Here is a 243168-nt window from a genome sequence, read left to right as displayed (position 1 = left end):
TAACATACTGCAACTATTTCTATAACATGGTTGTTTTCCCTTTATCAGCTTTTAAAAACTAATGACCATGAGTTACATGAAAAGATAAGAGAAATTGGTAAGACCAATTTTCTTAACTCATACCCTGGATTTTATGCATCCAAATGGACGGTATCCTTCCAAATAGCCAATATTAAAGGGTCTGTGCTAAATCCTGCGTTATTTCCATTGTTTGAAATACCTGAAATTCTCTTTATTTTGAAATACCCCTGAAGTAGTTTCTTGGCCATGCAAGAAAGCTAATGACACTTAGTACTCTGGATGCTTTCCAGTGGTGCTTTCAGGCTTTGCTCTGTGTGAGTCTCCTGACACTTTAGCTACTCAGCTGAGGACACTTGAAAGGTTTCATTTTTTTGGGATGAGTAACAAATGAATTCCTCCAAAGACTTAAGCATGACCCATCAGTCATCTCAGGCAGCCCTAACAAAATAACACAGATTGTGTGACTTAAACAACAGAAATTGCTTTTTCTTACAAACTTGGAGGCTGGAAGTCCAGGATCAGGATGCCAGCACAGTCAGATTCTGGTGAAAGAGCTCTTTCTGGCCTGCAGACAGCTGCCTTTGTGTCATGTCCTCACATGTTGGCGAAAGAGAAAGCTTTGATGTTCCTTCTTCTTCTAATAAGGGCACTAATCCCATCATAGAACCCCACCCCATGATTTCTTCTAAAACTAATTATCTCCCAAGGACCCCACTATCAAATGTCATCACACTGTTGGCTAGGCCTTCAACATATGACTTTTGGAGGGGACACAAGCACACAATCCATAGCTGGAGTGCTTCATTTTGTCCATGTCAGAGATGATTAGCCCAGATACATAGATTTTTAATGACTTGTTGACATCACAGGCCCAAGTGGCTGGGCCCTGAGGGTGTACACCACCATAAATCAGATTACCATGTGTCCTGAATAAATGAATAACTAATGGACAAGATTTCACTAAGCCCACATCTTCCAGGCACTGGATGCATATTGTCACTTCCTTTTGGCCATAAATCAAAGGGTGAATATAGTCTTTTCCAAACAGTATGACATAGGGCTTATCATTTTACTATGAAAGTGCTTCTAAAATTTGATAAGAAAGTAGTGAGGAAAAATGGTGGTAGAGTAGGAGGACTCTAGGCTCACCTCATCCCACAAAGACAACTGGATAACTACCAAGTCATCCTAAATACCCCCAGAAATCAACAAGAAGTCTGGAAGAGCAAACTCCACAACTAAAGGTGGAGAAGAGGCCACATTGAAGAAGGCAAGAAGTGCACAGGCATGGTTTGGGAGAAGAACAGATCATGACTCCATGGTGGGGAGGGAGGTGTGGTCATGGAGAAGGGTGGAAGACAGACTAGCACATGGGAATGCAGTGGGAAAATGAATCCCCATAACAACTGGCTTGGAAAGCTAGAGGGGCTGAATTTCATGACTTCTGGCAAGTAGGAGGACTTAAAGTTTGGAGTTTTAAAGATCAGTGGGCTTGGCTGGGTTAGACCCTTGAAGGCATTGCACTGCTCTTGGAGAGAAGGCAAGCAGACAACCCACAGATATACAGCATGGAAACAGTGATTGGAAGGGCGCCTGGGGCACACAGTGGGAAGGTTAGTTGCTCATCTCAGAATGTGTCCCAGAGAGGCAGTGTTCATAGAGAGACCCCTCTGGGAACAAAGGAACTGTCCAACACCAGTTCCCTCCCCTGCCTCTCAGCGTAAACACAGGGCTACCTGCAGAACCAGTGCATCACCAACACTTGCTACCTAACTTACTTACACCAAGCCCCATCCCCCCCAAGTGAAATCATGCTTCCCAGTCATGTTTGCCTCAGTCCCAGTTTGGTGGGCCCCCTCCACCAGAAGACTGGCCCAAATCCCTGCCTACACCATTCCCAACCAGGGAGTTTTGTAAGTCTTGGTTCTGGTGGCAGTGGCAATAGACCAGCACGAGCAGAGCAGAGCTAACACCTAGTTAAATGCACCACATTCAGGCCAGGGACAAAACACTGCCTACAACAGGCAAAGAGAGCCTCTGTAGATGACTGGCTGAAGGAAAAATTGGCCAGAACAAAAGAGCAGAGCACACACAGCACACATTGGAGGTACTGCCTAGAGTGCCAGACCCTGGAGAACAGGAGACATTACACAGCAGGGTACTACAGGCCCTCTTCTTCATTACACAGCAGGGTACGACCTCTTCTTCATTACACAGCAGGGTACGACCTCTTCTTCATTACACAGCAGGGTACTACAGGCCCTCTTCTTCATTACACAGCAGGGTACGACCTCTTCTTCATTACACAGCAGGGTACTACAGGCCCTCTCCCTCTTCTTGTGTTCCCTCTCTTGCTGTCTGTCTGTCTGTTTGTCTCTCTCTCTCTCTCTTTCTCTCTCTCTGTCAAATAAATAAATAATCTTAAAAAAAAAAAAGACAGTGCCCTCAAGAACAGTAGATATAACTGACTTTCCTAACAGAGAAACAGGCACAGAGATTAGACAAAAGACAGAAGAATTTGTCCCAAATGAAAGAACAGGACAAGAACAGGACCAGAGATTTATGTGAAACGGACATAAGTAACATGCCTGATAGAAAATTCAGAGTAATGATCATAAAGATATTCACTGGACTCGGAAAAAAAAGAGTGGAAGACACCAGTGAGACCCTTAACATAGAGATAAGGAATAACATAGCAGAAATAAAGGGCTCAATAAATGAAATATTTTTTTAAAGATTTTTAAAAAGATTTTATTTATTTATTTATTTGTCAGAGAGAGAGAGCACACAAGCAGGCAGAGTGGCAGGCATAGGCAGAGAGAGAAGCAGGCTCCCTGCTGGACAAGGAGCCCAATGTGAGATTCAATCTCAGGACCCTGGGATCATGACCTGAGCCAAAGACAGTGGCTTAACTGACTGAGCCACCCCGGCGTCCCAAGAAACACATTTTTTGAAAGATTTTATTTATTTATTTGACAGATGGATATTACAAGGAGGCAGAGAGGCAGGCAGAGAGAGAGGAGGAAGCAGGCTCCCTGCTGAGCAGAGAGCCCGATGCAGGGCTCAATCCCAGGACTCTGAAATCATGACCTGAGCAGAAGGCAGAGGCTTAACCCACTGAGCCACCCAGGCGCCCCTAAGAAACACATTTGATGGCATGAACAACAGGCTGGGAGAAGCAGAGAAATGACTTAATCACCTAGAAGACAAAGTAACGGAAGATAATGAAGCTGAACAAAAGAAAGGAGAATTATGCAAAACAAGAATAGTCTTAAGGAACTCAATGACTCCATCAAGTATAATAACATTCACATTAGAGGAGTCCCAGAAGAAGAGAGAGAAAAGGGGGCAGAAAATTTATTTGAAGAGATAATACCTGAAAGATTCCCTAATATAAGGAAGGAAACATATCCAGATTCAGGATGCACGAGAACCCCCAAAAATATCAGCAAAAGCAGATCCACACCAAGACATATTATAAATAAAAGGGCAAAATATACTCATAAAGAAAAAATGTTAAAGCAGCAAGATGAAAGAAGACAGTTACATACAGGGGAAATGCCACAAGGCTATCAGGGAATTTTTCAGCAGAAACTTTCCAAGCCAGAAGGGAGCCAGTCAAGGAACTCACAAAATAAAAGGATGTAAAACATGACACCATATACCTAAAATGTGGGGAAGAGAAGAGTAAAGAATGGATTTGCACTCAAATGACCATCAGTTTAATATAGACTGTTATATGCAGAAAAATGTTATATACAAAACTAATGGTAACCACAAATCAAAACCCACTAAAAATATGCAAAGAATAAAGAGAAAGAAATCCAAATATATAACTAAAAAAAATGAGCAAACCATGAAAGAGAGAACGACAAGAAATGATTAGAGAAAATCTTCAGAAATAACCACAAAACAGGTAAAATAATGGCAATAAATACATATCTATCAATAATAACTTTGAATGTAAGTGGACTAAATACGCCAATCCAAAAAAAAAAAAAAAAAACAAAAACAAAAAACACAGGGTGACAGAATGGATAAAAAAACCAAGGCCCATCTATATGCTGCTTACAAGAGACCCATTTTAGACCTGAAGTCACCTGCAGATTGAAAGTGAGGGGATGGAGAAATATTTATCATACAAATGGATATCAGAAGAAAGCTGGAATAGCAATACTTATATCAGACAAAATAGACTTTATTTTTTAAATATTTTAATAATGTTTTAAATTAAATTTAAAGTTTAAATTTAAAATAATTTAAATTTAATAAATTTAATTTATTTTTTAAATATTTTAAATTAAATTTAAAATTTAAATTTAAAATATTTTAAATTAAATTTAAATTTAATAATAATTTAAATAAATTATTTAAATATTTTAGAGAAAGAGAGCATGTGAGTTGAAGGAGGAGCAGAGGGAGAGGAGAGAATCTCAAGTAGACTCCGTGCTGAGCACAGAGCTCAATGCAGGGCTCTATCCCACCACCCTGAGATCATGACCTGAGCTGAAATCAAGATTCAGAATGGCTAAAATAAAAAACTCTGGAAAAAACAAGTGTTGGTAAGGATGTGGAGAAAGCAAACTGGTGCAGCCCCTGTGGAGAATGGTATGAAGGTTCCTCAAAAAAGTTAAAAATAGAATTACCCTGGGCGGCTCAGTGGGTTAAGCCTCTGCTTTTGGCTCAGGTTGTGATCTCAGGGTCCGAGGATCGAGCCCTGCTTCGGGCTCTGTGCTCAGCAGGGAGCCTGTTTCTCTCTCTCTCTCTCTCTTGCCTGCCTCTCTGCCTACTTGTGATTTCTGTCTGTCAAATAAATAAATAAAATCTTAAATAAAAAAAGGATACACAGGGGCGCCTGGGTGGCTCAGTGGTTTACGCCGCTGCCTTCGGCTCGGGTCATGATCTCAGGGTCCTGGAATCGAGTCCTGCATCGGGCTCTCTGCTCGGCAGAGAGCCTGCTTCCCTCTCACTCTCTCTGCCTGCCTCTCTGCCTACTTGTGATCTCTCTCTATTAAATAAATAAATAAAATCTTTAAAAAAAAAAAAGGATACACATTCTGTTTAAAAAAAAAATAGAATTACCCTATGATCCAGCAATCCCGCTACTGGGTATTTACTCAAAGAATACAAAAACATTAATTCAAACAGATACACACACCCCTCTGTTTATAGCAGCATTATTTACAGTAGCCAAGATATGGAAGCAGCCCAAGTGTCCACGGATTGGTGATTGGTTAAAGAAGACGTAGTATATATACACAATGGGATCTTATTCAGCCATTTGCAATGACATGGATGTAGCTGGAGAGTATTATGATAAGCAAAATAAGTCAGAGAAAGACAATTACCATATGATTTCACTCATATGTGGAATTTAAGAAACAAAACAAACGAGCAAAGGGGAAAAAGAGAGACAAACCAAGAAAGAGACTCTTAGCTGTTCCAGGGGCGGGGGGTGTTTGGGGGAAATGGGTTAAACAGGTGATGGGGGTTAAGGAGTGCCCTTGTTGTGATGAGTACCGGGTAATGTATAGAACCGTTGATTCACTATATTGTACACTTGAAACTAATATAACACTGTTCATTAACTAATGGAATTAAAATAAAAACTTAAAACAAAATAAAATTTAGTAAGAAAAATCACCAGTAGATAAATGGGAAATTCACAATGTGAGCAGAATTCACAAAAGGGACAACTTGAATGGATATCAAACATGATTATGGGGCATTAGTGAGAGTGTTGTAAAAGGGTCAAATAAGCCGACATTCTCTATCCAAAAAGTGTTTCTCTGAAACGCAAAAATGATTTATGCAAAAGCTATTCATCGGAGCCCTATTTACGGTAGTTCAAAATTGGATTTAACAGCACGTCTAACTGTAAGAGAGTGGTTAATATATGTATTAAACCTTAGGACATACACATACTAGAATGTCCTAAGGCTGACACTAGAAATTACATTTAGGGACCCCTGGATGGCTCAGTCATTAAGCATCTGCCTTTGGCTCAGGTCATGATCCCAGAGTCCTGAGATCGAGCCCCGCATCGGGCTCCCTGCTTGTCGGGAAGCCTGCTTCTCTCTCTCCCACTGCACGTGTTCCCTCTCTCACTGTCCCTCTCTCTGTCAAATAAATAAATAGAATCTTTTAAAAAACACAAACGGATGAAAAGTTAAATGGACAAATGAAAATATATATGTTAAATGGACAAATGACAAATATTTTTTATGTTTTAAAGATTTATTTTTTTATTTTTTAAAGATTTTATTTATGACAGAGAGAGAGAGGGAACAAAACACAGGGGAGCTGGAGAGGGAGAAGCAGGATCCCCGCTGAGCAGGAAGCACAATGCAGGCCTCCATCCCAGGACGCTGGGATCATGCCCTGAGCCAGAGTCAGATGCTTAAGGACTGAGCCACCCAGGCACCTCTATTTAAGGAGGATTTCTATTTCTTTGTGTGATAAAGATGTCTGAAGATGTTATTTTCACTCCTCCTGTTTTTCCTGTTATCGCTGTTTTTCTTGCTGTCTTTGGACTCACTTGACCAATAGAATGCGTGGAAGTATTGTTTTGGACTTCAGAGATTAGGTTTTTGGAGGACTTGCGGGTGAGTCTTTTGGAATGCTTACTCTTTGGCGCCCCCTCTTGGAAACCAGTCAACATGCGAGGAGCCCTGCTTCCCCGAGAAGCTCTGAGGTGATAAGCGGCCCGCCCACACTCTCCGCGGAACTGCAAGCTGACAGCAGCATCAATCACCAGTTACGTGGATGCGCCATCTAAGAGGTTCCAGCCCAGTAGAAGCCCCAGAATCTGCGAGCTGACGTCGTGTAGAGCAGAGACCTGCACGGTCCACCACGATTTTGTCAGAAGTAATGAATCATCGTCTTGAGCTGCTAAGCTTTTGGCATGATTTTTTACACATTAGTAGAGTACTAATAGAGTTAGGGGTTTTTTTGTTGTTTTTTACATTTTTGGTGCTATCGCAAATAAAAATACTTTTCTGCAATGTTTTACAACAGGCATTGCTGGAATATATATAAATTTTAAAACAACAGGAATTTCTTGAATAAAAGACTCTTTTGAACTTAAAATGTATGCTGATCTAAAAGAACCATACAGAAATTTAAAAGTCAAATGATAAACTGGGGATATCACAGCGCAGGAGAGAAGATTAATATCCTGAACCTGTGAAGAACTCCTAACTCAGCAAGAAAAGGGCACAGAATAAGGACCCGCCAAACACCTGTGATGTGCATGGCAGACACGATTTGGTCAAGTGTCTGTCTTCATGTGCTTAGCTTCTTGCCTGGGAGAGACAACAAATAAACACAAACAAATATAACAATTTAACATCCGGTCATAATAAGTGCTATCAAGGAAAGAAAAAACCCGTTGTTTTCTGTATTTCTTTCCTAACAGGCAAACTCAAGAGTTATCCAACTAGGGGCGCCTGGGTGGCTCAGTGGGTAAAGCAAGTACTTTCAGTTCGGGTCATGATCCCAGGGTCCTGGGACTGAGCAAATAAGGAAGTTGATAAATAAATAAGTAAATGAATAAATAAAACATTTATTTTTGACCAATAAATTTTTAAAAATACAAATAAAGGGGCACCTGGGTGGCTCAGTGGGTTAAAGCCTCTACCTTCGGCTGGGGTCATAATCCCAGGGTCCTGGGATCCAGCCCCATTTCGGGCTCTCTCCTCCACGGGGAGCCTGCTTCCTCCTCTCTCTTTGCCTGCCTCTCTGCCTACTTGTGATCTCTGTCTGTCAAATAAATAAATAAAATCTTTAAGAAATACAAATAAATTTTTTAAAGTTATCTATATGTAATCATTTTAAGATCATCATCTTGGATTTTCTAGTTACATAGTCACATATCTGAAAGCATAATTCTGCTCCTTCTTTCCCAACATTAAACCTCATTGTTGTGTTTGAGTTTTATTGTGGGCATTTGAAACTTGCAAATAATGAAAAATGATAAGGATTTTATCCAGATTTTCTAATTTACAGCTTTCATGGAAATTCCTCTAGTGTTTTATCATTAGGTATAATACTATCTGCTGTTTTTTTTAAGCTCCTTATATTTTTTAAGATTTTATTTATTTATTTGACAGAGAGAGACAGCCAAGAGAGAGAGTGCAAGCAGGGGGAGCAGCAGAGGGAGAGGGAGAAGCAGGCTCTCCACTGAGCAGAGAGCCCAGTGTGGGGCTCTATCCCAGGACCCTGGGATCATAACCTGAGACAAAGGCAGACGCTTAATGACTGAGCCACCCAGGCACCCCCAGCTGTTGGCTTAAAATAGATATTCTTGGGGTGCCTAGTTAACTCAGTTGGTTAAGGGTCTGGCTCTTTTTTTTTTTTTTTAAGATTTCTATTTATTTATTTGAGAGAGAGAGTGCATGGGCAGGGGGAGGGGCAGAAGGAGAGGCAGCCTCCCCTCTGAGTGGGAGCCCGATATAGGCCTTGATCACAGGACCCTGGGATCATGACCTGAGTCGAATGCAGACGCTTAACCAAATGAGCCACCTGGATGCCCCATAAGCATCTGATTCTTGATTTTGGGTCAGGTCCTGATTTCAGGGTTGTGAGATTGAGCCTCAAGTCGGGCTCACATGCTAGGCATGGAGCCTGCTTAAGATTCTCTCTCCCTCTCCCTCTGCCCCTCTCACCCCTCTCAAAAAAAATAGATATTCTTTTTCAAGTTAATGAAGCATCCTTCAATGTCTGGCTTACTAAGAGGTAGTCTTTTTTTTTTTTTTTCCTTTTTTTTTTAGAGAGGGAGAGTGCAAACACGGTGGGGCAGAAGGAGAGTGAGAGAATCCCAAGCAGACTTGCACTGAGCACAGAGCCCAACCCAGGTTGATCCCAGGACACTGAGATCATGACCTGAGCCAAAATCAAGAGCGAGATCAACCAACTGAGCCACCCAGGCACCCCTACAAACCAGTCTTTTAAAATCGGGATTGAATGTTCTATTTTATCAAATTCTTTTCTAGAATTTATTGAGATGATTTAGAAATGAAAATAGAGAAAACAGAATACCAAATGATGCTACACTATTTGAATTATCCAAACATTTGTGGCTGAAAACAGATGGCAATTTTTTTTAAAGATTTTTATTTATTTATTTGACAGCGAGAGAGAGAGATCACAGGTAGGCAGAGAGGCAGGCAGAGAGAGAGGGAATCAGGCTCCCTGCCGAGCAGAGAGCCCGATGTGGGACTCGATCCCAGGACCCTGAGATCACGACCCGAGCCGAAGGCAGCGGCCCAACCCACTGAGCCACCCAGGCACCCCAATGGCAATTTTTTTAACCTATGGATCTGTGGATCAAAAATTTGAGCAGGACTCAGCAGGAATGGTTTGGCTGCATTCAGCCAACAGGTGGGTAGAGATAGGAGGTCTAAGTCGTCTCATTCATATGTTGGAGCCTGGACTAGTTATTGGCTAGGACTCTTAGTTCTCCTCCATCAGTCTCTCTTTTTCCATGTACTCCCTCTCTTAATATGTGGTCTTTCTTGAGCAATATACCCTGCCCTCTAAATTTAGAGCTGAACATTCTGTTGATCAAAGGAAGTCACAAAGCCAACACAGGTTCAGTAGAAGAGAACATAGCCTTCACCTGTGTGGAAGTTTAAAAATGGCTACAAATTCTTTGAGACCATTTCCTTTGAGAGTTGACGTCTCCGTGCCCTCCTTTTGCATCTGGAGGGCTTCGGTGCATAGATATAGTGGAAGGGATGCTGTGTGATTTTTGAAGGTGCCATGCACCTTCTGCCTTGTTCTCTTAGAATGTTCTCTGTTCTGATGCTTCTTGTCATGTTACTCCTTCTCACTCTGTGAGAAGCACAAGCCCAGGAAGAGATCATGCATAAATTCTCAATTGGGAATTCCAGCGGAACCCAGCCATTGAGGCATCCCATCCCAGACTTCAGCTACATGAGTGAGGAAGCCTCCAGCCCTCCCCTCCTTCTTTGCTTGAGTCGCTGCAGCCATCTGAGTCATGCTTACTGAAACTCCAGGAGTTGTGGGTGGAGACAAGCCAGCCCTCCTAAGCTTGGTCCAAATTCCTGACTCAGAGAATGCGTAAGTCTCCTTCATTGATGGTTTTACACCAAGAAATTGAGGGTGGAGTGTCACTGTAGCACAAGTAAGCAGAACAGGATTTGGTATCTGGAAGCAGAGTGCTCTCTTAACACATGAGACAGAAAACATGTGACATTAAGCTGGGGATTGAGCAGTAAGCAGAAGCATGGTGGACCTTGAAGGAGCTACAGCTCAGGACTTGAAGGAAAGCAAAGAATGTGTAATTGGAAGCTGGAGGAAAAGGAATCTTTATTATGTAGCGATGTAAGGACCTATTTAGCCAGAGTGACTCCATCTTGATTAAAAGTCATTCTGTTGTTTGCGCAGTAAAACTTAAACTGACCCTGCCCCCCTGCCCCCAGAGAAATTTACTTAGAAGCAAGTCTGGAAAACCAGTAAAATATGGTCAGCTAGTTCCTAATAACAGAGCCCAGAATACAAGGCCAGGTCGGCCAGTTCTTGATAACAGAGCCCAGAATAGAAGGACGAGTCGGGCCAGGTGGAGACATCCAATCAGTAAGAAACACACATACTTTTTCCCTAACCACCAAAGAATGTAAACCCCGCCGTTTGGGCGCCAACCTTGAGCACCAATTCTGACCAGAGTAATAGGTTAGTTCAAACAGCTACTGTAGGGTGAACTGTAATTCAATTGGCCACCTGCGTGTGACCTAACATGACTACAATCTCATTGGCCACCTATGTGTGGCCAGGCTTTTGCTCTATAAAAGGTAATCTGTAAAATGGGGAGGGGTCGCCCTCTTCCGAGGCGGCCCTGACCGGTCAGTCAGTTGATTCTAGAGCCTGTAAGCTGGGGGTGGTCACTCTCTTTGGAGATGGCCCTGGCTGGTCCAGTCTAATGCTTGGCATAGAACAGAGCTTTGCCTAACTTTCACCTTGTCTCAGTCTCGTTCCCCTGGCCGATCAGTCTAACTTCTAATACTTATCATAAAATAAAACTTTAAATAACTTTCACTTTGTCTCAGTCTCATTTCGTTTAATAACGGACCTAACAGTGGTAGGACATGTAGGAAAACTGTCACCTGGGCAAAGTGGAAAATAGTAAATATACCGTTTTGTATAAAATGAGTTCATAAAATGAACTCATGGATCTGGCTAAGGCAGTTTTCGGGAAGTGTTAGAGGTGCTGCCTGGCTTCTAGCGGTGCACAGTAAAAGGAGAGAGGAGAGAGACGGGAAAGGAGCTAGTTGGTTTTCAAGTAGCCATTAGGAGGAGACGTAAGTGTCCCGGCCAGTTTTTCCACCCATCAAAAGTGTCTCAAGGTAAGAAAGATCCTCAGATCAAATGCAGGGTATTGGGATGCCTATTGGGGCAGTCATTAAGCATCTGCTTTCAGCTCAGGTCATGATCCCAGGGTCCTGGGATCAAGCCCTGCATCTGCTCCCTGCTCTGCTGGAGGTCTGCTTCTCCCTCTCCCACTCCCCTTATTTGTGTTCCCTCTCTCACTGTATCTCTCTCTGTCAAATAAAACAAGTATTATATTTATATTTATTTATATATTAATATTAATATAGTAATGATATATTAATAGAACATATAATTGTATAATGTTAATATATTAAATATATATTTATAGTATCTCTCTGCAAATAAATAAAATCTTTTAAAAAAAAGGAGTCATGTTGAGATTTCTAGGTGTTTGGCTTTTTTAGGGTTACCTGGGTGGCTCAGTGGGGTAAGCCCCTGCCTTCCTCTCAGGTCATGATCTCAGGGTCCTGGGATCGAGCCCTGCATCGGGCTCTCTGCTCAGCAGGGAGCCTGCTTCCCCCTCTCTCTCTGCCTGCCTCTCTGCCTACTTGTGATCTCTCTCTGTCAACTAAGTAAGTAAAATCTTTTTTAAAAAGTGGATTTATTAGTTGATACATAAGAGACCCATGAAGTTTTTTTCAAAAATGATGTAATTCTGATACTAGTTTGGACTTAAAGGGACATAGAAAGAACAAAATGAAAAGATGTTTTTGGATCCCCAAACTTCTATGGACAGAAAGCAGGCTGAGAGAACAGCTGTGAACAGAGGCTATTTCCTATGGCAAAGGAAGGATGACTCAGAGGACAGAACCCAACCTGCAGGGAATCAGTCCCCCGGAACAGGATTGGACCCTAATCAAGAAACGACAACACGTGTTCAGTGGATGTTAGAATCCTTATGGTCCTCTGGTCACTATGTTGAGTGTCACGGCCCATTCCTTATCAGAATGGTACTGTTGACCGCATTTAACCCGTGCCTGTTCCTCCATCAAATGCCGGTGGTAGAGTACAGCTAATGCATCTCCTCCGTTTGTAGGTCTTCAGATCAAGAGAAATCACAAACTCAAACCAAGACCTGCACCTGAAGAACTTACCTGCCCCTGTACCCGATTTAGATACCAGATTTAGATTCTGGACCTTGAACCTGAGCCCAGTGCCATAATAGGATAAGACTTGGGGGGGTGGGATTTGCAAGGGGGGGGGGGTGTATTGTGCATGTGGGAAGAATGAATGTAAATACTTTTTGGTCTGAGAGTAAACTGTGGTGGTTTTTAAAAATGGCCACAGACTTTCTGACAAACCTCACACTGAGAGGTGGATTCCATCATTCCCTTTGAATCTAGGATGGTTCATGACTGCTTTGACCAACAGAATATGGTGGGAGTTATGCTGGGTGGCTCCCAAGATTGAGTCATAAGAGTCTGTGTGGCTTCTTGGGACACTTGCTCTCTTGCAGGACACTCTCCAGAACCTGGCCACCATCCTGGGAAGAGCCCACACCACATGAAGAGACCATGATTAGATTCTCAGGTTGAGAGTCCAGGCTGAGCCCCAACTTTGAGTCTTCCCACCCAGGTGCCAGTCATGCCAGTGATAAAGCCTCCAGATAATTCCAACCCTCAACCATGAAGTCACCTCAAACTATGACCGTCTACCTGGCTGAGACCTCAGTCTGCTCGTAGTGGAGCAGAGATGAGCCGCCAGGCGCCAGCTCAATTCCTGGCTCACAGAATCCATGAACACAATAAAATGGTAGTTGTTGTACATCACTGAATTTGGGGTGGTTTTCTTATAGCAACAGAACGCCCTCCTGCAGGGAGATGTACCCTCTACATACGGAGATAGGAGGAATTGTTGGGAGCCGTCTTACTGATAATCACCCACGAGCTCTTTGGGTCTCAGGCTAGTTTAAAACAGATGTAGTTTACTGTGGGGGGCTCAAGAGAGGCTTGCAGAATTCAGAGGCAGGAAGTAGAGTCAAGGTGCTTGAGGGCTAGAGCTGAAAATGGGGGCCTACAGGAATTAGGGCTGTGCTGACCTGCTCTCTCCGGCACTGCACAGGTCCTCCTTCTCCAAGTGCCCTTCTTGTGGGAGCCTCTAATGGGTCCTGGCCCCACAGTCCTCTAGGACCCTCAGTCCAGCTGGGCACACTGGCCGCTCCCATCAGAATTCCCAGCCCATGGAGGATTAGCTTGGGAACCAGGCCTGGCTGCCTTTGGCTCCCAAAGGCAAGGCCAAGCAAGGGGGTGTTCCTCTGGCGGGGCAAGCATTCTATAGAAGCACTCTCTATCAGTCATCTGGATGGGTGGGGATATTTTTGATCAGGAAGAAATAAAAATAGGCATTGTTGGCTGGTAATCACTTTTTTGGGTCTTTCCTGCATGTCTTAGATAACTAAACCTTTTGTCCAATCTTCCTTCCTTCCTTCCTTCTTTCCTTCTTTCCTTTCTTCCTTTCTTCTCCCCTCTCTCTCTTTCTTTGTTCTCAAGTTGCTCCCAGGGAGAAGGGAAGTAGAGGATGAGTTGCTGACACTTTCACTGGACTTCACTGGTCCTTGGTCAGCAAAGCACTGGTCACCATACTGGAAGGAGTCCACACCCAGCATCTGGAAGCACACAGTACCACTGGGAGACCCACAGTCAGTCACATATGCACACATGAACACACACATTCACAGGTGCACACAGATGGTCACACACAGAGGCACACTTTCATACTTAGACACACACACACACACACACACACCCCTGCCATCCAGGCAGTTGCTTCTGATGAACACTGGTTCTGCTCTTGGCAGGAGTATTAATCATCTATAGCCATGTAACAAATTAACTCCAAACTCAGCGACTTAAATCAATTAACAGTTATTATTTCACACAGTTTCTGCGAATCAGAAATTTGAGAGTGAATGATCCTGTGAGATCTTGGCTTTAGGCTTTTCTAAGGGAGGTCTATTTTGGTTTTGCCCTTCGTCCTAGGACATAGTCCTTAACATTGAGCTATATCTTAACCCCTAAGACCTGAACCCTCTGGGATTTCAATGGAAATCTCCAGGTATTTAATAAATTCCTTGGTGAGAATTAAATACCAGACTCTGTTGAACTCTTCACTCAGCTTTTTAGCCTTCCAAATGATGCTTAGAGGAAAGCATCCTGGGAATTGTATGCAGTTAAGGAGTCACTCAAGAATTTAAGGGGAATCTTTATGCAGATTTTGAGGTTTATCCCTATTTGGCTATCCCCAAATTTCTGGATTTTTTTCTCTCAATTTAGAACTATTCTCCAAGCCCTGAAGCTCTGGCCTCTGTATCATCAGCCCATTATCTGCCTGAGATCTATTCCTCTGTGCAAGTTTGTAATTATTATTGGCAAGAGGATTAGTCTGATACAAGCTACCTGTACAGATACCTGGAATAAGTATTTGGGTTCTAATATCAAACAGTAATATAATAAGACATTACCTTAATGTCTTTAATATGTTTTGGTCTTTAAAATCTTCCAATTTAAAGTGCTTTTTTTGTTGTTGTTGAGGTATAATTGACATATAATAGTATATTAGTACCAGGCATATAACATAGTAAGTCGACATTTGTACACACTGTGAGCTTTCTACTTTTAAAATGGTATATAGGGGGGCACCTGAGTGGCTCAGTTGATTAAGCAACTACCTTTGACTCAGGTCATGATCCTGGAGTCCCGGGATCGAGTTCCACATCTGGCTCCCTGCTTGGCAGGAAGTCTGCCTCTCCCTCTGACCCTTTCTCCTCTCCTTCTCTCTGTCACTCTCTCTCTCTCAAATAAATAAAAATTTTTAAAAAATGGTATATAGGGGCACCTGGGTCGATCAGTGGGTTAAAGTCTCTGCCTTCAGCTCAGGTCATGATCTCAGGGTCCTGGGATCAAGCCCTGAATCCAGCTCTTTGCTCAGCAGGGAGCCTGCTTCCTTCCTCTCTCTCTGCCTGCCCCTCTCCCTACTTGTGATCTCTGTCCGTCAAATAAATTAATAAAATCTTTTTAAAAATGGTATATATACCCGTATTTCTCTGGACCTCCACATGGCCCTGCTAATCAGCCCTGGGATTTTACATGGATGACCCTACGGAGTCAGAGAGTAACCTAGGACATCTCTTTATCTAGTGAGAGTCTTACACTACCTATTCTCAATTAAACGCCTTTCACAGCTCCAGAATTCTACATGTACCCTGTCATCCACCTCCTTATTTTAGTCCGGACACATCCATGTAGCTGCTGTTTGTTACTCTTCAGGACTGGTAGGCAGAGATATGGGTGCACAGAGCACTCAATACAGAGTTCCTGGGATTGTACTCATTTACATACACTCACCCAACCAGATCCATGAGACCCACAGTGACATAAATATGCACACACTGATGAGCACTGTGGGTACACACAAACACACTGTGTGACATACAGTGGAACATACACAGTCATACTGGACCTGTGATACCCAAACACAAACCAGAACTATTGGAGAGGACACACACACACAGGTTTTCAGATTCACCTGCACAAGACATGTACACACTGCCACACACAGATTTAAACAAACACACCTAGATCTGTAAGACCCATAGAGACACAAATACATACACAGGCTCGCCTATACACAAGGTGTATACTCGCTTATTATCCAGCCCCGTAGCGCAACAGCCACTCGCCGCTACCTTCAAAGATTCACAACCAGGGGGCGCCTGGGTGGCTCAGTGGGTTAAAGCCTCTGCCTTCGGCTCAGGTCATGATCCCAAGGTCCTGGGATCGAGCCCCGCATCAGGCTTTCTGCTCAGCAGGGAGCCTGCTTCCCTTCCTCTCTCTCTGGCTGCCTCTCTGCCTATCTGTGATCTCTGTCTGTCAAATAAACAAATGAAAAAAAAAAAAAAGATTCACAACCAGGTCTGTGAGATTCAGGTGCACACAATCCCACAATCACTGTTTCCTGCCCTGGGGTTGCTATTGAACACCGTTCCTGTACTGGGCACAATTTGCTGGTATTAAGTGAGAAACCTGTGGCCAAGCCTAGGTTGGGGGTCAAGGTGGGGGTTTGAAAGTTGCCAGTCTACATCCCCTCTGCCCCATCCCAAACCAGCTCTCAGTAGGAACCTGGTAATGAACTTTCTCCTTGAGTTACTCGCCGGGGTTCAAAGCCTCGCTCCACCTCCTGGCCGTGTGACCTCTGACAAGTGACCCCACCATGCTGTGCCCAATTTTCACTATCTCTGAAACGAAGGTAATAATAGTTACCACTGGGAGACATACCAAACCCCACTGAGCTGTTGTTCATGTTCTGCCAGAAAATACACGTCAAGCCCTTTCCAGGCAGGAAATGTGCCCGGCATTGTGGCTGGTGCTCAATAAATATCGGCGTCATTACTGTGTTAAAGCTAGAGCTCTGGGGGGTCAGAGGAGCGCCACAGGCCGGACTCTCCTTCCAAAGTTCCTGAGGTTGGACAGCCACCAGCCTGACAACTTGTCTGGAGCTCTCCCTCCTCTGGGGTCCCAGGTGCACGCCCGCCACCTCTAGGGTCCCTAAGGCCAGAGGCCTGAGTCTTTTCGCAAAGATGAATGTGTGTAGGAGCCCAACCGACTCCACCTGGAGACATGAACGAATAGAATAAATCCCCGTTTCTCTCGCACCCTCAGTGAGACACAAACACCGCCCCACAGAAACACACACACACACACACACACACACGGAGATACAAGCGCCTTTTGCAGCAATGGGTGCGAAGAAGAGTGGGGCGGAGCCAGGGCCCTTGATAGCTGTAACGGGAACTACATTTCCCAGAAGGCTCTGCCATGCGTCGGTTTACGACCGGGCGAAAGGGCGTCTCCGGGACCCCGACGCCCTCTGGAAAATGGAGTCCGGGCCGGCGCGACGCAAAGGCTACCGGAAATTGTAGTTCGCATCCGGTCCGCGCAGACGCACTTTCCCGCGGCGTTCGCCGGGTTTATCCTTTGTGGCAATCGGTCGGCTTTTGTGGGAGGCCGGTTCGCTTGCTCGTGCATCCTTCCGACCGTCTGTCGTTCTGTCCGTCCGCCTCGGGGCCTGTCTGTCGGCCGCCCTGTGCGGCCGCTGGTCCCTGACGGCTGAGTCTGAGGCCGGCCCAGGTCCCGGCCCACAGTGTCCCGGGCTGAGTGTGTGACGGGCTGCGTGGGGCGCGGGTGATGGGGCGTGAGCGCAGCCTGGAGTGTGGGGCGCTTGCTGAGCCTGCCTGACCCCGACCTTGGAGGGGGGCCGCGGGCGGTGACCGTGCAGCCGAGAGTGCGTGTGCGACCCCCGAGGCTCCCCTTCAGGCTGTCTCTGAGCCCCAGGAGCAGGACCTGCGCCTCTGGGCCTGGCCTGGGGCCCAGGAGGCTACAGAGCTGCCCACGCCTCCGGGGAACGCCGCCGAGGGTCGCCATGGAGACCCCTGCCCCGAACCCCCAGGAGACAGGTACAGTTGGCTCTTCTAGTCACTGGGGCTGTGGACTTGCACTTGAGGAGACTGACACTCAGAGAGGTCAGGCTGGTTTCCCAGAAGCACCTAGCCGAGTCAGGCCTCCTGCCTCTTCACCGTGCACACCCGCTTATTTCCACTGCTCCAGCATGCTTAAGAGGAAGGGAATGGCAGTTTTTCCTTCAGATTGTGCCCGATATTGGGGCTCTCTCCCCACCCCACCTGCGGGGGGGCGGTTCCTGACTCCTCTCTGGTCCTAGCCAGGGGTGGAGTGGGCTTTAGCTCAGGTATGCACCTGGTGGCTATGGGCTATGGCTAACAGCCCCTTTGACTCAATTTCTCCTCCCCAGCTCTGTCCTCTCAGGAGCCTGCTCTTACCCTCCGAAAAAATCCAGAGGATAAATTGGGTCAGGGTCTCCCGGAAGCCAGGTCCAAGGTGAGTGGTTGTCTTTTCTTCCTTCTGAACATCTTGTTCTTTATGAAGAGGGTTGGCATTTTCCCCCGCCCGGGATCTTCAGTCATCCAAAGACCCATTCTCCGCCGCTTCTAGTCTGGGGGCCTGCTGTCCCTTCCTCAGGAAGTTCTGGGCATGGGAAGAGCTCCAACTGAAGAGAGTCCGGGTGTGCCCTTGAAGTGAGCGTCCCTTCCAGCCTCCTTCAGCCCAGTGGGTGGGTCATTTGCCCAGCACTATAGCAGGAGCTCTGAGGAGTGGTTTTAATGGAACCCAAGCATGTAGGTGACAGCTCACGTGAAATCACTTCTGTCATCTCCACATGCAGACCTAGGGGATGGTCCTCATCTGGGGGAGTTTTCTGGGATGGAATCAGGTAGGAGAGTGAAAGTGCTGAAGGAAGGCTGTGTTGCAGCACCAGGGTAAGAGCGATGGTAGGGGGTGCATCCCTGTGTCCTTTTCCTCTGTGCAGTGATCCTGTAATGGGGCTGTCAAGAAAAAACCTGGAATTTTAGAGGATCTGGGAGCCCAGCAAGGGAAGTTGATCCTGGGACCACTTCCGCAGCTAAGTAGGGCCCAAATCCCTCTTTCCACAGACTTTGGGTTTTGTTTCTCATTTTATTTACCACCTAAACCATCCTCATCCCTCACAGTTTTTAAAAGGATACAGATGTAAGAGGAGTTTGCAGTAGTGAAAAAGTCTGGAGGGTTGAGGGTCCTTTGACTCAGGATTTTGTGATTCTCTTTACCTCCCATTTGAAAGGGGTCTCATTACAGAAAAATAGAAATAACTATAAAACACATTATGAGATATGGCTAGTTTCTGTAATGTGTTAGAATGCTCTGTTGTTCTAACATACACTCAGGAGACATGACAGTCAGATGTACATGATCTTTGGCAGGCCATAGAGCAAAAAACTCAAAGGCAATTTGGGACAACTGAGGAAACTTGAAAATGGATTTATCTTAGATCATCACTAAATTTTTTGGGTGTGATGATCCCGCTGTGATTGGGTAAAAGAATAAGATATTCAAGGTGAAGCCCATAGTGTGAGATGTCATGATGTCTGCAACTTACCTTCAAATGGTTCAGCAAAAAGTGCATGTGCGTGTCTGTGCATGTGCTCGTGAGTGACTACCTCAGGGTATTACCCTTCATGTGCATAGGTGTTATTCCTGAATGATCAGCTTCCAAGATCCTTGAGTAACTGGTCCTCCTCTCCTAAGTACTCTTCTCCCCTGGAAGTCCCACTCAGACTCACAGTCAAGTGTTTTGCTTTCCTGGGACATCCCACACAATCTGTTCTGACTTCCCCACTAGTTTTATTTATTTATTCTTAAAGATTTTATTTATTTATTCCACAGAGGGAGAGAGATCACAGTAGGTAGAGAGGCAGGCAGAGAGGGTGGGGGGAAGCAGGCTTCCTGCTGAGCAGAGAGCCCCATGCGATGCTCAATCCCAGGACCCTGAGACCATGTGACCTGAGCCAAACGCAGAGGCTTAACCCACTGAGCCACCCAGGCGCCCCTTCCCCACTAGTTTTATTACCACAGATCTGCATTTGATTCCCGTACCTACCTGCCCCCTGGAATTTCTTTCCTGTCCTACAGAATGAAGATGCACAGGACATGGGCTTCTCCCAGGGGGAATAACCCCCAGACAGGCCAGTGCAAGGCTTAGATCCTACCCTGCCCTTGCCAGTTGACACCCCCCACACAGAAGCCATGTGTAGCCTCTGATAGCCCCCTTTCTCCAGCCACATTCTGACGCCTCTGGAGCTTTGTTTCTGCCCATGTTTTTCCTTTCCTCTGCCAATGCCATGACCATGATGCTTCATTCTTGCATGCCTCAGTTATGGCATGTTCTCTGCATGTGTCATCACCCCCACCTTCTCATCTCCCTGAAATCCAGTGGGTTTTTTGGATCACATTTATTGAGGTATAATTTGTATACAGTAACGTTCTCCAATTTTAAGTAGAGGATTTGATGAGTTTTGACAAATGCGTACAGTTGTGTAACCAGCGCCACAGTCATAACCTAGAATGTTTCCATCACCTAAAAAGTTCCTTCATGCCCCTTTGGAGTCAGCCCTCTCCCCCCGCTCCTTGGCAACCACAATTTTGCCTTTTTAAGAATTTCTTATGGAAATATATAGTATGTAGTCTTCGGTTTCTTTTTTTATTTTTTTTATTTTTTTCGGTTTCTTTCTTTAAAGATTTTATGTTCAAGTAATCTCTATACCCCATGTGGGGCTCAAACCCACAACCCGGAGATCAAGAGTCACTTGCTCTACTAACTGAACCAGCCAGGTGTCCCACGTAGTCTTTGGTTTCAAATTTCATTTAGTGTAATGCTTTTGAGTTCATGTCTTTATGTGTATCAGTAGTTTGTTCCTTTTTATTGGTGAGTAGTATACTACTTGTATTAAGTTTACAAAGGCTGCCTTGCCAAAGACCTATAAATGGCTTAAACAACAGAAATTTATTGTCTGGAAGTTCAAGATCAAGATGTCAGCAGGTTTGGTTTCTTCTGAGGCCTCTCTTCTTGGTTTGTGAAAGTACCTTCTCCCGGCATCTTCACATGGTCTTTCTCTGTACATGTCTGACTCCAAATTTCCTTTTTCTTAATAAGGACGTCAGTCCTGTTGATTGATGGCTCGTCATAATGACCTAATTTTACCTTAATTATCTCTTTAAAGACCCTATCTCCAAGTATAATCATTTTTCTGAGGTCCTGTGGGCTAGGGCTTTAGCGTATGAATTTGGAGGGGTCACAGCTCAGCACAAAACACCACTGTAAATGGGTATTTACAGTTTGTTCATTAGGGGACATTAGGTTGTTTCCAAGTTTTGGCTATTACAAGCAAACCTGCTGTAAATGTTTGAGTACAAGGATAGACATGTGTTTTAATTTCTCTTGAGTGACTATTTAAGTGGAATTGCTGAGTCAAATAGTAAATGTATATTTAATTAGCAATTTTATTGATCATTTCCAAGAGCCATATTTTGGTTTCATTGATTTTCTCTATTGCTTTTCTATTCCTATTTCATTTATTTCAGATCCTTATTATTTCTTTATTTATTTTGGTTTCTTAAAGTTGAAACTCAGATACTGATCTTGATCTCAGATTTGTCTAAACACACCTTTCTTCTTTTTTCATGTAGTATGCAGTGCTATAAATTTTCCTTCTAAGCACTGCCTTCTACATCCCACAAATTTTATATTGTATTTTCATTTTTATTCAGTTCAAAATAGTTCCAGTTTCTGTTGTGATTTCTTCTTCAACCATGTATGTTTTAGGAATGTGTTGTTTAATTTCCAAATATTTGGAGGATTTTTTCTAGGTATCTTTCTATTACAGATTTTTGTAGCTAGAGAAGGAATGTTCTACGATTTGAATTTTTTCAAATCTACTAAGATTTATTTTATTGCCCAGAATGTGGTTTATTTTTGTAAATGTTCTGTATGCACTTTGAAAAGAATGTACCTTCTGCTTTTGTCAGCTAGAATGTTCTGCAAATGTCAATTAAGTCATGTTGATGATGTGTTATTCAGTCGTTTTGTAACCTTACATATTTTCTGCTTATGTGTTGTATCAATTATTGAGAGAAATTACTGTTGAAATTACCAAGTATAATCATGGGTTTGTCTATTTCACTTCAGTTCTGTCAAGTTTTTGCTTTATGTATTTTGAAGCTCTGTTAGTAGGAATATCTATATTTAAGATTGTTGTGAGCTCTTAATGAATTGCTGTTGTGATAATGACCGTGACATAACCATGTAATGATTATTATATAACGTCTCTGATGATGTCCTTTGCTTTGAAATCTGTTTTGTCTAATGTTAATACTGCCACTTCAGCTTTCTTTTGATTAGTATTTGCAGAGTATATCTTTTCCCATTCTCCCACTTTTAATCTACCTTTCTCTTTGTTTTAAAAGTCGATTTCTGGCATGCTTGGGTGGCTCAGTTGGTTGGGCATCTTCCTTTGGCTCGGGTCGTGATCCCAGGATCCTGGGACTGAGTTCCACATCGGGCTCTTTGCTCGACGGGGAGCCTGCTTCTCCCTCTGCCTGCTCCACCTGCTACTCTCCCTGCTCGTACTCTCTTTCTGACAAAATCCTAAAAAATTAATTTAAAGTAGGTTTCTGTACCTGATGTATGATTGGGTGTTAATTTTAAAATTCAGTTTGACAATCTCTAATTTCCAATTGGAGTATTAAGACCATTCACATTTAATATAATTACTAATATGGCTGGATTTATATCTGCAATTTTGGTATTTGTTTTCTATATGTCTTGTGTCTCTTTTGTTCATTTCTCCCTGAATGCATTCTTTTGAGGTAAACAAATACTATTTTTTTTTAAGATTTTATTTATTTATTTGACAGACAGAGATCACAAGTAGGCAGAGAGGCAGGCAGAGAGAGGGGGAGGAAGCAGGCCTCCCGCTGAGCAGAGAGCCTGATGTGGGGCTCGATCCCGGCACCCTGGGATCACGACCTGAGCCAAAGGCAGAGGCTTTAACCCACTGAACCACCCGGGTGCCCCCGCAAATACTATTTTAGTATACTCTTAATTTCTCTGATTTTATTAACTTGTTTTTTTTTTTTCCTTTTAGTTAACTTTATTAGATGCTGGAGTGAATTTTACTTTGTTGAGTATTGGCTTTTTGGGAATTTCTTAAATATTTCAGGAATTTGTTCTGGGATGCAGTGAAATTTCTTAGTATCAATTGGATCCTTTCAAGGCTTGCTCTTTAGGTTTTGTTCAGGTAGGGCCAGAGAGGCCACCTGAGTGGCTCAGTTGGTTAAGCGTCTGCCTTCAACTTAGGTCATGATCCCAGGGTCCTTGGATTGAGCCCCACATTGGGCTCTCTGCTCATGAGGAGCCCGCTTCTCCTTCTACCTGCTGCTCCCCCTGCTTGTGCTCTCTCTGTGTCAAATAAAATCTTTTTAAAAAGGTGGAACCAGAGAAATCTTTAGTCTTGGGCTAATTTTGTCAGACACCGATGCTTTCCTCTCCTGGGAACTTTACTCAGTGCCCATATAGCAGGAAGACGTTCTTCTCTGGCTGGTCAGAACATAAACTACTCCCAGCCTTGTGTGAGTTTTAATGGTTGTTCTGCCTACTTCTTTCTCGTGTTTCTTTTCCTGATTTGGGGTTGTTTCTTCCCAGGCACATGCCTGTCAGTCCTCAGTCAGTCTCAAGTGGATCCAGAGATCTGAGTCTGTGAAACTCCCTCTCCTCTGGCATGTTGCCCTAGAGATTTAATCTCCTGGACTCTCTGAACTCTGTTCTTCTTCAGCTTGGTGAGACCACAGGCTCATCTGGCTTCCACCTGCCCACACAGCAGTCTGGAAACTGCTTCTGGGTAGGAAGGGGTTGGCTCTAGGGCTCATTTTGTTTCCCTTCTCTCAGCAGTCTGTTTTCTGAGCTGCAGCTTGTCCGGTGTCTTGAAATCAATCATTGTCTTACACGTTTTGCCCAGTTTACTAGTTGTTTGAGGTAAGAGGGCAAATGTGGTCCTTGTTACCATTTTGTGTCTGGAAGCAGAACAGGAAACCCAGTTTTGACCAGGCTGCTGCTTCACTCCGCCAGCCCACACTCAGAAGCTGTTGTCCCTCTCTCCCGCCTTCCCTCTGTCCATCCTGCGGCAGAATACAAGGATGTGGACCTTGGAGTACCCGTCTTCCCAGTCTGGCCCATAGCGGCGCGCTCCCACGGCTCTTCCTGGGACACCAGAGCTCCGAGAGCATGAAGTCTCAGGACGCGCGCCTCTGCCACCTCGGTTCGCTGTACTGCTGAAGCCCAACTCACCGCATTTCTGTGCCCTTGGCCTCTCTGCTGTGGTCTACCCTTCCTCTAATGTCTGAGACCATAGACATCCCCGTCACAATTCTGGACACGGCCCAGGCTGCTCTTTGTTTTCTCCCAATTCATCAGGTAGGGGCGGGTTTCCAGCCTCTTGGTGTGCGCAGCCAGTGGGTAGGAGATGGCCAAGTGCGGACTGACAGATGCTGGGTCCTTTCCTTGGTACTCAAGACTGGCATGCTTCTACCCCACTTCCTTTTCTTCTCAACCCCAGGGGGCCCACTGCTCCCAGTCCTTTCCCTAGCTAGAGAAACTGAAGCTTGAGCAAACTAGGTGTCTAGACCAAAATGGTACAGCTAACCCCTGCTCTGCTTTTAATTCCTTCTTCTTCAAAAAGTAATTTTTTAAAAAATTTATAAAACCGGTATTTGCTGTGTAACAAAGTCCCACAGCACACTCTATCGCTAATCTCCTCCTTTCCCCACACCTATGGTCACAGTCCTCTGAGGCAACCAGTGTCCCCAGTTTTGACATTGACTCCCGCATCTCTCCCCTTGTTCTCGTACACAGACTCCAGCATACATAAGCTTAAGCATGTTGTTTTAAAAATGGAATCATACTGTATACATTCCAGTGCTGTCCTGTGTTCAAGTTGACGTGTAATTCACACACCATAAAACCCACCCTTGGCAGGCATCCCGTTCGGTGGTTTTGAGCGCATTCACGTAGAGCAGCTGTCACCACAGTCCATTTCCTTACCCAAAAAGAAGCCCCGTGCCCATCAGCAGTCACTCTAGCTCTCAGCAACCGCTCCTTTGCTTTTTGTCTCTATTTGCTTATTCTGGGCATTGCACATAAACGAGATCATACAGTACATGGCCACCTTCTTCTGGCCTCCTTCACTTAGTGTAACGTACAACGCCTGTCTTTGGCTAGCTGCATTATTTTCCACGGTCTGCCTGTATGCATGTGCCCTGATTTAGCCCACTGTCCTAATGCTTTGGTTGGTTGGTTGGTTGGTTGGTTGGTTGGTTTGGGGTAAGTACAGTGCTGTGATATCCTGCCTTGTGTTTGCTTCCTTATGTGCAGGAACTTTTGTTCCTGTGGTATAAGTGCCCAAAAGGGTGTAACAGTTCCCACTCCTGACAAAAATGCTTCCTTGTGGCTGGGATCCCAGGTTTTAATTGGTGCTGCTCTGATAGGGAAAAACGCATGACCTTATTTTTGTTTTGATTTCCATTTTCCTGACAAGAAATCATTAGTCTTTGCATCGTCTGTTGGAAATCTGCATTTCTTCCTCTTCGAGTGGCTTTTTCTTTTTTTTAAAAATGCTGAAACCGTTAAACAGAATAATAACAACTTTCTGTGTACCTGTTTTGCAAAATTAATGTCTACCTTTTGTCATATTTGTTCCAAATCCTTTTAAAAGACAAAATATTGTGGGCGCCTTGGTGGCCCAGTGGGTTAAGCCTCTGCCTTCAGCTTAGGTCATGATCTCAGGGTCCTGGGATTGAGCCCTGCATCGGACTCTCTGCTCAGCAGGAAGCCTGCTTCCCCTCACCCTCTCTGCCTGCCTCTCTGCCTACTTGTGATCTCTGTCTGTCAAATAAATAAATCCTAAAACAAAATAAAACAAAACATTGCAGGTAAAGGCAGGATCTCCCTCCTCTCCTGCCCTCCTCAGTCTATGACAGTTTCAGAGGATGGTGACTAACAGCAAACACCAGAGGGCACCTGCTGTCTGCCAGGCCCTTGGATGAGCGCTTCACATGTAGTAGTAATTCATTGAATCCTCACTATGATGCAGTGACATGGACGATTAGCAGACAAGGCAACTGAGGCACCCCCGACTCATAGCTAGTAAGAACAAGATTGGGAGCCCACCTGGGCCACTAGGCTCAGAGCTTGTGCGCTTACCCAGCAGACAGCGGAGCTACATGCACATCGGAGTATTTGTAACCTCCACGCGGGACTGCTGGGCATCACGCCAGGCATGGTTCCCCTCAGCCTGCCTTTGTAACCACTGCCGAGCTCCCAAGAGCTCTCCATGGACAGGTTCCTCTGCCATGCTCATTTTCACTGCTGCACGGTGTCCTGTTGTATATTCATCCCTCCCGATGGACATTCAGCATGTTTCCAGTGTTTTCTCAACCACTCTAGGCTGGGTAGGAATCTCACAGTGGCCTTTCAAGGTGCAGGGAATACATACTGTCAGCTTTTGCTAGCGATAGTAGATTATGTTTTGCTTTCCAAAATGGATGTCCCCCTCACACCTGTCCAGAGGTGTGAGACCATCCCATCTCCCTGTGGACCAGCCCACACTTGGTATTTGCAGGCTTTAAACATTTTCCCTCTCTTCTGTGTGTGAAACGGTATCTTTCTGTTTTATTCTGCATTTCGGGATGTCTGGTATGATTGAGTGTTGCCTCATGGGCTTAGTGATTTGCCAGTCTTCTGTGAATTGTCTGGTTATACCCTAGGCCCATTTTCTTTTTTTCTTCGTAGCGATTTGTCAGTGTTGCTTGCAGAAAACATGAACTTTCAGGGCACTGGGGTGGTTCAGTCAGTTAAGCGGCTGCCTTTGGCTCGGGTCATGATCCCAAAGTCCTGGGATCAAGTCCCACATTGGGCTCCATGCTCAGTGAGGAGTCCGCTTCTCCCTCTCCCTCTGCTCCTCTGCTCACTCGTGCTCTCCCTCAAATAAATAAATAAAATCTTAAAAAAAGAAAAGAAAATGTAAACTTTCATGGAGCAAATGTAAATCTTTTCCTCCTGGTTTCCAGGTCTGCTATCATGCCAGCCAGGGACTTGGAATTATCTCCCAGAAGCCTCCACATTTAGATCCTTGCTGTAGCTGGAGTTGTATTTTGTGTGTGGTACAAAAAGAGGCTTTATCTTTCCTCCTGTTTTAGGTTGGCATTTGTCTTAGCTCGGGTTGCCGTAACAAAATGCCAGTGACTTGGCAGCTTCAACAACAGAAATTGATTTCCTCACAGTTCCAGGGGCCAGAAGTCTGAGATCAGGGTGCTGGCGGGGTCCGGTTTGCTGCAGCTCTCCACCTGGCTCTCACCATGCTCTCAGGTGGTCTGTCCTCAGAACTCGCAATGGGGAGAGAGATCTTCTTTGCCCTCTTCTCAGAGACCACCAGGCTTGTCAGATCAGGGCCCACCTTTATGACCCCATGTAGCCTCATTTACCTCCTAAAGACCCTGTCTCCAAACACAATCACGCTTGTGATTCCACATAGGAATTTCAGGAGGACACAGTTTAGTCTGCGGCAACGTTGAGAACTATCTAAAAGTATAAACCACTTTTAGAGCTAAAGGTCAAAGCTCTTGTGACCCCAGAGGATGTCCCCTCTCTTCCCGAGACTGTCTGATAGCCGTCTCAGGGCTTGAAATTCCACACCCTGGTGTCTGACCATGGGTGCTGATGCAGACCCAGGGTTTCCAGAGAAATGTGACCCCCAGGAGCTTGGCTGCATGCCAGTCACTCCCAACAAACAGGGAGATGGGAGCCAGGCCTCCTCTGCTTGATTTATTCTTCATTCTTATGTCTAATGTAGTGCCCTGCCTACGATTTAAGCCAGTCTCCCATGGCACCCACATCTTTGAAGAGCGAGCCACCCTTGCCACCTTAGGTCGACACCCTGATGGGCTTTGAGAGCTTATTTGCTGGCAAGGGGGACCCAGGGTGGGATTGGAGCATGGAGACCAAGAGGAGCATTGGGGAGGCAACCTGGGGACTCCAGAGTGGGTGAGGAGCCCTATTAGCAGAAGAGCCTGGGGTTCTAGAACAGAAGTGCATGCAAGTGTCAGTGACCCCTGCCAGGGAAGGTGGAAGCAGGTCAATACCTGGGTTCAGGGAGGGCAGGGGAGCAGGGGTCCCGTGGGAAGGTGTGGGAGGCAGGCAAGAAGAACCAAGAGTGGCTCCTTTGGTCTCTAGCTGACAGAACTTGCTGATAAGTATGGTTTCCTTCCTTAGGGTGTGATAATGGCTTCCTCTCCAGAATAAGGTCCTTTTGCAATGGTGAGATTTCAAGAGGGCTTCTGGGTTCTTTGTACTCTTCTTTCAGGTTCTTAAGTTTGACATTCTTAACCGTGGGAAGCATAGCATTTTACCCAGAACTCAACAGCAGCCTCCAGCCCAACAGGCACCCGGACCCAGGCTGGCCGGGTCACTTGGCCCTCCCAGTCCAGAGGCCAGGTCGGCTTGGCAACTCCCGGCCCAGGCATGCTGTGTATGTTGGGGCTGTATGATAGATGGCGCCCTATAGCACCTTCCATGCTCAAGAGAGGGTCATCAGAGGTTAACCCTTCATCCCTAAGGTCCTCAATTGACGTGTGGCTTGCTTGGAACCATGAACACAGTCCAAATCATTCCTGTCCAGGGTGAATGAGAATGTGCTTGTCCTTCCAGGAATCAGTGACTTTCAAGGATGTGGCTGTGGACTTCACCCAGGAGGAGTGGGGCCAGCTAGACTCCCCTCAGAGGGCCTTGTACCGTGATGTGATGCTGGAGAACTACCAGAACCTTCTTGCCCTGGGTAAGACAGTTCCTCGAAGCCCAGTGTGTGGTCTGGCCACTCTGCCATGCCACAGGTATTACCAAGCCTCCCTGTGGTACCAGCCCTGGTGCTGGCCCTGCAGGATGTGGGGGGTGTGGCCGCTACACTCGTGTTGGGGCTGGACAGTGCATGTCACTGCCAGCATCTTTGTCTGAGGTGGGGCTGGTCCCGAAGTGGGCCATAAGAGAGGGAGAGGGTGGACAGGGACCTGAGAGCCCAGCCTACCTAGAGCTTTCCAAGAGAGACTGGGCAGGGGGGTGTCAGTACCCATGTGGTCCTCAGAGCACACACGTGAGTTTGGATTCTGTGTGTAAGAGCCCCCCATCCCTGGGGACGGCGCACAGCTCGCGGACAGCCATGCCCTGGGGAGCCACAGCACACCTCTTTCTCCCTGCAAGCAGGACCCCCAGTCTGCAAGCCGGATGTGATCTCCCACCTAGAACGAGGCGAGGAGCCTTGGCGGATGCCCAGAGAAGTCCCTGGAGGGGCTTGTCCAGGTGAGTGGGGGGCGCAGTGGAAGGATGTGCAGACTCCTGCCTCCCAGGACCGCCCCCCACCCTGCCTCCTTGTGGTCCTGCTTCCCGTCCTTCCTTAAACACACACAGAGGACCAACTATGTTGGGGGGAACGATGCTGGGAATACAGCGGTGAGCAAAACACGCAAAGACATCTGCCTTTGACTGGTGGGAAACAGAAATCATGTCCACGTCTCTGGAAACATTTCACAAGTGGCACTTGTTGGATGGACAGGGGTGGGGAGTCTGCTTGGAACTGGGGTGCAGGACCTCCCTCACCAAGAGGGCAGAGTCAGCCTGGGGGTACGGGGAGGTGGGGATCACCGTTCACAGAGGTGGCTCTGAGGGGGACGGCCCTCCAGGGATGTGAAGCTGACAAGAGATGAATTGAACTTGTAAAGAATCATACATATGTGTCAGGGCCAGAGCACACACTTAAGAGTTGGAAGCGTTCAAAGAAAAACCAAAGAGAGGCGGTCTGGGGGCATTCTTTTCCCTTCTGGCACCAGGGAGAACTTAGATGTAATTACCATTTCTGGATTGTGTTTACCCCGTGTTCACACCTAGCCCCAACCCGATTCCGACACACAGTAGTCTCAGTCGATGTCTCAATAAGTGAGTCCTACTCCATCCCTTGCCCCTGGCTCGATATGGAGCTCCCCGTCTCCTTTTCCTCCTCCCCGCTTGCGGGCTTGTGGCCCATCTCACTCGAGATGCATGCCCGCGGGCTCTGCCTCTCAGGCCCTCGTGCACTCTGGCAGTGGCCTGCCCTCTTGTCTCTGTGCTTATCCAAACCCCTGTCAGACCTCATTCTGGGCTCTAGTGTATCGCCTCCACCGGCTTACAGAAGATTGCATTTCTCATTTCTTGTAGAGGGGGAGCCCGGGCCTGGGGTGAAGGACAAGTCGTGTCAACAGCAGGGTGTTTACAAGGAAGAGCCTTGCCAGGAGCCGATCACCAAACCACCGGGGAGGTCCAGCGTCCTTAGCTCCAGTGGCAGCGAGTGGGCCAGCGAGGGCCTGGCGGCTGCTCCAGGCCAAGACAAGGCTGCACTGCGGAGGCTAGCGCTGGGCAGCCGGGGGGACGTTCCCCCGGAGGGGCGCTGGCGCAGCTGCAAGGCATCTGAGGATTTCCCCGCTGGGTGCACCCTCTTCACCCCTCAGACCATTCCTGCAGAAGGAGACCCTCCTGACAGGCCCACCGCGAGCTTCCAGTCTGGTGGACGGAGAGGGGGCCCGGGGAGAGGCCCCAGCAGGTCCAGTGACCGCGGCGAACACCCACCCTCAAGTGGGCGGCGGGGAGTGGCGGCGGGAGACGGCCTGTTCGTGTGCGGCGAGTGCGGGAAGGCCTTCCGGCAGAGCTCGTCACTGACGCTGCACCGGCGGTGGCACGCCCGGGAGAAGGCCTACAAGTGCCACGAATGTGGCAAGGCCTTCACATGGAGCACCAACCTCATTGAGCACCAGCGCATTCACACTGGGGAGAAGCCATTCTTCTGCAGCGAGTGTGGCAAGGCCTTCAGCTGCCACTCGTCGCTGAACGTGCACCACCGGATCCACACGGGTGAGCGGCCCTACAAGTGCAGCGCCTGCGAGAAGGCCTTCAGCTGCAGCTCACTGCTCAACATGCACCTGCGCGTGCACACAGGCGAGAAGCCCTACCAGTGCAGCGCCTGCGGCAAGGCCTTCAACCAGAGGACGCACTTGACCCGCCACCAGCGCATCCACACCGGCGAGAAGCCCTACCAGTGTGGCGCGTGCGGCAAGGCCTTCACTTGCCACTCGTCCCTGACCGTGCACGAGAAGATCCACAACGGGGACAAGCCCTTCAAGTGCGGCGAGTGTGGCAAGGCCTTCAGCAGCCGCTCGCGCCTCACCCTGCACCAGCGCATCCACACGGGTGAGAAGCCCTTCAAGTGTGGCGAGTGCGGCAAGGCCTTCAGCTGCCACTCCTACCTCGTCGTGCACCAGCGCATCCACAGCGGGGAGAAGCCCTTCAAGTGCAACGAGTGCGGCAAGGCCTTCAGCTCCCACTCCTACCTCATCGTGCACCAGCGCATCCACACTGGGGAGAAGCCCTTCGACTGTAGCCGATGTTGGAAGGCCTTCAGTTGCCACTCGTCGCTCATCGTGCACCAGCGCATCCACACGGGGGAGAAGCCCTACAAGTGCGGCGAGTGCGGCAAGGCCTTCAGCCAGAATCACTGTCTCATCAAACATCAGAAAGTCCACTCTGGGGAGAAGTCGTTCCGATGTAACGAGTGCGGGGAGATGTTCGGCTGGAGTGCCCACCTCACGGAACACCGGAGAAGACACAGTGAGGAGAAACCCTTCACCATCGAGTTTAACAAGCACTTACTGAGCACCTACTATGTGCCAGGAGGCCTGCTGGGCACAGGGGATGCGAGCGTGAGCAGCGTGGATGCGATTGATGCCCTAGACATGGCAGAGCTCCTGTGTGCTGTGCAGCCCCCAGCCGGCAGGACTTCCCCGCTGGGCAGTAAGCCTGGAAATTAGCGCGGCGTGCCCGCCCCTTGGCCTCACTCCTTCCGCAGAAAGGGGAAAGCACAGCAGCTCGGATACATACAGCCCAGCCCACTCACGCCTCTGGTTTAGAGACTGGCCCTGCTGCCTGTGCCGATGACCCACACATGGGACCACTCTCTTAGAAGTCATCGCTGCCCCAGGAAGCGCTCCACTGTAGGAAAGAAGAGCCGAGGGCCATCTGAGGGTGTCCCATCGGCCTGCTTTCCTTAATGGGCTTGCAAGACACTGGGTCTCTCCTGCAGGCAGAAAGAAGGTGTATCGATCATTGTGTCCTCGGACGGGCTCCTGTATGATCTCGATCAGGAATTTCCTTTGTATGGTATGTTTAGAAAGATAATGATAATAATAAAAACAAACAGAAGAATTATTAACAGTATTCCAAGTGAATATTAGTATATTCCAGGAGGGGAGAATGATCTCAAATGGTGGGGGTTTAGGAAAAGGCAGATTTCCTGGACTCACCTCCCTGAAGCAGCTCTACGACAGAGTCTTCTGGTAGAGACAGCTCTCCGTCTCAGGAGCACAGCCCAGTTTCAGCATAGCCAGGTCCTGATGGACCAGCATCGGGCCTGGCCATCTAGTCTCCGCTGGGAAATGGCGAGCACACAGATGGGTGCTCGACATCCATCCAGGGCCTGGTACTGGGATAGATGTGTCTAGAAGCTCACCTTCACCTCGCAGGGCCTCCCTCTGCTCCAGGGAGTTCAGCTCACCAGCTCAGCCCTGCGGGAGGAAGCCCTCCACGGGACGTGTGCCCGTGCTCTCTGCAGAGGTGGGTGGGCTTCATCTGGAATTAATGTTCCTTCCGCTCAGTCCTAAGCAAGTCTAAGCTGCTTTCTCAGTGATAATACTTTACATTTATATAGAGAGCTATAGTTTATGAAGTGCTTTTTAGTATACTTTTTAAATTATGGCAGCAAAATAACCACATTTCAGGAAATGTGGAAGTCAGGAAAAAGGCCCCCCATAATTCCTAATAAACTGCATTTTGCACTTTGATACATTACCTTCTGCTTGTTTCAAAGTGGATTTTTACATTACTGCAAACATAGTGTATATATCATTTTAATCTTTTTTTTTTCCACCTTGCTGCATAGCAGACTTTTTTCCCACATCACTGAACTATCTGTCCGGAGTTGTAATTCCCAGTGGAGGCATAGGATTCTATTAGACGTTCTTTTGTTGGATGTTGAAGTTATTTCCATGTTTTCACTATTATAGATCATTTCACTGTTATGAACCATTCTTCACAGAGCATCTTTTTGCATTATACTCCTTTAGCATTTTCTTAGATTTCTAAAAGTGAAAGTTTTGAGATAAGGAAATAATCTCAGGAACCATTTTTTATATGGTTTTGGTGGCGTGTAAAGTCACACCATTTCATTATGAAGAGATCAGCCAGCAATAGTGCTCAGGTGAGAGCGTCCCCTGTGCCGGGGAGACTCCGGCTCAACGCTGGGTGTCCAGACAGTCTTCATTCAGGTCACGGTGACCACACAGTGGTGCTCCCGGACACCTGCCACTCCACCACTGCCCTCCAGAGTGTGCAAGCGGCCTCCCAGGGCCGCATCGTGGCCATCATAGACCCTACGTGACAAGTAGGAAAAGTCCTATTGTACAACTGCATTTGTAAAAGACAAATTCAATCTGGGCTTAGTTCGTCATCATCACACTCTCCTTTTAATTTCAAAAGAACTTACAGTAAAAACATCTCTGCAGGGACCCGGACACCGCAGCTGCTGTCAGCCCTGCAGCGAGGGCTTCTGTGTACTTGGCTAAGTGGCGGCTTATCATCTCCGTACTTTGCACCTTCAATGGCAAATGAGGCTGAATATTGAACATGCTGTGATTCTTGGTCTTTTGTCTTGAAAATGATTTGAAAATACCCTTCCCCCTCTTCATTGGAGACTTGATGTTTTTCTTTCATTTACATGTAAACTTTTTTTTCCTGATTATATAAGCAATATGTATGTGCTGAAGAAATTTGGAAAAATAGTCAGAAAATTGTAAGAAAATACCCGTTGGTATCAGTTCATAGGCCACTGCCAGAGGCACACTTACTTCTGGGTTTTTTGTTTTGTTTTGTTTTGTTTTTCTGTGCTCATATAATACGCCTTTGCTTTTAAAGCAAAACTAGATTCATTCTTTGGGTGTTATTTCTCTCTTTTTCCATTTAATGTTTTATGATGAGCATTTTCCACATTACAGAATATTTTTCAGAAACATTGATGTTCCCATTGTGGCATGATCGATCTATTCCTTTACTATTGAACATCATTATCTGTACTTACAAATAATTCTGGAACATAAGCCCATCTGGCCCTTCGATCATTTCCTCAGAATAAATTCTGAGAAGTGGAGTTCATGGGCAGAGTTCACAAACCTTGCAAAGCTGTTCCTAGGTTGAAGCCAGCATGACATTCTTAATTCTCCCACATGGGCCCCAAGAGCATCCTTTTCCCTGCACCTGTGTACACACTTGGCATCATGTCCACTTTTTATATTTACCATTTTGATACATCAAGAGTGTGATTTGGTTCATGTTTTTTTACCTTTTTCTTCTCCTCGTATGAATTGTCTAATTTCAGTCTTTGTTATTTACACACACACACACATACACATACACAACATGTTGGCACATACATTTTTATCTTTGTTACCACATTTTTAATGCACAGAAATGTTCAGATCCTGTGCAATTGGTCTTTTTGTCTTTTTCTTTGTATTTTTTCCTTGGCCCTTAAAAGGCCCCTTCTTTAAATCCTTTTTTGGTTCCATGTTTTGCATTTAACTCTTAAATCTGTCTGTTTGGGATGTAACTTCCAGGGTCCCTGCATCATTCTAGAATGGCATTCTTCACTGTTCCTTAGAATTCTCTTTTCTGTTTGTAGCTTCATAATTCACTTTATATGTAGTTGGACTGACCAGGACAGTATTTTCAGTATTTTTTTTTTAAGTTTTTTAAAAATCTGTTCTTCCAGATGGCCCAGGATTCTTTTTCTCAGAGCTCAACCTCTTGTCCCTGCACACCTCACTGGGATTTTTTTTTTTTTAATGATTTTATTTATTTATTTATTTATTTATTTGGCAGAAAGAGAGCAATCACAAGTAGGCAGAGAGGCAGGCAGAGAGGGGGGGGAAGCAGGCAGGCAGAGAGAGAGGGGGAAGCAGGCTCCCCACCGAGCAGAGAACCCAATGCGGGGCTCGATCCTAGGACCCTGAGACCATGACCTGAGCCGAAGGCAGAGGCTTAACCCACTGAACCACCCAGGCGCCCTTCCTCATTGGGATCTTGATTAGAATTAACTAAGGTGGGCGCCTGCGTGGCTCAGTGGGTTAAGCCTCTGCCTTCGGCTCAGGTCATGATCTCGGGGTCCTGGGATTGAGTCCTGCATCAGGTTCTCTGCTCGGTGGGGAGCCTGCTTCCCCCTCTCTCTGCCTGCTTCTCTGCCTACTTTTGATCTCTCTCTCTGTCAAATAAATAGATAAAATCTTTTTTTAAAGAAAGAATTAACTGGGGCACCTGGGTGGCTCAGTGGGTTAAAGCCTCTGCCTTCGGCTCGGGTCATGATCCCAGAGTCCTGGGATCGAGCCCCACGTCAGGCTCTCTGCTCAGCAGGGAGCCTGCTTCCTCCTCTCTCTCTCTCTGCCTGCTTCTCTGCCTACTTGTGATCTCTGTCTGTCAAATAAAATCTTTAAAAAAAAAAATTAACTAATGTGTGAAGAATTCCTAAGTTCTATGTAATACTCAATCTTCGTATCAAAGCCGCAGTCATTCAAATCTGCCTCTAACCATCAGGAGGGCTGTATAGTTTTCTCTTCTTAGGTCTTCTTACATACATGTTTAATACGTATGTTTATTCTTCAGTTCGTTCTGATTTTGTGGGATTTCTAAGTGGAGTCTTTCTGTTTTATATAGGACAACTATTGATTGTATATATCTTTTTGTATATTTATTTTATTACTAGCAACTTCATTGAATTAATCTAGGTTTCTAATAACTTACTATTTTATTGGACTTAATCTGTCATATAACCTGGAAATAAAAAGCTTGCCTCTCCTTTTTATACAGATAGCCCTTTATTTTGTTTCTTTTTAAAACCCATGTTGGCTAGCACTTTTAGAGCAGCACTCAGTGCTGGTGGCAGTGGTCATCTGTGGCAGATTCTATTTGGGGTAGGGGCCAATGTGTGTCACCCCAAAATATTTTGGGCTCTAAAGACCCAATTCTGAATAGCAAGGCTCAAGTGGAAATCTGCTAAGATTTGGGAAAAGTCTTTGCTTTGCATTCCTCCCTCTCCCCTGCTTCCTGCCTGGAACTTGGATACAACGCCTGGAGGTGTCATAGCCATCTTGTAACCATAGACAATTGAGGACAAAAGTCACATGTAGCGGAATGGAAAAATAGAAGGATCCTAGACCTTGGATGAAATTTTTGAGCAGCTGTTTCAACCACCAACTTTCAACTTCCTAAATTCTTGTTGTGTAAGAAAAAACTATTTCAGTCCATTTGTCATTCCTCACAGTTGTTTCATTCCTCAACTGGCACGGCGTCTGGGTCTTTATCTTGACTTGAAGGGAGACAGATCTCCTCTTTCACTATTAGGTGAAATGCCAACCGTTGGCTATGACTGCTAGTTTACCATGTTCATGAACTATCTTTATAGACCTGATCTGTTAAGACTTAAAAAAAATCAGGACTGGATGCTGATTTTTACCAAACACCTTCTTGGCATACCTCAAAAATGATTATATGAGTTTCCTACCTTATTATGGAGATATAATTGGATTTATAAAAAGACTTTTTAACGGGCACCTGGGTGGCTCAGTTGGTTAAGCAACTGCCTTCAGCTCAGGTCACGATCCCAGAGTCCCGGGATCGAAGTCCCACATCGGGCTCCCACTCCACGGGGAGTCTGCTTCTCCCTCTGAACTTCTCACCTCTCATGCTCTCTCTCACTGTCTCTCTCTCAAATAGGTAAATAAAATCTTTTTTTTAAAAAGGCTTTTAACGTTCTATCTTCTCTACATTACACTACATTACACTACATTAAGTTACACTACATTAAAACCCCATTCTCCAAGAGTGCATTACCATTTGCTACACATGAACTCACTTCTCTAGGGCTTTGGGTGCAACAAGCAGAATTGTTCAGCAGGGAGCCCAAGATTTCTTTGACAGACAGAGATCACAAGTAGGCAGAGAGTTCAAGCAGAGAAAGAGAGGAGGAAGCAGGCTCCCTGCTGAGCAGAGAGCCTGATGCAGGCTCGATCCCAGGACCCTGGGATCATGACTTGAGCTGAAGGCAGAGGATTTAACCCACTGAGCCACCCAGGTGCCCCCAAGATTTCATTCAGATCTTGCCTGGCAGTGAACAACCTGGGATAGGAATTCCTTCTGCCCTCAGCAGGAAGGGTTGCCCCAAAATTCAGCTCCTCTCAGTGACTGGGTACCACTGCTAGGATCGTTCTCCTGCTTGCTCAAAAAAAAAAAAAAAAAAAAAGAAGAAGAAAAGAAAAAGATAAAGTGGAGGTGGGGTGCCTCCCGGAGAACATGGCATGGTGGCTGGGATGGAACCCAGGAAAACTCCCAATTTACAGGGTGTCTGCAAGGAGATGCACCAGATGCTACCGATTTGTGGATGATGTTAGGGCTTACTTTTTTTTTTTTTTTAAAGATTTTATTTATTTATTTGACAGACAGAGATCACAAGTAGGCAGAGAGAGAGAGGAGGAAGCAAGCTCCCTGCCGAGCAGAGAGCCCGATGCGGGGCTCGATCCCAGGACCCTGGGATCATGACCTGAGCCGAAGGCAGAGGCTTTAACCCACTGAGCCACCCAGGCGCCCCTGTTAGGGCTTACTTTTAATCTGAATCGTTAAAACAACAGATACTTATTTTGTAATTAGGACAATGAGCAATTTCCGCTTTGAACAAGAAAATATAGGGTCCATAGCTCTTCCTATAGCTCTTCTCCAGAAAGACATTGTTGTTCCTATCCTGACCAAAGCTGTGACATGACCAACAAAAACAGGAGGGAGAGCTCAGGAGCACCCATTTGGTCCCAGTCGAGCCCAGCCCTCCAACCCCGGACTGGCAGCAAGCCTTGCGCCTTGCAGGTCTACCTCCAGGGAGGCAGTGCCAGTGGGAGCCCCAGGCAGAGATCACCAGCTAAGAATGAGGGTAGTGGGACAAAAAACAAGAGTCGGTCTTCGCGCCACAATGGCACCAGAGGTCCAAGAGGCTGTGCTACTCAGGATGGAGGCCATGAAAGGTGACACGAGACCACCAAGTGGTTCAGGTTGCATTTGAGGGGTTGGGAATAGGATGAAGGTTAGGGCTGGGGTGGGAGTTGGGGTTAGAATGAGGGTAGGCTGGGATGCCTGGGTGGCTCAGTCAGTTAAGTGGCTGCCTTCGGCTCAGGTCATGATCCCAGGGTCCTGAGATCAAGTCCCACATCAGGCTCCTTGCTCAGAGGGGAGCCTGCCTCTCCATCTGCCTGCTGCTCCCCCTGTGTATGCTCTCTCTCTCTCTCTCTCTCTGACAAATGAATAAATAAAATCTTTTAAAAAAAGAACTAGGGTAGGCTATTTTTCATGCCACAAATATGTTTTAGAGCAAGGAAAAGGATGCCTTGCTCATGCCTCTGAGTGCGGGAGCCCATTCAAATTGCACCGCTGGGTCCGTAAGTCCCATGGACCCATAATTACTCATTTGAGGACTACAGATGTACAGGCCAATCAGCCCATCTCAGCAGAAGTTGAAGTTAATTCCAAGCCGGTATCATTTAGGCACAAAAGCCAACTGGCGCCTTTTCATACTCTAATTGTGTACATTCTTTCAATAAAATTTTGAATTCCCAATTGAGTCAAGTCGGAGATGTCTGTTCTCATTTCAGTTTCCTCGCCTTACAGAATCATTTTGGGGTGGTTATGGGGTGTGCTCAGGGGAGTCCTCTCCCCTGCCCCTGGTAGGCTACACCATCCTACAGAGTCTAATCAACATCACCAGGATTAGGGTGCACCCAACAGCGATGACCACCCTATGGCTTTATTGGCCCCTGGAGTGAACCTCTGAGCAGAGAAGCCCTTTCGCATGTTTATCTGCAGCTGTAAGAGGACTCATAGTCACCATGGGTCCACTTGCAATGATCCCCATCAAGTTATGTCAGGGTCCCCAGGACCCGCTCAGGCTTGATGATATGAAAGAAGGACGCACGAGGCTCAGAAGCAGTTGCTGTTGATTATCATGGAAGGATACGGATTCAAATCCGCAAAGGAAAATTGCAGGTGGAGGCAACAGCTAGGAGAGACCAGGCACGCAGTGGAGTTGCGTCGGGGCCATGTTTCTTTCCCAGTAACCCCGGGACCACATGGGCAAAGGCTGCCAACCAGGGAAGCACAGCAAAGCCTTAGTGGCCAAGGGCATACAGCCACCCACATGACTGACCCCAGCTCCTGCCTTCCCCTCCCACTCCAGAGCGAAAACACACATTGACAATAAATTGCATTCTTGGCATAAACTTCTCTGGTCAAACCAGGACACGGAGCCCAAGGCCTCAGGCACACATGAACACTTTGACCCACAGAATAGTCTAAGGGCTCAGAGGTGATCTGAAGAGGGGCCTTTCTGTGGGATATGCAGGGTCTGAGCAACCCAGGCCCGCGGGGTCAATGCTTTCCTGCCCAGGTATCCTCCGGCCCTGTAGGAGGGCCCAGGGGAAAACACGTGGGGCCATTTTTCCTAAGAGTTTGTGCCCTGGCATGCCTTGCCCATTTTCACCTGTGGTGCTAAGAATCGGGATCTCCACACAGTAGAGCAAAGGCATTTCGGCCTCGAAGCATCACAACGAGCCACCTTCTCTTAAGACTGTGGCCCCTAGCACATCATCTGGGGACTGATTGTCCTCACAGTGCCCTCTGTATGGTCCCAGGTGGCCCAGGGTATCAGCACCTTGTGGGAACGGAAGTCACTGCCCCTCGAGTTGCAGACCCAATGCTCACAGAGGAGGAGACCTTCCCCGACCCTTTCTCCTAGAGGCGAAACCCTCCCCAATCCAATCCTATATGGAGGGCCCCAATCTCGTACCCTTCCCCCCAAATGTGACTCAGGTCATAAATCTATAATAAAGACTCCGTGGGAGGAACCCCCCGTGGAGCCACGTGCCACCAGCTGCGGTTTGTACTCCATGTCCAAGAGCATGAGAAGAAGGATCTAAGAAGGTGCCAGCCGCTCCAGCCTCAACCATCCTGGCCATGAGGCAATTATTTCGGGGACACCCACAAAAGCATGATGGGTTGACCCGTGATCAATAGGCCAGATGTGGATACCAGTGACGTCACACACAACAGGAACATTTGAAAGAAAGCTTGTTCATCACGCAAGGGATTCGTGGAGAGAAGAGGTAGGCAGGCATAAGCCACTCCCACCGAGGGAGCATGGGACCTTCATACTGGCTGGGGGGCGGGATACTAGGGCAAGTTCCCAAGTAGGGCTTGGGGAGGGTGGTCCCAAGGTTTAATGTTCCACAGGGACAGGAGGGAATGGGAGGGCCTTTGTATCAGCAGGCCCTGATGTAGGGCAGAAGGGAAGGTGAGTCTTGACCGCAATCAGCAGCAAGACATCAAAAATGGAGTCAGGCTCTATTTCAATTCACTTCTGATGATGATACTGTAATTTTTAAAAATTATTTATTTATTTGAGACAGAGTGTGTGAGCAAGCGGTGGGGAGGGGCAGAGGGAGAGAGAGAGTCCTGAAGGTTCTCAGTTGAACTCAGAGCCCTAAGAGGGGCTCGATCCCAGGACCCCAAGATCATAACCTGGGCTGAAATCAAGAGTCAGCCGCTTAACCCACTGAGCCACCCAGGCACCACAAGTGATTTATAGTAAGAAATACATAGTCGTGGGCGCCTGGGTGCTCAGTGGGTTAAAGCCTCTGTCTTCGGCTCGGGTCGTGATCTCAGGGTCCTGGGATCGAGCCCCGCATCTGGCTCTTCACTCAGTGGGGAGCCTGCTTCCCCCTCCTTCTCTGCCTGCCTCTCTGCCTACTTGTGATCTGTCTGTTAAATAAGTAAATAAAATCTTTAAAAAAAACATACATAGTAAGTCTTTGTTCCCTTTCCAGGCACAAGGCTCCTAAAGCTGTGTTTCTAGGAATTTCCTAAGAAATGAGGACCATAAAGGTGTCTTATGTTATTGAGGTGATCTAAAGATGAGAGCTGGTTGCCAGGGGAACCAACCATAAGACTACAGGGCTGGAACTTTCCATCCCACCTCCCAGCCTTCTGGGAGGGAAGAGAACCTGGAGATTGAGTTCAATCACCGAAGACCCATGATTTAATCAATCATGCTTAGGTAATAAAACCTCTATAAAAACCTCAAAGGACGGGATTCAGAGATCTTCCAGCTGAGGAAGCAAGCCATGGAGATTTGGGAGAGAGCGGCACAATCCAGAGGGCCCAGAGGCTCTATGCCCTTTCCCCAGACCTCGCCCCGTGCATCTCTTCCATCTATCTGTCCCTGAGTTATATCTGTTTATAACAAACCAGTAATCTAGTAAAGTAACTGTTTTGGTGAGTCCTGTAAGCCGCTCTAGCAAATTGACCCAACCCAGGGAAGGGGCTGCAGCAACCTCGATCAGAAGCCCAGGTAATAACCGGATTCATGATTGGCGTCTGAGATAAGGGCAGGGGGTAGGACTGAGCCCCCTGAGAGGACTGAGCCCCTAACCTGTGGGATCTGACACTACTTCCAGGGAGAGAGTGTCAGAACCAAGGTCATTGCTTGACAGAGTTGGAAAAAACACTCAGAAGCTTCATGTCTCATCGATGAATGCATCTGCCATCTCTCATTATTGACTGAGGCTGAATTTGTTCAAATATAAAGAGCCATAAGCTTATACAGAAAACTGGAGTGGGGATGAAAAGGCCTTGGAAGACTGTGTATATTCCCTCCCCCAGACCAGCAGCAGCAGCCAGGAGAAATGTTGGTGGGTGTTCTTGGCTCAAATATCTGAGTGATGTTATTAAAAATGTTTTTTAAAAGATTTTATTTATTCATTAGAGAGACGGCGCACACACAAGCAGGGGGAAAGGCAAAGGGAGAGGGAGAAGCAGACCTCCCACTGAGCCGGGACCCTGACGCGGAGCTCGATCCCAGGGCCTGGAGATCATGACCTGAGCCAAAGGCAGATGCTCAACCATCAGAGCCTCCCAGGCACCCCTAAAAATATTTGTTAAAGATGTATTTATTTATTTGAGAGAGAGAGAGAGCAGGGGGAGGGGCAGAGGGAGAGAATCTCAAGCAGCCTCCAAGCCAAGCACAGAGCCTGACCCAGAGCAGCAGTGGGGCTCAATTCCACAACCTTGAGATCACGACATAAAATCTTTAATAAAAATAAATTATATTTTGGGACACCTGAGTGGCTCAGTGGGTTAAAGCCTCTGCCTTCAGCTCGGGTCATGATCCCGGGGTCCTGGGATCGAGACTCGAATTGGGCTCTCTGCTCCGCAGGGAGCCTGCTTCCCCCCTCTCTCTCTGCCTGCCTCTCTGCCTACTTGTGGTCTCCGTCTGTCAAATACATAAGTAAAATCTTTTTAAAAAATTCTATTTTGGGGGGCGCCTGGGTGGCTCAGTGGGTTGAAGCCTCTGCCTTCGGCTCAGGTCATGATGCCAGGGTCCTGGGATTGAGCCCTGCATTGGGCTCTCTGCTCAGCAGGGAGCCTGTTTCCTCCTCTCTCTCTGCCTGCCTCTCTGCCTACTTGGGATCTCTCTCTGTCAAATAAATAAAATCTTTTAAAAAAAATTCTATTTTTTAAAAAAACTTCACCTGAAGGCCTTTCTAAAGGGCCGGATGACACCATAACCCAATGGAGATCATTGTAAAATGGACCAACATTTATCAATCGTGCTAAAGGGCATCTCGGTTCCCAGGTTAGGCCTGGGCCCTTAAAGTCAACAAGGAAGGACTCACCGTTGGTGGAGGGAGTGCCCTGCCACTGGTGATACTGCCTGCAAGAGGCAGCCCACAACCATGAGCACATCCTACGGGACTGCAGAAGCTACCGGGTATGTCTTAAGTATATCCTAAGACCACACACACACTCTGCAAGGGGAGTTTTGCCAGCAGGCTGGGTCCAAGAACCCACAGGGGGACCCTTGGACCAGCCGAGAGGGTCCTGGCTTCATACAAGATGGAAATCAAACTCAAGCCAGCAGGAGGTCAGAGCCAAATTTATTGAAGATAAAGAGAGCGCACATAGAAACGGAGCATCTGGGAGACTAGGGACGGAAAGAAACACAAGCCTCATCTTTCTTTGGGGTCTAGGACCTTTTTTTGCGAGTCATGGTCTGAAGCGTGAGTCTTCTCAGGCATCTAGGAACTTGTCAGAACAAAGACGAGGGCCCGGGTGTTATTCCTCCGATCTAGGGGGTCTTGGCGACAAGAAGTCAAGCACTGGTGGTCTGGAACGCACGGGTGATGGCTTTGTCTGGTCATTCTCACCTGGTCCATCCTCAGACATTATCTGTTCTGGAGAAATCATGAACGCCTCATCCCTTACAAGGACATACACTATTTGTATTCTGAGACCTATGTCAAGTGCGGTTACAGGTCCCAGCAAGAATAGAAGCAGGAACTGGGAGCAAAAACAGGTTCTTTTTTTTTTTTTTTTAAAGATTTTACTTATTTATTTGACAGAGAGAGATTGCAAGTAGGCAGAGAGGCAGGCAGAGAGAGAGGGGAAGCAGGCTCCCCACCGAGCAGAGACCCCGATGTGGGGCTTGATCCCAGGACCCTGAGATCATGACCTGAGCCAAAGGCAGAGGCTTAACCCACTAAGCCACCCAGGCACCCCCAAAAACAGGTTCTTGTGGAGTCCTTCAGTTTCCCTGTCACAGAAGGAGGAACTGAAACAGAGGTCTGTGATTGGATTCCATCCAATTTTCAACATTTAATAAACAATTTTCGATTTAGACCAAGAAAAGAGCACTGCCTGGCTTCTGCACCCGCATTTTTATTTAAGATTTTATTTGTTTATTTGAGAGAGAATGACAATGAGAGGGGGAAGGTCAGAGGGAGAAGCAGACCCCCTGCTGAGCAGGGAGCCTGATGCAGGGCTTGATCCCAGGACTCCAGGATCATGACCTGAGCTGAAGGCAGACACTCAACCAACTGAGCCACCCACGCACCCAGCACCTGCATTTTATACTGGAATTAACTTTTTTTTTTTAATTTTTTTTAATTAATTTATTTTGACAGAGAGAGATCACAAGTAGATAGAGAGGCAGGCAGAGAGAGAGAGAGGGAAGCAGGCTCCCTGCCGAGCAGAGAGCCCGATGCGGGACTCGATCCCAGGACCCTGAGATCATGACCCGAGCCGAAGGCAGCGGCTTAATCCACTGAGCCACCCAGGTGCCCCGCTACTGGAATTAACTTTAACCGCTGCCAAGATGCCCTGACTGGCCAGCAAATCTCATGACCACCCCCCAAACTAGTAATTTGTTATATAGGATCCACTAGACTCACAGAAATGGACGCGTCTTGGCCACCCTTCCCAGCATTTGTGTCCATGACCTTGGCACTTCCCTTGCTCTATCAATGGGTGTGCCCCGGAAACCGGCCCGCCCTACTGTTGCAACCACTGATGTGCGGGTCCTCACCCTGTGGGTACTTTGGGGAGGGGATGCCAATTATTGAAACAACCCAGCATACTTCGAGTACATGATTTTACTGGGAGCCTAAGCATGGTTGAGCAGATACTGTGTGTGCGCGTGTGTGTGCACGTGCATATGCGCATGTGCTTTCGGTCAACTTTTGTTTATGAACACGTGCAACCAGGGGCGCCTGGGTGGCTCAGTGGGTTAAGCCTATGCCTTCGGCTCAAGTCATGGTCTCAGGGTCCTGGGATCGAGCCCCGCATTGGGCTCTCTGCTCAGCAGGGAGCCTGCTTCCCCCTCTCTCTCTGCCTGCCTCTCTGCCTACTTGTGATCTCTGTCTGTCAAATAAATAAATAAAATCTTAAAAAAAAAGAAAAGAAAAGAAAAGTAAATGTGCAACCAGCCCGATTTGGCCCCTGGGCTGCAGCCTGGCAAATCCTCCTCTGGACCCACGGCTTACATTTGGAGGTCGAGATGGGAAAGTATGGCGGATGAAATGGACCGATCCCAAAGATGCTGGAGAAGAAATGTTCTCAACACAGATGCCTAGCAGTTATTCCTCAAGGAAGGGTCTTGAAGGCCTCAGAGCTCCTGTTGCTGAGTTGATGACCACTCCTAATGAGGTCCCAAGCAGCCTGGGGTCATTGAAGAATGCCCCAAGACTTGGTCTTCTCATCCCATGGCACCAAACCCTCCAACCAAGGAAAGACCCCATTTCAGAATTTCCATGCCTGCCCCGCACCACACCTGGTACTGGCAACTTTCCAACATAGGTTTCCCCAATAATCAGATTTCAGGCGAGACGCCAGGATGAGGGTGCCTGGCTGGCTCAGACAGTTAAGCATCCAACTCTCAATCTCGGTGCTCAGGTCTTGATCTCAGGGTCATGAGTTCAGGCCCTGAGCTGGGCTCCACACGGGGCATGGAGCCTACTTAAAAAAAGAAGAGATCTTTATTAAAACAAAACAAAACAAGAAAAAGGCCCCATGAGCTCCAGGCGCTCGTGCTCTCGCTCTCTCTCTCTCTCTTTTTCAAAGATTTTTTTCATTTATTTGACAGGCAGAGATCACAAGCAGGCAGAGAGGCAGGCAGAGAGAGAGGAAGAAGCATACTCCCCGCTGAGCAGAGAGACCGACACGGGGCTTGATCCCAGGGCTGAGCCGAAGGCAGAGGCTTTAACCCACTGAACCACCCAGGTGCCCCCAGGCTCTCTTAAAACAAGTTATAAAGACATCTGTTTTTCTCTCTCCAAACCCAAATCTTCAAGGAGTAGGACCCCCATTGTAGCCCCTGAACTCAGGCAACCACTCCAGCCTTGTTAGGGACATAACAAGCCCCTGGGCCCTGGCCACCACTGGGGACAATTGTGCCATACAAACATGGTGGCCCGTTGCTCTGCGCACACCAAGCAACCTTTTTGGTCTTAATTACTACTGGTCCTGCAGATCCCACTGAATTTTAAAGCCGAAATTCCTTATGTCCTCTAGGACATTATCACACATAAAACGGAAGGTGAACAAGCTACCTTATTATTCCAGTGATTCTGGCTTCCTTTCCCCCAGGATTTCCCACTATAGGATGGAAGTTCTAATTTTAATAAAATAGAAAATTTGCCCCTTTCTAGTAACCTTACCAGATTGGACCTGAGGATTTTCCTGGGCCCTTAAAATTCTTTAATATGGCCCAATCTTCTTCAAAACAGGGACTTCAAGGATGAGACCCATTACATAAGGTGTATTGAGAGAAGGTCCCGCTCTTTCTCCATTTAACAGCCCAGTTTAGTAATAATCTGGGCCCAGGACACTGCATCTCATTGTGGGGGGGGGCCCACCTGGCAACACCACAGCAGCAGCCCTCAGTCAACCTGTTTGGGCTTGTCACTGGGCTGCCACAATCAGCCACTAGGTGGCACCATCGGTCCATTTCCACCTCCACCTCTTGGCAGCCTGGAAGCTGGTCCTAATGGTTGTTCTAGATTCACCTAGGGAGTCCACCTGACAGAAGGCAACACATGTCCTTGGAATGCCCATTGTTAGGTCCAGGCTCACACTTGTCCTTGGAATGCCTGTTAGGTCCAGGCTCACACTTCGCCTCTCAAAATGCATGTCAGACCATTAACAAAAAGCCATGAGAAGCAACCAAGGTGTGCTCCAGTAGGAGAATGGGCAAGTAAACTGCCGTACCCCCAGCAATGGAAAATTATTCAGCACTAAGTTTTAAAAAAGAAAAAGGAGCTATCAAGCCATGAAAAGACATGGAGGGCAATCTTAAATGCATATTACTAAGTGAAAGAAGACAATCTGAAAAGATTAACTAATTATAGGACATCCTGGAAAAGGCAAAACTATGGAGACAGTTAAAAGACCAGTGGTTGCCAGGGGTTAGGGGGAGGGAGGATGAAGAGCGGGAGCACAGAGGATTTTGAGGGCAGTGAAAAATGCTCTATGTGATACTCTAGTGGCGAATACATGTCATTATACTTTTGTCCACAGCCATACAATGTGCAACATCAAGAGGGAGCCCAAGGGGCGCCGGGGGGCTCAGTTGTTAAAGTGTCTGCCTTCAGCTCAGGTCATGATCCCAGGGTCCCCATCAGGCTCCCTGCTCAGCAGGACCCTGCTTTCCCTCTCCTCCCTGCTTGTGCTCTCTCTTGCTATCTCTATCACTATCTCCCTCTCAAATAAATAAATAAAATCTTTAAAAATAAATAAAACAAATAAATCTTAAAGAAAAAAAAAAGAGGAGCGCCTTGTTGGGTCAGTGAGTTAAAGCCTCTGCCTTTGGCTCAGGTCATGATCCCGGGGTCCTGGGATCGAGCCCCACATCAGGCTCTCTGCTCCACGGCGAGCCTGTTTCCCCCTTCTCTCTCTCTGCCCGCCTCTCTGCCTTGTTGTGATTTCTCTCTGTCAAATAAATAAATAAAATCTTTAAAAAAAAAATAGTGAGCCCTAACGTAAAGTGTGGTCTCTGGGTGTCAGTTTAGGTCTATCATTGTAACACATGTCCTATTTAGTGGGGGATGTTGCTACTGGGGGAGGCTGGGGGGCAGGGAATATATGGGAAATCTCTGTACCTTCTGCTCAGTTTTGCTGTGAACCTAAAACTGCTCTAAAAAATAAAGTCTATTTTTAAAAGAAAGCAAATCAAGGTAGAAAGGAAAACCCTCTGAAATATTTGACCAATAAATTATTAACTTTAATCTATTATGGTATACAGAAAACTGAAGGACTAAGTCTGTACTTCATCTTTCTATTATTAAACCATGTTCTACCACTTAGCTCTGAACTTGGTCTTGGAAGGCCAAAATGCTGAACATCTGATTCAACATAATTTCTGGCATCCTTGAATTCCTGACTGAATGAAAGTTCCATGACTGTAAGAAATTATCATTAACTCTAATCAGTTGAACTCTGTCAATTATATTCTTTTTTTTTTTAAGATTTTATTTATTTATTTGACAGACAGAGATCACAAGTAGGCAGGGAGGCAGGCAGAGAGAGAGGAGGAAGCAGACTCTCCGCGGAGCAGAGAGCCCAATGCAGGGTTCGATCGACCCTGAGATCATGACCTGAGCCGAAGGCAGAGGCTTTAACCCAATGAGCCACCCAGGCACCCCTGTCAATAATATTCTTAAGCAAATGCATTGGCTTTTTTGTTTGTTTGTTAATACCTGCATAGTCACAAATAGATGAACATCGAAGTTTTAACTTGAAGTGGAACAGGGGCACGTGGGTGGCCCAGTCAGTGGAGTGTGTGACTCTTGATCTCGGGGTTGTGGGTTCGAGCCCCACATTGGGTGTGATTACTTAAAAAATACAAAAATTCTTTTTTAAAAAAATGAAGTGGAATAAAAAGCCACTGGAGGGTGCCTGGGAGGCTTAGTAGGTTAAGCATCTGCCTTCTGTGCAGGTCATGATCTTAGGGTTCCAGGGATGGAGCCCCACATCGTACTCCCTGCTCAGCCAAGAGTCTGATTTTCCCTCTCCCGCTGCCCCTCCCCCTGCCCATGCTCTCTCTCACACATAAATAAATAAATAAATACCAAAAGAACCCTGGAATTCTGTCTCCATGAAACAACTCCTTATTCTCCCCTTCTCCAACCCTTGGCACCACAATATTCTTTCTATCTCTATGAATTTGACTACTCTTGGTGCCTCATATAGATTATAGATTTTATTTATTTATTTGACAGACAGAGATCACAGTTAGGCAGAGAGGCAGGCAGAGAGAGAGGAAGGGAAGCAGGCTATCTGCTGAGCAGAGAGCCTGATGCAGGGCTTGATCCCAGGACCCTGAGATCATGACCTGAGCCGAAGGCAGAGGCTTTAACCCACTGAGCCACCCAGCCACCCTAGAACTTCCGTTTTATTATTTTTTTTTTGAAGATTTTAATTTATTTGACAGAGAGAGATCACAAGTAGGCAGAGAGGCAGGCAGAGAGAGAGGGGGAAGCAGACTCCCTGCTGAGCAGAAAGCCTGATGTGGGGCTCGATCCCAAGACCCTGAGATTATGACCTAGGCCAAAAGCAGATGCCCAACCCACTAAGCCACCCAGGGGCCCCAAGAACTTCCGTTTTTAAAGCCGAATAACTTTCTGTTGTGTGGCTGGAACACATTTTGTTTATCCACTTATCCATCAATGGACACTCGGGTTGTTCCCACATGTTAACTGTAGTGAAACTAACCCCCTTCTTGACTAAACCAGGTGACCTCAGCTCTGCAGCTGCACTCTTCCTACACTGACGACACCCAAAGATGGACTGTCCCGATGATGACCCCAAGTGTCCCATCCATGCTCCCCTGTGCCCCATCAGATGTCTCCTCCCTCTAAATGCTCTTCCTCCCCGCCCCTGCATGGGCCCTGACCTCTGCAGACACCTTCACCTACTTTTCAACTCTTGCTGTGCCGCCAAGCCTCTGCTCTCCTCACCCCACCCTGTCCACCTCTGTCCTCTTGGGAGGCATTGCCAAGCACGTGGGCGAGCCTCCCAAAAGCACACTAGCTGCTGGGTGTGTCACAAGCACCTGTTCGCTTACCTCTTCCTATCACAGCCTCTCTGACCGCCCTTAAGAAAACCTTCAAGACAACTCTCTCCATCTGTGACTGGCCCCATCTCTAAACTGTCTTCCAGTGGATACAAACTTTTAATTGACTTCGGCTCAAAACAAATAGACAAACAGGAAAGAGTAGCAGAAACAAAACCAACTGGTCCGATCATGAAACGGAAGGAATCTGGCACCCCAAATCAATGAAGTCCTCAAAAAGGAATCAAAATCAAATTCTTGGTGTGCTTCCAATGGACCTGAGCCCAGAGAGCGTGAGACCAGAACGGGGGTCCCTTTGGGGTCTGGACTGCTGGTCAACAGTGGCACACGAGGGATCCTAAGGTCTCCCCAGTCTGCACCAGTCAGGGCACCAGAACCTCGAGGGTAGGGGGGGAATGTCTCAGACCGTGAGGGAGACAATTTCATTCAAGCTACCGCAATAAGAAGAAAGTTCGCTGATGAGGAATGTCCACAGGGAACGGGCGGGGCTTGGGTTTTTCTAGAAGCAGGTAGACAAGGGAGTCACGAGGAAGAGTGGGAGGGTGTTGCATGTACAAGGGCACAGTGGACTTTTAGAGTTAGCCATTTCTCAGAGTACAGAAGGATGGGATTTCTCAAACATTCTCGCTTTTCTGGAGCGGGGGCTCAGTCTGTCCTGATGTTCTGTGTGTCTGATTGAGTGCTTGTGTGTTTGCCGGGTGCGAGCAGGTCTCATATCTGTTTCTAGAGGAGCGGGTTTTTGTGCATGAGTGTGTGTGTGTCTGTGTGTGGTGTCTAGTTGGGGCTGGGCAGCTACGGATGACTGTTAGAGGCTCTCTGTCTACTCCTGTGTTTCTGTTTGCTGTCGGGTGTGCGTTTTTCTTGGTGGGTCTGTCTCTGTGTTTGCTGGTATCAAGTGATGTGTGTGTTTACAAGGTGTACCTCTCGTTGGTTGTGTGAGTTGCGTGTGTGAATGCGTGCGTGTTGCAATTTGTGTGTGTGTCACCGTGTTTCTGTTTGGTGGTAGTGTGTGTGTCTGTGTCTTGGCACGCGTTCCCCTGGGTGTCGCTGGTGGAGGGTGTATGCGATTGCCGAGGGAGTGTCTCTCGGTGCTTCTGTGGGTCTGGTGGTGTGTGTGTTGTAAGGCGTGTGTCTCTCTCAACGCTTCCATAAGTTGGTGGTGGGTGTTTTGGTGTTACAGGGTTGTGTGCCTGGTTGTTTCTTAGGATGTGTGTGTGAATTGCCATGTCTCTGTCTCGGCGCTCCTGTTTCTCGTGGTGTACACTGTGGACTGAGTCTCTTTCTACTTCTGTGCATTGGCTGGATTTCACGGTTGGGACTTCCAGGGGGAGTGTGCTTCCCCGTCTTCCTGTGGGCTGTGTGTGTGTCTGTGTGTGTGTGTACTGGCAGATGAATGTCTCTGTTTCTTCGAGTCTTGCTGTGTGTGCATATGTGTCACGGTGCGCGTGTTTGTCTTGGTATTTGTGTGTGTGTGTGGCAGGGTGCGTGTTTGTAGCTTGGTCTCTCCGTGATGTGAACTGCGTCCCTATCTGAAACCCAGCCTGGCTCGGGCCTTCTCCAGACCCACATTCCTCCCGCTCCTTTGTGCTCTGTGCTACAAAAAATATTTGCGTTTTCCACGACTCATAATTTTTCCTCCTCAATCGCTACCAGATGTGGGTCCTGTGGTCCCCATCCCCATGGCAACAGAGTTTCCAGCAGCCGCGGTTCCCTTCTGTGGCGCCTTCCTTGGAAGCTGGCACTGCCGGCAGGCCTGAGGGGTTGGGGAGGAAATGGCTGTGTGTGTGTGTGTGTGTGTGTGTGTGTGTGTGTGTGTGTGTGTGTTGGGGGGGGCGGTTTGTTGAGGGGTCCTGGCAACTCTCTCCCCCAGCGGCTACTGGGATCATCTCGGTGACTTTCTTGGCCTGGTTCCTGCCTGGCCTCCAGGCCACCGCATCCTGCCTGCAGTGGGGGTGGGTGGCAGAGGCTGGCTGCTGTATGGGGGATGACCCTTCTCTGTGAAGCACCCACTCTGAGGGGCTCCCGAAGGTCAGGGTCTTGGGCCCCTGGAGGGTTCCTGTGGCCCCAGGGAAGTCCCCATCTATGTGACCACTCAGGTCACCCCCGCACTGTGCTGACCCAGACTGCTGGGAAGGGGAGGGCTAAGAGCTACGTTTTGGGGGCCAGTGAGTGTCAACGTGGGCCTCCCTGGGGGGTAGGGGGTACAGAGCAAGACTGTGGCCTCAACCACTGCACCACCCTCCCCCACCATCCTCAGTCACTGCCCTGCGTTTGCTGGGCCCAGCTGGGCATCTGTCCCTCCTGGGCAACCTTAAGCCCGTGTTCTCAACCCCAGTAGCAATAGAGGCAGCCAGCACAGGGCCACGGCTGGGAGGGTGCCCGGCTGGCCAGAGGGAAGCCTGTGTTCCATGCGCAGCCCGACCAGGCCCAATGCTGGGATGATGTCCATGCAAGCCACATCGGATGTCCCACCCATGGCATGAGGCCATCTCCACTCAGGTGGCTGAGCCACTGTATGGGTCACTGAAGTTGACATCAGTGTGGTATCTGGCCAGAAGGCAAGAGACTTGCAGGGCAAGATCCCTGAGCTGCCAGCGTGGTCAAACCCTACGCTAGGCTGGGGGCTGCAGGGGAGGGGGCCGGGGGGGCTGGGGAGATGATTGGAGGATCTTGGCAGAATCTCCTGATTGAAACTGCTGGGCATCCAGATGGAAAGAGACCTGCTGGGCAGAGGCAGGGGGATGGGAGGAACCCAGGCGGACAGAGGCCAATGGGTACCCTAGAAAGATAAGGCTTTGTAGCCCAGGAAGGTCACTTGGGAGACCTGCTGGAGGGCCAGAAGCCATGAAGACCCTGGGGGTGGGGGCTGTGCAAATGGTCACAGATAGAAGGCTGGGCCAGAGTAGGGACTGTCTGCCAGGCCAGCTAGGGCTCGGGGCCAGGCACGCTCCTTCCCTCTTCCCCCGCCCCCTCAGCCTCCCTCAGCCTGGCGGGGAGGTCGGGTGAGAGTTTCCGGCAGAGGACAAGGAGCCCATTGAGGCAGACAGCAGGGCTCTGTGCAGGGCCAGACCATCTTGTTTGTGCCTGAGGAAGCGGGCTGGAGCTGTGCCTGTGGCCCACTGCCCCCTGGCCCCAGCCTCTGACCTGCACCAGCCACACCAAACAGCCCGGGGGCCCCCAAGTGTAACAGCAGTGGCCCGTGGGAGAAGCACAGGTCAGAAGCAGCCCCAGGCACAAGCTCCCATAGCCAAGGGACTCCACCCTGTCTGTTCTGGCCCGTCCTTCATCCTGGGCGGCCGGTGGAGAATGGGCCGAGGTGGGGTAAAGTTGATTGATAAATAAATGATGGGCCGATGGACACAACCCACTTCCAGCATGGTCCCAAGAGCCCACACCTGGGCTTCCAGGCTCTGCTTAGGTAGAGGACTCTGGTGTGTGAGCGCCCACTGGAAGAGGTAACAGGAATTCTTAGAGGGAAGATCCTTCCTTGCCCGCGAAAGGGCAGATAGGAAGCAAGCAAAGCACAGGAGGAAAAAAAAAAAGGCACTTTAATAAGAAAGCTTTGGCCAAGCCCCTGCCGGGAGGAGCCCATCCTGGGGCACCCGGATGGGGCGGGAGCAGCCCTACCGGGGGCCTATAAATACATCTCCTCAGACCACTGGAGTCGCCCCTCGGATTCCCGCGGCATGTAGGGTGGTGGGAGGCCATCAAAACCAGCTCGACAGCTGAGGGGCCAGGGCTAGGGAGGCTGGGGTTGGGGTCAGAGGGAGGGGAAGTGGGGGGGGGGGAGGCAGGCCGGGCCCAGGGGACGCTGAGCCCCCTGAGGAGCAGAGACCAGCCCTCCTCCCCAGGCTCCAGTCAACCAGATGCCCTGGGGCCTGGCCAGTGCAAGTAGCCTTCGGCTACCGTCAAGGAAAGAGGCCTCTAGCCAGAGGCGCCAGGCCCTGGCCAATGAGAGGCAGCCGAGGCAGAAGTGCTTCTGGCCTCAACCAATGAGGAGGTACCCCAGCACCCAAGTGCACCATGGGCCAGTTCTTACTGGTCTCTCGGCCTTCGAGACCCTGGGTAGTCGGAGCTCTCAGCCAATGGGAAGGGAGTCGCCTGCTAAGCGCCTGTCAGGCCTCGACGAATGGAATGGGGTCTTCCCGCCAATTGAGGGGCCGCCGCTGGAGCCTGAGCCAATGAGACGCAGCCTCCCGCCAGGCTGCTCCGGGCGAGGTCCCGGGAGGCAGCCGTGGCCGGGTCGCCGCGGGGCACGTCTGGCGGGCGCGGAACGCGGGGTGGCAAGCAGCGCTGCTAAGCCTGGGGGACCTGCGGGCGCGGCCAGAGCCACCGCCTGCTACAGGGTGGGCGCGCCCGCCCTGCCCAGCTCGCCCGCCGCTTCCCGGCTCTTCTTACGCGGCGGCTTCTGGATGGGGGTCTTTTTCCGGGGGGTGTCGGGCGCAGGCGCGCTGGCCGCCACCTTCTCGGGCCCCGCGACCTCGGACGCAGGGGACGCGCGGGTCGGCGAGGCGGGCAGCACCGAGCGCTTGGCTTTCTGTGGCGGCGCCGGCTTCTCTCGCGGGCCCTGCGCGCCGGGAGCCCCTTCCGCGCGGCCCAGGCTGCGAGTCTTGTCGCGCAGCTCCGCGGCGAGCATGGAGGCGGCCTCGGGAGCGCTGCGCGGGGGACCGCCAGCGTCCGTGGGCTCCGAGAGGCCAGGGCCGCGACCCCGCGCCCGAGCCCTAGGCGGCGAGGGGGAGGCAAAGGCTGGCCCCTCCTCCGCCAGCCCTGGGGGCCGTGGCGTCGGGTCGCGGGCCCTGGGGCTGCCGGGCTCCTCCCGCCGCGCCGACGTGTCGCTGGGCGTCCGTTTCCTCTTGCTGGGGCTGGGCGCGGCCTCGGGTCCCGAGAGTGGCGGTGAGGGCGCACGGGCAGCGGCAGCGGCGCCGTGCTTGCCGTGGATCCAGGACACCTTGGGCTTGGTGGCAGGGTCAGGTGGAGGCGGCTTCCTGCGCTCGGGAGATGGCGAAAGCGACAGGCCCCCGGCCTCGCCCCGGGCCCGGGCCGGCCGGGCCTCGCGCCGAGCCACCCGCGCATACAGCGCCCCGCCAGGCCCTTCCACGCTTGACGCTGACCGCTCGCTGTCAGAGGACGCGGGGAGGGGAGCCGTTTCCTCTGCGGACATCGGTGTAGTCACCGGCGCGGGGGATGACGCCAGCGCCTCGGTAGGGCCCGTGGGGGCCTCCGCGTCCCGGCTTTCGGTTGCCGTCTCTGACAAAGGAAGAAGAGCTGGCGGTCACGGCCTCCACAGGGAGCTCAAAGTCCAACCTTCAGGCAAAACCGTCACCTTCCTCCTCCTCTTCCCACCCCAGTTGATGCTGGGTCGCCCTAGCATCTATACACGCTTTCAGAAATCATACCAACCACAAACTTAGTTCTGAGCCCCCAGGGTGTGCTGCTGGGTGCTGGGGGGTAAGGGGGAACATTCCTGAGGCTGAAGCGGCAACCTTGGCCTGGCCTCATACCCCTCCTCCACCCGTCCCTAACCTGGGAGCCGCATCATCAAATATGACCCTGGAACACCTCCAATGGGATTCATTATTCTTCATTAAGAGATAAGGGCTTTTAAGGCTCAGAGAGTTTAGTCACCTGTCCAAGGTCACCCAGGGGGATAGCCAGGGGAGAAGAGAAGCCACCCCCAGAAAACCAGCCAGTCAGGCTCCTTGCAGATGACTGTGGGCCAAAACTTCAGGCAAAAGTGTGCCCCATATCCTATAGGCCATCAGCTCCTATCACCTTTGCCATCTCCTACCCAGGCCCAGAAACTCCTCTAGGGATGGCCTCCCCAAGAAGTGACTCTAGAGTGTGGCTAGAGACAGAAGAGCCCACCCACCTCCCCAGACCCTACCCCAGTCCAGCTCTGAGCAGCACAGAACCCCACTCAGTAGTCTCAGCTCTGTGTCCAACCCCCAGTTATGAGCATCGCCACATCCTTCCTACCCATGCTGCCTGTCCCTCAGAGCACAGAGATCTTTTCAGCTGGAACATTTCACTTGCCTGGAGGGAGGCCCAAGGAGAGCAGTACTCACCCTCATGGGGTACGCAGTACACCGGGCCCTCATCAGTGGTGTCAAAGGAGGAGAAGGAGGCCCGGGAGGACCATGATGGCGAGGGCTGCTCCAGCCCTGACGGTGGCTCCAGGAAGCTACAGTTGAGTGTATTATCCAGGTCGTGATGGGCCACTGGGAAAGGAGGGAGGCATAGCTGCCAGGGGTCCCCACCCTGCCCCAGCCTGCACCCTCACTAGCCCTGCAACAAATGCTGGAATAACCAAGACCAGCCCTACCCTAAGACTGGGGGTGGAACAGGCAATACAACAGGCAGAGGGACACTAGACCAGGATGGGAGAATGGGTAGAGGTGGGCTGGTAAAAAGAGAGAAGGGGGAACAACGTAGTCAATGGTGCTAGGCTAGTGTGTGCAGATAGGCAACTGAACAAGGATGGGCTGAAGTGTTGGAAATAGAGGGCCAGAGAGAACCCCTGGCTGGGACAGACCATCAGGGCCTCTGAGCCATGTTCAGACCCTGCCCTGTAGGACCCAAGGAACCTCAAAGCACTTTTTCAACCCAAATGTGCAGTGGCAAGGCCCCCCTTTGGCTCAGCCCATCTCAGCAGGCTGAACCCTCAGGCCTAGCCTCCATGAACACAGACCCCCACAATGGAGGAATCTCAGAGGCTGGCTGGCCTGTCCCCTTTTATGGTTGGGATGTGGGGTCCAGCCCCCACACTTTTGTCCATAGATCCCACTCTGCTGAGTGGGCCAAGGAGTTTTCTCAGCTGTCTCCATCTTCCCCCCGCCCCCCCAACAGAGAGAGAGAGAGCACAAGCAGGGAAAGCAGCAGGCAGAGGGAGAGGGAGAGGGAGAAGCAGGCTCCTTGTTGAGCAGAAAGCGAATGATCCCAGAACCCCAGGAACATGACCTGAGCAGAAAGTAGACGCTTAACTGAGCCACCCAGGCTCCCCAGCTGGTTCCGTCTTTACCTCCCAGGAGATGAGTCTCCCCCTCCCCTTCATCTTCGGAAACAAGATGAAGAGGGAGAGTCCCCTCCTGGTGTGGATCAGAGCAGAAAGAGGGAGAGAAGCACCTCCCTCCCATCTGGAGTCCTGACCACGGTGGGGGAGCCAAGGAACGAGCCTGCCCACCACCCAGAAAGCACTGCAGGGGATCCAGGCGGGGGTGGGGGGGTTGCTCCTAGTAGCAGGGCTTCCATGCACAGGTCCCACCTACCACCGCCACCGCCGCCGCCCACCACCCCCAGCCCGCGTTCACCTGCAGCTACCCACCAGGATTTACAGTGCACTCCTACAGATCGAAGGGGCTTTGCCCACCAGGATGTCTACACACTCCGGATGCAATCACTCTCACTCACGGAAACAGGGCCCAAACCTTCTCCCCACACCTGCCTCTACACCTAGGGCTCCCGCCTTCCTCCCCCGGCTCGCCGTCATCCGAAGCCCCTCTTTGCGTCCCTCCCCAGCCCACCCACATCAGCACCCAAGGCCCCGTATGTCCTGCATCGGGAGGTGCTCCCCCAGAGACCCCGTGCCGATATCCTTACCTACGACCTTGGGCAGCTTCTGCCTCCGGAGCGGGATCCGTGGCAGCTTCATGCTGATGCGGCTGAAGCGACCGCACAGTCGCTGCGGCGCCTTCTTCCTCCCTAGAGTGAGCTCCCTGCGGGGGCGGGGCCTGAGTAAGGGGGCGGGGCCTGGATGGGACTGTGGGACCTCCGCCGGAGCCCTGACTCAGGAAGGGCGGGGCCTGGGCTAAAGTTAGACAGTGCCACACTCAGGGGCGGGGTGGGGCGGGGTCCTGGAATAGGCCGCGCCGCGCCACCAACAGGGCGCAGCCCTAACTCAGGAGAGCAGGACCGCTTCTGGCCTCACCGGCGCGCGGGGTCCTTGCCGCGGCAGGCGCAGCAACAGCCGAGCAGCGAGAGCAGCAGGCCGAGGAGCAGAGCAAGCAACGCACCCGCTCCCATCACGCCCTTGCGCTGGTTGGTCTCTGTGGGAAGGCACCGGGGTTAGCGCGGTTGCTGGCACCCCTGGCATCCCCCTCAACGGGATGCCCCCCACGACTCACCCAAGCGGCAGGCACCAGTGACCGGGTCGCACGAGTCCTCGTGGCAACTGCAGGCCTGGGCGCAATCCACGCCGTGAAGCCCAGGCGGGCATGTCAGGTTACAGCTATGGGGGCACGGGGTCAGGGAGGGCCACAGCAGCCCTCTGTGATGCCCCTCGCCCTCGCCCTCGCCCCTGCCGTCAGCCAGGTCCGGTCCCAGAGCCGAGCTCTCCATCTCTATTCTCTAGGGTTCTCTAGGGTTTGATGCCCACCACCACCGCGGGGCATACACTGGATGATCAGTGTTTTGGAAATGAATGTGCAACAGCACAACCAGCAGGATGGGATCTGGGGGACAGGGCCTGGGGTCACTCGGCCTCAGCGTCCATTTCTGGGGCTTACTCTTGGGTGGGTGAGAAGAGGGGTTGCCAGACCACTCGTGGCTGTAAGTGGAGGTCTCTGCTCTTTCTGCACTAGCTCGGGGTCACCTCAACCCTGCGGTCCTCCGAAGCCCACTGACCATAGGCTGAACTGGTTGCCAGATCCCGCCATGCGAGCCGGCTCCTCCCCACGGCAGGAAACTGCCCCCAGAGAGTCTGACGGCTCTCCCTAGCTGCGGTAAGATGACCTGGACTGAAGGGCAAGCCTGGGTCTCAACCAGTCGGCCACCATTACCAGCACCTGGCGGTCTGGCTGGATCCCTGAGATGTGTACTAACTCCTAACCCCCAAAGGGGTCTCCGGCACTCACTGGGGCCCGTGGACGCCGGGGCTGCACAGGCAACGCCCCGACTGGAAGTCGCAGTGGCCACTGCCGCAGTCGGCGCACACAAATGCACAGTCCTCGCCGTAAGTGCCATTGCTGCACTTGGTCTCGCACCTCGGAAACGCGGAGGAGGGGGAATCAGCGGAAATGGGGGCAACCGAACCCAAAGCCCGTAGTGCCCTCCGCGGAGAGCATTCGGGGATTTGCGGGGAGTTCGGGGGAGGGGGGCTGCATGCCTGGGACACATTCAGGCGGCTTGCTCACCGGTCGCCGATCCAGCCCGCGTTGCAGCGCGTGCATTTGCCAGTGACGTGGTTGCAGGCATGCCCATCGCGGCAGGGCGGGCAGCGGTGGCTGCAGCCCTCGCCATAGAAGCCGGTAGCGCACGGCTGGTCGCACTTGGTGCCGTTCCAGCCGGGCTCACAAGTCAGGCAGCGGCCTTCCGCCACCGTGCAAGGCTGCTGGCCTTTGCACTGGCCGCATCTGGGGAAGGGGCGGAAGGCTAGGCGGGCCCCAGAGCCGCCTCACCCGCCCCGCCTCCCCTTCGGCGCCGGCCCCCCCTCTCCGGTCTTCCCAGGTCGGGGGCCCGCGCTTACCGGCGGCGGCAGCCCAGGCCGTAGAAGCCGGCTGGGCACGGCTCCCGGCAGTACTTGCCCCGGTAGCCCGGCTCGCAGGCGCACGTGCCGTCCACAGGGTGGCAGCGGCCGCGAAAGCACTGGCAGTAGCGCTCGCAGCGCGCGCCAAACGTGCGCTCGCGGCACTGGCAGCGACCGCTCTGTTGCTCGCACGGCGACGTGTTGCAGGCGCACTGATTGTTGCAGCTGCGGCCCCACCAGCCTGCGTGGCACAGGCACGCGCCCGTCTGTGGGTCACAGCGCGACGTGGCGCTGCAGTAGCACGCGCTGGCGCACTGCGCGCCCCACCAGCCAGGCTCACAGCGACACGCGCCGCTCCGCGGGTGGCACACGCCATGCTGGCACTGGCACGCATGCTCGCAGCGTGCGCCCCAGCGCCGCGCGTGACACGTACACTGGCCTGTCACGTCCTCGCACTGCCCATGCGGGTGGCAGATACACAGCTCTTTGCAGTCGGGGCCCCAGAACTGGCGCGGGCACTCTGCAGGGGGGGCAGAGAGGGGTGTCAGGCCAGGGTGCTGGAGAGGGAGCAGGGATCCCGTCAGAACCTTTCCCCAGTCCTGCTCTCCGCCTTTTGGGGCCCCTCCCCCATGCTGGATCCCGTCTCCGGATCAGATCCCTCCCCATTCAAAGGCCCCGCCCCACTGCCCTGCCCCCACCCGGGTCCTCTGCTCACTCGTGTCGCAGTTGGCACCAAAGTAGCCATGGCGGCAGCGGCACTCGCCCGGGCGCACGCACACTTCGTTCTCCGAGCACGTGGAGTTGCCCTCGCACACCGCTGCGGGCAAGAGGGGCCTGAGCTGCCGCGTGCCCTGCCCCCACACTGTTCCCTCCTCTCTGTGTCCCAGCCCGCTGCCCTGGTCCCCCGGGTGCCCCACTCACCGACCCCACACTCGTCGCCCTGCTGCCTCCAGCCAGCGCAGCACGCAGGCTCCTGGGAGCTGCAGGCAGAGAAAGGACTCCTGAGCCTTAGCCCCAAGCCCCTGTCCCAGCTAGGACTCCCCGGCAACCTTCCCCCTCACCCCCAACAGGAGGTGGTTATGAAGGCCCTGCCGCACCAGGCCCTGATGGAAGTTTAGAGACTCCCAGCAAGACAGACTCCAGCCCTGCGGAGCAGACACTGGGAGGCAGCAGAGGGCAGACCACTGAGGGATCTAACCTCCAAGAACTTCTCAGTCCCCTCTAGGAGGGATCTTCCCTCCCCTCCCCATTCCTTCCCAACCAGGCCCGAGGAAAGAGCCCAGGTGTCCTAGAAGGGACTGGTGAGAGATCCTTGAATCTCCAGGAGCTGCTTAAAGGTGGCATCTGTGGTGGTGGGGGCCCCCGCCAGGTGGGTGTCAGGATCTAGATGTGACATGACCTGGACAGCAGAGACAGATAGAGCCAGAGGGCACATCTGGGTACACAGCTGGCACGATGGGCCACCTCTGATAGAGGTGTCCACTCGGTGGAGGGGCAGGGCACACCCAGGGAGTCCTCCTGGGACAACAGGAGGAAACAGCAAGGAAAGCAAAATGTGAGGGGTCCAGCGCACCAGGGCAAGATTCGGGATGGAGGGAGGAGATTAGAACACCTACTTATATGTTTGAAAAATCTTGTTTTAATTTTATTTGGTTTTACAAGGTACGTGGTGTTACCGCTGCAGGAGGTAAATAACTTATGACTGTTGCATTTCAGCGGAGTATTTGTGCCCAGATTCTGGGCACAAGAGTCTGTAGGCCCTGCCAGAGTGACACCTACCACTGGAGAGTGTATGCGAGGCCCGGGGGGGAGGGTGGTTTGAGATGGAGTGTGCCCAGATTTGAGAAGGAGGAGACAGACACTCCGGCTGCAGATTCATGGGTCTCATCAGACCTAGAACTTCGCCCAGATGCTAAAGGCACATAGCAGCCATTCATAGTTCAGAGAAAAAGGAATGTGTTCCTTCAGAAGGGTCTGATCTAAACACCTGAATGTGGTGTTGGAAGGATGTTGGAAAGAGGCCTGAGACCCTGGTGGGTGGAACTGACTGGGAAGGGAAAGACTGCAGGTGCCCATATCATGCCCCTCAAAATGCCGCCCCCCCCACCGTCCCCCAGCAGAGAGCATCACCACACCCTGGATAGGCCCCACCCAAACAGTTTGATTCTCCTTCAGGCCCAAGATGAGGAACCTTGGGAACAGGACCCATGAAATCCCCAACTGCAAGGGGGTGGACCCATCTTCTTTTCTACAAATCAAACAGGAAACCAGGCGGGAGAACACAAAGCAGGCTTGGCCCCCACCACTGATTCCAGCCACTGGACCCGTGGGTGCCCATCTGTGGGTAGAGCCAGATCTGCCAGCCTATCACCCTCCTGCCCTTTCTGCCTGTTTTGAACCCAGGTTTCTGGGTGGAGAGCCTCTGCTGCTGTCCCTCCTGTAGGCAGTCTTGCCAGATGGCCAGCTGAGATGGTCCTAGAAGCACTGACCACTTTCTGCCCTGGCCACATGGCTCTGTGGTTGGGCATCTGCTTTTAGGGCCACACAAAGTTAGGTTTGATTCCTGTGTGACTTTGCGCCCAGAACTTAACCTCTCTGACTTTCAGACTCCTTATTTGTAGAATGGGGTCCATGGGTTTGGAGGGAGAATTAAGAAAGCCAAGATGTCAAGTGTTGGCACGAACTAAGAGCTCAGCCCAAGGCGGTACCCTGCTCTCCAGCCCACGCTGTGCAGGTTCCCTGGTCCCACCTCCCTGCCAGCACAGCTGGCACCTAGGCCCCACCCAGCACAGCAAACACCCTCTACCCTGGGCAGGACGGAGCGCATGTGGGTTCAGCAAAAACACGAGGATGAGACTGTGGGACGGCTGCCTTTCCTTCTGGGAGGGCTGGCAGAGGGGGCCAGGCTGGGGTGGCAAGCCCACCCTCTTAAGAACTTACAGAAGTAGATGAGGAGAAAAATGGCCTGGCCCAGGGGACAGTTCCCACACTTGAGCTCTAAGTTAGCTCTAAGTTAGCAAGACCCAGGGGAGCCAAACCACAGGCTGGGCCAGGTCCCTCAGCAAGCACGCCTTGCTTCGGGCTGTCCCCTCTAAAGATCATTGTCATTGTGAACACAACTGCCCTGATTCAAACTGCGTGACCTTGAACCTGCCCATGCCAATGCAGCAAAGCAGCCTGGGAGAACTGTTCACTGTGCCAAAGTCCCCATTCTCTCTCCAACTGAGCCCAGAGGCTCCTCGGCCTACCATACCACTTGGGATCCCATACTTCCCTGTTCTCCTCCTTCACCCCTGCCCCTGGACACCCCTCCTCTGGCTTCTGTCCCCCTCCTTGGCTCTGTCGTCTCCTCTCCTCTTGCCACTCCACTAGGAAGCTCCCCAGAGCCCATCTAAATGAGGTGCTGAAAATGCTCAGAGCCCCCAGTGGGGCCCACCTCCTCAGCCTGAATGCCTACCCTCCCCCACCTGCAGCCTTCCACATCTCAGGGAATGCCATCCTTCCAGGCTGGGAGCCTGAAGCCCCAGAGGCCTCAACTCTGCCGTGACTGAGACAGCACACACCTGATTCATGGAGAAACACGCACCCTATCTTCCAAACTGGATCTAGGATGGATCTTCTCGGACTACTCTGCCCCAGCCTTGTGAGAGTCACCCTCATTCTGCCTGGTTTTCTCCTGACTTACTTCCTACCTGGTTCCTCCTTTTACCTTCCTGAGCCAAGTTCATCTGCCACCTGGCAGCCAAGCCTGGTCAGATCCCACCCCTCTTCTGTGCATGGGTTCCCATGGCCCTCAGAGCAGTGAGCAGGCCCACCCTCATTCTTTCGCCTCTCCTCCACCATCCCCCTCCCAGGCTCTGTCCAGAAGCCCTTGGCACTTAGAGTCTTGCCCCCAGACACCAAAAGGCTCCACCTTCCCTCCTTCAGATCTCTGCCCACTCACCACCCCTCAGTGGGTCTCCCCAGATCCCTCTGAAGGATACAGCATTCCCCAACTGAACCCCTCCTCCGCAGCATTCAGGGAATGTCAGATGACTTGCTGTAAGTCTCTTCCACTGTGGGGACAGCAGTATTTGTCTCAGCTGCTGTTATCGCTGCACCAACCACAGGCCTGGCACACAATAGTAGGTGCATGAGATTTCACTGGCTAAGTGTATGTTCCCCTTTTCGGTTCCCCTGCCATTGGGGGAAGGAACCCCTGGAGATGGCCTGGACCCTGGGTGGGCGGTGGCCAGAGGTGGCTGCCCTTCCCATAAACCGGCTCTCCACTCCATGAGTGGGGTGCCACAGCAACAACCCCATTTGACTGAGACAGAGACAGAGACAGGCCCAGAGAGGTTAAGCGATTTGTCCTGGTCTGCACGCGTGGGGAGAAATAACACCAGGATCGGAACCCCAAAGGCGGTGTCTGGGTTGCTGAAACGGGCCTCCTCGTGGGGAGGTGCCCGAGCAACGGGACGCGGGAGCGAAGGGTTCAGGCTCCCGACAGCTCGAGCCTGTTGCCACCGGATCCCCCAGCACGGAGCCCCATCGGGGAAGGAGGGCCGAGGCGGAGAGACAGGGCCCGCAGCGATCGCGCCCTCCCCCTCTCCAGGCACGGCCCCGCCCGCCACTGCCACTGCATTCCTGGGGCCCGGGAGGCCCGGGAGGCGGCCCCGGCGTCGATGTGAAGCAGATGGCGGGCCAGGCCGGCCCCCGCCCCGGAGGCGGGGCTCGCAGTGGGGAGGGGTCTGCGCGCCTCCGGATCCGAGCTCGGAAACCCCGCGCGGCCCCTCGCAGCCCCTTGTCTGCGGCGACCGCCAAGCCCCCGGACGCGGCCTCCCAGGGCCCTGCAGTTCAGGACGCACCGAAGGGACGCAGCCTGGGGCCCTGTGGCCGCCTCTCCAGCTTCCCGCCGGCCCGGCGCCCCTCCTGCCCCCACCGCCCGGGCTTGCGCCTAGGCATTCCCACACGCCGGCTCCTTGGCCCCGGGTGAAGACGCCCTTGACCTCGCTGTGGCCTCTGATCGGCCGACCAAGTCCTCGGACCCCTGCGCCCACTCCTAGCGTCCTGTCTTCCGCTCTTTTCCCTCCGCGCAAGGTCTTCGGCCCGCCGCTCTCCGACCCAGCCTGCCCACTGCCTGTCCCACGCTGGCTTCCCCAGCCGGCACCTCGTGGAGTCCCACGTCTGCGCGGCCTCTCCGAGCACCCAGTATCCCCACTCGGGAGGTCCATATCTGTCGGACCCCGGTGCACGTCATTGTCGTCTCGAATCCTGCTTCTGGTCCACTCTGAGCGCAGGCTCCTCAGTGCCCACCTCCATCACCACCCTCTTCCCACCCGCGCCTATCTCTAAGACACAAATTCGTCCTTCCGAGTCGCGCCAGCCTCAAGATTTGCCGGCTCCCACCTCTCAGGAGCGCTATTCCATCTCCACTCGACCTTCACCCTCCCTCCCGGCTGGAACCACACTCTTGCCCGGGGCCTTTGCAAATACCCTTCCATCAGCTTGGAATGCCCTTCCCCGACTTCTCCGTACGCCTTCGCAGCCCAGCCCAAGCGTTCCTTTTTCTAGGTCTGAAATCTCAAACACGGTATGTCACCTCGGGGTGCCCATTGCACTCCGTTCTCTCCTCGGCTGACTTCGCGTCTGGGGTATCCTCGGATGCACCGTCGTGGCCCGGCGCCCAGGCTCGGCCTGGAGACGAATCGGCGAGGACGGCGGAAAGGACTAGAGCTTTTAGCTTAGGAAAGTCCCGGACGCCCCTTTCCCTCGGCCCCTAACGTCCCCCTCGGCCCCTTCTCCCAGCCAGGCCGGGCTCCTACCCGGGCGCGCGGCACACGTTGCGGCCGCGAGGGTTCAGCTCCTGGGGTGCCGCGGAGCCGGGCAGCAGCCAGAGCAACAGCAGGAGGAGCGGCGGCAGCAGCGGCGATGGCAGCCTCCCGGCATCCCGGCGCCGCGCCGGCCCGGCCCCCCAGGGCCCTGCGCCCTCCATGAGGCGCGGGGCAGGCGCGGGGCGGGCGCGGGCGCGGGTGCGGCCGCAGCGAGAGCGGCCGGAAGCGGAGTGCGCGGCCGGGCGGGGGGCGGCAGGAGGGGCGCCGGGCCGGGCAGGAAATTCCACATCGGCTCCCTGATCCCGGGCCAGCCGCGGCCGGCCAGGCGGCAGCGCCCGCCCCGCGCGCCAGACCCCACCCTCCGGCCCCGCCGCCGCCCCTCCGCGCGGCCCCCGCCCCCACGCGGCCGTTCGCAAACTTGGGGGCGAACTTGCAGGAGGCCCGCGGAGCTTTGGGAAAGGGAGGGGCCGGGGCGAGAGGGAGGGGCCGCGGCGGCCCCGCCCAAGGAATCCCCTGCCCCCCGGCTTTTCCCCTCCCTTTGCAGACACCCACCAGAGAAGGCACCCCTGCGCGCTCAATGTGCGGCCAGGCTCGGGGCGGGAAAGAGGGTTGGGGACGAGAACGCGACGCCCCCAAAGCTCCCCCAGCCCGCTGTGCCTCGGGACCGGGACCGGCCGGGGAAGAGCGGTCCGAAGACGCCCCGGATCAAGGCCGCAAACCGGCCTCCGCTGCCCCCCGCGAAGCCCTCGCCCTTGTAGAGCTGGGCTGTGGTGTTGGCTCCTCAGGCTCACTTGGGTGCAGTCAAATCCTGCAGAAGACACCCGAACAGAATATTCGCTTGAGGCCTATGGGTCGCCTCCGTCTGCACCTGAGACCTCGGCAAAGGCTGTCTCCGTGGAAGGTAGAATGGCCCAGCAGTGGGCTCTGCGAGAACGCAGAGGGAAATGCAGATGGGGGCAAAGACAGAGGAGGCGGAGTACTCCAGGACTGAGAGACCCTGCAGTCCTCCTCCAGTGGTGAAAGGGGAGTTTGGGAGAGACATTCTACTTGAGAAGGCTGTTGGATCTCCAGAGGTAAAAGTCCAGAAGGTGGAGGCTTGGGGGATCCTGCATCAGGAAGAGTGGGGTGACAGCATAGCGCAGCGCAGGGGCAGTGGGGGGAGGGGAGCAATGTGGAGAGGAACAGGGCGAAAGGGGACAGGGAGGAAGAACTCTGGGCCTGGGGAGCCGAGGAGTTGGCAGTGGTCTGGGACACAGACCCAATCCCAGAGACCATGGAGTGGGAAAAGGTGGGCAGGCTGGGGTATGGAACAAAAAGGGCAGCATCCAGACCCCAGCAAAGATGAGCTTGTCTTTTGCAGACTTGGGAGTTGATGGGAAGACCTGTGCAGGGAGAGGGCACCTGCGCTCTCTTGGAGAACAGGCTGCATACAGGCTCCTGAGAGGAGGGAGAGGTGGTGTCCTTCCTCAGTCCAGTGGAGGTGGTCAGAGTGGAAGGAGGGCTGAAGGAGGGACTTGGAATAACGGCCACTGAAAAGCCCAAGGCTGTGGACATCACCAGGCTGGTTGGGCCAGAAGCCAGTCCAAAGTAGGCTGGTGGAGGAAAGGAGAACAGGGAACTTAAGAGGTTAGGGCCCCTCTGTCAGCCATGCTGGTGCAGGAGGGAGGTTAGCAGCAGGCAACAGCTGGGTGGACTGGAAGGGGAAGCTGATGGGGCGCCTGGGTGGCTCAGTGGGTTAAAGCCTCTGCCTTCGACTCGGAAGGGGAAGTTGAACCCCTGAGATCACAAATGCAAACACTTCTTGGGGACAAGTAAACAGGCTAGCCACTTGTGGGCAGCTCCGCCTGGGCACGGCCCTGACATGGCCCATGCTCTCTCAGCCTGGGGGGCCCCTTTCAAGAGGCCCCCCTTAGACTGCCACCAAGAGGGGCCAAAAGAGGTCCATGTGGCTGCCCAGCTCCTGGCTTTAGAATCACACCCCCCAGGGCTTTGGGCACTCACCCCAGCTGGACTGAGTTCATGGACAGGCACCTCAAACTCACCTTCTTTCCCTTCCTTCGGAACGGCTTGCCACCCCAAATTGCCTCCACTGTGAAGGGCACCAGCTGGATGATGCCCCCCACTCCATGCTAACACCAGGACCTCACAAGTGTCTCAAATCTCTACCTACCCCATTGGCGTATCACCCAGAGCAGCTCTTCTAATCACATCTGGCTGCCCCCAACGGCTCGCAGGCCTGTCCCCAGCCTCCTCTCACTAAAGAACCTCAGTGGTCCTCCACCTGTGTCCCCACACAGGTCCTCCACCTGTGTCACCCCCCAGGTGATGGGAAGTTCAGGGGTGAATGCAGGGCCCATGTCGGTCCCAGCCACTGTCACACCCCAATCAGGAGACTGAGAAGTGCGGTTGAATGACCGACCACTCAGGCGGCTGGCCAGGTGCCAGGTGAATACCATGATGAGGAAGCTGTGGGTTCACGGGCACCCACAGATCACTAACAACCACACATACGCCCCATGGGGGTCTGGAGCCTGGGCCGACTGGCTTCCCCGGGGGGCCTTGGGAGGGTGAGGATTCGCAGGCAGAAAAGGAGCGCCCAGCTGAGCGAAGGCATGAGGCGGGGCCTCTCTGAGAGCCTGCAGGCTGGAGAGCCTGGGTTGCCCAGGTCCCAGACAGGTGTTGGGAGGGGAAGTCATGAAGGCCTCCAGGCTGGCTGGACAGTGACGGGACTCCTTTCAGGGCTCGTGTCTAGCCCACCCCATGCTCCACAGGACCTCACAGACCCTCCTTCCCCATCTTGCAGAGCAGAACTCTTACAGAGCTGTGGCTGCACCCTGAAGGCTGCGGGTGGAGGGGATGACACCAGCAAGCCTGGGACACACTGTGTGTGTGTGGGGGGGCATCTCTGGTGCTTCTCCTTCCAAGGGACTCTGGGGTCTGCAAGAACTGCTGCCCTGGCCTCAAGGTACTGTGAGGCCCCGAGCAGGTGAGAGGACACTGAAGAATGTGGCTACCCTGTCCTGTTGGAAGTGACCCACGAGGGTCAGCACTGGGATAGCCACCCAAGCTAGAAATGCACGATGTCACATAGGGGTTAGGGAGTGGGCGCCTATTCTTTTTTTTTTTTTTAAGATTTTATTTATTTATTTGACAGAGAGGGAGAGAGATCACAAATAGGCAGAGAGGCAGGAAGAGAGAGGGGGAAGCAAGCTCCAGCAGAGAGAGGGGAAAGCAGGCTCCCCACTGAGCAGAGAGCCCGATGCGGGACTCGATCCCAGGACCCCGAGATCATGACCTGGGCTGAAGGCAGAGGCTTTAACCCACTGAGCCACCCAGCCGCCCGAGTGGGCGCCTATTCTTGAGGGGTACCCGATCCCCAAGAGACAGGAAGATCATACGCATGGCCCTGAAGGGCAGGCAGCAACTCCCGCTGTCTTTAAGACATCTGGGCCCTACCTCTTCCTCCCATCAAGCAGCACACACTGTCCCTCTGCTCTCCTCCATCCACGACAGAGTGCCAGCTCCCACAGGCTCTGGGGCAAGAAAGAAGATACCAGTGTCCTTGCGCTCTGCCCAGGAGGCTGGGGTGTGGCGGTTCCTCTGCAGGTTGCCCCCTGCCGTTGGGAGTTCGCAAGAGCAGAGGCTGTGGCAAGAGGAGGGGTGGGGCTTCAGGTGGAAGGTCAGCTGTGCAGAAGCAAGGGAGGTGCTGGAGGCCCAGCCCAATCCCGGGTGGCCCAACGGTTGCCATCTGCTGTGCCACGACCCTTGAGACCACGTGCTAAGAACTCAGTTAGCGAACCTACAGGAAAGGCAGCTCCCCTTCCCATCCCTGCCACACTCAGACGCAGCAAGCAGGGAAGAGCCTTTGGTGAGCGGGCCTCCCTCCCCAGGCTTGGGGCTGGGCTTTACTCAGGGCCACAGGATTGCTCACCGAGCTGGACTGAGGTTCAGAGAAGAGCACCTCACCAGAGGCTGTGTTCCAGCAGGCCGGATGACGGCGTCTCAGCAGACCAGGGCGGGTTTCCAGGTTTCCCAGAAACAGCCTGGCTAGCTGGGGGGTGGGGGGGGGGGTGTACTGTGCTTTTCCCTCAGATGGGGGCTCCTGTCCTGCCACTGCCACTCAGCAGCTCTGGGCCCGGAAGGCCACAGGCACCAGCAGACGACAGCCTTGCAACCGCTATGAACGGATGGTGAGGCTAAGGCCACAGGAACACAATTCACACCTTTTGTAAGATGATTTATTTCATTTATCAACAACATGGGGTCAGAAACGCCCAGCTGTAGGAGATCTTTTTATTACTAGAACCAGTCTTGGGCAACTCTATGTATCTCCGTTCCCTTTCCAGGCCTTGGGAGCTTACAGTAGCTCACGCCTCTGAATGCTAGGCAGGTGAAGGGCTCACTCCACCCCCTCCCTACCCATGGAAGGGGGTACGGTGTGCCTCGGCCGCCTCACCCACAGGGCCAGTCCCCAGGTCCCTTTGGAGAAGGGTGCCCTCTCAGCCCAGCAGGGAGTAGAACCAGGCATTGGGGAGTCCAAGACAGCTGGTGACGCCATGCCCCGTCCAAGCTGAGGAGGAGCGGGCCCGGTAAACTCTCCAGAGAACCAGACCCTTCCACAAGCATTCCCACGGTAGGGCGATCACAGCCACGGATCTGCAGAGCTCGCAAATAACCGCTGTAGACTGGCGGGAAGGATGGGTGGCAGGAGCCAGCAAGCACGCGGAGCCAGCAGGAGGGGCCGCTGGGGGTGCCCTGCTGCTCTCAGAGCTCCTGCCACCTTCCCCTCAGACACCAGGTGTGGGAGCCCTAGTCCTCACTCGAGTTGTCAAACTCCTCCCAGTCAGACACGCTCATCACCTCGGAGGCAAAGTCCGGGTCAGCCTGGCTGCGGTCGGGGGTCCCACGAGGCGGCTCGAGGAGCAGGGAGCGAGGCAGGGTGAGTACGCAGGCTGCCAGGCCTGAGATGGAGTTGTCGAGCTGCGGCCCCTCCTCCCAGCAGTCCTTCTCCACGTCGTAGATGTGCACGTAGCCCATGCGGCTGCCCCGGTTGTGCGAGCGGCCACCCAGCACATAGATCCTGGTGTCCAGCACAGCAATGCCAGGCTCGCCATGCCCAGCTGGGAGCGGGCAGACAGATGACCACTGCCCAGATGTGCAGCTGTAGCAGGCCACCTGCAGAGCCAAGGTCAGAGTAAAGCGGGGCACCTGCTGGGACGGGGCTGCCAGGCCGCCCTGGACCAGCCAGGCAGGGCAGCACTCTCGGCCAGGCCCTGGATTCAGACCAAGGCTAAGGGACACAGCCAGGCTGTGTGCAGAACCAGCTCCTTTGGAGGAAAAGTCTGGGGCCAACATCAAAATGTCTTGTCTCTGGGCCAGGGTGACCTCTGTCCTGCCTCCAGGGCCCTCAGCCAGCCGGCAGCCCCAGATGTGCCACACCTCCCCAGGGGCACGGTGTTCTTCTCTAAGGTCTGGGGTTCTCTCCCCTCCACGACACTGAAATTGACCAAGGGCACAGACCCCAGCTAACTCCCTCACGACACCCAACTCCAGGGGGAAGTGCAGATAAAATGTGGAAGGAGTTAACTTGCAGACTAGTGATGACCACCGACATTCTCACATCTCCAAACATCCCCTGAACAGTAAACAAACATGGGAAAATGTTCCACCTACTTGTAATCCAAGAAATGCAAAAGACAGGTTAAATTTGTCCCTGACAACTATCAGCCACTGGAGGAAGAAAAACCACGAGACCCATTGCTGATAACTACGTAAGGAAGCCACCGGTCTGTACGTTTGTCTGATAATCTGGGAAAGCTGTTTGACAGTAGCTTTAAGAGCCACAAAAAATCTCATCTTTTTGGCTGAATAAGTACCTTTGGTTCTCCATCTGTGGTCAGCAGAAAAATGACCCCCCAAAGAAGTTCATGCCCTAGATCTCTAAACCCTGTGTTACTTTACATGGCAAAAGGGACTCTGTAGACATGCTTTGGGGTATGGACCTCAAGGTGGGAAGGTGATTCTGGACTTGCCGGGTGTACCTAATTGCAAAGTCCCTGAAAGCAGAGGGGGAAAGTCTACCAGGAGGGAAGAGAAGTCGGAAGGACAACCTGCCATTGCTGGCTGAGGACGAAGCAGCCCCACCAGGAATGCAGAGGCCTCGAGAAGCCAAGAAGGGCCTTTACCCGACAGCCAGCAAAGAAACAGGGACCTTAGCTCCACACACACAGGGAACTGAATTCTGATAACCTGAGTGAACAAGGAGTCAGATTCTCCCGTAGGGCCCCAAAAAGGACAGATGCCCTGAGGACACCTGGATTTTAGCCGAGTGAGACCACATCAGACTTAGGACCTACAAACTGTAAGAATACACTAATATTGTTTCAAGTTATTAAGTTGGTGGTGATTTGTCATGGCAGCAATAGGAAAGCGACCCACGAGAGCCCAAGGGTTCTCACCACTTGGGGCCTGTTAAAACAGATGGCTGAGTCCCGGCCCTGCAGCTTCCAATTCAGTGGGTCTGGGGTGGGACCTGAGAACCTGCATTTCTAACACATTCCCAGGGATACAGATGCTGCTGGTCTGGGATCACACTTTGAGAAGCAGAGCTCTCACCTAAGAAAACAATCCAAAATCCTGAAATGCACTACAGAGCAGAACTTTTGTTACTCGGACCAAACCAAATGACACACCAAAGTGACAAAATTCTGCATGGCCACTGAAGTGGGCAGTGGCTATGGAAACTGAATATTAAACTGGAAAACAGCCACAACAGGCTTCAGCCAGCAGCAGAATGGCGTGCTCTTTACCTACAATTAGGTGGAAACCATGCACAGGCAGGACTAAAAAACAGTGCCACTGAGTGGGATTGTGGGTGCTTTTTCTCAGCCTTATGCACTATTCAAAGGATCTGCAATGCAGTCATACTAACTTTATAGTTAATGTTTTTTAATAATGAAAACGAATCAAAGTACCCTGTCTGATACTATACTGGTGGATACATGTCATTGGTCCAAAGCCAGAGAATGTACACCACCCAAGAGTGAACCCTTAAACAGCGGGTCGGGGGTAGAACGTGTCACGGTGGGTTCATGGGTTGGAACAAATGCCCCGCTGGTGAGGGATGATGATGGTGGGGGAGACCACGAGTGCAGGGATGGGGACATATGGCAAGTCTCTGCACCTTCTGTTCAATTTTGCTGGGAACCTAGAACTGCTATAAAAAATAAAGCCTATTTAATAAGGCGGTATATACGTTGCAATTCACCCTGCATCTGAAACAACTCGAAGGCATGGGAAGAGCGTGTGTGTGGGCGGCCCAGCTCTGCTCACCTGGTGCACATCCCTCCGGTAGCCGGCATCATTGTTGCTGCCCCCAATCACGTACAACTTGTCCAGGAGCGTGGCCATGCCGTGCCAGGCCCGCCGCACAGGCCCATCAGCCAGGCTGTGCCATGTGTTGCTGTCGGGGTCATAGCAGTGCGTCTCCTTCAGGTAGTCGTCCCCCCTGCGGCCGCACGTGACGTACATCTTCCCCTCCAGTGTGGCGCCCGCATGGGCATACACCTGCCACCAAGAGAACCGGGAGTGCGTGGGAAGGGGGCAAGAGGGCTATGACAGAAGGCAGCTAGGGGCCCTCACTCAAACCCCATCCCTTGTGGTGTCCCCAACTTCCACCTCACATTCTGCTGAGAACCCTCCCTGATTTGGTCTGAGTCACCCAGCCTGACTTTACCCCAATAGGGAACAAGTCTAGGGACCCAGAGGTGACTCTGAGCTTCTACAAGGGGGAGAACAGAATCTTTGTCTGTCTTTCCCTCACCCCTCAAGGAGACATCTGCATGGGGTGGCGGACTGGGGGGGCGGTGCTCAAAGCAATCAAAGCCCAGCTGTTAGAGCCAGTCACCAGAGGAGACCGCACTTCCGTGAATACCTGACCCGCCCTCAGTGGCCTCCACCCCTCCCCCACTCCCAATGACCAGCCAGTTCTCCAGGCCTGCTGACCCCACTTTCAAAATCATTCACAAATAATATCTAACCATATGGTGAGGAAGAAAATGAGATGCAAAATCGAACACAAAGAACAACGCCATTTTAGTGATGGTTATGTGCGAAAGAAGAAAATACACCACCCTTTTGATTTTGGTCCTCAGACCTGGGCATGCACCCTGGGAGGGGATTCCCTCCCTGCCCTGCCACCTTGACCCTTCACACCGGTCCCTACTGCATCCAGGACCTCCTCTCTCATACTCACTTGCTCAACCCACCCCGAGCAAGGCCTTCATGCTGGGCCCGTTGCCCCCAAGGCAGGGCATTGTGTGTTTTGGGGGCAGAGGAACCCCATGGGCATGGAGGCTCCAAGGTTCGTGTTTCAGAGGCAGCCACTAACCCTGAGGCTGTGTGGTGACACAGCAGAGGGCTGGAGTGGTACAGGGGACAGAGCAGTGGGCAGGACATAAACCAAGGCCTGAGTCTTCTCTTATCAATGCTGGGGACATGGGGAGGTTTTGGTAGTTTGGGTTTTTGTTTGTTTTTTTTTTTTTCCATTAAGATTTTATTTATTTACTTGACACAGAGAGAGAGAGCACCCACAAGCAGAGGAAAAGGCAGGTTCCCCGCTGAGCAGGGAGCCTGAAACAGGACTTAATCCCAGGACCCCGGGATCATGACCTGAGTCAAAAGCAGACGCTTAACCAACTGAACCACCCAGGCGTCCCTTGGGTTGGTTTGTTTGTTTTTAATTAAATTTTTCATTTTGAAGTAAGTGTAGATTCACACGTAGTTGTAAGAAAATACAGAAGCCATGTACTTTTTACCCAGGCTCCCCAGTCACAGCCAGTACAACTCCAGCACAGTAGCACAGCCAGGATGCTGACGCTGACCCAGTCAGGACACAGGACACTTCCATCTCCACTAGGATCCCTCCTGTTGCCTGTTTGTAATCACACCCACATCCCCCTGTCCCGAGCCCCCTCTTTAATCCCTGTCCATCACCAATCTGTTTCTCCATTTCTATAATTCTGTCATTTCAAGAGTGTCATATGAATGGAATCACACAGCACATAACCTTTGAAACAGGCTTGCTGTGCTACCTCAGGTTCATCTAGACTTGCTTATATGTGTCCAGAGTTCGTTTTTATTGCTGAGTAGAATTCCATGCTGCATATCTGCTACAGTTTGCTTAGCCGTTCACCTGCTGAAGGACATTGGATTTGTTTCCATTTTTTGGCTGTTTGTATACGGAGTTTTCATTTTTCTGGGATAAACGCTCAGGATGGCAGCTGCTGGGTTGCATGGTAGTTGGAAGTTAACTATTTTTTTTTTTAAAGATTTTATTTATTTATTTGACAGAGATCACAAGCAGGCAGAGAGGCAGGCAGAGAGGCAGGCAGAGAGAGAGGGGGAAGCAGGTTCCCTGCTGAGCAGAGAGCCCTATGCAGGGCTCAATCCCAGGACCCTGGGATCATGACCTGAGCTGAACGCAGAGGCTTTAACCCACTGAGCCACCCAGGCAGCCCGGAAGTTAACTATTTAAAGACATTGTGAAATTCTTTCCCAGGGTAGCCACGCCATTTTATAGTCCCATCAGCTCTGCAGTCCCGCCAGCACGGGCTGTGCCACTGGTTTTTATATTAGCCATTCTGACAGGTGGGCTTCTCTAATGGCTAATGACATCGAACATCTTCTCATGTGCTTATCTGCCATCTGATATCCCCCCTCCAGAGTTGTGATGACAAGTCCCATTTACCGATTTTTCTTTTTATGACTCATGCTTTGGGGGTCAAATCTAAGTACTTGCTGCCCAGTCCTAGATCCCAAAAATTTTCTTCTTTTTTCCCCCTAAGTACTATATAGATTTACATTTTACACCTAAGCCCACAAACCACTTTGAGTTAATTTTTTTATAAAGTATGAGACTTGGTCAATGTTCATCTTCTTTGCTTACAGATCCCAACTGCTCTCATATAATTTGTTGAAAAGTTATCTTTTCTCCATTCATCTGCTTTTGCACCTTTGTCAGAAATCAGGTGGGCCCATTTGTGCGGGTTCTCCTTGCTGCTGCACTGACCCATGCCTAACCCTCTCCCAACACCACAGTTGTGACTACTGCAGCCATGTAGTTAAGTCTTGAAATCAGGTAGACCGATTCTTCCCACTTTATTCCTTTCTATTTTTTATTTTTTAAAATTTTATTTAGGGGCGCCTGAGTGGCTCAGTCGTTAAGCGTCTGCCTTAGGCTCAGGTCATGATCCCATGATCCCAGAATTCTGGGATCAAGCCCCACATCAGGCTCTCTGCTTTGCGGGAAGCCTGCTTCTCCCTCTCTCCCTCCCCCTGCTTGTGTTCCCTCTCTCGCTGTCTCTGTGTCAAATAAAGATTTATTTGAGAGAGAGAGAGAGAGAGAGAGCACAAGCCAGTGTGAGTCCACGTGAGAGACCACAGTGAGGATTTCAGTTTTTATACGTTCACTAAAGTTTGCCTCCCATTGGTGCTACTGCCTATGAACCTCTTCACTTTAAGTCTGAGATATATGAGGCAAAAAGGAAATCCAGGGAACACATAACTGTACGGTGTTGTTTCTCAGTTCCTGAGACCCCTAGCTGGACTGCCTTCTCTCAACCATTCTGAGGCTTAAGGGTTTTTTTTTTTTATGTGTATGTCCAGAGTTTTGAGTTGTACTTAGCAAGAATTAGGAGGAATACATCTACTCTATCTTCCCAGAAGTGTGAGTTCTCTGGGGAGGTTTTTAAGTGAGAAGAGTTCCCTGCAGAGGTCCCAGTTTTCTCCCCTGGACCACAGGCAGGCAGCACTCCACTTGCTGCTGGGACAGGGAGTTCATGGTCTGTTGGGGGCACATCAGCAATGCCACACTGGTGGGACTCAGCATTACGTGGGTCCCTAAGAAATAGGTAAGAGAAGTGACAAACGGATGAGGCTGTGTAACAGACCTTTCCATTTTCAGTCATTTGCTATGTCTGACTGTGGGTTCTAAGACAGCAACATGGGCTACACACCTCCCTTCTCCAGGGCCCCCTCTGCTCACAGGGCCTCTCTCTGACAGGTTTCCCTCCCTGGATGCCCCCCCACAACCTTCTTCTTGTCTCTGTTCCTCTGAGCTGATCACAACTGCTCCCATGGCCAGCATACCATCATGTCCAGATAAATCCTTCACATTTCTATCTCCTGCCTGACCACTCCCCTGAGCTTGACTTTTAATGTCAAACTGACATTTCCCACTGGAATATTTATCATGATCTACAGGGAACCCTTCCTTTTCTTTTTCATTCCCAAACCCATCTGTCCTGTTGGTCAGCAGTTTAGCCATCCACCCATGTGCTCAAACCTGGAGCCTGGGCGTCTTCCATGATCTCCCCTTTCATTCTCTAACATCTGATCCATCAGTTTACCTCCAAACTATGCCTTGAACCTGCCCAGCTCTCTCCTTCCCCACAGCCTCTACCCTAAGACAAGCCACTGTCACCCCACCTGGACCACCCAGGGGCTCAGGAGCTGCTCTGCTCCATCCTTGTCTCTTCATAATGCCTCCTCATGCCATCCCTCTTTCTCAGATTGGGAATGCCCCCTCCTGACCTGGGAACTCCTTCCCTCTCCCAGCAGCTGCTTCCGTTAGACCTTAGTCTAATCAACTTTTCTTCAGATGCCCCCTGCCCAAGTCTTTTCAGATTAGTCCTTTTCAGATTAGGCCAGACCCCCCCTCCCGGGACAATGCTGAGCTTAAGCCTCTCGATTTCCTTCACCACACTTAGCACAATTAACAATTACTTTACTGATTTGTTTAGTGGTTAAGAGTGGTCTCTCTGGGGCGCCTGGGTGGCTCAGTCATTAAGCATCTGCCTTCGGCTCAGGTCGTGATCCCGGAGTCCTGGCATCAAGCCCTGTGTCTGGCTCCCTGCTCAGCGGGGACTCTGCTTCTCCCTCTCCCTCTGCTGCTCCCCCTGCTTGTGCTCCATCTCTTGCCGTGTCTTTTTCTGTCAGATAAATAAATAAAATCTTAAAAAAAAAAAAAAAAAGAGTGGTCTCTCTATTAGGCTGTGAACACCATGGTCTGAACGGGTACTTTTCTCATCTTTTAACACCACTGGGGATTGGTATATGGTAGGTGCTTAATAAATAGTAGCTGAACAAATGAATGGTAAGAAAGAAGTAACATTGACAGGGGAGAACCCTGTTGAACGCCGAGGCTGCCCCTCTGTGGCCACATCGGAGAACTGCAGTTTCCAGACAAAGAACCTCTGGAGCCCAACAGCCTCCATTCCTACTCATTCCTTTCTGGAAGAGAATTCAGGGGTCCATCAGGTCTCAAGGACCCTCTGATCTTATCCATGCAAAATCTCTTCCTTTCTCCAGAATGAGGGGAGGGAATACCCCACTAGAGGCACTTCCTTCCCCAGGGAAGTGGAGGAGCAAGGAGCAGGCCAGCTTTCCCTGCCTGGGAGGAGACCCCCAGCCTCAGAGCCCTTGCGGGCCATGGGGAAGAGCTGGACCCATCAGGGAGACCTCAGCCCCCTGAGGTCAAAGACTACAGCCTTTGGGGGATTGGAGAGGGGACAGAGATAAGAGGAGGTGTGGAAAGAAGTTCAGAAAGGTAGGAGATCGGGGTGCCTGGGTGGCTCAGTGGGTTAAAGCGCCTGCCTTCGGCTCAGGTCATGATCCCGGGATACTGAGATCAAGCCCTGCATTGGGCTCTCTGCTCAGCGGGAAGCCTGCTTCCCCCCTCTCTCTCTGCTTGCCTCTCTGCCTACCTGTGATCTCCATCTGTCAAATAAGTAAATAAACTCTTTAAAAAAAAAAAAAAGGCAGGAGATCTTGTGGCAGAGCCTGGACAACTGCCCCACATGTGTCCCCATGCCATCCTCTGCCTCTAGAGTGCCCAGGGATACCCCTGGATACACATGATCTTTAAAAACAAGCAAACAAATGTGAAATACAACTTCTAAACTGGTGTTTTGGCCTTTTCAAAGGACCCACCCTCCAGGAAGCCCTTGAAGTCGGAGACTCCCATGCCCTCCTCTATCACAGTGTCCCTCCTAAATGTCTAAAAACATCTTTGAGCACACTTCAGACCAGCTCAACTATGCTGAGGGACAGACAAGGGGAAGGTTTTTGTCGACATTTGAACTGCAGGATTAAAGTAGCTTCCTCAGGGGGTCGGGGAGTGCCTGGGTGGCTCAGTCAGTAGAACCTCCAGCTCTTGGTGTCAGCTCAGGTCCTGATCTCGCAGTCATAGGATCCAGCCCCATTTCGGGCTCCACGATCAGGGAGTCTGCTTCAGATTCTCTCTCAAATAAAATCTTTATTTTTTTTTAAAGATTTTATTTATTTATTTGACAGAGATCACAAGTAGACAGATAGGCAGGCAGAGAGGGTGAGAGGAGGAAGTAGGCTCCCCTCTGAGCAGAGAGCCTGATGCGGGGCTCAATCCCAGGATCCCGAGATCATGACCTGAGCCGAAGGCAGAGGCCTATTAACCCACTAAGCCACCCAAGAGCCCTCAAATAAAATCTCTAAGAAAAAATAAAGCAGCTTCCTGGGATCAAGGTGGCGAGACCAAGATGGGAATAAATTCCGGAAACAGGATCTGGTGTGCACTTGCTGAGGTTCTCCCTAGGAGGCTGGCTGAACTCCAGGGGTGCCCTGCCCCAATCACAATGCAGAGTCTTTGGAGGTACCCACTAGTTCTGGTTCCCCAGCTTGGCCATCCACTCTCTCTGCACACCCTAGAAGGAAAGAGGGCAGGAAAAGGCCCCTCTGGGAGGGGTTTCCTTACCTCCCTCTTGAGCGGAGCCACGTAAGCCCAGGAGTTGGTGGCGGGATCGTAACGTTCCACGGCACTCAGATCATTATGGTAGTCACGGCCCGCCACCGCATAGATGTACCTGCCCACCACACACACACACAGGTCAGCGTGTTCCTGCTGCAGCGACTGGATCTGGAACCAGCGGTTGTGCCTTGGGTCATACCTTTTGAGGGAACACGAGGGCAGTGCATCATTGATAGGCCAGAAAGTTTGTCCAGCAGGCCCACACCTTCTGTTCCACCACTGTATCCTGAACCCGCCACCCCCCAGCTGCCCCAACACACCAGCACATGCCCATCTACAACCACACCAGCAGGCCACTACATGCCTGAACATGGGTGTGTCTCTAGCACAGAGCCTGGAAGGCATGGCCAGTAGCCCATCTTCTTTCTTCATCAACCTTTGCAAAAAGTCATATCCCCGAGCAGCAGCTTCATTCCGAGCTCCTTTGTGCAACTACCCCCTCCCACAGCCCTGAGAGTCCTCTGCCCTTCATCAGTCTTTGAAGGCCTTCACTTGCATACTCAGCCCACGCAATCGCAGCCTTCCTGGGAGACCCACATCACCCCTCACTTCGTCCTCTGGCATGCTGGACCCACACAGCAAAGGCCTCCTAGCCCTCTCCAGCTGGCTGCTCACCAGTCCTGAACGGAAGCCCGTGCTCCCTCTGCTCACCCGAACCTTGCTCACCAGAAAGCCCCCACTCATACCAAAATCACCTAGCCTAGCAGCTGAGGCCCTTCACAGGCCAATCTACACACCTGCCTTGCCGGCACTCAGCCCTGCCCCACTCCATGCCTCAGGCCTGGCACTTTGCAGGACATGCAGGCAGGTATGCTATTTGGGTGAATACGGAGGATTACAGAGCCTTAAGTGACCAGGACCCTGTGAGCCCGAGCCCCAGAGTCCACTCTCCCCACCAACCTGAGTCTGGCCTTTTTTCCCTGGTTGTCCACTCTGGTACCAGTTCTGAGTGCCTGCTTCTGAAGTCTCCTTCCTCAAGAGCTTGTGCATAATTATAGCTGCTTTCAGATAAGTGGTTTTTGTTTCTCCACAGAAAGACCAACTCCAAGGGGATGAGCTGAACTTCAACTGGCTCATTAGAGAAGGAACAGAGTTTTCTTTGGTCGGGGCCATATACAGTTGGTGGACAGACGGATTTCAACCTTTGCCCCAAAGCACGAGTGGGATGTGCTCTGCGGCTCCTCCTGCTTGCCTGCGCCTTTCAGCCAGCTCCTCCCTGCCAGCCAGGAATGGCAGGAAACAGGACGCCTCAGCGGCTGGGGCTAACAGTAGAGAAAGCACGTACATGCACACGGGTCACAGAGACCCAGGTTTGGTAGCTGGTCTGCTCCGGTCCAGCTGGACGCGTGCAGACATCAGTTCTCCCTGCTCCAGCATTCACTTAGTTTCTGTGCCGCCTGCCTATGAAAGCTATCACAAGGACTCAGAAAGGACAATGCACATGAAAAGGGTTCTTGTCAAACTGGAAGGGAGTTCGTAAAGGATTGGTTCAAGTCTGTATTCCTAGACCTCACTGTAGCTCAGGGCAGATCGTGCACTGTCTGCTCATTGAATTAAACAAAAATTACTAACAGTACAATCATTCAGTCATCACTGGCCACCCAATGTGGATCAGGCATGGTGCTCAGTGCAGGGAACCCGAAGGGAAACTCCAGACAAGCACGCTTCTTTCAATTGTAGAGGTACAAAGAGGGTGATCTACCTACAAGTCATGATCCACGGGATAGCAGGGGCTGGGAGGGCAGAGCTCTCTCATGGAGAGACCAGGATGGGCCCCGGGGCGAGCCAGTCCAAGGTCTAGCTGGAAACAGGCAGCAAGGCCATTCCAGGGGCTCAGCACTCACAGAGGCCCTGCCAAGTGACTGGGATCGGCGCTTCCCACTGCCTTTCCTGTGCATGACACTCATTCATGTCCGTGTCTCCCCCACCCCTATTTCTGGTCAAGTGCAAGTCAGCATCTTCCACCAGAGTGCGATAAGACCCACCAGATGCTTCCGCTTGCTTCCTTCTGGTCTCCTGCCCTCACAGCTTCCTTGGATGCATTCATACGGATTTGTGGTTTCAGACACACACACACACACACAAAACACACTACACACACACACACCATACATCAATGATTAAGATGCAACCACAGTTGTGCTCATTTCTTATCTCTCCACCGTGTCCTGTATTCCACATTTCCCATTTTATTGGATTTTCTACTTCGTTGGAATAAATCCTCAAGTAATGTTTTTCCTAATAAAAAGGAGCTATATAAAGATATAAACAATTTTAGTCACTTTAAGGCAGATTTTGGATCGCCCTACTGCAAACTCAGAAGTGCAAGCTAGAGTCAAAAAGAAATGCTCTGAGGTCTTTGTTAAATCAGGCAGACCATTTTTCTTCTGAGTTTCCACAACTTAAGCATTCCCATGCCTGTTAATGATATCCATTATAATCAAGGAAATTTTACAAATATATTTTGAAATATGAAGAGCCACAGAAATGCCTAAGGGAGAGAAAACAAGTTGCTATTCCAAGAAGGGTCCAACAGACCATGGGTGCGGTGGACAGTCAACACAGGTCCCCCATCTGAAAGTAGGGTGCTCCTTGGAAACCTTTCAAAAGCTGAAATGGCATAAAACAAAGCAAATACAATTCTTTCACATGGGGAAAAAATGAGAGTGTTTCCAGACCCAAAAAATAACCATTCTCAGGGCCTTTCTGATACCTTAGGTCACTGCTTGCTAACAGAGGCACAAAAGAAATGGAGACAAAGCACAGATGCTCACAGAGTTCAAAGCGCTGGCCACATGACGCTGAGATGCTGACTGTAGTTCCCAGGGAAGGCTCCTGGAGGGCCCACTCTCCCTCAAGGGTGCGTGTTGCCTCTGTACAGGCTTGCTGCAAAACCAATGCTGAACACTATCTTCGCTTTTAATCTTCTTTTTGTAAAAGCGAAAATCCTCTTTGGAATTCTACTGGTTAGCGAAAACAGGCACTAATGTAGGTCTTTCACAAGAGCAAAGTGGAGTAACATAGACTTTGAAAAGTAGGGGGAAGTACAATACAATTTGCTCCAAGACAGCTGACTTCTTACATGCAGGTCCTGGATACCAATGCTCTGACATAACCTGAGAAGTCTCTAGCACCCCAAGTGCAAACCCTAATTGCAAATTTTGTCTTCTTGTATTCTGAGAGTCTGTAGATCTAAGGCTCATAAACTAAGGAATGGGAGAAGGGAAAGAACCAAACTCTTAGACCATTCCAATTAAGATCCATCCAGCAGTTTTAAAAGTCTACGAGGAGATTGATGGAACTCCCACCCTGTAGAGATGACAGACCCCAGGGTCCTGCCCACCACCCAGGCAGACACGGCACCCCAACCCCTTCACAGTGCCTCCCCTGCCAGGCAGGTATCACCCACCCCACCTGCAATGATGACCCAACCTTGTCACTGGAGTTTGAGGCTGTGGTTATCAAACATTGCTGCTGATACTAGCATTTTCCAGAGTTTGGCTTGGGAAATTTACACTGGTCTTGAGGGAAACTGATAGCAAGTCAGTAAAAGGGCAGACCAAGGGCAGGCAGCAGCTTTCCCCCACTGTGGGAAAGCCCCAAGGCCTCCCTGTGGGCACACAACCACCCCGTTGTATGATAAGGACTGGTAACCACAACACCCTGGAGAGATCTGTTTTGCAGGTCTGTGGGTTGCTCTCAGCAGGGAGGTCTGGCTTTGGCCCTCCCAATGCGGAAAGAGGCCCCTAAAAAAGCAGCTTTGAGGCTTTTCAAGGGAAGGCTGAACCTGGTGCTGCCACACCCACTGTGGAGGGTATTTGGTTAGGGAGAAAATGAACATATTGTTTCCTCCTTTCTGAACTCAGCCTGTCCTGTGTTTAACTGCAGCTGACCTGCCAAGCTTTGGGACTCTTCAGTTGAACAGAGGTGATTGCTTCCTGGAGCCCAGAAAGCAGAAGGGGCTGGGGCTCTCTTCTCACAGTCACCTCATGCTCACTTCCAAGAGGCAAGGACAGGCCAGACCCCACCCCCATCCCCAAAGAAGGAAACATGAATGTGAACTTGGTCAGTACCTAACTCACAGCCATGGAAGCAGATGGCACTCTCTCTCTCTGCAGTACCCGCTTTCTTTCAGCTTGCAAAAGATGGAGACTTCCCACACACATCAAATCCCACGAAATCACACCAAAGTACAGTGGAGGGGCCCTGGACACCTAATGGTAGCTGAGGCTGTGGGGATCTATCCTGATTCCTCTGTTCTGCCCCCCAAAATGGATAGCTCAATGGATTGACAGAGCCAGAAGCATCCTACAGACCAGGACAGTCCACAAAACCCCCTCTTTTGGGTTCCTTCACTCAATTCCAATGTGTGTATTGGGGTGGGGAGCATGACATTTTCTCCACACCGATAAGCAATTCTCTGGATGCCAACTAAGTGTCCTACAATTCAACTCAATCCCAACACTATCTACCTGGGGGTAGCATCAGATCCCACAGTATACAATAGCTCACTCCACAGGCTGGTACCGCCCTACCCCACTGTCCCCATTGCAGACACTAGTCACAAGCCCAGACTGTCATCTATGCTTCTGACCTACCGGCTACCAATAGGAGGTTCCAGTGACCCCCTCCAGCCCACAATGCCAATCACAAGCACCAGGTTGTGCCTCTGGCCAACTGGCCATAAATCAGAGCTTCTCAAAACCCCCTGCCTTGGGTTTCATTAATTTGCCAGAGCAGCTTACAGAACTCAGAGAAACATTACACTTACTAGATTACCCATTTATTATAAAAAGATATAAATCAGAACAGCCACATAGAAAGAGCTACAAAGAGCAAGGTCTGGGGAAAGGGCAGGGAGCTTCCACGCCTCCTCCAGGACGGTGCGTCACTCTCCCAGCACCTCCAAACTGGGTGGTCGCCAACCCTAAAGCTCTCCCAACCCTCTCTTTTTGGGTTTTTATGAAGGCCTCGTTACATAGGCACACTTGATTAAATCACTGGCCATTGGCAACTAATTCAACGACAGGCCATTCTCCTCTCCCCAATGTCAGAGGGCGTAACTAAAATTCCAACCTTCTAAGGGGCAGGGTTGGTTCTCCTGGGGACCAGCAACCCCTCACACTCAGGGGCTTCCAGAGTCACAGACAGAGTTCAAAGTTCTGGCCGCTTGATGCTAAAATGCGGAGTGTAGTTCCTAGGGAAGGCGCTTGGAGGTGCCACTCTCACAATAACTCTCTTAAACAGCGAAAGACAGAACCAGCGCTCTCCTCTTAGGAAATTCCAAGGGTTTTAGAAGCTATAAACCACGAACTGTGTATAAAGACCTAACATATAGAAAAAACATACATAGTACATCACACCTCCCACTCTTGGAAAACTGCCTGCTCAGAAGACCTAAGGGGACCCCGAGTCCACCAATACCACTGACGCCAGGGCAGGCAGGGGTAATGAAATCTTGCATGAGGTTCATTGATGCCTGTTGGCTTTTTCGGTCCCCTGGGCTGAGGACACTATACTACAAAAGAGGGAGGGAGGACAGGAAGCCCCTCTCCACCAGGGGCTGTGGTTAAGAGAGCGGAGCACAGCTGACGGGCAAAGGGAACCTGGGATGAGACATGTCAAAGCTGGAGAGGGCAAGACAGAAGGAGCAGCTGCCCTGCCCAGTGCTCCTGGCAACTCAGTCCCCTCCTTCCAAGGCTGATCCCTGTCCAGTCGGTCCAAGTGCACAGTCATTCACAATCTAGCCTCTCCCCCACAAGACAGCCAGGTGTGTAACCCACAATGAGTGGCTTTGAGAAGACAAGAGTGAAAACAAGCACGCCTGGTGCCTTCTTCCTTGCATCATCACGGCTGAACTCTCCAATTAACCTGGACTATATTATAAGGCGGTGCACCCCAGCAAGCAACAGATTAATTTATAAGGCTAGTGCCTCAGCCCTCACAGAACCCCCCGACAAGCAGCCTCTAGAGCCTGCAGAGCCTGTAACTCCTGCACGACAGCATCACCCACAGACCAAACCTCAGCTGAGCACACTCGCCTACCTCCAGCACCGGGACTCGGCGCGGAAGCCCTGGACATTGTTGTCCCCTCCGATCAGGTACACAAAGTTGTTGAGCACTGCGATGCCCTGGTTGGACATGCGGGGGGCCAGGGAGGCGGTGAAGTGCTTCCACTCTCCCAGCAGGGGGTTCAGGTACTTGGCCTGGTCGCTGAGGACAGTGGACGGTGTGGAGTGAATGCCCCCGAAGCCCACGACGCACTGGAAGTCCGAGCGCAGCTCTGTCTGAGGTCCCTGCAGGCTTGGCTGCAGGCTCTCATTGCGGTGGTACATGAGCGCACTGGCCACCGTGTCCCTCAGCGGGCTGGGGTCCAGCTTGTCGTGCAGCCGCTGGAGGACCTCAGCTTCCATCAGGGGAAAGCGCACTGTCTCCAGGAGCTTAGGGGGCTCGTGCAGCGAGATCTGGTCGGCCTGCACCTGCTCCAGCGTGTAATGGTAGAGCAGGGCGCCCTCGTACACCTCGGTCTCGCAGGAGACCTCCAGGCGGTTGCTGCTGAGGAGGGAGTAGACCTTCTCCAGGGGAAGCTGGCGGTACTTGTCAGTCCGCGAGAAGGCTACAAAGTTTTTGAGGATGTAGGTGTCCAGCTGCTCAGTCAGACGGCTCAAGTCAAACAGCTCCGCCAGCCGGTAGACATCAAGGATGTTCTCTTCATCCACCCAGGACATGAGGAAATCACAACAGAAATGGATGATCTCTGGGATCTGTGAAGAGAACAAGCCCCTTTCGAGCCTGGGCTAGGAACAGTGTCTGGGTGAGGGAGACAGAGGATAACAGCCATTGGCTACAGCTGGCCCCCCACCGCTCCCCCCAACCTTTCCTGAAGTGGAGGCGTGGCGCTGTTCTCCCCCAGCTCTAGAGGCGACTGGGGCTCACTGCAGACTGATTGGGTCTAAATCCAGGCTTGGAAGAGATCTGTGGCACGTTCTTAACTGCTCTGAGCCTCGGTTTCCTCCTCTATAAGTGGAGAGGAATAAATTGAAAATGAGACCGTACCCAGGAACTATCTGGCACAGAGTGGACCCTTTCAAATCAAAAGTAGTGAATCTCCAGAGAATCAAGAGGCAGCTCAGCGGCCACCAATCAGCCACCCCTGCTCTGAAAGGCGTCTGGGACCCCAGGCTGTCTACAAGTCACCCAGCTTTCTTCTCCCCTGCCCCCCCCAACAACTGCGTGCTCAGCCCAAGCTGCAGCCCCAGAGAACCCACCCCCCACTCCAGCAGCACAGCCCTGAACCCCCCCAGGAGCCAGCAGGGCGTTTCAGATCCTCACCCAGCACCCTTCCTGGGAACCCCACTCAGTTCTTGAAAGGCTGGAAGCCATCCTGCCTGGGGAGAGGCCTGCATGACTCTGGCTAGCAGAGGGGCCCCGGGTGGCCGAAACCTGTCCTTTTCCAATCATGCAGAACTGGTGGGTTGAAAGGAGGGCAAGACAGAACAGTGCTGAGGTGGGAGCTGAGAAATGGGCCACAGGCTTAGAGGCCAGCCCGTGCTGAGACAATCAGAGCATGGCCAGGTGAAGGAGACAGAGAGGAGGGCTCTAGGGAAAGCTGCCCAGGCATTGCTAAGTTGTTTAGGAAAAGAGAATTTTGAAATTGCTCTTAAAATGGGAATACTTCACTCATCATCGACAAATTAACTGGTACACATAAAGTAATTCTGCTGGTATTGCTTAACAATAAACGTGTAAAATCTTATCTTTATATTTTTTCTCATTCCAAAAACACTCCGTGCTTTCCAGGTCATTAGCCAAGAGCTGAATGGAAACCTGCAAAGTGCCAGGCATGTGTCTGCCCCAGATGGAATGTCCCCGTAGGGCTCTGTTAGGTCCTGGAAGTCTTCACTCGACTACCCATTTTCTCTCTTGCCCGGCACTTCTGCTTTGCCTCTTCTTCCTAAAATACTACTTCTGATCTGTGGTGGGCCAGGACACTGAGGACCAGGTTCTGGGGAGGAAGAGCCCTCAGTGGGCATGAGAAGCAACTTCTGAAGAACCCAGGGGCCATGTCACCCTCTCCTTCCCATCCTCACTGTCAGAACAGGGGGTGTCCTCTGCTAGGTAAGCTTACGGAGGAATCACCCCAGGCCTGTCCAGTGCAGGAGCCCCATGAGAGGCCTGGAAGGAGCCCTTTCCGGGGGTTACCCTGTGGTGACAGTCTTGGCAGGATTCAGATCCAGGTCTCTGGGGACACAAGGAACAGTGTGATCCTGAACTAGGGCCAGGCACAGTACAAGGGGAGCACGTGGTCACTGGCTACACGAACAAACATGACCATGGTGGGCCTATGGACTTGGAACAGTACAAGGGGAGCACGTGGTCACTGGCTACACGAACAAACATGACCATGGTGGGCCTATGGACTTGGAACTGTTATACCAAGTAAGACTTGCTTTAAACACACTGCATAGAAGCCCACTATGTTAAAAATAAAACCCCCAAAAGCTGAGCTGCTCGAGGTAAAGCAGGGGCTCTCCATCCCGTGCTGCCCCCACAATGGCCTCAGAAGTGCTAACGTGCTCAGGAGCACTGGCTCAAGTCCATCTACTCATTGCATATGGCAAGCCAGGGTCAAACCGGCCCAGCAAGCACAGGCCAAGTGCCTCCCCACCCCCCATCTGAGAGAGACAGCGCAGGGAACTGCTGGGGCCCCGTTGCAGTGTGAGGGCTCCAGACACCCCTGAACATCTTGGCTTTCCCGACTTGAGTTTTTGCTGATGGCCCCAAACGTGTTCTGACCTGAAAAAGGTCAGGATAATGAATTCAGCATAGCATTTCACTTTCACTTTCAACAAATGTAAGATGAGACGTCTCTTCAGCCAGATGAGACCATCTGACAACGGCTCCTGAAAGCAAAGGCACGTGCAGGCCCAGCCCTTGCGTGACTGCACCAACACCATGACAAAAACGAAAAGTAGTTTCAAAAAGACTGGTGAGGCCAAGTAGGGTGGATGAGCAGAAAAGGCCTAGGCAACTGTGGGGGCAGCTCGGCTTCATTTGACACCAGAACATGCGGGACATCACACGCCTGCCTCGGGGTTGGCCTACATGTTTACATGTGGGATCTTCTCAGGGGCGGGGAGACCCAGGCAGAAGGAAAGGAACCAGCAGAAGGGCAGAGGGCAAAGGAGCCTGGGCCTGGAGGCGTTTGGAACAGCTATGGTTCAGTGTCCAGGGCTGGCTGAGCCGTGCACCACCCGCGAGCCTCTGCCCTACCTGCAATCTCCTTTGCTGCCTGGTATCCTCACCTGCTGATCCCCCTCACGCCACTGTCCGGCAGACACCTGGGGATCACCCCCTGGGGTTGGGTCTGCTTTGCTGCAGCGAGGGCAGCCTCACCTGCAGCTGGCAGGCGGCAACCAGCGTCTCCTGGACATTGCTCAGGCTGAGCTCCAGCTCAGAGGTATAAATGAAATGCAGGATTTGGCACATGGCATTGTAGGACACACCGTGGATCAGCACCTCTTCCTGCTCCATCTCCTTCAATCCCCCAGCAAACATCCCTCTGCAAAGTAAAAACATGAAACAGTGCTGTCATATCAATCCGTATCAATCATAGCAGCGTCTGGGTGGCTCAGTCTGTGTCCAACTCTTGATCTCAGCTCAGGTCTTGATCTCAGGGTCATGAGTTCAAGCCCCATAATGAGCAAATAGGTATCAGTTAGGATACCAGCCCAGCCTGCAGAGAGCAAGAAGGAGCAGGAGGCAGACTGACCCAGCAGTGATGTGCAACACAACAGTGGTTCGCTCTGAGCACTGAGTCTTACCACAGAAGGGGCCCACCGGCTCCTGATCAAGTTTGGACAGCCACCCTAGAAATCACTGTCTGCATTTCATGTGCTGCAGGGTGTGGCACCTGAGACTCCTGGAGCCAGGGACAGCGTCCGGTTTGCTTTCTGCTGCATCCACAATACACTTCCTGGATTACAGCTGCAATCCAGAACACGTCATGAACGAATGGATGAATGAATAAATGGGAAACAAGTCATAAAAGTCAATCCGTTCAAAATATATTGAGCACCTAACTAAATGCCAGTACCATTTAGAGTCAAAGGATTCACTGTCAAGTAAAGTGGTTAAGACTCCTACTTACAAGGAGTTTGATGCTAGGGAGGACAGCAAGTAAAGAACAAGGAATTTCTGACTGCGGAAATGCTAGGAAGAAGCACAACAGGGCATCTGATCTAGGAGCACCTGGCTGGGAGAGGGGGAGCAGGGAGAGAATGAGGGGGAGCAGGGATAGGCCGAGACAGGGCTGGATGGCACCTCACCAGTCAGTGGATGGCATTCCAGGCGGAGGAGACAGGAGCTCAAGTTCTGGGGCAGGGATGAGTTCAGTACACAGGCAGCCAGGCCAGCACAAGGAGGAAGTGAGCAGGTGAGACAGGGCCAGATCCTGCTTCCCCCAAGTCAAGACTGAGTCAGGATTGAAATCCAAGCATGACGAAGCTCTGTTGGTGAATTTTACCCAGGATGGCAGTGTGAGCAGACTCTTCAGGCAAGAGGGTTCCTGCAGGCCTGGGGAGGGCCCGGTGGCAGGGAGAACATGTTGAAGGACTGAATCTTCAGTACTGGAGAGTACTGGAGGAACCAGGGCCCTTTGGCTGGGTTAGCTGGGCTGACAGGGACTTGGGAGGAAAGGGGTCAGAGAGTGAGGTCGGAGTCACCATCAGTGAGATGCCTCTGAGGCATCGCCGGGAGCCAGTTCATAAGCTGTTCGGGGCGAAAAGAGCCTGGTGGTCAGGGGAGGCAGCAGGGCTGAACATGACAGCCACACAGAGAGGGCAAAGTAGTTATTTTTACATTTTGTTTATTTTTCAACTAGGTAATGTATATAGCAGTACAAGACTTAAAATACACAGCAGGGTGAAAGTTTTCCTCTTGCCCTCCTCTGCTCTGCTCTAGGCCATCAGTTGCCCTTCCCAGGGCAGCACTGCACCCAAAGGCAGTCCATGTACTCTATACTCTACATTACATTGTGACTTAACAATGCATCTTGGAAATGGCTCCTTAATGGTATACACAGGGCCACCCCTCTTTGTGTAAAGGCCACCATGGTTGATTCAACCTACAGCGCAATATACCCAAGTTACTTTTTTTTTCCTTAGAGAGAGAGAGAGGGAGAATCCTAAGCAGGCTCCACACTCAGCACAGAGCCCGACGTGCGCCTCAATCTCATGACCCCGAGATCCAGCTGAGAGCCAAATGAGCCAGCCAGGCACCTTTTAAAGTGCCATTTCTATATTCTCTCTCTCTTTTTAAAAAGATTTTATTTATTTGACAGACAGAGATCACAAGTAGGCACACACAAGAGATCACAGAGGCAGGCAGAGAGAAAGGGGGAACCAGACTCCCCACCGAGCAGGGAGTCTGATGTGGGGCTCGATCCCAGGACCCTGAGATCATGACCTGAGCCGAAGGCAGAGCCTTAACCCACTGAGCCACCCAGGCACCCCTCTATATTCTTTTTTGAACAGTCCAGATTCTTTGTCCAATTTCTATTAGCCTCTGTCTTGTCAATTTGATGAAATTTGCCCATTTTCGAATGAGTAGAACTTTTTTTTCTACCTCAGATCTTTTGATTTTATGATGTATTTTGCCATGCACCAAGTTTGACCCTGATGAGATCAAAGTCTTACACCTGAGATGCACTAGTGGGGAAGCTGGTGCCATGTCTGCCCTGGCCCCCAAGATTGGCCCCCTGGGACTGTCTCCAAAAAAAGTTAGTGATTTAAGGGAAAAAAAAAAAAGGTTAGTGATGACATCACCGAGGCAACCAGTGATGGGAAGGGTCTAAGGATTACAGTGAAACTGACCCTTTAAAGCAGACAGGCCCCAGACTACCTGGGTGGCTCAGCTGGTTAAGCACCCAAGTCTTGATCTCAAGAGTTGTGAGTTTGAGCCCAGGTTGGGGTTGGAACCTACTTAAAACTTAGAACAAACACAGAACAGACAGGCCTAGATTGAAATGTTACCTTTTGCCTCTGCCCTGATTATCAAAACCCTCAAGGAACCCCCCAAGAGACAGAAAGAAGCAGAAACACATAAAGCACAGTGGAACTGTCACTTTTGATGAGGGTATCAACACGTTAGCCAGAGAACTCGCTCTCTGGAACCATTAAAGTGGTCCTGCTGTGGCTTGCAATGCTGACAGCTGCCACGCTCAGGACATCAACGGCGACGTCAACAATGCTGTGTGTGGAACGCCCTGTTACTCAAGAACTACAAAGGAAAATATTTCAATAAAGATCATTTGACAACAACAACAACAAACTGTTCCCCCTGAACTTTATTTTGGTACAACATGTGAGGCAAGGGGCAACTCTGTTTGAGAGGGCCACCCCATCATCTCCTTCCCCCAGTTGGGATGCCCTCTTTGCCACACACCAAGTTCCTGGCAGGCTTGTGTCTGTGTTCAAAGTCACTACTTCCCCAGTAATGTTCCCACATCTCTTCAGCCACCAGGAGCGGTCTGGATTACTGCAGCTCCGTAACACGTGTGACCGTAGGGTAGGGCGAGTCTCCTTTTATTAGCTTCTCAGTAACTTCATAGCTATTGCTTGCTTTTGAAAATCTGGACTTCAGAATCAGTTTGTGCAATCCCCCCCCCATAAAGTCTCTCGGTATTTTTATGAGGAATGCATTACACATACAGACCGATGCAGAGAGGGCTGGCATCTCTGTGATGGACACGAAGGGTTCTTCTATCTCACAAGCCAGCCTCTGTGTCTCTGTAGAGATCTTGGAGGTCACCTGCTCACAGAGCTGGCACTGGCATGTCATGTTTATTCCTACACATTTTACTCCACACGCAGGCCCTTGGGGTGCTTTCCTGTGCTCTGTGGTACACTGACTGACTCTCTGGGGTGTCCATGCAATGTGTGAACCTTGACTAGATCCTGAATGAAGAGGGTAAGAAGGAAGGAGACAGAATATATTTTGGGGACAATTAAGAAAATGTGAATATGGACTCAGTATCAGACAAAATTATGGAAGGACTATAAATGTTCTGAGATTTACAATGTTCTTACAGATAAAGTAGAGAAAGCTCTTATTCTTGGAAGTGCAATGAAGTATTTCCAGATAAACTGTTATATCTGCAACCTACCCTGAAGGAAATATGCAAAATGCTAACTGATGAATCTAGGTGAAAGGCACAGGCTATTCACTGTCACTGTACAGATCTTTCAGCTCTTCTAGAGGATTTTTTTTTTTTTTAATTTTACTTATTTATTTGACAGAGCGAGAGAGAAAGAGCAAGAGCACAGGAGCAGGGAAAGGAAGAAGCAGGCTCACCACTGGGCAGGGAGCCCGATGCAGGATTCAATCCTAGGACCCTGAGATCATGACCTGAGCCAAAAGCAGATGCTCAACCAACTGAGCCACCCAGGCATCCCTGACAGCTTTCAAAATAAGAGTTAGGGAGGGAAAAAAAGGTTGAAAAAAATATAAATATCCACTCCTTTTGTTTTTGCTATTTTTAACCAAAAATGGATGCCTAATTCTTTAGCAGTCTTAGTATTTTTTTGTAACACTGAAATTATGAGAAAATAAAAACCTAAAAGGGGAAAAACCTTTAAAATGATGTCCAGAGGTGCCTGAGTGGCACAATTAAGCATCAAACTCCTTTTTGGTTGGTTTGTTTGTTTTTAAGATTTTATTCATTTATTTCACAGAGCACAGCAGGGAGAGCAGCAGGCAGAGGGAGAGAGAGAAGCAAGTTAGCAGAGCAGGGAGCCCGATGTGGAGATCAAACCCATGACTCTGAGATCATGACCTGAGCTGAAGGCAGACGCTTAAGGACTGAGCCACCCAGGCACCCCAAGCATCCAACTCTTGGTTTCAGCTCAGGTTATGATCTCAGGGTCCTGAGATCTAGCCCCGTGTCAGGCTCTGGGCTCAGCATGGAGTCTGCTTGAGATTCTCTCTCCCTCTCCCCACCATCCCCATGCACATGCCCTCTCTCTGTCTCTCTCTAAAATACATAAATCTTAAAAAAAAAAAAAAAAAAAAAAGGGAGGGGCACCTGGGTGGCTCAGTGGGTTAAGCCTCTGCCTTCTGCTCAGGTCATGGTCTCAAGGTCCTGGGATCGAGCCCTGCATTGGGCTCTCTGCTTGGCAGGGAGCCTGCTTCCCCCTCTATCGTTGCCTGCCTCTCTGCCTGCCTCTCTGCCTACTTGTGATCTCTCTCTCTCTCTGTCAAATAAATAAATAAAATCTTTTAAAAATAATAAAAAATTAAATTAAATTAAATTTTTAAAAAGAGAAGAAGAAGTAGTCTATACCTCATAACCATTAGGATGGCGACTACCAAAAAAACCCTGAAAATGATACGTGTTGCTGAGACTACAGAGATAATGGAACCCTTGTGCACTGCCAGTGGGAATGTAAAATGGTGACAGCTACTGTGGTGAACAGCATGGAGACCCCTCCCGCACCAGCATGAATACACTTCACACTACTCAGCTGTACACTAAAAAACGGTTATAAGACGGTAAATCTTATCATGTGTTTAAGATCACAGCAGGGCACCAACAAAGTAGGTGGAGGGCATGAAGAGCACAGAACACTCTGCAAGGAGGACTGCCTCTGCTGCTAGGATACCACAACTAGATGTCCAGTGAGTCCCCTAATGGGGGCCAAGTATGTTTCAGAATTCAAAAGGTTTCAACTGGAGAGACACAGCACCCGTGCCACGTATGACATCACACCCCTGCAGGGTCTGGGTCTGTACCTCCCATCCAAACTCATTACTATTTCCAAAGCAAAATGTAAAATACATATACTAAGTAGGATAAAAATAAAATCAGTCTCATATCAGTTTAGGGCAGGCTTTGTTGTCTAACAGATTGGTACCAAAATTTAAAAAACAAAAACAAAAACAGGCGAAAATATGGCAATCTGGCCGAACCCAGTGTTCCCCATTCCCCCACAAAAGTAAGGACTAGACAGCTACCAACTAACAAAAACAGCTCTAGGGGACCCCCTGAATACACTTATAAAGTTTTAGCAACATAGTGGAACAAAAACAAAACAAAACAAAACAACTTTCAAATTTCAGGGCTTTGGGGGTTTCAGAATTCCCTACTAGTGTTTACAAAAAGAAACAGTATAGGGATGAAGAGTAACTTTGAAAGAGTTACCATGGTGAGGGGGTGAAGTGAGGAGGTGACATGGGAGGGCAGGGGAAAAGTGGTGCTTTCAACTTCTTTTCACCAATTCAAAAAGTATACTTCAAAAAATATTTTAGGGACGCCTGGGTGGCTCAGTCAGTTAAGGATCTGCCTTCAGCTCAGGTCAGGATCCCAGGGTCCTGGCATCGAGCCCTGCATCACGCTCCTTACTTCGGGGGGAGCCTGCTTCTCCCACTGCCTGCCACTCTCCCTGCTTGTGCTATCTGTCAAATAAATAAAATCTTTAAAAAAAATTTTTTTGGAGACCCTTTCTCTTTCTCTGCTCTGAAAGCTTAAATGACATTAGAGTCTGTTCATAAAAGGATATGACTCCAGGACATGTCTGGGCTTCGTGTTTTTGTGGAGAATATAACTTTCTTTTTTAGGGGTGAAGTTCTGTCAATATATATTTTCTACGAAATCATCAATTTTATCCAAATTTTCAAAATCAAAGTATCAAGTATAGTTGACTACCTTATAGTTGACTACCTTATAATTCACAGTACGGAAACGAAGGAGAGGTCTATGACCCAGAGAGACCACATATAGGACAGAAAACTTAAGCCCCCTGACACACAGAGGCGGGGAGCACAGGAACCAGCACAGGAGAAGTAGACAGGGCAAAGCATGAGAGGATCATGGGAGCCAGAAGATTAGTACAGTGACAGTTATTACCACAAGTCAAAAAAACAAAACCCGGGGCACCAGGGTGGCTCAGTGGGTTAAAGCCTCTGACTTCGGCTCAGGTCATGATCCCAAGGTCCTGGGATCGAGCCCCACATCGGGTTCTCTGCTCAGCGGAGAGCCTGCTTCCCCCTCTCTCTCTGCCTGCCTCTCTGCCTACTTGTGATCTCTGTCAAATAAATAAAATCTTTAAAAAAACAAAAAACAAACAAACAAAAAAAACCCAAGATGCACAGTTTAGTCAATCCCTAAGCCTAGCACAGAGTACACACCAAAGGAGGATTCCTGCAGGGGGTGCCTCCCAAGACAATGGCGATCCAGGGCTATGCAGCTCTCCGTCCCCAATAGGTCAGCAGCCTCCTGCAGGGAGAAGCCAACCCTGAGAGCCAGAGGCTGGGAGAGGGTGCAGGACAACTACGGAAAGCTTCCCCGAGGAAGAAGTACCTCAGCTGGGCCCAGAAGACAACACTGTGGCGCAGCAAAGGCAGAGAGCACTGTAGAGTAACAGCAAAAGTAGAAGCAAGAAAGCCTGGCCATGTCTGTCCTAGGTCACCACCGGTCATGCTCTCTATAAACTCCTTCTGGAGAACAGGAGGTACTTTTACCATGAAACTGGGTCAGGCGACCCAGGGGCAACTGGGTGGCTCAGTTGGTTGGGTGGCTGCCTTTGGCTTGGGTCATGATTCTAGAGTCCTGGGATCGAGTCCTGCATCAGGCTCCCTGCTCGGCAGAGAGCCTGCTTCTCTCTCTCCCTCCGCCTATCACTCTGCTGACTTGTGTTCTCTATCTCTCTGTCAAATAAATAAATAAAATCTTATAAAAAAAAATACTTCACAGGGCACCTGGGGGGCTCAGTGGGTTAACGCCTCTGCCTTTGGCTCGGGTCATGATCCCAGGGTTCTGGGATTGAACCCCGTAACAGGCTCTCTGCTCAGCAGGGAGCCTGCTTCCCCTTCTCTCTCTGCCTGCCTCTCTACCTACTTGTGATCTTTGTCAAATAAATAAATAAAATCTTAAAAAAAAAAAACTTGGGGCGCCTGGGTGGCTCAGTAGGTTAAAGCCTCTGCCTTTGGCTCAGGTCATGATCTCAGGGTCCTGGGATCGAGCCCCACATTGGGCTCTCTGCCTAGCAGGGAGCCTGCTTCTTGCCTCTCTCTCTGCCTGCCTCTCTGCCTACTTGTGATATCTCTCTCTATCAAATAAATAAAATATTAAAAAAAAACAACTTCCTTTGATAGTTCATAAAATCAAAAAATGAGAACTTGCGGGCCTGACTGGCCCAGTTAGTAGAGTGTGCAACTCCTGATCTCAGGGTCACTAGTTCGAGCCTCACGATGGGAACAGAGATTATTTTAAAAACAAACAAACAAAAAACAGGGGCGCCTAGGTGGCTTTAGGTTAAGCACCTAACTCTTGCTTTTGGCTCAGGTCATGATCTCGCAGTTGTGGGATCAAGCCCCACAACAGGCTTTACATTGAGCACAGAGTCTGCTTCAGATTCTCTCTCCTTTGCCCCTCCCCTCCCAGTCTCACTCCCCACTCCCTCTAGCTCTCAAATAAAATCTTTAAAACAAAAACATACAAGCAAAACAAAACAAAAAACCCCTGAGAACTATAACCAATACTTGAAGTTGAAACAATGAAACAATTGGCTGGAATGGGAATCAGGTGGCCATGGCTGGGGCTCATTCCTGAGCCTCCTTTCACCAGGGTACAATGAGGGCAGTGGCACTAATTCTTCTCAGTGTGCCAATGGCTGGGATGGGGTCATGAAGGAGGCCACAGAAACTCCAAGGGACCAAGAATCCATGGCTGGGCAGGAGCAAGGGGTGGGGGAGGAGGAAGGTCAGAGGCTTAGGCCCTCAATATGAAAAGGTGTGGGACACCTGGGTGGCTCAGTCGGTTGAACATATGACTTCTGCTAGGGTCATGATCTCGGGGTCCTGGGATTGGGCCAAGCGGGGCTCTGTGCTCGGCGGGGAGTCTGCTTCTCCTTCTGCCCGCCCCCCTCCAGCTCATGCGTGAGCATGCTCACTGTCTCTCAAATAACTCCATAAATATAATCTCAACAACAACAACAAAAAAGATGAGAAGGTGTGGGTGAGAAGGTAGATGGCCAGGGAAGGGGCACAAAAGGCACAACTTCATTCATATATCATTTGGTTGTGTGGACAATGTATACACACAACTTGACCACTTGTCCTTGGCCTCAGTACCCACAGGACCAGAAGCCTGATGACCAGGGTTCATGTGGGCTTTTATTTAGCATTATAAGAACACCACTGCGGGGTGAGGGGAATGAAAGACTAAGGCATAAAGTGCCAGTATATTTTTTTTTTTTAAGATTTTATTTATTTGACAGAGAGAGATCACAAGTAGATGGAGAGGCAGGCAGAGAGAGAGAGAGAGAGGGAATCAGGCTCCCCACTGAGCAGAGAGCCCGACGCGGGACTCGATCCCAGGACCCCGAGATCATGACCCGAGCCGAAGGCAGCGGCCCAACCCACTGAGCCACCCAGGCGCCCCTAAAGCGCCAGTATCTTAAAAAAGGTGTGTATATGTCTTTGTGTGTAAAGAGAAAGCAAATATGGTAAAATGTTAACAATTGGTATTCAGGTGTTTGTAATATTATTCTTCCAACTTTCCACAGATCTGAAATTTCTCAAAATGAAATGTTGGGGGAAACCAGAGTAAATAGAAACAAAATCTATTTTATACCAAGATATAGAAAATTCATTTTATAAAATGCAACAGGACAAGTCAAGTCAAGCATGTTGTCTCTTAAAAAACAGGAAAAGGGGCGCCTGGGTGGCTCAGTGGGTTAAAGCCTCTGCCTTTGGCTCAGGTCATGATCCCAAGGTCCTGGGATCGAGTCCCATATCGGGCTCTCTGCTCTGCAGGGAGCCTGCTTCCTCCTCTCTTTCTGCCCGCCTCTCTGCCTAGTTGTGATTTCTCTCTGTCAAATAAATAAAATATTAAAAAAAAGTAAATTAAAAATAAATAAATAAAATTAAATAAATAAAAAACAGGAAAAAAGGGGGCGTCTGGGTGGCTCAGTGGGTTAAAGCCTCTGCCTTCAGCTCGGGTCATGGTCTCAGGGTCCTGGGATCGAGCCCCATATCAGGCTCTCTGCTCAGTGGGGAGCCTGCTACCCCTCTCTCTCTGCCTGCCTCTCTGCCTATTTGTGATCTCTGTCTGTCAAATAAATAAATAAATAATCTTAAAAAAAAAAAAAAGGAAAAAAGAGGAGAGCCTGGCTGGCTCAAAAGAGCATGCCACTCTTGATCTCAGGGTTGTGAATTCCAGCCCCACCCATGCTGGCTAGAGACTACTTAAAAGTAAACAAACTTAAAAAAAAAAAAAAGGAAAAGGGAGAACAGGTCCCAGGAGAGCTGAAAGAAAACCGGATTCGAGGGCACCTCAGTATCTCAGTCAGTTAAGCATCTGCCTTGGGCTCAGGTCATAATCCCAGGGTCCTGGGATCCAGCCCGGAGTCAGGCTCCCTGCTCAGCGGGGAGTCTACTCCTGCCTCTCCCTTTGTCTCTCCCCTGGCTTGTGTTCTGCTCTCTTGTTCACTCCCTCTCTCTCAAATACATAAAATCTTAAAAAAAAAAGTAAAAAGAAAAACAGATTCAAAGACCCCTCTGTCCCACTCAGTGTTGGTGAGTCACTACAACAAACAGTGGGAGGAGCTCGGGGAGAGCAAGGGACTTGGCAGCTTCTGACTGGTTCTTCCCACCTGGTCACTGCGGGTGCCAACACAAACTCCTAGTGAAGCCAGGATTGTCTGTGTTACTTTACTTGTGAGAACATGTGCATGTAACTCACCTGAAGTAATCACAGGATGCAGCCAGGAGGATTCGATGGGCCTCAATGTGTCTCCCCTCCACCACGAGGACAACATCAAAGAGGATGCCACTGTCCCGGAGAGCCAGCAGCCCCCGGAGCAAGGCCTGGGAGTGCTGTGCACTCCGGTAGGTGTTGTTGACACAGTGCGGGTGTGAGGGCTGCACAGGCAACTTGCACAGCTGAGTGAACTCCTGCTCCTCCGCCATCCTGCCCACCACACCAGACCTCACCGCTGCGGCTGTCAGCTGGCAAGACAGAGGGGACAGGGAATAAGCCAGGGAAACAACACCACACAGTGCACAGGCAAACTAGTGGCACCTGCTGCTGATGGCACTTCTGTTCCCCCCACCAGTTCACCAGTGCTTCCCATGTGGTCTTAAACCCACGAACTCCCTCTCCCCACCCACTTCTCCAAACTTGGAGCCTCCTTCCTGAAGACCTGTGTCCCTTCATCTCCAAGATTCTGAGGGGTTCCGGAGACAGACCGACTTCGGTGGGGGCCCCAGCCCTACTATGGACTCACCACATGACCAACCTGAGTCTCAGGTTCCTCAAATGAAAAAAGAGAAATAAAAGCACCCCACCTGTTGGGGAAATCTAAAATTGGTGAACGATGAATATAAAGCAGCAGCACAGACCAGGTTCTCAAGAGCTCTTCCTCTCTCTCATTGAAAAAGGATAAAACTGGAGCACCTGGCTGGCTCAGTCTGTAGAGCAGGCGGGTCTTAATCTCTGGGTTGTGAGTTCGAACCCCAAACTGGGAGCAGAGTTTACGTTAAAAAAAGAGAGAGAAGGGTGTCTGGGTGGTTCAGTCGGTTAACCATCTGCCTTCGGCTCAGGTCATGATCCCAGCGTCCAGAGATCCAGTCCCGCATTGGTCTCCCTGCTCAGTGGGCAGTCTGCTTCTCCCTCTACCCTCCCCCCTGCTCATGATCTCTCTCAAATAAACAAATAAAATTAAAAAAAAAAAAAAAAAGAGAGAGAGGTGCCTGGCTAATTCAGTCGATTAAGCATCTGTCTTCAGCTCAGGTCATGATCCCAGGACTCCCTGCTTAGTGGGGAGCCTGCTTCTCCCTCTCCCTCCGCCACTCCCCCTGCTTGTGCACGCGCGTGTGCTCTCTCTCTCTCTCTCTCTCTCTCTGTCAAATAAATAACATAAATAAAATCTTTTAAAAAATAAAATAAAAAATAAAAGAGAGAGGGAGAACAAAACTGGGTTCCCCCACATAGGAATGGATGCATAAAAATGACAACAGACCTGAGTGCTGGCCAGGAAACCCAGGGGAGGGTCCAGGACCTGTCTTCTTTTACCAAGATTCTGAGAGTCAAGCACAGTAATTTCAACTAGAGCTGGTGCATTCAAGACCATATGCAGCATGTTTTTGGTTCAAGGTTACTTTGTAATAACTGAGTATGTTCAAAACATGCACAATGATTTGAGTGAAGCCTCAGAAACCCAATCAGTAAAATAAACCTACCTCAAACACACTTTGGCAGTGCATTCTAACTCAGAGGGCAGCCCGTCCTGCACTGCACTCTGGGGCTGAGCTAAGCACTCTAGCCGCAGCACTGCCATCTAGCTAGTAAGCGGGAGCCCAGGAGTTACCTGCCACACTGCCTGTCAACATCTGCCTTCGCCACCTAGGCCATGCCACTATTCCCTGCCCCAAATTAGTTTCTTCTCCAATTCCCTGTACTGTATCTTTAAGAGAAAAAAAAATGAAGGGGCACCTGGCTAAGGCAGTCAGTAGAGGCAGGACTCTTTATCTCAAGGTTGTGAGTTCAAGCCCCATGTTAGGTGTGGTGCCTACTTAAAATTAAAAAAGAAAAAAGAGAAGTGGGGGGAAGAGAAAGAAAAATAGATTCTACTATATAACTTGCCAAACTGGGGCACACCCGGGTGGCTCAGCTGGTTAAGCATCTGACTCTTGATCTCAGCTCAGGTCTTGATCTCAGGGTCGAGAGTTCAAGCCCCACACTGGGCTCCACGCTGGGCACAGAGCCTACTTAAACAAATGAAAAAAAAAAAACAAAAAAAAACCTTGCCAAAAAGAAGAAGGCTCTGTCCTCACTACTACAGTTCAGGAGCACACCTGATTGCTTTGGACTCTCTGCTGCTTCCCATCCAACAAGTTCCATTCCTCTCTGTGCCGGCCCCTCAGTGTGCCTCCTGGATTTGGGACCTTCACCCACCATGACCACTGCTTCTTCCGCACCCTGGACTGGCTCACACACAGACAGCAAGGGCCAAGGGGTAGTCCCCATTAACCACCTCTCTTGACTCGAAACTCTGCCCCATGGCAATGCTCTCTTTTGTGATCCCTTCCGCCAATACACTCTGCCCCAGCCCACCCCTCTTTCCCAAGAATCTACCCTATATTCCCAAATGCACCTCCAGCTCAATGCCTAATCCAGCCAGCACCCCTCCCCACTGGTCTAGCTTTCTTACTCCATACAGCCACGATTTCCACATCAGAAAATCTCATGGTTTCAAAGATCTCTTTTCCTTTTTATACCTGTATCTATCAGACCCCCTCGTTCTGATTCCATTTCTCCTATCTCAGATGCCCATCCACTTATTCTTCCACGGCCACCACTCTGGGTTAGACCACAGCAATGACACTGCCAACTGGTTTCCTTCCTCCTGTCCCATCCTCCCCAGCTCGCCTGCTCAGGCTGCAGGGGGTCCCCAAATGCCCGGTATGTATACCACCTGGCTTAAGAGCTGGCTCCTTACTGCCTTCTGCTTAGGTCTCCCCCACGATCTGGCTCAAAATGATCTTTTCCCTTGTACCTTGTCACTAGCCCTTAGACCAAAAGGGACACCGTTGGGTCATCCTCTGAACACCATCAGACTCCCACTTAGACCTGACTCTTTATAACACCATATTGGTCAAGGTCTAGTTCGATCACTTCTCCCTCTATCACTGTATCAAGAACACGACAGGCATGCTCCATCACCGAAGCTGGTCTCTCTACCCACCAGCTAGAGCTTTATCTCACCCACATTGCAAAACTCCATGGCTGCTTGTACCACTTGTAACCACATGACTGTGAGCATGTTAACTCATTATCTCCAAGTCTAAGCTTCCTCCTCATTACCATGACCACCAGGAAGTCAAGAGAGCCTCCTTCTCTAAGGGTGGCAGTGGGGACTGACTGCTCCAACAGACATCAATCCTTGGTGGGTCCCCACCCCACATCAGCGCTTCTCCCCCTTTGGGAAGGGATCCAAGGCAGCTACACTTACTATGGAGTACAGAATGCATTAGGAGAAGGCTGCCCCCTTGGGCAAACAAACCACATTTACCAAGCACAATCTAAGGAACTAATTAAGCTAGGTGCTGAGGGTGGTGTGAAGAAAACGAAGCAATTCCCTGCTCTGACAAAGCATAGCTCAGAGTGCAACGCATTCAAGACCATGCATCAGAGCCTCCTTCATAAAACAAGCACTGGCCGCAACCAAAATGTCCATCCTCGAAGAATGTATGCCGCAACACAGTGAGCCAACAGAATACTGTTAAAACAGTTTCACAACAGTTAAAAATGGGCAACCTGGGGCACCTAGGTGGCTCAGTGGTTAAGCATGTGCCTTCAGCTCAGGTTACAGTCCCATGGTCCTGGGATTGAGCCCCACATTACGCTCCCTGCTCAGTGGGAAGTCTGCTTCTCCCTCTCCCACTCCCCCTGCTTATGTTCCCTCTCTCACTGTGTCCCTCTGTCAAATAAATAAGTAAAATTTAAAAAGGGGGGGGCAAACTAGAACGCAAGCTATAGTCATCAACGTGGAAGAATCTCAAAGGCACGCAAAGGGGGGAAAAAGCACACTGCAGAATATGTATAATACAAAAAGTTTGAAATTACACAACAAAATACCGTCCAGTTTTGCTTATAGATAGGTGTTACAGCAGAACATACATAGGCACATTAAAGGAATTCAGGATCATGATTTTCTCCAGGAAGGAAAAAGGGAATGTTTTATTTCCTTAAAACAAACAAAAAAAACAAAGAAGACAAAACATTAAGATCTGATAGGGAGAGATGTCAGCATGAATTATTTAAAAACTAAATTCTCAAACTTATTTAATATGTTCACATTCAAATTCAAAACGCACAGAAAGGTATGTTATGAAACTTAAAATTTCCTCCCACTTATGCCCTAAACAGATCCTCTCCCAGAAGAAAACTACATTCTATCTTCCCTGGTAGGGGGCATCTACAGTTTCAAAGGCAAATCTGTAAATCTACACCATTCCCCCCTTCATTAACTTTTGCATATGAAAACTAAATATCCCTCCCACAGTCCATTGTATGGATAACCACATGTTACTTAAACAATCCTTTTCAGAGAGACATCTGGGTTTCCTCCAACTATTTGCTTTTGCAAACAGTTACACGGAAAATCATTTAGATATGCCACATATGCAGCAGTTATCTGAGGAAAATTATCTAGATACATAACTGCAAGATCATGCTAATTTTAATGCTTGTCATTTGAATGCATACTGCCAAATTGCCCTCCATAGAGGTTATAGTAATTATTCTCCCACAAGCCAAGTATGGAGAACCTGGCTCCAACCATTATCTAGCTCAATAGCATTTCTTTTTAGTCTTTGTTGACTTAGATGAAAAACAGCATTCACAGTGCAACTATGTTTGTGTAATTAACAAAATTTCAAAAAATAAAAAATTAAGTTAAATGCAACACTCCTTTTGTGATTCCTTTCCCATGAATGTTATGGGGAGTTAATCTGGCAGCACTTTCTTTCTCCTATTCGTTTCACAGGGATTACTCTATCATCAAGTCTTTCCCTGGATTTAGTTCCCTCCAGCTCCATAACATTTCTGATTCTACTCATCACAAGCAAGGCCCCTCCATTCTGTGCTCTTCAAAGCTTTTGAGGGGAGCAGGACGAAAGCTTTATGTCCCAAGTAAATACAAACTTAGGGACGTAAAATGATTTTTTATTAACTCATGGATGAGAGTCAAAAGTATTTTTGAAGAATTTTCAACTCAACACCATTTACTGAGCAGGCACCCCTCAGTCCTCTGAAGCGCCCCAAAACATTGTCTGCCTTCAAAGAACCCCAATCGTTGGCAGCATGAAGGTCTGCAACAAAGGGAAAAGGGACCGTTGGGAAGAGGAGGGGAGGGAGTCGGTACTAATTTCCAGAATGGGGAGCCATCATAGGAGTGCCAACTCGGATGCGCTCTGGAATGAGTCTTCCAGAAAGCTGAGTTGGGGGATCTTGGCGCGCCAAACCCGCGGCTCAGGCCCAGGGCGAAAAGGACCCCAGGCATAAGGCGATGGCGACCCCGCGACTCCGGTCCGCGCCAAGACTGGAAGTAGTCAGAACCCGCGGCGGACGCTTCGGGACCCGGAGATTTTGCAATGACAGCGCGATCTCCGGCTTCTCTTTGGAACCCGCGCGAGCTGGCGAGGTTGGACTCCCTCGGCTGCAGCCCGCGGGCCCCCCGAAAACCCGGCCCGGGAGAGCTGCTGAGGAAACCGAGGCTCGCAGGCCGAGGTCCAAGGTCACACCAGGTGATGGCAGTCCGGCCCGCCCCACCCGCCTGTTGCAGGACCAGCCCGCGCACAGAACCGAGGGTCGCGGGTGGGAAGGCCGCGCTCAGACCCGCCCCAGGCTACAGGCAGCCCAAGAGCTAGGAGGCTGGCGGGATCTGCAGCCGCGCGGAGATCCGGTATCTCTGCTAGCGCCAGCTCCCCGCCCGGGGGTCCCGCCCGCCGCGCCCCCGCCACGTCAGGCCGCGGGCTAGCCTCGGGCCGCCACTCCTGCGCCTCTGGCCCGCGCCCGCCCCTGCGTCCCCGCGTCCCCAGGGCTGCTCGCCTGGGCTCTGTTGCCGCCGCCCGCCCGCCGCACACCACCCGCACTCGCTGCCACCCGGCCCGCCCGGCCCGCGCCTGGCAGCTCACCTGGTGCCGCGGCAAGCTGAGGCCCCACTCGCCGGAGGCGGGGGCGGGGCGGGCGGGTGGCCGTGGGGCGGGGCCTCAATGAGTCACGTGGCGCGCCGCGCAGGCGCCAGGCGGGTGTAGACGGAGGCCGGGGGGCGCCTCGCTGAAGGGCTGGAGAGCTGGGGGAGGGGCGTCGAGCTCTGGCGGGAGGAGGGGCGCAGCCCGAAGCTTCTTTTCCGCGAGCGAGCTTCTGGTCTCTGCTCAGCCAAGAAGAGCTCCAGCCTCCTGGTTGACCTTGCGTCTCTACACCTGGCATAGCTCCCGGCACCTGGCGGGGCTGAACGAATGAATGAGTGAATAAATGAAGCAGTGCCTTTTGGGAAGGGTCGCGCCCTGTAAATCTAGTTCTTCCGTCCCTCTCTCGTTTTCTCTCTCCTTCATTCTCTCACTTATTCATTCCCTCCCTCACTCATTCCTTCCATCCATTCCCTCTTTATTCCTTTATTCCTTTCTTCATTACCTCTCTTACTTATCCCCTCATCCATTCCCTGTAACTCATTCCCTCTTTCCCTCGCGGTGCTTCTGCTGATCGCCTGCCCTCTTCTGGATGTTGGGGAGAAAAGATAAAACTGCCAGTGTGAACGGGTGGCTGAGATTCTGAAGTAAATCCAATTCCCATCCCAAAGGGCTGGGTATTCATTTTCTACGCTTCACCCGCAAGAGGATCTTGTCCTCCGAGGCTCATTTGTAATTGCCATGTCCAGCCAGAGGTTCCAGTCAGCAGAACCTCCTGATAGATGAAGTCGCGGTGTCCTACACTGCTGTTTTTAAGAGTCATTGTGGAGTGTGGGGGAACTGTGGAGGAAGAGTGTGGCTAGGGATAGCTCATGGTTAAAAAAAGGTATACGGGGATGAGGAAGAAAGTAAACGAAACAGAAGCACTGTCCTGGCTGATCCCAGAGAGCTGCCCTAGGTCCAGGCAAGGGCCAGGAGAGTTGGACCAGACTCCAGCACCAGGGGTTCCCAATGGGAATGGGCTTCTGGGAAGACTCTGGAGGAGGTACCCTCCCCCCCAGCTACATAACAGATGAGAACTTTTGGGGAATGGGAAAAGCTTTCCAGGAAGGGAAGTGTCAGCAAAGGCATGGAGATGAGATCCTACAAAATGAGTAGTCTGGAGGCCGCCAGAAGTTTCTGAGTCTGAAGGGAACGCTGGAAAGCAGACCCTTTGGTCTGTACCTTTAGCCCTAACGTCAGCCTTCTGCTAGGCCTAGCAGATGCCAAGGTGGCTTACAGACTGGACTAGAAGGGGAAGGTGGCTGAATATGGGGGCAAAAGTGAAGGTGTAGGGGCGCCTGAGTGGCTCAGTGGGTTAAAGCCTCTGCCTTCGGCTCGGGTCGTGATCCCAGGGTCCTGGGATTGAGCCCCACATCGGGCTCTCTGCTCAGTGGAGAGCCTGTTTCCCCCTCTCTCTCTGCCTGCCTCTCTGCCTACTTGTGATCTCTGTCAAATAAACAAATAAAATATTAAAAAAAAAAAAGTGAAGGTGTAGCCTCAGGTGGGCATGGAGAGGAGACAGGGAGATACGGGCTGGAAACCTGGGAAGGAGACAAGTTCCCCACTACACGTGAGTGATGGGTGAGGAAGAGTGACCCCAAGAGATGGTGGGGAACAATGAGGCTCTCCCCATGCCAAGGAGATTGGAGGAAGAGCAGGTCTAGGGGGAGACAAGGCTCACTTTGGCCCTAGGCAGGGTAAAGAGACTGCTGGACAGCTAAGGATCTTTTAGACTCAAGGTAAAGTCATGGACATATCATACCCTTCAGCCGGAGGTGATGCACTGAACCAGAGCAAGTATGAGGAAAAGGAGAGTGAGTAGAGGACAGAGCACAAGGCGCACAGGTGTTTCAGGGGACACCCAAAGAGCAGGAACCCATAGAGGAGATGGGAGGAATAATTTCAAAGGTCTAATGGGGCTAAGTGTGAGGGTGGCCCCAGAGGTGAGAGGCAGGGTGTTCACCCGAATCCTTTCTTTGGAGTTCCAGAAGCCAGCCTGCGGTGACTAAAATCTTTAAAAAAAAAATTTAAAAAAAAAAGAAAAAGAAAATAATATACAAAACATTTAATACCTGAGAGAATCATCAACATCAGTGAAAGTAAAAAAAAAAAAGTGATACCATATATCAGTGAATATTTTTACAACATATATCACAGTCAAAAGATTATTATCCAGAATATATAAAGAACTTATTTTTTTAACAGATTTTTGTTTATTTGACAGAGAGATCACAAGTAGGCAGAGAGGCAGGCAGAGAGAGAGAGAGGAGGAGGAAGCAGGCTCCCTGCAGAGCAGAGAGCCTGATGCGGGACTTGACCCCAGGACCCCGAGATCATGACCTGAGCCGAAGGCAGAGGCCTAACCCACTGAGCCACCCAGGCGCCCCAGAATATATAAAGAACTTCTAAAAATTGATAATTAGCCAATGGTGAAATATCTGGTGAAAGATATTTACTAGAAACTCACAGAAAAGGAAGTCCCAGTGGATCCAAACAAAGGAAGTCAAGTTCAATCTCATTAATCATCTGGAAATGCAAATAATACACCACATTTTCATACATTGTTAAAGAAAAACTCATTCTGAGACCTGTTAAAACAGGAAGGAAGACCATTCAGGAAGCCTATTGTAACAGGGTATGTCAGTAGGGTGAGAGATCGGACTGAATCCTGAATACAACAAAGACAGCTGGGGATTTATAGCTAAAGAGCAACTGAGGGGGTCAGCAGATATAAGATTACTAACACTAGACATCAGGGGAGGGGGATTCTTACTAAACTGTCCTAACGGGGTTATCAGAGCTGGGGAATGAAGAACTTGACTAGATTCCAAAGGTGGGGGGTGCTCCCTGAACTGATTTAATAGATTTATTTTTGTTGTTGTTATTAAAGATTTTATTTATTTATTTGACCGAGAGAGTCACAGTGAGAGAGGGAACACAAGCAGAAGGAGAAGAAGGCTCCCTGCAGAGCAGGGAGCCCAGGATCATGACCTGACCTGAAGGCAGATGCTTAACAACTGAGACACCAAGGCACACCTGGAATTCTTTGTTAAGACTGAACTAGAGAGTGAGGCGCTGTACACACAGCCCTGATGAGAAGATAAATCAGCTAATTTGGAGCATACAGTGTTTTCAAAATTTATCTGCAAATTCTTTGACTCTCCTCCCTTCAGAAAGTAAAGAAAGGCCAAGCCTCCTCACCTTGAATGTGGGTTGGGCTTAGTGACCGGGCCTTCTAAGGAATAGAATGCGGCAGAAGAAAAAGCCTGTGCTTTTGAAGGCCAGGTCATAAAGGGTGTTGCAGCTTCTGTCTTGCTCAGTCTGTAGGAAGTAGCCACCATGTCACACAAGCAGCCCTAAGGAGAGACCTCCATGGAACTGAGACCAGGCCAGTACCGACTTGCCAGCCAGGCATGAGCTGCATGGGAAGCAGACCCTTCAGTCTTCGCTAGGCCATAGTCTTCTAAAGTCTCACATCTGCCTGGAACCTCGAGAGACATTGAGCCAGGATCTGGCTAAACCTCCGCTGAATTTCTGACCCATAAAAAACAGTGAAAGATAACAAATGTTGATTTTTTAAGCTGCTTGGCTGTGGAGTCATTTGTTATGCAGCATCGTTAGATAACTAATACCCTAAAACAACTGGCAGTAGCTATTAACATTTATTTATTTTCTAAACGTATTTTTCCCCCAATGATTTTATTTATTTATTTATTTAAAGCCCAATCTCCCCCAGAGCAGGGAGCCCAATGTGGGGCTCCATCCCAGGACCCGGCTATCATGACATGAGCTGAAAGCACATGCTTAACAACCGAGCCATCCAGGGGCCCCTACAATTTTCTTAATAACATTTTCTTTTCCCTAACCTACTTTTTTATAAAAAATAACGTATATAATAAGTATAACATGCAAAGTATGTGTTAATTGACTGATTGCGTTATTGGTAAGAGTCCCAGTCAACCCTAGGCTGTCAGTAGTTACTCAAAAATTATATGCGGATTTTCAACAGTGTAGGAGTTGGCACCTCTTCCCCCGAGTTGTTCAAGGGTGCAGGGAATAAACAACCTGCCTTTGACCTCCTCAATTCCATTCTCATTCACACACAATCAACAATAATTTCTTAATGTCACCAAGTAGTCAAGTGATCATGTTTCCCAATTATCCTACACATGTCCTTCTTTGTTGCTTTTTTGGGTGTTTGTTTTTTAATCTCTAATATATTTTTTTAAGTAGGTTCCACACCCAGCATCTAACCCAACACAGGGCTTGAACTCACAACCCTGAGATCAAGACCTGAGCTGAGATCAAGAGTCAGATGCTTAAATGCCCACACTAGCCAAACTATGGAAAGAACCTAGATCCATCAACAGATGGATGGATAAAGAAGATGTGGTATATATACACAATGGAATACTATGCAGTCATTAAAAGAGATGAAATCTTGCCATTTGTAAGGATGTGGATGGAACTAGAGGGTATTATGCTGAGCGAAATAAGTCAATCAGAGAAAGATAATTATCATATGATCTCCCTGATATGAGGAATTTGAGAGGCAATATGGGGGTTTTAGGGGGTAGGGAAGGAAAAAATGGAACAAGATGGGATCCGGAGGGAGACAAACTGTAAGAGACTTTTAATCTTACAAAACAAACAGGGTTGCCGGGGGGAGGGGGGTAGGGAGAGGGTGGTTGGGTTATGGACTTTGGGGAGGGTATGTGCTATGGTGAGTGCTGTGCAGTGTGTAAGCCTGACGATTCACAGACCTGTACCCCTGGGGCTAATAATACATTATATGTTAATAAAAAAAAAAAAGAGTCGGATGCTTAACCAACGGAGCCACCCAGGTGCCCCTTAGCTTTTGTTTTTGTTTTTGTTTTGTTGTTGTTGCTTCAAAGTTTATTTGAATCAAGATCCAAACAAGCACCTCACACTGCATATGGTTGGGATACCTTGAAATTCTCTTTTATTTATTTTTATTTATTTTTATTTTAAGATTTCTTATTTATTTATTTGACAGAGAGAGATCACAAGTAGGCAGAAAGGCAGGCAGAGAGAGTGAGAGGGAAGCAGGCTCCCCGCCTAGCAGAGAGCCCGATGCGGGACTCGATCCCAGGACCCCGAGATCATGACCCGAGCCGAAGGCAGCGGCCTAAACCACTGAGCCACCCAGGCACCCCGAAAGTCTCTTTTAATCGCTGGGTTCCCTTCCACCTCGTATTTTCCTTCTTGTTGAAGAAACCAACTCCTTTGATCTGTAGCTTCATCCAGATTGAGTTATGTAGTCTATAATGTGATTACCGCTGGTGGGCATGTAAAGTGCTCCCTTCTTAGAAAAAAGGTAAAAAATTGTAAAAATTATGAGATGGGCCCTTAAGGAAAATTTCATACTTCAAGGGGGTACTATGCACTGATTATAATACACTCTTCTCATCTATCAGATTCCAGTCTTTCCTTGCCCTAGCTGATTTACAACTGTACAATGTAGATAATAGCAATGCAAAATAATTCTTGTCCGTAGACCTGCAAATCATGCCGGAGGGAGATTGAACTGATTTTCCTCCCCCACTGTAGGAGAGGCCAGTTTTGTCTCATTTACATATTCATTATAATAGTCCCCAATACTAAAAGCTGGTAAGATGTTACCAGCTTGCTTGCTTCCTTTTAAGCTTTATTTATTTATTTGAGAAAGAGAGAGCATGAGCAGGAAAAGCAAAGGGAGAGGGAGAGAGAATCTCAAGCAGACTCTGCAGAGCATGGAGCCTGAAATGGGGTTTGATCTCATGACCCTGAGGTCAGGGTCCTGAGATCACAACCTGAGCCAAAAGCAAGAGTCAGACACTTAACAAATTGCACCACCCAGGCACCCCTTTTCCAGCGTTCTAACCAGTGAGTTAATATCTGCATGAAAGCTATGATTATACCTATTTTTATTTTATTTTTTAAAGATTTTTTTTTTATTTATTTGACAGAGAGAGAAAGCGTGAGAGTGAGGGAGAGGGAGAGAGAGAGCACACAAGCAGGTGGAGTGGCAGGCAGAGGGAGAAGGTGGCTCCCCACTGAGCAAGGAGCTGGATGTGGGGCTCCATCCCAGGACCCTGAGATCACGAACTGAGCCAAAGGCAGATGCTTAACTACTGAGCCACCCAGGTGCCACTGATTATACCTGCTTTTTAAAAGATTTTATGTATTTATTTGACAGACAGAGATCACAAGTAGGCAGAGAGCAGGCACAGAGAGAGGGGGGAAGAAGGCTCCCCACCGAGCAGAGAGCCCGATGCGGGGCTCGATCCCAGGACCCTGGGACAATGACCTGAACTGAAGGCAGAGGATTTAACCCACTGAGCCACCCAGGCGCCCCTGATTATACCCATTTTTAAAAAGGTTTTACTTGGGGCGCCTGGGTGGCTCAGTGGGTTCAGCCGCTGCCTTCGGCTCAGGTCATGATCTCAGGGTCCTGGGATCGAGTCCCGCATCGGGGGTCTCTGCTCAGCAGGGAACCTGCTTCCCTCTCTCTCTCTCTCTCTGCCTGCCTCTCTATCTACTTGTGATCTCTCTCTGTCAAATAAATAAATAAAATATTTTAAAAAAATAAAAAAAATAAAAGGTTTTACTTATTTATTTATTTGGGAGAAAGAGAGAGAGAGAGCGTGTGCACATGGGAATTGAGGGGAGGAGCGTAGGGAGAGGGACAAGAAGACTGCACTGAGCACAGAGCCAGATGTGGGGCTCGATCTCACAATCCTGAGATCATGACCTGAGGTGAAACCAAGAATCAGCTGCCCAACTGGTGGTTAGGTGATCCAATTCTACCTATTAAGGAAAAACCCTTTAATCTGTATAATGGGTATAATTCTATCAAATGCATGAGCTTTCAAAAGTATGTCCCTGAGACCCAGGACCCAGAACCCAGGACCCATGTCTAGTGCCTGGGCTGAGGAAATCTTCTGCAACACTAGCAGAAATCTGTGCACAAACATGTTTGTTACACCTTATCTGTAACAAGAAATCAAACATTCAGAATCTAAATGTCTAAGAAGAAGGGAATGTGTAAGATATGACACATTTCATAGATCAGTATATAATACTTTTATTAAAAGTGTATTTTAGGGGCCCCTGGGTAGCTCAGTTGGTTAAGTGTCTGACCTTGATTTTTGGCTCAGGTTATGACCTCAGGGTCTTGAAATCAAGTCAGACTCTGCACCCAGCATAGAGTCTGCTCAAGATTCTCTCTCTTTCCTTCTGCCTCTGCTTCCATACCCTGCTTGGGCTCTCTCCATCTCTCTTAATAAATAAATAAAATTTTTTTTAAAAATTGTATTTTACACAGGTTACAATTGGTCCTATATAGATTTGTCCATAATGTGGTTTTATAATCTAAATTATAATTAAAATTCCAGTTGCTAAAGGGTTCTTAATACTTGGGGATATGCTTATGCTACAATGTTAGGTTTACAGTACATGATCAAATGGCATCTACACCATAACTTGTATTTTTTAAACTAAGGGGGGTAAGGAGAGAAGGATAATTTATCAAAATATAAACAATGGATGCCTCTGAATGATGGGATTTATAATGTTTGGTCCTTTTTCAAGTTTCCATGTATTGCTTTTAAACCATTTTTAAAGGATTTTATTTATTTATTTGAGACAGAGAGATAGAGAGAGTGAGAGAGAGAGCACATGAGCAGGGGGAGAGGCAGAGGGAGAGGGAGAAGCAGACTCCCTGCTGAGCCAGGAGCCTGATGTGGGGCTCATCCTGAGCCCACGGCAGGCACTTAACCATCTGAGCCACCCAATCACCCCCATGTATTGCTTTTAGAAGAAATAATCACCACTGCAGCCCGCACCGCACCCCCTCCGCCTCCATCCTCACTCAGAAACGATTGCACACCCTAGGCCTAAACACGGTAGAAGGCTTACATTGGGCAGGTGCTAGGGTGGAAAGAGGGGCAGGTGAGCACTATGCATGGAGTGAGTACCAAAGCAAGGAGGGAAATTGGAGGGGACTTCAAGTGCAACTGAAGGGAGACAGAGGCTTAAAGAACATGTGCAAGGCTCCCTAAAGGGAAGGAAATTTCATCTGCCTCAGAAGCTTCCGGCTCCCAGCTCCCAACTCCTGCAGAGCCCAGGATGGTATTCACAAAATGTGTGACTAGTGACAGGATCTAGCAATGACAAGGTACCATGCAGGAACCAGGAGAAGAAACTTCTCCTGGAGCAGAAACTTAACTATCCTCAAGTGGTGTGGGATACGGGTCAAGCTTGGGCATAGCTTCAGCATCCTTCACCATTTCCCCTCAGGGTCTAAACCTACCCATTTTCACACTGGGGGCCCCAGGAGGGTCTGCAGGGTTTGAGAGAGTGCAGATCCATTTCAGGACCCACCTTCCCTTGGACTTCTTGTTTCCGGGAGGCTAAGAGGTCTGTGGCTATCTCTACATCCTCTCCTTCCCACGACACCCATCCAGATTCTAACCGAAGACCTTTGCCCTGGGAGTCACCACTTCTGGGCCAAAAACAAAGGGACAAGTAGAGATAGAGCTCTAGAGCAAATATCAAAGGGATAGCCCTTAATTTTATCACAATCACAAACTCCTGACAGTCAGTCTCCTGGCCTCTGTCTGTCTATGAATCTGTGTGTCTATGGCTCTATCAGGATTCCAAAACCAGAGTGCAGATGGGGAAGAGATGTCCTGGGGACCCTATTCACATGTTCAGTGGGTTGGACATGATACGAAGTCCACCTTTTTCTTCCAGAGCCCCAGGGAATCTCATTTGCCCAAGGGTGTGACAACGAGGACTGGTTTTACCAATGAGGTTGTGGGACCAATATTTTCCATAAATTGATGAATGGAATGTGTAGGGCCAAGGATCTAAATAATAAAATGCATCTGAAGCCCTTATACAATATAGGATACACTGTAGTCACAGCATCGGAAAGGTACTTAGAAAAGTATTTAGATGTCAACCTAAAAATGGGCAAGCTGACTCAGTCGGTAGACCATGTGACTCTTGCTCTCATGGTCATGAGTTCAAGCCCTATGTTGGGTGTGCAGCCCACTTTAAAAAAAAAGTTAAAAATGTGCAAGAGAGTGGTTATAGTTGTAAAATCTTATGAATATATTAATAATACTACGAAACAGTGAATTGTTTACTGTAAAAAGGTGAATTATATCTCAGGGTTTTTTTTGTTTTGTTTTGTTTTTTACATGCAAGAGGGATATAGATAGGGTGATCAATCGTTTCAGTTGGCCTGGGATTCCAGGGGGTTGCAGGGATGCAGGACTTCCTGAGCTAAAACCCGGAGAGTTCTAGGGAAACCAGAACAAGTGGATCATCCTAAATACAGAGTTTTTAAAAATTATTTTTAGGAGAACGAACAGAAAAGTTTGAAGATGTGAAAAGCTCTTCTAGAAACACAAGACCTGAAACTCTGTGTGCAAGAGGGGCCCCTCTGGGAAACCTGCTCACATTCTCTCTCCCTGTACTCCAACCTGCCCCAAGCTCCTGTCTGGGACACTGAGACACTGGGTGTACACACCTGCCCTGGGCTTGGCACTTACAGGCATCAGTAGATGTCAGTTCACAGTATCTGAGCCCATGTTGGTGATTGCCTACATGGCAATTCTGTGCCATTGGTGCTTAGGATTTTTGCCATCTACCCCCCCACCCCAAACCCCTAAGGTGCAGACAAGGGCCACATAGATTCCATCCAGCAGAACTCTTATCCTCCTAAAATTATCCTCAGGCTCCCCTACCCCCTTTGCATCCCACCTCCAGCTCACTTGCCTCCACCCAACAAGTTTGTGTGCCATCTGGCCTCCACTGATGACCTAGACTTTGTTCAAACAGGACATGGCTTTTGGGATGCCCATGTCCGGAATTTAATAAATGCGGCTTAGGCTCCTTATATCACCACACCCTACAAAATACAGTGGGATATGAGATTCCAAAAGTCTAATAGAGAGAAGCAGTGAAGAAAGTCTATCTGGTCACACTTTGGATGTGACACTGTAAGGTAGTGGCGGGAAAGCGGAGCCTGAATCATGTTGGCACAGTACTTGGCCCACAGTAGGTGCTGATAAATAGTTGATATATAAATCTCTCCATGGCATCCGCTATAGATCGCTAGCAGCTTGGCCGAAGGGTGCAGATCTTGTGGAGTTGGTAAGGCTAGCACACAATAGGGTCACACGAAATTCGGGTGGCCACCGTGGGCCTGTTATGGGCAGTATCAGGAATACTATGAAGCCATGGCTCTCCCACACCCGTTCTGGTCAGCCCCGAGTCCCGTCCCCCGCGGCATGCGCGCTGGGAGAAGGGCCAGGGGCTCGGGATACTCCCGAGGCGGCCACCGAAAAGTCTCCCCGTTTGGCCTGGAAACTCCATTTCCCACGGGCCCGTGCGCAGGACGCCATTTCCCACAATTCCTGCTCGGCTTCCGGCGCGGCGGAGGAGCCTCCGACGGCTTCCGGGTTTGGGCCTGGCGCTGCGGTAGAGGCGGCGACGGCGGCAGAACGGAACGCGGGCGGCGCGGAGCGACCGGCATGGACGTTTCGGGGCAGGAGACCGACTGGCGGAGCGCCGCCTTCCGGCAGAAGTTGGTCAGTCAAATGTAAGTAGGGGCCGGGCTAGAGGGCAAAATCTCCGTACCTTCCCCCCTCAGTCCTTCCGCGCACGGAGGGCGAGGCCCGGGTCGGACCCACGGGAGACCTAGGGCGGTCGGACCCACTGGGGCCTGGGGACTCCGAGAGGCCGAAGGCTCCGGGGACTCGTGTGAGTCCCAGGGCGCCGGTGAGCCCTTGGCTGTCCCTTCCGTTCCTGGCTGATACAGACTGTTCGTTAGCTTTCCCGGGGCCGAACTCTGCAAACCAGCGAACCCTGGCTTATGAGTCATCGTCCTGAGCCTTCTCATTCGTCATTTGTGTGCTTTGGTTGCAGACTTTCCCCTGCTTTGAATCACACTGAATTCGAAAAAGGAAAGGGGCAGCCCGTGGCGGCTTTAGCAGATCTGGGTGTTTTGTGATTCGTCTTTAGGAAAAGCGCATCAGAGTGAGAAAAAGAGATTGCGGGAGGGGTGGATGGAAGATGAGGTTGGGAGCCTAGGTACTTGGGACTGTGGGCGGTGGGGGATGGAGAATCAACGGGTATCCTGCCTCCCCCGCCCCCTAGTCCAGCCCCAGTGTGGATTTTGCGAAGAGTGGCAGGAAGAGGCTGTCAGGAAGCGACCGTCGGTTGGGAAGAGGGAGTGAAGAGCTGGTTAATACCTCTTCCCCACAGTTTAAGCTGCTGAACCCTTCAATGCAGGGGGTGCCGGTGCGCTCTAGGCTTCATCTCGTGGAACTCCAGCTCCTCGCCACCCACTGCTTGTTTCATTTAGCAGTCTTTTACTGAGCTTACTGGTGTTGAGCTAGCCACAAATTTGACTGAGACAGTCCCTGCCCTCAGGAACCGCACTACGGTAAAGAAGCAGTTACAATACAGTCTTTCTCCTAGAAAAAACTGACAGTTTTCTTGAGCAGGGCAGAAGGAGCCTTCTGGAGTAGTAGGTGGCTAATAGATTGAGCCCTAAAAAGACAAGCAGGAGTGTGAGAGGCCATCATTCCAAGCTGAGTAGTAGGGAAGTTTGAGCTCTCACTGCACTGGAGGACATTGCTATAGGCTGAGTTCTGGGGATTGAGGAGAAAGGAGGTTCGGGAGATGGTGATGGAATGAGGGTGAGCAGGTGCTGACATGTTAGTGGTGGGAGTGCTGTGCTGAGGAGTTGGCATGTTGCCTGCTTTGAAGTAGTTAAATGCCAGAGTTGGGAAGATTCCCGGAGTCCTTGGAGATGGATCAAGAACAGAGGAGAGAGGCCAGTTAGGCCATTATGAGTTTTGAACTCTTGGGGTTTGAGGACCTGTCATTTTTCATCCCTGTGTTCCTACTGCTAGATCACTGCCTGTCGCATTGCTCCATAAAATGGTTGTGGAATGACCTAGTCGGTAAGAGATTATAAAGGCCTGCACTAGACAGTGGTGGAAACTGAAAGAGGAAGACCACTCCAGAGAAAGGGGAGAGCAAGCATAGAGAGTCCTTGATGACTAAACTAGATGCCGGGGGTGGAGTGCAGCAGCGTGGAAGGAAGGAAGTGGGATGGAATGCTGGGAAGCCTCTTAGTACAGTGGAAGGCGTGGGGACTGTAGAGTTGGTGGCTCTGGGCACTGCTATGGAATAGTCTGGGGACAATTCTGCAGATATTGCAGAATCAGTGAACATTGCGTTTGGTTTTTTTGGGAGGGGGGTTTGATCCCCTGGAATTGTCTATAGATGAAATCTTTTTTTTTTTTTTTTGAAGGTTTTATTTATTTTTTTGAGAGAGCGAGAGAGTGAGCACAAGCAGGTAGAGGGGCAGAAGGAGAGGGAGAAGCAGGATCCCAGCTGAGCAGCGAGCCTGACTCGGGGCTTGATCCCAGGACTCTGGGATCATGACCTGAGCCAAAGGCAGACACCCAACCAGCTGATACACCCACGTGCCCCCATAGATGAAATCTTGAGGTATGGCCCATTTCAGGGCTCCCCAAGAAAAGCCCTCAGGGCAAAGATTCTTCTTTGGGTTTGGGGAGACCAAAGAACCAGAAGAATAAGTTGCCATCAGAGGAAATGGGGTGGGGGGAGTCAGAGGGCAGGAGGGCAATTGAAGAGTCTCTGGGTGTCAAGGACTGACTGGATACTTCATAATTCAGCTTCTTTCTGCTTTTAAGGCAAGCTGGATTCTTTCCTTTATTTGCCAGATTCTGCTTGTGTATTAGTTTTTCTCTTGCTGCCATAACAAATGACCACAAATGTAGTAGCTTAAAGCAACACAGCTTTATTACATGGAAGTTTCTGTAGATGCAAGGTCCAGGTGGACTCAGCTGAGTCTTCTGCTTAGGGTCTTAGAGGACTGAAATCAAGGTGTTGGTTAGGTGTACATTTCTTCCTAGAGGCTCTGTAGTAGAATTTGCTTTCAAGCCCGTGCAGGTTGTTGGCCAAATTTAGTCCATGCAGTTGTAGGACTGAAGTGTTTTTGTACCTTACTAACTCTTTGTCAGCCAGTGGCCCGTCTTTGTTCCTAGAGGCAGCCTACATTTGGTCTCACACTTTCTATGTGGCCCTCTCCATCAGGGGTGGGTTCTTTGGCTACATCTTTCTGACATCAGCCAAGAAAATTCTCTAGTAAAGACTCGGTTAGATTGGGTCCACTCAGATAATCCAGGATGATTTTCCTGTTTTAAAGTCTGTAACTTGGGACGCCTGGGTGGCTCAGTTGGTTAGACGACTGCCTTCGGCTCAGGTCATGATCCCGGAGTTCCTGGATCGAGTCCTGCATCGGGCTCCCAGCTCCATGGGGAGTCTGCTTCTCCCTCTGACCTCCTCACTCATGCTCTCTCTCACTGTCTCTCTCAAATAAATAAATAAAATCTTAAAAAAAAAAAAGTCTGTAACTTTTATTCTTTCTGAAAAGTCCCTTCTGCCATATAATGTAGCATGTGTCTGGGTTCATGGGATTAGGGCATGGACATCTTTGGGGAGCCCTTCTGCTACCCCTGCTGGGATAAGCAGTTTCAGAGATTGTCTGCCTGACATGATGTGGTGTTCTCAGTTCTCAGATTTGTCTGTTTTCTCTCCAGGGTTCACTTTGAAAGTCTTGATTCTTGATGCCTTGATTTGTTGTGTGCATAGGGTTAATTCTAACTTCTCTGATATTTATGTTGTTGTTTGAAGGTGGGGTCTTGGGAAATGTTTTGAACCCAGGTAATTTGTATAGATAAGGTAGTAAAGAAAGCATAGTGAAGCACTCAAGAGTTTTAACAAAAGGAGAAGCATCTGATAGCTGGTTCACTGTATCCACCTGGCTCTTGAGTATTTATCAAGAGAGAACAGTGCTTGGGATCGCAGGCACAATCCTCTAGACTCTTGGCTACCGTGAGAAAAAGCAGTTTTGATTTGGGGCTGGTTAGGAGAGACCTCGAGGGGACTCTGTATAGCCTCCTTCTTAGCCCTCCTCTACCTGCCCCTCATCTGGACCCATCCTAGACTGCTGCCTCCCCCTCGCTCACTACTGTCCTGCTGAAAGCCTGCTGGTGGCTTCTCTTCGCATTAGAACAAGATTCCAGATCGCCCACCCTCCCAGTCCCTCACCGTGACCTGGCCTAGCCACCTCTTCTCTCTTTTTTTTTTTTTTTTTAAAGATTTTATTTATTTATTTGACAGAGAGAGATCACAAGTAGGCAGAGAGGCAGGCAGAGAGAGAGGAGGAAGCAGGCTCCCTGCGGAGCAGAGAGCCCGATGCGGGGCTCGATCCCAGGACTCTGAAATCATGACCCGAGCCGAAGGCAGCGGCTTAATCCACTGAGCCACCCAGGCGCCCCTAGCCACCTCTTCTCAAACCCCAGTTTGCTCCTGGTCTTTTAGCTTCTTGAACATTCCAAGTTTGTTTGTTTGTTCGTTCTTTCTTCCCCCCTGCCTTTTCTTTAAGCAAGTTATCATCAAGTATTTAGGGTACTCAACAATGGGTAGACTTCCCTCCATTACATTTATCACCAGTTTCTCTTCCTTTGCTTTAAATGTCTGCTTAAATACCAAATACTCCAGATCCTTCTTAGCCTACCCTGCCTGAAGTGGGTCACCCCCTCTGATATGTTAGATCTCAGCCCGTTGTAGTTTCCTGTAGGATCCCAGGCCCATGAAGCATGGCACCACGCATATGAAACACTTGTCGAAGTGTGTAAGAGGAAGTCTTTTCCTGAGGGCTGTGTGTGCCACCTCTTGTACTACAGTGGTCTTCCTTACCTGTGCCAGCGTGCACTGTGAAGCTCTGGAAACCACTTTCTCCCCTTGTTAGCCAAGTGACCGTGGGCAGGATGCCTAACTTTTCTGGATCATTTTCCTCATCTGTGAAATGGCTGGAGTCCAGCTCACATGGGAAGGTGTCACATGGAGTCTGTGTCACGTGGAAGGTGGGTGTGTGTGTGTGAGAGAGAGATGAAAAGATCTCCACCTGAGCCCTAGCAAATACCTCCTTCTTAAGCTCTTGCAGGAGTAGGAGCCTTGGAAGGTGAAGGTGATACCCCCAGGCCTGGTTAGAGGAGTTGATGACACTTGAAGGAGCCCATGGGGAGGGTAGTTGTGACAGTGTAGGTGAGTTCAGACCATTTCTTCATTGAACATCCATTCTCCCCGCAGCACTGTAGGAGAAGCCCCCTGCCCCCTTAGAGTTCTCAGCCTGGCCTTCGTGCGCCTTGGACCTTCCTGGAGGGATTGTTGGGTTAGTGTTGAACACGCGTCTGGTCTATAGGATCCCGGAGAGCAAGCGTGTATCTGTAGTAGCTGGCACTGCACCTGACATAGAGTGGGAAAGCAGTGAATGAGTGAAAGGACTTCGTCAATCCATTCTTCCCATTCTTTTATATTTTTCTGCCATCTTATTCTTGAGACTTTTATGCCTCCCACCTCTCAGTACAGCAGATTGCACATATAGACATGAAATAAATAAATGTCTGTTGGGCTGAACAGATTGTAAGGGGGAGGAGATCCGGGGGGTGGAGGGTGGAAGGGCAGTGTGGATCAAGGCTCTACCAAGTGCCAGGAGATCAGGGAGCATGGAGCAGAGTCAGGGCAGGCAGGTCAGCCACCCCTTCTGGTGAAGCCTGCAAAGATGTGAGCTCCAGGTTGGGACCTAGGAGATGCTGAGCTCTCTGCCTGGACTGTAAGGAGAAAGTTGAGTGCTGTTATCTGGAAACATAATGAAACAAAGCAAAAAACAAAACAAAACAAAACAAAAAAACCATAAGGAAAAAGAACAGGTAACTGAACAGCAACTTCCAAGGGCCAGGAGAGGCCTTAGGACAGAGGGGAGCCTGAAACTTGCATGTCTTGATTCTGCCTGTGGGTCGTTTGTTTTTTTTTTAAAGATTTTATTTATTTGAGAGAGAGAGAGAGAGCGCGTGCGCACAAGCAGGGAGAGGAGCAGAGGGCAAGGGAGACTCAGACTCCTTGCTGAGCAGGGATCCTGACGTGGGATCCATCTTGGGACCCAGGATCATGACCTGAGCCCAAGGCAGACACTTAACCGACTGAGCCACATAGGTACCCTGTGTGGGTTATGTTCTGTCCTCCAAGCAGATGCGAGGGAGTCTTGGCTGAGCCTCTTCTGTGACTTATTCCACTCAGGCCTCCCAATGGCCCTGTGCCTTGCTAGTGTGATTCTGGCCCTTGTTTTCCAGTGGGGAAGCTCCTGAGCCCCACTGCTTTCTTCATAGCCTGATTGGTAGCTAAACAACTGGGCTGGCCTTCTGTGTATAAGCCACCCCTATATGTCCATTGCCTGAGGCCAGGGGCCCGTCTCTCTGACCACCTCCAAGCCTTAGTGCCCCTGATGGCAATCAGGAAGTGATTGTGGAGCCATTGACTTCAGAGTCCTGAACCTTGGCCCTACTGCCTCTTGACCAGAAGTGACAGTGACCTGAGGGGATGTGGGCCCTCATCTGCTCAGGGGTCAGAACTTTCTCCACAGCAGCAATGACAGCAGCTGACATGAACCCCCGCTGCAGGCGTTGACCTGTGTTAGCTTATTGACTTCCCATTTGCGCTGTCACTCAATGTATTTGTTACTCCCATTTTTAAGATGGAGAAACTGAGGTGTAGAGGAGAGGTCACTGTTGCTTATAGTTATACCCTGCTTGTTAGAAATGAATGCTTGCTGAACCACAGCAGGACAAGAGAGGTAAAGGTAAACTGCCTTTTAATTTTTGAAAGAGAGGTGTACTACTACCTTTTAGAAGTAGAGGGAAATGGCAGCTGGACATTAACCCAGGCCAAGTGCCAGTGGGCATCCTTCTGGCAATTTGAGCAACTCCTGTGGGTTAGTGGGGCCCAAACAGTGGCAGAAGGGCCGGCCAGCAAGCCTCCAATGATCTTTGGCTTCCACACAGCCTATAGCCAGCCTCCTGGCCTCACCAGCTCCCTTTTGTAAGAGACCCCACCCACCTACCACACCTGCAGCCGTTACAGCATTCCTCGTCTGGAGTCTTCCAACTCTTTTTTTTTTTTTTTTAAGATTTTATTTATTTATTTGACAGAGAGAGATCACAAGTAGATAGAGAGGCAGGCAGAGAGAGAGAGAGGGAAGCAGGCTCCCTGCTGAGCAGAGAGCCCGACGCGGGACTCGATCCCAGGACCCCGAGATCATGACCTGAGCTGAAGGCAGCGGCTTAACCCACTGAGCCACCCAGGTGCCCTGGAGTCTTCCAACTCTTAACTGCCATTTGTAACAGGGTGGCTTTGGTTAGTCCAGGCTCTGTGTGGGGGCAGTCCCTGGTGGTCACATGATCATCTCCCTGTCACTGTCACTTTAAAGCATTCCTCAGGGCAATAATGTTGATTACATACCAGAGAGTACATTTTTTGAGGAATGTAATGCATTTAAAAAAAATTCAAAATGGAAAATTTGAATCCTAAAACCAAGTAGATTAGTTTAAAGACCCCATGCTCATATATCCACATTCAGCTTCAAGCTATCAATTCTTGCTTCATGGACTCCACCCCCTGCCCCCAATTATGTTGTTGCTGGGAATGTTTGAGTGGCCGCCCACCACCTGTGGGTTCCACTCTGAGCCTGATTCCTTCCTCCAGGGTCTGCAGCCCCCTGTACTGGCTGCATGTAGATCCTCAGAAGAGCCCAGCTCTTCCTTGCCCTGGCTGTTCTGCATCCTGTTTGTTTCCTTGCCTGAGAGACCCATCCCTCCCATGGCTCAGCATTGCAGTCCCATCCCACTCACCCTTCCAGGACACGAGGCCACCCGCCGCCTCCCTCCTCTTCACACACGTTCTGTGAAGAGTTACCATTTTGCACTTGAATTGTTTGAACACTCATTTCCCCTGCTCTGAATCCCTTGTGGGGAATCCCGCGTCGCAAGGACTGCTGTGGCAAGTGGATTCCTGAGCAACTCCAGAGGCCTGTTCAGTCCCTGTGGTGATAGTGGTTTAACCTAATGGATGTTCACTTCAGAGTTGGAGAAGGTTTTTTTTTTTTTTAAAGAATTTTTTTCCTGGGCACCTGGGTGGCTCAATGGGTTAGGCCTCTGCCTTCGGCTCAGGTCATGATCTCAGGGTCCTGGGATTGAGTCCCACATCGTGCTCTCTGCTCAGCAGGGAGCCAGCTTCCTCCTCTTTCTCTCTCTGCCTGCCTCTCTGCCTGCTTGTGATCTCTCTCTGTGTGTGTCAAATAAATAAATAAATAAAATAATTTTATAAAAAAAAGAATTTTTTCCTTTTATTTTAATAAGCTTTTTTTAAAGATCTTATTTATTTGACAGACAGACCCACTGAGCCACCCAGGTGCCCTATTTTAATAAGTTTTATTAATTTAAGTCATCTCTACACCCAACGTGGGGCTTGAACTCATGACCCTGAGGTCAAGCGTCCCATGCTCTTTTGACTGAGCCAGCCAGGCACCCTAAGATTTTATTTATTTATCTATTCATTCATTTTTTTGGAGCCCAATGTGGGGCTTATATTCATGACTCTGAGATCAAGACCTGAGCTGAGAGCAAGAGTCAGACACTCAACCAGCTCAGCACCCAGGTGCCCCTTATTTTTAAGTAATCTCTGTGCACAATGTGGGGCTCGAACTTACAACCCCAAGATCAGGAGTTGCATGCTTTTCTGCCTGAGCCAGCCAGTTGGCCCCCCAAGTTGGAGAAAGTCTTAACACCATGGGAAGACACAAGCAAAATGACATCCTCACAAGCTGCTGCCGGAGGCATGTAAATGAGGCTATTTTTCTGGAAGGCCGTTTGGCAATACTGTTTATTCCAGTAAGCTTAAAATGTCTACTTCCTTAGGCATTTCCTCCAAGGCTATACTCAGGAGAGTGTTCAGAGCCTGTTGGCAGTGAGGATGCTCATATTCACATCAAGTCAGGAGTGGAACAGGGGCACATAAGCCAGCAGTGGAGCTTGGTTAGATTTGTTATGGGAGCTGGAGAGGGCAGGTTCAGTGCTGCAGTTAAAAATGACGTGGGAGAGGGGTGCCTGGGTGGCTCAGTCAGTTAAGCTTCTGACTCTTGATTTTGGCCCAGGTCATTATCTCAGGGTCCTGAGATTGAGTACTGTGTCACGCTCCCTGCTTGGTGGGGAGTTGGCTTGAGTTTCTCTCTCTGGCCCTCCTCCTGCCCTTGTTCACGCATGCACACTCTCTCTCTCTCTCTCTCTCTCTAAAATAAATACATTAGTCTCTTCAAAAAACCAAAAAATGACATGGGAGGAACACCTGGCTGGCTCAGTTGGTGGAGTGCGCGACTCTTGATCTCGGGGTTGTAAATTTGAGCCCCACTTTGGGTGTAGTGATTACTTAAAAATAAAATCTTAAAAAAAAAATGACATGGGAGATGTTCTATAACCTGTCAGTGTTGAGAAGAGCAGGTTAGCAAACAGAACACGTGGTCCAGAGTGAGGTGTTTGTTTTTTAAGAGAGAGAGAATGTGAGAGAGAACATGAGAGGGAAGAAGGTCAGAGGGAGAAGCAGACGCCCCATGGAGTTGGGAGCCAGATGCGGCACTCGATTCCGGAACTCCGGGATCATGACCTGAGCCAAAGGCAGTTGCTTAACCAACTGAGCCACCCAGGTGCCCTGAGTTTTTTCTTTAAATTAAAGATTGTATTTATTTGAGAGAGAGAGTGCACAGAGAAGTGGGTGGAAGAGCAGGGGAAGAGGGAGAAACAGACTGCCTGCTGAGCAGGGAGCTCAACTCGGAGTTTGATCCCAGGATCCTGGCATCATGACCTCAGCCAAAGGTAGACGCTTGACCAACTGAGCCACCAGGCGCCCCTGGAATGAGTTTTGTTAAATAGACACTGTTAGCTGGTTATCTGAATAACTTTCATTTTTTGGTAACTTTCGGTACATGTGTATTTTTGTTAACAATAAACATATGTTCCTTTTGTAGTCAGAAGTCTTGAAGAAGAGGTGGGCCCTGTTTGCACATGAGGAGGAGGGAGCTGTGGCCACAGATAGCTTCCATAAGGTGGAAAATCACATGTGCTCTGCCTTCAGGGTGGGTGTCCTCCGTCTCCAGGGCCCTGAGTGCCACCACAGTCTTCCTAAGATGATTCTTTTCTTTTTGCCCCTGCTTGGAAGCATTCTCCTTTCAGTCTGAAACCGTCCTTCCAGATGGCCTTCCCTGCATGCTGGTATGAGAGCCCCAGCCAGATGCTCCTTCCTCCATGCCAGGCCCTCTGGTTTCACTCTTTCCTGTTCTTTCTCTTCCCCATTAGAGGTTTGGCCTTGGCCTCATCTTCTCCTAGACCCTGATGGCTCAGCCATGGCAGTTTTTGCTGTTTTTACACTCATTTTTTTTTTTTTGCCTTGCCAACAATATTATAAATTCCTTGAGTGTAGGACCTGATCTTACACTTATGTATCTCGTTGAGCTCCTGGCACGGTGCCTTGGCTTGGATAAGAGATGCATCACTATCACAGGTAGGGTGGTGGAATACAGTGCTGGCTTCTTTTTTGATGGCCTTCCAGGGCTTTCTCTCATCAGTGCTCCTCCACATTGAACCACTTCTCATTCAGAGCCTTTTTTTTTTTTTTTTTTTTTAATTGGAGACATTTATTTGAAGATTTGAAGACAGGGAATCCACAGTGGTTATGAAGTGGTTCTCTTTAACAGATAAATAAATGAATACCCAGTCCTGGAGAACAAAGAGGCTACACTAGAAGCGCAGGTGTAACTATCTTGAACCCCATCCTGAGAGGGAGATGCTCCCTTCCACTTTAACAATGATTCTCTTCCTAACCTGGTGGGGGTTAATAAAGATCCCTGATGGAGTGGGTTAAGTATCTTGAGGTGGAATAGTTGTTACTTAGGTCAGTGAGTCCTTGGAGAAGACGTTTGACCTCTGGAAGTCCCCGTTGTCCTTACTTTGAGCTTTTTCTTTTGTGACTGTTCCAAACATGCAGAGTCATAAGGATGGTATAGAGTACTAAATCCCTCTTATTTACCCATGCTCTCACACACGTATTGGTGCTCATGCTTGGCAAATAGCAGCCGAGTTCTGTCTTGCTCCCTCCTCTGTCTGGACCCTGTTTCCTCTTAGCACTTGGCCACACAGGCTTCTCTGCCTTGGACTCTGCTGGAGGCGTGGGGGCAGGTAGGGAACAGGAGTGACCCAGCTGCTGATTAGCCTTTGACCTGAGCCACTTGCGTCCAGTCCAGGGAGGGAAGTCTGGAGGTGTGGAAGGGGTGCTTGTTGGTTAAGAGGTGGCTTATCCCCATCCTCACGGTCCTTCTTTCTGCTCCCCACCCCTTTCCAATTTTGCTTCAGTCCTGGGGCACCTGCTGGCTCAGTGAGTTGGCTGTCTGTCTTGGGCTCAGGTCATGATCTCAGAGTTCTGAGATCAGCCTGCGTAGGGCTCCCTGCTCAGTAGGGAGTCTGCTTCTCCCTCTCCCTTTGCTTCTCCCCCTGCTTGTGTGCATGCTCTCTCTATCTCAAATAAATTAAAAATCTTAAAAAAAAAAAAAAAAAAGAGCCAGAAAAAACTTTGCTTCAGTTCTCATCAGAGGTGGTGTTTGAGGAGGTGATCTAGCCGCTCTTTGTGAGACAGAGCTCCTGTTGTAAGGTAGAAAGAATGCCAGGTTTGCCTTGAGAAGCTATCAATGATGGACAACCCTGGGCCCTTCAGAAGCTACGGGTTTGCATTGATTCAGGCTGGGGAGGATTCACGCCTATGGAAGTGCAGAGGGAATCACCTCCAGGTGCTCTGTACTCACAATTCAGGCACAAGGCCATTTCAGCCCAAACCCAGGGATGGGGTGGGCTTAGGAGCTCTGGCTGTCTCATATGAGATTTAAAAAAAAAAAAAAAGGTTTTATTTACTTATTTATTTTAGAGAGTGTGTGTGCGTGCATGTGCATGAGCTAGAACACGAGCTGCGGAGGGGCAGAGGAAGAGAGGGAGAGAGAGAGAAGCAGATTCCCCTCTGAGCATGGAGCCTGACGTGAGGCTGGACCTTAAGACCCTGAGATCATGACCTGAGCTGAAATCAAGAGGCGAAGGCTTAATTGACTGAGCCACCCAGGCGCCCGGTGCTTCTTTATATTGAAGTATAAGAAACCTACCTCAGTGAATGACACGGGACTCATCTTCAGCATGGCGCCACCAGATGAATGTTTATGCATGTAGATGCCCCATAGCCATAGCCCAGGCCTGTGTCTGGAACAGGCCTGGAACTGTGCAGGCTCCTCCCTGTGCTTCAGCCAGTGCAGATTCTGCCCCACTCTCTTGGCTTCCGGGCCATGGAGACATGTGTTCTTAAATTTCCTGTCATTGGAGTCATAGCCTGTCTGGCTTCTTACGTTTAGCATCATGTCAGTCCAGTGGTTCCTGTTTACGCCATGTGTTGTCTGTACATGACTCCACCCCCGGTTCCTTTCCTGTCCTATGCTTGATGGACATTGGGGTTAATGCTAGTTGTTGGTTATGGGAAGTCAGTGCCAGGGGTGTTTGGGGTCATGTCTTCTGGTATATGCACTTACTCCCCGGGCCGCGCATTGAGGCTGGTTTGAGGGGTGTGGCCTGAATTCAGCATGGCTGTGGGCTGCCTAACAGTTTTCCCAAGAGGTAGGTACCGATTTACATTCCTACCAACTATGTGGGGGAGTTCCTCTTGTCAGCCATCCTGGCCAACATCTGGCATTGTCAAGGGACTGCCTTTAATAACAAGCACCCTTGTTGGTTTGTTTTTTTTTTTAAAGATTTTATTTATTTATTTGAAAGACAGAAATTACAAGTAGGCAGAGAGGCAGGCAGAGAGAGAGAGGAGGAAGCAGGCTCCCTGCCGAGCAGAGAGCCCGATGCAGGGCTCGATCCCAGGACCCTGGGATCATGACCTGAGCCGAAGGCAGAAGCTTTAACCCACTGAGCCACCCAGGCGCCCCACCCTTGTTGGTTTTGAAAGCACCCTCCAGTTTGAGACCTACTGGGTGCCATGGCAGTGGGAACAGAGAGGGTGATTGAGGAGGGAGAGAGCCTGTAGAGAAAGCAGCTTTGGAATTTGGTGACTGTGTGTGTGTACATGCAGGAGGAAGGGAGGAGAGAGCCAAAGGTATGTACCCTGAGGGAGATGGACTGTGATCCTGCTCTGCTTCTGAGGGGTGGGGTACCAGGTGATGGTTTGTGGAGTATGTAGGGGTGTCAGCCCTTCCAAGGAGAGAGTCCAGCAGCCGGGGGTGGTGCAAGGAGCAAACCTGCAAGGGCAGTCAGCTGCAGGAGTGACGTGGGTGTGGGTGGCAGAGGAGACTGAGCTGAAGGCCCTGGTGGCAGCTGTGGTGGGCAGAGCAGATGTGTGGAGAGACAGGTAAGATGGTGTGGGCACGGGAAGCCAGTCCCGGCAGCTTGGGTCTGCCTCTGTCGTTGGTTCTGGTCCCTGTGTTCAGGACTGATGGATGCAGCACTTAATTGCTTTTCAGATGACATTGTAGAGGATTTCAAAACAGGAAGATATTTTCAGTGGTAGTTGTGCCAGAGATAGCCATTGGTTACAATTTGATTTTTGCCTTCCAGTCCTGTTTCAGTGGATAGGTACCTTGATATGTATGTATTTAAAATATGTACATGCATATACCAGTATTAAAAAGTACATGCATATACCAGTATTTTTGAAGTGGAGTTTGACTCGTGTTCAGTTTGAGTTTTGGCTTTTTCACAGCACAGATTGTGTTTGTCTCCTGGGGTGTGACTGGCTGGGACCTGTGTGCTTATGTCCCTGGTTTGTACACAGCATGGACACAGCTAGGCTTCTGGTCAGTGGGACTCTACCCATAGTTGGGCTCTATCTCGGTAATGAGTGACTGGACTGGGCTCTGCTGTGAGAGCAGATTTCTTTTTTTTTTTTTTTTTTTTAAGATTTTATTTATTTATTTGACAGAGAGAGATCACAAGTAGGCAGAGAGGCAGGCAGAGAGAAAGGAGGGGAAGCAGGCTCCCCACTGGGCAGAGAGCCGGATGCAGGGCTCGATCCCAGGACCCTGAGATCATGACCCGAGCCGAAGGCAGCGGCTTAACCCACTGAGCCACCCAGGTGCCCCGAGAGCAGATTTCTTAAGACTTTTATTGGTTGCTGCCCTCCAGAGGACCAGGCTTCTCCAGGCTGGGGAGAACTCTGCAGATGGGGGTACTCAGGTGCATGGTCACTCCCTGTGTGACAGCCAGGACGGCCTCACAGTGGGGCACTCTTAGGAGTAAGCCCCCTTCAGGCTACTTTGAACAGTCATCCCACGTACTTGACAGGAGCATTTTATTTACTATCTTGTTAAAAGTTCCATTATGGCCTTTTCCAAACATTCGCAGAAGTGGAAATAGAAGAATGATCTCCCAGGTACTGGGAGAGTTAGCAACATATGTCCAGTTTTAGCCATCCCCCTCTAGCCCCTCCTGGACTATTTTCAATCACATTCCAGACACCATATGATTTCAGCTGCCAGTCCTTGAGTGCAGATCTATAGAAGATAGGGCTTTTCTCTCCTCTAGATACCACAAAATCATGTGAGAGAAGCATTTTAATAAATTCTTGGGCTGGCAGAGAGTGTCCTCACTGCGTGGTTGCCTGGTGGTGAGTGAGATGTGCTGGGGCTAGAACTGGGGTTGCCAGCGTGGTCTCAGCCCTGGAGCCCAGAGGCCAGCACCTGAACAGGGATCTCAGGGCCTCTCCTGGTCCTGTGGCGGGCAAACCAACAGATTGGAGTAAATGACAAAGCTTGTGTCGTCTTCTGAACCAGCTCAAATAACAACATGCCCTTCTAAGGGCAACAGTGTTCTCTTTAGTAGTTCATTGATCTAGTTCTTTGGGGATTGAGAAATCTTAGAGCAGAATTTGGAGAGCTTAATCAAACCAAGAGGAATGCAAAAAGAAAGTGCTCTCAGTCTCTTGTGTTTGTATGATTAAGAAATTCCTTTCTGCAGGACTAAAATAATCTTTCCTCATGTAGGTGGCTGGTTCAATTCTGAAATACATATTTTTATCTGGTTAGAAAACACTTTATGTTTCTTCAAAAAGTCAGAGAACCAGAATGCAGAAGGGTGCTGACAAGGACGAGAAAGCAGTTGCAGTCTGGGATACGGTTTGGCAGACAGCTCACGGCTGCGTGTGAGGTCAAGAAGGCCCACTCCCTTTGAGGCCAGGTGTTTACATTGGTTGCTCTTGGGGATTGAACAATTGGTGTCTGGTCACTTCCTGCCTCTGAGATGAAAGCATGTGGGGTGCTGGGGCAGTAAACCGCTGCTCGGGAACCGAGAGGAGGAGGGGACCAATGGAGACTCGGAGGCTGCTCTGGAGCTTTCTAAGGACTCTGTAAAGGGAAGACCCATCGAAGAGTCCCTTGGCCAAGGGCCCACTGGGACAATGGTGGAATGTGTGGTAGACTTTTCAGGATGCTCCAGGGGTAGGAATTGCCAACGAGGTATGAGCATTCTGTCTCCAGGTTGCCTAAGTCTGGAAGGTTTAGAAAGGTAAGGAGGGGTGCCCGGGTGGCCCAGTGGGTTAAAGCCTCTGCCTTCAGCTCAGGTCATGATCCCAGGGTCCTGGGATTGAGCCCCTGCATCGGGCTCTCTGCTCAGCAGGGAGCCTGCTTCCCCCTCTCTCTCTGCCTGCCTCTCTGCCTACTTGTGATCTCTGTCAAATAAATAAATAAAGTCTTAAAAAAAGAAAGAAAGGTGAAGGAGACCTTTTTTTTTTAAGCAGTCTCTAGACTCCAGATGGGGCTTGGGCTCCTGACCCTGAGATAAGGTGTGGATGGTCCTCTGCCCACTGAGCCAGCCCTGAACCTCTAGGAGGCCTTTGTTAACATACAGCGCTCACTGAGTATTTCTCTATGGCACGCTTTTTATATGCATTTTGTCATTTAACTTTTAATTCTTATTTTATCAAAGTAATATATATAGACACATAAAAGTCAAGTAGTGGTTTAAAAAAAAAAAACAAAACCTGGGTACCTGGGTGGCTCAGTTGGTTAGGCCTCCAGCTCTTGATTTTGGCTTAGGTCATGATCTCAGGGTCCTGAAATTGGCCTTATGTTGGGCTCTGCACCCAGAGGAGAGTCTACTTGAAATTCTCTCTCTCCCTCTGGCCCTCCCCCAGTTTGTGTGCTTGCTCTCTCTCTTTTCTCTAAAATAAATAAATAAAATCTTCAAAAGCAAAGAAGAAAAACCCCAAGAAACCATGGTGGGTCTCCACTCACCCAGTCCTCCCCTGTGACTCTGCTCTTTCTTCTGGCCTGTGCCTGTGATTCTGAGTAATGTGCATGCGCGCTACTGTCTTGGGTCATCACGTTGGTGAGCTTCATGAATTATGTATTGACTTTCTCTGTAGCTCCCTCTACATAGCCATTATCTCAGCTGCTTCCTGTTCTACCGGTATTTTACCTCCTGGGTAAATCTGTAAGGAATACTTACGTTTTATGCCTACCCAAATGTTACTCTACAGACGACCTTTGTGGCATACTAGTAGTGACAAGGTTTGTTTTTGTTTGTTGGTTGGTTTCTTTTCTTGAGAATAAAATGACCTTCTTAAAAATGTGCCCAGTTTTCTGTGTACCTGTGGCTGACTTTTCCTGTACCTTCCAGGCGTGTATAGCTATCCCCCATGCTCAGTGCTGCCAGGCTGCCTGTCAGCTCTGGCTCTTTCCCTGGGCCTCCCTGCTGGAGCTCTCAGGGCACAGGTCAGTGGCTGCATTAGTCTCTCAAAGTGCACAGCTCTGGGGCTAGGTTTCTTGTTTTCTGTATCCCGTGGTGTCTTAATTTTGGTTCAGTCCTTCATTCCACTAGCTTCTAGAAGAAGAACTCAGTTTCTGGAGACCGTGTCCATTTGGGTGCATGGGGGCTTCTGGGTCGGAAATACTTCAGCAAGGATTGAGGAGCATGTCCCGCTGCTTTTTTGGTTTTGGTGCTGCCGTTGAGCAGGCCCAGCGCTCTTCCTAGTGAGTCGTGGGGCCGCTTGCCTCACTCCCAGAGCTCCTGTCCAGCGCTGCAGGGAAAGTTCCTGCAAATCAGGTCACAGGGAGCCATGTTTCCTCCGCTCCCTGTGTTTCCTCTGCCCCCCTGTGTCTGAATATTGACCCCTCAGTCTTCTTCTAATTTATCTTTTATCTCCTGTATCCATCTCTGTTTTTTTACTGCACTCTCTGGGAGATTTCTTCAGTTCTGTCTCTGGCCTTTCGCTGCTGACATGCTTTTACTTCTAAGAACTCTGTCTTTGCTTTCTTTTTTTTTTTTTTTCTTTCTCTCTTTTTATTTTTGTAGTCTGACTTTCTGTTTTATAGAATCCTGTTCTTGTTAAATGGATGCAGTGTCTTATCCCTTTGGAAAATAAAGATCGTTTCTTGGCATTTTTTCATGTGGGGTCTTCATCTGCCATGGGAAGGTGTCTGGGAGCTCTTGGTTGGCGGCTCACTCTAAGAGAGGGGCATGGGGAAAACAGGTGGACACTCTGAGCATGAGGGGCTTGTCCTCTGCCAGCTTCCTCGGAGGCTCACGTAGCTTCAGTTTCTGGGTCTTTCCTCCAGAACATGGTCTTCCAAACACTGGGCTGTAGGGTGAAGGCTTGGTTACCACACTGGAAGAGGCCACAGGTGGACAGAAGGGCAGGAGGGTGGCCCTCAGGAGTTAGTGTGGGTCTAGACACTCAGTGGCCACGTAGTCTGCTTCTTTCATTAGCCTCCTGTGCCTTCTCAGCTGGGTGAGTTGAGCCCCTCTAAGTCGAACGACTCTCCCTTTTATGCTTTTCTAGAGAATAAATCTCTGGTGTCTGCTAGTGTGGAAATAGTTACCCAGCAGTGTGAAGTGGAGGAGGGGATGCCGGGAAGGCTTTCACCCAGGAATCTTTCCGTTTACCCTTGGTCCCTGAGTGCCTGGCACACCCCATCCAGAGCCTTGCGAAGATCTAGGGCTATCATTGGATTGGCTCTCAGCCCTCCTTACTGTCACTTACTTAGGACTCTGCTGTCTTGGTTGGCTTGCCCTGTCCATCACCACTGGACCATCTGCATTCCAGATTCTAAAATGCTGTTGTTGGTCCCATCACTTCAGTCCTTCCTGGCTTTGTGAGTTTGTGTTAAAGAAAAACAAATCCTCCCTTTTCTGTAGTTTTAGTGGGGTTTTGAGTTGCAGCAAAATTAGACGTGCAGGTTCAGTTCCTTATGCCAACCTGGAGGTTCATATCTCATTTAAATTTATTTTTAAATGAAATTACTGTAGGGAACATATTTATTTAGACTGTGGCTTAAGCTAGCCTAATTTTTTTTTTTAAATTTTATTTATTTATTTGACAGACAGAGATCACAAGCAGGCAGAGAGGCAGGCAGAGAGAGAGAAGAAGGGAAGCAGGCTCTCCACTGAGCAGAGAGCCCGATGCGGGGCTCGATCCCAGGATGCTGGGATCATGACCTGAGCCGAAGGCAGAGGCTTTAACCCACTGAGCCACCCAGGTGCCCCTAAGCTAGCCTAATTTAAGTCAAAGCTGTGTTTCCTGCTCAGGGCCAGTATAGTGATTTGCTTTCCTTCTGGTCTGTTTGCACTTCCTGGCCCTTCTCCTGGTGGCAGGCTCACGGGCTTCCTTGGCACTGGGGGAGAGCAGTTGCTTCAGGCTAGGCCTCAACCATGGCAATGCTTGGACCCAGCTGGTGTTTAGAGAGGGCAGAACGGTCTCTTTTGTGCTGGCCTGAGCTCTGCTTTACCAGACATGGCGTATTCCTAGGCTGTGCCACAAGTGCTGAGAGCTTACTTAAAAACATACGGGGCCATTGCACAGGAATGGAGTGCGGGGGTGCCTGGTGGGTGCTGCCATGAGCACCTGACTGGGAAGCAGGCCGCTAGGACCTTGTCTCTCGGAACATCAGGGGTGGACTTGAGCTGCTGAGGGCCTGGGGTATCAGGGGCACTTTCTTTCTTTTTTTTTTTTTTTTTTTTAAAGATTTTATTTATTTGTTTGACAGACAGAGATCAGAAGCAGGCAGAGAGAGAGGAAGGGAAGCAGGCTCCCTGCTGAGCAGAGACGCCCCCCCGATGTGGGGCTCGATCCCCTGAGCTGAAGGCAGAGGCTTTAACCCACTGAACCACCCAGGCGCCCCGCTTTCTCCTTATCTCTTTGGTAGATGTTTGGTTAAAAATGTGGCAGGAATCTTTTTTAACTTGGCAAGGTCTTTTTCCCTCTATAGTATCTACTTTGATTGTTTGCTCAGGAAAGCCTTCCTCAGCCCGGTATTATATAACTGTTCTCCTGCTGTTGTCTGATACTTTTATGATTGGGGCTTTTACACACCCTGGGCGAAGTGTCACCGAGGCAAGCTGCGAGGTCCTGTCCCAGGTGGGTGAACAGACTCTTTGCACACACAGGTGCCACTTCATCTGGAAGTTTCTCTTGTAGGGTGGGGTGAGGCAGAGCTGGCAAAACTCCTGCCCCATGAGAGGTCAGCTAGTTGATGAGTGTGTGACTCTCAAAAGAGGAGAGGCTTCCTTTGGGCAGAACAAAAACCTCACACAGATGAGTGGGCATCCTGTCCACCTAAGGCAGGAGGGTGAGTCTGTGATGCAGAGAGGAAAGAACCTTCCTGGTTTAGACAGCAGCAGGAGACCAACCAGATGGCCTTGCTCTCCTGTGAATGCAAGCACATGTTCAGCAATGGAAAAGGAGATTGAACCTGGAGAAGGGGCGGTGTTGAGGAGGGTGCTGTCGGGAGAGGTGGGAAGGCCCCTAGGTGTGAACCCCGGCCCTTTGGAGTGGAGCACAAAGGGAGGTGGCGCACAAGGGGAAGGTCCTGCAACTGGAGGGCAGGGAAGGCCGCTGGATGCTTCCCATCAGCATACCTGTGCACAGGCCCTTTCTGAGAAGTGTTTTGGCGGCTGGGCACCCTGAAGGCATGCTTCCTCGTGGCTCAGCTTCAGGGGGACAGCAGCTCTGCCTGAGGGAGCCGCCTGCACTTGCTGCTGTCATCTGCTAGGAAGGGGGCGACACCAGCGTCACTGAACGTTGGAGGTATTTTGGGATGCAGTCTTTCTGCGCAGTTAGGCAGACTGTGCTCTGATTTCTGTAACGCACCCTACTGCTTCCTATGTGCCAAGTGCCTGACGTTAACTACTATAATCCTCAGATCAGCCCTATGCAGTGAGGAGGTGCAGGGTGTTACCTATCAGAGTCACCAGCTAGAGGGTGGAGTGGTGAGGGGCAGGCTGGAGCATTAGCGGACTTGGAACTTACACCCATGCATACCTTCCCGGGACACACAGTTTGCTAGTTCTTTGGCTTTATCCTGCGCAGATTCAGATTACAAAGACTAGGAACCAACTCCAGGTGTTGAATTGAGGTTCCCAATCAGGGGACAGGGTAGAGGTGAGGCAGCAGAGCAGGCCAGATACTGGACAGGAGTGCTGCAGGCTGGACCCAGGCTAGGCTTGGCCTCACACCCTGGCCTCTCCTGTGCACCTCCCTTCATCCCGGCCACAGCCCTTTCAGAGAGCTCCTTTATGAGGAACATGTGGGGGGGGCGTGGAGAGCCTCTCCCAAGACCCAGAGCTGGCGAGTGGCCAGGTCAGGAATTTGAGCCCTGGTCTGTGTGAGGTCTGTGTGATTCCGGAGCCCAGGCCCTTCTTCCTCTGTCTGCTTCCTGCAGATCCAGTGCCCAGCACTTGGCCCACCCCAGCACATACTTTTCCCATCACCCTGGCCTGTGCTGTCTGGACAGGCTCGTTTGAGTCCCGGTTTCCCCTGTACCTGTCACGCTGATTCTTGGTTCTGCACATCAAAATGCATGGCATTGCCACCCCTTGTGTTAAAAGTAGCCAGTTATTTGTCTGGTGCTGATTACTGCCTGTTGCATACCAGTCCCCACTCTCAAGATGTTCGTAGGATGGCAGGGCTGACCGACAGGGAGCCAGCAGTTCCCACAGGAGGTGCCACGGGTGTGGCCAGGGTGACCACAAGGTTACTGTGAGGCAGAAAGTCGGGTTCCTGGGTAGGAGCACGATTAGAGGGCCTAACAGACGGGTGCAGTGGTTGGGCATCAGCATGCTTGGCAGCAGGCCCCTGGAGGGGGGAGGGAGTGGGCTTCATGGCTGTCCACCTTGCTGGTAAGGAGCAAGGCCCTTGAGGCAGGTAGGGACATAGCCTGGGCCACTTCCCACTCCCACTGTCCTGTGGCTTAGGGCGCTGACGGAGGTGGTAGAGGTGGAGACAGAGGCCCATGAGGAAGGACCACCACAGGTACAGTGAGAGGTGGAGTGAGGGTTTGAACTTCAAGGAACAGAAGTCAGAATTGGGAAGTGAAGAGGGGCTTCCCAGGTTTCCAGTGTGGGCAGTTGGTGAACACAGAGCTAAGGTTACAGGGTGGTTTTTGGTTTTTTTTGTTGTTGTTGTGTCACTGCCCTCTAGACGGAAAGGGCCTCCTCCGACAGGGCCTGTGGGATGGGTCAGGTCCTCCCTCTGGGACTCAGGTCTAAACCAGACACCAGTTGAACCCTGACCAGGCAGACGGGTGTAGCCCTGGCGACCAGGAAGAAGCTAGAGCTGGGGAGCCTGGCTTGAAGCAAGGGGCCACGTACTTTGAGCCAGTGTCAGTCCTCCATCCATCTTAGCAGAGGGACTGGGCACGTCCAGGCAGAGGCCAGCAGATGGGCCCTCTGTTATGGTGCTGGCGCCTTCCTGGCGGCTTCAGGTTTGGGGACAGTGGCCTTGGTATTGGTAGGATGTGGCAGGATAGCCCCAGTTAGGGTCCACCCTTGTGAGCTGACCCTGGTTTTGCTCCCTGACCTCCCCTGAGTTGGCAGGCCCTTGTATTCCTGGCACTGATCTTAGGCTTGCTTGTGTGAGCAGAGCTCACTAGGACTTGCTGGTTCTTCTAAGTTGTTTCTCTGAGGCTGTGACCACCACTCTGTCTTTAGGGCTGTCTTTTCGTATGCTAGTTTGCATTTGTTTAGTGTCAGTTGCTGGAAGGGTTTTGTTTTCTGGGCACAGAGGCTGAGGAATGGCCATCAAGATCCAGCTCTTCCTGTAGGCATCCTGGGGACAGAGCAGAGAGGGGAGAGCAGCCGGTCCTGCATCTGTGCGGGGGCTGCGCTGAATGTGGGGCTGGGACCCACGATAGGCTCATGCAGTGGGCATGCTGGTCCTTGGTGTGGAAGGAGGGAGGGACACCACCCCTAAGGACTAATGCAGGAAGCTCTTCTGTGTGCAGTTAGAACCAGATAGTGGATGGGTGTCTCTGACAAGATGCTGAGTTGGCTGAAAAGGAAAAGGACAGGGCCTCCTTGGGGGAAGATGTGGGAATGGTCACAGGGAGCAGAGCTGCCTGGTTTCTTTTTTGCCTCATCTTCTGTTTCATGGAGCATTATCTGCAGACTAGAAACAGGAGTGAAAACATTCTGTAAAATATGGTTTGCAGAACTGAAAAGAGTGCTTAGGGCACCTGTTCATTCTTTAGCCAACAAACATGCAGGGCCTCTTTGGGCAGGCGTTGTGAGCAGCAGTGGAAGTGACATGTATGGGAAATGGGCACCGTGATGTCTCGCAGAGCCCTGGCGCCTGGCTGAGGAGCGGCCTTCCTCCTTGGCTCCATAGCTGTGCAGTGCCTTTGCGGACGTTTATCCCAGGTCTGTTTCTGCTTGCTCGGGTATGTATTCTGCCTCGTCAGGATGGGCCCTATTCTGGCCTCCTGTCCTGACAACGTTCCTCAGGCTCTTTCAGTCACGTAATAACCAGTGCCCCCACTCTCTGTGGACCTGGATGGGAAAGGGCTCCTCCTCCAGCACACCCTCTGGCATCTGTGCCTTAGGGCCTCAAAGCTCTTAAGCTGGTGTCTATGTCTTGTCTCTGGGGACTGTGCCAGGTGTCTTTGCTGCAGTTAGGGTTCACAGAGTTTGTGTGGGCCTCTGAGTCTAAGGACTCCATCAAAGTGCCCAGCCAGCAGCTCAAGAAGGACAACTTTTAGCCAGCCGGGAGCCTGCCTAAGCCATCGGGGATTGCTTGTTTTGGGCGCAGAGCCCATCTGCGTAACTGAGTACTGTCTCAGAGCCCTCAGCCCTGTTCTCTGCCTTTTTGTGCTTCACACCTGGGTCATGGCTCTGCCTTCTACCCATGGCCTCTCTGCTTGCCCTCATCCAGCCTTCAGCATGTTCTGTGGGCTAGCAGGTACCCTTTTTGCTGTGTCTGCTGCTTTCTCCTCCATTGGTCTGTAGCTCTGTGGCCCTCAGCCCTGGCAAGCCTCTGGGGCAGGGTTTGCCTCCCACTGCTCTGGGAAGGTGGAGAAGGGAACAGGTATGGCCCTGGGAGACACAGGTGAGATGCCCTTCTGAAAGTGGGTTTGCTCTGTCACTTCTCTTGTCGGAGATGCTCCATGACTTAGAGCCTGACCAAGTGATGACTCTCAATCTCTGTGTGTGGATGCCTGCCTTAACGCTGGCTAGGTCCTCTGAGCCTGGCTGCCGTGTGTCCCCACGAGTTGGATACCACGTTGTCCTCCTGTATTGTTCCTTTTGCTCCGCTCTTGTGGCCCTGGTCACATTGCCCCTCGTGCATGTGTCTGCTGCATCTTGGCTGCCTCGCTAACAGGAACTTGTTGCTGCTTTGCCTTGGTGCAGCTTGAGGAAGCAGACGGGGGTAGAGACTATGCACTCATGTGTTTAATGAGTTATCCAGCAGTGTGGTGGGGCAGGATGTTTTTATGTTTCTTTACACATTAATACAGATTTGTCCAAGTGATCCTTTCTTTAAGGATTTGTCCAGGATCCTTTCTTTAAGGATCACAAATATAACCATGCAACCCCATGTGCACACTGATGAGTATCCTGGGCTTGGTGGGTTGGTTGGTTTACTTGTTGGTTTGTTAGAGTAGTCCGAAGGCTGTCTAGCCACCAGCTGGACCGGGCTTGTCTAATCCTCTTGGGGTGAGGCAACAGAGCCCTGACATGCTCGTTGGTTCATTTGTTGGTCAGCACGCCCAGCTCTGCAAAGAAGGGAGGCTGCAGATGGGCCAGGCCTTGAGACCCAAGCCTGACACGCCCCTTCCTTTCTAACAGACGCACACATGTTCTTAGCTTTGTGTGTGTTCTGCAGGGTGTGCGCTGCCGTTCCTGGGGAGCTCAAGCTTAGCTGCTGTGCATGGCTGCATCCTAGCAGAGCTTCAGCTGGCAGACAGCCGTGATAGCCTTCTGTCTCTGATTGAACAGGTTTTGGCAATGTGTGTTTTTTTGGCTTTCTTTTTTTCAGTTTTTAAGATTTTATTTATTTATTTATTTAGAACGAGAGTGGGGAAGGAGCAGAGGGGGAGGGAGAGCATCTCAAGCATACTGTGCACAGAAGGTGGAGCCTGACCTCAAAACCCTGAGGCCATGACCCAAGCCAAAATCAAGGGTCGGACTATAGCTGACTGAGTTCCCCATGTGCCTGTTGGCAGATGTGTTTTTAAGTCATTTCCAGATTTGTGAGGTTTATCTCCTTGGTCCCACTTGGAGAACCTGCACGTCCCACATATGGACCTTTACTATGGGGCACCTGGGGGGCTCAGTTGGTTAAGCATCTGCCTTTGGCTAAGGTCATGATCCCCAGTCCTGGGATCCAGTCCTGAATGGGTCTCCCTGCTTAGCAGGGAGCCTTCTCCCTCTGCCTTCCACTCCCCCTGCTTGTGTGCACATTCTCTCCTCCCCCCCCTCTGTGACAAATAAATAAGTAAAATCTTTGGGGGGAAAAAAAGGACCTTTGGCTTAGGAGGGACTATGAGTTGACATAGCTTGGCCCCTTAGTTTTACAGAGGAGGAGACTGGAGCTGGTGTCCCACTGTTCTTAATGCCAGCCTTGGGTGGTAGTGGGGACACCATAGCCACTCAGAGGGTAGGAAATAGAAGGTGCTGGCTGCTCAGCCATCTGTGTACACCTGATTTTGTGCTGGTTGTGAGCAACTCCTAGGGCCTAGCTCCTCTCATCCTTCCTGTCAGGAGTAACTGCTTTACTTTGTGGTGTCTGCTTTTCCTGTTTCTTCCTTCTCATGGCTCTTTCCCCTTACCTTGCTCAACCCACCTTTTATTGCTATGCTGGGGGACAGTGTCTCTTCCCCCCAGAGGCAGCTGCTGAGCAGGGCCTGCTGGCCAGGAACCCTACAGGAGCAGATTTACAGGTATGTGTGAACATCTCTCTTTATTCTGTGTTACAGTGAGGATGCCATGAGAAAAGCTGGTGTGGCCCACAGTAAATCCAGCAAGGATATGGAGAGCCATGTGTTCCTGAAGGCCAAGACCCGGGTAAGGCCCTGGTGGGTGGAGCCCGGGGCAGAAAGCTCAGGAAGGGGAGGGTGCAAGGCAGGCTCTGGAAGTGCTCTCCCTGCGGAATGAGGGCGGGGTGGCCACTCACTGACTGACCTTGGCACTGTGGGCTTTATCTGCAGCATGCTGTGGGTCTTCCCATGGGCCCATGGTACAGTTATAGGGAGGGTACTCTGGGGGACATGCAGGATGCAGGCCCAGCCTTGACCACAACTCTGTTGCCAACACCCTCCATTCATGGTCAGCTCCCAGGAATCTTGTAGGATGCTCATGGAGGTCCCAGCTGCTCCTCTGAATAAGACTGCTCCCCACGGGATCCTCACTAAAGGCCACAGGGCCCTGACACTTGGGCCCAAAGGTGTTCCTGTCATGTTTTGTTAAGTGCTAAAGGCGATGCTTGTGGGTGTTGAGGCCTTGAGCCTAGGAGTATCACAGGTGGAGTAGTAGGGAAGGATTTCCGCCTTGTGAGCTCTCATCCTGGGCCGGGTGCCATGGGCTTCACATGACCACCTCCTTTCATTGGAGTGTTCTCCCCAGGGCAGAGCTGTTTTAGTAGAAGTGGAGCAGAATGGGCACAAGGAAACCAGCGGCTGGTGTAGGGTTACCCAGCCTGTGCAAGGCGGTGTGTGGCTGATGCCTGGGGCTTTTCTTCTTCACAGCACCCACCCTGCCTCCCTCACACATCCTGACCGTGCAGGTTCTTGGCTGCACTGGGTCTGCTCTAAGCACCATGTGCCTGAGTGTGGTGTTGGGAGTTCTAGGACATCCTTCCATGTCAAGAATTCAAAGCAGATCCTAATTATGGCCCTTGAGGGGATACTGGTTTGGATAAACTAACTATCAAGACATAGAGGTCAATTCAGGAAATTTGGGCATGGTCTGAGTGTTTAGATGAGGTAGACATTTTTCAAAATGGAAATACAGAGTCACCAGCCGGAGAAAGCAGTTTCCAGAAGAGAAACCAACCACCTGCATGATCTGGTCTTAGAGGTTGGAGTACACAGATGTGTGTTTGTGACCACATGGAAGTGTAAGAAAGAGCTCTGAGCAATGAGGTGTGGGGGGTCTGCACTCTGGATATATATGATAAGCATCTTCCTTTGTTTTAATAACTTTATTGAGACCTATTTCATATACTGCACAAATTGCCCCCTCCCCATTTTCCCGGCCATAGGCCACCACTTCCTACTTTCTGTTGCTATGGATGTGCCTTTTCTGAACTTTCCATATAAATACAGTCATACAGAAAATGTTGTTGTGACTGGCTTCTTTCACTTGGGATAGTATTTTCAAGTTTCATCCATGGACCGTTTTGTTGCATGTAGTTTATTCCATTTTACTGCTGAATAATATTCTGTTGTACGGATATACTGTCTTATTTATCTGTTCATCAGTTGATGGTCGTTTGGGTTGTTTCCGCTTTTTGGCTCTTATGAGTAATGCTGCTGTGAGGGTGCCTAGGTGGCTCAATGGGTTAAATGTCTGCCTTCAGCTCAGGTCACGATTCCAGAGTCCTTAGATGGGATCTAGTCCCATGTTGGGCTCCCTGCTCAGCAAGGAGTCTGGTTGTCCTTCTCCCTCTGCCCTCCCTGCTCATACACACACACTCTCTCTCTCAAATAAGTAAGTTAATAAATAAAAACAATGCTGCTGTGAACATTTGTGTGCAAGGGGTACCTGGCTGGCTCAATCATAGCAACGTGTGACTCTTGATCTCAGGGGTGTGAATTTGAGCGCCACCCTGGGCGTAGAGATTACATAAAATATTTTTTTTAAAAAAAAGCAAAACCAACAACATGTGTAGAAACTTTCCTCTGAACCTAACATTTTCATTTCTCTTGGGTAGATACCTAGGCGTGGAGTTGTTGAATCCTATGGTAACAGAACGCTGCCATACTGTTTGAAAGCAGCTGTATCATTTTACGTTCCCACAGACAGTATATGAGATTCCAATTTCTCCATGTCCTTACCGATATTTGTTATTGTTTGTCTTTCTTATTATAGCCATCAAAGTGAGTGTGAAGTAGTATATCACAAAAATTATGGTTTTGCTTTGCATTTCCCTGGCGACTAATGATATTGAGCATCTCCATGTACTTACTGGTCACTTACATATTTTCTTTGGAGAAATGTTTATTCAGATCCTTTGCCCATTTTAAAATTGAGTCTTTTTTTTTTTTTTTAATTGACCATAAGGGTTTTTAACGTGTTTTGGATATAAGTCTCCTATTAGGTAATGAATTTGCAAATATGGGGGGAGTGGGGATGGGATGTTATGACTGGTTTTGTTTGTATTTGCTTAGAATTAAAAGGACTTTGACGAGGGCTTATTTCAGCTTTTGAAATGCAAAACTTGTTGGCTGGGCATTGTTTGTTATCTATTGTTTGATAAGGAACTACCCTAAAACTTAATGACTTGAAGCTATAAATTATTTCTCCTGATTCTGTCGGTCAGCAGCTGGGGCAATGGGAGTTGCCTGGCTGACCCTTCTGCTGGTCTCCGTGCCAGCTCCCATGCAGCTATATTCAGCAGGCAGCTGGGCTGACCTGGAAGGTCCGTAAAGGCTTCCCTCCTGTATCTGCACATCAGTTTTCCTGACGTGGCCTCCATGTGGTGTCTCCAGCAGTAAAGTGCGCACTTCCTTATTACTGTATGGCAGCTGGCTTCTGAAGAGGAGGGAGCAGAAGCTACCAGTCCTCAGAAGTCCTAGAACATCACTCTGATACAGCAGGTCCTAAGGGCAGTGGGAATTGCCACCGTTTTTTTTTTTTAAGATTTTATTTTTAAGCAATCTCTACATCCAGTGTGGGGCTCGAACCTCTGCTCTGAGATCAAGAGTCACATGCCTGTCCTTCCCATCTGAGACTCCATCAGAACAACTGTGAAAGAATTGAAGTGGTGGGACCATAGAGCAGGAAGAAGGACAGGGAAAAATAATTTCTCTGTTTCTGGATTCTAGGAGGGGCTGGGAGGTATAAGAGACCACAGGGAAGGGGCTGACCTTCCTGGGGAATCCTGGCAAGCTGGCAGGTCCAGAGGTGTCCACCCTGAAGGAAACTGGGGTGCTAATGGATACCTCAGGCTGCCTAGTGTATACCCCAAGGCCCGTTCTGTATGCTTCATATGTGAGCTCCTGTGATCCCACATCAGCTCTGTGAAGCAAATATGGTACCACTGTCCCCAGTTTCAGAGAAGGAGGCTCTGGCATACAGAGGCTAGTTAACTTACCCAGGAGGTCACAGATCTGGGTAGAGGTAGAGCCAGGAATGGAACCCAGATGGTCTGGTGTCACCACACTCTTAACCACTTCTTTTACTCCCTCTCATCTCTCAAAGTGAAAGATACCCAAACAGCCACTTTAATTCCTTAACACATTTAATTCCTACAGATGGGACTGCTCCCTGCCTAAAGGAGGCTGATGGAAGCAAAAATAATTGTGCCTGGGAATGGTGGGTGGTTGTGAGAGTGGCATCTCCACAAAAACTTGAACTAGCCTCTGAAGGTTCAGGAAGATTTGGCATCCCTTGGATGAGAGCATAGTCAGGGGTCCCGGAAGCTCTGCGGCGGTGCCTACAATGGCAGTGTGTAGTGATGCTTAGTAAAGCTGGGTGCATTTCTGAACATTTGCTCATTACTTGATTGTTTTTACATTAAGCCTGTAAGTTAAACACTCATCTACTCTTTTGCATTTAATATAGTGTTATGCCAGAGTAAACCATTACTGGTTTACAGTGTGGAAAGGACCGGTATAGAACTAACCCCCCCCACCTTGGGAAGCCAGAGTGAAACACGGGAACCAGGGAGGCTGTGAGCATCAGAAGTAGGAAGCCACCTTAGGATCTATCAAAGAGGAGGGCCCGAGCTGAACAGCCAGCCCCTGGAATAAATAAGAACAAGCACAGGGTGGGAAATAGGATCAGGCACAGCTGTGCGTCCAGCAAGGAAAGAAGAGGATGTCTATCTGATGAAAGGAGGTGTTTTCCTTCCTTCATCCTTTTTAAGGGACCTCAGAAGCCTGGAGTCTGGCTTTGACTGAATTTGAACATAACCTCTGCTATCCCTGTTTAATCAAGAGCAGCTGTTGGACCACCCAAGAATTCAGGCATTAGAAGCCCTGCATCTTAGAGCTGAGAAAAGCACAACTATGTGCACTAAAAAATGTGAACACACGAAAAGACTGGCATTTTCTTTCTTTTTTTCTTTTAAAGTAAGCCTGAGCTTACGACCCTGGGTCAAGAGTCGCTCCACCAACTGAGGTAGCCATTGCCTCAGGACTAGCATTTTCTCTTTTTTTTTTTTTTTAAGATTTTATTTATTTATTTGACAGAGAGAGATCACAAGTAGGCAGAGAGGCAAGCAGAGAGAGTGAGAGGGAAGCAGGCTCCCTGCCAAGCAGAGAGCCCCATGCGGGACTCGATCCCAGGACCCTGAGATCATGACCTGAGCCGAAGGCAGTGGCCTAAACCACTGAGCCACCCAGGCGCCCCATGGACTAGCATTTTCTTAACAGTTGCTAAGATCTGCTAGGAAAGCCTGGCTGGGTGTAGCTGGTTCATGAGGAAGGTCCAGTAGGCATTGCTCCTTCCCTCCGTTCTGTCTAAATGTGTGACAGTCGGGACTCCTGCATCATCCTTAGTAAACGTACTCTTTCCGCAGTTCGCTGCCCATTCATTGCTTGGTTTTCACCAGCTGTGTTTGCTGAAGCATGTATTGAGGCTGTGAGAAGTACACACTTTGGCTAACCCTTGTGACATTTTCTCCTGTTTACCGGTGAAGAAACAGATGTAGGGCAAGTCACTGGTAGCATGGGGAGCTAGCTAGCTTGTTTATTTGCTTTTTTTCCTGTTATTTTTATTTTTATTTATTTTTCGTTTTGGGTTTTTTGTTGTTCTTTTCTTTTCTTTTTTTTTTTTTTTTAAAGTAGCCTGCATGCCCAGTGTGTGGTGTGAACTCATGATCCTGAGATCAGGAGTCACACGTTCCACCGACAGCCAGACAGTCGCCCCTCTGTCTTATTTTTATAAATGTAAGCTGGGTAAGGAGACCACTGGCATTTGTTTTATTACTCATTTTTTGTATGTCTAAAATACTTCAGAATATATAAGAATAAAATGTTAAAATATATGACTTCCAATCTAATACTTAATGAAGGCCCTCTGTTGCCAAGAATACTGGCTTTGGAGTACCTGCTCTAGGACTTGATACATTTTTCAATATGTGAGGAAAACTTTCAGACAGACTTTGTAGAAACTAACAAACTGATCCTAAGGAAATTCAAGGGATCCAGAATACTCAAAACAATCTTGGAAAAGAAAATAGTCTGAAGACTCCTACTTGTGAATTTTTAAATATCCTGCAAAGCTACAGTAATCAAAACCATGTCAAACTGGCATAAGAATGAACATACAAATCAGTGGGGTAGAATTGAGAATCTAGAAATAAATCTTTGTGTTTATGGTTAATAGATTTTTTTAACGTGGGTGTTGAAAGAGTTCAGTGAGGAAAAATAGTCTTTACAACAAATGGTGCTGGGTAAACTGGATTACCATATATAAAATACTGAGGTTGGATCCCATCTTCACACCGTATACAAAAATTAACTCAGAATGGATGGAAGGCCTAAGCTGAAGAGGTAAAACTATAAAGCTCTTAGAAAAAGTTGTAGGCATTAATCTTTGGTGACCTTGGATTAGGCTATAGTTTCTGACATATGACACCAAAAGAACAACCAACAAAAGAAAACCTAGGTTAGTTTGACCCATCAAAATTAAAAACTATTAAAAAGAATTGAAGACTATTGTGCATCAAAGGACATCATCAAGAGAGTGAAAAGACGACCCATGGAATGGGAGAAAATATTTGCAAATAATTTATCTGTTAAGGAACTGGTATCCAGCGTATATAAAGAAGTTCTCCAACTCAACAATAACAACAAAAAGCCTAATTCAAAAAGCATGAAGGACTCTATCAGATGTATCTTCAAGGAAGACATACAAATGGCCAAGAAGTACATGAAAAGCTGCTCAGCATCACAAGTCATTAGGGAAATGCCAATCAAAACCACAGTGAGACACCACTTCATACTCATGATGCCTGAAGACCTTGGAACCTCCTACGTTGCTGCAAGAAATGTAAAATGGTGCAGTCACTGTGGAAAGCAGTGTGATGATTCCTCAAAAAATTAAACAGCTGCCAAATGTCCACAAAAACTGGCCCACAGATACTCATAGCATCATTCATAATAGCCAAAAAGTGGAAATAACTCATATGTTTATGAGCTGATGAATGGATAAACAGAAGGAGGTATATCCATACAATGGAATGTGATTTGGCCATATAAAGGAATAAAATACTAATACATGCTATAACATGGATGAATCTTGAAAACATCATACTGAATGTAATAAAATAGTCATAATGGTCCATATTATGCAACATGATTGCATTTGTGTAAAATGCCCAGAATAGGCAAATCTATAGGGACAGTGTATTAGTTTCCTATAGCTGCTATAACTAATTACCAGACTTTGGAGGCTTTAGTCTCAGGGCTCATGGCTTTGGCCTCTGGGCCTGAAGCTCTGCCCTTGTGGTCATCTTTCCTTTTCTTGAGGAGTAATGCATGTTTGCAGAGTTATTTTTTTTTTTTTAAGATTTTATTTATTTATTTGACAGAGATCACAAGTAGGGAGAGAGGCAGGCAGAGAGAGAGAGAGAGAGGAGGAAGCAGGCTCCCTGCCAGGCAGAGAGCCCGATGCGGGGCTCAATCCCAGGACCCTGGGACCATGACCTGAGCGAAAGGCAGAGGCTTTAACCCACTGAGCCACCCAGGCGCCCCATGCAGTTATTTTATCAGCTGTTGCCTGCCTATAGCATTTTGGGAATCTGACACCCTTCTTTGATTTTATCCAGTCTCTCTCCTTTTCAGGCCAAACTGTCAGTGTTTCTGCTGGTGTAATACTCACAAGCCTTTGTGGGGGTCTCCCATGCATGTGATGGGATCCATGCCATTAGACAAGGGGTTTCTCCACCGATCTTTCCTGTATGATTTCATCCCTGCCCTTGGCTTCTGTGAGATGATTCACAATTGAGGGGTTTGTGAATTCTGTGTCTACTCTCTTTGGCACTAGTAAAATTTATGTCCGGCCACACCCTGGCCTTTTCTCCAGGAGCACATCTTCATAACAGTGAATCTCCTCAGTTTAGCTTGATTTTTCCCCCCCAGTTAGGATAGCCTAGGAATTTCCCAAGCCCATCAAGTCCAGGTTCCTTTTTGCTTATTAGTTCTTCCCTCAGTTTCTCTGTCTGGTCTCACATTTTACTCTGGGCAGCAAGAAGCCAGGCCATACCTTCAACATTTTGCTTGGAAGTCTACTCCTCCAGCTCTCCAAATTCATTGCTTTCAAGGTCAGTTTCTGCCTTCCACACAACTAGGATACAATTCAGCCAAACTTCTGCTGCTAGATAATGAAGCTTCTCTCTGCTTCAGTTTCCAATTACATGTTCCTCATTTCCTCTGAGCCCTCCCCAGAAACACCTGTAACATTCATCTTTCTACCAGCATTCTGGTTTTGATGATACACATGTGTTCTCAAAGATGATATGGGGCTTTCTCTGCCAGGTTCCTCGGTTCCCTGTGAATCCTAGGTAGCAGAGTCTTTGGCATGCATGTTTCTACCAACAGTGCTCCCTGTTGCCTGACTCCCTCCTTTCTGCCCCTTAATTCTTGTGAACTAGGTGTTAGATGGGAAGAGCCCAGGGTTGCCATGGTGTCTTGAGCAAGAATATGTCTGAGGTGGTACCCTGTATTCATATATTGCCGTAAGACCACAGTTGGCCGTGAATTCAGAGAGTGACAGCCTGACCCTTTTCCTAAAAAGTTCCCCCATCCACTTGTCATCTCATGGTTCCACCATTTAATTGGGTGTCACAAAATGGTAATTGTCCTTAGTTCTGGGTTTCCTTACACTTTTATTAGAAGGAATTTTTCTGCAAAGAAGGGTTTTCCTTCATCAACCAAGACTCCTTGGTTGCTTGAAACAGCCTCTTCTGGATGACCAGGAATGTTTTCCTGTCCATTGTCCCTTTGTAGCCCAAGGACTTGCTACCCTTGGTTACCCCCAGGGGCGATCAGTAGAGCTTGGGGATGGGAGTGAGGTTGGGTTCTGTTCTGTGAGTATTATGAGCTGGGAGCTTTCCATCATGTGTGTTTCAGTCCATTGCAGTGGTTCATTTCGATGCTTCTATGGTCCCTTCCTCCCCCAGGGGCAGCCCCCAAACACCCTCTGTCCCCCTTAGGGCCCCTTATCATGACTTCTTTCGTCTTTTGCAGCTTACTTGCGTCTTGGCCCCGGAATGGGCCGTTCCTCTGTGGAGCCCTGGTTCCTTTTTGAGGGTGAAATGGTATTTTGAGCATGCAGTGTGGCCACTGGTGCTAATGGCTTTCTGCACCGTTTTGTGAACAGAGCTAAGAAGTAATACATTTTGGTGGCAACAAGCAACAACTTCAAAAACCCCATAATTTCACACTGATATTTCCTGTTCCAATTTAACCTTACAGTGTTTTACTTTTGTTTTAAACGTGTATCTTTTCTCTTAATGTGAATATCTTTGCTTCTAATATCGTTAGCATAATTACTTGCTCTACTCTAAAATACTTTTGGGGGACGCCTGGCTGACCTCAGTCAGGAGCATGCAGCTCTTGATCTCGGGTTATGAGTTGGAGCCCCACAATGGCTGTAGAGATTACTAAAAACAGTAGATAAACTTAAAAACATAAAATACTTTTGAAATGAACAGACTAATATTACCACTAATACTGGTAACAAATAATAACAAAATGTGGAATGAAGGATTTCTTTGCAGCTCTGTTTGTCTATGAAGTGTATCCCTTCCACTAAGAACATCCAGTTTTCTGTTTTGTTTGCTTTTTTGTTTTTTAAAATGGTCACTGACAAGGGTTCTTTTCCCTCTGTGATTCTGATACCAACTTGATAATTAGCTCATACATTTCAGTTTATTTTGAATTTTTAGGAATTGTATTTTTTCTTTTGGTTTAGTTCTATGTTGTTTGATTAAAAAAAAAAATGTACATGCTTCCAGTGTGAAAACCATATAACAAGGTGTGAAATCTCATTTTCAGCCCCATCCCTGATACCTCTGGGGGTAACTGTTTACCTCCGATTTTCCCTTCCAACTTTGTTTTGCAGATACAAGCACATATATATATATATTCAGATTCCCCATGTCTTAGACAAAAGGTAGTGTACAGCGTGTAGTGTGTGGTACTTGGAATTTTCTATGGATCCTGTGTGTGTCCCTGCTCCTACTACTCTCTCCACATCCCTGTGGAGAGGCATCCTTCACTCTTATTGTTGGGCCTTCATGCTAGTCTTGCACAGGTTAGGCAAGGGTTTATACTATAAAGCTTTTCCCCACATATTTCTGTCTTCTCATTTGCACCTGCCTCAGTAGGTGGTTGGAAGAATTGAATGCATTGATACATGTAAAGGTTTAGAGCTGTGCCCGGCACCGTGTCAAGTGCCAGAGTGTTGGCTGTTACTACCTTGGTCTGGTGACACCCATCCTCGTGTTGTAGCTGTGACACAGATTTTTGATGTTGAGTGGGGGAGATGGTCAAGACTGACTGAAGGTAAGGGACGGGGCAGTCCCAGACAGGTGGGGTGCCTTGGAGCAAAAGAGGGTAGCAGACCCTGGGAGTTCTCACATGAGGGCAGCTCAATCAGGACTTCTCAGTTAGGGGCCAGGGGAGTCAAGAAGCCCGCTCTGGGGGACATTAGAGGAGCAGTCTCGAACTCTGGGGCGTTCCGAGGAGGAACACTGGTGCAAATATGCAGCACTCAGCTCCCAGTGCCTGGGTGGCCTCCGCAGAAATCTTGGAGATTCATTTAACCTGTAAGAAAACCTCTTGGCAGCCTTGGGACTAACTGCTTCCTGTGCCCATGTCTCCTGTCGGTGGCCACATCCCTCCCTCCACTCCCTACCCCCGGCCTCATCAGGCTGGCCTGTTCTGGTCCCTAGAGCCTGCCTGCACTCTCCCCACCTGGCAGCAGTTGGCCCCAGCTGGGAGCAGACCACACTGACCCTCCAGGTCCTCCAGGCTCAGGACTAGAGTGGGGCCTCTGAGCACCCCATCCTGGTTCTGTAGTAAAGGCCTTGGGGACATGCTCCAAAGCTCCATTTTTACTGTATCTTGTGTCTGCATGAAAGTATCTGGTTGCTTTTCAACCTGTTTCCTCATTTTATCTTTTGTGAAAGTATAGAAAACTCTACAAATTCTTTTTAGGTATCCCCAGTGTAACTGATGGCCTATGGCCTTAACAAGACAGCAGAAATTGACCTGCCAGTCTCCCAATTCTCGTTTCCTTGTACTTGGCCGCCTCATTTCCTGAATTTCCTTCAGGCCGCCCACCTTCCTTGCTCCTTGCTCATCACACCACTGTCCTATTTTATTTTTTAAATTAAAGATTATTTATTTATTTATTTGACAGACAGAGATCACAAGTAGGCAGAGAGGCAGGCAGAGAAAGGAAGGAAACAGGCTCCCCGCTAAGCAGAGAGCCCGATATGGGGCTCCGTCCCAGGACCCTGGGATCATGACCTGAGCAGAAGGCAGAGGCTTTAACCCACTGAGCCACCCAGGTGCCCCATCACACCGCTGTCCTTTAAGGACCAGCCTCAGCAGGTGACTCACAGGCTGGAGCCCCAACTCCAGGGAGCTTCCTTCACCCCTAGCCCATTGTTTCCTATCAGAAATTGGGGGGGTCATTTGGATATTGGGAGTGTTGACATACCTGCTAAGTGTCCCTTTGCTCCAGCAGAGGCTCACTGTCCCTCTTTCTGTACCTAACCCCTTTGCATGTGCTTAGCATCCTGGCTTTGCCTTCCCCTGGGACTTTTCCTCTCATGTTTGGATCTGCTGATTCCCCTGGCCAAAAGAGAGTGGTGGGGTGAAGTTTGGAGGTAGATGAGGAGTAATGAAGATTTGCAAAAAAAGTGTGCTTATATTTTTGTATTCACCTGAGACCACTTTTCTCTGAAGGCATTTCTTATGACAGTAGGTTTACTGTCTGTGCTTGGGCTCGCTGGCCTGTGTCCCCAGGGTAGTAATACTGCAGGTGGCATGGCTTGGTCCTGGGTTGTGGGGGGTGTCGTCCCATCAGTCTGCTGCCGAGTGGACTCCCTCTCGTTGTTGGAGTGACTTAGGAAGGAGAGTTTTGGGAGCAGGGCAGAGGGCAAAGGCTTTGCCCATGCAGGGATGTCTTACTGGAAGGATGGGCTTTTCAAGCGGGGGGAAGGACAGTGCAGCTTCTCTGAAATAAGATTTTAACTCACACGTGCCTTCCTTCGTTGGCCACAGGACAGACTCACAGTGGTGATCTCCCCAAAACCCCTGGGAGCGAGTGTCCTTGGTTACAGAGAGGACAAGCGGTAGATGGCAGGTCCTGCGGTGCAGTTCCAGAAACCCAGCAGCTGGAAGAAGAGGGCCCTTGCCAATGGCTTTTACCTGCCACCCTTGAGTGGCCCTGTGTCCTCTTCCTTGCGTGTGCAGTAAATTCAGATTCACGCAGATCTCGGAAAAGCTCAGCCAGGGGCGCACATCCAGATTTGCATGCAGGCACGTCAGCAATGAGAGAGCAACAGGCCGGGTATTAAAAGCGAAAGTACTTGGATACAAATAGTGCAAAGACAAAAGCGGCCCGCCCATGCCTACTGCTGATGTGCCTTGTGACCTCAGTCTGGCCCCTCGTCTCCTCTGTGAAAGGAGGGGTGCCTGAGCTGGCTGGAGGCCCTCTTGGTTGAACATTTTCCCCAGGCTGGAAGGAGCAGCAATTTTACGCCTCTCGGTATCCCTCTTGGCTTTTTGTTTCTTTGTACTTTTTGTTGGCCTGCTGTAGCTGAGCACTGACGGCTTTTCTCTAAGAGATGGATTCCAGAGGAGGCCGAGCCAGGCTGGCCAGCAGCCTTTCTGGAAGAACCCTGTGCTTGGTGACACTGCCGTGCAGAGGGGGGGTGGGAGGGGGCATCACACGGCTTCACTTCTTCATCTGGGATTAAATTGCTTCTTGTTTTTACTTTTAGGATGAATACCTTTCTCTCGTGGCCAGGCTCATTATCCATTTTCGAGACATTCGTAAGTAAAAATTTAAATTTCTGTAAATTTTTTACAAAAATTTACATTTTAATGGCCAGGAGGGGCTGGCCCTTTCTTGGGACAGTGGGGGCTTTCTTGGCCACAGTGCCCGTAGCAGAATATCTGTGTAAAAATCTCCTGCTTTCTGGGAAGTTCAACATTGCTTTGCATTTGATTCTATTTCCCATCCACTCAGAGCTTCAACCTCAAAAATGCTGATTTTGGCAAAATTGAAATGGTATCCTTCAAGTGGTCTGGACTGCTGTTTTTGCTTATCCATGAACATCTCCTTTTTCAAAAGACTGTTGCTTTTGTCTCTAGGCAGTTCTTAAATAAGCCAGGTTTACCCTGGAAAAGAAACCTCCTTCCCTAGGAGTTGGTTTTATTGACTCACGGGGGTCTGACCTGTCAGGCTGAAACTTCCTGAGTCTTGCCTCTGGCTCCCTGCCCTGCAGAGGGTCCCCTAGAGGCTACTGCATTCCACCCTCTCTGATTCACAGGGTCCTACTGGCATTGCTGGGGTGCTGTGAGCCCAGCCTGGCAGCAGCAGTGGCTCTTGAGAAGTGCATGTCCTTGCAGACTGGGCTCAGGGGTCTTGGTGGTCTTTTGTGTGTTTTACGTAAGCATGGAGATCACAGAGTATTCCTGGATGGGTGGTCACAGTCTCTAAGGGAAACCAGGTTGGTTTCAGCCAATAGCACCTCCTGCCCTCCTGCCTGCCTTCAGTTTTGCGACTGCAGGAGGGGGACCCTGTGGACACCTCCTGTCTGTGGAATACGCACTTGGCACATCCAGTGGTTTCTACCTGTGCTTGTAGAGGTCACAACAGCTTTAGTCAGTAATTTCAGACAAGAGGAGACGTTGCAAACCCCAGAGTCCCTGTGTGGCCCATAGGTTTTGCTTCTTCCCATACTTGGTTTTTACGAGAATGGCCAGCCAGGTGAACTTCACTTGATTCTACTTTCTTTGGCGTGTTTGGGAAGGTCCTATGGTGTTTAGAACAAATTATTGGAACTAGAAGCCTGGGGAATGAGCAGCCTGGATGAGATGCTTTGGCTGGTCCTGGCAAGAGGCTCAACTTGTCCGGGTGGCCGGGGGGGCTGAGCTGTCCTGGTCTGTTTGGGAGGTGGCCCTGGCATAGTAGCGCACAGCCCTGGGGGCCAGGAATGTCCCCTGCCCACTCACCAGCTGTGGCTCATCGCCGGTCCGGGGAGGGAGGCCCTATTGTAGTGCTTGCCCCCAGGGCAGCTGTAGCTCCGGCTTCTGGCTAGTCTTGGACCGACTCACTTTCCGGAGAAAGCAGGGATGCTGCCTCATCAGGGCAGGCTCAGAAAGGTGTCGTGGAAGTCTCGACAACATACATTCTGGACCCATCGTGGATCCCTGAAGCTCTCGTGTTTGTTGCTCAGGGTCCCACTGAGACCCTGCACCTAGGAAGGAAGGAGAGCCAGAGTAGGCTCACAGCAGGCTTCTGCCTGGGGGGCAGTTTTCCAGGGCTCTGGGTTGATCTTGAGTGGTTCTGTACCCTCTTCCCTCATACCCCCTTGAGTGTCAGCTCTGCCAGGAGTGGACACGCATGCGTGCACACATACACACTCAAGATATCATTTATCTCGTTTAGTTTTGGCAAATGACCTCTAGGCAAATGCCTACAAAGCTGACTTACCTGGGAAATATGTGGTTATGTAAAACTTTGTTTACTCTGTGTTTTGTTTTTGTTTTCTTAAATACAGATAACAAAAAATCTCAAGCTTCCGTCAGTGGTAAGAGTTTTTCCTGTTTGAATTAAAGTTTTATCCCAATCTTGGGCTTGGGGTGGCAAGAATGCGATTATGGATGCTGCATGTGCCTGGGTTAAGCTGTTTTTAGAGGAGAAAGTGCACACAAAGAAGAGCTCTGGCTGCCAGTGAGAACTGCGGGCCACGCCCAACCCTCCTCCAAGCTTCCTCTTCCTGGCCTGCTGCAGTCAGAGAAGACCTCCCCATCCCGTGTCACTCAAATACTGTTTTTGTCTGGCAAAAAGATGGTTTTAAAAATTCCCACAATAATGGAGACTTATCCAAAATTTTGAGCTCCCTGGAGGAGAATTATCATGGTCTGTTTACTATAATAATCTGTAGTAGTACTTTTTTAGAGAGTAGCTATGAGATCACTTCCTCAAGTTACAAAGTTTCTTTTTAAGTTAAGAATTACTTTTTTTTTCTTTTTTTTTTTTAACTTCGAGACTATCACACGGGAACTGTGTTGATTCAGCCTTGGTCTTGCTGATCAGGCTGCCAGCGAAGGGGTTTTGTGAATCCATGATGACCAGCTGAGCTCTGATCTGTCAGGAAGGGAGCCAGCCTGGCACGCTGTTTGTCTTACCGCAGGCAGCCCAGCTGTAAATGCCGGGTGCCCAGGCTGGCCTCAGCCAAGCTGACAGCCCCTGTCTGTGTGGACCCCCATGTCTCTGCTGAGCTCTCCGGGCACATGCAGGGATTATCAGCCAGCCAGGGCTGGGTGGGATAAAGAGCACATGACCAGGAAAATGTCTGGGTTCTTGGCCTTGAAGTGTAGGTTCCTTTGGCACCTGGTTCTGCACAGGGTACACTGGCTGGGCCATACCTTTCTGTAGGAAGCATTTGCCATGAGTTGACATTGTTTTGTCAAGAGTCTTGGGCTCCTTGTTCCAGGTCATGGCATCACTCGGTGAGTGGAGTCCATTGCTTCCTGGCAAGCATCACTGTGCCTCATCTCGTGGCACTCTGTGGACCCTTCCTCCGTCCCTCCTGCACACCTTGGCTTGTTTCAGTGTGGTGTCCTGAGAACTCCTTAGCGGGAGTCCTGCACAGACTTAGCAGACATGGGCTGCTGGGGTGCAAGGAGGCTTGTAACTTCCCTGAGAGAACATCTGTCTGTGCCCCTTCAGTTCTCTGGCCCACAGGGTTTTTCTTACCACGAAGAAGGACCTGCTGTCTTTGTTGTCCCTGGGGTTACCAGCTGTGTCTCCCCCAGCAGGAGGGGTGTACAGTCAGGATGGGTGGGGGCTGTTACATGCCTTCAGGGGCTTGTTTGTCCCTCAGCATTAGGACCTGGCATGGGTCAGGCTATGGTCTGAGATGCGTTCCCTGCCCAGGAGGGCTCACAATGCAGGAGCAAAGACATCCATGTTTGCATTTGGGCTCCTGGGGTATGATGGGCAACTGTGGGCCCAGAGTCTCCTGGGACAACGGCCTTTCACCGCTCAGGGCTTTGAGGGAGTCGTGCCTGGAGGTGGGGGGACGTGTGTGCTCTGTGAGGCCTCATAGTCTTTGGAGCATCACAGTTCAGCAGGCACTCGGCTGACATGCTGTGCCCTTGTGTTCCCACAGACCCTATGAATGCGCTGCAGAGCCTGACTGGTGGGCCGGCTGCAGGAGCAGCTGGAATCGGCATGCCTTCGCGGGGCCCAGGACAGTCACTGGGCGGGATGGGTGGCCTTGGCACCATGGGACAGCCAATGCCCCTCTCAGGGCAGCCGCCCCCCGGCCCCTCGGGGATGGCCCCCCACGGCATGGCTGTTGTGTCTACAGCAGCGCCACAGAGTGAGTACCGTGCTTTACACAGAGCTTGCTGGTTTGTTTGCAGGTGATGTGCATTTCATTCCTTTGCTTAGGATGGTATTGAGACAAGCTTGAAGAAACTCCCAGGTAGCTCTTTTTATCTTGCTGTGTATGGAGAGAAAAAGTTCCAAACCTTCTTGAGGCTGTCAGAGGGTTAAGTGACATCGAGGCCCTCCTCCTACCCCTGAGCAGGAGTGGAGGCCTTAGAGGAGGTTGGAGTAGTCTGGGATTCCATCCAAGGGGCTGTGTTTTGCAGCTGAAATAGTCACAGTCATGTCTCAGGCTGTTGTCACCCACAAAGCAGTGCTGTCAGCACCCACAGCGCCCAGAAGGCCCCTGTCTCAGGAGCCATTCCTTCCAGTGCTGCCCTTGCCCATTGGCCAGGCTTCCCTTCCCTGAAGGCAGTGCCGTGCCCTCCTTGCGCTGCTTTGCAGGACCCAGCGCCTTGGCCCCTCCATGCAGCTACCCCAGCTGGGAGTGAGTTAGGTGGCGCAGGTCTCCCCTCCCTCTTCATTCCGGGGCCTGTCTTACTGGCTCTTTGATTTTCATAAACAGCCATTCAGTGCTCGGATTGTCCTTCAGTACTGCAAAGTGCTTTGGTACTTTTCTCCCCTTTGTATTTATTTTCATGTATGTATTTTTTGAAATAGTTTAAGAGTCATAGGAAGTTGCAGAATGGCATAGAGAGTGCCCATGTGCCCTTCGCCCAACTTCCCCAACACTAACCTCTTAGTAACACATTGTCACAACTGAGAAATGAACGTTGCGACGATGCTGCCAACTCAGGTGGCCTTTTTTCAGATGTTGCCAGTTTTTTTGCTGCCTGACCTGAAAACCCCTGTTCTTTGTTGGCATTCCCGGTGGGAGCGTCACTTTGCTCCTGCTTTCTTGCATGCGAGCTGACGTGCGTATAGTTCTGTGAGATTTTATCACATGTGGCATCACCACCACAGTCAGAACTGTTCCATCCCTGGTAGCAAGCTGTTGTGTTCTTTCTTAATAATCCCGCCCTCCAACTTCGAGCCCTGGTAACTGCTAATCTATTCCCCGTCGCTCTAATTCTGTGACTTCACAAATGTTATATCAATGGAATCGCACAATGTTTGACATTTTGAGACTGGCTTTTTTTTCACTCAGTGTAATGCCTTTGAGATTCTCCAAGTTGCATCAGTAAATCATTCCCTGTTCATTGCTGAATTGTATTCCATGGACAGGGGTGTACCACAGTTTCCTTATCCATTCACCCTTGAAGGACATTGGGTTGTTTCCAAGTTTGAACTGTTACAAATAAAGCTGCTGTGACAATGATTCACATACAGGTTGTGATGTTTCGATGTATTTTTCTGACGCATCGCTCGTAGTAACCCTCTGAAGAGGACAGTGTCTCTGTGTCTGCTTTGCCCGCTAGAGCTTGGGGGGGAGCCCAGGCTGCCTGACCTGAATACCCCTGTTCTTTGTTGGCGTTCCCAGTGGGAGCGTCACTTTGCTCTTCACAGAGGTCATGTGCAACCTCATTCCCACTCACTCCTACACTGGAAGCCTCCCTTCTCGGATCATCATTCTCTTCTTACTGACGTCTTGTCATCTGATGCTCATCTCTTCACTTGAGTGTTCATGTCCAGCTCTCGTGTCCCCTCTTCTCTAGTAGCGTACCCGACACACAGGCAGGGGTGGCTCATGGAAGGGTGCCCAGGAGAAGTACTGGTTCTGACTCTTCTTTTATGTTATGCTCTGGTTGAACTTTCTTTTTTTATCACAGACTTAGATTTTATAATAAAAAATAGTTTTAAAGTGTATGAGTTTAGAATGCTACTGTTATTTGCCTTGTGGTCTCCCTCCGAACACTGCGTCAGTGCCATGGCAGAGCTTGGGCATCCTGCCCACACCCTCCCTAATCTAATCTTGGCCCACATCCTGTTTTCAGCTTCTGAGGGACCTGGTCTTCTATGTAGGTGGATGTGGGTTCTCTACTTCCATGTCCCACTGCCGCCTTTCAGAGTCACTCCCTCTCTGCCTTGGACCTCTTGCCTGCCCGAAATAGGTGTTGTGGCCCTATGGGTATTTGTTACTCCCTTCTGACAGTTTCTCCATATGCCACTGTGTGATTAAGAAAGCATCAGGGGAGGGCCTGGGTGAGAGGTTTTCCTGAGATTCTTAAAGGATAGTCCAGGGCACGCTGTGATAGTCTCCAGGTGACCTGGATCAGTCATGGAAACAAACCACTGCTGTAGGTGAGGCTGGGGGTTGGCTACAGCATTAGAAGGGAGACTTACTTGTCACTCTACATTTCTGTTCCTCAGTGACTTTTATATCATGTGCTTATAAAACCAACTTTGAAAATAAGGTCTATTTCTGGCTGTTTGACAGACTGGATGCTGAGGAACCATCCTCCTTCTAGACAATTAGATCCTAACTGCATTTTGGATTGTTGGGCCAGTAGAAGGTAGGGGGGTTTGCCTTCTGTGCATTGGCCCGCTGCAAGATTGGGGGAAAAGTAAGTCTGGCCTTCCTCTCTGTAGCGGGATTGGTGCCAGGGCCTTTGGCATCGCTAGCTCCCCCAGAAGCAAGGGCACATTGGAGGACAGTGCCCCCAGTTTAGGCCTGTGGGCATTGCACATTAAGATCAAGCAGTGAGCACACAATCAAAGACCAGGAGGCCTGAAAGAACGCAGAGGCATCATGAGGAGGAATGAAAACAATAAACAGAGGTGGAGATGCCCAGAGACCATACACATAACCATTGTTAGGTACGGGTTTGGCCTGATTAAATAAATAATAAAGAATGGACTTCCAAATGAACAGGCACTGTGATGCCTGGTGGAGTGACCAAGGAGCTTTGAGAAGGAACCAGGTAGAGCTTGTGGAAAGGAGAAATAAAAATTATTGAAACTAGAATGTGGAGATGAATGAACAACAGATGAGATACAACTGAAGAAAGAATTTGCGAACTGGGGTAACATTGGAAGAAATTATCTGAAATGGAGCCCAGAGAAGGAGACATGGAAAAATAGGCGGGTAAGAAATGCAGAGGATAAGGGGCATCTGGCTGGCTCAGGTCATGATCTCAGGGTCAAAAAATCGAGCCCCATTCTCAGCAACCCCCCCCCCCAAAAGAAATGCAGAGGATAAAATCAGGTTCTAGCAACTAATAGAAGGACCAAATGGAGAAGACAGAAGCACACCAGCATGTGAGGAGATGGTGGCTGGAAAAGCCCCATGGACCTGTGCAGGATAAATAAGGCATGCATGCCTTAACCTGTTCTGAGGAAACCACAGAACACCAAAGGCCAGAGGAATAGCTTAGAAATAGCCAGTTGCTTGAAAGGAGCAAGAAGTAGACTCAGTGGACTTGGTGATGGTGTCAAGAAGAGAGCAGGAGGTTGTTAGAGCCCTGAGGGTAGAGCTGCCAACCACAGTTGTGTGCCAGCAAAACTCAAAAGGACTAGGGAAGCAGACATTTTTGATGAACAAAGCCCGAGAGACCTTCACTATAAGGTTTTTTATTTGCTCACCATTTTGTCTTCCCTCTCAAACCGTCCTTCCTGTGATGTCAGGTGTAAAATGGGAAAAGAAATGTTTTTTGTGTAAGGTAGCAAGCGTGTGTGAATCTAAACCAGCGATTCTCGCCTGTTTTGTACGCTGGGAGATATTTGGCGATGTTCGGAGACATTTTGGATGTCACAGCTGTGGGGGTGCGCCTGGCATCTAGCATAGAGGCCAGAGATGCTCCTGAACCTCTTAAGTGCATAGGACGGCCTCCCACAACACAGAATTGTCTCACCCAAATTGTTGGTTGGCACAGGGTTGAGACTCCTTGGTGGTTTCTAAACAAAAATTACCTCGATGAGATAATAGTGCTCCCAACTAACTACATGGATGTGCTGCATCCCAGGCGCTCTTTTGAGTGCTTTATCTGTAACAGGTTTCTAATTCTTAGTGTGTGTAGGTACGTAAATTATCATCTCTTTTTCCACAGCTGAGGAGAGTGAGGTGCAGATCAGTGACAGAGTTGGGATTTGAATGCAGGCAGTCTGGGTCAGAGGCTGTACCCCAGCCATTATTTTGTGCTGCTTCTTTAAAAAAAATTTTTTTATTATTTATTTAATTTTTATTATTTTTAAATTTTTCTTATTTTTTAAAAGATTTTATTTATTTATTTGACAGAGAGAGAGAGAGCAGGGGAGAGGCAGGCTTCCAGAGCAGGGAGCCTGATGTGGGACTCGATCCCCAGACCCTGGGATTGTGACCTGAGCCGAAGGCAGACACCCAACCACTGAGCCATGCAGTCACCCCAATTTATTATTTTTTAATATTTTATTTATTTATTTATTTGAGGAGAAAGAGCATGAATGGGGGCAGAGACGGGGAGGGAGAAGCAGTCTCCCCGCTAAGAGCAGGGAGCCGGATGCAGAGCTCGATCCCAGGACCTTGAGACCATGCATGACCTGAGCTGAAGGCAGACACTTAACAGACTGGGCCACCCAGGTGCCCCACTGTTCTGCCTCTTAATGTATGTGTGCTTGGGTGTGTAAGAAGATAAACAGGGACCAAACTAAGTGGAAGTCAGAAAGTGTGTCCACGGTTGGACACCAGGTCTATCATGTGCATGTGGAACCTACTTTAAGAAACAGAGTGTTCTGAGGTTCTTGTATTTGGGAAAGATGTTAAAACATGGGTATATTTTATACTTTGGTAAGTTAAATATGCATGATGGAATTTAAAAAATAATTGTTTTTAAAAAAGGAAAAAGTAACTGCCAAAGCAATAGAAATAGTTTATAAATCCTAAACGAATAGGAAAAAATGGAGTAAGAAAAAATCAAAAATCCAAATGACATGCAAAATTCAGCTCAACCATCCAACAAAAATATAATCCAGAGGGCACCCAACTGGTTGTCGGTGGAGTGTGTAACTCTTAATCTCAAGGTTGTGGGTTTGAGCTCTGTGTTGGTTGTACAGATTACTTAAAAATAAGATCTCTAAAAAAAAAAAAAAAATAAGATCTCTAAATATATATATTTAGTCAGAAAAGGAGGAAAAATTTGTCAGTTATACCTCAGTAAAGCTGGAAAACAAAAAAAATGGAGGGAAAGAAGCTTAGAAAAGGGAAGACAAACAGGCTAAGTTGAGAAATACTAGCAATTGCAGTATATGTGAGTGGACAGAACCTTCCTGATACAGGATAGGAAGTGTGAGATTGGGTGTAAATGAAGGACAACAGTACCATTGTATTATCTTTAGAAGAAACCCACCTAGAATATAAGATACGGAAAGGTTTTAAGATGGAAGGTGTATTGGGCAGCTCCTTCTCTCAGTTATAGATAGTTAAGCAGAAGGTGTGCATTTAGCAAAAATTGGAACAGCATCGTCATCTAGGCATGTGGATGGAACAGATATACTTGCAAGAGTAAACCACAAAGCAAGTCTCAATGCTCTGAGTAGCTCTGCAATACATACAGCATCTTCTCTCAGTCAAAAAGAAGTCTGGGGGCGCCTGGGCGGCTCAGTCGTGAGGCGTCTGCCTCTGGCTTGGGTCATGATTCCAAGGTCCTGGGATCGAGCCCTGCATCAGGCTGCATGCTCGGTGGGAGTCTTGCTTCTCCTTTTCCCACTCCCCCTGCTTGTGTTCCCTCTTTTGCTGTGTCTCTCTCTGTCAAATAAATAAAATCTTTACCAAAAAAAGTCTGTAAGGACGAGATAAATTTAAAAATTCATACACCAGCAGAATGGCCAAAATAACACTCCCAAATGCTGGCAAGCATGAGAAGAAACTGGATCACTCATACATTGCTGGTTGGAATGTAAAATGGTTCAACTTCTTTAAAAATTAAACATACACCTCTGCAGTCGTGCTCTTGGGCATCTATCCCAGAGGCATGAAAACTTACATTCCCACAAAAACCTGTACACGAATGTTCGTGGCAGCCTTATGATAGCCCACATCTGCAATCACTTCCAAATGTCCTTTATGGCATGAATGGTTGAACAGAGATACCCGTACCATGGAATACAGCTTGGCAGTGAAAAGGAAAGAGCTACTGATACTCATTAATTCCTGGATGATCCTCAGGGAATCATGCTAAATGAAAAACCGGTCATCTTCTAGAGCCGCCACTTACATAATATTTTTGAAGTGACAAAATGTTAGAGGACACCTTAGTAGTTGCCCGGGATGCCCAAGGGAGTAACACTGGATGATGCTGGGGGATCCCTGTGGTGTTGGAACTGTTCACTGTCTTGACTCCTATATGGCTGAATCTGCCCAGGTGAGGAAACTATAGAATTTCATATACACACCCACACAAATGAGCATACATTCTGATTGTGTCCTGATGTTACAATTTTGTAAAATGGTACTGTCAGGGAAACTGGATGAAATGTACAAAGGATCTCTCTGGACTTTTTTTTTTTTAAGATTTTTATTTGTTTGACAGCGATCACAAGTAGGCAGAGGCAGGCAGAGAGAGAGGAAGGGAAGCAGGTTCCTTGCTGAGCAGAGAGCCTGATGTGGGGCTCGATCCCAGGACCCAGAGATCATGACCTGAGCCGAAGGCAGAGGCTTTAACCCACTGAGCCACCCAGGCACCCCTGTTTCTTTATTTTAAATAACAAATTTATTGAACTATAATTCACATTGTTGTGGCTCACCCATTTAAAGTGCAACATTCAGTGATTTTATTTATTTGAGAGAGAGAGAGAGGGCAGATATGCAAGCACAAAAGCTGGGGGAGTGGCAGGCAGAGGGAGAAGGAGAAGCAGGCTCCCCGCGGAGCAGGGGACCCTACGTGGGGCTCAATCCCAGGACCCTGGGATCATGATCTGAGCCAGAGGCAGACGCTTAACTGACTGAGCCACCCAGGCGCCCCAAGTTGTGATTTCTAAGCATATTCACAGAGTTGTGCAAGATTTAAACACCACAATCAATTTTAGAACATTTTCATCACCCCAAAAGAAACTGCACCACAGAAAATCTTGTAAATGTTTGTTCATATCAGCGTGGTTCATAACCACCAAATGGTGGAAACAGTCCAGATCTCCATCAACTGATGGGTAGATACACGAAATGTATCCATATTGTGGAATACTATTAGGCAATAAAGAGAAATGAAACTCCCGTGCAACCCTGTGGACCTTGTAAATATTTTGTGCGATCCTGGTGAACTTTGTAAATATTACTCTCAACAAAGGAAGCGAGTCACAAAGACCGCACACATACTGTGAGATTCCATTGATAAGAAACGTCCAGAGCAGGCAACTCCATAGAGACAGAAAGTAGCTCAGTGGTTGCCAGACACTGGGCCTCTTGGCCGTTTGAAAGGCTTAGTTGGCCCTTTTCTCTGTTGTCGTAGGGAGTGAAATTCAGAATAATAAGGCCCATAATCAACGCAGATGCTGCCCCGGGCGCCTCGGGCGGTCTCTCCTGAGAGGAGCATAAGGCTCGGGCCCCTGTGTGCGTCGGGCTCGGCTCGGGCGCCTGTGGCCCCCCCGCCCCTGGGCCGTGTGCCCGCCCTCCCCGGGCGCGCGCCCCGCCTGACTCGCCGCTCTGCCTCCAGCCCAGCTGCAGCTCCAGCAGGTGGCGCTGCAGCAGCAGCAGCAGCAGTTCCAGCAGCAGCAGGTGGCGCTGCAGCAGCAGCAGCAACAGCAGCAGCAGCAGCAGCAGCAGTTCCAGGCCCAGCAGAATGCCATGCAGCAGCAGTTCCAGGCCGTGGTGCAGCAGCAGCAGCAGCAGCTCCAACAGCAGCAGCAGCAGCAGCAACACCTGATTAAATTGCATCATCAAAACCAGCAGCAGGTACTAGGTGCCCCGGCTCCCGTGCTCAGCCTCCCTCCCCACCCCACCCCCCACCTTGTGGTCCTGGAGCCCTGGACACGCACCAGCCACAGCGCTGGGTGCAGGGGCCCAGAGGCGACCACAGCTCCCCCTGATGCCCGGTACCCGGGCTTCCTCTGCTGGGGGCTTCCTGCGGAGCCAGGGGTGAGGAGAGAGAGGCCTCAACTTGTCAGGAGGGCGCTGGGATGGCACAAGGAGGGCCTCTCTGTCAGGCCTGGTGTCTGGCCGCAGGCCTACTGTGTGCCGGGGTGGGGGGCCCTGGATCCTTGGAGGCTTCTGGGTGCCAGCGATTCCTATAGGAGTTAACTGAAGCAAGAAGTGAGAAGAGCACCCCAAGGTGCAGGAATGCCTGAGCCGTCCTGTGAGCATGTTCTCGTTGAGTACTCGCATGCCTCCTGTTTTGTCTCTGAGTGTTTTGGTGTCTGGACACAGCTCAACCGGACCTCATCTCCCATGTGTCACGTTAGAAGCCTTGCTTATTAGAAACTGTTTTCTTCCCTCCGTGGTTGGCGGGCAGCATCTAGATGTATTAAGCATCCATTGTCAGGTCTGCTCTTGGTTGAGGGAGGGAAGACCTGAGGGGACCTCTCCCCTTGCCCACCATCCCCTGGCCTTGGCTTACTGCCTCTGTTTCCCAGCAGCCACCCTCCTGGGTCTCGGAGGCCCCCTCCCCCAGAGCTGACTGTGGTCCTCAGTCCCACTGTTCTCATCATCCTGGAAAGCAGACTTTGGCTGTCTTCCCAAGGCTCATACTGTTGCCCACTCTAGTGACCAGACAGGCATCCCTGGGGAGGCCTCAGAGGTCTGCAGCCACCCAAGCGTTTACCCCAGCTTCCATGGGTTACTTCCTAAAACCCTCTGGATCCTTCCCTCGCATCTCCATTCTCTCAGACTCTCAGACTCAGGTGCGGCCAGTGTCCGGTGGCCAGGGTGTCCCCGGAGTCTAGTGAGGGCAGCCCAGGCAGGCTCCCCCGGCCAAGGCTGACACGGAGCCCAGAGGCTGGTGGGGTGACCGAGTCCGGCTCCTTCTACCCATAGATACAGCAGCAGCAGCAGCTACAGCGGATGGCACAGCTGCAGCTGCAGCAGCAGCAGCAACAGCAGCAGCAACAGCAAGCTTTGCAGGCCCAGCCACCACTCCAGCAGCCGCCGATGCAGCAGCCCCAGCCTCCCCCATCCCAGGCCCTGCCCCAGCAGCTGCAGCCCATGCACCACCCGCAGCACCACCAGCCGCCGCCGCAGCCCCAGCAGCCACCAGTTGCTCAGAATCAGCCATCGCAGCTCCCGCCACAGTCACAGACTCAGCCTCTGGTGTCCCAGGCTCCAGCCCTCCCCGGACAGATGCTGTATGCCCAGCCACAGCTGAAACTCGTGAGTACCGTGGCTCGTGCTGGGCCACAGCCCTTATCCTGGTGCGGCATGTGGCTGGCAGCTCTTTCTGGGGCTCTGTGGCTAGAGCCAGCATGACCTCTTCAAGCCCTGGGCCATAGGAGGCTCAGCAACCAGCTTGGCAAGGGAGTGTGCGTTCCAGGAGCTGCTGGACCCTGCACGGAGGCACCCCTGCTGCTGGGCAGCCATGTTCTTCCAAGCAGTGTGTCTAGTGTTGGCAGCAGCCGTGCATGGCATTTTAAGACTTGGTGATCAAGTGGCCAGCAGTACACGTGTTCTTGCTGTGAGGGAGGGTATGCAGCCTCGGTGAGCGTCACAGTGGTTTGCTAAGTAAGAATTATATTATGAGCAAAGATCCCTGTCATTAGCGCATTTTTGATGAAAGGTATTAATAGAAAATAGTGTTATTGTCAGTCTTGTTATGTATCTCTGTACAAAAGCAAATGCGGTCAGTGACCCTTACACAGAGGACACAATATTAGCGTCAAGTTGGGGAACTGTTTTTTCAGCTCATATCCTTGGTTTTCGTGGACTTTGCTGGTTTTGATTTATTGAGTGGAGGGAGAATGGGCCATGCTTTGAACGAGTGGCAGGCAGATGGGAGACCCAGAGGGCCAGGCTGGAAGGCTGGGAAGGGTCGTGAGGAGCAAGGTATGGTCACACGTGTCACCTGGGGACCAGCCCTGGTTTCATTTGAGGATTAGGGGCTTTAAGTGGGGCTCTCACAGACCATCCATCCGCATGGTTGGCCCAGAGGTCGAGTAGGCTGGGCTTTGCACTTGGCCTTGAGAGCCATTGCTTTGCTTGCAACAGTAGATGCCTGTAGGTGGCTGTATGGTGACACCCCAGTGGGAGGGCCACGCTGCTCATCTTAGGGGAGATGGGGCCCGGCTCAGATCCAGGCTGGATTGGCACATTTCTAATGAGATATGGGTAAGGCCAGTAGGGTGACATCAGAGCCACCGTAATCAGGACGATCCTGTCCCTTCTCAGAAGCTTCAAGATTCAGAGCTCCCACGGAGGTAGTGTCCAGATCGTATTCTCCCTTCCTCCCTCAGGTGCGAACTCCGATGGTGGTGCAGCAGCCGCAAGTGCAGCCCCAGGTGCAGCAGGTGCAGCCCCAGGTGCAGCAGCAGACAGCGGTACCAACAGCGCAGGCCTCCCAGATCGTGGGCTCTGGAGTGCAGGTGAGGGCTTTTGCAGCCAAGGGCTTCCGTAGTTGCTGGCAGGTGCCTGTCCATCTGTGCGTGGAGCTGGATGTCAGGTACCCTCCCGTGAGGGGCCTGGTTGCATCAGGGGTGGTCTGGGAGCCAGTGTCCTCGAGGTGGCCAGCTTGGTCCTATTCGAGCCCTGCCACCTCTCTTCAGACACCGTCCAGCTTCTCCCTTCCCTCCTTCTCTGAGAACATGTGTTGGAGAGGATACCACTGTGGTCTCAGCCTCGCCTGGGCTCGGCGCACAGGGCTGGCAGTCGGTGTATGGTGGCGCTCTGGAAACGGAAGAGCGCCCCCAACGATGGTACCTGGTGCCGGTGGATGGCACAGGCTTGTGCTGCAGCCCCTTGCCCAGCTGGCTGCTGGAGCTGCCCCCCTGTGCTGAGAGGCATAGCTGAGGCCTTCTGTACCCACCCTCTGTGTATTGGATGTCGAGGGGGCAGAGTAGGCCTTGCCTGGCCTTTCCTAGCAGAGACCAGACCTCTTTTTTTTTTAGATTTTATTTATTTATTTGACAGACGGAGATCACGGGTAGGCAGAGAAGCAGGCAGAGAGGAGGAAGCAGGCTCCCCGCTGAGCAGAGAGCCCGATGCGGGGCTCGATCCCAGGGTCCTGGGATCCTGACCCGAGCCGAAGGCAGAGGCTTTAACCCACTGAGCCACCCGGTGCCCCCAGAGACCAGATTCTTATTGTTGTTTGGGGTTGCAGATAGGACCTCGTGACTTTTCCACAGACCCCTCCCTCCCCCCACAACCTCCACCTTCTGGTGCCAAGGAGGGGAGACGCCTAGTCTGGGATCTTGGTTCTTTCTGTCTCCACCTGGCAGTGGGAACACTGGCTCAGGAGAGAGTGTTGGCTTTAGACAGACCTGCTAGGTGCAGTGCCACATGTCCAGGTGCTGCCCCAAGCTGAGCTGTCCCCAGCACGCTGCTGTGCCCCTGCCCTGCGCACTACCAGCAGATCAGCCCAGCTCTGTGGCCGGTAGCAGCGCGTGTTGGGCACTTCTGGGATACTGTGTGTTCTGTTAGTGTCTGATGACATCTCATGATGGAGGTGGCTCAGAATTGTCTGATCCTGGCCACGTTGATCCAGTCCATGGGAAGCTGCTTGAGGGGACGTGTGCCAGCAGACGGACCTGATGTGTTTGCATGTAGCTAAGCCCTAAAGCAAATGTGCTCTGTGCACTCAGGACCCCACACTGAGCCCGTGTTTAGGGCTGTTCTTCCTGGCGGTTACCCTGCTCTGCTTCTGCTGGAGGACCCAGCCCAGCTAGCATGAGACTTGACGGCGGGCTCAGTCACCTCTAGAGTAACCTTGATGTATAACCTTCCCCACTCAGTGGAGTTCTGCTAAGGCAGAACTAAGGTGGGCCCCAGATTCTTTTTTTTTTCGGCGGGGACACTGGGAAGATGGTGGGACTCTGATAGCTGGGGAGGATGAGGGGGTCATTACTTGAATGTTTGTGTGAAGGTTTGCTTTTATGAGGCATGCGCCTTGAGGTTTTTCAGGAGTGATGTCCACCTCTCTCAAGTGTCACAGATCAGCCTTAGGGAGCGGGCAAGAGGCTCTGTCCTGTGCTATGTGGCCGTGTGGTGGGATTCCCAGGTGCTGGCGGCAGAGGGAGCATTCTTGAAGCCCAGCCGGGCACAGTGTGCCCTTGTGCTGCGCCTCTCAACCCAGTGGCCGCACCTTGAGGGCCTCTGCAGCTGGTCTGCTGGTTTGTCTCAGGGCTCGGGCCTGCCTCTCTGTGTTGTTCTAGTAGCAGCAGGATTTCTGGGGTGTGACAGACCTTCCCGGGGGCATCTTTGAATTCACAGCCTTCCTGTGCAGCCTGGGTTGGCATAGTGGACAAGACAAGACTGCAGATACTCTGATGCAAATACTTGATTTTATTTATTATTATTTTTTTAAGTAGGCTGCACATCGAATGTGAGGCTTGAACTCACAACCCGGAGATCCAGAGTTGTACACTCTAATGACTGAGCCAGCCAGTCATCCCGACCCAAAAAACCTTTTTTTTTTTTTTTTCCAGATTTTATTTATTTAGAGAGAGAGAGAGCATGCACACACTAGCATGGGGGAGGAGCCAGAGGGAGAGGGAGAAAGAAAATCCCAAGCAGGCTTCACATCCAGTGTAGAGCCTGATGCGGAGCTTGATCTCGCAACCCTGAGATCATGACCTGAGCCAAAACCACGAGTCAGACGCCTAACCATCTGAGCCACCCAGGTGCCCCCTGACTCAAAAACTTTAAAAAAAAGTGACGGTAGAAGATAGAAAGCTAAGGGACATACAGAAAAACATTCTAGCACAGGACAGTTTGACTTTTTTCCTTTCTAGTTCTCTTATATCATTCAGGTCGTAACGGGCTGTACACAGGGTTTTATAATGGCTTCTTTCCTGTTCTCATTACTGCAGAAGTAAACCGTTCTGTAAACCTTTTTTTTTTGTTTGTTTTTTAAAGTAGGCTCCACGTCCAACATGGGGCTTGAACTCAAAATCTGGAGACGAGAGTCATGTGCTCTGCTGACTGAGTCTGCCTGGTGCCCCTCTCCTATAAGTAAACACCCTCAGTCAGTGTTACTTTACACTGAACACTTATGAATGTATTCTGATGTCCTTACTTAGTGTCTTGTTCTTGGACCCTGAAATGATTTCCAGTTTTTTGCTGTTTAACTAATAATGCATGTCCTGATGCATGGCTGGGTTCTGGTGGTTCTGTGAGAGAAGCGCTGGGGCCAGGGCCCCAAGCACACAGCCCTCTGTGCCTGGTCTTTCCAGGCAGATCAGAAGAGAGGTGCCCCTTCACGCTCACCAATGCCATGAGTCTGATGGGTGACTAGGGCTCTCAACCTGGGGTGAAGGTTAGTATTCTGGTGTCCCAGGAAAATTGGTAAGCCCTGAGCCCAGGCTCTGTTTTATCTGACATTACTTGTGTAAATGAAAGGTGATGTCATCATCACCCATAGTGGAATGTACTAGAATATGACAAGAAATGCACTAACTTCCTTTTCTCCCCTAAACTTTATCTGTGACTGTAGATAAATCCAGAACACAATGTGTCTCCGTTTCCAAAAATACTGAGGCTTTTGTCTCTTAACCTTCTATTCTGTTAGTATATGGAAATTTAGCTACAATTCTCAAGTTACAAAGAATTGTCCTCAAAGCATACTTCCCTGACGTGTGTGCAGGTAACCTGGCTGCTGCACAGTCATCATGCACCACGCCTTGGTGCACTATTCAGACCTCGGTCTCCTCTTCCCGGGCCCTGTTGCCCTGTGTCCTGCGGGGGAGCAGGCCTGTAGCCTGCACGGTGGAGTATGAATTCCTTTCTGAGTAGAGGTGCGTTGGGAGTAGTGAACATTGCTGCTTGTGAGAATGCGAGGAGTTGCTGGTTGTTGGCTGTGGGGCTCATGTGATCCAGTAAACACTACCGATGTGTTTTCCATTAGGATTTGTGGTTTAAAAAAAAAAATGAACTTTCCCTCTCAGGAGTTCTCAAGTTATGAGAAAAGCAGGCAGTGGCAGAAGATTTAAGCTTTTCATTCCTTATTACTTCAATTTTTTCCTGGAAAAAGCTTCCACCTCTCTCATCCCACCTGACTGATTTCGCAAGGCCTTTCTTTCCCTGGAGGGGGCGCTGCTGAGTTGCCAGTGGGCTCCTGTGAGTGCAGTGCTGGTTGTAAACGGACCCTGTTCACTGCTGCCCCAGCTGACCACTGGAGAGCCAGTCCTAGGGACCCTTGCTTTCGGCCCCACTCTCAGTGCAGGCCGTAGGCTCTCCAGGGGAGGATATGCGTGTTTCCCTGAGCACCCTGTGAGTGCTTGCACACCCCACCAGTGTCCCACTTTGTCTCACGGGCTGGTGGGCTCCGTGGGACTGGGCCTGAGTTTTTGCAGACACCGGGACAGTGGCTTCCTGGCCTCCCACCCTGGCAAGTTCTTTGTTGTGTGGCTGGAGAGGCATCCACTCCCCAGCCCAGCACGTTGGCATCTGCTGCTGCTTGTGTCACCCCCAGTGGCTGCTGCGTTGTGACCCGTGGGTGTGAGTGTGGAACATGCATGTGATGCCAGAGGCTTCTTGGAGGAGCAGGCCTTTGTTCTGCATCAGAGCGCTGTCCCTGGCATACCTGCCGTAGGGACTGAGTGGCCATCCGGGCTGGCCTGGTCTCAGGGACCAGCTCACAAACCTCCCGTGACAGAGGTTTTGGTTGGGGTTTTTCTCGGATCTGCTTCCTTTCTGCACCCAGCCCTGCTGTTTTAGTTGGTTTCATCCTAATGCTCGTGAGTGCACGTAGACCCTGCTCTCTAGGGCCCAGGTGTAGACTCCATTCCCCGGCTCTGAGCCCAGAGCTAGGGTGCCAAGTCCACGGGGGACCACTGGGTTTCCATTAGCACAAGCCAGACCCAGACTCAAAGCTGTGCTCAGCCTGACTTGGTACCCATATGCTTCTAGAAGTATATGTGGATGAGGAGAGCGGTTCCAGAACACGCTGGAGTTGTGGAGTCTGCAGTCATCTTCATCTTGTATGCTTAGGACAGACCTGACTTGCATCCTTTGAGAGGTACACCTGGGAGGTACAGAGTACCAGGTTTCCCTTGCTAACCCCGCCGTGACTGTCCTCACAGAAGGAAACCAGTTCTCTGAAAGCTGCCCAGAGGCCTGAGAAAAGGAGGGTGGTTTGAGTTCAGACCCTCAGAGGCGTTTTGATCAGGCATTTTGACTCCTGAAAAGGAAAGGTGCTGGGAGCTGGCTTCTGTGGACTCTTCTGTTTTAAAGGTGGTCGACTTCTCATAGTGACTTTAGTGGAGGGCTCTCTTTCTGAGTCTGGGGCCAGAGCCTAGTCTCCCAGAACCACTGCCATGGCCCATGAGATCGGGCCCTGAGGGTTCTGTGGACTCGTCAGCAGATCAGAGGTTTGGTGAAGGAGTGCAACCTACAGCACAGAGAGTTCTGGAGGCAGCATTCTTGGAGGCTCCAGTGGGCTCTGGATGTGTGCATAGGCCTAGGCTGCCTTGAGCCCCAGAGACCCTTCACCCTTGGGCACTCCCTTTCTCAGAGGCTGCACACCCCTCTCCACTTGCCCACACATTGTGTTTCTTTGGTGGGATCACTGTTTTCCCTCTGACCTCAAGACGATCACCGCAGCCTTGGCCTGAGGTGGGATACATGTAGGAGCCCAGTTCCTACCCACCAGCCCCCTGCTGCCACCCAGTCAAGCTCCACCCCTTTGGGCAGATAGCCCTCAGCACAGGTGTTTCTGGGGCAGCACCGAGGGCCCCCAGGAAGCTCAGGGTCCTCTGAGCACCTTTGTGAGGCCTGTCGTGATCGCTGCTGACTTCCTTCACCGTGATTCTCAGAGCGACTTATCAACCTCACGTGAGCTGGGTTTGGCTTATGTGGTGCAGAAGTGAATACCTGGGTTTATTTTCATGTTTTGGATAGTTCTGGTATTTTCATTTGCTGGAAAAGATGAGAGCTAACTTTCTTTTGAAAAAATTTAATGTTTTAGGGGTGCCTGGCTGGCTCAGTTGGTGGAGAATTTAACTCTTGATCTTAGGGTCATGAGTTCAAGTCCTACATGGGGGGTAGAGTTTACTTTAAAAAAATTTTTTTAGGGGCGCCTGGGTGGCTCAGTGGGTTAAGCCTCTGCCTTCAGCTCAGGTCATGATCCCAGAGTCCTGGGATCGAGCCCTGCATCGGGCTCTCTGCTCAGCAGGGAGCCTGCTTCCCCCTCTCTCTCTCTCTGCCTGCCTCTTTGCCTACTTATGATCTCTGTCTGTCAAATAAATAAATAAAATCTTAAAAAAATTTTTTTTTAAGTTTAGTGTTTTTGATAGTTATGGTGGGGTCTTTTTCGTGGTAAAATGAAACCGAAGATAAGCAGAGAGGCTTGTTTTCTTGAGCTGTGCTGTTGATACTGTATAATCATCAGCCATATGCAGGTATTTACTTTTAAATTAGTTAAGATTTTAAAAAACTGATCAGGCATTTTGAAAATTTGAAAATTTAGTTTCTTAAGTTGAAATTCAGTTATATTTCAAGGGTCTAGGGTGCCACGAGGAAACCAGTGGTTCCTGTAGTGGACAGCACAGATTATAGAACAAGTCAGTCTGTTGTGGTGGAAAGTTCTGGGGCACTGTGCTGTTCTAGAGTTTACTGGGTAGAGTGTAGAATTTACTACATGCGCTCCTTTCTGGGTGTCCAGAGTCTTCTGTGTGCATCACACTTTTTCAGAGAGCTGAATTCCTGGCTCTCCCATTACCGTACGGCATCTGGAATTCTTCCGTGGCATAGCCATTTGTTTAACAGATTGTTGGCATGTGCGTTCCATGGGCCAGACCCTTTTCTAGGACTCAGAGAATAAAGTGGTAAGAAGGTTCCCTACTCTGATGGGCTTCCCATTCTAGTGGGTTTGCTGCGAACACCCCAGAGTTGCCACTACTGTAAGGTGCCGTTCCTCCTGTCAGGCAGCCACACCTGTAACCCTAGCAGATGGGCCTGCCCTTCCCCGATGGCCTGTGTGCAGAAGCCAGTGTTGCCGCCCGGGAGCTGGGCTGTCTGGGCAGGGTGGCCACGGGCCACCAGCCTCAAGCCCTGCACCACGCCACCACCGCCACGGAGACAGGGGCAGGGACCTTCCTGAGACCGATGTATTGCCATTGGGCGGCATGGTCTATTGTAACCCTTCCTGCCTCCTGACCCTAAAGGTTGCCCCAAATGTGCCAATGGCAGTTTCTCACTGACTGGAGTGAGAGTTCTTCAGCACTGGCCTCCCTTTTGGTAGTCATTGCATGGCAGGAGGCAGAAGTGGCTGGAACCTCCTCGTCAAAAGGCCTTCTGACAGAGTTCACTGGAGGAGCGAGTTTGTGTGGCAGGACAGTGGGTTCGTTAACCAAGGTGGCGCGGAGGGCTGGGCAGTGCGGAGCCTGGGCGCAGCTCCTCATGACCTAAGGCTGCATGGGGTCCTCCGCACGACCCCTGGCTCGGGGCTCCATCCCTTGCTGCCTCAGGCACCCCCAGCCCTGTTACCTGCGCACCTGTCACTAGTGAGTGTTCCCGTCCTGGTCCCTTTGATTCTCAGCTCTGTGACCTTGAGCTGCTTGTTTTCCTCTCCTGCAGCCTCTGGCTCAGTATCCATCAGGGATACTGAGGTTGGGTTGTTTGGTGTGGGGGAATGACATTGACGTCAACATGCAGTGCTGATTTCTATAAGAGTATGTCCCTAGCATGGTGAGTATGCGGTACATGCCAGGCCTTGAATTACTTCTGTCTTTGGACTTGTTCCTTCTCACTGCCGTGGGTTACAGGTCACACATTTAGGAGAAAGAACTCCCCGTTGTCACCGCCTCCCCCCCAGTGGAGGTAAATGTCTGCCACTGGGCCCCCAGCAGTGCTTGAGGCCAGAGAAGCCACCACCCCCTGTAAAAGGGGCCCAGACACTCCATTAAATCCTCGGCCCAGGCTCCACAACTTCCTTTTTCCCACCCTGGCCTCTTTGTGGGGTCCTGGCTTCCAGGATCAAACCTGCGCCCCCCACCCTGCCTCCCTCCACCCCTGCGCCAGCACAGGCACACTGTGGTCATTTGACTGGTCACAGACCTGAGTCCAGAATCGGTGTGCAGCTGCTCTCGTGTCTGTGTCTTGCTGATCACGTCTCTCCTGAGAAGAGCATGCTTATTCTGAGGATGCATCCTTACAGGTCAGGGCTGCTGCTGCCGTCCTATGGGTGCCCCAGCGGAGCCTTCGGCAGCCGGCTTCTCCGGGCCCTGGAGTGAGGTGCTTCAGCACCTGCGGCGCCTATCTGCCTGATTCCTTCCTTGTGGCAACAAACCGGGGTCAGGAGAACAGGCAAGCTAGAAGGCCTATTCTGTCAGCCTTTCAGGAGACGGGACTCTCAGACACTCTCTGCCCCTGGCCCTGCAGCGTGTCCCATGGCTATGTCTTCAGACTGGGGGAACACTTCCTGACCCCGACGCCCATGACGGAGCAGGATTCTGTGCTGGACACGTGCTGGATGCAGTACCCTGCGTGGGGGTCTAGGGGTGACATGACGTCCCTGGCAGTGTGAGCAGGTGGTGCCACGGTGGGGTCCATATTCCTCTTTGCTCTGGGAACACATCACATACAGGGGCCTGGAGTATGGGAATGTTCCAGCGATGTCTGGTGGCCGTGGGTGGTCTCGAGATGGCTAGACGGTATGGTGCCACCAGCGTCCCCTGAGGTATCTTCATTGCACTTAGCTCCCCAGATGAGGCCTGCTGCCCTGCTGCCCAGCAGCCTGGCCCGGCCGCTCCCCTGTGCTCCGGCTGTGTCCCCTCTGCTTGAACCTTGCATTGCCCCACTCCTGCCTTCGGGCTGTTGTGCAGGGTCTCTTCACAGACTATTGTCCTTGCTCCCTGGGAGAGTCGATGGTGCTGAGATGCCTGAACTCCTCTGCTAGCCGTGTGACCTTGAGCATGTCCCTTCCCTCTTAATTCCCACTTCCCTTGTGTGATATGTAGGTGACAGTGGGCGGGTACATTAGTGTCACATGGCATGTGCCAGCCACTGTGACCGCCAAGCCCGTACCTCCAGCAGAGCATGCGCAGGGAGGGAAGATGCGGAGCTAGGGCAGCAGTGCTCCCCTCTGGGGGGCTTCATACATCACTAGAGAGGCCCAGCCGTCTCACTCCCCTCTGCCCCAGCATCAGCCAGGCGGAACATAAACCTGAAGCCTGGGGGGGTCTCTGTCTCCTTAGCCACTTTGGTTGGCCATTGTTTTCTTGACAGAGGCCTTCAGGTTGCAACTCCTCGTCCTGCGTGTGTCTGTGGCATCTCGGAATCTGGGAGGCCTAGGAGCCCTGGGCTGACTGGGGAGGGGATCCTGAAGGCCTGGGAAGGGGAATGTGTGTGCTGCCAACAGAATCAGGCGTTTTTCCAGAGGCGCTGTCAGATGTAAAGAGATCTGGATTGGATGTCAAAAGCCTAGGGGTTTCCTGTGGTGGCCTGGAGAGTGGCCTGGGGTAGCCTGTGGCTGGATGTAAGAGACAGGCTCGCAGGAGGAAGCAGAAGCGTTGAGCTTGTGCCCGGGTCTGGGGCAGGCTGCTCTTGGCTGTGTCTTGCAGACTCTAATGCCCAGGGGAGCCATGTGTGCTCCATGGAACCCAGCAGAGGGTGTGGGGAAAGTGCCATTTCCCGTGGTCACAGTGCTGAGGGTGCCTTTTAAGATGCAGCTCCAGACATTTAGGTGGGAAGTGAACTGTGCAGTGGCCTTCCCCTTGCAGTGGCTTTATGCTGGCCATGGTGCCCTCACATGCCTCATTTCCCTTCTGAGAAGCACCAGCTTTACACTACAGACAGGAGCTGAACACCTTCTAGAAGGGACATCTGCTGGAGCAGACGCTAATAAGGCTGGGAATGTTCTGGGGCAGGTACAGGTAGGTGAGGCAGGAAGAGGGCACATCAAGAGGCAGTTTCAGGGGCACAAGGTGGTGTGTGGCAGCAGTTTCGGGAGAGGGAAAGGCGAGGTGACAGCAGGGCCTTTGTAGGAAACCACTCCAGGCGAGTTCCCAGGCCTCACAGGCTGAGCCCAGGGTGTGCAGGCCCCAGGCCTGTAGTTCTCCCTCCTTGGCACCATCTGCTGCTTGGCATGGGCTCTTCTGAGATGGCCTGTTCACCTTCCTAGTCCTGGGAGTTTGTTGGTCCTTGGGTGGATTCTGGAGCCTCTTGTCCAGTGCAGGGGGCATGCTGCCTGCCCTGGGACTCCGCGTAGCCCAGCACGGAAGGCAAGCCCTGCCTAGGAGAAGCCTGCTGCACTCAGTTCAATTTAGCCAACTAAGCTGCCCCAGGCCCTGTTTCTGCCCTCACTGGCATCACTGTGAATCACCTGGGACCTATTGCTTCACTTGGTAGAACAACTGGGCCTACCAGCTGGAGGCCTGAGCTTGCATGTTCCTGCCCCCGCCCCCATGGCAGATGAGTGTGTGGGAGGGAGGTGCAAAGCCGTGGCTCCAGATGGCCCGAGGGTCTGGAGTGCCCTGAGACAAGCACTGGGCTTGGTCTGCAGAACTGGACAGTCAAAAAGTGGGGGCGGGGGGGGTTGTGGACTAGGCTCCAGGAAGCAGGCTCTGAGGGGGGCTCAGCATGTAGGAGCTTGACTAGGGTGTGGGAGGAGCCCCCTCCGCTGACCCTGGGAAGCCCTGAAACTGGCAGGGAACTTTGGGCTGGTTCTGGCCGGGCCCTTACGCCGCCGTCACCATGTCCTGGGCGAGGCAGGTCTGCTTGCTCTGCCAGTCTAGGGCAGGCTGCTCAGCCACCAGACCAAAGGTCCTCAGGCCACACGTGCTGGCAGGGGCTGACACAGGGGCCACTTTGCTCCCATTAAACATGAGAGAGGCTCCCACTGTGCCCTGAGAGCTGGGGGGGAGCTCATGGAAGCATGTGGGAAGATGGTCCCATCTGTCGCAGGGCGCAGGGGTGCCCTCATTGGCACATAGAGGAGAGCAACACAGGCCGGTAAGGCCAGGCAGCACCATCCAAGGCCATAGGCCTTCTCTGGCTCCTCCACCTGTCAGACAGAAACATGGGGATGTCCTGTTCCAGCGCAGAGAAGCCTATGGACCTCATGGTCTCCCTGCCAAGGAGCAGGAGCTGCCCAGCTGGGCCTTTGTGCCAGCCACTCATCATTGTGGACTCATGTGTGTGTGTGGATCCTCGGGGTGGGGCCCTGTGCCCGTGTTGGTACTCATGGCGCAGGGTGTCTGAAAGAAGGGGTATTTAGGTGAGGCTGAGAGTGTGGGGGCTTCTGTGTGCAGATGGGGTCTGTGACGGGGATGGGGGTGGGAGCGAGGGCGCAGCAGGAGTGAGAACGTGTGGCAGGCAAGCAGGCTGAGCACCCTCCACTTTCAGGTCAGCCAGAACAGCCTCACCATGCTGTCCTCGCCGTCACCGGGCCAGCAGGTGCAGACCCCACAGTCGATGCCCCCTCCCCCCCAGCCATCCCCGCAGCCTGGCCAGCCCAGCTCGCAGCCCAACTCCAACGTCAGGTAGGCCTGATAGGGGGTGGCCCTCCCCACCTGGCTCCCAGAGCGGGCCCCACCTTGTGCCCCAGCTCACAGGTTCACCTGCTTTTGTTTTGCTGCAGCTCTGGCCCTGCCCCATCCCCTAGTAGCTTCCTGCCAAGCCCCTCACCACAGCCCTCCCAGAGTCCAGTGACGGCCCGTACCCCGCAGAACTTCAGCGTCCCCTCCCCGGGACCTTTAAACACCCCCGGTAAGTCGGGTCTGGGGTGGGTATGAGCCAAGGCCCAGAACCCGTTGTGTAACCCACACACAGACCCGCAGGTCAAGGGGCTGAGATTCACCCCTCACCATCTGGAGGCCTCCGCTTATAACAGGGTGGGTGAGCTCTAGATCCCCGCCTGGAGGGTTTGCAGAGAGCCTGGCCTTGTGGGCGGGAGCCATGCTTATCATGTCATATCCTGCAGTGAATCCCAGCTCGGTCATGAGCCCAGCCGGCTCCAGCCAGGCGGAGGAGCAGCAGTACCTCGACAAGCTGAAGCAGCTGTCCAAGTACATCGAGCCCCTGCGCCGCATGATCAACAAGATTGACAAGAACGAAGGTTCGGTGGGGGCTGGGGCACAGCATGTTTGGGGATGGTGGGGGGATACCCCAGGCACATGTCTTAGTGGCCCCTCTCTGTCCCAGACAGAAAAAAGGACCTGAGTAAGATGAAGAGCCTTCTGGACATCCTGACAGACCCCTCTAAGCGGTGAGCTTTGCCTCCAGGCTCCTGGAAGAAGGATGGCGCTCTGCCCACATCCGGCTGCATGGTTGGCCCAGCCTTGAATGGGTGTTTGGTGGTGATGTGGAGTTTAGAGAAGGGGCCTAAGGGCTCCACTTACGTGTGTCTGCTGGGGCTCCAAGCTCCGGGCCCCCTACCTTTGCACTGCCCCTGACTTTCCAGTGGCCTTTGGCAAGTGACTTCATATCAGTTAGCCCGTCTGCAAAAAGGGGCAGCTATGGCTCACTCAGCTTGGCTGGGAAAATGAAACAAGACAACCCCTTGAGGAGCACTTGTAAGGCACACATGCCCATGCTGGCCAGTGCTAGGGCTGCTGTGAGCATCAAACTTGGTCTGCGGTACAGAACTGTGTATGTGGACTAGACTTTGAGTTTGTCCCTATTCCTGCCTCAGCTTAGGCTGTGCTCCCTTCTAAAAGGTCTTCTCTATTCCATTTACTAGACAAAATGCTGGAAACGGCAGAACTAGGCCTGTTGGATCTGTACCAGCCTCGAAGCCCTCTTGCATTGATCGTCATTGGAATTCTAGGGCTGAGGGGCAGGGGCCCAGCCTCTGTCCCTCCCCACTGACCCATCACATTTATGCCCTATTCTGCCAACCAGGATGGGGCCACTCCTGGGGACAGGACAATCTGTCCTTACATTTTGCGTCTAAGGACGGCTGGTCAATGGCTTCGGCTCCTGTGGAGGCTTGCACTGGCTGAGGCTGGCTCTGTTCAGACCAGAAGAAGCCAGGCAGGCGGTGGCTGGAATCAGCACCCGAGAGCCACCAGCGCCCCATCGTCAAGCATGGAGGGTCAGCCATATCCCTTCTCCCCACAGGTGCCCCCTGAAAACACTGCAGAAGTGTGAAATTGCCCTGGAGAAGCTCAAGAATGATATGGCAGTGGTGAGTGGGACACCACGGCCTGGTGATGTTCAGAGGGCCGCAGGCATCTCTGAGGAGACCAGGACTCACCCCACAAGCTGGGAGAAGTGTTCACAGTCAGGAGTGGGTAGAGGAGGCATGCTACTCAGCCTGGGGACCTCGCCCAGGAGTCTTCTTCCAGGTCAGGTCGGCCTTGGGGAAGGAGAGCATGTGTGCAAACATGGGAGAGGTCACCCTCCGGCTGTGGTCCTGTGGGTGTTCCCTCCATCCACCAGGTTCACGGAGTTTTGTGTACGCTCATCTCCACTGTCTCCCTTCCACTTGCCCCTGCCCAGCACGAGGCCAAGCCCTGGGGGGAGGGGCCTCAGGGGAAGGTCAAGGCCACAGAAGGCAGGCGAGTGCATCCAAGATAACTGTATCTCTAGGAGGCAGAGGTGGTGGGGAAGCCGTGAAAGTATGGCTGTGAGGATGAGGACCTCAGGGTCTAGAAAGCTTCCCAAGAGTGGGCTGCTGACCCCGCTGTCCTGTTCCAGCCCACACCCCCGCCGCCTCCGGTGCCGCCAACCAAACAGCAATACCTGTGCCAGCCGCTCCTTGATGCCGTCCTGGCCAATATCCGCTCACCCGTCTTCAACCATTCCCTGTACCGCACCTTCGTGCCGGCCATGACAGCCATCCACGGCCCGCCCATCACGTACGTGTAGCACAGGGCTCAGGCTCGCGCTGGGCAGTGGGCCGTGGGCTGTGGGTCACGGGCCACAGCCTAGCCCCGTGTGGTGACCCTAGCTGCCTCTTCCAGAGCCCCGGTCGTGTGCACCCGGAAGCGTAGGTTTGAAGACGATGAGCGGCAGAGCATCCCCAACGTCCTCCAGGGGGAGGTGGCCAGATTAGATCCTAAGTTCTCGGTGAATTTGGATCCTTCTCACTGCAGTAACAATGGCACCGTCCACCTGATATGCAAGTTGGGTGCGTACTGGGGAGGTGGGGCTGGTGCTGTGGGAGACTGAGTCCTAATCTCTAGCCCCAGGGTTCTGCCCCTGCCCCTGGCTCCAGAGCAGGCCCAGCCCAGGCCCGCCTGCCCCATGGGGACTCGCACTGGGCCTCCCACAGATAGGCCGTGCGTGTGTGCACACACACAGTGCCCCGAGGCCCACCAGCCCCACACCCTTCTGGATCCTTCCACGTACCTGGCCTAGGATGTGCCCTGAGGGCCGAGCCTGGAGCCCCCACACTCTCATCTCTTACCCCTGCCGGGGAGGCCCCCTCCCCTCCCTGCCTTCCAGGTACCGAGCCTGAGGCCCTAGGGAAATGTGGAAGCCTGGGAGTCAGAGTGACCTCCATACTTTGCAGCAAGCCTCACCAGAGCCTTTTGGGATTCAAAGAGCCCTGTTGCGAGCAGGGCTGTGAGGTAGGGCAGGTTGAGGCCTTGGGCCGGGTCACAGGCACAGCTGCATGTGTTGCAGATGACAAGGATCTCCCGAGTGTGCCGCCACTGGAGCTCAGTGTCCCTGCTGACTACCCTGCCCAGAGCCCACTGTGGATCGACCGGCAGTGGCAGTACGGTGGGTGAGCCGCAAGGACGGCCGTGGTGAGGCCGTGTGGCTGCTCTTTCGGGGCCCTGGCGGGACGGGGTCGGCTCCAGGCAACCAGGTTTCCTCCGAACTCCCACAGTGGAGCCCACTCCTCCACTTTCTGTCTGCCCCTTTGTGGACAGGAGTGGGTTGCCCAGAAATCACTTGGAGAGAAAGGGGTCTCTGTCTCTATGGTGTTCTGTCTGTCTGCAGGGCAGCCATATGTACTGGTGAGGAGTGAGCAGGCCCGTCCACCCCTGGGGGCCTCTGCAAGGCTGATAGGGGAGCACAGAAGGAGCTAGGGTTCGTGGGGACCCATCTGGGTGACATGGCTTCAAACCAGAGGCCCAGAGAACGCCCTATTGATGGGGACCAGTGCCCCTGCAGCTCAGAGCTGGTGTGTGGGACTGGGATCCCAAGACTGCCCCTGAGTGGGAATCCTGGTCTCCAGACGTGTCCACACTGTAGTTCTCCACTGATGTGTGGGCCTGGGAGGGGAGCCCATCGGCTATCCCACTGTGTGAGGGAGATGGCACCCCTGCTCACGTTAGCTGGGTGGAATGTGTCTGTGGGGTAGCCCGTTCACAGAGAGTTGCTGCATCGCCCAGCGTCAGGCTCAGCACCGCTCATGGCCCACTGCTCTGTTGCAGACGCGAACCCCTTTCTGCAGTCGGTGCACCGGTGCATGACCTCGAGGCTGCTGCAGCTCCCCGACAAGCACTCGGTCACGGCCCTGCTCAACACCTGGGCACAGAGCATCCACCAGGCCTGCCTCTCAGCCGCCTAGCCACCCAGCCGCTGGGGACCGCGGGGAGAGCCAGTGGCCTTGTCAAGGCCACAGAGGACATGCACCTCGTGTCGGACATTTCTAGGTGTTGGCTCCCTTAGAGAGCCTGGGCTTAGATTAGCTTTCCTGCTTTTATCTTCTGCCTTGGGGACTTGCCAGACATCCTCCCACACTTGTACACGACCAGGGCAGGTGGCTGTGGGGCTGGCTGCATCAGTGATGGGGTTGGGACGTCCCCCAGGGAGTCGGACTTGCCACCAGCCCTGTGTGCTCCTCCCTGGGCTGCTGTGCCCTCTGCCTCTCCAAGGCCCATGTCCTTCCTCAGTAGCACGGGGGAGAACTCAGGGTCTTGTTAGAGCCTCTTATGTGTGTGCACCAGAAACACTTCCTGTTCCTGTAGGGGAACATGGAGAGCATAGGAAACCCTGAAAACGCACACAGAATTCTCTGGCCACAGTTTTGGGTTCAGACCCTGCCACCATGGGCATGTGGGGCAAGCCACAGGGAAGCTCCTGGATCCCAAGGTGCTGGCGGAGTCTCAGAGGGAAGGTCGGCCTGCAAGCGGTTGCAGATCTCCTGTGGTCGCCTGGGCCTCATACCTCTTGGCATTCTCCCTTCAAGCCATGGGGGTTTGCTCAGCACTGTGGGGGAGCCGGGGGAGCAGGGGCACCTGGGTGGATCGTGTCCCTGGCACCGTGCCTACTCTGGGGTCAGGGCTCAGAGCCGTTCCTGAGAGCAAAGAAGGCCCCCTGATGGCATCAGCCCGCCAGCCCTCTGGTGTTGAGAGGGTCCCCCTTTTCTATGTGCACTACCATGTCATCTGTGGTTCTTATAATAAATTTATTATTCCTGTGTTATGAATTTGTCACTGTGTCCCCTCCCCTCTGAAAGTCTGGGTACTACTGTCCAGTGAGGAACATTGTTGGGGATGAGCCCAGTTCCCCACCTTGGGGATGGCCATGGACATCCAGATCTTAGTTCACTATTTTTTGAGTGTCCGGGCCGTAACCTCACCCAGGTTTCTGGCCGGGTTCCTGCTGCTAGAAGCAAGAAGAGGTAGAGATGAGCGCTGAGGAAATGGGCCTGGAGCACAGTCCCGCCAAGAGCAGGTGGACGCGACACTGACTGCACCCATGAGCCATAGGAAGCTGTGGTTGTGGGGGCCCGTGGGACTGGAGTATCACGAGGTGGAGCCCTAGAGCCCCGGAGAGGGCCGCTCCCAAGGCGCCGAGGCCCTCCGTGGTGGAGGGCAGGCCCGGCAGGGTGGCGCGTCAGCCGTGTTTGTCAGCCTGGAAGCTGGCTGGCACCAATGGGGAAGAAGGCGTCTTGCTCTGTGCGCAGGGCCAGGAAGCCCCCTGCATGCTTCCCCCCGCTGGATGAGCCCGGAGTCCCGGGCACCCCCGGCAGGTCCCTCCCCCTGCAGGGAGCAGAGCTAGGGGCACAGAGCTGGGCAGTGATGCCCAACAGCAGTGAGGGATGAGACACACAAGTGGAGAAACGAGCTTTATTTCCAGTCTTCAGCGGGGTAGGGTAATACTTTCATTAGGTGTTTTCATGTAAATACAGAATAGCAAACTACTGAGCAAGAAAATAAACAAGTTTCCCAGTTCTGAGACCAAGTACTTTATCTGCCACGAGTTTCATTTATCTGGAATTTCACTTGGCCTAAACGTCTGAGAATTGTCTGGAAGTGCTATCAAGAGAGGGTGAGGATCTCCAGCCGGGGGGTTGGTCACAGGCCTGGCCAAGAGCTACTGTGCAGGCACAGATGGCTGCCGCTGGCCTCAGAGCACTGAGCGGTGCAGCCGCCGGCTCTGCACCACCTGCAGCCTCTTCTGCCGCTCAGCGAAGTTGCTCTTCAGGGTCTGCTTCAGCGCTGGCAGGATGGAGCGCTCCGCCACGGGCATTGGGCTCAGAATCAGGCTGTTCAGGCAGAGGGCTGGCACTGCAGAGCCCCTGGGAGCAGGAGCCCAGCCAGTCTGGCAGTGCGGCCCCAGGCAAAGCACAGAGCCATCCGGGTCCCAGTCCCTTCCGCACCCCGTACGGGGCTTGGAGGCCACCTCAACCTCCCCCTACGGATGCAACTCACCATTTCTTGGGGACGCCCTTGGTGGGGACCTTGGGGAGCTGCATGGCTCCCGGGTGAAGGGCCTCCTGGTCCCTGGTGAGGGAGGAGTCAGCAGTGAGCCCCAGAGGAGCAGACCTTGCCGGGGTAGGGTGGGGTGGGGTGAGGGCTGGGAGGGCTCTCACTCACTTGGGAGAGCTGGGCCCAGGTTCCTCAGGGGTAGCCTTGGGTCTCTGATTCTCTTCCAGGAGGGCCTTGAGGTGTTGCAACTGGAAGGCAGGGAGAAGAGGGGCAGTGGGTGGGCTCCGCAGAGGTGGGGGGGGCAGATTGGGGTCCCGAGCCTCACCTCCTGGGCCTGCAGGAGGTTGGCATTCCACAGCTGGCGGATGACAACCTCACATTGCTGAATCGTGGTGGGCTTGCGCAGGTATGGAAGTAGGCTCATCGCGGGGGGCTGCTTGCCCTTGTGCTGGTTGCCTGCTGTGGAGCTCGCCACTGCGCTGGAGGTCTCCCCTTCTTCCTCTCTGGAACAGTCACTGCAGCAGCCTGGAGCTAGCCTGCCAGGCTTGGTCTAACCACCCCCACCTCTGCTGGGCAGCTCCTGCTCCAGCCTGAGGCTGGTGTGGGGAGGAGGGGTGTCCACACAGCCTCCTCAGGGACTGGTTCCCTTCTGCTGACCAGGGTGCTCCTGGCACCAGGTAGGGGGGGCTCCGGTGCCAGCTGGGACCTGGGCCCATCCCTTCCTCCTCTCTCAAGGTGCCCTGAGGGTTCGATGTGGTTCAAGCTGCGGGGCCACCCTCAGTCCTGACCCCACACCTGTGAGCCTGGTTGACAGAATCTAAGGACTGTGCTGAGAAGAGGAAGCCTGCTGGTTGCCCTACCCAGGGGACAATGGGGTCTCCGTTTTGGATGCAAAGTCCAGGTTCCTGGGGTGCCTGGGTAGCTCAGTGATTTAAAGCCTCTACCTTTGGCTCAGGTCATGATCCCAGGGTCCTGGAATCAAGCCCCGCATCAGACTTTCTGCTCATCAGGGAGCCTGCTTCCTCCTCTGTCTGCCTGCCTCTCTGCCTACTTGTGATCTGTCTGTCAAATAAATAAAGTCTTAAAAGAAAAAAAAAAAAGTCCAGGTTTCTTGCTGCTTTCCAGGGCAGTCCCAGAAACTCAGGTGTCAGCCTGGTCTTGCTCTGGCCTGCCAGTTCTGCACCTCACAGAGCCAAGCACACTTCCCGGGGTGAGCCCAGGAACCCGACTTACTACTGTTCTCTTGGTGAATAGCAGGGTAATTTAAAGGCAAAATCACTTTGTTCCATTTCTGTGAGAAAACGGTTTTGGAAGCTGCTGTTGGCATCCTCGTGTGGGCTTGAGTCAGCACAGGGACCCTGCAGACCCCCTGGGGAAAGCGGGAAGGCAGTGCCCACTGGATGGGCAAGCCTGGAGCAAGTCTGCGTTCACCGGCAGACTGGCCCATTTGGAAGGGCTGAGCAGCTGGCTGGTGGCAGAGTGTGAGCTTGGTAAATGGAGCGCTGGGCCCCCGGGGTCCGGGCGAGCCCTTACTTGGCCAGCCCCTGCATCCCTGGGGCTTTGTCCAGCTTGCTGTTGTGGAACAGGGCAGCAACTGGGGTCTCTTCTTCCAGGTCCATCTTCTGGGGAACGTCAGCTTTCGAGTCTTGCTTCTTGGAGAAGCTGAGCTGGGTCCGGGCCTTGCCTTGAGAGTTGGCAGCAGCCAGGGCGGTCACTGTGGGCATCGAGAACCCGTGCCTGAGTCGCCCAGGATTAGCCGTGTGCGCCCACAGAGTGCCTGCCCCCTGCCTCGGTTTCCACTGAGAGATGGTAACAGAGCCCCCATCGGGGGGCTGCTGGGAGATCCGAACCCAAGGGTCTGAGGGTCTGTGAAAAGCTGGCTCCATGTACTCAGGGAAGGCCAGGGCTGGGGGTGGCCCCACAGCTGTTCCCCAACTCTGAAGCAGTGCCCCATTTTGGGCAAAATGACACTGAGTGGGAGGTCTGGGACCCAGCCCGCGCCAGTGTCCTTTCCAAGGACAACGCCCACTGCCTGCCTGGGCCCGCAGAGGAGGGGCAAGGGCTGCTCCTGCAAGTACGCCTGGCCTCAGGAAGGCAGAGTGGGAAGAAGACACTATCAGCCCCTAACTCTGCAAAGGACACCACAAGCCCAGAACTCTAGGTGGAGCTGTCCCCCCCACCCCCCACCTCTGCTTCCTGCCTGCTTGGTGGGGGGTCATAATGAGCAGGGCTTCTGCCAGGCCACCTGTGTGCCACCCCTCCCTGGAAGACCACTTAGTGAGGCACAGAGGCTCCTCTTTCTGTATGTCGGGGGGCATCTGCCGTAGGGCCTTGTGCCCCATGTTGGTGTTCACTCCCTTTGTAGTCAAGCCCATGGGGCTTTCAGCGCCCCACACTTGCCATTGGGCCCAGGGTCCCCATGGGGCATGTGCCTCTCCCCCGACCCTGAGCTCACAGAGGGTGCTGGCGTGCTCACCTGACATCGAATTTGAGACAGACTTGATGGAATGAAAGCTGGAATTGGAAATGCTGCCTGTGGGAGAAGGCACAGGGTCAGTTGGAGATGGCAGGAATGCCAGTTCCATCCTAGTGTCCCAGATCCTTCCGCCCCCTGCTCCCCTCTGTGGGGGAGGGGCCGGCCGTCCGTGCCTGTGTGCTCACACAGGGCCCTCCCCCACGCCGGTGAGGCAGAGCCAAGGGTGGGGGGGTGCGATTTCTTGAAGGGCCATCCAGAAAGCAGTGGGCTTAGGCCCAAAGGAGCCCTGAAGGAGGATGACCTCTTCTGAGGTCCCACTGGGGACCCCTGGCATCGTGGGACTGGGACCACTAACAGGCCCTGCCACTTGCCGAGGACAGCTCACCGGAGCTGCTCCTCCCCGTCAGAGGAGGGCCCACCACCACGCCATTCTCTGTGTCCCCTAGAAAAGGAGCCCTGGAACCTCCCAAGACTCGGGCTCTAGGCTAGCACCACCCAGACTGGGCCCCAAAGGTAAGTGGGGAGAGCAGGCTCGGCTGGGGGACACACAAAGTGAATGGGCTACTATCAGGATGAGGAAGGGCAGTGGGTAAGTGGCTGTGGGTCTCTCCATCTCCACTGCCTTCACCCAGCCCTCTTGGTCACTGCAGAGATGGCAGGGAGGCTCCCTGAAAGGACTATGCCTTTCTAGTACAGAGCATTCTATGCTAGGAAGTGATGGGCCAGAAGCCCAGGGCTGGGGCTGCCCAGTGCTTGTCAGCCTTTCAGAGGGAGTCTGGGGCCTGCCATAGCTGGAATCCAAGTCAGAATCCATCAGCGCAGCAAGGCTGGGGAGGGCAGCTGCTCTGCCTCCTTCCCTGCTGCACAGACCCTCAGGCCTTGGGATCCCCGAGAGCCCCACCTCTGTGCTTCAGTGCACAGTCGCCCAAACCATGGCTGGGGGCAGTGCGTCTCTCCAGGTCCCCCAGGACCCCTCCTCACTGGGATAGGCCAGTGCAGCTAGGGGGTGAACTTCAATAAGCCACTCAGGGGCTGCTCCAGACATCAGTAACCATCAGGCACCAGAGGGCCTCATTCTTACCTTTCTTTGGCTTCTGATTCATTATTAGCTTGTAATGGAGATCTGAAAGCAAACATGTTTCGGTCATTTCTGAAGCTGCTGCCAGTTTGAGAGAAGACGTCTGCCTTGTCCCGGGCGCTCCCCTCCTGCTGAATCCCTGAGAGACTTCACATATGACCTTGACTCAAAACTCAAGGGGGGTGGAGTCCTGAGATAATGGGTACCCCTTGATCTCATACTTAGCACTTCTAGTAAACGGCAGGAGAAGGGGGGGGAGAAACTGAGGTAGGACTAGGTATGTGGGGGGAAGAGCTCCAGCTAAAACATAAGGGAGAAGAGAGAGGGAAGCAGAGTAAAAGACAGGTTCTGCTTCAGGCCTGGCCCATGGGGGTGAGGAGCCACCAGCAGGGCCAAGTTAGGAAGGCGTTGCCCTGAGGAGACTCGTGTACCTGGGAGAGCTGGATGGTGCCGGGCATATAGGTCCTTGATTTGGGGGCATTTAGTTTGTGAAAATCATTGAGCTGTATGCTCTCACTTTTTACTTCCACAAAAAGTTTTCTTTAAAACAGGCGGGCTTGACTCCTAGAGACGAGACTGCGACCGGGTTTACTTTGGAAAACGCCACAGACAGGCTGCCCTGCCAGATGGCTATATGGTCCCGACGCACCCCGACCCAAAAGACCACCCCGGTTTGGGGCCGGTGGGGGGGAAGGGAGTCCGAGCCCCGCGTGGCAGGACCCGGGGTGGGGCTTGCTGCCCTGTGTCTGCCCTCCTGAAAACACTGCGTGTTCTAGAGTCCACGCGTGTTTCCGTGCTGGAGGCACCCGCGGGCAGCAGGTCTGGGTCCCCCTTGGGCCCTAGCGGCGGTGTGTGCCCCAGCCGCGGCCCCGCTGCTCGGACTCACCCTTGTTCTCCCGCTTGAGGTACTCGATCTCCTCGTGGAGCTTGACCAGCGTCTCAGAGTGCTGCTGCTGCAGGAACTGCAGGCTTTTCTCCAGGTCCAGGATCCGCTTCTGCGACTCGCTGTGCCCAGCCTGCGCGCCGTGCTGTCCGGAGTGCTGGACTACCGCGGGCTGGCGGGGGCGCGGGCGCGACGCGCCCCGAGAGCCCGGGATCCCAGAGCTGGGGGGCCGGTGCCCGGCCGCCGCCACCCCGGCGCTCATGTAGCCGCTACCGCTGCTGCTGCACGCCCACTGGGTTGCTGGGCTGCCCAGGCTTGGCGCCGCGTCGCCATGGAAACGGGCTCGAGCGAGGGGGCGGGGCGTGGGAGGGGCGGGGCCGCGTCAACTTCCGCCTCAGCCCCAATACCCTGACCTAAAAGGTATCCGCCTTTAGGGTAGATCTTAATTTTGTATGCTGTTTGTTTTAATAGTTCACTTTCTGAATGGATGCTACGGATTACAGATTGAGTTTCTACTTCCAGTAATTACAAAACGCTCTGCTTTATGAAATGTGGACAAAATATTTGAGAGAGAACCCTCAGGGAAAAGGAGCTCTCCTTCTTCTTCTCCTTCTTCTTTCTTCTTCTTCTTCTTTCTTCTTTCTTCTTCTTTTTAAAGATTTTATTTATTTATTTGACAGAGACACAGCGAGAGAGGGAACACAAGCAGGGGGAGTAGGAGACAGAGAAGCAGGCTTCCAATTGAGCAGGGAGCCCGTTGCGGGGCTGATCCCAGGGCCCTGGGACCCCAGGACCATGACCCAAGCCGAAGGCAGACGCCTAATGACTGAGTCACCCAGGTGCTCCAAAAGCAGCTTTTCTTTCAAGAGCTGCTGCCTCCGTCTAGTTTCTGCTGAAGCCACAGGCCCAATGGCTGAAGAGGCAGAGGATGGAAACGCCACCACAGCTGGAAACCCAGGGGGCAACGCTGGGAAGTTTGGAGCCTCTGAGGGTGAAGAGCTGGAAGCTATAAACTTCAGATATGTGGCTGGCCTGAACTGCCCACGTGTGGGCAACAATTCCAGGGACTCCAGGGAAAGACAAAGAGCTGGAAGGCCAAAAGCTGCGGAGAGATTCACTTGCTATCAGTTCCAGGGATGAGTTTGAAGGTCTGACAGAGGAGCCTGGTAAAGGCCTCAGTTTTCCTTCTAAACCCCAAAAGGGCCACACCTTGGGAATGAACACTACGTTCTAGAGATGAGATCTGCCCTAGAACTAAAGGCAACATCAAAATATATCCGCCCTCGTGAAACTTAAAGCCCAGCCTCCACAAGTTTGGGTGATGTTCCGTAATTCAACCACCTGAAGAACAAAACTCAACATTCTTCAGAGAATTACAACAGAACCCAGAATCTCTGCGCCACATCATCCATGATGCCTGATATAAATAATAAATACTGAACATGCCAAGAAAGACAAATGTGACTGAGTCAAGAGAAAAAATTCAAAAAAATATTCAGATGCAGTCAGCAGAAATAGATCTGCACATAATTCTAGATAATAAATGTATAAGAAAGTACTTTATAATAAATATGATTAAAATCTACAGAAAAAGGGGCGCCTCGGTGGCTCAGTGGCTTAAGCCGCTGCCTTCGGCTCAGGTCATGATCCCAGGGTCCTGGGATCGAGTCCCGCATCAGGCTCTCTGCTCAGCAGCGAGCCTGCTTTCCTCTCTCTCTCTCTCTCTCTGCCTGCCTCTCTACCAACTTGTGATCTCTCTCTGCCAAATAAATAAATAAATTCTTTTTTAAAAAATCTACAGAAAAAAAGATGGCTGTAGTGATTGATCATGGGGAGTTTTTTAAAAGATTGATAAAGTAAGTATGGGGAGTAGGGCGCCTGGGTGGCTCAGTTGGTTAAGCTACTGCCTTCAGCTTGGGTCATGATCCAGGAGTCCCAGGATCCAGTCCCACATTGGGCTCCCAGCTCCGCAGGGAGTCTGCTTCTCCCTCTGACCTTCTTCCCTCTCATGCTCTCTCTCACTGTCTCTCTCTCAAATAAATAAATAAATAAATCTTTTTAAAAATAAAAATAAATAAAAATAAAAAGTAAGTGTTGGGGCACCTGGGTGGCTCAGTAGGTTAAAGCCTCTGCCTTCAGCTCAGGTCATGATCCCAGGGTCCTGGGATTGAGCCCCGCATTGGGCTCTCTGCTCAGCAGGGAGCTTGCTTCCTTCTCTCTCTCTCTCTCTCTCTCTACCTGCCTCCCTGCCTACTTGTGATCTCTGTCTGTCAAATAAATTAAAAAAAAAATCTTAAAAAAAAAATAATAAGTGTTGTGGGGGTGTGGGGGGGTAGAGTCCGGAAATGTATCCGGACTTCTAGTTTCCTGGCCTGGCACTGGAAATCAACCAACTGAAGGATCTTCTTAGATCCTTCAGAGAACTGAGAACATAGGACAAGCTTTTGCCCCAAAATTGGAGAGGCAGGTAGGCAGAAACAGAATCTCAGATTTCTGGAGCAGAACCCTCCATAGGAACCACTACTAGGGAAGGAAGATCTAAACTGTAATTGATGAATTGCTGGTGTGGCTCAGTGTGGACAAGTTTGAAAATTAAAAAAAAATACAAGGTGGGAGTTCCAATCTTAAGGGATCCTCCAACCTTTGTGAGTCTAACCTTCACGAGAATGCCCTCAAAAGAAACTAGGATGGCCCCAAATGCCAAACTGGACCTGGAGGGAAAGAAATACCTCTCTAGCTCCCCTCTAGCCTTCTCCTTTCTCCACACCTTTCCACCATATCAGTGGGGCTCCTGAATAAAAATGGGATACAAGTGAAAGAATTGCCCACCTCAGACCTAATTTAAAAAGAAGTTTCTAGGGCGCCTGGGTGGCTCAGTGGGTTAAGCCGCTGCCTTCGGCTCAGGTCATGATCTCAGGGTCCTGGGATCGAGTCCCGCATCAGGCTCTCTGCTCAGCAGCGAGCCTGCTTTCCTCTCTCTCTCTGCCTGCCTCTCTGTCTACTTGTGCTCTCTCTCTGTCAAATAAATAAATAAAATCTTAAAAAAAAAAAAAGAAGTTTCTAGGGGCGCCTGGGTGGCTCAGTGGGTTAAAGCCTCTGCCTTTGGCTCAGGTCATGATCCCAGGGTCCTGGGATCGAGCCCTGCGTCGGGCTCTCTGCTCAGCGGGGAGCCTGCTTCCCTTCCTCTCTCTCTGGCTGCCTCTCTGCCTACCTGTGATCTCTGTCTGTCAAATAAATAAATAAAATCTTAAAAAAAAATAAAATAAAAAGAAGTTTCTAGGAAAACCCAAAGATACCAAGACAAATTGAAGGCACCTGAGGAATATTTTGCCTCTGACACCTAGGGCTATGGCAAAAAATGAACATGGACTAAACCCTAGCAAGATAAATATGTAATTTCACGCTAAAGGTCTATTTACCTCCGTTTCTTCCACATGATGCATCATGTCCAACTTTCAACCAAAAAATTACAAGGCATACTAAAAGACAAAAAACACAGTTTGAAGAGACAACAAGCATCAGAGCTAGACTTGGCTCTGGCAGAGATGTTGGAATTCTCAGATTGGGAATTTTAAAAGCTATGATGAATGTGCTAATGGCTCTGATGGAATAAGTGGCCAACATGTAACAGTTAGGTGACGTAAGCAGAGAGATGGAAACTCTCAGAAGGGAAAGGAAATGTGAGAAATCAAAAACACTGTGACAGAAGGGAAGAATACCTTTGATGGGCTCAGCAGTAGACCTGGATGTGGCCGAGGAAAGAATCAATTAACTTGAAGACTTGTCAAGAGAAACTTCCAAAACTGAAATGTAAATAGAAGAAAGAATGAGAAGAACAGAACATCCACAAATTTTGTGACTATTATGAAAGGTGTCACATAGGCATACTGGGAGTACCAAAAGGTGAAGAGAGAAAGGTACAAAAGAAATACTTAAAACAATAATGACTGATAATTTCAAAAAATTAATGAAAGAAAATCACAGATCCAGGAGTTTCAGGGAACACTAGGCATTATAAACGCATAAAACATCTAAACTCCTAGGCATATCATATTCTAACTAAAGAAAATTAAAGATGGAGAAAATCTTGAAACCCTTATATACCCTATAAAGAAGCAAAGACAGAATTACATTGGGCTTCTTCACAGAAACCATGCAAACAGTGAGAGAGCAAAAGAAGATAGTTCATGTGGAAAGAAAAACGCCACAAACCTAGAGTACTGTAACTAGCTACACGTGCCTTCAAAAGTGAAGGACAAATAATAAAGACTTTCTCAAACAAACAAAAATTGAGGAACTTTGTGGCCAGTAGCTTTGCTTTGCAAGAAATGTTAGAAGAAATTCTTCAGAAAGGAGAAAAATGACATAGGTCAGAAACTCGGATCTAAATAAAGAAAAGAAGAGCATTAAAGAAGGAATAAGTAAGGTAAAAGAATATTTTCATTTTCATATTCTTAAGACTTTAAAATTTTTACTTTATTAAGTTGGCTCCACACCCAATGTGGGGTTCAAACTCACAACCCCAAGATCAAGAGTCGCATGTTCCACCAACTGAGCCAGCCAGGCACCCCTTCTTTCTCATATTCTTAATTAATCCAACAGATAACGCAGTTGTGATCTCTGTCTGTCAAATAAATAAAATCTTTAAAAAAATTTTATTTGTTTATTTGACAGACAGAGAGAGATCACAAGTAGCCAGAGAGGCAGGCAGAGAGAGAGGGGGAAGCAGGCTCCCTGCCAAGCAGAGAGCCCGATGGGGGGCTCAATTCTAGGACTCTGAGATCATGACCTGAGCCAAAGGCAGAGGCTTAACCCTCTGAGCCACCCAGGTGCCCTAAATAAATAAAATCTTAAAAAAAAAAAAAGGGCTCAGTTAAAGGAACACCTGGGTGGCACAATTGGTAGAGCTTGCAACTCTTGATCTTGAGGTTGTAAGTTTGAGCTCCATATTGGATGTAGAGAGAGTACTTAAAAATAAATAATCTTTTTTTTTTAAGATTTTTTTTTTTTATTTGACAGAGAGAGATCACAAGTAGGCAGAGAGGCAGGCAGAGAGAGTGAGAGGGAAGCAGGCTCCCTTCAGAGCAGAGAGCCGGATGCGGCACTCGATCCCAGGACCCTGAGATCATGACCTGAGCCGAAGGCAGCGGCTTAAACCACTGAGCCACCCAGGCGCCCCTAAAAATAAATAATCTTAAAAAAAAAAAAAAAGGCCCAGTTAAAACCAGACAAGATGGGAAAAGAGTGGAAAAGGAAAAGAGAAACAAAGAACAATGAACAGAAAACAGTAACAAATATGGCAGATAGTATTACAACTATTTAACAATCACATTAAATACCAATGCCATAACTACACCAATTGAAAGACACAGACCATCATAGTAGATGATAAAAATGAGGCTTAGGGGCACCTGGGTGGCTCAGTTGTTAAGCATCTACCTTCGGGTCAGGTCACAATACCAGGACCCTGGGATCGAGCCCTGCTTCAGGCCCCTTGCTCGGCGGGAAGCCTGCTTCTCCCTCTCCCACTGCCCCCACTTGCATTCCCTCTCTCGCTGTGTCTCTTTCTGTCAAATAAATAAATAAAATCTTAAAAAAATATTTTGAACCTAATGAAAATGAAAATACAACTTAATGAAATTTGGGAGATATAGTTAAAGCAGTTTGCAGAGGGAAATTTATAGTACAGAACGGATAAAATATTTTTAAAATTGTTTTTAACCTTCAGTTAGGGAAGATCTTTTTTAAATCTTTTTTTTAAATTTTATTTATTTGACAGAGAGAGAGAGAGAGAGATCCTAAGTAGACAGAGAGAGAGGGGGAAGCAGGCTCCCCGCCAAGCAGAGAGCCCAATGCGGGGCTCAGTCCCAGGACCCTGAGATCTTGACCCGAGCCGAAGGCAGTGGCTCAATCCACTGAGACACCCAGGTGCCCCAGGGAAGATCTTCTTAAATAAGATAGGAAGCATAACAAAGAAGACTGATAATTCTGACTTTATAAAAATTTCCTGTGCCCAAAATTAAAAAAACAAATAAATAACAGACTTGGAAAAAATATTTGCAACATACATAACAGAGAAAAAGTTAATATCTAGAATGCATCACTGATTCCTATATATTAAGAGACAAATAATATAATAACATAAAATTTAACCCCATAAAGTGATTAAGAAACAAGGTGAATGAAATCATGTTCAAGAGAAGCTAGAAAAGAAATGGGGGGTGGTGCCTGGATGGTTCAGTGGGGAATCTGCTTCTCCCTTTCCATCTCCTTCTCCCTCTCCCCCCACTCCTGCTCTCTCCATCTCAAATAAATAAATGAATTTTTTTTTTTAAGATTTTATTTATTGGACAGACAGAGATCACAAGCAGGCAGAGAGGCAGGCAGAGAGGAGGATAGAGAAGCAGGCTTCATGCTGAGCAGAGAGCCTGATGTGGGGCTCGATCCCAGGACCCCGAGATCATGACCTGAGCTGAAGGCAGAGTCTTAACCCACTGAACCACCCAGGCGCCCCTAAATAAACGAAATTTTTTTAAAAAGATGTTATCAGGCACCTGAGAAAGATTACTTCTTTTTTTTCAAGATTTTATTTATTTATTTATTTATTTGAGAGAGAGAGGGAGAACACAAGCAGGCAGAGCAGCAGGCAGAGGCAGAGAGAGAAGCAGGCTCCCCGCTGAACAAGGAGCCTGATGTGGGACTCGATCCCAGGACCCTGGGATCATGACCTGAGCTGAAGGCAGCAGCTTAACCAACTGAGCCACCCAGGTGTCCCAAGTTTACTTCTTATTAAAGCAACACAAACAGTTGACTGTTTTAACATTATAGTTTTTTAAGAAGTCAAAAGGAAGTCATTATGGAACAGAGTTTTCCTTATCTGGCAAAGAAAATATGCACATTCTTCAGAAATAAATTTCTTTGGACCAGATTGGAGGGATTTTGCATTTTGGTGGTTTGGATACAAAACAGTGACTTATTGAGTAAAATGGATGACGTCTTCAAGAATATTTTCCTAAAAGGCAAGCCAGATGGATGTTCATTTTCTCTTTCTTCCTTTTAAATTTACATATTCCTTTAATAAAATTAAGAGATAATGAAGATCTTTTATTTATTTTTTTTAAAGATTTTATTTATTTATTTGACAGACAGAGAGCACAAGTAGGCAGAGAGGCAGGCAAAGAGAGATGAGGAAGCCGACTCCCTGCTGAGCAGAGAGCCGGATGTGGGGCTCCATTCCAGGACCCTGGGATCATGACCTGAACTGAAGGCAGAGGCTTAACCGACCGAGCCACCCAGGTGCCCCAATGAAGATCTTTTAAAATTTACCATTATAGTGGGACACCTGGGTGGCTAAACATCTGATTAAACATCTGATTCTTGATTTTGGCCCAGGTCCTGATCTCAAGGTTGTGCATTCAAGCCCTGCATTGGGCTCCATGTTGGGCATGGGGTCTACTTAAAAAAAAAAAATCAGGGGCGCCTGGGTGGCTCAGTGGATTAAGCCTCTGCCTTTGGCTAAGGTCATGATCTCAGGTCCTGGAATCGAGCCCCACATCGAGCTCTCTGCTCAGCAGGGAGTCTGCTTCCTCATCTCTCTCTGCCTGCCTCTCTGCCTACTTGTGATCTGTCTGTCAAATAAATAAATAAAATCTTAAAAAAAAAAATCAGAGCGCCTGGATGGCTCAGTCAGTTAAACATCCGCCTTTGGCTCAGGTCATGATCCCAGAGTCCTAAGATAGAGTCTCGCATCAGCTACCTGCTCAGTGGGAAGACTGCTTCTCCCTCTGTCTGCTGCTCCCCCTGCTTGTGCTCTCTCTCTGTCAAATAAATAATAATCTTAAAAAAAAAAATCAGTTACAGAAAGGCTTCAGTCTTCCCTGCCACAATTCACAACTCCCCAAACATAAACCCTACATACCCAGACACTCTTTCTTCTCCATAGCTTTCAATGATGTGCTTGGCTACCATTTCTTGATTTATCAAAATGAGCCACATTCACTGGCTCCCTGTTCTTATAGATGAGGATTTAACTCACTTGTATCACCCAAACCACATTCAATACAGTCCTATTATTATTCTTAGCTCCTCTCTTATTTATATTTATAATCTTACACCTTCACTTTTGGTTTTACCTTATTTGGCAGCAAATGAAGTGTATCCACGGACTCATGAAAGCATGATGTTGTCACTGTGTCTGTTTGGAAATCACTGGTCTTACTGTGTTTCCCATCACTCTCAAGCTTGCCCTGATAGAATGGTGGAACGGATTTTGAAGAGCTGGTTATGGTGCCCACCGGGTGCAATCACTGTGTGGAGCTGACATAATGTCCTGTGAGATGCAAGACGTGCTCTAACCAGGGACTAATGTAGAGGGAAATTTCCCCATAGCAAAGATACCCCAAGATTTCAGGAATCAAGGGGTAGAAACGGGAGTGGCTCCTTCCACTGTTACTAATCTAACGACCTACAGTAGAGTTTTGGCTTCCATCCCCATGACTTTGGGTTCTGCTGGTTGTGAGGTCTTGGTTCCCAGGGATGGGAAGGGACACACTGGTCCTACCGAACAGGAGGCTGAGACTGCCACCTGGTGACTTTGTCAAGCAAATAAGAGGGTTGCCCTACTGGTTGGGATGACTGGTCTTGATGATCAAGGGTAGATGGGTTTGCTACACAATGGGGGCAAGGAAGAACACCTGGCACCCAGGAGCTCTCTTGGTAATCTTACTTAGTACTCCACAGTCTGTGGTAAAAGTTACGGAAAACTGTAACAACCTAAAACAGGCACAGAACCTAAAACAGGAAGGCACAGAAACATCAAGAATAAAGATCTAGGTCACCCCACCATATTACCCCCATCACCGCCCCCCAAAATATGACCAGCTAGGGACAGGCAGAACAGGTGGTGGAAGAAGAGCAGTCACGTCCTGTGGCCAGTCTCAGAAGCAAGCATGCCAGTGGTTAAAGATGTCCTGTGGGGGCACCTGGGTGGCTCGGTGGATTAAGCCGCTGCCTTTGGCTCAGGTCATGATCTCAGGGTCCTGGGATCGAGCCCCGCATCGGGCTCTCTGCTCCGCAGGGAGCCTGCTTCCTCCTCTCTCTCTGCCTGCCTCTCTGCCTACTTGTGATCTCTCTCTCTGTCAAATAAATAAAATCTTAAAAAAAAAAAAAAAAGATGTCCTGTGTCTTTTGTACCTGATACTTTTCTTTTTCTCCTCTCCCATTCTCTTGTTACCTGATAGTATTCATGTGTAAGTCATGATTTTTTCTATATCTCAATAGCAGGTTATAAGGGGGCTCCTGGGTGGCTCAGTTGGTTAAGCATCTGCCTTTGACTCAGGTCATGATCTTGGGGTCCTGAGATGGAGCCCCACCTCGGGCTCCCTCCTCACTGGGGAGCCTGCTTCTCTCTCTCCTACTACCCCTGCTTGTGTTCCTTCTCTCCCTCTCTCAAAGAAATAAATAAGATCTTTAAAAAATTAGTAGGTCATAGGATAGCAGAATCAGGGCCACCTGGGGGGCACAGCCAGTTAAGCACCTGACTCTTGGTTTCATTTCAGGTCATAGTCTCAGGGTGGTAGAATCAAGCCCTGCATCGGGCTCCATGCTCAGTGCAGAGTCTGCTTGAGTTGCTCTCTCCCTCGGCCCCTCCCCTCCCTCTCTAAAATAAATAAATTTTACTTACTAAAACAGATTGCTGGGCCAATCCAAGACTGATTCATTACATCTGGAGTGAATTTATTTATTTATTTTTTTTTTTAAAGATTTTATTTATTTATTTGACAGACAGAGATCACAAGTAGGCAGAGAGTCAGACAGAGAGAGAGGAGGAAGCAGGCTCCCCGCAGAGCAGAGAGCCCGATGCGGGGCTCGATCCCAGGACCCTGAGATCATGACCTGAGCCGAAGGCAGCGGCTTAATCCACTGAGCCACCCAGGCGCCCCAATAAATCTTTTTTAAAATAAAGGATAGCAGGATCAAAAAAGAAAGCAACATCTGCTCAGGGATGGATAAAGAGGACCCTGGGGTTCCTGTTTGGGTCTGACTGTAGGAAGGAGAGCTGAATCACACAGTGTGAAAGCGTGATGTTCTGAGTACCTGAGCACCTGAGTGAGGTGAGATGTGGAAAAGGAGTCATTTGGACCCCGAGCTGGCAAAAGGATAGAGTGTGCTGGGTTCACTGTTAGCACAACCACCATTCACTTTTAAGGCTGAGAACTATATTTTCCAGAATCTCCTTTCCTATACTGTTTTTTTTTTTTTTTAGGTTTTATTTATTTATGAGAGAGGAGGTGGGGAGGGACAAGCAGACTCTGAGCTGAGTGTGGAGCCCAACATGGGGCTCAATCTCAGGACGCTGAGAATACAACCCGAGCTGAAACCAAGAGTCAGATGCTTAACCGACTGAGCCACCCAGGCGCCCCTCCCATACGATTTTGGGGTAGAGCAGGCCAGAGAGGAAGTCATTTGCGATTTGGAAGATGAAGGTGAATCAGTCACAGGCAAGTGTGTGGGTAAAAGAGACTCACAGAGGCTTCCTGGAGCGTTACCCTCTTCATTACTGAATTCTGAGATGAGCAGTAGAAGCTTCTCCAAGATTGTGAAGAACCTTGATGCTTCAGGCTGAGATCTCTAGCACAGCTCCTTTGAACTTGGACACTCACAGCTCCGTAACCTCTTGCTCCTTAAACTCTTCCAACGCTCACGGAAGTTCCTAATTCTATACTAAATTCCTGTCACCTGGGGTGCCTGGGTGGCTCAGTGGGTTAGGGCTCTGCCTTCGGCTCAGGTCATGATCCCAGGGTCTTGGGATCGAGCCCCACATTGGGCTCCCTGCTCAGCGGGAAGCCTGCTTCTCCCTCTCTCACTCCCCCTGCTTGTGTTCCCTCTCTCGCTGTGTCTCTCTCTGTCAAATAAATAAATAAAATCTTTAAAAAAGAAAAAGAAGGGAATATAACTGTACCACACTACATAGCTCATCAGTGAACAGTATTTACATCATCCTAGTAATGTCAATACTAGATATTAATTTCACCAGAAATTATGACACACTGTGGAGGAGGGGGTCATGGGTGAGTGTGGGGGGAGACGGGGAGATGAATGGGTATTTTTGTAAGGGGGATGATGATGATGTCTTATGTTCCATCAGACGTCAGTAAAGGATATTTAAAATAAGGAAGAAGTAAGAAATGAAAGAACATTATTTAGAAATACAGAGATAGGGACTCCTGGCTGACTCAGTTGGCAGAAAATGCAACTCTTGATCTCAGGTTCACGAGTTTGAGCCCCAGGATAGGGGTAGAGATTACTTAAAAAAATAAAATAAAAAAGAAAGCTGGAGATAAATATCAGAAGAAACAGTTTAAAGAGTTGAAAGGATTGTTTGTAGGAGGCTGGACTGCTATTTTTTTCCCTATAATCTCAGAGCACTATTTGACATTTTTTTAATTAAAAAAATTTTTAAATTAAAATCCCAATATAATTAAGAAACGGTGTTCTATTAGTTTCAGGCATACAATATAGTGATTCAACAGTTCTATACATAATTCAGTGCTCCTCACTAGAAGTATACGATGAATCCCCTTCACCTAGTTCACCACGTCCCCACCCACCTCCCCCTCTCTGGTGACCACCAGTGTGTTCTTTGTATTTAAGTGTCTGGTGTTTGTGTTTTTGTTTTTGTCTCTTTTTTTCTTTGTTTGCTTATTTTGTTTGTTTCTTTTTTTTTCTTTTCTCTTTTTTTTTTTTTGGCAAGAGAGAGAGAGTGAGAGAGAGAAAGCATGTGAAAGCAGGGGGGAGGGGCAGAGGGTGAGCAGGGAGCCTGATGTGGGGGTTGATCCCAGGACTCTGGGATCATGAACTGTGTCAAAGGCAGACGCTTACCGACTGAACCACCCAGGTGCCCCTGAGATTTTTTTTAACTTACCTCTCTGCACCTTGTTTGTTTTAGATTATTTATTTATTTGACAGACAGAGATCACAAGTAGGCAGAGAGGCATCTAGAAAAGCACACCAGGATAGTTCCTGGGGGACGTGTTAATTTTGGCAGAACATTTTCTTTCTGGTACCATTCGATCAACCGCTGTGTCCCACTCCCCCTTTTTTTTGGTAGATGTATTTATTTGAGAGAGATGGAGCACAGTGGGGGGCGGGAGGGAGATGGAGAGATGGAGAGAGAGAGAGTCTGAAGCAAACTCCACACTGAGCCCAATGTGGGGCTCAAACTCATGACCCTGAGATCACAACCTGAGCTGAAACCCAGAGTCAGATGGTGCCACCCAGGCGCTTCCAGTGCATGCCACTCTTTCCAAGTGATTGTCAACATGGTGAGCCAAAAGATTCACAACCGTCCAGACTTTTTTCTATATCCTGAAGGGAAATTTAAATGGTGTTTATTACGGTGTTAGTTCCACCGGTCAATCAAAATCTCTTGGAATCGCTGAAGAAAAAACAAAGACGGACCTTTGAGCAACACAGTGTTCAGGGGGCTGCATGCCAACACCATGAGCAGTTAAAATCCACATATAAACCCCAAAACTTAGCTATGAATATCGTATTTTCTCTGTCTCTGTCTCTGTCTCTCTCTTTTCTACAGAAAAAGATGGGAAGGAACAGAGGGAGAGGGAGAGAGAGAATCTTTTTGGGGGGATACAAAAAAGGTGCTTTTATTAAAGCATGGGGACAGAACCCATGGACAGGAAAAGGTGCTGCCAAGAGAGAGAATTTTTAAAAAAGACTTTATTTATTAATTGTCAGGGAGAAAGAGAGAGAGTAACAAACAGAGGGAGAAGCACACTCCCCACCGAGCAGGGAGCCTGACACGGGACTCGACTCCAGGACCCTGGGATCATGACCTGAGCTGAGGACAGACGCTTAACCAACTGAGCCACCCACAAGTCCTGAAAGGAGGAACCTTAAGCAGGCTCCACACCCAGCACAGAGCCAGACACAGGGCTCCATCTCACAACCCTGAGACTGAGCACAGATCAAGAGCTGGATGATTAACTACCTGAGCAGCCCCCGCAGGAGTCCCTGAAAGATTTTATTTTTAAAAGATTTTATTTATTTATTTGACAGAGATCACAAGTAGGCAGAGAGGCAGGCAGGCAGAGAGAGGGAGGCAGGTTCCCTGCCAAGCAGAGAGCCCCATTCGGGGCTCGATCTCAGGACCCTGAGATTATGACCTGAGCTGAAGGCAGAGGCTCAACGCACTGAGCCACCCAGGTGCTCTAAATTTTATTTTTAAGTAATCTCTACAGCAAAGGTGGGGCTCAAACTGACAACCCCAAGATCAAGAGTTGTATGCTCTACCATGCAACTCGATCGCGGGGTTGTGAGTTCAAGCCCCATTTTGGATGGAGAGCTAACTTAAAAATAAAATCTTAAACAAAAATCACAAGGAAGAAAAAATACATTTACTGTACTGTTTTTATATATATAAAAAAAATCCACGGGGTGCCTGAGTGACTCAGGTGGTTAAGCATGTGCTTTCAGCTCAGGTCATGATCCCAGGATCCCAGGATCAAGTCCCGTCTTGGGCTCCCCTCTCAGCAGGGAGCCTGCTTCTCCCTCTGCTCCTCCACCCACCTGTGCTCTCTCTCTCCCTCAAATAAATAACTAACATCTTTTTCAAAAATCCACATGTAAGTGGACCTACACAGTTCAAACCGGTGTTGCTCAAGGATAAACAGTACTTCACTAAGCCATCAATGCACCAGAAAGTGGGAAAGTGTTGTCAGCACACTAGAAACAGAGAAATTCACAAAAGAGGGAAAGCGGACAGCGTCACATTTATGGAGTAATGAGGTTAGAGGGAACCTTACCCAAAATAGGTGCAAGAGAGAACTTCTGCACAGGGGAGGATGTACCCCAAGGGGAATGAAAGGTGCCAGGAGATGCTCCGGGGAGAATCACCCACTGATTCGTTAGGGCGTTGCTCTCAGAGCAGCTTGGCCAGGTTCACACTGGGCTGAGCACCAGACAGCGGTGACATTTACTGTCAGGATGAAACAGACACTGTGGACTCGGGATGGAGAGGTCAGTGAATACATGTTGCTAGGAACATTGTGTAATTTTCAATTCTCTCAAGTTACATACCTAGGAGCAAAATTGCTGGGCCACATGTTTCCTTTTGGAGGAATTGCCAAAAAATGTTGCACCATTTACATTTTCACCAGCAACGTGTGAGTGTTCCAGCTTCTCCACGTGTCACCAACTCTTACTATTGCTTGTCTTTTTGATTATAGCCATCCTGGTGACTGTGAGGTAGTATCTTATTGTGGTTTTGGTTTGCATCTTCCTGATGACTAGTGGTGCTGAGTATCTTTTCTTGTGTTTTTTGGCCATCCGTATATCTTCCCTGGAGAGACATCTACTCAAATCCTTCACCCATTTTAAATTTGGATTATTTAACTTTTTATTATTGAATTCTAAGAACTTTTTGCATATTTTTTAAAAAAAATTTTAAAGATTTTATGTATTTGACAGACAGAGATCTTAAGTATGCAGAGAGGCAGGCAGAGAGGAGGAAGCAGGCTTCCCGCTAAGCAGAGAACCAGATGTGGGGCTCGGTCCTGGGACCCTGAGATCATGACCTGAGCCCAAGACAGAGGCCCAACCCACTGAGCCATCCAGGCGCCCCAGAACTTTTTGCATATTCTAATACAAGCACTTTATCAGATATATGACTTGGAAATATTTTCTCCGATTCTGTAGGTTGTCTTTTCACTTTGAATATGTCATTTTGTCAGTATAAAATTTTTTAATTTTGATAAAATCCATTTACGTATTTTTTTCTTTTGGCATTATACTTTTGGTGTCATAACTAAAATACTATTGACTAATACAAATCTGTGAAGATTTACCTCTGTTTTCTCCTAACAGCTTTATAATTTCAGGTCTTCTGTCTGGGTCTATGATCTGAATGATTGGACAGGACTCTTTCAGCGCAGTGATCATGTTTTTCCCCAGCGATTTCTGTTCAGCCTTGGACTGAAGAGCCCCTTCCCTCTCAACTTTTCTACTCATGTAGAAATTAATTCATCCAAGTCATTTACATTGTGATTCCTGAAGTGTTAGGGGCTGGATGTGTATATAATAGGATAGTATAGTATTTGTTGGGGGCCCCTGGATGGCTCATTTGGTGAAACATCCGACTCCTGATTTTGGCTCAGTTAATGATCTGACATTTGAGAGACTGAGCTCCATGCTGGGTTTAAGAGTCTCTCTCCCTCTGTCTCTGCCCCTCCCCCTCCCTCTCAAAAAAATAGGTATAGTATTTGCAAGACGTATTTATTGGGCAGCTGCTGTGTACGCACACGGTGCTGGAGCCAGAAAGATGAGTAAAATAAACTCGTCTGCAAGGAGCAAACATGCTAGCCAGAGATTCATTTAGAAGTACTTATTCAGCACTCCGAAGTGTCCAGCACCAAGCAAGTGGTAGCTAAATCCCTCTTCACTTTCATTTGCCCAGTGGTGGTGATGAGTACCAAGGAGGGCACTACGTCCAGCCCAGGAGGAGGGGAGGTAGAGGTAAGGTTTCCTAGAGGAAGCGATGACTGATGGCCTTCCGGGAAGGGAGGGAGTCAGCTGGCTGAGGAAGGACGTGGACCAAGCAGACCCTCAGAGACCTGGCCTGAGGGGCAGACTGTCCACTTCAGCAGGGGGCACCACGCTGTGTGGGGTGCACACAGCAGTCAGTCATCCTACCCGGAAAGGCAGGGTGCAGAAAGTAAGTGCCCGGGGCTGTCTGGAGCCATCCCAGGCAGAAGGCTCTCTTCACCCACTTTACTGTGTAAAGTCTATGTGGCCTGGCACATAGACCCCTAAATGAAGAGATGTCAGATGCACCAAGTCAGAGCCTCCCAGGTCATGTTCTGTCGAACATAAGATGCCCATGTCCGCTGTGGGAAGTCCACAGTGCTCGGGAAGGCATGGGCGGCTTTTCACCTGTGCATCACAAGAACTAAGTGCTTTGAGTGCACACCAGGAAATGCCGTGTCGGCACTCGGCGGGGGGGGGCATGGGTGCCAAGTGGCAGGTCTCCTAGGTCCGATTCTCCCTAAAGAGGCTGCTCTCCGAGAGGTGAACACAGCTGGCTGAAGGAAGGCGGCTGCAGCTGTGTAATGCTGAGATGACCCAAGAAAGAATCTGAAAGCAGTTGTCCAGTTGACTGACCTTCACCTTCCCCCACTGCCCATTTGTTCTGAGTGCGGTAAGCCCTTAGCTCTCCCAAGCACCAGCCTTTTACGATGGCTGGAAGGCATTTGCTCCTTTCTCTGGCTTCTTTGCCTCCTTCTGACCTCTTAAGGCAGTAGTGACTCACGGGGGTGCCTGGGTGGCTCAGTAGGTTAAGTGTCCAACTCTAGGTTAAGTGTCCAACTCTTGGCTTTGGCTCAGACCATGATCTCACAGTTGTGAGACGGAGCCCTTCGTCAGGCTCCACACTCAGCGCGCGTGGAGTCTGCTTGAGACTCTCCTCCTTCTTGCCCCTATCCCCGCTCTAAAATAAATAAATCTTTAAAAAAAAAAAAAAAAAGAGGCAGGGTTGCCTAGGTGCCTGAGTCAGGTCATGATCTCAGGGTCCTGGGATTGAGCCCCATGTTGGGCTCCCTGCCCAGCAGGGAGTCTGCTTTTCCCTCTGCCCTCCCCCCACGCGTGTACATAGGTGCTTTCTCTCTCAATAAATCAAATCTTTTAAAAAAGCAGTTGCAGCTCACATGGATACTAAAGTCACTGGCTGTTCTCATAGCTGGAGTATCCGTCGGGACAAAGCAGGAATTCTTGAGGGAGAGCTTGGGAAATCATTTGATCTATTTTGGTCACTAGATGTTGGAGAAAATTATGCTAGGAATTCTGGTTTTCAGAGGCAAAGCTAGCTCAATTTTTAAAGTGAAAGCTACACGAGTCCCCTCACCTCTATTGATATCGTCGAATTATCACCGAAGCCTGGTCATCCAGAGGGTCTGACCTACTCTTGGACATCAAAGGGAGTTAAGTACTAGATTCCTCCCAGATCCAGAGCTTCTGTCCTTGGGTCACTCACACTGAGCAACGAGAGTCTGAACCAGCTGGACTAGCTGGGGTCAGGGGTGGGGCTGGCTGAAGCCTCCGGCTCTGATGGATTTGGTGTCAAAAGGCAGTGGGGTCGGCATGGGCTCCTGGGAACCATGTCCAGAGGGGCTGGTTTTGTCTCAGAGGTGCAGGAGGGCAAGTGAAATCTCCGGAGCATCACGCAGTTGTGTTTCCTGCACCCAATGGCACCAGCAGGCCCAGGCCATGCGGTCCGAGGTGTCTGTTTGGCCCTCTGGCAGCAGTTGGGGTGGATGGCATGACAGGGGCTATTTAGCAGGTGAGGCTCCGGGAGGCAGGAGTGAATGGGCGGCAGGAGCCATCTGATGTCTGACCCCCAATCTAGACCCTGTGGCCTCTGCCCTTAGGTGTCATTCACCCTTTCCTTGTGCTGCAGACAAAACCGCTGCCCCCCCCACCCCGGCGACCCCCGTTCCCCCAGGTGTGCTTCTAGGGCTCCTCTGCTTCTACTCGTCCCACAGCCTTTTCTCAAACTGTGCAGTGAGAGCTCTTTGCAAACGAACTTGGGGTCCTCGTGAAGGTAAGGTCTCCCTTGCCCTCAACTGGAACAGCAGCCACCCAGCCACGGGCTCTGCTCCTGTGCGGGAACCACAGAGTGCTGTGGGCGGTGCTTGACCTCATGCCGCCTGCTCTCTGGGCATCCTCTCCCAGGCCCTCACCACAGGAACCAGCCCCTTCTTGACCTTCATTATGGCTGCTGGACTGCACCACGAAGTCCTAGGCCAATGGGAGCTCTGCCCTGTCCCTTCTGGGTGCCCAGCACTGTGAAGGATGCACACAACAGGCGGCTGCTTCAGAGTTCACAGATACATGGGTGGAGTGTTCCGTTTTTGCTTTTAGGGTGTTGGAGAATGTTTTCAGGTGAAAACAAGGTGCAAGAGAAACGTGGACGAGAGAAGCCATGGAAAAGTGGAGGGTGACAGGGACACCCCATCCCTGGCAGCAGGGTGGATGTTATGGGAAGCTGGGAAGGCCTTGTGGGCAGACGGTGCCACTGACATTGGACCCCAGACCATCATCTCTGTGTGTTCACATCCCTTAACAGGTCTGGGGACAAAAGCCACTCCTCTGTTACCACTGAACTTGTAGAAATCATGACCTCTCCTTTCCACCAATCTGACAAAAGCAAAATCCCATCCAGGGACAAGAGGACATGGGACACTTGCGCCTGGCTAAGCACCCCAAATGAGGCTGGTGGGGGCATACACAATCCTCTGAGCTTCCGGAAGCCACGAAAATTTGACTGACATTCCAGGATTGCTTTTCGTATCCAGGCCAACTCTGATATGCTGAATGGAAGACAAAATTCTCCCAGCTTTGACCCAGCTCGGGCCTGTGCTGGCTGAGGGCAACTCCAGGGAGTCGGCACTCTGGGGAGGCTGCCGTTTGCCATCATGGCCACCTCACTGTTCCCATCTGCCTTGGTCTGTTGCTGCTGTAAACAAACCCACCGGCTGTCCCCCTGGGCAGGGACTGCAGCGCTTCCCAGGTCGCTGACATCCCCAAACCAACTGAGGGAACCGTAAGGGTGACTGCACTGGGACCTGAGCCCCAGCACCAGAAGACTCAGGAGCCCAAAGAGGTTTTATTCAGATCCATGGTCAGTTACAAACTTGGTTTGATTTTTGGTCACAGGCCCCAGAATGCCATTATTCTGAATTTACATCAAAATATAAAACTTGATATTTAAATAAAAACAGAAACAGAGGCTTGGTTTAAAATCTCTGTTGAGATGTTTTCTCTGGTGTGTCACCCGTATGATGAACAAAAGTGCCTGAGTCCCTGTGGGGATGACTGCTGACCGTGAATGTGTAATTGAACATTTAAATGTAATAAAAGAGTTAGGGCCTTTGCACCTGATTTTACTGAAGATACAAATGATGCCTGTGACCATCTTTGGTTGCAGACCAGACGCTGCCCGACTCCCATGGCCCGGCCACATCCCCTCTGCCCCGGGACATGAGCGCCCGTCCTAGCTAGGCAGTGAGGCTGGGCCACCACCAAGTGACATGCTTAATGGCGTGGGGGCGAGGAGGGAGGCAGAGGTGAAGCTCCGTCCCACTAAGCATCTATCTGTTCTCCTGGAGGGTCTTTTCTCCTACCAAGTGGAATCGAACGGCCCAGCCTTGGAACTGCCAGGTGTGAAGAATGACCCTCACTTTGCCAAATGTGACGGGAGAACCTTGCTTTACAGTCAGGAACCAGAACCACCCTCTAACTTTCTCAGGAGCCTCCAGAGTTTGGGATTCTTCTCTGGAATCAGAGGCTGAGCTCCCGCCCGCTGTCACCAGGGAAAGGAGACTCACACCACCCTGCCAACCTGACAGATGGCGAGGCCCCATCTGGGGAGCACTGCCTTCCAAGTTTCACACAGCTCAACCCAGGATGGTCAGAGCAGAGAAAGGCCTTGAGCGCTGTGTCATGGCAGGGCCCGGGGCTGAGGGGAGCAGAGAGGATCGAGCAGCCGATCCGGGGCTGTCCTGTGAAACTAATAGACCAGTGGATGCCACGCTCTCCTTGCCTGCCCTGGCCCACACCCCCCCGTTTTAGCTTCTCTTACGCACGGCTCGGTGGCTGCGGGAGAACACCCTGGTGCTTGGAGGTGACCTCCAGGCCCAAGCGAGGGGCTACATGGCCCTCCTGCCGGCCTAGCCAGGGTCGTGTGTGGCCTGAGGTCAGAGCTGGTGCAGCTTGTTTCGCTCAGTGAGCAGTGTCATGGCCACAGCGTAGAGGAGGTAGCCCAGCACGAGGAGCAGGGCACAGGTCAGGGGTCCAACGCAGAACAGGGAGGCCACGAAGAAAGCTAGAAGCAGCGACAGCAGCGTCCGGTAGCTGCCCAGGAAGCGCAGGCTGAGCCTTGGACCCCGGGCCCGGCTGGCTGCAGACCCCTGCGCCACAGGGCTCAGCAGGCGCCTGCCTGCCAGCCCGGGCTCCATGAGGTGGTAGCGGCAAAAGCTGCCAAGGAAGTCGGCCCGGGCACACAGGGCTGCCATCCGGCCTGCAAACTGGGGCACGGAGAGACGTGGGGAGTTGGCGTGGGCAGGGCCACGCACTCACCCGGCCTCTCCCCGTGGGCAGCCCTGCCCCCGGCACTCACCCTCTGGTTGATGGCGGATGACAGCCGGAAGAGCATGCGGACCAGGCTGGCGATTTCGTAGCTCCGGATGGGCTGTAGCTCCAAGTCCCCCTGGTACTCGATGTCGAACCTCCGTAGTCCATTGATGATCTAGAAGCAGGACGAGAAGTGAGTCCCAGGGGAGACCCGGGCTGAGTGGGCAGGCCCGCAGACGCACCCATGCGGACATGACAGAAGCAAAGAGGGGATGGGAGAGGCCGCCACATGGTCCTTACCTGGTAGCGGCCAAGGGGCGTAAGGATGAGCCCATCCTCTCCCACGATGCAGTCTGGGAGCTGCTTCTTCCCGTTCTCATCTTGCGTCGTTCCCAGGGCGAGCGTGAGCTGGGCGAGCTGAGCCTCGCTGAGCTGTCGGGGCAGCGGGGGTGGGGGGGTGAGGAGCACTCTGAGGGGGCTGGGCCGCATCCTGCGTTCACTTCCCGGGTGGAGGAAGCAGACAGGGCTATACCCCTGGGCCTCGAACAGTGAGCACAAGGGGACCAAGACTTGACATCGACAGTACAGGCTATGCCTCCCGCGGACTCCCCCAGGGGGTAAGGGCATGGGAGCAGACACCAGGCAGGGGACAGCCCCCAGAGCTCGTACTCGGAACATCTGGCACAGGTACTCCAGGGCCTTCTCTAGGTACTCGTCCGTCTTGCGGACACTGTCTTGCCCCATCTCGTCCAGGTCGTTGGCTGGGTAGCAGCCGTTCGTATCTGTGGAGTAGAAGCCCAGCCACGACAGGAAGGGGCGGCCGGGTGTGCTCTCCCCACACTGGTCAGAGATGGACTTGGCGGTCTGCTTGGCCTGTGTGATGAGCTGAGCCAGGCGCAGGACCTGCGGGGCACGGGGCGGGGTGGGGGGCAGGTCAGCCAGCCCAGGTGGCCCCCAAGAGGCTGGCAAGCAGCCCTGGGGGAGCCCCCACCAGGCCAGGAGAGGGGCGAGGAGTTTTCAGGACCAAGACACGCACATTCTAAATGTGAAAGCTTTCCAACAAATGTTATCTTTATTATCAGAAAAAAATTAGACCTCGATGGAAAAAAAGGGCAGGAGGAGAGCAGCATCCAGGCAACATCCAACCTTCTGTCTGCCCCAGCTCCCACTCCCACAGCTTCTGCACAGGTTGGGGGCCCAGGGGAGCCCCAACTCACCAGCGTCCGGACCTCGGGCCCAAACATCGGGGTGTACTTGCAGTCCTGGCCCTCCAGGCTGTAGACGTGGCTCTTCACCTTGAAGGAGGTGTCGGTGATGACCGGTGGCCACGAGGACAGGAAGCTGCCCGTAAAGGGGGGCGCCGTGAAGAGTCGGTGCTGGCGGTGTGGGATGACGAGCTCAGGCTCCAGGAACAACTGCTCCCCTGGAAAGCACGATGCCAGTCCGGTTGCAGCTTCCAGGGCGCCTGGGGAGGTTCCCGAGGGACAGGGGCCCACCTCCTGAGGCTCCTGCAGCCCCTGACAGTCTCCACAGGAAGGCTGACGTTCACGAAGGGAAGTCAGAGAAGCTAATGCCCGACAGAGCCATCTGAGACGTGACAGACCCCAGACTGCTTTCTGATGCCTTGAACTCTGCCTCCACTCCCTCCAGCGCCCCCCCGCCCAGCTCCCATCTAGCATACTGGGCCTCAGGGAAGGAACAGTGCTGCCCACCTCCGACCTGTACCCTGTCACCGTGCACCCAGAGCCCCCACGCCACCGAGACTGGGCTGCTCCAAGCCGGTGAGGCCCATGCAGTCCCTGCGGGTCCCTCTCTGAGGGCTGCTTCCTGCCGGCTAAGGGCTTACCTTTCTGGATCATCTCAGCCAGGTTGGGCTGGGCAAAGACTTTGGCCACTCGGAACACCATGAGCGCGTTCTTGGGGCTGACCAGGTCGGTGCGGAGCGCACGGCTCAGGAAGCCCACGAAGAGCTTGGTGTACATAAGTAGGTTCTCCTGCACAAAGGGCGCCCTGGGGAGCGAGGCGGTTCATCAGGGGCTACATCGCCCTGATTAGTGGTGCGTCAGTGGCTACACCGCTACTGCACCCCCCTACCCGGGCTCTTCCCGGGCTTCTGGACTCTCCCCAGCCATAGCCTCCAGGTGGGTGAGGGCCAAGGGAGGTGGGGGAGAACCAGGCCTCCTGTGGACAGAGCCCCGCATGGGGTGAAGCCCTTCCCCAGAAGACAAGAGCTCTATGGCAGGGTGCAGAGAGTGGAGGGGGTCGAGCGGCAGCGTGGGGTGCGAACACACGTGAGTGGACGAGAGCAGCAAGGGGACAGTGTGGAGAAGGGCCACAGCTGTTTCCGCAGGAGAGCAATCCCGGGGCCCAGTCAAGGAGGGGGCGGCCTATCCCCCCAGCGCCGGGAGCACGGTGGGCCAGGGCTCACCATCTCTCTGACACAGCCCGGGGCTGGCAGTCGCTGCTTGGAGCCGGCTTCTCAGGTGCATACCTCCAGGGTTGCAGGTAGCTCAGCCACATCTCCAGGACCTGGCAACACACTCATGTGCTGAGGGCCTCGCGGCCGGCAATCTGGTAGGCTGCGGGTCTGGGGCTTTGGGCCAAATCCTCAGGTGGCCTGGAGCCCAGCCCCGGGGAGGCAGCGTGGGTGAGCAGGAGGGAGTCTAACTGCGGGGCTTCGGTTCCTGGTGGGGGGAGAGTGGGGCGGCCACCAGGTTCTGGCCTCTTCCCACCTCCTACCACCCTCAGAGGGCCCAGGAGGGAGCTCTGCACACCCTCCCGTGAGCTTTATTTTTTTAATTCTTACTTTGTTAGAACAATTTTTTAATGTGCACATAGCTAATACACAACACTACATTAGCACTAGCCCCTGTGACGCTGAGCCCTCCTGCCAGCCTTCCGGAGGCACAGAACATGGAATGCTTCCCCGGCCAAGTGGGTCAGGTGCAGCCCAGTGAGCCTGGGAACCCACCCAGCACGGACAGCTGGGGTCAGATCCAGGGAGGACAGAGCTTTTCCGTACCCGAGGGTTGGTTTTGAAAATTCAAACGACCAGAATGTGATACCCCCCCTCCCCCGTAAGGCCTCCTCACCAGGCCTTGGCAGTAACAGCTGACTCCCTCCTGTGTCCACCCCACGGGGACCTCTGCCGCCAGGCACACACAGGGCAAGGGCAAAGGTGCAGAGATGGAGCTGACACTCACGGCTCTGAACGATGCATCCAGGGGCCAGTGGCCGAAGCAGTGCTGCAGGAAGAGGTAGAGCTTCTGTTGCACAAACCTTGGGACAGCAGCCCTGCAGGGGAGAGGAGGGGGGAGGGGCCCCTCACAGGTGAGTCCAGTGGCTCTGGTTTGCAAGGGCCAGCCTGCCAGGGTGAAGGGTGGGCACCCCCTGGAGGTAAGGCCTCATTTTTCAGAAGAAATCAAAGTTCAGAGAGGTTAGGTAATGTCCCAAGGACACACAGCACACATGTGGACTAGTGAGGCTCCCGTGACCCCCTCTCCTTGGCTCACCACATACAAGTCACCTGCTCTGCTGGCCCGTCAGCCTAGGAATCGGGCCACCATCCCAGGCCTTCTGATGGAGGGAGAGGAGCAGAGAAGATGATGAAGGGGATGGCGCAGCACAGAGCTCAGTCTCCAGTGACCAAAGAGCCACCTGGAAGCGAAGAGGCTCCTATCCCACTGGCTTTCCTGGGCATTCCGAGGAACATGGTCACTGTTGAGCTCCCACTCTGCCCACCGCCAGGGAGGAGGTGACAAGACCAGGCAGCAACAAGACGGGGCCTTTCTCTGGGCAGTCTGGCTCTTCCGACCAAAGACGTTAGGCCCCAAAGGAGAGGCCCGAATGGGGGTGGGTGCACCCCAAGGTGCTTTCCCATCTGGCCCACCCTGCAGGTGCCTTGCAGGCTATCCCTCACGCTCCAGGACAGGCCACAGTGGACAACGTGCGTGAGGGATGAGGAAGTGGTAGCCGGGGTGCGGGAGCCCTGCACACGGCCCATACCCACCGTTTGAACTCCTCCAGGGGGCTGGTGGCGTGGGAGTGGGTGGACGGAGAGACCTGCTCAGGCTTCAGGCTGTTGGAGAAGGCGTGCAGGTGTTTGAGCAGCAGGCGCACCACCAGCACGTGCTCCTCGGTGGGCGTGAATGACTCCTAACATTGAAGGGAGCGCGGCGTCAGGAGTCAGGCCAGAAACGTTTCTTCCACCATGGGACACATGGGCCACCCCCCCAGGCCCTCCCTGTGCCTTACTGGCTGGCCCCGAGGCCCGCTGAGAGCACCATAGCCTGCGCAGGGCACCCACAGGCCCAGGTGATATAGCCCGTGGCTCAGTATGCCTGCACGGGGAGTGGAAACACACCTGTCAAGGGCTTCGCTGTGGGCTTTGAACCCCTTACTGTACCCTCCGTGGCTGACTTGGGTCACTGCTGCCCGTGCCCATCCTCAGGGATCCCCTCCTGGCCAGCCCGAGGAGGAGCAGCAGGGGCAAGGCAGGCTGACATCCCCCCCATCAGATCTAGAGGGGTCTCTTGCCGGCCTCCTGGGTGTGTGCAGACGGCTCCCTGGGGCCCCTGGCTTCCCATTTCAGGCAGAAACACTACCCAGTTCCTTCTGCTGCTGCAACCCCCACCCTTTCATCCATTCCCGGTCCTGGACCCGCCAGCTGGGGGCTAGACCAGGGCAGTCCTTCTGTTGCTGACGGATCTGTGGTCGGCATGACCCCCAAGACAAGAGCACTCTCGATCTTGTGGGCTGAGGCTCCAATTCACCAAGTTCACGTAGGCTCTTTAAGACTCAGGCCTGAGAGGACAGGCTGCCTGTTGGCTGTTCCGCGATGGAGAACAGGGTGGTCTCCCGACTGGTAGAGGACGGCACCAGCGGGCCCCGCCACCTGCCGGCTCCCCGCTCTGGGGTGCCCAGACAGGCACGCTCCTCTGCCCGCACTCAGCACCCCCAGACCCCTGGGGCCTCCACAGACTGGATGGACGAGCTTTCAGAAGCCTAGTCCCAATCCTGAGCAATGCTGCGGCTGGCAGAGGCCATGCCTCCTGGCACAGCCCGGGCACCCAGCCACTGTCGCTGCTCACGGCACTGTCCTCTCAGCTCTCCCCACCACGGATCTGCCTGCTCGAGCCTAGGCAACACAGCCCACAGCTCAGTCCGCTCGCACAGGGAGCTACGGGGCTTCGGGAGGAGACCGGCTGCTGCTTCTCTGTATGTTTACATCTTTGTGGGATGAATTTGCATCATTTGAAAAAAAAAGCATAAGATACTTTCCTAATGACAAAAGTAGGAAGGCACTGATGCCAGGCTGTAGCCCCCTCCCCAGGAGTCCCCCCCTCTTTCTCATTCCTGGTCCCTTGCCAACCCCGCCACTGTCTCCGTAACAGAGAATAGAGCATCTGTGTTGAACGGGAACTGCGCCCCTCCTCCTCTGCACAGGCCCTTACCAACTGCACTGGAAGCCCCTTGGGCTATCTTCCTGCTGGGGGAAGCCAAACCTTTCTTCCGGCTTCCCCTCCCCCAACCTCCCCTCCCCCGGTCAAGAGCCAACTCCCCATAGGAACCTGGCCACAGCTGTACGTGGCCTCCTCCAGCTGCCTCCTCCAGCTGCGTGTCCTTTAGGGACATTGTCCCAAAGTCTGTGGCATTTCTCACTGGGCCCAGCCCTTAGCTAAGCAGCCCCTCCTGCTATGGACATTTCTCCAGGGATCCTGTTGTTAGCCAAGTGAGACCTTCCCCCACATAGGCCTGAGCGCTACCCACTTCGGTGCTTGGCCCACCTCTGCCGGCTCTCCTGGGCCATGCTCTTCCTTCCACCCAGCAGCTGCTGCTTCTGGGCAGGGAGCCTGAGTGTGCTCACCACCCCAACCCAGGAAACCTGCTTTCTCATCTTGTACTCAGGTATCAGGTTAAATGTTATGGTGTGCTCCCACCGAGGGGAACTAGACAGACCCCTGGCCTTGAGCATGGATCTAGACGCCTGTTTTCTGCCCAGAATTCCTGGCCTTTATCTCATGAATTGGTGAGCTACCAGCCTCCATAAGCCCAGAAACAGCCTGCAGGTCTGAACTCCACCTACCAACCTCAAATCCGTCCACACTGGTCATCTCTGACTAAAGCAGATGCGTCTCCACCAGGCTCTTGTCCACTCTGCCCACCTCTGGCAGTGTGCACAAGTCCATAAGAGGCCAGAGCCCAGCGTGCTTAGGGATTGACAGCCTCTCCAGGATGGGGGGCCAAGCCCTTGTCCTCCCCGCACCTTGGCCTCACAAAGGCTTGGGGTTGGCCGAATCATGCCACTTATGAGCCCTGGGGCCTCCCTGTGCTCAGTCAGTTCCTGAGCACCAGGCCCGCACCAGGCCCACACTGTGGGTGAGGAGGGCCGCTGCAAAGGCCACTGTTTCCACTCCCTCCAACCAGAGCCAAACACAGAAGCCACCAACTCCCAAGAGCTTGCAAACTCCTGTTGGCTTGGGGCTTGGGCGGGCAGATCTGGCAGCTCCACCCCCCCAAACCTGCACTAGTTTGCCAAGCTGAGGGCCAACGCAGGCTAGAGAAGACACTCGCCTCGATCTCCAACACACACAGGCCTGGCTCTGTTTGGAACTGGTCTGAGTCACCCCTGCCGGCCCCCCTCGCTTTACCACTGCACTGTCATGCGCTCCATGGCTCACACCACAGGGCAGGGGTGAAACGCAACAATAGGAGAGCAGTCAGTACTTGGTAGGCGTGAAGGGCCTGGAGGCTGGGTTGGGCAGGGCTGTGGAGGGCGCTGGAGACACTGAGTCGGTAGTGCAGAACCTCCAGCTGAGAGACAACAAAGCAGAGAAGCCGAGAAGAGGCAGGGAGGGCAGAGGGCAGGGCAGGGGACAGGAGGGGAGAGACCGGGGAGGGGACAGCAGGGAGAGAAAGACAAAAGTGAGCCCAGAAGTTTAAGGAGAGAAAACAAAAAACAAAAACAAAACAAAAGCATATCAGTGACAATCCACACAATCAGAGCCCCGCAGCCTCAGGCCAGTGGGATACCACCCTCTCAGCAGCCCAAAGGGGTCCTGCTCAGTGGGCAGCCCAGAGCCAGGCCGGAGGGCTGCTCCTCCACTTGCCAGGCAGAGAGAGTCAGATGCTTAAGGTCACTTGGGCAGTCTCCTCCAAGTCACCGGGCCTGAAAGTCCTTCTAGCTCCCTGAGGTCAGCCTGACTTTCCTGCCAGAGGGGCGGGCCTGCCCTCCCTGAACCCTGACTCCCATGGCTGTGGCGTGTGTACCCCGCCAGGATCCTGGGAGGCTTGCTGGGACACAACACCAGCCACCAAAGCCCTGAAGGCCCCGAGGCTCCAAAAAGAAACTTTAGAGGAGACCGTTCCTAATTTAGACCCCTCTGCTCAGGGAAGAAAAATATTTATTGGATTCCCTGGGTTGTCCCAAAGAAAAATTTACCAAATTGACACATGATGTGGTCAGTTCCTAGGAGTCAAAGATCTAATCTGTGGCCCCTCCCAAATGGTTGTCTCTGTGGGGGCTGATTCCCAGGGTGGCAAAGAAGCAAGCAAGGCTCAGCCCCCCAGGTCTGACACCCTCTGCACCCCTGCATCCCACCTTATGAGACTGACGCGCTACCTACTGCGCTAACGAGGCACCTTGCATCCCACCTTAAAGGTGGCGCAAACACTCATGGGTTCAAATTCTGGGAGACCCCTCTCTCCCACCTTACCAGGACTCCCCAACTCCAGACTCAAAGAGCCCTTCACCAGCCCCAACGGGCCCTAAGAATCTGGCCATAGCCACACACACCCAGAGGCAGCTGGAACCCGAGGCTGGGACAGCCTGGGACATGGGGGATGACAGCTGAATTGGCATAGCTATCCGCCCCCACCCCTGCAATGACAAGGCCTGCTATAGCAGTCCCCTTCAGCCAAGCAGAGTTCAGAGCCGGCCTTGGCACACATCCTGCTGGTGAGGGCCACGCCTCCCACTGAGGACCATGCTACACATTGGAGAGGCCAGAATGCGGGTGCCAGGCCTTGAGGAGACAGGCGCAGCAAGAGGCACGCAGAGCAAGGGTAGGAAGGAGCACAGCAAGGAGTGGGCTGCGCTTCAAGGCCTTCCTCTGGGCCAGACCCTGGGCTCAGCCACAGCTCGATGGGAATCAGAGACCACATGGTTCCCCTGCTGGGGACCTGCCCAGACTAAGGAACACCGGGCAGGCCCCGCAGTGGCCTGTAGAAGTGTGTGGACTTCAGCAACCATCTGCCTCTCCAGAAGCCCTGCTCAGTAAGCTGGGGTGGGGCAGAGACCCAGGCTCTATAGAGTGGGCACCCACTCTGGACCCAGGCTGCCTGTCATCTGGGAGGAGGTGGGCTGGAAGAACCATGGGACCTCTCGGAGCTGCACTTCCTGCATCTCCAACATCAGGAAACAGGGACCTCAAGGCTAGGACTCCACATGGCACAGCACAGGCCTGGGTGGATGATAAGGAGCCTCGGATGAAGGAGATGTCCACAGTTGTCTTTCTCCACTTCCCAGTGGAGGCTTTGTGTTCAGCCTCAAAAGGAGGCAAAGAACCCCAAACAAACAACAAAAAAACACAAACCCTCTCCGGGTACCTGGTGGGGGTTTCCCGGTCCTTCCCCCACTACCAGCCATTCTGGGCCGCTCTCACCTGCCCTGTGGTCTGGCCAAGAGGAAGCAAACGTGGGGAAGAAGGGGAAGGCCCTCCTGCCCCAGCAGGTACGGCCCACCACTCCTCCCAAGTAAGACAGCCTAGAGAACCTTTGGGACTGGCAGATCTGCTAAAACTCACAGCGAGTGTGCTTGCGCTAGCTCAGAAGACAGAATGAGCAGCCTGGAAGGCAACGCAGCAAAGCAGCCTCTGCAAGACCAAGCCACATGCAGAGGGGCTGAGTAAGGCCCTCGGGACCCAAGGGGGAAGCCCCCACCCCCTGACTGCCGTGCACCAGCCAGGAACATGCAAGTCCACTCTGGAAGCGGGAATGGCAGCGCAGGTTCTCAGGGATGCAAGAGGCCCAAGAGGGAGTCCTGGCTTTGCCTCCGTTCCATGTGGTGCCAAGGACAGAGATCTGAGGTACTCTGCACTTTAAGAAAGCAGCAGTTGGGGGCTGCTCCCCAAACTGGTACTCAGCGGAGGGCAGGGAAACAGAGCTGGTTGCGGAGACTCCACAGCAGGAAAACAATTCCAGCTCCGTGCTGGATTCGCAGAGGGAAGGTCACAGGTCACCTGTATGAATTTCAGGCCCAGACTCTTAATTCTTAAGGAATCTCTCAAGCATTCACACAGAATGTTTTTTTTTGTCTGGCACCGACAAAAGTGACATCTAAGAGGCAGCCCAGCAGCGCACAGAAGCCGTGGACTGCACAGCTGATTACAGGCCAGTGCTGCTCCCTGCAGGGCCCTGGTTTGCGTGTTTCAGGCTTTTTCGTGCAGTGTGACCCTCGGTGCCCCCCGCCTCTTATTAAACAGACAGAGCTGTTCTAACCTGACAAGTCCAGGGGGCAGCTGGCCCTGGGCACGGCGACCCAGGGACAGTTTCGGGGACACAGCTGCCTCCACGCCTCTGCGAATGAGCACGCTGCCCTGGGAGGGAAGGGAAGGAAAGGAGGAGACAGGCCAGGCCTCATGCAGGAAGGCGTCAGATCCCACCCACTGCCCAGAGGGCTGCCTGCCGCTGCTCTGGAGGAGGGAGAGGGCAGCGTGGGGACCAAGGGGAGCGAAGTCTGCCGGGGGCCACCTTGTCAGGAAAGCAGGAGGCACCATGACGGTAGAGTGGACGGAGCCAGTTGTGACTCCCGGAGGCACTCGCTGACTTTCCTACCCCCAGAGCACGAGCATCACAACCTCATCCATTCCGGCTGCCGGGAGGGGGCTCTGGAAGTAGCATGAGGAGGACCCCAGAGATTACAGGCCTCCAGCCCTCATGGTGGGAGCCCACCACAGAACCAAACCTGCCTATTGCCCAGCACTGAAGTAGGCGTGGTGGTTGAAAACCAGCCCCTGAAAACTAGCTAAGATTAAGGACAAGGAGTAGCAGGTGGACCAGGCACATCAGGGCAAGAGCAGACGGGACGAAAAAGCACAGCAACGTACCTTGGCATGAGGGGACTGCATTTTTTGGTACATCTCCAAGGAATAATGATGAAGCCACATTTCAACAAAAACCTGCAAGAGAGCACTTCGTGGTTAAATGATTTTCATCTAGGATGTTGTGACCATTCAAAGGGTAGTTTTTTTCAACAAACAGCACTGGGAAAACTGGTTATCTGCATCTTAAAGAATGAAGTTGGACCCTTATCTTCCACCAGAAACAATAAATAATTCAAAATGGATCAGAAATCTATATGTAAAATCTAAATCTATAGAACTCTCAGAAGAAAGCATGGGGAGGTTTTACGACATTGGCTTTGGCGACCATTTCTTAGCTAGCACTTTAAAAGCACAGGCAACAGAAGAAAACAGGTAAATCTGAAATTCATGAAAATTTTAAAAATTTTTGCGCACAGAAGACACCATCCAGAGTGAAAAAGACCACCCACAGGATGGGGGAAAGTATTTACAAATCGTGTATGTGAGGAGGAATTGATATCCAGAATGTACAGACAACTCCTACAACCCAACCACAAGTAAAGAAAGCCACTCAATTAAAAAATGGGCAACGGACTTGAACAGACTTTTCACCAGTCGACATACAAATGGCCAATAAAGACACGAAAAGACACTCAACATCACCAACCACCAGGAAGTGCAAATCAAAAGCACCGGGAGATACCACCTCACATCCACTGGGGGGCGGGGCGGGGCCTCTAATCAAAACCAGAACATCATGAGCCTCGGCATGGCTGCCCAACGCTTGGTGGGAACATTGTGCTGCTTGGTGGGAATGTACACAACACAGCAGCTGGCAAGCATTAAGCAGAATTACCACGCTATCCAGCAATTCCACTTCAGGGTACAGACCCAAAAGAGTTGAAATCAAAGTGTCTAAGAGATTTCTGTACACCCGTGTTCACAACAGAACTATTCACAATGGCTAAAACGTGCAAGCAACCCCAGTACCCACCCAGAGATGAATGGAAACAGAGAAAGTGGTAGATCCATATGACACAGCATTACTGAGCCTTAAAAAGAAAAGAAATTTGGCAACGTGCTACCACATGGATGAACCTTGATGGCGCTCTGCTGCGTGAAATTGTATGGTTCTGCTTCCATAAGATTCTACGGTAGTCAAAATCGTAGATGCAGAAAGCAGAGTGGAGGGGGCCAAGGGCTGGGAAGAGGGGGTATGGGAAACTTCTGTTTAATGGGTGCAGTTTCAGTTTTACAACATGAGAAAGTTCTGGAGATTACTTCCACAACAATATGAACATGTGTAATGCTTCTGAGCAGCACACTTAGAAATAGTTAAAATGGCAAATTTTATGTTGTGTATTTCACTGCAATTCAAAGGAATTTTTTCCTCAATTAGAAAAAGAAAGAGCATTAACGTTCTGGTCCAGGAAACAACCCTTCAGCATTTCTGCCCCATAAGCCCGGGTCCTGGCCATCAGCCCTCCTCATGGGCTGGCAAACCCCAGAGTCCACATTAGCTGGGACCCATCTGAAGCACCAGAACCCCTCTGCGACCAGGGACGATGAGTCCAGCCGTCTGATCTCCTAGTGCTATCTCAACAATGACATGGAGGCTGCTGCAAGTGCAGCAGCCCACATACCAGGAGTTATGTATAAGTCAGGAAGGACAGAATCCCATCTTATCCACCTGTCAGGGTGCCAGTAAGTGAAGCTCCTGGCTACCAACTCTGCCGCAGAGTTGAGCGTCAGAACCAGCTGAACCTCTCCACAGTGTATTTGGAAGAGACAGCCTGGCCTGGGAGGTGGGCAGCACTGCACCCTGGGAGGGAGCCAGCCCAAGCCTGCGTGAGAGGCTGGAGCCTGCTCAGGGGCAGACAAAGGGCCCTACTGCCTTCCATGTGGATCCCCCAACCTGGAAGGGATAAGGGCTGCCAGCCAACCAAGGTGAGAGGCTTTGCAAGCCTTCTCCAGCCAGTGTTATAGAAATGCTACAGGGGCAGGGGCTTCATATACAAATGAGGGTGATCACAGGAAACCTCTCCAGCAACGTGAGAGCAGGTCGGAGACGTGCGGTGTGGGGCAAACCTTCATGCGGATCCACTAGAAACTGAGCAGCACTCACACCACCACGAGAAAGACAAAACTCCAAGGCCAGTGAATCCTGGGATGGAAAGCACTACCAGTGACATTCAGATTAGACGGGTGGGCACATTTCCTCTAGTCTGATTTCTACATGTCACAGCAAGGAAACACCAACAATTCAGAGGTGCTCTCAGGCTAAGGACGGTGTTTAGGCTGAGGACGGTGTTTAGGCCTCTGCCCCCTGGGACAGAAGGTGGCTGGACAGTTTATCTGGAAACAGAAGACGAGAAGGGCCTCCTCATTCTCACCTGGAGTAGTGTCTCAGACCTCCAGATCTCATGGGAGGCGGGATCTGCGTTCACAGATGTCTGATGAGAGACGTGTCGCTTCAGGAGGCTGGTGTGGTGGAGGCCGTAGGAAGCGAAGGGCATGGCTGGCGTCCTAAGGGACACACAGAAACAGGCCTTCGTTAGGGGCTCCTGCCGGCACAACCACTGGCAATCTGAATGTGAACATCAGTGGCAATGGAAGCCACTACCACCTGCTGAATCGTAGGAGACGGCCCCCAAATCCATATGGACATAAACAATCAATGAGCGGGAAAAGACTTCCCTACTGCAGAGCGTGCCCTGATCAATGTAAAGGGATGAAAGCAGACAATCGCCCATAGGCAACCAGCCTATTAATAACTGATTTGGCCGGCAATAATCAAGGGGCACCAACACTGCTGATAATCACAAAGGCTCAGCGTTATCTTCCCAACAAATCCCTCTTGCTAATTAACTTGGCACAAAGTACCCACTTAATTTTACAGGAGGAAAACCTGGCCAACACGCCCCTGGCCCAGTGATCAAGACAACGTCACCAGCACACAGACTCCACGGCTGCCAGGCCTACTCGCTAGGAAACACCAGAGAACTCAAGCTGAGGGCATTCTGCACACCCCAGTCCAGCTGGCTAGCAGACCCTAGAAAGATGCCAGGGCAGCCCAAGTGGGGTCTGAGGATGAGATAGTGGCCTGGCAGCAATGCTGATCTCCTGATTCGGATAAAAGCGCAGTGGCCGTGTAGCAGAATGCACTCGCTTTTAGGAAATATATTCCGAAATGTTAAAAAATAGCAGGCACCATGTCTGTAACCTCCTCAAATGACCCAGAAAAAACACATACAGATAGAGAGTAAAACAACTCAGAAATGTAGGCGAAGGACCTTATGGAAGTTTTTTGTTATTCACGACAAGTCTTGGGTCAGAAATTCTAGATTAGAATAAGCCAACAAAATCAGGCCTGGAAGCCTGCCTCTGAGAGGGCGTGACCTGGCCATCCTGGGTCCTTCTCAGCCGCAGCATTACCAATGCCTGGGCAGCCTCTCCCCCTTCCACACCCCCAAGTCCCCCTTTCAATCCCATTTCCTCGGGGGCATTCCTGTGCTGACAGGAAAGAACCAACCTCCCCAGGAAAAAGGTCCAGCAGCAAGGCTGAGGAGGGTAAAAAGCATAGGGGGCAGCTCCTGGGTCACTAGTGTCACCCGGGGAGAGGTGGCCAATTGGTTCCTGGCTAAAGGTCGCCAATGGCCTCAGTTCCCCCTTGGGCTGAGGCTGGCTGCGCACTCCCTTTCTGCACACAGTCCGGCCACAGGCCAGCCTGCTTGGATGGGCACAAAAGGCTCTTTACCCCAGGGTCTCTGGCTCAGGCCAAGATCTGGTCTGACAGATTCCTCCTGTTCTTATTCCTCCACACGTCAGCTCTGTGGTGACCTGCCCATAGGCCCTTTCTCTCCAGCACCACCCACTCAGTGCCACTGATCAGCTCTGGTAACATTGCTTTGAACCCCCTGCCACCACTTTCCTGTGAGGCTTGGATGCCACATGTAGGGAGGGCTGCTAGAGGGAGAACACAGCCCACTCTGAAACCAAAGCCAGGCCTTGCCCATGGGGCCACGGAACCTGCTCACTGAAAACCCAGGCACGGATGTCGTCCTTACCCTGCCCTCCTCCGGTCTATGCCAGGGCAGTTGGGGTTGGGGCACCCTGAACAAAGAGTGGCACTACTGTCCCTGTGAGTAGTGCCCGCTACCCAGGCCATTCCCTTTGGAAGGGCCAGACTTTACAGGCTGGCCGCAGGGATGGGGGCACCTCAGGCCAAGAGCCAGGGCAGCCAGAGAGCCTTACCTGGGAGCTGGCGAGGGGCTGGGCCCCCCAGGACTGGAGGAGAGTGGGGGGAGCACACTGCCTTCTGTGGGCAGGAACCATGACAGGTACCGGTCCACGAGGATGAAATAGGCACAGTCTGAAGTTCGTATGTGGAGAGCCCCAGGGAGTGGCTGGAAAAAGCAAATCTGAGTTGGTGCGTGGCTCTGGGTGCCACCCCTGGCTGCGGACCCCAGCAGCCTCAGGGCTCAAGTCACTGCACGTGAGCTCTGGACATAGGCTACATCCCAGGGGCCAGACCACAAGCACCCTGGGCAGTACCAGGAGACGAATTCCCCCCGCCCACAGGGGGCCTGACTAGACCCCAGAGTCCTTTTCAGCATGCAAGCTTCCTGGGCACCTCTGCTTTGCCCCCGTGCCCAGCAAGCACTTCCCGTAGGAAGTCCCCCCCAACCAATTGGGGTGTGCAAGTCACCCTATGTTGCCTATCAAGTGTGCCCACCGGCCTGTCATCCTAAGTGAGGATGGTCTTAAGAACAAAGGCTGAAGGAGGATGCAGAGGAGGAGCCAGAGAAATGAGGTGAGAAGGGAGAAGAAATGGAAAGTAAAGAAAGTCCTAGGCCACAGGCCCCACCCCCGGGGGCTTTGGGAAAAAGCTGTTCAGGGGCACCCCTCTTGTACCTTTTGAGTGATGAGGCTCAAAGCAAAGAAGAACATGTAGTATTCAAACGGATCTGATGGCAGCGTCAGGAGGCAAACGGGCAGGGTTATTGGGCCACCCCCAGCACTGTGTCCCGGACCCCCTTGGCCTCCCCAGTCCTGGGGGACTGACAAAGGATACTGAGGGCCAAGTTCAGGCCAAGGCCCCCTGTCGGGGGGAACTGGACCTTGTTGTGGTACAGAGGGCTGTCAGGGAGCACGCGCTCCTGGATGGACGCCTTCACGGGGCCCTACGGAGACAGGGTGTTGGGCTTGTGGGCAGGCTCCACAGGGCACCCCTACGTGGCGCAGCCTCTGGGAAAGGCTGCTGCAGGGGTGACTAGCACACGGACCCTGCCTCGGGGAGCAGTGCTGTCCTCCTGGTAGCGCTGGAATAAGAGGGCCTCTACTCAGAATTGCTCACGCTATCATAAGGAAGACTCTCAAACAGCAAGGGCAGCAGCTGTGTGAGTTTCTGAGCCTCGTCAAAGGCTTCGTGTTCCCCCTCTTCTTTGCTTCCCATACCCACCAAGAAAGTCACCCCTCAATTTGCCCTTGAAGGACTGCAAACTCAGAAAAACAGAGCAACCGGTCACATGGCCTTACCTGCCACTCTGATCCCCTGCCAGGGACAAACCAGGTCGAATTGTGCCTTGTCCTTGAGCAAAGTTGGGAATGATGCTCCCCCAGACCCTGAGCAGACACCATGGTCTTCTCCTCCTCACGGCCGCGGTCCCCCTAGCCCTGCCCCACCCGCACCACCACAGCCACTGTGCAGGGCGCTCTGTCCTGAGCATGATGCTCATCCCACGGCTTACTTACAGGCAGGTAGGAGACAGGAAAGTCAAACTTGTAATCTTCGGCCTGAAGCTTATAAACCAACTTCATCATTGGGCCACTGACCATGAAATTAAACCAACAGAAAAAGGGCAATGAGCTGTAAACCACCTTTCTTCTTACTTTGAGAAATATGGTGTTTTAAGAACGGGATCACCATGAGGAAACATCCAGCCCCTCTCAGGTGATAAACCTACCTACCCGGGGTCTAGAAATTCCATTGCAATGCTGTATTCCACAGGACTCATGCGTCCCTGCAAACAGCGGAGGTTCCAGCCGAGAAGGACACCATCCAGGCTGCCAAAAATGCTCTCCACCAGCCACGGGAAGATGGCGTGCAGCTCCTAAAATTGTGTGTAGGGGAGGCTTTGGGCAGGCTTGCTGAGGCCCAGTGCCCACCGCTGGGCTGTATGCCATGCAGGCCTCCTGCCCCGTCCAGTCCTACACCCCAAGCTGTCCACCTCCTTCACTGAGTGTGTACACACGAACTGGAAATTTCCAGGGTGAAAATCCTTGACCAGGCTGGCTTCCTGGGCTTACACTTACTACTTGGTAATTCTGGGTAGGACTTAAATAAAATATACATTTTCAGGGCGAAAACCAGGGTTTCTCAATCTTTTGGGCTGGATACTTCTTTGCTGAGGTGGAGTGTCCTGTGCAATTTGGGAAACGTACCAGCATCACTGGCCTCTGCCCACTCGATTCTAGTAACACCCTCCCCTGTGTGACAACCAAAAATGTCTCTAGACGTTGTCAAATGTCCCATGCAGGACAGAAGCACCTGTGGCTTAGAACCCCTGGTGTACATGCTGACATGTTTAAATGTGTCCATAAAGGTGACAGTCACAATACTGGGTCACACCTCTGCGCAAGGCAGTGCTCAGAGTTGGGAATCAGGGGCCATAAGAATGTTTTTTCAAAGAATATATGAGACATGCCCCAAAGAGATGCTAGCAGAACTGTACCTTCGCTGGAAAATCCTCGATGACTTTAACCAAGTCTTGGCACCGCTGTGCAAAGGGCTTATTTATAGAGTCAGCTTTCAGGCTAGCCTAGAAGACAGAATAAACCAAAAAAATCATAAGCATATTCAGTTGGCAACTTTTCTGCCAACTGGCTCGAATCAAAACAGAAACCTGAGTGAAAGGCAGGAGTCAGACACACCATGGGCATGGCTCCCCAACATCTTGTGAGTCAGGTCATACGTGTGTCAGTGGCCTAAAGGATGCAACTGGGAGAGGTAGGGGTCCTTTGCTCTCCAGACAGTCAACTCTCAGGCTTCTTTCCTGCACCCTCTGTCAGGCATCCCCAGTTACAGCAGGGTACTACACAATTTCACAACAGAAGTGACTTCCACCCAATCCAGAGCAGGGTCTCAGTTCCAGGGTCAGCCCCATAGCCAGAAGAGGACCCTTATTGCGTAGGGCACCGCTCACAGACCACAGAGTACTCCCTGAGTGTACACACGCACAAACTGGAAATTTCCCTGTGATGACACAACTGTTATCATCAGTGAGGATGCCTGACAAAACAAGGGAGAGAGGAGAAGCCCTCTTAACCGAGCAATCCTGTATTCAGTACATAACGGGCCAAATGAATTCATTACCTTAAGAAACAAGGCAGGCTAGAAACGACAGATGGTTTCAACCAAATGTTGACACTAATCGTGAAGGCACTGGACAGGCCAGGAAATATTTAAGACAAGAAGGAAGGAAATCTACCCAAGGTCATGGGGTGTGGATTAAGATCAGGAAAAAATGCCAGAATTTGAACCAAAACGGCTATGCCCAAGGAAATCGAAGGCCTTGGCCATCTTCAAATGAGGGTGGTGTCGCAGAGATAAAGATCTGGGATTGTGCCACACGCTGTGGGAATGCTCCCTGCATGCCTGGCCTCTACCCACTGGATGCCAGGAGCACTGCAAGTGTTGACTCTAGAAGGGGCACTAAGGAAGCATGTCTTTCTGAATGAATGTTTACAGAAAGTATCTTCTGGGAACTGAAATAAGGAATCCTCACCATGGCTATCTGCCTCAAACATAACTTCCCAGCATCATGTTTAATGCTGAGAGTGTTGTCACACCACTTTCTAAGGATAACAGCTGGGATTATTAGAATACCCCGTGAAGCACGTAAAGATTTACAAGATGCGAAAATTCTGATGTATATCCATTCACATGAGCTTTCCCAGGCCCCAGGAAGTCGTGAAAGCTGCATGTGAATCAACTTACCTTGGAGGTGAGAAACTCATCTTGTAGATGAGAAAACCAGGGCTCAGAGGTAGAGTAAACCCAATGTCCTGCCCAGTAGGGGGCAGAGTCAAGTCTAAGGATTCTAACCCCCAGGCCAGCTTCCTTGGCATCCCCTCAAAGAACTACCAGCAGACAGTTCAGGTCAGGGAAAAGAACTCGAAAGTCCCTGCACTATAGAACTATAATCAGGCTGACGTTCCCGGAGGCAGCTGGTACTTACCAGCAGAAAGCTGGGCTGCTGCAGGTGAGGGAACGCCATTGCAACCTCCCGGGACCCGCAGACAACGGCCGTCTTAGGAAACCACTGTGAAAAAACAAAGGTGACATCTCAACGTCCACCATACAACAAAACGTTACATTGCCTCACAAGGCCCAGGAGAGTATTTGTAGAACTCAACACACTCCGCACTGCCAAATGCCAGGTTTTATAGAAATGCAGTCTAGGGGCACCTGGGTGACTCAGTGGGTTAAGCCTCTGCCTTTGGCTCAGGTCATGGTCTCGGGGTCCTGGGATCGAGCCCCACATGGGGCTCTCTGCTCAGCAGGGAGCCTGCTTCCCCCTCTCTCTCTGCCTGCTTCTCTACTTGTGATCTCTGTCAAATAAAAAAAAAAAAAAAAAAAAGAAAGAAATGCCAGTCTAGGGGCACCTGGGTGGTTCGGTTGATTAAGCATCTGCCTTTGGCTTGGGGCGTGATCCCCGGGTGCTAGGATGGAGCCCCGTCTTAGGTTCCCTGCTCAGTGGGGACTCTGCTTCTCTCTCTCTCTCTGTGCCCACGCTTGCTTTCTCTCTCAATAAATAAAAATCTTAAACAAAAAAAGAAATGCCAGTTTGACACACTCCATAATGGCCAGCTTCAGAGCCAAGCCTGCAGTGGCAAATCCTTGGTGATGCTTGTACAGCACCTGCTAGGGGCCACACCTGCTTCTAAGGATCCCGCCATATATTTCCTCATTTAATCCTCTGGTGTTGGCAGAATTTTAAAGACAGCCCTCCAAGATTCCTATCCTTGGGTATTCCGTCAAACGCTCATGTAGGGGTTATGAAGGAATCTGACAGATGAGACTGAAGTCTCAAGGGGGTGGACCACAAGATAGAGAGCAGTGCCAGCTGCTGGCTAGTAAGGAAACGGGACCTTAGTTGTGCAACCCAAGGGAACTAGGTTCTGCAAGCAACTTGAATAAGCTCGGAAAAAGATTCTTTCTGAGGGCTTCTAGGTAAGAACAAAGCCAACCGACACCTCCATTTCGGTCTTGTGATACCCTAAGCAGAGAACCCAGTGGAGTCTGTGTAGACTTCTGTACTGTATAACTGTGAGATAATAAGTGGATGCAGTTTCAAGCTGCTAAGTTTGCTAAGGAAGAATAGAAAATATATATCCTCACAACAACCCTGCGAGGTCAATAGGGATAAAAAAAGAAGTGGAAGCAAAGAGGAGGTAAATCACATGCCCTCACTTATCTGGTAAATGGCAGGGCCAAGATTCCAATACACGGACCTCTTAACACATGTTCCACAAAGACACGTACGTCACTGTGATCTACAAGAATGAATGGAATGAATGGAAGGTATCAGCAAGCGCAGCCAAGGGAGTTTTTGAGCAAGCCATCAGAAAATCAGGAGCAACTCTCTAGATTCCTCTCTGCCCACCCAGTTCAGAAACTGAAACTATCCAGACGTGGACTGAACAGAAACAGAGACAGCTGAGTCCCACTAATAATGGTCTTCCTGGCGCAGCTCTGCCCACAGCATGAATAAGCGTGCTGAAGTGGCAAATGGAAGTGCAAGTGGATGAGGAAAGACCAGGTGCAGGGAAGCTGTGAGGCAGTGGAAGAACTGAGAGACGTGCATCTCTGTCTCTTGGCAATAGAAACACCTCCTCGGTCTTTTCAATTCTTCATGACACTGGCTATCAGATTCAGTTTTAAGGAAGACCTAAAAGGCCTCAGTCCTGAACCAAGAGAATAGCGCGATTAAGATGACCAAAGTAAAATAATCAAAGCAGCATAAAATCCTGGCCTGTTTGCAAAGGGCAGAGCTTTAGAGATGATGAGGTGGAAGCCTGCACTGGCATCAGCTCAAGGACTGAGGGCCAGAGGCGCCAAACCGAGGAGTCTTTCCTGGAGAGGGCAGTGTCTCTTCACCCCGTTCTCTAACCCTGCCACAGCCAGGCTCCTCCATCAGACTCTTCTCCGCTATGTACAAAGTGTTCCTTTCATTCGCCACTTCACAGCCACTTTATTTAGTGGCTGCTTCGGATCTTGTTTTGAGGTTTCTTCTCCGAGTGGCAACACTGATCACGCCAAGCAAATCACCCTACTGCCACGGTCTCCCTCTGGCTGCTGAGGAGCAGGGGATTCTCCCTTTTGCCGCTCACAACTGCCCTATGAAGTGAGCCTGGGGATCTCCATATTACAGATGAAGAAACTGAGGCGGGATCTCCATATTACAGATGAAGAAACTGAGGCTCAGGAAGCTCGACCCCACACCGGGAAGAAGAGTCGAGTGAGAAGCCACACTCGGCTCTTCCTCCCACACAGCTTGTTGAGCCCAAGGCTCAACTTTAACTCGAATCTCTCCCTCCGCCAACTCCGTTCAACGAACGCTAACCGAGCACCCACCAGGATGGGGTGTGCGAGGCGCGCGAGACGGTGGCATGAGGGCGCAGCCCTGGAATATGGCCATGAGGGCGCAGCCCGGCCCTTGGGTTCCCAGCCGGCCGGCTGGCCAGGCTCGGGGCACAGACACCAACGCCCAGCCCGAGGCCTACGGCTCGTGTAGGAACAGAGATGGCTTCGGCGGAGATTCGGGGTATCGCCGGGACATGAGACCGTCCCGCACGCAGCTCCCACCACTCACCTGTGGGACCCATAAAGTCCCTTGCCTAAGGGACGGAGACCGCCATTCGGCTACCCGGCGCCGAAATGTCGTCATCAAGCTGCGCCTGGCATCACGCCTCCCCTAGCCTGGCGGGAAACGCACTTCCAACTCTGCGAGCAGTTAGGGCAAAAGGCGCATGTGCAAAATGACGGCCGGCGGGGTTTAGGGGTTACATCTCCGAAGGCGCGTGCGCAGCGGGGGCAGCAGTGTCCCTTAACCCTGAGTTCTCCGAATGTGGGAGCTGCAAGGAGCGCGCGTGCGCGCAAAGAGAAGCTGTTTATTAGGGTCCTGGAGGCGCGCCCCCTAATGGGGAACCGGCGCAGAATAATTATACACGGCAATGACTGACCTTCCGACAGGCATTTATTGAGCGCCTACTATATTACAATCACTGCGCTGGGTGCTGCTGCCCAAGTGAGAATGACCAATGAAGTCTGACCCTGAACGCCCAGAAATGTGTCTCTGCGGCCCGCCTCAGTATCCCCCATGCCCAACACATCTCCCTATTGTGGGACCACTGAGTGCAGCCGTCAGGAAAGTATTCTTGAGACTATGGTGCAACTTAGTAAGTTCATTCAAGTAGCACAGAGACAGGATTTGTAGGCTGAAACTACTTTTGCTGTATGAAGCTGGTGGCTGTATGCTAAGTGTTCCAGGCGTAGGAGCCGTGCAGGGAGTAATAGATCATAAATGTCTTCTTGGAATTTCTAGTCCTAAAGCTGCTTTCGCCAAGATTACTCTGTTGCTTATCCTTCAGCTCTCTATTAACTGTCTTTGAGATGTACAGGCAATCATGAGACCCTTTAAGAATGTAGCAGCAGTACTTATTTGATCCTTATCAAAACTATGCAGGTTACAGGTCAGCTTTCGGGGCTAAAGATGAACATTTTTCTGCTTGTATCCCTTCTCGTCGCGCAGGTAAACGCGGATCAAATGGCAGAGAGAAGACAAACCGGTCCCTGCCCTCTGCGGCAAGGCGGGGAGAGGAAGGGCCGGCGGGGGCCAGTAGAGGGCGCTGTGGGAGCGGCGGAGGGGCGCGGCGGAGGCCGGGGCATGACGGCGAACGCAGCGCTCGCCTTCCCCCCGGCCGACTACATGGCGGCGGCGGGCGCGGGGCCCGGGCCGGGAGCGCCCCCGGGGCTAGAGGCGGCTCTGCAGAAGCTCGCGCTGCGGCGGAAGAAGGTGCTGAGCGCCGAGGAGATGGAACTGTACGAGCTGGCGCAGGCGGCGGGCGGCGCCATCGACCCGGACGTGTTCAAGTGAGCGCGCGCGGGCGGGAGTGCACGCTCGTCCCACGCCCTTTTCGAACTCCTTTGGGTGCCCAGAGTAGAATCGGGGTCCTGAGGGAGGTGGCTCTCCTAGGCCCCGGGCGAGGGGGGCTCACTGCCCACCGCCTGTGTTCTCTCCAGGATCTTGGTGGACCTGCTGAAGCTGAACGTGGCTCCCCTCGCCGTCTTCCAGATGCTCAAGTCCATGTGTGCTGGGCAGAGGCTGGCGGGCGAGACCCAGGACCCTACAGCCGTGTCTCTGCCCACATCGAGCGTGCCCGAGACCCGAGGTCAGAGCTGGGCCCGGTGCTCCCTTGCCCCTACGGTTCAGGCGGTGGGTGGCAGGGGAGGGAAGTGGGCAGCGCCAGGCTCAATGCGGGCTTGGCCCTGAGTGGCCCAGTCCTGCTGTGGGTCTTCTCCCCGGACCGCAGGGACCACCCACGGGTTCCCCTCTTGGTGTCCTGTCCCCAGCTTTGGCATCGTTGCTACCCTTGAGAGTGCACATGTGCAGGTACAGATCAGGCGGTTGCAAGCTGGGTGTCCAGGATGGCCCAAGCCCGCGAGGCCTCGTCTAGGATTCTGCCTACCTCCTTGGGTAGAAGTGCTTTCATTCCACAAAGACAGGAACAAGGTGGTTTGGGTTCCTGTTCTCAAGGTGTGTACAAGCCTCCAGAAAAATGCTCAGGGAATGGGTCAGGCAGAGGCCTTCCTGCCCCCTCTTTGCTTGCACCCCACTGGGGCCCAGGTGCTGCTCAGGAATGTAGCCAGCTAAGCCTCCTTCCTCAGATCACAGGACAGGGGTCCGCGTGGCAGCCCTGGGCTGCCCTAGACACATGGAGTGCAGAGGCCTGAGTGGGCACGGCACTGGGCTCAAGTTTCAGGGGCCTCCTCACTCTTGAGAGTCACGACGGGGGGGGGGGGGGGTAAGCAGGTGCTGCTAACAAGGGAGTCACAGCGGAGCTCCAACTGCATCCCCTTGGTGTGTCGCATCTGCTCCCAGTTTCAGAAACACTCTGGATGCCAGGCCAGAAGCCCTCAGGCTCTCACAGACGTCCTGAGAGGGGGCTGGTGTTCGGGTTGGGCGCAGGCTGGGCCCCCATGGGGGGAAGTGCCAGGGCCCTGGGTACCCACGCCCCCTGTCCCGAGAGGCCCTGGGCACTGGAGCGCAGGCTTCCTAACTGATCCACGCTCTGTCTACTCTCTTTGTGTCTCTCTCTGACCTCCAGAGGCCTCCTTTCTCTCTGCCAAGAACTGTAGTCCCCCTGCAAGGCCCTCCTTTTCCTCGGCCCCGCGGCCTGCGGCCTCTCCGGTTCTGCTCCACGGCCCAGCTGCCACGCACCCGCCTCTCTCTCCAGGGCCCCCCGGTTCCCTCCGGTTCTCTTGCTGCCTGTTCTCTCCTTTCGCAGGTTGCGTTTATTGGTTTATCTCTGGGGGTTGGTGCTCTTTCTTGTTTCTGTGGAAACTGCTGTGGCCCCCAGATCAAGGGAGCTTGTTAAAGCAGCTTCGATATGAGCGGCTAGGACAGAACCTTATGGGTCATTCCTGCCACACAACTTAGAAGCCAGGACGCGATTTCATGGCTCAGTTTATTAGATACAACCTGCAGTACTTCTAGAATGGGGCCAGTGCCCTCCACTCCCCATTGGCCAGCTCTGCTAGGTGAGACTTGGGCTCTGTGGAGGTGCCCTCACCCCAGAGGAGGACAAGAGGCAGAGGACCGGGAGCCTTTACTTTGATGTAGAGAGTAAAGCTTTAGGTATGAGAAATGCCTTGGCCCTGAGATGTCATCACCCACACGGGCAGGTAGTCTAGAGTATAACCTGTGATTGCCCTTTCCTGCCTGTTTCCTGAGGCAAGGGTACCTTCCAGGGATTGCCATGTGTGAGGAGGCTGGAGCCCCAGAGCCAGGGGTGTGTGAGGGCCTGAGATCCCACAGGTGCCCTGGCTGTCCTCTCCATGTCCCTCTGCACATCGCCCACCTTGCTGTTCCAGATGCCGCCTGGAGCTCAGGCCGGCTAGATGGGGGAGGGCCAAGGGCCAGGTCTGGGCAGACATGCGTAGACTACAAGACTGAGTTGAGGAATCAGTGGGCAGAAGGAGGGAGATACGGGGCAGCCCTCATTTGGGGGGTGTTGCCGCTTGCTCACCCGGTGGCTGGGTGCCAAGCTGGCTGTCAGGGCTGACGACTCAGGGTCTATGAGATGGACAAGTCTTCCTTCCAGGGAGGGAGATGCCTGGATCAATCAAAGGTGACAGAGATGGGAGGAAGCCAGTGTAGCTGGCCTTGCTGGAACAGCAAGTGTTAACCGGAATCAGAGTCCTGTTTCCCTGTAGCCCTTTGAGTTGGGGGGAGTGGGGAGGGCTCCAGCCAGCAGTGCAGGCCCAAGCCTCTGTGGGAGCAAGCCTGAGCTTGGGGTTGGGGATAAGAAGAGGGGAGGGTAGAGTCAAGGGGTACTGCGGGTTTAGTACTGGGAGCACTGGCATAGAGGGGCTCCGAGGGAAGTGGGGAGGAAGCCCCAAGCACAGGGATAGGAGTGGTGTGCGTGGAGTGCTGGGCCCCAGGAGGTTTTCTCAAGTGCTTAGACCTTGGGTCTCCTGGGTTGGGCAGATGGCAACCAGGATATGAGGACACAGAGGTCCTGGGGAGATACCCAGTGAGGGGAGAGTGCAGCCTGGAATGGGGTTTGGTGGGGAGGCACTGAAGGGGAGCTGGGCACATGAGAGGCCATGACAGGAGTGTACACTGGTGAAGAGACTGAGGCCGTCAGAGACCCAAAAGCTCTGAGGCCATGTGCACAGAATCTCTCCACACAGAGCTTGGGCAGAGTGTAGGGGGAGAAAATGAGGAGAGTCATCAGCGTGATTAGTCGGGGGCCTGTGGTAGCCTAGCGTTGTGATGGCGGTTTGGGGCTGTTGGGGTGAACTGGCCTTAGGTTTCCCATGGAATCGGGGTGTGGAGCTGCTGCAGACCGGGGGCTGGAGCCCCACTCAGGAGTTCGATCTGGTAAGCTGCAACAGGCACAGCAGGTCATCTGGGTCCCTGTCCCCTGGCCATCCAGGTGGCTTGCGGGGACTGTCACTGATAACCTCACTCATTTCTGCCTTTACCAGGCAGAAAATGGAGAAGCAGAAGATCCCAAGAGCACACAGGGATAAATGCTTGTCTTGGTGAAGGTGTGGTCACTGAGGAAAAATAAAATGCAGTGGAGTGTTCTCTGTTGAAGTTTAGGGAAACTATATATTTTTTAAAGATATATTTATTTGAGAGAAAGGGAGCATGAATTGGGGTCAGGGGTTGCAGAGGCTGAGGGAGAAGCAGACTCCCCACTGAGCAGAGAGCCCGATGTGGGGCTTGATCCCAGGACGCCGAGATGATGAGCCAAAGGCAGACGCTTAACCAACTGAGCCATCCAGGCATCCTGGGAAACTGTATACTTTAAAAGGATGTTCCTCCAGAAGGTGTAAGATGAAGTTTGGTGTGCAGAAGCTGTGAGCCTTACGCAGAGCTGCGTTGTGCAATAGGGAAGCCCTGGGCCCCCCAGGGCTGGGGCAGCTGAGACTCAGCGCGAGGTCAGTACACAGCAGATGGCCAGATGTGAAAAAACTGGCACAAAAAGAGAATATGTCGCAAATAATTTTTATCCTGATTATATGTTGAAGTGATAACACTGCCCATTTTGAGCTAATTAAAATACCTTATTTAAATTAATTTCTGGGTTGTTTTTTTTTTTTTACTTTTTAATGTGGCTGCTAGAAAATGACACGTGTGGCTCACATTGTATCTCTACTGGACAGCATGGCTCAGGGACAATCACAGCGACACTTTCCCCAAAACACTGAATCAGGGCTGCAGGTGCACATGCAGGAGGGGTCATTCCGCCCCAGGAAGCACAGGCTTGTGTTGAAGAGGCGTGTTTGCATGTCCATGGTGCATGAGTCCTTGGCGTTCTGTCTGTGTGTATTCTGGAAGCATAGATCAAGCCCCTCCTGTGTATTCGGCTGGAAGGAGCAGCAGGACTGGCTGCTGGGTGCAGACCTGCCCATGGTAGCAGTGAGGGACGGTCCTGGCCGCTCACTCACCCCGGCCACCAGCCTTGCCAGCCAGCCTTGAGGATACTGGGGTGCCTGCTGTGCTGTGTTAACCCCGTTCTTTTCCTTCCTCACACCATGCATCTGGTGTGCGCTCACGACCACTAATATTTGGCCTCGGCAGCCTCATTAGCCCATTTGAGCACAAGGGAGCACTGGTGCCATGGAGAAAGGCCGCTCCCGGGCACCATAGGCAGGATGGGAGCAGCAGCCCACATTCAGGCGCTTTCTGTGACCCCTCAATCCCTCCAGCTCTGCAGGCAGGGCTTGCAGGGGATGGGGAGTCAGGATCACATGGGCCACACCGGAGGTCAATGGCACAGTGGGTCCCACCAGAATGAGTCAGCTCCCCAGCCGTAGGGTATGTGTTTTGGGTTGCGTTTGGGGTTTTGTTGTGACAGACATTTTAACCTTCAGTGGTCATTGTGTTCAACTGTTTGAGGGCCGCTCAGGGTTTGGGCCTGGGGGAGCATATCACCCCTCCCACCTTTGGCTCAGCTCTGTCCTCCATTCCCTCTGACCCTGATTACCCCATGCAGGGACCTGGGGCGGATAGGACCAGCTCCAGAAAGTCTCTTGCAGGGCCCAGGGGCGCATGGCTGAGTCAGGCTTAGCAGAGCAGGTCTGACCACTGATAGGCCCTGTAAACCGTTCTCCTGAGACCAGAAGGTCATTCTCCTCAACCTCCCCAGCTCTGCATAAAATGAGGCCTGCATGGGTCTCCCCACTGAGAGCACATGATTCCCAAAGGTTCTAAGAATTGCACAGAGCTAGATAAATGGTCTACTTTCATTGTTAGATAGTGCTCTTTATGCCTTTTATGGCTCAGTTACACTGGTGTCTTATTTCCAGGGATTATGAGCCTCATCAAGGTTAAAGATGAGCATTATTTGCTGTTTTCTCCTTTTCTCTCATCCTTGAGTTTCCAGAAGGGCCCTGGTCACTATACTGAGAGGGAGAGAAAGTTCCAGTGTGTGGTGTGCTGAAGAAAAGCTACATTCAGACTCAGGCCCACATCTGAGATCCACCTTGCCATTTGTCAGGGGTGAACTGTACTTGCAAGTCCTTCAGAAGTGCACCAAGCTGAGTTTGCGGGACACTTACGTACGCCGGATTAGGCCAGGTGCTACAGATGAGTCATGGCAGCCAGGCCCAGCCTGGAGAGGGACATGGCCTCAGAGTGGACAACAGCATGTTGGGAGCTGCAAGGCAGTGGGGTCATGCACCCATAAGAGATGGGATCCTTGCCCCTTGACCAGTCAGTGGGGACCAGATAACAGCATTTGTAACAGGAGAAAGGAAATGTGTGGTGACAGCTCTCTGATTTGTATGTGTCTTTTCCATGAGTCACTTGCAGGCTGAGTTGGCCCGGCTTCACCCCACCACATGCCCTCAGCCCTGGGTAACCTGTTGTTACATCTTTGTTGAATCGACTGTATGTAAACACTTCAGTGTGAAGCCCAGGGTGGCAAAGCAAGGGAAAATCTGAGCTGTCAGAATTTCAAATGTGCCCCCACTGTCACCCTTTCCAGCCCACTGGGCAGCAGAGACGCCCTATTCTCTGGAGAGGAGCTGTTCAGAAATGCTCTGTAGGAAGGGGAGAATGTAGTTGTGTCAGAGAGCTTGGAAAGCAGGTCTGATGTCCAGGGTCTGCAGTGTTGCAAATGCAGGGGCCTCCCTTGTTCACCATGACAGGCAGGAAAACAGGAATGACTTAATATGCCCCCTAAGAAACCTCATGGTGTCTTTTCTCCAAAAATCTAGAAGTCCCCTGTGCAGGCTATTTATTTGATTGCTAACTGACGTTGAGGTTGAAGTCAAACACGGGACACATACCCTGTTCAGAGTATGCAGGGTGGATCCCACCAGACTGGAGAAGAGCCCTGGCCGATGGAGGCCCAATATGAGGGAACTGTGACCCAGTGGGTGAGCCTGCTCTCTGGGCACCTATTGGCCCCTCTGGTGTCCTGTCAGTCTTATGAATGCTGTCAACACCCTGAGGCCGAGGAAGCCATTCCTTTAAGATAAAGCTCGGGCCCAAGCATGGTTGCAGATTTTCCTGTCTTCACAGAAAGAGGGTAAGGTAAGTAAATTACAAGTCAGGAGGTATCTGCAGCAGTGGTCTCCATCTGAATGTGACTACCTGTGGTCAGGGCAAGTCTCCTTGAGCACTCAACCCTCAGCAGGGGCAGGAACCCGGTCACAGGATCTGGGAGCTGAGCTCGAGCACAAGCGGCTTGACCACCAAATGTTTGCAAAATACTTTGAGGTAGGAAGGAGACGCCTGTGAGAAAGAGCTTCCAAGACCCAAATCCAAAAGCCTAATTTTCATTCTTGAGGGTTGTCCCTCCTGCACCATTACTGCTAGCAGTTGAGCTATGGGCGATTTGGAGCAGGGAGTGCCAGGGGGGCCGGAGGCAGCAGCCCAGCTGGTGAGCCCCCCTGGAGTGCTGGTGGCCAGCCCGGTCCCTTCGCTTTCCTGGGCAGGATCAACCCGCTGAGCTCACTTCCCGAAATGGGCCTTGTGGACTTTCCCCATTGCCCCTTGTACTGCTTCTGTCCTAGGACCCATGCTCCAGGGCCTCCTGCACTCTGCCTAGGATTTCTCTTCGATGTGCCATCTCCAGGCAGTCCTCAGCCTCAGGGCTCAGGGCTGACAGAGGGTTCCTGGCCGAAAGGTCGGACAGAGATGTGCTAGACGTAATGTGCCAGGAACACCAATGTGGTCGATGTGGCAACTGTGGAGTCTGCCCTGGTTCCTAATGATTGTGTTCTGTGTCTGCTCAGGGAGAAACAAAGGCAGCGCGGCTCTGAGTGGAGGCCCAGCACTGGCAGAGCGCGGTGGCCGGGAAGGATCCAGCCAAAGGATGCCCCGACAACCCAGTGCCACCAGGCTGCCCAAAGGGGGCGGGCCAGGCAAGAGCCCCACTCGGAGCAGCACCTGAGACGGGCAGACTTCTCACACCCCCCAGCTCTGGGCTCTGCCACCCTCCTAGCAGAGGCTATCTGGGCTTCCCCCAGTTGGTAATAAAGCTTTGTGAAAAACCAAGGGTCCATCCATGCTGTTTTCTATCACCTTTTGAATATATTAAGACAAGGATTTCGAATCAGTTCTGCCTAGTGGGCGTGGCTGTGCTACAGCTGAACTAAGCAAGTGACTTAAACCAGTGATTTCACCCTCCTGTACCTTATTTTCAGGTTGGAGAGAAAGTATCTATACAGTTGGCCCTTGAACAACACAAGGGTTAGGGGCACCAACCCCCCTGCATTTTTGAAAAATCCGAATATAACTTGACTCCCCAAATCTTATTTACTAGTAGTCTACTCTCAACAGGAAGCCTTACCAGTAATATAAAGTTGATTTGTATTATATACCGTATTTCTTACCATAAAAGGAAGCTAGACCAAAAAAAAAAAAAATAAGGGAAATATATTTACACTGCTGTACTGTAAAAAATCCACATATAATTGGCCCTGCACAATCCTTTTATTCAAGGGTCAACTGTGTTCCTAGATCTTTCATAAACGGCCGTCAAAATGTTTTGCTAAAGGGAAAGGTGCAGTGCTTTTGCTGAGACTTTCCAGGGAGCTCAGCTGCAAGGGCCTGAGCATGAAGGGAGGAGGCTGTCCTACAGGGTACCTGCACAGCGCAGTCAAGGATGAACCATGTTGTGACCTAGAGCTCCCCCTGTAAGCTGTGGATGCCAAGCAAAATCCAGTTAAGACTCCTTCCCCCCAAGTCGAGAATATCCTCACCCTAGGGACGCTTGGGTGGCTTGCTCAGTTAAGCATCTGCCTTCGGCTCAGGTCATGATCCCAGGGTCCTGGGATCGAGTCCCGAATCGGGTTGCAGTCCCACATCAGGTTCCCTGATCAGGTGGGAGTCTGCTTCTCCCTCTGCCTGCCACTCTCCCTGCTTATGTGCGCTCTTGCTCTCTGACAAATAAATAAATCGTTAAAAAAAATAAAAGTAAATTTAAAAAAAAAGTTCTCACCCTACACGTGATCCACGGTGTTAGGGACTTTGTCAACATCCCCCTCCCATGGACCTCAAATGTTCAAACTCCAGTTAGAAACTCTTACCTAGTGCCATTAACAGAGAAGCCTGAAAAATGACAAGCACAACTGAAAATTGAACTCAGTTTTCCTAGAATCTAGGAAATCTAGGAAATTTCTGGATTCCTAGAATCTAGGAAACACTGTTTCCCCTCAGGGCATGTCACATAAGCAGTGGCTCCTTACAGATGTGAGCAGGGCAGTACCCCACTCCTGCAGCGCAGGTGTGGCCCAGCAAGCCTTGGGGTCCTCCCCCATTCCTGCAGGCAGAGGAGTGTGTACCAGCAGTGCGTCACAATAGAGGTTTCATACAGAAGCTTTAATTGTGAACAATTGGGAACAAGATGTGCTGCAGGGTGGCCGGAGGGGGTGGGGGGAGAGAAACTCCTGCTAGTCCCACTCCCATTCAGTATTCTTCCCCCTCTTCGGCCTCCGCTTCCACGGAATCCACACCCACCTCTTCATAATCTTTCTCCAGAGCTGCCAGGTCCTCCCGGGCCTCAGAGAACTCCCCTTCCTCCATGCCTTCCCCCACGTACCAGTGCACAAAGGCTCGCTTTGCGTACATGAGGTCAAACTTATGATCCAGGCGGGCCCAGGCCTCGGCAATGGCGGTCGTGTTGCTCAGCATGCACACGGCCCGCTGCACCTTGGCCAGGTCACCCCCGGGGACGACAGTGGGAGGCTGGTAGTTGATGCCAACCTGCAAGAGAAAAGGGGAAGAAAGCAGTCTGTGAAGCTTCAGCCAAATCCAGAAATGGTGATTGATTTCATGGAAACAAGACACGTAGTTGCCTTCCTTGTGCCAGGTAAGGTGTCAGGTGAGGAGGCTGTGGGTTTCTAGACAAGGACAATTGGGAAAAAAGAGCCCTGGAGCCGTCCGACCTGGCTTAGGTCCAAGCTGCCGGAAGGGTTTTGTCCTAGAAACTTGAGCCACGTAAGGTACGCAGGTAACAGGACTGTTTCTTCTAAAAAGGGATACTGCTTTCTATTCCTCAGATGTAATTTTCTGCATAGGCTTTCACTGATGGGGATTCATTTCTGTAGCTGAAACCTCTTCCACTCAAGTCAGAGTGCCATGGTTTTATCACGAGGGGAGATCACCCCCCCATCTCCCATCAAGGGAGTGAGTCTGTGCATCACAGGACAACAGGAATGCTGTCCGAGAGCACGGACAGGAATGAAGTCCGACGACTGCTGCCACCACTGCAAGCAGAGGTGGCCTATATGTGTGCTGAGTAGAAAGGGGGTGATTTCCAAGACCTGGGACCAAAGGGGAGGCATTCCAAGTTTCCAAACCAGGAGACAATGTATCCCAGAGCTCTGGGCAGTGATACACAGGGTCAGTTAGAAACGGGCTCAGCAAACTTTGTCTTTAAATGTCAAGACAGCACGTATCCTAAGCTGGGCAGGCCACATGGCCACGGTGACAATTGCTAATTCTGTCTGCAGCACAAAAGCAGCCTCAACCACACACCAAAGAACAGGTGTGCCTGTGTTCACATAAAACTATTTACGATAGGTGGCTGGTCTGCCAAACATGCTGAGCCCCGAACCCAGAGTGGAAAGTGCTAGTTAAGGACCCAGTGCAGGGGGGCCTGGGTGGCTCAGTGGGTTAAAGCCTCTGCCTTTAACCAGACAGGGTCCTGGGATCTAGCCCCACATTGGGCTCTCTCTCTCTCTGCCTGCCTCTCTGCCTACTCGTGATCTCTGTCTGTTAAATAAATAAAATCTAAAAAAAAAAAAAAAAAAAAAAAAAAAAAGAAGAGACCCAGTGCAGTAAGCTCACCAGCAGTGAGTTTTGAACCAGCAGAGATGGCATGAAAAGCAAGGCAGAGAGAAGCCCATTTTTCCAGACAGAAAGCTTGACAGGGCTTAGTATTCAAGTATTGGACAAAGATTCAAAGTGACAAGTTTCCTATCCTATATCAAATGGAAGGTTGGTAAAAACTACGTGGAAGGCAAACTCAGGCCAAAATTGTGGAGCCTAACAAAAGAGAAATAAATATATTGCCATTTTTTCCCCAAAAATATTTGTGGAAGTTTTTCTTTAAATCAGACTGCATGGGACATTTAAATTGGGTTTAATTTCAATATGTCTGTGAAATGAAGTAGATTTTAGAAACAGCAATGTTTATAGTAATGCCAATTTCAAATATCCAAATAAGTTATCAAAATGCCTTGAAAATTTCTACATTTCTAAATCCAGACTACATTTCACCACACTGATTCGCCACCCAAAAAAGGAACAAAGATTGTTCCAAAAATGTCCTGTTCTCTTAAAAAAAATTCTCACCACAGATACATAGTGTGATAACTCAGGAAGGAAGTTCAAAAGGAACCAATGAATACATTATCACTCCGGCTCACTAATTTATGACCAAGGGGCTGGCTGCCATGGAACGGGGGTATTCTCCACAAAGGGCGTGCTGTGCTGCGTCTGCTGCCGCTGACAGGTAAAAAACACTCTGCATCACCCAGTCCTACCTTAAAGCCAGTCGGGCACCAATCCACAAATTGGATGGTGCGCTTGGTCTTGATGGTGGCGATGGCTGCGTTGACATCTTTCGGGACCACGTCCCCCCTGTACAACATACAGCAGGCCATGTACTTGCCATGCCGAGGGTCACACTTGACCATCTGGTTGGCCGGCTCGAAGCAGGCATTGGTGATCTCAGCCACGGACAGCTGCTCGTGGTAGGCCTTCTCGGCAGAGATGACCGGGGCGTACGTGGCCAGGGGAAAGTGGATGCGGGGGTACGGGACCAGGTTGGTCTGGAATTCCGTCAAGTCCACGTTCAGGGCCCCATCGAATCGCAGGGAGGCCGTGATGGAGGACACGATCTGCCCGATCAGACGATTGAGGTTGGTGTACGTGGGCCGCTCGATATCCAGGTTGCGCCGACATATGTCGTAGATGGCTTCGTTGTCCACCATGAAGGCACAGTCGGAATGTTCCAGGGTCGTGTGGGTGGTCAGGATGGAGTTGTAGGGCTCCACCACGGCCGTGGACACCTGGGGAGCTGGGTAAATCGCAAATTCCAGCTTGGACTTCTTGCCGTAGTCCACCGACAGCCGCTCCATGAGCAGAGACGCGAACCCAGAGCCGGTGCCGCCCCCGAAACTGTGGAAGATGAGGAAGCCCTGCAGCCCCGTGCACAGATCCGCCTGCGAGAAATCACAGACCGTGGGTCAGCGCCTGCAGAAGCCACACCGCCGACCTCCAACGAGCCACGGTCACTCCTCTTTTCCTCTGCAGGACGCTACGCATTCGAATCGTCCACAGCGCACACGCGGTGTGTGTGCAAGCAGAAGCAAAGCAAGGCAGACGTTAAGATGGATGGATGGATGATGGATGCATGAAGCCACCAGTGAAGGAAGACGGGAACTCAAGATTCTGGCCTGGGGTTTGGCCAGAGTGACCTCGCGGTCCCCATCCCCAACCCGCCCTCCCGTCCAGGGCAACGTCCACAGGACGCTCTCTTACCAGTTTTCGGATCCGGTCCAGGACCAGGTCGACGATCTCCTTGCCGATGGTATAATGGCCTCTGGCGTAATTATTGGCTGCGTCCTCCTTCCCGGTGATCAGCTGCTCCGGGTGGAAGAGCTGCCTGTAGGTCCCCGTGCGCACTTCATCTACAAAGAGGATGCGTGGGCCGCGTGTCTTTAAGGCCTGTTGTTAACTCACCAAGAGGGAGGGATTCGGGGACCCGCTGCATCTACCACACACATGCTGGGCCTTGGGGGTCAGCAGCGTCAGTGTCTCACAGGAAACGTCTCTCTGTGACATGCAGACCACAACTGCGATCTGTGGCCCTAGCAGGGAAAGTCAACTGGAGGTACAAAGTCCAATCTGACCGGTTCTCAAAGAGGGGAAAAAGCTCACATCTGTACACACGCGATTATTTCTTCCCAGCTGTAGCTACATCAAACAGTGTGCCTAAGAAGCCCTTACATATTAGATAGTCACCAGGTCAGCGTGACTTCTGCCAGGCAGTCCCGACAGGGCACCCTAGGTGGCCTGTGGCTCACAGACTTCAGGTTGACATTCTGTCCCCTCCTGGGTCGCCACTGAAAGGTGCGTCTCTTTGCAGCTCTCCCTGGCCACCACCTCAGGCTTCTCAGCGGGTGGAGCCCAAGGAATGTTCTCTATTTACCTTCTGTGTCTAAGATGCGGGTCAAGACTCTTGTGCACCAGCAACACCTTGTGGGCAGCGTTAATGAAGGACCCGAGACCGGGCACCCCGCACCCTGGTCTACACAACCACCTGCCTGGGTCTGAGAGGGCCGCGAGTGAATCTATTACCAGCCTCTCTTTCCTGGATATTAGGTTCTCCTGCATTAGGAGCCTCAGTGCCAAAGACACTTTAAGCACTCACCCTGTAATTTCTCACCTAACACAGTCACAGGCATATACTCGCTCGCCCCATCCTTTCTGTGGAAGGATTCAAAGGAGCACAGGGGACGTGGGTGGGGCTTTAGGGAGACTCTCTCACTGTCCCAGGAAAGCTGTCCAAGTGCCCCAGTACCTACCGACCACGGTGGGTTCCAGGTCCACAAACACTGCTCTGGGCACATGCTTGCCAGCCCCAGTCTCGCTAAAGAACGTGTTGAAGGAGTCATCCCCACCGCCGATGGTTTTGTCACTTGGCATCTGACCGTCAGGCTGAATTCCATGTTCAAGGCAGTACAGTTCCCAGCAGGCATTGCCGATCTGGACACCTGCCTGCCCCACGTGGATAGAGATGCACTCGCGCTGGGAACCAGAACACAAACCTTGAGACCTCCCTGTTTTTAAGGCAATTGACGCTATATGGCATGGAAATGAGACCTAATTATCATAAGTTAGTATTTGTAAAATATTCTGTTGTCTTTTTTTAAAGACTGTATTTATTTATTTGTCGGGAGGGGGGTGAAAGCAAGCAGGGGGAGCAGCAGGCTTCCTGCTAAGCAAGGAGCCAGATGTGGGACTCGATCCCAGGACTCTAGAATCATGAGCTGAGCTGAAGGCAGATGCTTAACCCACTGAGCCACCCAGGTGCCCAATATTTTGTTGTCTTAAGATCTCCTCAGACATTGGGGCATCTGGGTGGCTCAGTGGGTTAAAGCCTCTGCCTTCGGCTCAGGTCATGGTCTCAGGGTCCTGGGATCGAGCCCTGCATCAGACTCTCTGTTCAGCGGGGAGCCTGCCTCCTCCTCTCTCCCTGCCTGCCTCTCTGACTACTTGTAATTTCTGTCTATCAAATAAATAAATAAAATCTTTAAAAAAATCTCCTCAGACATTATATCCCATGAGCTTCCAATAATAATTTTATATCTGAACACTTATCTATCCAACATGG

General features: G+C 51.0%; 8 protein-coding genes across 18 annotated transcripts; 3 read left to right on the top strand and 5 right to left on the bottom strand.

The window, feature by feature from the left end:
* The first annotated feature begins 17285 nt into the window (after positions 1 to 17285).
* Positions 17286 to 34817, top strand: ZNF74 (zinc finger protein 74). 3 transcript variants are annotated; one of them, XR_006821101.1, is made up of 6 exons: positions 17286 to 17824; positions 18178 to 18263; positions 28513 to 28639; positions 29059 to 29157; positions 30049 to 32040; positions 33441 to 34817. XR_006821101.1 is itself a non-coding variant. In XM_046025925.1 (5 exons), the coding sequence occupies exons 1-5, from the start codon at positions 17791 to 17793 to the stop codon at positions 31689 to 31691; spliced, it is 1986 nt and encodes a 661-aa protein (XP_045881881.1). In that variant the 5' UTR covers positions 17286 to 17790; the 3' UTR covers positions 31692 to 34817. The 3 variants fall into 3 exon arrangements, 2 of the variants coding, with proteins under 2 accessions (XP_045881881.1, XP_045881880.1); XM_046025925.1 differs by having other exon boundaries at positions 29062 to 29157; positions 30049 to 34817; XM_046025924.1 differs by having other exon boundaries at positions 30049 to 34817.
* An 18798-nt stretch (positions 34818 to 53615) lies between these two features.
* On the bottom strand, positions 53616 to 64960 carry SCARF2 (scavenger receptor class F member 2). Of its 2 annotated transcripts, XM_046026027.1 has the most exons (11): positions 64688 to 64958; positions 59805 to 59863; positions 59599 to 59700; positions 58884 to 59403; positions 58552 to 58770; positions 58273 to 58401; positions 57544 to 57647; positions 57348 to 57465; positions 57020 to 57135; positions 55489 to 55641; positions 53616 to 54670 (listed from the first exon to the last, which is right to left on the bottom strand). In XM_046026027.1, exons 1-11 carry the CDS (start codon positions 64855 to 64857, stop codon positions 53763 to 53765), a joined length of 2598 nt encoding a protein of 865 aa, XP_045881983.1. In that variant the 5' UTR covers positions 64858 to 64958; the 3' UTR covers positions 53616 to 53762. The 2 variants fall into 2 exon arrangements, with proteins under 2 accessions (XP_045881983.1, XP_045881984.1); XM_046026028.1 differs by lacking the exon at positions 58273 to 58401 and having other exon boundaries at positions 64688 to 64960.
* Positions 64961 to 68975: 4015 nt separating this feature from the next.
* Positions 68976 to 104301, bottom strand: KLHL22 (kelch like family member 22). 2 transcript variants are annotated; one of them, XM_046025408.1, is made up of 7 exons: positions 104238 to 104301; positions 98281 to 98546; positions 87936 to 88101; positions 84585 to 85303; positions 78486 to 78678; positions 72029 to 72262; positions 68976 to 69871 (listed from the first exon to the last, which is right to left on the bottom strand). In XM_046025408.1, exons 2-7 carry the CDS (start codon positions 98505 to 98507, stop codon positions 69506 to 69508), a joined length of 1905 nt encoding a protein of 634 aa, XP_045881364.1. In that variant the 5' UTR covers positions 98508 to 98546; positions 104238 to 104301; the 3' UTR covers positions 68976 to 69505. The 2 variants fall into 2 exon arrangements, with proteins under 2 accessions (XP_045881364.1, XP_045881363.1); XM_046025407.1 differs by lacking the exon at positions 104238 to 104301 and adding an exon at positions 99560 to 100036.
* Positions 104302 to 114739: 10438 nt separating this feature from the next.
* Positions 114740 to 181628, top strand: MED15 (mediator complex subunit 15). Of its 2 annotated transcripts, XM_046024685.1 has the most exons (17): positions 114740 to 114888; positions 139489 to 139576; positions 151698 to 151749; positions 153483 to 153512; positions 155100 to 155312; positions 162883 to 163121; positions 164199 to 164531; positions 165608 to 165736; positions 176652 to 176788; positions 176887 to 177014; positions 177229 to 177363; positions 177450 to 177513; positions 178368 to 178434; positions 178947 to 179107; positions 179213 to 179379; positions 179877 to 179975; positions 180635 to 181628. In XM_046024685.1, the coding sequence occupies exons 1-17, from the start codon at positions 114821 to 114823 to the stop codon at positions 180769 to 180771; spliced, it is 2247 nt and encodes a 748-aa protein (XP_045880641.1). In that variant the 5' UTR covers positions 114740 to 114820; the 3' UTR covers positions 180772 to 181628. The 2 variants fall into 2 exon arrangements, with proteins under 2 accessions (XP_045880641.1, XP_045880643.1); XM_046024687.1 differs by lacking the exons at positions 114740 to 114888; positions 139489 to 139576 and adding an exon at positions 151379 to 151462.
* A 523-nt stretch (positions 181629 to 182151) lies between these two features.
* CCDC74B (coiled-coil domain containing 74B) lies at positions 182152 to 187612 on the bottom strand. 3 transcript variants are annotated; one of them, XM_046025319.1, is made up of 8 exons: positions 187298 to 187612; positions 186415 to 186456; positions 185334 to 185390; positions 184391 to 184571; positions 183183 to 183372; positions 183026 to 183105; positions 182861 to 182932; positions 182152 to 182727 (listed from the first exon to the last, which is right to left on the bottom strand). In XM_046025319.1, the coding sequence occupies exons 1-8, from the start codon at positions 187554 to 187556 to the stop codon at positions 182556 to 182558; spliced, it is 1053 nt and encodes a 350-aa protein (XP_045881275.1). In that variant the 5' UTR covers positions 187557 to 187612; the 3' UTR covers positions 182152 to 182555. The 3 variants fall into 3 exon arrangements, with proteins under 3 accessions (XP_045881275.1, XP_045881277.1, XP_045881276.1); XM_046025321.1 differs by having other exon boundaries at positions 182152 to 182694; XM_046025320.1 differs by having other exon boundaries at positions 183183 to 183360.
* Positions 187613 to 205915: 18303 nt separating this feature from the next.
* On the bottom strand, positions 205916 to 228550 carry SMPD4 (sphingomyelin phosphodiesterase 4). 4 transcript variants are annotated; one of them, XM_046025256.1, is made up of 20 exons: positions 228393 to 228549; positions 225756 to 225839; positions 224250 to 224336; positions 223486 to 223628; positions 223270 to 223345; positions 222590 to 222698; positions 222430 to 222482; positions 221770 to 221921; positions 219909 to 220041; positions 217540 to 217611; positions 214160 to 214246; positions 211443 to 211588; positions 210637 to 210727; positions 209862 to 209962; positions 209280 to 209443; positions 208651 to 208856; positions 208103 to 208336; positions 207734 to 207865; positions 207480 to 207608; positions 205916 to 207387 (listed from the first exon to the last, which is right to left on the bottom strand). In XM_046025256.1, the coding sequence occupies exons 1-20, from the start codon at positions 228465 to 228467 to the stop codon at positions 207058 to 207060; spliced, it is 2604 nt and encodes an 867-aa protein (XP_045881212.1). In that variant the 5' UTR covers positions 228468 to 228549; the 3' UTR covers positions 205916 to 207057. The 4 variants fall into 4 exon arrangements, with proteins under 4 accessions (XP_045881212.1, XP_045881213.1, XP_045881214.1 ...); XM_046025257.1 differs by lacking the exon at positions 214160 to 214246; XM_046025258.1 differs by lacking the exons at positions 222430 to 222482; positions 222590 to 222698 and having other exon boundaries at positions 228393 to 228550.
* Positions 228551 to 229449: 899 nt separating this feature from the next.
* MZT2B (mitotic spindle organizing protein 2B) lies at positions 229450 to 236819 on the top strand. The gene is made up of 3 exons (XM_046025897.1): positions 229450 to 229672; positions 229823 to 229971; positions 236558 to 236819. The coding sequence occupies exons 1-3, from the start codon at positions 229467 to 229469 to the stop codon at positions 236713 to 236715; spliced, it is 513 nt and encodes a 170-aa protein (XP_045881853.1). The 5' UTR covers positions 229450 to 229466; the 3' UTR covers positions 236716 to 236819.
* Positions 236820 to 238232: 1413 nt separating this feature from the next.
* LOC123954309 (tubulin alpha-3 chain) lies at positions 238233 to 242601 on the bottom strand. Its single transcript, XM_046025397.1, has 4 exons — positions 242360 to 242601; positions 241314 to 241462; positions 240314 to 240994; positions 238233 to 238529 (listed from the first exon to the last, which is right to left on the bottom strand). The coding sequence occupies exons 1-4, from the start codon at positions 242478 to 242480 to the stop codon at positions 238233 to 238235; spliced, it is 1248 nt and encodes a 415-aa protein (XP_045881353.1). The 5' UTR covers positions 242481 to 242601.
* Positions 242602 to 243168: the final 567 nt, after the last annotated feature.

The sequence above is a fragment of the Meles meles genome, chromosome 12, assembly GCF_922984935.1.
Source record: "Meles meles chromosome 12, mMelMel3.1 paternal haplotype, whole genome shotgun sequence".
Classification (NCBI taxonomy): Eukaryota; Metazoa; Chordata; class Mammalia; order Carnivora; family Mustelidae; genus Meles; species Meles meles.
Note: the sequence above shows the minus strand (reverse complement) of the source record. Positions and strands in the feature narration are given on the sequence as shown.

Excerpts from the sequence above, each read along its gene's own strand:
- MZT2B (XM_046025897.1), top strand. The coding sequence starts at position 229,467 with ATGACGGCGAACGCAGCGCTCGCCTTCCCCCCGGCCGACTACATGGCG. Across the intron at positions 229,673-229,822 it reads ATCGACCCGGACGTGTTCAA|GATCTTGGTGGACCTGCTGA; the intron begins GTGAGCGCGCGC and ends TGTTCTCTCCAG. Across the intron at positions 229,972-236,557 it reads GAGCGTGCCCGAGACCCGAG|GGAGAAACAAAGGCAGCGCG; the intron begins GTCAGAGCTGGG and ends GTGTCTGCTCAG.
- KLHL22 (XM_046025407.1), bottom strand. The coding sequence starts at position 99,679 with ATGCTGCATATGGTCTTGAATGCACCAGCTCTAGTTGAAATTACTGTG. Across the intron at positions 88,102-98,280 it reads GCATCCTGTGATTACTTCAG|AGGGATGTTTGCTGGGGGAT; the intron begins GTGAGTTACATG and ends TTTACTTTGCAG. Across the intron at positions 72,263-78,485 it reads TGGCTCCGCTCAAGAGGGAG|GTGTATGCCCATGCGGGCGC; the intron begins GTAAGGAAACCC and ends TCTTGGTGGCAG.
- LOC123954309 (XM_046025397.1), bottom strand. The coding sequence starts at position 242,480 with ATGCCAAGTGACAAAACCATCGGCGGTGGGGATGACTCCTTCAACACG. Across the intron at positions 240,995-241,313 it reads TGGACCGGATCCGAAAACTG|GCGGATCTGTGCACGGGGCT; the intron begins GTAAGAGAGCGT and ends GATTTCTCGCAG. Across the intron at positions 238,530-240,313 it reads GGTGCCCGACTGGCTTTAAG|GTTGGCATCAACTACCAGCC; the intron begins GTAGGACTGGGT and ends TTTCTCTTGCAG.
- ZNF74 (XM_046025924.1), top strand. The coding sequence starts at position 17,791 with ATGGAGACCCCTGCCCCGAACCCCCAGGAGACAG. Across the intron at positions 17,825-18,177 it reads CCCGAACCCCCAGGAGACAG|CTCTGTCCTCTCAGGAGCCT; the intron begins GTACAGTTGGCT and ends TCTCCTCCCCAG. Across the intron at positions 28,640-29,058 it reads CCAGAACCTTCTTGCCCTGG|CAGGACCCCCAGTCTGCAAG; the intron begins GTAAGACAGTTC and ends TCTCCCTGCAAG.
- SMPD4 (XM_046025256.1), bottom strand. The coding sequence starts at position 228,467 with ATGACGACATTTCGGCGCCGGGTAGCCGAATGGCGGTCTCCGTCCCTT. Across the intron at positions 221,922-222,429 it reads TGAGCCTCATCACTCAAAAG|CCACTCCCTGGGGCTCTCCA; the intron begins GTACAAGAGGGG and ends TGCTTTTTCCAG. Across the intron at positions 208,857-209,279 it reads GGCTGAGATGATCCAGAAAG|GGGAGCAGTTGTTCCTGGAG; the intron begins GTAAGCCCTTAG and ends CGTGCTTTCCAG.
- MED15 (XM_046024685.1), top strand. The coding sequence starts at position 114,821 with ATGGACGTTTCGGGGCAGGAGACCGACTGGCGGAGCGCCGCCTTCCGG. Across the intron at positions 153,513-155,099 it reads ATCTCAAGCTTCCGTCAGTG|ACCCTATGAATGCGCTGCAG; the intron begins GTAAGAGTTTTT and ends GTGTTCCCACAG. Across the intron at positions 178,435-178,946 it reads TCAAGAATGATATGGCAGTG|CCCACACCCCCGCCGCCTCC; the intron begins GTGAGTGGGACA and ends GTCCTGTTCCAG.
- SCARF2 (XM_046026027.1), bottom strand. The coding sequence starts at position 64,857 with ATGGAGGGCGCAGGGCCCTGGGGGGCCGGGCCGGCGCGGCGCCGGGAT. Across the intron at positions 59,701-59,804 it reads GGGCGACGAGTGTGGGGTCG|CGGTGTGCGAGGGCAACTCC; the intron begins GTGAGTGGGGCA and ends TCTTGCCCGCAG. Across the intron at positions 57,136-57,347 it reads GGCAAGGACCCCGCGCGCCG|GGAGCTCACTCTAGGGAGGA; the intron begins GTGAGGCCAGAA and ends CCGCCCCCGCAG.
- CCDC74B (XM_046025319.1), bottom strand. The coding sequence starts at position 187,556 with ATGAGCGCCGGGGTGGCGGCGGCCGGGCACCGGCCCCCCAGCTCTGGG. Across the intron at positions 183,373-184,390 it reads GGGATGCAGGGGCTGGCCAA|TGACTGTTCCAGAGAGGAAG; the intron begins GTAAGGGCTCGC and ends AGGCTGCTGCAG. Across the intron at positions 183,106-183,182 it reads ACCTCCTGCAGGCCCAGGAG|TTGCAACACCTCAAGGCCCT; the intron begins GTGAGGCTCGGG and ends CCTGCCTTCCAG.